Below are 228,044 nucleotides of genomic sequence, written 5' to 3'. Positions count from 1 at the left end.
ATTGTATGACAATAAAGCAAACAAGCACATCAGAAAAGTGAATTATTTGTTATATAAATATGCCCTTAGGAAAGAACTGCTCAGAAAAGTGTTTTATTTCTCATAATGGACACTGAGGTCCCATTCCTTTGTGTGGGAGTGGGGTGGGTTTCATGCCCATGGCTCACCAGTCCGGACAACTTGGCCCTGGGTTAGGTTCCTTCCTTGTCAGAGGAAAATTGGGAGAAATGGTTTGTCATGCACTGGGGAATCAAAGGACTGAGGAGTAATATGGCTGTCTGGAAATACCACTGTCTCCCCACTGCCTGCTGGATGACCCTCCTCGAATGGGGTGGACCAGCTGAGCAGCACTTGGGCAACCAGTGCTAGATGAGATGTGTTCTGCCCTTCACATGGGAAAATGGGGGGTGGGAGCAAGAAATGTGACATGAGGACTAAACTTTCATATGTTTTTGCTCCAAGATAGATTGTCTGTCTTTAGCTAGGCCTTTAGAATGCTAATTGCCATTCCACTGTCCAGGCATCCTCTGCACTTGATGAACTGCTCTGGGCTTTACCATCAACTGCTCTTGCACTTCTGAGTAAGCCCTTTAGAAGTAATAGCAAAGATTATCAGCTCTGTAGGGAGGGAGGAGTAGAGCACACAGAACTTCCAGGAAAAGGGCTGTTGTTCTTCCTTGCCATTTTCTGAGAAAAGTAGGAGCCTCAGCAGCCTATATTTCTGAGGTGTGAAAACGATGAACACAGACTTCTGGTTTGTGCACATGGAAAATCCAGGTAGAATCGAAACTAGACAGAATTAACTCTCCCAGCAGAGGAAACCTTGTTCAGGTCTCCAGCAGGTATGGCCCTTTTGAAATTCAGAATCATTCTTTATTTTACTGGCAATATGAATAAATGTAAAGCATCAGAAAAGATATAATGGAAGTAGAAATCAGAGTGTGGAAAATGCATCTTCTGACTGTATTTTAAAAGCAGTTTAATTCTTTTGGATAAAATTTTTCAGTTTGTTTCTAGGGGCTCAGAAAAGTAAAAACATGAGGAAGCCTTCAAGTTTTCTGGATCAAACCCATATACTAGAAAGTTATTTTCCATCTTAAAGATAATTCACCAATGTCTGCCAACCCAGCTGTTCAACATGCACTACTGGGACAGTGTTCACCATATATGCCTTCCTTATGGTTATATCCCATTTTGAAACTTCCTATAAGGAAGCATCCATCCTATGTGAGGGTACCATCTTAGCAAGATCATGCAGGCACCTGCATTTTCAAACACACGGTTCTTACTCAGATAATCTATGAAAGGAGAAGCAGGAGTAGGAACTTTGCATCACACAGATTTTTGCGATGTTGACTCATTTCACACTGAACAAATGCTTCCTGAAGTTACCTGGCTCTGTTGGTTCTGTAAAATACTGACAGGTTTATGCAAATTAAAAATCTAACAAATTTAATACAAGCCCAAATACTAGCAAATGATTTTTTTCTCTAGGTTTTCTATTCCTTGCAAAGCAGATTCAGTGGTATCAGCAATATAATCTCTGTTAGGATTGATCAGTAAGATTGCAAAATCTACGGAGATGATTAAATTGAAAAAAGATAGCAATAACTTGTGCCATCTTAGAGTATATTCCTGGAAGCAAATATCTTGTGTAAGGTCTATGAAAAAAAAAAGATGGTGGTGTTGATATTTAAGTAAATCAGTTGAAAGTGCCAGGGCAGCCTGAGATCATTGCCCTAATGATGTTATCTGGTTTGCCTCTACCAGATTTAGACATTTATTTTACAGCCCACATGAGGCCAATGCCAATAAACACAGTAATGTTAAATGAGATTCAGGCATGTAAATTATAAAATGCTACAACATCCTACATTTTATGTCACTCAATTTTTCACTTTCTCTCAAAACAGTGCTGAAAGCAACAGTTTCTTTTCTGGGCAGTAGCCACAAAATAATCTCCAGATCTCATGTGCTGACTTGCAACTTGTCATTGGTTCTGTCTTTACATCTCACATCACTGCATCTCTCAAAATCTTTGTATCTCTCAATCTTTGCATCATTCAGCCTTGCACCCCTCAGCATCTCCTTGTATTCTAGTATCTTAACACTGGGCTGTATCTGCAGTACACCAACATCATATCTGTGCAGCATCTACTGCTAATTTATTCTAGAAGAAATAATCTCTGATCCTCTCTGTGTGGCACAACGTCAAAGGAAATACGATATTTTACCAATGCCAAATTAATTTTCTAGCAAGATGCTAAAAGCATTTAATCTCTCTCTTTGTGTTAACCATTTTCCCTCAAGTTTTCTGTCACAGATGAAAGTTACTGTCTATGGGAAATAGCAATTTGATGATGCTGAAGTCCTCTTCAACAGATCAGATGAAGCACCTTCTTTACATCCACACTAGTCCAGAGTACTCCCAGCTGGGATCTCAAGTGCTGGCATAACAGAGAAGTAAGAGTGAAGGACTGAGTGAGTGTTGGTGCACTTTTAGTGCTTGACCTCATTTCTAGCACTGTCAGCAAGTTGTCTCCTGTGACAGTTGCTTTCAGTGTGTCAACATCTGCATGGGAGCAGGGAGACAAAGAGCTAGGCGCTATTCCCATTGCTGCAGGCTGGTTGGAGTCACATCCACTGCCCAGAGGCTCCTCCCAGTCCCAGAGCCAGTCTGTCCAAGGTCTGGTTCATGTTCAAGCCTACTCTAGAGCATTTTCTCTCCACTTCCTGAGATCCTCCAAAGAACAAACTGCCATCTATAATTGCTAATTGCCTTCTGAAACTAACCATAGGTAATTATTTTCCATTGAAAGGTTCTGGGGCAGAGTTAGTAAGCTGTAAGAGACAACCTAGGAATGCAGTGGCTGAAAGTATCTCTGTACAACATAAGGCTTCTCATCTGGAGAGGTGAAAGCACTTCTTAAAGCAGATGAAAAGTCATGGCCACCTTTTGCAAATGGGGAAAAGAAGGCATTGAGCAGTGGCAGGACTTTCTCAAGGTTAATGCAAAGGCATTGCTAAGAGAAGTGAGGTTTCATAGCACATATATGCACATATATAGCACATATAACACTGACCATAAAGAGAATGTACTAAAATCCTGGGGGATCATTTTGGAGAAGAGTCAGTATTAAGGTAAGCTACTACACTTAGTTCATAAGAAGGGCAGTGAGTGCCAAAGCTTATCCACGGTGTCAATCCAGTCTTGGCAGGCAGTCATTTTTAGAAAGTTACTCCAGCCAGCTACCCCTGCTCAGAAATGCTGGGCTGACATGCAGAGTTTCAATTCCTCCCCTTTCTGACATGAACTCAAAGATACTGAAAAATATTCAGTTAAGCCAACAGATCAGTTGGATTTTTGATACTCAGAATGTGTTTTTCTGGCTTGGTGTCCAGTACTTTGCAGTTACTCTTCTAAACAGACTAGCTGAGCTTGCAGGACTAAAGCACATGAAGCTGATTATGCTTCCTAGGCCCACTTCACTGTGTCATTCACACCTGTCTCTGCACAGCCTTGTATACAGAAGGGAAAATGCTTGGTGACTACTCTACATTTTAGATTTAACCCTTTAGCTCTCCTCCTCAGTGTTATCCATGTTTGGTGCATATGTAAGGACAGCCAACAAATCGTGGCTTTGAGACTGATTGATAGAATTTTATCTTAGTTTCTTACATGTGAAAATTAGGCATCATAGCCTGAAAAGCAGGGTTTGAAAAATTCAATTGACCACTGCTTGCCAGAAGACCAGCCAGCTAACCAAGTGCTGGTGATGATGCACAACAAATGGCTGTCTGCAACACAGAAGAACACTGCATATGATGACTGGCTAGGACTTCTTTCAGCCAAAAGTATTGGCCAGTAGCTGGAAACAGTTAAACACAAGCAGGTTCCCTTTGCGTATTTGTTATTTATCTCGTGCAAAATATTTATAATTAAATCATGGATGTATTCTGTGAGCATGTCCTCTCTGGTTCAGGGAGGCAGTGAGATACCCATTCACCTACTCCACAATCAGCTGCTCTGAGGGAAAATGCAGAAAGACCCATCATACATTTAGCAGAAAATCTGGACAGAGAAACTGCTGCACAGGGTCTCAGTGTGACTGGGCTCATGCCACAGGCAGATAAACATCCTGAAGTGAGCAGATTCCAGTGTGTGGGGCTGTGTCAACACTACCACTGCAGCAGAGTGCAGAGATGCCTGACAGCATGAAATGAAATAATTTGGTGACCAGTGCCAGAGAAAGAGTCAAATCAAGGACTCAGTGCTTGATGAAACATTTAATTCAAGGGAAAAAGTATTTCTGAGCCATGAAGGAGGCAAAGCATACTTTCAGCCTGATATGTCCATGTCAGGTGATACTGGCCACCCTATCAAAAAATATTTAATTTCTACAGGCAGAGATCTCTGTTCTTGGAAGCTGTCCCAGAACCAAGCAGGTTTCTATGTCTGGATCTCTTTATGATGTGTGTTTATCTGTGAGATATTTAACATGTATAGGACTGCTTCATTTTTCATGACTGACTTTAGAGTGTAACCCAAGCACTTTTCAAGTTTGCATCTTTTAAAACTATTATCTTTTAGGCTAAGTTTGTCTCAAGAAATCACCTATGAAATTTTGCTTAAAATTAGGCTAAGGGAATGTTCACAGTAGAGTTAAACTAAATCAATTTATAGGCACATTTACATGAGGATTAGGTTTAGAAAAAAGATGAGTAGCACTGATCCTAAGTGAAACTGAACTCTCAATTTTGTATGTAACTCATATTTAGGTGTTGATGAGCAGATTTAAAAACAGGGATTTTGATAAGCTGGAGATGATTCGGAAGTAGCTACAATGAATGTGGTTCTTTTGGAGATCATTGTGTGTTCACACTCCACCAGAGGAACACCTGGGCTGCGTGTTTTAGGCAACCACCATCTGTCAGAGTTGCATAAATGCCTTTTGCTTCTTTGTGATTTTGTATAATGAGAGGAAATAAAAAGTACCATGGAGTCAGAGAAATTCTGGTTGAAGGGGACCTCTGGAGATCTCTAATTCAGCCTCCCACTTAAAGTGGGACCATCTCAAACACTAGATCTAGACTAGATCAGCCAGGTCTCTGTCTAGCCAAGTCATCAATACTTCCAAGGATTCCAAGAGCCCTATTCCATCCCACCATCTTAATGTCCATTCTGAATGTCCCAAGCCAAGCCTCTGGCTGTTGCTTCTCCTTACACTATCATCTGCCGTGACCAAGAAGAGTTTGTTTTTACTGTGTTTGTAACTCCCTCATAAACAGTTTTAGACCCCTGTTACGTCCTCCCTTAGCCTTCACTACCCCTGACTAAGCCCATCTCCTACAACCTCTCTTTGGGGCTTCAGACCCCTGACCATCTTGACTGACCATTGCTGGGCCCTAACTCCTGTCTGGACTCCAGGCTGTCACAGCAGCCATACAGGAGAAAGTCTGCAGACATGGCAGAGGCTGGCTGCAGGTCTGTTCAAACGTGTCAGTTCAGTAAGGCCATTAACCTTGCTGCAGACAGGGTTAAAAATTGCCAAGACAATATTGCCTGACATTGCAAAGAGGAGATTAGGCATGATTGGCTCAGGAGGGGTGAAAAGGACCTGAAAATTAATTGTATTTAAAAAAAAAAGGGGGTGTGAGCAAGTTGCCCAGGCAGCTCTGCTGAACCACAGACACTGGTTGGAGCTCTAATCAAAGGAAAAGCATCACAAGCAGCAGCTTTTTAAACTCTGAGAAAGGTTAGACCTCTGCTATTCAAAGCTGCCCCAAGATCCCTACTTATTTATAAACCATGTTGCTGTAGGAAACTCTATAAATATTCAAAGTGATAAGTGTGACCTTACTCTTCCTAGAGTGGCCAAAAATAAAAATGGAAATTGCAATTGGCCTGCTGAAACCTCTTCAGTTACCTCCTCTGTCCCCACCCCATCAAGCCAAAAGCAGAATTGCCAGGTCTGGACTTGACCATAAACCATTACAGTCAATTTTTCAGACAGACTTGAATCTCTGTGTTTGATGAGGTGACAACACACACAGTCAATAAACCCAAGCAGAGACAAAAGACATTTGCTAGATAATGCAGGAAAATAGACAATGCACAACACAGAAGATTATATTCTTTTTAGCGCAAGGATTCTTATTAGGAACATCCCTAACATGTTTAAATCTGGTTTAATTTTACTCAGCATCAGTGAGGCCACACCTGGAGTACCATGTCTAGTTTCAAGGCCCTCGGTTCAAGGGGGACGTGAAGAAACTGGAGAGGATCCAGCAATGGTCAGTCAAGATGGTCAGGAACTGAATCCCCAGTGAATTCCAGGTGTTCCTCTGGTGGAGTCTGAACAGACATTCATCTCCAAAAGAACCACATTTGCTGCAGTCTGAGGGGCTCAATGGGTGTAGCAATGGCTGGTGTCACTTGTAACATTTATAACTGAAAACTATAACTGAAAACATTTATAACTGAAAAATCAAGCCTGAAAACAGAGAAAAACTAATGTTACAACTCAACTAAAGCTGAGTTAATTCTTTCTGGGTCAGATTTGGTTTAATCTTCACACCCTTGGATTCCTATTACTCACGAGGTTTCCTCTGTAAGAGCATTTCCAGCCCTTTTTAATTAAAAGGGTAACTCAAAGAGTTGAGCTCAAATATTTCAGAATTGCTGAAACAAAACAAATCTGTGAAGCTATTTCTCTATATTTGGTTATCATTTTCTTTCCAACTACACAAAAGTTAAGGCATACACATCCTAGAATAAAAATCCTGTCTGACAGATACAAAGTCACTTTGTAGCTAAAGAGAACATTTCTGCTGTCACTAAAATACCGCGGATGTAGCCAATTGAACAAAAATGGTACTGTCTAAACAAACTCAGCACACAATGGCTAGTTCCTAGCTTCAGAGGTTCAGCGGACCAACTGTGCTGCAGACAATGCTGAGTTTGTTTAAAGCGTAATACATTTAGTTGTGCATGCTTATATATGAGTTATTTTAAAGTTGCTTCAGGCTAAATTCATTCCTGTTGTAACACCACTGAAATGAGTGTATAGTGGAGATTAATTTGGCTTGTTATATACTGAACTTGCAGATCTTTCTTGAAAAAAGAACTTTTCGCAATTGATCTTGTTCACTGCAGTCATTTAAACACAAAGAAAGTCTTATCTGTGTTACATCCGTGTGGTGGAGTTACACTGGATTTACGCTGTTGCAACTGAGAGAATTCTTTCAGCTGAAAATAAAGACCACTGCCCAAATTACATGCAGATCACTGCACTTCTCCTATACACTGAAAAACTTGTAATGCACATTTCAATGTCATGCATGACTTGATATAGCAACTGTAGGGAAAAGGAATTCAGAGTGATACACAAAACTGTTAGAAAGTTAGGTCATGGCTTTAGCTGTAACAGATTTCAACATCTAAGCAAATATGTTTAAGCTTTTCCATTATGCATAGATGGAAAGCAGTCCATGCTCTCTTCAGTTTACAAGGCAGCAATAGGATTATTTTCATATTTGAATTATCAAAAGAGATGGCATTTCAGCATTCTAGGTATGAAAGCTTTCAACACAAGGATGAAGGAATAAGATTCAAATTAACAACCAGGTGACAGGTGTCTAAAACAACCATACATACAATTTAGGTGCTTAAAAGGAAGAGCTCAGAAATCACTTCATCATCACCATCTCCACTTTGTTTGGCTTGATGCCTTATGAGGTGCAGCTGCCCCACTCACATCATTTATATTATTTTAAAATAATACAGAATTATATGTTGCTTCCAAAATTTTCTTGAAGTTTTTCTAATACAAAATGTTTGAGAGAAAATTTCTCAGGCTTGGTTTCATGAAGAATCTGTTAATATATATTGCATTCTGATTTGAAATCTCAGGATCCCTTGGGAAATGGAAATTCTGAATGTCAGCTGAACTACCATTTTGTAGTGATGAGCTCTTATTTCACAGACCAGGTCAACAGGAGCAGGGACAGTCCTCTTCCTGAAAGCACTTTTCTAGGGCCTATAATCTTTCTGTAAGAGAAATAAACTTTTAAAAAGTTATGGGTGGCAGAACAAAGCCAGGTGATGGAAACTGATCGTTAGCAAGGAGACTACAGGTTCCACACTAACAGTTCACTCCCTGTGGAGGACAGTGATGAAAATTCAACGATTAGTGATCTTTTTACATCCAAGATTTTTCTTTTAAAGGCAAAAAGAAAAGGAATAAAAAAAATTAAAAATAGCCATTTACTGTGTTCATCTCTAGTCTCTAGTTCTGTAGCCCTAGTTTGCCTCCAGTTGCCTTCTTGCAACCAGTTTTGTCATGAGCTTGCCTCCTTTCAATTAATCCAGAACCTTCATCCCCAGATGAAAGAGAACTCACGGAGTTGTGTGCAGTGTGCAAAGGCTCTTCCCACTTCAAAATGCGCTTGTCCAAGAAAACTCCCATTACTACAGGAATAGACATATTGGTATATAATTTTTTGCAGTCTTGGAAAGATTTGCTTGCTATTTCAGTTTTTCTATAAACACATGAATGGGGGTATGAAAGCCACCTCTGGTTTAGAGACCTGTTATAGTTGTTTATTAAACATTTCTTTCCAGTTCTCACTGGAACTGAAAAGGAATGTAACTACTCTTAACTCGATGTCTCTGCCTTTCCTCATCTTCCACTGCTCATAACAAAGATACTTTCCCCTCAGAGTATCCATAATCCAAACATGAATTAGTTGGCTTAAGCAAACCACCTTCAGCTGCTTACTTCTGCATTTTGTGCAGAATTTACATAGCAAACCCCACTACATGAGCCATGCAAAGCAAACATTAGGTTACTCTGTGTGGCTGGATAGTTCAACCATGATTATCCCTTAGTCTCTGCTCAGAAGACCACAGCATTCCTTAAAGCCAAAATCTTTAGAAAGTTTAATCTTCTCCAACTGGGCAGTGAGATGTATGATAGCTGATAACTTTGTTCTCTTCCAGTTCAGTTTTCATTTAATTGAGAGGTATAAAAATACAAGCTGACATGGAAAGTAAGGTTTTATTTCACTTTACTCCATCTGTTGACTGACTTTGGTGAATCTGGTGCAAACACAAGAAAAATGTATTCCACAGAAAAGTGTATTGTCCTTTTGAGAGTTTGAACTTCTTAAGCCTTTGGTATTTTTAAACATATACTCTAGATAGCACAGGCAGTCTTTAAAAAGCCATGTCTCACAGAAATTCAAAGATCTAGGGATTTTAATATATTTTACCATACTTCCATGGGACAAATAAATAGCGAGGATGAAGAACTGCAGGTATTCATTTGATTGTTCTTTTTTCTCCAGAGACAATCTCAAAAATGACAGAGATCTGGCTGAGAAAAGGCACCCACCACACACAGGTTAGAGTTGGCTATGACAGTGATGCAGACAAACATAGCGAGTTCGCACTGATCTCTGAGACTTGCTGTTAGCCTGCTTATTCCTGCTCGCGATGGCACCAGGCGCTTTAGCCACATCTGTAGCCACTGTCACAAGTGCTGAGGGTCGCCCTTAAAAACAAGGTACGGTGAAAGCCCACATGTTGAAGATTCTCCTCTAGATACTAAAAATAGTTCTGATAGACCCTGTACTACTGCTAGTGACACAAAAATACACAGATCACCTACCACAAGAAAAAGAAAAGGAGGTAACCACCCATGAAGGACAATGTTTTGTTGCTATATGCCACTAATTTATTTCTAAAAATTAAAAAACCCCAAACAATGTACAAAATGAAGAACAGCTGGTGCAATCCAACTGTTCTACTAATGCAGTAACAGTACTTAAAGTTACCTGTAATCTGGCATAATATCTAATACCACATACCTGTAAGTGCTAAAATGTGTATTTCCTCAAACACCCTGTTTTCTTGGACTATGACACTCCAGGAATAACACATTCTTCCTAGGCCGTCTTTATGGGAAGACTCTCTCTTCAATTTTATGATACTGGATAAGCATCTGTTTACTCTATTGTCAGCTGAAAATAGACACAAAGATGGTTAGACCTGATGCATATCCAGTTGCCAAAAATGATGAAAATGTCATCCCTACTAAGACCTGACTATCTGACATCTGTTTCTTTGGGAGACAATATATATTCCTATTCCTGCTGGAACAGGGAGTGGGAAAGCACTGATGAGCTTAGCTAAATCCCATTCTTAGTGCAGTCACAGTGAAAATGGTTGCTAAAGCCCAGCTGATTGTTCTTGTGCCAGTGCCCTGGGGACAATAGCAGCAGTACAAGGGTGTGGGGGATGCTCTCATTTGGCTATCAGCACAACTGTACTGAGATTTACTGGAGGAGGTTAGAGAGCTCCCCCAGTACACTTCTTCCCATTACCATTAGGCTCTGTGCTGTACCCTGACACAGCTGTGGATGACACTGGAAAGGGGCACACCTTTTACCTCTCCTCCATCAAGCTGCTTTGCTCTATGTGGCGGCAAAGTACCCACACCATCACAAAAACCTGCAGAGATAAAGAGCAGAACATCCATATTTCATACTCCAGTCAGAAATTCTTTGGGAGACAGTGGCTATGAGGTGATGATGGTGTGGCTGTGTCCCAAGGGAGGGAGAGCCCAGCGCACAGCCTGCATCTGCACCAGCTGATGCTGTCAGCTGTCATGGGAGTACTTTGGCTGTTCTTCAAGTGACAAAACTGTGGAACTTTGCAATGAATCTTTCATCTAAACAGAAAGTATGCAACATATTCCGGCCACATACATTGTAGTAAAAAGTGCTCTTGGTCAGAGGCAAGTGAGTTCTCTTTAGCATATTAGCAATTAGCTGCATTAATTAAAAAAGCCCAGTGACAGAAATGCATTACCATTTTAAAATACTATCTATACAACCATGAAAATTTAATCTAACAGAGACAATGCCATGGTACAAAAAGTTTATTTAGTCACAATTTTGTAAACATATGAGGTAAATTAACATTTACATCAACTTGTTTCTTACAGAATTTAATACACAAGGCACTTCTTTGAAGACAGTACTTCTGTTTTCTGTTGCTATTGTTACAAGTTCCTGACAGCCCAGAAAACTTGTGTTTGTTCTCAGATTCTGTTATGTAAAAGACAAACATCTGATAAGCACAAGAAAGCTCTCAGCAAGCTTTCTTATGCTTTACAACCCTTTAACTGTGAGAAACGGTGTCAATGGAAATCAGGAATATATTCTCCATGTTAAAGTATGTTCACTTATCTTGCATAACTCTTCAAGGACTGAAACTTCTAGAATTTGATCAGCATCTTACAACAAACTTAAAATGCAAATCTACAATTTCTTTTTCACATCAGTGTTTTATTTTTGCTTATGCAAATAGTCCCGTTACCTTTCATGGTCTTATTTGCAAGAATAAAATTAACTTGCATAAAATTGTATTTGCAGCTTCAGAACCATGGTTTTGGCTAGAAAGCAAAACATTGGTCTTTTGAAAAGTCTTCTACAGTGTAACAGTGCAATGTTTCTCTACAACTTATTTTGTTTAGAATTTTAAACCAGGCTGTAAATTTAGCGCTCGAAGGATATATGTCACAGCTACTCTTTGTCATTGAACCTCTAAACACACAAGGAAGCACGTCAATAATAACGAACCTTAGTTTATTTGGTAATAATTGAGTTCATGATGGAAAGTTATCTTTTTCTATAGTGTGCTCTCTATATATCCTGCTCCTATATTTTAAATACACAGAGAAAACTGATCAATGATTAGGTTAAACCATCTTTAATGGGACTGCCTTATGTCTGAAGAGTTCCTGTTACAGTAAGACATTTCTCTCTTAAGTTTAATATATTGGCAGGGTCATTCTTTTACTTCTTATACAACTGTAAGCTTAGAAAACCATTTATTTTATCCAAATGTGCAAACTGAAATCAAAAACTGAATGTAAACGTCAGAAAATCAAAATTACAAGAGCACACACTTCACAAGATAAAGGAAAACATTTGGAATAAAATAATAATAAAAAACCCCAGCCTGTTCAAATCCACGGTGTTAGTGTCTGTATTAAACAAAAAGACCTGGGGGCTCAACGCTCTGCTGCAGACTGTTGACACCCATGTGAACTCAGTGGAGTACAACAGTTTGTAGCAGCTGAGGAGATGGTCCCATGACTATCCAAAACAGGGCCTAAGTACTGATCTGATTTTTAAAGCTTGCCTTATTTTACTGATCCTATACTTACATACTCACACCAGAAAATAATCTCGAGAGCTGCAAAATGTCAGACATTTAATAAGCTCTAAGCGCCTTCATAGACAAATATACTGAGGAAAAGCAATCCCTGGTACCACTTTGCACACAACTTACACCAGAAAAATGCACAGTTCACTGGCTTTTTCAGTGCACGCTACCTATTTTCAAGAAGTTAGGATTTTTCGATGCCAGCATGGACCAACAAATTCAAGGAGCACTTTTTTATCTACGAAAAACTGAGAAATTGATTTTCATGTTCCACTTCGATAAAGGGAAGGTTCTAGCAGGCTGTCTTCATTTAATCAAAATACAAAGGGATGAAATGTTGGGGTTTAAACTGTTTAAACTCTTAAACTGTTTTCGTTTGTGTTATCTGACAGCTGCACTAATTAATAAAGCCTAGTGACAGAAACCAGATCAACTGCATCCGTGGCCAAGAACTTACGTATTTGTGTATTTTTTTACTGTAATCTTGTAGCTTTGTAAATTTACTGTATCTTTGTGAAACTATAATGAAAAATGTACTAATGAAATAAGTGGTTTGGAAAATACGTTTCATATAATCATGGTGGTTGGAAGGGACCTCTGGAAGTCATGTAGTCCAACCCCCTGTGCTCCAACCAGGGTCAACTAGTGTCAGTGAGCTGACTTACTCCTAAAAGAACAGCACATCATAAACATGGTAACTTGTTCGAAGAGTATCTTTTTTCAGTTTTTTCCTTTTCTTTTCCACAGCTTACCTTAGCCTTTTTTTTGTAACTTCCAGTAAGAGAAGAGCAAAATATGACTACTGGGGGGGGGGGGGGGTCAGTTTTCTTAATACCTGGCATAATTCTGTTCTCAATTCCACTTTTGCAGCAACTTAACCTATTGGTCTCATGTACATGTATAAGATCTTTCTGGACTGTGGCTTGAACCGCCACATGCCTAGGCTAAATCAAGTATAATTTCCCTCTTTGGAATTAATTCATGTGAAAGAGTAAACAACTTGGAAATTAGCAGATTATATTTGCCAATAGATTCTGTTCAGCAAGTTATTTGGTGTTTGTATGTATTTTCTAGAACTGTGGAAGTCTTCATAATATTGCTTTACTCATAGCATGTAGAATTCAGTAATGATTCATGTGTAAAGTACTCAAAATCAGCCACACCAACAGGACTTTTTTTCCCCATCAAACCTGATTCCAGATGTGATGCAGCAGCTAAAAGTAATTAGTAAGCACTAAGGGGGAGTTCTGCCAAGAGTTATCTGGGCTTAAGTGAAGAAACAATTACTGGACTCCAAATGAAATTGTAGGTAATGAAAAGGCTTGACACTGTATAGTTATATGATGGAACTTAAACTGATTGAAAAAGCACAACCTGTGAGTTGTAGCTTTGCTTTTTTAGACTAGTACTGCTTGGATGCAGAGGCTGCTCTGTCAGATCTCTCTTAGGGGTTTTTAGTAGAGTTACATTTCTCCCCCCAAGCTTCATCTAACAGGAAAAATTATCTTTAACAGCTTTCCAGTAGTTACTCTGCCTGAAAATACCATATATACCACAAAAGCACCTGAACTCTCTGCAGGTCTATCCACATGTTAATTTGAAAAGGGTAGACTAGGTATCAGTTGATCCTAAGTTAAACCTATCTTTGTTATTTTTTTTTTTATATATCATACAGATGCAATCCTGCAGGACAGACTCTTTGAGGGCTGTTCTAAAGTAAGGACTGCAAGATTCAGAGCTCCATCAAACAAGAAGTCAGTTTTGCTCTCAAGCGTTGCTACAAAAACCCCACATATTCCAGGTGGTCTGGTTTCTATAAATACACTCCAGAGAGACTTTGACTTTATTCTTTAGAAGCATAAAAGAAAGGAAAATACAGCCCATGAATTCTGATGTACAAAAATACAGAGATGCATACTGCCTTATCTCAGCAATACCAAATTCTTGGCATTTAGCAAAACTTACATAACTGCTAGCATAGATGCTAGTAAATCTACCGATTTTTGAGTATTAAAATGCCTTTGTTTACATCTAAGCAACTTTATCAACTTTATCTTGTATCCATGCAACTATGCTGAACTTAGACTAAAGCAGAATTTAGCTTGTATCTCTCTTGCAGGAAGGGTTTTTATGGCTTATAACAGAAAATTCATGAGAGCATGCCTGAAGCTTAACACCTAATAGGAAATACCTTTATTGTACTACTGTACATTGATTTTTAATGCAGTGTCTGCCCCCAGAGTCAGTGGCAGCAGAAAGACTTCTCACCTGGTTCATCACAGGCAAGTCAAGGAAGTAATGATGAGACATCATGGCCAAGAGCTGCAGAACAGTGCTTCTGATCATGAGAAACTACACAGGGTTTACTTGTGTCTACTCAGAAAGCAGTAAAAATACAGGTTTAATCTTGAGTGCTGGAAATATAGTTTAACACTTGAATAAATTGAACACATTCAGGAAAACATGTAACAGCAGAGGTAACTGGCAATTGTAACTGCTTGCCACCATGACTTGCTTAAATAAGGACTCCTCTGCCAGGCCAAACACTTTGAAGATGCAAAGAGTTAGCCCAGTGTGTTTGACTGCTCTTCTCCAATTACAGTACTTTTGATTTATAGCAGCAATAGGACTGACTCCAAGCTTCAGTTCTTTTGGATTTTAATTAGAACAGAAGTTGGGCCTAATCCTGCATTCCTTTTGTACCCAAACTCTCCTGAGCCTTATCAGGCATTCAAAATTCTGACTAATGTCTGTGAGAGTACTTGTTACAAAGGAATAAAGAACAGAGCCAGTTGTAAGGAAAGCTGCACTTTAGAAAAAAAAAAAAATACCAGTAGTTTCCTCCACCCATTTTTCAAGGGAAACATAATTTTCAAAAGCAGGATTTTAATGTCTTTATCTAAGGCCCCAAATCTACATTCTTTCTAGCTCCCAAGACTCCATGGGAATGTTAGTTTTTCTTGAATAAGGCCTGTAAGATCCATCCTCAAATCTTGCTCCTTGTTAAACTGAATGGAAATTCTGCAAGTGACTTCAGTTTGATCAGAACAGACCCATCAGCCACTAGCATGTGGTACAGATATTTTAGCCACCTTTTCTGCAATACAATATTGTCTAAATCTTTTTTCACTGACCTGTAAGACACAACAGACTGTAGTTAAAGGAAAGGGTAGGACACAACAGGAAATAATGTTGCTTTGGGAATTTTACCATTAATAAGTGTCTTTCCCCTTACATTTTCTTGTAAGATCAAACTAAAATGATTAATTACACAGTCTAGTAATTTTAAACCTAAAGATCAAAATTAATTCTCAAAATATTCAAATACTTAAAAATATGCACTCAAGTTTACTTCTAAAAAGCATTTTCCCAACAAACTTAAGCCGATACCTAATAGTCTAAAATGCAGAGCTGTACTTTATCCTATTGTCTGTCCACGGGCAATGTATAGGGCCACAGTGTATTGAAATCATAATCCTTGCTTTCTGAAGAGAAATTGTTCTGTGTAATAATTTCTGAGGTGTGGTTTAAATTCCTGTCCTCCTCTAAGCAATTTCAGAAGTCATCTAAAATTATAATCAAACATGTTCAAACATATTTGTAGGCTTAAAAACATGGTGTGATCATGGTTGGCAAACACTGACTAGGTCAAACTGAACACTTCCTAACAGGTCAAGAGTAAAAAAAATTATAGAAAGATGAACCTCAAAAATCTATTACAGGGGTTACCTAAACTGCCTGGCCAAGGACCCACACTGGCAATTTGCCATGAGCACAAAGGCTTCATTAAGTCATGCTATATGGAAGAGACTTGAATCACCTTTAATATGGCAAGTTGGTCCTGTGAGGTGACAGGTGCCAATAGGCAATACACCACCCTGATGTTTGCCACAGGGCTATGCAAGATTTAAGGGGAAGAAAATAAGTCATTGCATCTGCTCGTGTAGAGCTTATGTGAAGAAGGGTGGAAGTGAAGGCAAGGGCAAGAGGGAGATGACAGGCAGCCACGTGGGCACTGGGGATATTAACATTTTTCTCAGATGAAATTCAGCCCCTGGACACATGACCAGCAACCATCACCACCTCTTATCTGTGCGGGCCTCCCCCACAGTTGCCTTTGGGAGATCTGCCATCAACATGTGAAGGGAAGTGTGATCGGTCCCCTAGCCCATGGGCTGTGCTTTGGTCACCCCTGACCTATTAGAAAATGTTGATACTTTTTCCCACTACAACTCGCAGAGTGCAAAAACAGCAAGCATCAAAGTTTGAAGCCCAGGCCATCCCACCACGCGAGGCCTGGCTGCCTTGAGCAGCTCCCCTGCCCTCTCTGCCTTCCACCACCTGCTCCTCAGAGCAGAGGCGACCCCACTACACGGCCAGGTCGTCTGACCTGGCTCTGCAGCTGCTCGACTTACTGGCCCTGCTCAAGCGCCGTGTGTCTACGAGCAGCGGTGGCTCATGCATCTCCACAGTGGTGCAGGCAGGCGAGACGGGCCGTACTTCTGACACCTCCTCCTCACCCTCCACATCCCACTTGCTGCCACTTGCCCCGCTCAGGCTGGTGCTGCTGCCACTGTTGGCTGCAGCAATGGGCGGCCCCACTGGGGGTGGGAGTAGCTGCTCCAGTGGCTCTTCCTGCTCAGGAAGAGGATGCCGGACACTGCTGGGGGTAGAGGATCCTGTGGAGCTGGAGGGTGCCTTCCCCTGCTGCTCAGGTGCCACGTTGATCCAATTCTGCTCAGCCACCATGGCATGGTTGTTGCTGTTGAAGTAGTTGATGACGGCTGGTGTTGGTGTGGGGATGGGGGTCGGGATGGTGATGGGAGTGGAGATGGGTGTGGGGGTCACAGCACGGTGCCTCTCCTCAAGAACTGGTGGAACAACAGGGTAGCTGGCCACAGAGGCCGTGTTGGAGGGGGGCCGTGGTCTTGGAGCAGCTGCAGCGTAGTACGGTGCCATGGTCACTGGGGCCAGCAACGGTGTGACAGCGCGGGTGTCAGGCAGAACAGGGGTGGGCACGACAGTCGTTACCACCACGGGTGGTGCTGGGGGTGGCAGGGCAACAGGTTTGGACTCTCCTGTTACCATGACTGGTGTCATTGTGGCAACAGGCATCTCAAGGCTGTACCGGCTTGTCATGCCCTGCTTAAGCTTCTTCCACCCCAAGTGATATATCTCAAGCATGTTCAGCAGCAGGGAGACAGAGGCCACCACTAGCATGAAGATGATGAAGATGGTCTTCTCAGTGGGTCTTGAGATGAAGCAGTCCACAGTGTGTGGGCAAGGTGAGCGGCTGCACTGATAAACTGGCTTTAGCTCAAAGCCATATAGGAAGTACTGACCCACAATGAATCCCACCTCAAACAGTGTCTTGAAAACAATGTTGAAGACATAGGTACGGAGCAGGGCACCCCCCATACGGATTCTACCACGTTCATCACGGATCGGGAGCTTCTCTTTTCCCCTTTTGCCAAGAGGATCCTTGAAGCTATTGCTGCCTCCTCCACCACCACTGCCAGACACTGCTGCTCCTGGGTAGTTGCTGTCTTTGACGCTTCCCTTCTTTTTCAGCTCTTCTTTCTCTTTCCTCTTCTCCTCCATTCGTACAATGTGCAGCACATGGCCCAGGTAGATGAGGGTTGGAGTGGACACAAAAATGATCTGCAGCACCCAGAAGCGGATGTGAGAAATGGGGAAGGCTTTGTCATAGCAAACGTTTTCGCAACCAGGTTGCTGAGTGTTGCATGTAAAGTCTGACTGCTCATCTCCCCAGACCTCCTCAGCAGCAGCCCCCAGCACCAGTATCCTGAAGATAAACAGTACCGTCAGCCAAACCTTGCCAATAACTGTGGAGTGCTCCTGTGCATTCTCTAACAGTCTCCCCAGAAAGCTCCAGTCACCCATTGTTTCAGATTTATAACCTACAATAAGAACATTAGAGCAATTAGAGTAATGTTAAAAAAAATCTTACAATTGCACAATGCCGGGGCACATAAGACTGATTCTCGTCAAATGACAATTCTTAAGTGCACTTCCTTGTAGACTATGGCACACTTATGGTAAGAACAACAAAGCCCTGTGACCATGCAGCCATGGGTTTTGGTGAGCACAGAAGTGGGATGTTTAGTGCTTACACCTGGCTCATACATGTGGTTTTTTATATATATATATATATATATATATATAAAAATGTATAACTACACACACCAAGCAAGAAAGATCTGTAACTAAAATTTCTAAGAGATTTAAATATTTTTAAAACATTATTTCTGTTTTCTTCACCTGAGATGCCTTTAACTTGCCTGTTTTTAGAATAGAACAGGTAGAAATCAGTTAACTTAAACTGAATATTCCAATCATTAATCTTTGATTAATATAACTGCACTTGTGTCAGAGTGTGATACAAAGTTTGCCTAACTCTAAACATGCTGTTGTTACCAGGATTTACTTACTCCAGCATTCAGGAAGTTAGTAATGTCCAAGTCTCTGCTATTTTCACACTGTACAAACACAGAAAAATAATTACTCAAAGCCTATGGAATTTACAGTTTAATTATGGAATGTGTACACCACCACCAAGCATGTTCTCAAAGCCTAGTCAAGTTTGAGTTTGTTGATTTCTAAAAAGAACAAATTATTTGAGTAACCTGAAATATTGGGAAGAATCAGAACTTCTGAGAGGAATGGTGGAAAAGTTTCTATGGCATTTTCCTTACTGTCCTGCCAGCTGGTGTTACTGAACCACCTGTACTGCAACATTATTAAAAAAAAAAAAAAAAAGGCACCTTACAAAGTGTGCACAGAGATTTTCTTAGGAATACAAAATTACACCCTATAACCTTCATTCTGTGACAAACAATTGGTGTATAGCTTCTCAGTAGTTTCCAACAATTCATGTACAATGGGCTTCCTATGTCCAATTCTAGGCAGTGACAGAACTTCTGATTTGGAAAGGCTTAAAGTACATGACCAGATTTCTCACAAGCTGTCTTCAACTGAGAAATAAGATGATACCTGCTGGTGTCACTTTTGTTATCCTTGGCCTGTTCCTAATTGGAATGCATGTAAGAATATTAGAATATATGTAAGAAGTACATTTTATTCTTCTAATGAACACACCTGTGGTTTATATGTCAACCTTCAACTGAAAACAAAATGCAAAACTTTCAGCTAATTTCAATACCTTCAGAAATACTTACAGAATAATTATCATTCAAATATAACAGTTTGTATGGAGAAAAAAAACAAAACACCACTACTGGAAAAGTATAATTATCTTCTTGTTTAAAAATCTCCAAATATTTCATAAATACAGCTGAATTACACTTTAATCTTTATATTTTTATACTTATACTTTTGCCAAAATACCCATGTATCTTACAATTCCCAAGAAGAAAAGACATTCATCATTAAAGGTAGGATATTACCACTGAGAAAAAGTACTAGTCTTGGTAGTATATTTACTGTGATTTCCAACGATGATGTCACTGGTTTTCCAGATGAAGCATTTCCAAAGTCTGTACTGAACTTCTGTCAGGTTATTCAAGTTACCTTTTTAATAACTTTACTATGAGGCAATGAAATACCAATAACTGCAGATAGCATACTGTCACACAAAAGGACACAACACACCCATTTGTATTTTGTTGTTTTGTAAATCCTGGAATACTAATTCACTTTTTATCCCCACAAAGTTGACTCAACAAAAACTCCCCCTAAAAAATAGATATTTGATAATCTACAAAAGCACATTTCCTTTAATATAACTAAATCCTTTTCCAGCAGAGAACAATAAACTGTAGATGATAACAACAATGAAATGTCAATTTTGTGTAATAGTGTCTCAGGTCCTAAAACAATTTTAAATCTTTTTTTTTTTTAATCTCAAAATAGTAGCCCAAAACTGAATAAATTGTTAGAATACTTTTGTTTTTATAATCCTAATTTAATATATTTATATTATTTTAAAATTTAATCCTCAATCCTAATTTTGTGAAGTTTACAATATTTTGGAAGGTGAAGTAATTTTAGTCTTGAGCAGTATTAATTTTTAACAGAATCATTAATTAATTTTGTATCTTTTTTACCAAACCATTTGAAGACACACTCTATTTAGTTTCATCTTTGGTCAGAACTAATCTGCCATATGGGAATGTTCTCATTTTGAGTAGTAAAATGTAGGAACAGTGAAATTAATAATGTTATATTTGATGGATTGAAGTAGTTTAGCATAACACTAAATTCAGTATTTCATTTCTCTTCTGTCCTTTGCATTATTCTGTGCCTCCGTTCAGTTCCCTCTGCCTCGCTTTTTGTTTTCTATCCAGACCAAGCAAAACAGGCAGCTCAGATAATGAGTAGTCAAAGTTGTGGCTTGTTCTTTTGTTACTAATACTTGTAATAAAAAGTTTATTAATCAGCAAAAGTTAGCACATTAAATCTTCTTTAACTCATAAATTATGGTCCATTTTCAGAATGGCTGCCATTACCTTTGCATCCAATGGCACAGAGGCCACACACTGTTCTTTATAAAGACAGATGGTGCCTTCTATTGTTCAAAAAAATTAGTCTGTGCTCATGAAAAATGATAAACCCTGCACTGTAAGGTGAACAGAGGTAGCAATCTTTTTTTTTTCCCTTTTCACTTTAGTGTATCATCTCTTACTAAGATCACCAAGTGATGACTACAACAAAAGCAGGGTTTTTTTGTGCTTTTTTGAAGAATTATCTAGTGATTAGTGAAAGAAAAATAACTTGTAAAGATGACAAATAATACCATCTAACTTATTCTCAATCATCCTTCATTCACTAATACTACTTAAGATTTTTTTTTCTCTTTTTACTACAGGTCAATATTGCCCAGGCTTTATTGAGGACACTAAAAATGTGACACTATGCATTTCTTAAAGTATGCACTTATAAAAAGCTATTCTAATACTTAAATGAATATAAAAATTTATTTCTGTAGATCAGAGTGTGCAAATTGACCCTGTACACAGAGAAGTGCTTGAACAGTGACCAGATACTTCACAGCATCTTAACCACACACAGGTGAACTGCAGCAGTCATTGCCTTCACAACCAGTGTGTATTACCCATGGTACATAAATACAGGAAGGACATAATTTCCAAGGGCAATGCAAAGATTCATATCTCCGCTGGCTGGAGGGTTCTCAGAAATGCAGGTCCTGTATTTTTCTTCAGTGTCAGTAAGTTTTCCAAGCAAATTTTCTTTAAGCCAACATAACTCAGCCAAAAATCACATCAAGAATTTTAAAGGGTTGCCTTGATACAAATAATAATTAAATGACACAAAACAAAACCATGGAGCTCACAGAGCTCACAGAATGTTTGAGTTGTCACCATTAAGTTCAACAATAAAATACCCAAATCTAAGTTTAAACAGCCACAACTCAGTATTTTAGCTGAGAACTCCAAGCTTTTGTAGTATGATTTAAACTTCAGTTGAACAGTATTAATCTCAGTGCTGCTGAAATACAGAGCAAAGCAACTGTTAAATTGTAAGCTTGCATAAGGATTGTGAAGGGAAAGATTTTCTTTTCCTGTGCATGGAAAAAATGCAGATAAGAATTGAAACATCTTTATCTGTATATCATGACATGCAAAAATACCCATTAGGTAAGACAAAGAATCTGTCTCAGAAAGCAATCTAACTCACTGGTATAAAAAGCAAGGATTTCACAAGCCCTCAGATCATTTAATAAGAACTGGGAGTCATACAGTGTTTGTGTCACTTAGAAAATCATTCCTCTGAGACAAATATTGAAAAATGGACAGTTCATAAAAACTGGAATGGCTGTTTAAGAATCAATGCTGTGCTATTAATCACTAAGTTTAGCACATGCACAAATACACTTTCTGGATGGTGTGTTTATGTGTGATGCCATTTATATCCCTCTACAGGAGAGAAATAATTATCATGTGGCATCTATGAACTTGCCAGTTATTATTTCTATTTCTCATGACGTCACTGAAGAGGTTCATCATGATGTATCAAGCATGTGAAATACGATATTTTAAGTATTTATAATTTTACTTGTATGTGTACACGTTTATGTATTTATAGACACATATGTACACACATAAATAACTATACTAGTACAGCTAAAAAATATCCCTTAGCAATTACCTAGAAATGTAACAGATGTCCTTATCTAAATAAGATTTCTTAAATTCAGTCCACATTTTCTTTTGTTTCTTGTGGCAGTCTAAAATACTGGGATTTAAGTTTTTATCTTCAAAATTAGATAGATTTTATAAACCAGTATGAGAAAAAAATGCTGTTAAAAGAGAAAACAAGTTGCCATATTTCCTTTGTTTTTACACTGAACAATCAGGTGTCTCTATTACTACCATGTTTTTAACTGCTAACTTAAATCTGATAAAAGCAGTCACCCTGCACAGTCTGTAGCATGATCATGTCATTCCAGACAAACTGGCAGATATGCAGGGACAGAATAAGCTACTATAATTTCCAGTGGAAGCTAATGGTATTTGATCATGTACATATATATGAAACACAACGGTGGGTGTTCCAAAAGTCACAAATAAGCTTTCATAATTAGCTTTATAAACTGTTTAAATAAGGACTTGAAAAACACACTTCTTCTTGTGTATAGTGTCATACTTTCCAACACATCTATTATCACTTTCATTGTATTTTAAACATTTGTTAAAAATTCATTCCTCAGCTGACCTTTTTATTACCTTACGCTTACTTTACTGCTCTGGATCCTCCTCCTTAAACCCCAGACGAAACTTCACTTTTTCTTGGCTTCACTTACCTCTGAGTGAAAGTTTGGCCTGAGTAAATGAAAAGTGCAAGGAGTGCAGGGCTCAGCCCAGGAGAGCTACACCCCACCTGTAATCTCCTCTGTTCCCTGGCATAACAAAGCCTTGCTCTGATTCACTACTCGAAGGAGAAAAATGGGCACAAAAAGTAACCCCTCTTCTCCCCCAGAATACTCAAATGCCATCTTAGAGCTCTACGTTGGAATCAAAAGACGGTAACTTACCAATGAAACTCTGAAAGGTGTAAAGGGTGTGGAGCTACCAGAGGACTATGGAATAGCCATCAAACATGAAGGAACAGTCCCTACATCCCGAGTGAGTGAAGCATGAATGAGACAGATCTGTCAGGTGTCCACATACGATGAGCCACACGGATCTAAAAACTGCACAGTTTGGAGTGTCCCGCCCCCTGCCCCAGATACACAAAAGAGAGAAGAGACTTTCTGGCATTCAAAGACACAAGACCCTTTTTCACTGGAGAGAAGCATCCAACAGACATGTATCAGTCTGAGGGGACTTCAGGCAAGTTACAGTAACTGCAAGGGACACAGTGCTATATAGAATCATAGAATAGTTAGGGCTGGAAAGGACCTTAAGATCATCCAGCTCCAACCCCCCTGCCATGGGCAGGGACACCTCACACTAAACAATATCACCCAAAGCCTTGTCCAACCTGGTCTTGAACACTGCCAGGGATGGAGCATTCACAACCTTCCTGGGCAACCCATTCCAGTGCCTGACCACCCTAACAGGAAAGAATTTCCTCCTTATATCTAATCTAAACTTCCCCTGTTTAAGTTTTAACCCGTTACCCCTTGTCCTATCACTACAGTCCCTAGTGAAGAGTCCCTCCCCAGCATCCCTACAGGCCCCCTTCAGATACTGGAAGGCTGCTATGAGGTCTCCACGCAGCCTTCTCTTCTCCAGCCCCAACTTTCTCAGCCTATCTTCATACGGGAGGTGCTCCAGGCCCCTGATCATCCTCGTGGCCCTTCTCTGGACTTGTTCCAACAGTTCCATGTCCTTTTTATGTTGAGGACACTAGAACTGTACACAATACTCCAGCTGAGGTCTCACAAGAGCAGAGTAAAGGGGCAGGATCACCTCCTTCGACCTGCTGGTCATGCTCCTTTTGATGCAGCCCAGGATATGGTTGGCTTTCTGGGCTGCAAGAGCACACTGCCAGCTCATGTTCATTTTCTCATCAATCAACACCCCCAAGTCTTTCTCCGCAGGGCCGCTCTGAATCTCTTGTCTTATGGAAACCATTTAAATCTTTTTATAGTTTATTTCTAACATATTCCAGTAGGATTTTCCCTTTTAATTTCCCTTAAAGGGAAACTCAAGTAGTTCTGGCTGCTCAGTTCAATTCCGTCTGCATTATCTATGCCAGCATCTTAAAGACAACGCAAAAAAAACCACAAACAAACAAAAAACAAAAACAAAAAATACCAACAGAACAAAAAATCCCAAAACGACGAACAAAACAATTTTTCTTGATTATAACATTGGCAAACTTTCACTTAAGCTGCAAGTATCTTCCAAAGAACACTTACTAATCTCAAATTCTTTGCAACCCTTGCGAGTCCTAAGTGAACAAGTGTGTGACTGGCAGTTTGGTAACTGTCAGACCACAGATGTGACTGGAAAGGTAAAAGCCTGGTCAGTGCAGGGAGGACACCCCACTATCAGTAGAAAGTGTTTGTAAGGGCCAGGTAACTCAGTGCTCACCCTGAGAAACCCCAGAACTATCTTGGGTTACACTCCTGAACGCCATCATTCTCTGTGAATGATGGCCCACTTACAGGGCCGACCGCAATTCTGGCTCTGCTTCTTATTTAGGATTTAAGTTTAGTCTGAGTGTAAAACTGTCTTGAAGTGCACATCCACGTTCGAGTGCTAGTGGAAATCCTTAAGGAAGAAGTTAACATGCCCCTACACATGCACACTTCTGTGGGCTATGCCCACAGCAATCACAGATATAAATCTACTGCCTCTCCCTCCGCTGCATTTTCTGTGAGGTTTGGACACTTCGCTGCCACTCCAGGCCCAGTTATCAGTCCCCTCTGCGAGCACCGCTGCGGGCATACGGTTCCCTCGGTGGGGCAGGAACAGAGAACACTTATACCAGAAATATTTAAAGCAGTAGGGCCCTTTCCACTATTCCTTCTCAGCACAATCCGCAGAACTCTGGCTCGCCCTGCCCTTCTGGAGCCCAGCTCAGGGTCGAGGGGCACCGCAAGCGGCCACAGGCCCCAGGCAGGCTCCCGCCACCTGTCCCCAGCGCAGGCTCCAGGTCTGCCCGCGGCCACGTCCCCTCCAGCAGAGTCTCCCGGGCTGCTGACCCGCCCGCCGAGCGGCACAGCCCAGGCTTGCTCTACTTACGCTTTGCGGGAGCAAGGCTATTTTAAATAGCAAAACATTAACTCGTTCAGAAAAGTCCGGACAGTGTCGGCTCATAGCTCGTTTAATTAGGAGGGGAAAAAAAAAAGCCCCAAAGTTCGCTCGGGCTTCGGCAACAACCGGCGGCGGCGGTGCAGGGGCGGGACGCGCCGGAGCCCAGTGCCCGGCTCCCTACCTGCTGCCTCGGCTGGCGACGCGCCCTGGGCAGGGCGGGCAGGTGCCCACAGGCCGCCTGCGGCAGGGGACCTCTGACGGACACTCGTCCTCTGTCCCTCCCTCCCTCCCTCCCTCCCCCTCTGTCTCTCTCTCCCCTCCCCTTGCCCGCCTCCCACAGCTGGCAGAGCCGCGGGCATCACACAGCCGCTTGCGAGGGGCCAGGGAGTTTGCCTATCTCTCACGGGCTTTTAAAACGTTGTCACTCTGCTGATAATCCATCCTCCTTCTCGGGCCAGGGTGGGATTTGCTGAGAAATAAACAGGCTCTTCCTCCGAGAGGACAAAAGCTAAGAACCCCCTCCAAGACAGCTGCCCGCCCGCCCCAAGGGGCTGCGCTCGAAGGCGGCGCTGCGGGAGCCGCTCGCTACCTGCACGCCCCGCGCCGCCTGCTGTCCCGCCCGGGGCCCCTTAGGCAGACAGGTCAGCGCCGCCGGCACTGGCTGCCGCACGACGGCCGCGGAAGGCGGGTCTCGGCGCTCCCTTGCGCTCGGTCACAGCGCCGCCCACTGGCGGGCTCGTACGACTGGGCTCCTGTGCAGCGTCCTCAGTGCCCGGGAGTCTTGAAGGAAACAGTGCCACTTTCACCCCTGAGGCGTTAGGTGCATCTTAAAGCAAAAACCACAAACCCCCAAACTAAAAAAAGTTCTTCACAGAAAGGTTTTAACTTTGCTGCCACTGCTGCTCATCCTGCATGAAGAACCCCACAGGGCCTTCACCTCAGAGTGGTTCAGGGCTGTGGCTACTGTACTTTGACTTGAATAAAGGCAGCATTGCATCAACTCCTTGAAGCATTCCATTGAAGTATAAAACTTGACAAGTTTTATACATGAAAAGCCTGAGTCTTCAAAGTTTGAGAGCCTAAACCTGGGACTGAGCACTACAGTGAGTTAGGCATCACATATAAGTCTTTTAAAAGTTTCTTTTCCTCAGACTCTCTTCAGTCAAGATTAGCTGTCAAGCTGTTGTGCACAGGCCCTTCGAAAAGAAGAACAGACTGGTTGCACCTATTTTCAAAATGGTGATTTAAAGGTGGGTCTTGATATTTTCAGCATCAGTACTCAAAAATATTACTGCCACCTGTAGTTTGTTTAGGCTTTTGTGTGTTCTTTAGTGTTGTACTGAGAAAGGAAAACATTAAACAGAATGACTTGAACTAGCATGACAACTCAACAGTTCTGCAGCAATAACATGATTTTCTGTTGATAGCTACCCTACAGAGCTGAAAACAAAACCGGCTCATTCCCAAGCTCTCTGTTGGTCTGTTTTATAGGAAAAGGTTTTTAGCAATAGTAGTATAGTAAATAGTTTTTAATAGTTTAGTAGTACGGTAAATAGTTTTTAGTAAAAAAACTATCCAAGAAAAATTTTGAAATGCTTTGAGGAGCTGTGTGCAGCAGACGATTGGTGACAAACTGAAACAGACAATCCCCATGTTCTTGAATCCTTGCAATGCTTGTTTGCTTCCTACAAATCTTTCAGCTGAAAACATGAGGGAGGAAGACCTCCCTAGGCACTACTGGTGGCACAAGGACAAATTACTTTGGTCAGAGATGAGTGGTATATCTGGAACACAATGCTGCCATGATTCTAAGTGTAGTAGTATCATGGTGTGGATCCTGAAACAGTGGGGCGTGAAATGCTGTGTATGGGAGATAATCCCGGCAGCCCCAGTAACTCTTGCCTTATAACTTTTTTCATGCAGTCAAGTACCTTGGCTCATCAAATCAGCTGAAACACAGGAAGTCTGATTTAGAGAGAGGTATAGAGATCTCTCTCATTTTCATCAATCTGTCCAAAAGGTTTAAACGCATGAAGCACTGGGTGTTTCCACAATTGCTTTTTAGTTCTCTGGAAGGTTTTTAAGTCACATTTCTCACCACCTGTACAAACCAGCCTTGACAGCTTTTTGTAACAAAAATATTCTTGCTCAGGACAGCAGTGAGGTTCTAGAGCAGCCTTTCAGTCCTGCCACAGAAGGTTTCCAAGTCAGAATTCAATACATTTCAAACAGGGATGATCTGATACAGTGCTTGCCTACCATTGGACTACACCCATCAGCTAACAATTGCCTTTCCAAGAATTTCCTTATGGGTTCTTACAAGAAGAGGTTTGGGCTGTTGCCAAAACCCTCTGGGACATTTGCAGAAAATGGGACAGGCAAGGATGCAAAATCCCTGGGGGAAACTTGGAGGCAGCAGCTTTAAAAATAAAGATCCAATTACATACTGGTGAAAGCCCAAGCACAAAAGCATATTAAGGAGGTACGGAGGGCTGTTGGTCACATGCTAGAATGTGAGGATCTGAACCCATATAAGGGGGAAATAGGAAAAGTAGGACTTGTCTCCCTGAGGAATTTATTCAGAAGGAAAAAATCCTGAGATTTAAACAATGATGCTAAAAAGTGTTTCTTCATGTGTACATTCTGACAGAGGGGTTCCCATAAAACAGCCGTCCTGCTAGCTTCCTCATTGCCACTTATCTTTAAAGGTGCACAGCACTGCCAGTGGCCAGATGCCCCTTCAGTGTGCTCCAAATTCCTAGGTCCTTGTTATGTTTAAAGGGTTCCCTCCCTTGTCATTAATGCTAGATAACAAAATAAAACTGAATGTGACTTTTTTTTTTTTACATTAAAATGCACATTTAAATAGTTTTCACATTTCCTTTAATTACCTTCTTTAGTACCATTTCTCATTTTCCATGCAAGCCTCCACACTGGTGACAACCGCTGTTCCACACGTAGACAGGCCTTTAGCAATGTATGATTTGGCTGTCACAGAAACAAGGTTGAATTTAAGAGGTGTGGAGACAGAACAGTCAGGCAGGTGTTTTTAAGATCAGAAGAACCACGTTTGCATGGCAAGGTACAAAGAAAGAAGATCAAAAACCAAGCTTTATGAAATGCTAAAAGATCTAATAAGGAAATATATCTTGATCTTAGTCTGAACCTGAGTCACTCCTACAGTACTGATCTAAATCAGTGTTTTACCACATGCTATTTCTAATTTAAGCATCTATTTTGGAAGAGGAAGAAGAGGATTATTCTGACCATAGCTGTTCATTCAAACACAACGTAGTGGAAAGACCCCTAAACCACTGTTTTGTGTTAGTTGTAAACAGGCCACGTCGGTGATGAATGGCTCAACAGTGCTGACAATAGCTCTGTTTACACAGCCTAAAAACGGGCTACAAATGCCTTCACTTCAGTTTATTGCCGCACCGCTTGGGATGTCAAATCGCACTTGACATACCGCTACGCTACAGAAGATGGCACTAAAGATACTTAACTGCTGAGAAAGGGCGCTGGGACCTCAGGAGGCCCGGCTTGAAGCAAGGATTAAAATCTTCTCTAGCTGCTCTCTATATGGATTAATCGAAAGACGTTAGAACTAATTAACGAATAAATAAAATGGTAATAAAAATACTGAAGTAGTAGTTTCATCTCATATAGGAATTATTATTGTACCTATTAGTGATTAGTGTTTTGTTAGACGCTACTGACAAGCACATCAGCTAACATGGCATATTAACAAATAGGACTGGTGACAGGAAGAATTATTCTTATTTCTGTTTTGTAGGAAAAGTTATTGTGATTTGTAATTTGTAGGAATGGAGGCACAGGAAGATTTACTGACTTGCCCTAGGTTACACAAGAATGGCACTGAGACCCTAGGCTGGCGTTTTACCCACCATAACAGGCTTTCTCTCAAAAGTCCGTTTGAAATTGTGAGAAGTCTCCTAGTGCAGAAAAAAAGAAATAAGACTGTTCTGGGATATGTTTTCAGTGAGATGCCTTCTGGTCATCTTCATGGAAGCAAAAGCTCCATGTGAGATGTAGCAGAGGAAGAACTGTAACTCTGCAAGCCAGGCATCTGTTAGGAGGAAGAATCAAAAAAGAGAGACACAGAACATGCAGAATCTGAAGAAGCATGACACCTTTTATAAATCCGTCATTGTATGATGCTTTTTATCCACACTACTGGCAGAAATACAAAGAAATAAATACACTGATATTTGAAATACATTCATTCCTGCCACAAGCCTGGCAAAAAGCTAACCAAGCTGAAAACAAATCAAAATGCAGAGTTCAAATATTCTCCTGCTGAGTTAGTGACTTAAATCAACTCACACAAAAGTTGAGAGGAGATTGTGGCAGAGCAAGGGAGAAGATGGTCAGTAGGTGAGAAGCAGGGCCAGTAGAGAGGAGAGCAGGGAAGGGTATAGGAGCAAAAAAGGGAAAGGACAGTAAGACTTTTGCCACTCTAGTATCAATCACTTATGAAAATACAGCCAGAAGCGGTGGTTTGAATTTGCAGTGTGTGTAGCTGCAAATAATCTTCATGTCATTCCCTCTGCCCCTTCCACTCACTGTCTGCAGCTCCTCTTGCCCAACACCATGGTCTACAGTGCCACAGCCATGTCAGCATAGAAATTCATGTGGCCTCCCTGTAAACCAGATCAAGGAATTGATCCAGGTAAAAAACAGTCCAGCAAAGCTAAAACAGTCACCCAATCCAGTCTTGAGTGCAGCTGTGCAAACAAATGTGCTGGCATAGTAAAAGGTCCTGGAGTGGAGGCACTCTGTTGAATGGGGTGGGAGAGAGACACAGACGGGTTAAGAATGAGCAGGAAGGGATGACATCACTGTTAATGCTCTAAATTAATACTACCAGTGAACAATTCACAGTGCCAAACCACAGTGCCAAAGCTCCTAAACAAGGATATTCTTCATTGTATTCCGGTTTAGAGCAAATACGGTATGTTTTACCAGGAATTTACTTTGCTGACATGCACAATGAATTTGTAAAGGCCTCAAATACTGGCTACCTTCAACAGAAAGGAGAAGCAATAGATATCTTGCTTTGAAATAGAAAAACAAGCTCATGTAGAGGAAGATTTCTCTACAAAATTCAAATTGAAGCACAATGTGATGGTCTGCCTTTGAAATGAAAAAAAAACATGAACATAGAATGGCATGCTATTGCTGTGAAACTTCTCCTGGACACAGATCAGGCTTCAGTGACTTCCATTAATGTTTGCATGTGAAAGTCAACTGGGCAGCAAAACTGAAAAGTGATCTGGGTTTTGATCTTGCTGTTGGGAACAATGCCTGTTTTGTGAGACACAAAACTGAAGCAGAAGGAGGCTTTTACCCACTGTGCTGAGGAGGGAAAACAAAACAATTCCATCACCAACATAATTTATGTTAATTACCATTTTGTTTACCCACAGTGCCACTTCACATGCTTTGTCCGGTGGGATTTGTTATAGCACAGGAAGGTATTAAAATGGCTAAGAGCACAGAAGAACCATGACAAAGGTCATGCTGGATGGACCTTGCACTGAAAAGGAGACTTGAATTTATATGAAAATGACTTTTATTCAGAAAAAAAGAAGCTGCACAATTGAGTCCTCACAGATTTTAGAAGTTTCTTCTGCCCTAGATCAGATTCCTATACCTAGACCATCCATCACAGATGTTGGACTGAGTTGCCATTTAACAGTCTTCAGTAATGGAAAGTCTGTCATCCAACTCAATGCTTAGCCCTCTTCACAGAGAGGTTTTACAATGACTACCCTACATCTCATTTCAACATAAGCCTATTATTTCTTGTCCTGTTGCCAGTGGATGTAAACAGCAACAGCTTCATCTTCTTTGCCACAGTCTTTTACACATTTGAAGAGTGCTGCTGGGTTTTCCTTTAGACTTTCCCTGGCCAACTCATTTCTTTCAGGTTTCCTCACAGGTTCTGTGTTTTAGATATTTGGTTGTATATTATTCCCAACTCCTTGGATTTTTCCAGCTGATAAATGGGCTTTTTGGGTAGATGGTGACCAAAAATAGGGTCTAGATGAGAACTCTCATGTGGAAACATCCTATTTTTAACAAATCTTTAACACATACCCCTATGATACTTTTCCAAGTCAACAGTGTTATTGACTTGGATGATCTACTACAAACAATCTATTATTTTACTGACGATCTATTAAAATTTCCTGCTTTCCTCTACAAAACTGTTCTTTGCTTCAGAACAGGTCTCCATCCTACAATTCTGCAAGTACTTAGTGTTTCACAACACAACACTTAGCCCTTCCTAACTTCACATTCTGCTTTTGTTAAGCCATTTCCCCTGGTGATAAAGATCCTATTGAATTCTAAGCCTATCTTCCCATGTACCTGCAACCCCTCCCAGCTGCACACTGTTTATCCCATTTGGTGGATCCTTACATCTTGACAATGAGTCATTAATAATTACTTTACTGCTATACACAAAAACTTTTATCATGACATAGGCAGAAATTATTCCTGACAAATCCACGTTGCAATCTCTCAGTCTTCCATCAGATAGCACTAAGAGAATGGTTTAGTCAGTTTGTGCCTGTGTTTGTGTGCACATGTGTGTGCATAAGTGTATAGACTAGTTTTGTTTGTGCTGGAGATTGTGGAAGTTGTTTAAACTGTGTATTAAACACTCAGTACTTGGAAAAGATGCAACACCTAAGGCAGGAACATAACTAACTGTAAGCAGACATTACATTAGTGATGCAACATGCAATAGGTTTGAAATCTTTATCACAAGATTACAATTTTTTTTTCTGGCACCTGTTGCAAGGATCTTAACAAACAACACTTGATTAAACTGTTCTGCTTCCTGTGAACACGACACTGTTGTCACCTTTATCTTTCAGTTGCAGAAACTTGGAAACAATGAGACTCAGAGTTGACTCTGCACTAGGACTGCTATAATACTTTTAAATCAAGTGAAAGAAGTCTTGTGACAAAATAAATATTATATAGTTATATACAATGGATACCAAAAAGACAACAAGTTTTCCAGTCACTCTATTAAAAGAAAGAGCAGCATTCCTGCAAATGTGTGGGACACACACAGGTGTGGGAAGAATTTCAATGTGTTGCCTTAAAGATTGAACCTCAGTAAAAAATGATCTGCAAAACACCGTTAAACTAAATTTCAGGATTCCAACTTAACAGTTGAAGACTGCTATTGTCTTTCCCAGCTGATAAGCCTATATTACCATAATTGCCTAGACAACAGAAAATACACAGCTTGCCTAAGCAAATCAGCCTGCCTAGCACAGCTTGTCCACCAAAAAATGCCCCCTGCTTCAGACCAGTATGACTGCATTCACACACTACAGTATTTATTGTCCTAGGTACTGTACCAGGCTGTGAGTGAGATGTTGGTTCTTAGCAGCACACAGAATATACACTACTGTTCAAAATATTCATCTACAAACTGCAGTGATCCATAGATCAACTGTGAAAGTTCTCTATCAGTTCACTCAAAACATACTTCCCTACACTTTATGTCCTATTAATACCATATTGCTCCTTTACCAGAAAGGATTATGCAACCATCTGGCTATCTGGTGGTATTCTTGGAGAGGATAGTTTTTAGTAGATGGCTTAATCAAATACAATGTATTGAGCATAGAGCTGGCAGATGTAAAATAACCATGATCATGATACGGAAGATGAGTTAGTGGCAGTGATTTCAGGGGCAGAAAAAGAGAGAAGGTGTGTGAAATTCTGATCCTAAATTCTATGGTAGTACTGGGGGACCAACCATAGCAAGCGCAAGCTATGTTCTCAAAGGTGAAAACTCAGAGATGTGTCTTGTTTCCTCAGTTGGGCCTGCCAATTGAAGCTTAATAAATTTCCAAACCTAGGTTATGAAGACTCTTTTTCTTTGGAGGATAGGATGGCTTACAGAGAAATCACACAGATCAGATCTGGGCCAGCTTTATGGAAGAGATATATATTCTGTAGAAGAAAATGACAATGACAAGCTGGGTTGGTCAGATGAGAAAGAAGTATATCTCCTGAACTATCTTGAAGATCATTACCGTTAGTCTTAGCTCATTAAGCCTCAAGTAGTTACCATTACTCTTGCCACTGTCTACAAACAAGTTCAAATGACTGTATAGATAAGACAGAAAATCCAATGAAACCTGTAATTAACACCCAAAAAAAAGATATTAACTTTCCAGTTTGTAGTAAAGTGCTTTTAGCTGTTGATTATTTGCTCCTGTACACTTTTTACAAAATAAAGCAACTTTTAAGTGTTACTACTTCAAATTGAACCTCCATGGTACAGGAGCATTTTTCTTTGCATGGATAATATAATTTGTCTTTTAAATTCTTGATGATAGGAAATTACAAAATACATTGGCTCATGATAACTGCAAAACATCTGAAGGATTTTATTTTTTAATTTTGTCTAAAAAAAATAAATCTTTTAATAAAGGTACTTCTATATCCAGAAGTTGTAAATACAGATTTATACTTCTGATTTCCTTTTAAATCAGTCTGTCTTCCATGGGAGTTAGGGTTTTTTCGCTAGTTGGGTCTGTGAGTTCATAGTGAAGTTTGCTTTCCCACCCTCTGCCCCCCTTTCTAACAAATATGTTTGTAGCTACCATTTCAAGGTTTTGGGTAAAATTCTAGCTTGATGAAGTCAGTGACGATTTCTGCTAGTGAGTCAAGGCATAGTTTAGCCAGTCCCACTCCTACACTCCCCAGTTGTGATACCACATTATTTGACACTTTATATCCTGGCTACACTGGACAGTAAGGAATCAGCCTCTTTTACAGACATGACTTCAAATTTTCTGCTTCAGTTTTCAGCACTCTTGCAATGTTCATTCTGAGAAGAGCCTAGGAACCAAGTGCCAAAACCATAAAAACATATACACTTCTGATGTATTTCAGAAAAGAACACACACAATTCCATATAGCATTGTATTTTAATCTGTATAAAAGCCATTTTTAAGAGGTCAACCATGCAATGTAGTACATGTAGAAAAAGGTGCAATTCCTATGTTCCTATGAAGTATCTGAAGTACTTTCCCCCACACAGCAGTTATTTAGTCAAATTAAATATACACAGAAAATAAATCTGAGAGACAGTAAATATGTTCTGGTAGAGCTATTATTGCCCAATGCTGCAGTTCTGGATCGAAGTTCTGTTGGTTGCTTTCAGACACTTTCCCTGTTTCTTTTTTTCCCTGTGTGATAATCTGGTTGACAAACTTCTAGTTGAAGACAATCTCAGTGTAACTGTTACCAGTTTTGGTGTGTCTCATTCAAAGTCCCAGTTAAACTCCAAAACAGTCTGGGAAAACAAACTCTTGTCACCTGTGAAGCTGGTTAAGTTATTCATCACCAACCCTTTCTAGCTGCAGTTCTGCTAGTACAAGGCTGACTTAGCACCTTTGACTTCTAGTAGGGGGTCACATATGTGACTTTCCACCAGCTCATAAACTCTGCAGGATAACAGGCGATGTAACCAAATGTAAACAACCTGAAACAGAAGGCTAAAATCCTTAGAGTACCCCTTGGCTATTAAATATAGTATTGGTGCCTATATTTTCCATTATGGTGAACAAGATTTTCATTAGACGTTAGGTAATGCACAGCACATACAAGTAATACAGAAAACAGACACTGCAAGAGTGCTTTAATTATAATTTCAGGGGGAAAAAAAAAATCGTCTTGTTACAAAAGAAATGTAATGCTAGAGTACTGGGAGTGTAGATAGTTCTCTTCATGCTTGTATGTGAAACAACGTAGGAACTTTACCAAGCACAAACCTGGTATGTGCCAAGCTCTGTTCTTTAGAGTTGAATTAAGGATGTTTTCAGAGTCTAAGCTTCCAGTTCAGCTCATTATTAATGGTTTTCCATCTTCTTGTTTGTGTTTCTGAGACTGGTATTTTTATGGTTTTCTTGCTCCCCTTTGAGATGACAGATTTCCATCTGCAGTCAAGCTGTAACACTGGATGTGGCTCTCAAGCAGCAGAAGCCTGCTTATGCTCGCTTTCAGCGCACAGTGAGGGGTCACAGGTCTTAACTCATGCAGCTTGGTTTACTCCAACATGATAAAATTAAGTATATGGATGGATGCAAACAGAGAAGATGAAACAGCATGCATTCATTCTCGGGACAAGCCAGTTCTTAAAGCCAAAGAGGACAAATAACCAGCTTTTTAGAAGTGGGTTCAATGGGCAGGCACTCGGGAGATAAAACTGTGCTGCTGTATATGCTGGTGTAGCTGCCTATAACAGTGACAGATAAAACATGCCTTTGAGACTACTTCGAAGAGAGAAGACCAGACTGACTCACATAGCCCTTCATGTTAGTAACATAAAATTCACATCTCAGCAATGTGAACTTCAAGAAAAATACCAAGTCCGTCCTTATTGCTGATTAGTTTGTTTTTTTTTTTTTTTTTTTAGCTCAGCAAGCTGTCTGTAATTCCCATTAGACCTAGTGTAAGAAAAGGAAAGAAGATTCAGTCTCACAATGTGAAATGTCAGAGAGATTGAAAGTGGTTTGATGCACTCGCTTAAAATAGAGAGAAGGTAGTGAAAAGAATTTATGAAGAAAAGCTGTGCAGGTTGCATAGGAAAAAGGGACTTATGGAAGGAGCACTGGTAGGTGCAATCTACTGTGTCTCATGCTGCAAGTTGAAGCACTTGTTTTGGATAACAGAATGAAACAATACCATTTTTCTTAGCTTTTACTGAAAAAAGAAAAGTAACAGCTGAGGGGGCACAATCAGGGGGTAAAAAATTTCTTCATTGAATAAAATCTACTGTACTGAGATTCTTCACAATGTGTTGAGGGGGCCAAAAGGAGGAAGACAGTTACACTGCCCCCACCTGCTCAAAAGTGACAATCCTTTTTTGCATCTGACCAAGAGAGTGAAAGAACAAACTTCATTCCTCCTACTGCTGCAGCCCTGCAACTGGAGGGAGGCAGCACTGGCTTAAATGACATTCACAAATAGTTGAGACTGCCCCCCCCCCCCCCACTCTTTAGGAGATGCTCCTCAGTGTAGGTAAGGAGATAAAAAGGAAAAAAAAAAAAAACATCACTGATGCTCAGCAGAGCTGGTAGCATGTATGGCCACGGAGTACCTAAGCCCTTCCCTTGCCCTCCAGAGAGGACAGGACATGCGCCATAAACACAGTCACTTCCCTGTCTTCTTCTCTTTCACAAGCTTTAGATTACCCCTTCCCCCACCCCCAAATCCTTCACCCCACTTTTGACCAAAACCCTTTGTTATTAGCTTGCCTCTGAAGTTGACACTGTGTTTGTGATTCCTGGCTCTCTCTTTGGGCACTAAAACCTTCTTTTTGAAAAGTGACTCTGTCCTAACAACAGGATCCCAGCAGCAGGCATGCTTGGAAGAGCTGCTGCCAGAAGGCTGCTCTAATTTGTGGATGCAAGAATATTGAACGATTTTTAAAACCTTCCTCAGTGGCAGCTTCCCAGGGAGACTATTTTTAAAACAAGAATTATTGTTTATTTTTATCTTTTTCCTTGAGTGTAAAAAGATTGCTTATTGCTTTCTGACACCTAAGAAAGCTTGAGGGAAATGGGGAGCTAGGAAATCCTGGAACCATGGAATTATTTTAAAACTGCTGTTTTCCTGGGTTCTTTCATGCAGATTTTTATCACTAGGTAACACAATTCAGCCAGATTCAACATCATGCAGATCCCAGACACAGCAAGCATGAAAATGGTAAATGTGGTTTTCTCAGTGGGCCGAGAAACAAAACAATCCACTGTGTTGGGGCAGGGCCAGGCATTGCACTTCACTAGGCGAGGCATCTGGTACCCGTCATACATGTAATAGAACACATACATGAAGACTGCTTCGAAGACAATCCTGAAGAAGATGCTGCTGGTGTATGTCCACCACAGGGGCCCCCGAATGTGAATCTTTTCATTTTTGAGCTCTTCAATATTTATTTTCTCACCATTCCTGAATCGTCTTTTCTTCTCATGTCTGGTGTAAGCTACATGCATGGCCACCAGCAGTGCAGGTGTGGAAACAAAGATCAGCTGCAGGGCCCAGAGTCTGATGTGAGAGATGGGGAAAAAGTGATCATAGCAAACATTTCTGCACCCAGGCTGAAGCGTGTTGCAGACAAAATCTTGTTGTTCATCTCCCCAGACTCTCTCTGCAGCCACAACCAGGATCATGATACGGAAGATGAACAGGACTGTGAGCCAGATCTTTCCAATGCTAGTAGAGTGTTTATTTACACCTCCTAAAACAGCCTGCAGAGTTCCCCAGTCCATCTTCTCTTCTGTGTCCTTTTACCTGCAGGATGACATAATACACCAAATGATCATTTATCAAAGGGTGAAAAAATCAGCTCTAGACTTCCTGTGAACGAGAGGACTTCCTAACACTCACTCAGGAGTCATAGGCAAATACAAGTTATTTTCATTAATGTCATCCATAAGTTTATGGATTTAAACAGCTTATTAAACCCTCTCCTTCCATGTATTTACAATGGAACAAGCATACCTTGATATATTTCTCAATAAGGCTTTAAGCAGGAAATAAGTTACATTTTCAAATGCATTTCCTCCATACATCCTTTATGCTCTCCTTACCTTTCTTAAGGTATTTCCCTTCCTGTGGTTTACTTTCATCAGTGTTTTGCCTCTTATTTCCCAAAGCAATCGATATCACCATCATGGCATGAGTTAAGGCCAATCTAGACAAAATAGACACTTCTCTACTAGTTTTCACAGGATTTTTTCACCAACACCACAGCCCTAGAAGGGCTAGGCTTGTGCTTTTGTTGCTTCTGAGGCAAGTACTATTTGGCCTTCTTCAGCAGAAGCCACGCAGACACCTCAAGCAGGCCTTCAAGGCTTTCTGCTGCAGCTCAGACACGGACCTTCATCTCATAAGTACAGCATGTGATTTTGTCAACACTGCTAAGAAGCCGCAAGCCAGCTCTGTCAAGGCTGCATGCATATATAGCACAAACCAACAGGCAAAGGAGGAAGATACTGCAGAGCCTGCCCTTCCACATTCATTGCTATCTCATCCAAAAGGAAGACAAGCAGAACCATAGAGTTGTGAGAAAAAAAATCCCTCAGCTAAAGAGTTTATGTTGATTTTCTAGATGCTATCACACCCCAGCAGAATAAACAGGAGGTCAAGCTTTCAACTTCCCTCCTTCTCTTGAAAAGGAAAATCCACACTCTCTGCCCTTCAGAAGTTAAACGTAAGCTTTGCTGAAGTCACAATTCAGTCTCAGGGCTCAGCTTTCACTGATTGCAGCCATTGGAAACCACCACTGAATTGGACAAAACACTTTGAAATCAGAGCTGGGAACTTGCATAGCTGGTCAGTCATCTTTCAAGGATAGGGCTCAATGTGGGGGAAGCTACACTGGCCATGGATAAAAGCTTTGTCTCCTCTTACTGCAGGCTGTGTGCTGCAGGCAGAGCATGGTACCTTGCACCACCACACTGGGCCAAGTTGTCAAAGCCTCTCATTCTCATGTAAGTGAGGAGAAAAACAAGCCATCAAAAAAAAAAAAAAAGAAAAAAAAAGAAAGTAACTTTTCTAAAACCCTGGTGTAGTTACAACACAAGCAAAGGGGTAACCTGCCCCAACACACCCTTGGTACAAGGGCCTAGCTTGTACAGACAAGCCTTGAGGCAGGAGGGAGAGGTCAGATTTACTGTGATGAGGAAAGATAAAATTGGGCAAGACAAAAAAAAAAAAAAAAAAAAAAAAAATCTTTTGAGAAGGTGGCTGGAATTCCTTGGACTCCTCATGCTTTGACTCTGCTGAAACTGGCAGCATTTTATGCAGCTTTTTACATTGATCCAAACTCCAGGCTATGATCAGATAGCTGCATCTTTCCGTTAAAACCTTCCTCATTGTCTACTGCATGGACATTTTAAAGTCAATGAAACTTTCACAAGGGGCTAACCAGGACTGAGTGAAAGCATTTGAAGTGTGTATCCCAGTGGGATGAACAAGTGCGGTCTTACACTGTAGTTCTGAACCAGTGTTGCAAGTTTATGCTGAAAAGACAACACTTCTCTCTGCTCTTGCTCTTTTACCACTCCAGAAACACTGAAATTGGCTGTGGGCACTGAGTGATACGCACCCTGCCAACGAAGACATTTATCGGAAAGCACTCGAAATCCCGACTTGGTGGTTACCGACTGGACGCCCCGAGGCAGCTCCCGGCCGATCCCTCCCCTCCGCTCCCAGCTCTGCTCCCGCTGGACGCCGAGCGACGGGGAGCACATGAGCTCCCAGTGAGGCTCTGCCGGCGGGAAACGCCACGGCTGACGGCATTCGGCTCGCGCCAGCAGACGCCCGTTTCCAAACCAGCCAGACCCGCAACCCCAGCCCGACCCGCAACCCCAGCCCAGCCTCACAGCGCTGCCTGAAGCCTCCCCAGTCCCAAAGCACTTCATAGGTCCCGGTCCGCTCCGGGATCGCACAGTCTAATCCCCATCCCACCACCCCAGCACACAAGAGCTGGTCCAAACCCTCACCTGCTCGGCTCGGCACCCGAAACGCGACCGGCGGCCTGCGCTATTCTGTTCTGCTCCCGTCCCGGGTCCGTCAGCGCCCGAGTAGCGGCCGATCCCAGCCTCGCCGCCCCTGAGCTTTAAAGTCCCCTCCCTGTTTACCTGCAGCCTTTTTTAAACCGCCCGTCCCCCTTCCCCCACCCCTCCACCGCGTCCGGCTCCTCCGGCAGCCCGTGGAGGCGGCGGGGATGGGAGCCTGGGGCGGGGCTGGGTGTGAGGTTCTCATCACTGCCCATCGCCCCCCGGCCGTGCCGAGGGGCAGGACCGAGGGGGTCAAGCCGCAGTCGCCGGAACCGGGCTGTGCCGCGCCAGCGGGGCGGGAGCTGCTGGGAACGGAGCGGGGCTCCCGCTGCTCCAGCAGCTCCCGGACCCCTCCGGGGAGCGCGCTCGGGTCCTCGCAGGACGTCCTTGCCCGGAGACCCACTAAGGGTTGAACGTCGGGTAGAGTGCGCTCGATACCTTGCGAGTGCGGAATCGAGTCCCAGGAGTTAGCAGAAAACGTGTTATGGGGGGAAATCAAGTCCCGTGGAACTCTCCGACGCTGCCCAAGTGCCGTGGCAGCCCGAGGAAATCGCCACTGTGGCCTAGTTCCGAAAACACTCAGATAAAATGAATCTCCCAGAAGCTTTCTGTAGGGTTAGGGAGGGCTGGAGAAAGAAACCTCAGAGACCTTCTTAGACTGCTTGAGTTGGGAAGATGAGGAATATTAACTAATTAGCTAATTTTACACTAATAAGTGGAATGATCTTGGTAGCCAAATGTAGGGGTAACAAGGGCTGTAAGGATATGAGGGCAGGATAGAAAACTTAAGGCTGCTTTTCCTTTGAAATACTGTGGGCTTTCTTAGAGCTGTAAGAAATCTTGCTGGTATCCTCCTTGCTAGTGTGCACAACCTTGGTTTCACTGCTACTGCGCAAAGGCTGGGGGGAGTTGTTTTTGTGATAGGATCTAGCAGAAAGTACAAGGAATGAACTAAAAGTTACCTTGTGAAAAGTCACTAGGTGTTATTTTTCTGGAGGGGGGCATTTGACAAGGGTATGTAGGGATAGGACAAGACAGAATGGCTTTAAAGTGAAAGAGGGAAGATTTAGATCAGGTACTGGGACAAAACTCTTCACTGTGAGGGTGGTGAGACTGTGGAACAGGCTGCACAGAGAAGTTTTGTCTGCTCCATCCCTGGCAGTGTTCAAGGCCAGGCTGGATGGGGCTTTGAGAGATCTGGTCTAATGAAAGGTATGCCTGCCCATGGCAGGGGATTGAAACCGGATAATCTTTAAGGTCCCTTCCAATCCAAACCATTCTTTTTCTATGAAAAGAATAAAAAAGGCCTCTTCTAGTTACAATATACCTTAAGATCCCTATTTAAGGAAAGCTGCTGAGGATGGAGGACATGGCCAGCCAGGCATGAATTAGATCAGCTCTGCAGCCCAAACCTCAGGCTTTGATTGTGAAATATACCCAGTACTGCTGCCAGGCTCAGGTCCACCTCACACTGCGGTTCACCCAAAGCATCCAACCAAGAATGACTGCTACTAAATGACGCTTGATTACGACACAATAGAGCCTTTACTTTTCAAAAATCTTACCAGAAAAGAATGCTGTGCTAAAGAGGATTTGCAGCTGGAAGGTGGTGAAATGCTATGTGTGCTATGACTCCTGAAATAATAAGAACTTCTCTAAGTATGTAAAGTACTGCTGAAAATGACATGTTTCTTTCTGTATATTGAAGTAAACATCTCTCCTGTAAATTGCCCTTAGTACCGAGATTGATTTTATAAGGTGTGTCTGGAAGTAGAAATGCTTTCAACAGGGATTTGAATAAAATGAAAGCTTGATCTAGTAATTTGTATAGATAACAGCTATGAGAAACTAGAACTTGTGTGTATCTGCAAAATGGCAAAGTGAATTTGGTTTTGTTCTCAGAGGTTTTGAAAATGAAGTCAGATATATGAGATCTTTAAATAATCTAAGAAGATATGTCTGGAAGAATCAACTATGTTTTATAAAGCAATACCCAAATTTGATAGTTGCAAATATATATGCTTGAAAGAAACCCACAACTCCTGTTGCTCAGTATGGTCACAGTGATTTTCATTTACAACCAACCAAAATCTACAGTAAAGCTGAGTGCTATCTTTACTTTCCTGTGTTATTTTTTGTTTGCTTGTATGTGTAAGGAAGTACATAATGCTTTATTTGAGAGGGAGAGGGGAGTCCTGGCAAGGAATTCTGACAGAGTACAAACCCAGGCATGCAGGTTTTTTGCCTTCATTTTGCTTAACACCTGGCTAGTTGGCAGGAGGTGCAAGAGGCAAGGAGTACCAGCTCTGGCGTCTGTAAATGTTCAGCTGTAAGGAAGCAGAAGAATTCTGCTTAAGAATTCTGGCAGCATTGAACACGATAAATGTTACAAAGTGTGTGTGCATACCTACAAAACATTGATTCTTATGGATTGTAAAGTAATGTGAAAATAAAAGCTTCATAAAAATAAGAGAGTAAATACTGTTGTAACTTTATCAGAACAGAATCAGGTTTTAGTTTATTTCAAAAAAGCAGAAATCTTGGCATCATCTTCCAGTAATCTCTTACAGCTTTCCAAAGGCTCTGTCTGCATCAGTTCGTTCAGGCAGCTCCAAATGCTCTGTCTGGATCTATATTTTTAATAGCCCTTGCTTCATTCTCTGCTTTGCCTAACCATGCTTTGATGTCAATTGCATCAGGATTATATATGTATTTAATGTTTATCCACATATATATATCTAAATCCATAAGATCCTACAATAATTAATTTAATAGCTTAATTATTTGTGGTGAAAAAAAAATTACTGAAAATCCCATAATTTCATGGGACATTCCTGAGTCCTCACTATTAGGTGTAATAGCTAATTGCCTTTCCCTTTTCATCTCCTCCACAGTTGCATAAACTTCTGACATATTGTCACTCCATCCTTTTTATTCTGTGCTGAAAGGCCTAATTTGTCAAACCTGTGCTATACAGGAGCTCTTACATACTTTTATTATCATCATCACAACTTTTTGTGCCTCTTTTACAAGAGCAGACGATGTACCTGCACAGTTTATCAATGCACAGAGCAATGCTTTCTGTTGCATTTCCCATCTTTTCGCAGTAATTTCTGTGTACTTGTTTTCATTTTCCAGACAACTCAAAGAGATGAGTTGACTTTTGCATATTCATTCCAAGATCCTTTCCTAAGTGTTTCTAGAAACTGGAACAGTACCTCCTGGGGTCAATAGATGCTCATATACTCAAAGAGGTGTACTTTGGACTAATTTTCTCACAGTGTATTAGTTCAGACCAGCAGACACCAAGGTTCATTTGCCATTTTATTATCCAGTTACTCACACTGGGTAAGTTCTTCTGCTATTCCTCATGGTCAGGTTTAGTTTTGACTATCATGAAGCATCATTTTTATATTGTGTTTCACACATTTTGATTTTTGCTAATTCATATGTGTAGCAGCTTCCTTATTCATAATTTCTGCTTAAAATGAAGCTCTTTCAACACCTAGCATTTTACTTGCTACTTGTCATGCACAATTGTTGTTAATCAACTGGAAATGCATCTATAGACTCAGATCACTCTTCAAAAATAGTTTTCATTTCTTTGAGGCTGAGCTAAACATGTGTTACAACCTGACATTTTTGCACTAGCCTCGGCAATAAAAACACCTTCCCAGTTCAACTCAGCACATGTAACCAGTTTGTCTCTGTATTTACTTTCCAAACAGCGGTTTTAGTGATACTGAGACCAAATATACCATACTTGCTTAGCCTTTGAGCAAACCATTTTGTTTCCTTTGATATCTTTACATGCATATTAGTGTCTGAAATACCTATCCAGCCATTATTTTCATAAACAGTTGTTTGACGATGTGCCATGGGGCCAGGCACCAACAGGCAGAGAAGAAATCCTTTATAAAGGAGCATGATTTTCTTTGCTTCTGGGAAGGTGTTTTGCACTGTTCCTCAGAAATAATCTCTCCCCAGAGGAGAGTACCCTTGCAGTTTTGACTAATTCACACCCTTTGTCACGCAAATCATATGTCTGTAAATGCACTGTTAAGAGTTCAGGCAAAGTTTTCTCACATTTTCCAAGAACAATTTAATCTTTGATGCTTATCTGAGAAGGTTTTGTTCTTCTGTATCTCTTGGAGCTCACAGAGCTTAGAAGAATCCCACACCAGTTTACTTACTCACAGATAAGAATGGGAAGAAGCTAATGAGATAAATCTGTGGCAAATGCTGGAGACCGGAGGGAAATTGCTAAAGGCAGTATTGATGGAGCAGCTACAAAGGCTGCAAAGTAACAAAGGGTAGTGCCAGTGAAGCTTGAGGAGAGGCTACATGCCAACTGGGAGAAGGTCTGATCCTGTACACCCCATAGAGGGAAGGGGAAGACATGGAAGGGGAGCGTTGGAATTAAAATTTCTGCTGTGAGGCATTGAACTCAGTGACAGGAGCTCAAGGGCAGCAGGCAGTATCAGAGAATGATGTATGATTCCTCCATGGAAAGTCGGCTGCATTCACATTTTTGCATTGGTTTAATACAACCCAAATAAAATACATTTTCCTGTTCCTTTTGTCAACTTTTGAATTGCTGACTGTATGACTTATCCAGCAGTTTGCTGAGGTCTCAAGTGCAAGTCCTGAATCAGATTGAAAACAAGAATAGGATGATTCAGTAATGACTTGGTTGCACCTAGGTAGGCATCATATTAAGTAATTTCTTGAATGCAAATATATGATGGGAAACATTTCCTCTTGCTAAGCTAATCAGAGACAAAGGAGTTGAACTGGGTTTGGTAAGGAAGAGTCATGAGGAACTAAGGGGATGCAGTTAAAATCTCATGCTGTTAAAAAGAAAGAAAGAAAGAAAGAAAGAAAGAAAGAAAGAAAGAAAGAAAGAAAGAAAGAAAGAAAGAAAGAAAGAAAGAAAGAAGAAAGAGAGAAAGAGAGAAAGAGAGAAAGAGAGAAAGAGAGAAAGAGAGAAAGAGAGAAAGAGAGAAAGAGAGAAAGAGAGAAAGAGAGAAAAGAAGAAAGAAAAGGAAAAGAAAGAAAGAAAATCAGTGGCTGTTACAGAAAGCTTTCCAGGCAGAAGCTACAGTCAAGCCTACATCAACATGTTCCACCAGCAGATCTGTACCGGATCACAGCTGTGACCTGGAGATCTTGTGTCTGTGTGGTGCTGTCAGCTGCAATCCCAGGGCCCTTTGGGTGGCATGCCCATGTCCAGTGACACTTCCTGGAGCAATGCACCTGGGAACATGCTTGTGAAGCTGTATGGGATGCGTCCAGGTAGTGTCCCAGAAAATAAGGACAAGTCAAGTCCTCAAATGAGCACTGTGTTTTTCATTCCCTAATTTTTCTGCATTCCCCATTTTTAGACTTTTTTCCCCCTGGCAATTCAACTACTTGTCAAATAGCACCTATCACTCATCCCATCAGATGGCTCCTTTCACATGTCAAAGCCAAACAGCCAAACGGTTCTTTCTTTAGTTATGGGCATTCAACAAAAATGGCTCTGTCACCACTAAGGCGTGAAGATAAATTAGCACTCTGCAAGGGGGTTATGCACATACTTTGGAGAATGCTCAAAATCTGCTGACTTCTGGCAGCCATCTACTCAGTGGAGCAGAAAAAAGAGCATAGCGTGACAGAGTGAAATACTGATGCTGATTGGGGAAAATCTACCGCGTCAGGCGCTGAAGCACACAAAGCTACGTGCAAAGCTGGCACTAGTGCCCCTGTGCAGAAACAACATGAGAGAGTTCCTGTCATGACAGAAAACCAAGAGGGCAGCTGCATGCTCCAGCTTGACTGCTGTTAGTCAATGGGCAACAATTTGGAGCTGGGAAGTCAACAGAAATTATGCAAGACTGTGAGGCTCTGCATTGTACATGAAATAATAAAAGAAGCTGAAGGAGGCTTTAGGAAGTCCTGTTTGGTAAAGGGCTACTGAGGATATAATGTGAAAGGATATATGCCCAGATTATGCATGTACTGGGAAGGTCAACAGAAGCCTGCATATAAAGTAACAGGGATTGCACTGGGAAAATACAAGCTACATGCACTACAAAGAACACAAACTAGGTGAGGTAGTAGCATCTACCCAGATCCACTCCTCCTCTTTGTGAGCAGCACTTTTTTGAGCTATGATTCATCAGTATCTATGCTGAACACCAAACAGCATTAAGGAAGGATTCAGATACTGTCTACTCATTGATGTTCCACAAACTTGAAAAGATATCAGTGATGATCTATTCACTACCTCATACCTAAGAGAGAAATGCTAACAGCAGAGTGGATAGTGAAGTCAGCTTGCTGGAATGATTTTGCTGACCTGAAACAAGCAGACACAAAACCAAATAGCAAAGTACACAAAAATGCTGTTGAGCTGAGGGGCAGCTTCCTTTGTCAAGGGAAGGCAGATCCTGCTTCACTGGTGTTAGATGGAGCTGGACTATAGCACAATATTGCTGCTTGGAAGTACTCTTTTGAGTCCTGTGGCACATGCAAACCCCAGGCTAGCAGCACAAGTGCCAGATAGTGATGTATAAATAAGCACATGAGTAAATAAACACATGAATAAAACCAGGGGAAATACTAGATACCATGCTAACATAAGTAAAACAAACCCAAAAGAGCTTTTTACTAAAATAATTTTTCTGCAGATGACTAAAATTTTTATAAGCCAGTAAGTGTGACTCCTCTCATGCCCAAATTTTTCTGGTTTTGCTACATTCCTTTGCTGTATTTCTACAGGTGATAAATAAAGGTTCAATATAAATGGATGTATTTCTAATATTTAAGGTCTAAATAATGATCAATACTTATGATTTATGACCCTCACCGATGAATTTGGTCTACAATTGAAGATAACAGCTAGGGACTGAACTGTGAAAAGAGTCACTAATTTATGATTATAATTATCACCAGCCACAGGAAAGATGAAGCAGTTGTTTTGTATTCATTAAAGTTTCATAGCCCTTGTCTGTAACAGGTTGGAAAGGGATAAGGATGTTGGCTCTTCCTGGCTTTGTGCAATAAAAGGTGGAGAACACTTTGAACATGGAAGTAACCTTGGGGTACAAAGGCTGCTGGTGAAGAAATCACTGGAACTCTTCCCACAGTAGTCTGAATTGTCTGTCTGCTATTTTAGGCCATCCCTGGCATCCTTATGGGCTTTACAACTGTGTTTTCCAGTCCTGACTTTCCTACTATCCCCTTTTCCTTGCCTGAGAGTCAGTGTCCTTTCAGCCCTGTCACTCTCCCCAGTCTCTTGACAGGCTAGAAAAACTGGTAACTTGCCTCATTTCCTCATTTCTCTTTTTTGAGGACCGAGAAGTTGCTGATGTGCAGAATACTCCCAGAGAGAAGAAAGGCTTTTTCCTGGGCCTGACGCAGACAGTGGAAGATAACTTCCAAACTTTTTTGGGAGACATTTGTATTGTCTAATTTGAAAGGAAAAGCTAAGCTGCAAACTATCAGGGTGTTCCTTGAAAGATCTCCCCAGGATTTCTGTGTAGCTGCAGATGTGTATAAGCTGTGCAAAATTAGGGGAAGGAGGTCAAGAGGTTATCAAGTCTACACTTAGACTGAATCAGCTGGACTTGATTCCTGGCTCTGAAGGGTGTTGGAGCACCAGGGATGGTGATGTTCCAAGTACCAATGTCTCTCCACTTTGCTTGTCATCATGCTGCTAATTACAGAAGTCCCAGCAGAGCCCATGCAAAGATCTGTGGGAAAGGATCTTGTAAACATGGAAGAAACAGAGCCATCATGCCAAGAAATGACAAAGAACCACAACACATCTTCTCAGAAATGCCACTGAGATTGTTCCTAAACAATGTATGCATTCCGGATTACAAAACCTTCAGGCAGAAACAAAAAATATCCCTTTCAACCAGCACCCCAAGAGAAGATAAATGAACCTTCTTAGGTCTAGAATATTTCTGCTTCTGCTCTCCACTTTATTCAAGCACACCACAAAGAGATTTGCTTCAAACAGGGAAAGGTGGACATCCAAGAAAACCACTGTCTTTTGCAATGTTTGCATTACCTGTGTACCATCAATACCTACAGCCAAAAGTTAAGTGCTCCAGCTAAACAAGTACGTGGTGATTTGCTGGTGTATTTTAATGGGTCAATAGATCATTTCTTAAGAAATAAATTTCTGACAGGTTGCTAATCTCTCTTGTTTGAGCTTCTTTCTCACCACCAAACTGTGCCTGCAGCTAAGTGGCTGCTGTCTGAATTGACTTTATAATGAGTAAATGGTGGGTGGCAGAATATGGGAAAAAATATCTCTTTGTTATCTGACCATGTAAAAGGGTAATATTTTGAAAGAGAGATTGGAGGGATCTGAGGCACACTCAAGGGGAAATGTGTGTAGATGTGGTTGGTGCTTAGGGGTATGGTTTAGTGATAAACTTGCCAGTGCTCGGTTAATGTTGGACCTGATGGTCTTAAAGGTCTTTTCCATCCTAAACGGCTCTATGATTCTATGATTGAGTGCATGCAGTCTTGTGTCAGCTGGGACTTCCTTCCCAGACCCCACAGCCACACCTGCCTGAAGCTCTGTCCAGCACCCTCCTGTGTCCCTGCTCTCCAGCATGGTCACATACACTGGTGTGTCACACAGATTGTCCACAGCTGCCAACAGAGGGAGGTCATGGCTGTGCAAGATGCCCTCCAGGGGATCCCCAGAGTAACTTCCAGCACTTCTGGCAGACTAAAGTCTTGTCCCATGCTGCTGTGACTGATCCCAGTGGCAGCCATTGGCTCACAGTCCCTTTGCTGCACACACCTCAATTTCTCTCTTCTCCAGACCTGTGTGTGCAGCCCCTTCCCAGTATGGCACCGTGAAGAACCGGGATGCCTTTACTGGTCAAGGCACGACAAGGGAACTGGGTGTTGGGCTGTCTTGGCACATAGCTCTGCCTGCTCTTTTGCAAAAATAAAAAGCATGAAAAACATGTTCCCCAAATATCCTGGGCTTTGAGAGAAAAAGGGAGAGAAGGCAAAGAGAGGCAAATTTCAGGTCATGGTGACCCACAGGCTGCGGGGTTCAAAATCAAAATGAGACCAGGCACTGCCAGAAGGCGTTCACAGTGGAACTCACCCCTTAGGACTGGCAATGGAGAACACAGTGGCCCTGCAGCATTTGCTCCACACAGGCTGGCTGATGGACAGAGTTTTACATGGAGCGTTGTTTGGACAAGAAAAGAATGGGGTTAAAACAACCTAACAGCAACTCTGTACTTGCCTAGCTTGTGGAATAAAAATGTAAAATAAATCAGGCATAAACCACACAAGATGTTTTACTGCTAGGTATTTTATTGTTGGGGTAGAGCGTCAGGCAAGGGTGCTCATAAATTAGTTGCTGTAGCTTCTATTATTTCAAAAGCAATAGAATCTACTGGAAATTATTCTGATCAACAGCATTTATGTAAAGCTACAAGGATATTCCAGGCAAGATCAGAATGTGCAGAGTTTCCAGTTCCCATCAGGGATTGCAAATGTTCTTGAAACACCTTATTTCCAAACTGCAACCCGCAATCTCAGGTGAGGTCATTCTTCCTTGTGCCAAGACATGTTGCGTTGTCATGTAGCCTATTATACATCCTGGGAACAGGTATTTTGCTTGTAAATCAGTGAAATACACATGCATGTCTATAACTTCAGGGACAAGAAATGTTGGCATAAACCCCAAGATTGTTCATGCCCTTTTAGCTATTCACAGCTTCAGCTGGCCTGCTTAATTGAATTTTCATCTCTCTTTTTCTTTTCTGCGGCACTCAGTGCACTCCCAGTACTACCCACTAGTGTAATGGCACTGCCTGCTGATGTGAAAATCACAGCAAGGTCACTAAAACTGGCTAAATCATTTTTTCTTTTTCCATTTGCTCATTTGATATGTACTATGACAGAGTTGTGGCCATAGTCTGGCTTCAGTAACAAACTAACTTGTACTCCCTTCTTTTCTTTAGGGAGTGAAGGAAGATATTGGAGAAAGTTGCCTACTCTCCAATAAGCCCTAGAAGCTATTGGCTAATTTCCTGAAATCCATCACTTACGGTAAGCATTACATTTCTATACAACGCCCCAGGACAGCCAGGGAGGGCTTGTGAGCTGTGCCTATGGGGGTGGTGTTAGTGTGTTTACTCTCACATCTCTCTCCTGAGGTTAGACCATCCCCTTGGATGTGGAGCCCAGAAGACACTCCTTTGGCTTGGAAGACATTCCCACACCTTTTCCTACCAAAAACTGGTCAGCTTGCTTTCTTCTAAGAGCAGCTGTGGGTGTTAATGGTTTAATGTAAAATGAAGAATTCCACATCAAGGATCCTCTCTTTTTTCTCACCTGCCTGATAGAATAACTTTTGGCCATGCTTACAGTGTACTACATTATAGTACATTATACTGTATTACAACACACAACACTGCAGTATGACATTTACATGGGTTATGGCTGTGGCAGCCCAGCAAAAGCAATCTGTAGAAACAGATGGTGCTGAGGATCCAGTGATCACACCACATACATGTCTAGAGGGTTTTCTTCAGTCCAGTCCCCATGGATCAACTGCTAGGGCAGTGGGAATACATGGTCTGTGCTCAAAGAGAGTGTTTTCCAGTTTTGCTCAAGCCAAAAGAGACCCAGGCTGATTCCTCAGTGTGAACTAGAACACCAGAGTGGAGGTAATTAGGGGATTCACTTCAGCAATATCTTCCTGTCTCCAGTTAAAATGGTAACATAGAAACATCCTAAGGTATCCCAGACTCACTCAAGGTTTGGACATTTTTGCTTTGCTTGACCTAAGAGGACTCAAACCTCCATCTTATACTCCCCACACAATGCCATAAACACCAGGCTGTAGGTTAAGCCAGGCTGATGGTGGTCTGTACATCTTCTGCTGGACAGAGGGTAACAAAAATCAGCAGGACAAAAGGACATGGGGAGGGAATGAGATAATTTGTGGGAGAATTTTACCTAAGGACTAGAGGACTCAGCTGGGAATGGGGAGGAGGCTCTTGAGTCTCTTCTTCCAGGACTGTTTATGCATTTTACATTAAACACCAAATAAAAGGCTGCAAATATGACTCAGAAACAGTGTTATGCTTCTCTAGCTACCAATCTTAACCAGATGAGTAAGAACCTGTCTTGCATGCTCTCTGTCCTTCTGTGCAGTGTCCCTCAGGAGTGGAGGTGTCCCTTCTTCTTTCTCTGCCTCCAAACCTGGCTACCAGCCTTGGGAAGGACTGTGTGGATTGATGAAGATGTGGGATTGAACCCTGTAGTCTAAAGGAAATACAGGTCTGGGTTACATCCTTCTTGGGAAATAGATGTACCCAGAGGGATAGACAGCTACCCAGCCAGATCCATAAGGAAATCAGGCATTTTGTGAGGTGCCAGATTGTTCCTGAGCACACACAGACATGTCTGCAGTATGTTGACAAAATCCATCAGGGGCATCAGTAGCTTCTCCTTCATAGAATCATAGAATAGTTAGGGCTGGAAAGTACCTTAAGATCATCTAGTTCTAACCCTCCTGCCATGGGCAGAGACCCCCCACGCTAAACCGTGCCACCCAAGGCTTCGTCCAACCTGGCCTTGAACACTGCCAGGGATAGAGCATTCACAACCTTCCTGGGCAATCCATTCCAGTGCCTGACCACCCTCACAATAAAGAACTTCCTTTTTATATCCAATCTAAACTTCCCCTGTTTAAGTTTTAACCCGTTACCCCTTGTCCCTACAGTCCACTACAGTCCCTAATGAAGAGTCCCTCCCCAGCATCCCTATAGGCCCCCTTCAGATACTGGAAGGCTGCTATAAGGTCTCCACGCAGCCTTCTCCAGGATGAACAGCCCCAACTTCCTCAGCATGTCTTCATACAGGAGGTGCTCCAGTCCCCTGATCATCCTCGTGGCCCTTCTCTGGACTTGTTCCAACAGTTCCATGTCCTTTTTATGCTGAGGACACCAGAACTGCACACAATACTCCAAGTGAGGTCTCACAAGAGCATAGTAGAGGGGACAGAATCACCTCCTTCGACCTGCTGGTCACGCTCCTTTTGATGCAGCCCAGGATACGGTTGGCTTTCTGGGCTGCGAGCACACACTGAAGCCAGCTCATGTTCATTTTCTCATCGACCAACACCCCAAGTCCTTCTCCGCAGGGCTGCTTTGAATCTCTTCCCTGCCCAACCTGTAGCTGTGCCTGGGATTGCTCCGACCCAGGGGTAGGACCTTGCACTTGGCATGGTTAAACTTCATAAGGTTGGCATCAGCCCACCTCACAAGCGTGTTGAGGTCCCTCTGGATGGCATTCCTTCCCTCCAGCCTATCAACCGAACCACACAGCTAGGAGGAGGAAACCTCTCAGAAATGCCTTACTGAAGTATGTCCCAAGGAACCATGTTACATGTGTCCGCACAAGTGGAAAAGTGACCTCATGAGTATGGTTTGTTTACAGGAGTTGAGAATTCAAGAATTCCCCTCCAAAAGTTATAGTTAATCCTCAAAATAACACATATTCATGCTTTGCTGAGTGTTGCTGGGCTTGGATAGTGCTGAGAGTTCATCCAATGTTCAAATTGGTTTGGCAGCACTCATGGCTTACCAAATAAAGTTAAAATAATGTAGACAAGCTTTAGACTAATTGCAGCATACCTACCACAGGTATTTTCCAAGAATTTAATAAATACAGAATTAATGTAGTTAATCAAACCAGCCTTTCTGCTATAGAAAAAACCCAAGGAAAACCAGATAGCCTTGGCATCTTTTGCCATGTCAGACAAATACACCTCAGGTATGACCCAGGTTAATTTTATTTTGCTTTGGATTTGCAGCTTGGGCTGTGTGACCTTTCATATCCAATATTTACTTTTTTTTTTTTTTTGCTTGGTTTGTGTGTGTTCAGGAAAGTAACATTTCTTTCTAATAGATCCACCAGGATAAAATGCATTTGCTGCTGGTTTTGAATCATGTTTAATAGGTGGCTCTTCTGTGATTATTTTTTCAGTGGTCAACTGTATAACACCTCACAGCTCTCTGGTGAAGGACACTGTATAATACCAGAACTGTTAAAAAAACAAGCTTGTGAATGATGAGCGAAAAAGGTGACCTTACAAGACCATTAGGGCAGGGGATGTGCAGCTGTATTGTCCTTTGGGTCATTCTCCAGGGGTATGTCTGAAGAGCTCCTGAGTAGCTGGTGTGATCTCTTTGGCTGCCAAAACCTTTGATTGCCAATAGAGGGTTTCCCAAACAGTGATAAAGGGGTTAGATAGATTTTGGGATGAGTTCCAAGAGACTATTTAGGTACTTGGTAGGATTTAAATGGCAGACACCTACATGCAGAACTGCAATAAAGAAAACCCCCACCCAGCACCACCCAGCCCGCCAGGCACTAAAATTCACAGGGTGCTTTCCAGTACGACCTGCAAGTTCACCCACAGCTCCTCTTTTTGGTGTGGCTGGAGAGGCCATGGGTGGAGAAGGGGGCTCCTCCCACCTCAACACCACCTTTGTGTGGGGAAGAAATGGGGAAATGCTGGAGGGAGGAAGCGTGGTGGCAGTTGGGCAGGTCAGGCTCTCGCTCTGGAGGAAGCTCCACCATGACTTCATGTTTTGCAACAAGCAGTGGATAAACAAAAATAATCCAGAGGAGGGAAACCCGAGTTATTCAGTATTCCCCATTCATCCCTGATTCCTGTAAAATACCACACAGTCAGCACAGTTCCACATTATTGGTTTTATATCATATGTCTGTGACAAGTGGAAAAGTTACTCTTATCAATGCCCCTTTTTTCCTTCCAGTGACCAAGAATTGGGAAGGTGTCTGGCCATTACCCCTCACCTCTGCTGGGTGTGGAGACACATTCCAGCTTCCTGCCAGAAGGCTTGCATGTCTTTGAGAGCAAACCCCTTGTGTCTCTGACCCTTTGTGCATAGCTGAAGCTGGCTCCCACCTGCCAGCACAATTGGGTGACGTAATTATCAATTTCATTACTAATTTCATTCTTTATACATCTAAATAATTAGGAGGGTTTTTCCTGTATTGGAAAAACTGAAGAGTTCAGGCCCTTGAGAACCAGGGAGTTAGATGAGGAGCTCGTATTTTTCCTTGAAGTACATTTTATTTTCCACCTACCACAGTGACTGCAAAAATTATCTTTTCCCAAAGTGCCTTAATTTCCCTCTGATCTCAACTAATTCTCTCTCATCATCTGATGATTTTGTCTTCTATTAGCCTTTTCTAGTGAAAATATCCCTTTAAACATAAATAATTATCAGGGATACCAAAATAAAATTGAATCTTCAACACAGAGTTTAAGGCATTTGCTGGGAATTCTAATTATTGCTGCATTTCTTCCATGTTAATATAAATTATTATTATTATTATATTATTATTATTATTATTCCTCCCTTTGGCCAAAGAACCATGGAGTCGGAGCCAGGTTCAGCTCCTTCTGGGTGTCTGAGATGTGCAAGACATGAGAGCTCCTGCTTGCTGCTCAAGCCTCATCTACACTGGGAAACTTTGCAGGCACTGGTAAATTGTTTAAATTTTGACTAGATAAATAACCAGAAACTGGGTAACTGTGAGGGTGCATTTTTTCCAGACAGCCTACTAAAGCCCTGTTGGATGCTTTTAAACTGTTTTTTGTTATTCCCAATTGAACACACACTTTGTGTCTATCTGGGAGATGTTCTGATTAAACCCAAACCATCAGCCCTAATAACAGGATTCAGTTCTCCCTCTTGTGTCACTCAGGTCCTGCTAAAAGCTGCATCTGTGCTTCACTGTTGTGAATTTCAGCCCCAGGGACATTCAGGAAAGCTTACCTGGGCCACAGTAATCACCACTTGCTTTTCTTTCCAGGTTTTCGATATATCCTAAGTGGCATCAAAGGGCCACAGTCCAATTCTTTCTTGAGGTCATTGTCAAGCTCTCTACCACATTGTCGTCATTGTTGTCCTTGTAATTTAATAATTGCCTAAATTTCCTGGATGTCTCCAAGACATCACTGAGGCATGTCCCTGACCTGAGAAGTGCATCATGTAAAAAACAACAAGGAGGTAGTGGCTAAGATATCAGGAGAAATTACATTAGCCAGGATTCCACTATGGTTTTGACAGAAAGGCTGCACCAAGCCATTCTGGAGGGATAAGAGCATAACCAGCTCTGCCCTTGGCTCTGAAGGAAATAAAATAATTCGCATGGATTGAGAGTCCTGGTGGGTTGGGAGCCAGCAGGGTGTAAAACCTTTCTGCCCTACTGATCTTGTCAGCCCAAGCTCCAATTCATGGGCTTGTACACAAGTAACAGCTACCTAGCATCCAAGCAAGCACAGAAAAAAGGCCCTCACATTAGTTAATAATAGAAACTTAGAATGGTTTGTGTTGGAAGATTGGAGACCAATCTTTAGATCATCCAGTTCCAACCCCCCTGCCATGGGCAGGGACACCTTCCACAAGACCAGGTTGCTCCAAGCCCCGTCCAACCTGGCCTTGAACACTTCCAGGGATTGGGCAGCCACAGCTTCTCTGGGAAACCTGTGCCAGTGCCTTACCACCCTCATAGGGAAGAACTTCTTCCTAATATCTAATTTAAATCTACCCTCTTTCAGTTTAAAGCCATTCCTCCTTCTCCTGTCACTACCTGCCCTTGTATAAAGTCCCTCTCCAGATTTCTTGTAGATTTCTTGTACCCCTTTAGGTACTGAAGGCTGTTCTAAGATCTCTCTGGATCAACAGAAAGATCTCCAGGCTCAAAAAGAGCCAAAACATTTTAGGGAGCTCTCCCCTTCCTTCTCCAAGTAATGAACTCTTCTGCAGTCACCAGCAAATCACTAGAAACAACTGAAATGGTTGCGAGAGCATGACCTCATGTCAGCGTGGGCGCTTTGGTCCACATGGCACTGGGGCTGCATTGCTGCCTGCATGAGCCAAATGGGGAATTATTTACCTGGATGTGCTGCAAGGAGGTAATAGCTGCTGTGTGAAACGGGACCTGATGTTGCAAAAGGGCTGTGCAGAAAGTTGCTGAGTAGTGTTGCAGTGGTTTTTTAAGGAGTTACACCCTTAACTGGCCCCAGCCTGCTGGAATCAACAGGGATTTGCTGAGTGACAGTGAGGAGCGTTGGATCTGGCCCTGAAACATCTGCAAGGTTGCCAACATGATTTTCACAGCCTGGACAGGTGAGGGGAGGCTGCAGTAGAAACTGTGGCATAGATGACCCAGTGGCACAGGCAGAAAGTAGCCAGGTGGTGGCAAGGTGCAGGGAGAGGCGCTCCTGTCCATATGCCTCCTGGAAGGGATGAAGCAGGGTGCTGACACGGCCCTTGCTAGGACTTGATGGCTGACTCAGGGCTCTGCAAGAACCTCTCCCAGTCTCCCCCTCCCATGGACCCACCTGCCCATTGCTCTGTGTGTCAGATGAAGCAGTGGGTGCTTCTGTGCAGAGAAACCCATGGAGCCACCCAGCTGTGCGTGCACACTGAAGAAGCAGTCATGCTCCACCACTAGCATCAAGGATATAGGTGGGAAATTGCAGAAGTGTTATTTGCATCCCATCCCCATCTTTATTTGGTAAAGACAGATAATATTTGGCTTCTGTGAAAGACGAAAAGAAGACCGTTCCCCCTTACATACCGAACCTGAGAAATACAAGCCTGACAATACAGGGCTGTGCAGGATGGGTACATACTGCCTGTGGCAAGGGAAAGGCTGCTACAAGGGTAGTGCTCTTGCCGCAGTCAGTGTTGCAAAGTCCCTACAAAGAAGTTTGCTGAGGTGATGGTGCCTGCCCCTGGGTGCTTGGAGGGGGAGCAGTGGCCAGTATGGTGTAGGACTGGCTTCAGAGGCCATGCTCTCTGAGAGCCCAGCACAAATCTGTCCATGATGATCATACACCAACAACTAAAAATGTGCATGGAGAACTCTTAAATACCTGCCTCTCTGCCTTCCCGTCACAAGATCACAAGCAGCTCAGTGAGCATCAGCTAATAAAGACAAGAAGCAGCATGATTGCTTTTAACCCAGATCCCCAGCTACTCCCTTTTGCTGCAAATCAATAAACACATTCTATGAGCTAGATGATGACCTGTGAGTAATCATTACTCAGATACACACAACAGGGACCTTGCTCAACTCCCCATCCCTGGAAGTGTTCAAGGCCAAGCTGGTCAGGGCTTTGAGCAACCTGGTGTAGTAGAACCCCCATGGCAGGGGGTTGGAAATAGATGGTCTTTAAAGTCCCTTCCAATCCAAACCATTCTATGGTTCTATAATTCTCCCAGGCTGGCTGCTGGGCACCTCCTTACCTTGCCATTGCTCAGTTACTGCAGCAGCAATGGGAAGCACAGCAAGGCAGCATGTGCTACTTTACGAAGAACACAAATCATACCCATTTCTAAAAAGGGTAGAAAGGAGGACTCTGGGAGCTACCAGCCTGTCAGCCTCACCTCTGTGCCTGGGAAGGTCATGGAACAGATAGGTCCTCCTAAAACCTCTGCTAAGGCACATGGAAGACAGGGAAGTGATTCAAGATAGCAAACATAGCTTCAACAAGGGCAAGTCCTGCCTGACCAGCCTAGTAGCCTACAATGGAGTGACTACATTGGTGACCAAGGAAAGAGCTATGGATGTGGTCTATCTGGACTTCTCTAAGGTCTTTGATATGGTTCCCCACAACATCCTTCTCTCTGAATTGAAGAGATATCAAATTAAGATGGATGGACTGTTTGGTAGATCAGGTATTGGTCGGATCATAGAATCATCATAGAATCTTAGAATGGTTTGGGTTGGAAGGGACCTTAAAGATCATCTAGTTCCAATCCCCTGCCATGGGCAGGGACATCTTCCACTAGACCAAGTTGCTCTGGGCAGTTGCATGCAGAGGGTACTGGTCAGAGGCTAAATGTCTAGATGGAGATTGGTGAAAAGTGGTGTTCCTCAGGGGTCCCTACTGAGACCAGAACTGTTTAATATTTTAATTAACGACATCGTGGGATTGTGTGCACTGCCAGCAAGTTTACAGGCTACACCAAGCTGAGTGGTGCAGCTGACAAACCTGAAGGAGAGGATGCCATCCAGAGGGACATGGGCAAGCTCCAGAAGTGGGCCCACGTGAACTCATGAGGTTCAACAAGGCCAAGTACAAGGTCCTGGACCTAGGCTGGGGCAACCCCTAGGTGGGGGATGAAGGGACTGCAAGCAGCCCTGAGGAGAAGGAATTGGGCTTATCAGTTATGGAAGGCTGGACATGAGCTGGCAGTGTGTCCTCACAGCCCTGAAACCAACTGTATCCTGGGCTGATCTAAAGGAATATGGCTTCAGACCACACCTGGAGTACTGCGTCTTGCTCTAAAGTCCTCAGTACAGGAAAGACATGGATCTGTTGGAACGGTCCCATAGGAAGGAAACAAAAATTATCAGAGATGGAACACCTCTCTTAAGAGGACAGGCTGAGAGAATTGGGGTTGTTCAGCCTGGAGAAGAGAATTGGGGTTGTTTAGCCTAGTTGTTCAGGGCTGTGTCCTCACAGCCCTGAAACCAACAGTATCCTGGGCTGATCTAAACAAATATGGCTTCAGACCACACCTGGAGTACTGCGTCTTGCTCTGAAGTCCTCAGTACAGGAAAGACATGGATCTGTTGGAACAGTCCCATAGGAAGGAAACAAAAATTATTAGAGATGGAACACCCCTCTTAAGAGGACAGGCTGAGAGAATTGGGGTTGTTCAGCCTGGAGAAGAGAAGGTTCCAATAAGATCTTATTGCAGACTTTCAGTACTTAAAGAAGGCTTATGAGGAAGATGGGTACAAACTGTTTAGCAGCGCATGTTATGATAGGACAAGAAGTAATGGTTTAAACTGAAACAGACTAGATTTAGGCTACATATAAGGAAAAAGTTCTTTATGATGAGGGTGGTGAAACACTGGAACAGGTTGCCCAGAGAGGTGGTAGGTGCCCCATACCTGAAACATTGAAGGTCCAGTTGAATGGGCTTTGAGCAACCTGATTTAGTTGCAGATATCCCTGCTCATTGCCAGAGGGTTGGACTAGATGATCTTTAAACCTGAACTGTTCTATGATTCTATAAAATAGAATTATTTTGGCACGTAGGGCTGCTAGAAAGGGCTTAGGTCAATGGAAGAACAACTCCAAGGCTGCAGGGGAACTGAGAGGGAGAGGGATGGAGGAAGGCATGCAGCAGGGCTGGAGTCAAGGGCTGGTGTGTATATTAGGGGCAGAGTCTGGCAGACACTGCTGCCTGTACCTGTATGTGGTCAGGGCTCCTATCTATTTGATAGGAGACCTGGACAGCTGGCAGGGGGTGATGGGAACTTGCAAGAGAGCTTTTCCAGAGGCTCTGATTAATCATTTGGCACCACAGCCAATTTAAGCAATCACTGCCCCAGGCATAACAAAGGGGAAATCACAGGGTGGGGAGGCAAAGTAGGGATGGGCAGGGACAATTAAGCCATCAGCCATCAGAGAAACCGGCTGAACTATCACAGCTGATGGCAGTGCCATTATAGCACAGAATGTCAGTCACCAGTGATCAGATTTGGAGGGGATATCCTCCTCCCAGGGGACAGCTATTGGGCTGGGAGCTGGTGTGTTCTGCAGTTCAGAGCAGCCCCGGCTAGCTTGTGAAGATGCAGGAGGAGGTCCCCGCAGAGAAGTTTAACTACCACCCCTCCAAACACATTGGTCTTCCTGATCAGGCCACATGATAAAGGATGTGGCAGTGGGCAGGTAACTTGGAGAAACCAGACCCTGGAAGCTGCCACTTCCTCATGATACCATCTACTTCAGCCTAACCCAACAGGAGAAGATGAATTTAAGAGTGCACTGAAACCATCAGGAACATTTCTTGGCAGTAACAAAAGTCAGGGGATATTTCAGGTAAAGGTGAATGTCCACAATCAGGGTTGCACATAGTGCGATGAGAAACATCCCATTCACAACTGGTCTTCTCTGTGAAGTCAATGACTTAGTACTAGTGAAGCCTTGGATAAGCTCCGGCTCTTTGATTCATAACCAACCTTGGCATAGGTTGGACAAGGACTGGCACATTTGTTTCCTGAACTGTCTGGCTGCCAGGATACCACAGCAACAGGGCAGTATTCCTTGACTGCACTTTACCAGGTCCTGCTACTGTTAGCATGGGAACAAACACATAACCACCGGAATGGTTATATGAGGTGCTTTATTGCAGCGCTGGGAAACCAGGGGTATGCACCCAAATCTGGTTCCAACCTCGTCACATCACATTCGCAATTTATACGCGTTTAGCACGGATTACAACATTAGCTAATGCATATGCATTAAGGATTGCCACATCAGGAATGTTACGACATCAGCCTCTTCTATGCTTGCGCAGCCCCTCTGGTGGTCGTCTGGTTGTCGTTCCGATGAAGTAAGGAGTCTTCCTCAGATGAAGTAAGAAGTCTTCCTCAGGTTGTCCTCTTCACCTTTTCCTTACTTGGATATATCCCAACCCTTGTGTGGACACTAGCATTTTCTTATCAGCTTCTGGTATGCTCTTCTGGCTACTTTATGCATAGGTTCTTCTTGGGTATAGTCTCCAGTACATACTTTTCTAATCCACCCATACGCATAGGTTCTACTTGGGTATAGTCTCCAGTACATACCTTTCTAACCCACCCATACGCATAGGTTTTTGCTACTAAGACTATCATTGCAACACCGGTTATAGAACAGCCGTGATACAAAATTGCAAAGTTAAAACATTTTCTAATATACAAAACCCCACTATTGATTTATAAATTTCTCAAACATAATCATTTCTACTATTTTATATAATTGTTTTATCATAAATTCTTTGCCCTTTTCCAACACTACCACACAGGAAATGCTCAAGCAACCCAAACCCATTTGCAGCACAGCCACACACACAACTGTGCCAGTGCACAAAGGACCGCATGCACCCAATTTCTTCACTTAAACTTTGCCCACTTATCCAGGCTTAAAATAGTAACTGCCACAGAACTGATACAGAGAAATCCAACTGCTTTCAAACCTACTGTTTGAAAACTTGTAAGCAGGAAATGAGAATGCCACATAAAGAGCTACTGTCAAATCCCCATTGGGGGTTTAGTAGGCCTGTGCTTTTACAATAGACCAATGAAAGCCTTCTTCCATTTGAGGAAAATCTATCTGCCTTAGGGTGTTTTCCAAGTTTGACATTCAGCATAAGACTACTTCAATTTGATCACTAATAGTGGTGAGGCATGATCAGACATAATCATTAACTGATCTCTATTCATATTCCCTAGACAGTACGTGATTTGCAGCATGTCCTGGATGAAAGTCCATAGCTGAACCTGCTCCATGAAGCACACTTCTGGAAAACAGCCATAGCTGTGTTTTCATACCCCAACACCAGCATGAGGCCTGAGCCCTCCCTGGCTGCCCCTGGGGGGTGATCCAGTGAGGTACAGCCTGAGCACCAACTGCCTTTCTGACCCTAAGGGAGCAGCTCCATTACATACAGGTTTAAACCATCACCATAGCAGGACATGGAGCCTGGAGAGGAAGCCATTATGAGGCCACCAGGATCAACACCTACAAAGGCAAATTTGTAGCACTTCTCCTTGTGTTTTCAGGCTGCAGAGAAAACAAAAGCACACTAATATAGTTCTGTGTATTTTTTTTTCCTTCAGCTTGCAGGTAGACACATTCAGAAGATCAGCAGCAATTTCTTTTCACAATAGCAATTGAAAATGTGCTGCAAAGGCAGGAAAGATCAGGAGCTTGCCAGCAGAAGAGAACAGTAAAAAATGGCAGGGCTCAGCTCAGGCAGGGGCAGAGCTGACTCTAGGTATTTTCTCTCACCTGCTGCTTGTGCACCCTCCAATCTGCCAACTAACTCAAACACACAGCACACACACACAAAGCTGTGCTGGCTCCCATAAGATGAAATGCAATGCAACAGCAGGAGGAAAACCAGAGTGCAATCCCTGCTCCTAGGGATACCTGCTCTTGAAAGAATAGCTCCACAATACAAAACCAGTGAGGAAAAGCCACTGAACTGGTGAAAGGGGGGGGGAGAGGAGATCAACTCCATGTCCATGAGATTTGTATTACCACCGCTTTGGAAGCAGGGGGTCCTGAACATTAACAGCACAAGCATCTTCTCCCATGCATTCAGGGGTTACAGGTACCTCCACTAGAGAATGGACAACAGAATCAGGGCATCAGCACTCTGGCTGGGAATGAGGGCTGTGCCTGGGGTACATGTGATACAGAGGGTTGACCATTGTACAGGGGGGGTTGTACAAGGGGGTTAGAGGAATTTGTTTAAACAAAAGGACTATCTGTTGTAAATGCCTGCTAAGCAGAACAGAGACCTCCAGTCCTGTTAATAAGCAGACGCCTGAATCTACTGATAAAGGGGAGAAGCAGAGGATTTACAGCTGGGACACTGATCAAACTCTACTGATAAAGGGGAGAAGTAGAGGATTTACGGCTGGGACACTGACCAAACTCTAAGGCCACACATAAAGACTAAAAAGGTGAAAAGTGCAAGAAGAGGAAGACTCATTTACTTCATCTTGAAGACCCCTACCCAGAGGGGGAAGACTCATTTACTTCCTCTTGAGACCCCTGCCCATGACCAGAGGGGGCACTGCACAGGCACAGAGGACCTTCTGGCTCATTATAATACAAAGTGGGGATAGGACATGAATATGTATAGGCGTATTGTGCAACCTTATGAATATATATAACTTTAGAGAATAAATGTACAGGGAAACAACACTGAGGTACGCATGACTTTGAGGAATTATCCCCGTGCGTCTCAGCGCTGAATAAAAAACATACCTACTTTACAACTTTAACGAGTCATGGAGTCAATCCGCGCATCACATGCACTTTGGCTGTAGAGTGTGTGCTTGAAAACAGTTGTTCATAAGCACTTGTTCTGCCTATGATCTCGCTAGCATTCACATACGGACTCTCACTTCATTGAGAAAGATTAAAGTGTTTGTCTTTTATTCAGAAGCCTTGTTCCATTTCCAGTGATACTTTTCCATGTCCTTCAAAACAAAAAGCCCCTAATTTCTTAACAGCACCATCAGTCTATCACAGCAACAAAAAAAAAAAAACAGCAAAGCCAGTTACATGAGGTGATACAGCATAAAGAAACAAATACAGCTGATACAGTAGAGAAATAAACATTTACATAAAATCAGATATGTTGCTATAAAACCAGTAGTATGCAATTAAAAGATCAGCAAGATTACCAGTGTGCTAGATGCTTAAAGCAAGTATACTTAGGCTGTATCTACATTGTCATGCTGGTTTTAGGCATGAGTTCACATCCAGCTACCTCAGTTATTCACTTTACATGTGGTGAGCTTTCAACACAGCTTCCCCTACAGCCAGCAAGCAGTGTGTATGCAAGCATCTAAAGCTCCATTCCCAGGCTCAAGCAGCGCTTGCAAAGCTATAAAGATGTATCCTGCTGCTGCCTCCTCCCTACAAATATGGCATTAGAGGATTCATCAGCATATGCCTGGTTAAGAAACAAAACACTCAGTTGTGTACTAAAAAACCTTAAGCAACATAGAATCTTAGATTTTAGAAAAATATTTTAATTATCAGTTCACAAGTAAAAACTATCACTGTCATAAAAATAACTTGAAATACTAGAATATCTAGCTTAGAAAGATCTTTGTTTTTATTGCTGTTGTATTTAGTTTTAGGAACTGTCAGCATGAAGGTATTGGTGGGTTTCCTACTCATCATAGTCAGCTTGTAAGGATACTCACAGGAAGATACACTTTCCTATTTAATCCTCATGTAATTTTCACATATGTAGGCTGCACTGACTCTTTTCAGATGTGCATACTTGACAACTGACACTATACATCACTTGGTCTCAACCAACTTAAATTGTTTTATTAAATTTCATTTGCAACCTTTAAAGATTCACTCCAAAAAGAGTGAACACCAGTACTGACACCACCTTAGCTACTTGTAAATCCTATAACTGTGTTCTGACAGCTATCAGATATTAACTCATTCATTTCATTTTGTTTGGTTTCTTCCTTATTCTCATGGTTTGAGTGATGCTTGTTATTTCCAGCTTTTTTAGACTTTCTGAGGAAAAACTTTGTCAGTAAGTAACATAATTCAGCCACATTTAAAAGAATGCAAATGCTGGACACAGCAATCATGAAAATAGTAAACACCGTCTTTTCAGTAGGTCGAGAAACAAAGCAGTCCACTGTGTTAGGGCAGGGCCATGCATTACACTTCATTAAGCGAGGCATGCGGAACCCATCGTACATGAAATAAAACGCATACATGAATACTGCTTCAAAGACCAGCCTGAAGAAGATGCTGCTGGTATATGTCCACCACAAGGAGCCCTCAATACGAAACCTCTGTCTTCTGATCTCTTCAATGTCCTTGTATTCGCATTTCTGGTCTCCCTTTCTGAACTGCCTCTTCTTCTCATGCCTCCTGTAAGCTACATGCATGGCCACCAGCAGTGCAGGTGTGGAAACAAAGATCAGCTGCAGGGCCCAGAGTCTGATGTGAGAGATGGGGAAAAAGTGATCATAGCAAACATTTTTGCAACCAGGTTGCAGAGTGTTGCAGACAAAGTCATCTTGCTCATCTCCCCAGACTCTCTCTGCAGCCACAACCAGGATCATGATACGGAAGATGAACAGGACTGTGAGCCAGATCTTCCCAATGCTGGTGGAGTGTTTATTTACACCTCCTAAAATGGTATGCAGGGCTCCCCAATCCATTGTCTTGTTTTAATCGTCTGACCTAAGACAAATAAACAAAACTAAGGTTAATCAGGACAGGAAACAAATGCCATCAAGCATGAGGTGCAAAAAAAACAAAATAAACCAAACCAATAAGAAAAGCAGTATCATAACTGCAGCACATCCACTGGCTGTGGTAGCTGTGGTAACATTTTGTTGACACAGTGGGCTTAGCTATAAGCAGTTATAAATAATCTAATCACATATCAGCAGGTAATAATTCATTACTTGATTACACACATGGTATCACATTTATTTGACTTCTAGGTGTATTCACCAACTGAAAACACCTATTAGCCACATCAAGTAAAAAAAGCAGACAGGAAATTGACAAAACCAGCCATAAATTAAAACATACAACTTCTAGTAGTTTGATAAGAGTAACAAAAGAATAGATGACATAATCCAGAAGTAATGTAGGTGTTATGTTAAAAAAATAAATAAAGGTGTTAAACAGCTAGAATTCCAATATGAATTAAGCCAAGCTGATCCATCCTTAGCTTTGAAGTGTAAATAGCATTTTCATGAGTACATTCCAGCAATAAAGACAGACCTTCAAGAGCTGCTGCTGATGCTCTGCATCCTCCATTAGCAGGTCTGGATAACCTCATTCACAAATTTTAAAAACGTGACTGCAGGGCTCTCTGTTGTTGAGGCATATTCCACAATAGCTTGAAGCAGTGAAGGTTAAGTCTTGGTCATTACCTATCTCGAGTTGGATGTTTAAAATCAGTGCTTAAAGACTCACCCCCAAATTGCATGTCTCTAACAAGAGCCTAGGGTAACTTGACAAAGGCTCCTTCATTGTCACTGCCTGTCAGGCAATTTCTCCCACCCCTCTTCTCCCCTCCTTTTAACAAGACTGCATTACTCCTAGAACAGGGGAGACATTTCAGAAGCTGGGAAGAGTGCTAAAGTCAACATTTAAAGAGTTCAGACAGGCCAGCAGTAGCTCAGAGCCTTTTCCAACATAAGCATATGGTTTCCAGTAGGCAAGTTTCAAAGTACTATGACCATTATCAATTAAATCAACTCCAGGATTTCACCTTTGTCTCCAACATACCTCCTGGGAAGGAACTGTCTGGATTTGCTCAGCTTCCACAAACAGCAACCTTTCAGAGAGCAGTCAGAGGTGTTTCAGCCCACCTCCCCACTTCAGCTGAGTTTACAGAAAGCTAGTATACAAGCTACTGTGGATTCAGGAAGCCAGCATTTCTCATGCCTATCAGCCAATGCTTGCAGATCTTTTTGCTCCAAAATTCCTCATGAAGGTTTTTATTTCTCAGCTTTGTTAAAGACTTCTCAACCTAGTTGATCCAAGCCCAACCAAGCCCAGACCATCTTTCTTTGGCATTTACAGTACAGGACACCAATAAGCAAAATCACATTTTCAAAGTTTCCACAAAAAAATGCCACTGGAAAAGGCCATTTTATTCATCACATGAGAGAATGATCAAGATTTCCTAACTCTGGGCTGGGCCACACTGCATGAAGAATTAAGACTTTTTTTGCAGTTGTCATCCACATCACACACTCATTCTGAATAATGTAAAATATTTTCTGGTTTACAGCAGTTACATGTAATCAGTAAGTCGCATACAATCATACAGAGCATCAGTCAAAGTACACAACAGCACAGGGAAAATGAGGACATTTAATTGTTATATGAATGCAAAGGGTTGGGTTTTTTTATTGAGTTACTGAAATGTAAGTGTGATCTCCCTTCACTGGTTCCATAAGCTACACTTCCCTCAGGTTATGCTGGTTGACTGTATATGAAGTATGTGGGGATATACTTCAGAAGGTGAATACCAACAAAGGACAGACCCAGGACTTCCTTCAGATTGGAGAAATCTTTCCTGAGCCTCCTTCAGGATGCAGAGTCTATGTGGACTATTACCTCTGTATATCTATCTCAGAACAGTCCTGGAAGCAGTTACCTTCCAATCCCACTATGTTGTTTTTTAAGAAGAAAGTTTATTTTTCATTAGCATACAATCTTTGTGGATTAAGAACCCTATGAGGCCACAGGAAAGACCCTTAATATCAGAGCTACTTACAAAACATACTAGCTAGATTTTCAAATGTTTGTACCCCTTTTTTTGATTTGATTTTCCATCCATCAGATCAGTCTTGCTTTCAAGATTTGCTTTGAAGATCTTTGTATGTTAAACCAAGGAACAGTTACAACTTTATCAGTGTTTTTACTAGTGATCTGTGTTATTATTACACACACACTGCAATTAAAATACTTTTAAAATGACACTACAAGTAAGTATTATGACTAGAAATACTCCTGCACATCTGAAAATCTGTAGAAGTTTGGCACCATGTAAACTGCGGTACTACATACACAGCATTCACCAATCCTTTAATTTCACAGATGCCTTGAATTTCTTCTCTCATTGTTCCTTCTTCTCCCTACATCTCCTTACAGTGTGAAAGGCTGAGAAGTGGAACCTGTGTACCCCCTCCTCATCAGCCCCATTTCTTAGCGTCACCTCTTACTGTTCACTGATATGGCTGCCTTTCTGCTACCACAGGTTCACAAGGATTTGTTACCACATGCTATCACTCCTTCCTGTCTACCCATGCAGAAACTGATTCAAATGGGTGCCTCAGGGTGTAGTTAAAGGGTACCTTGTCTTCAGTAGCAAAATTAACTCAAGATGCCTCCCCCATCAGCATTTGCTCCTGAGATCACACTGCAGTTCTCCATTTCCTGCAACTTTTTTCTTTGGGGGGGGGGTGGGGGGTGTGCATGTGCATTATTAACCAGGTGGCCTATTTAAAAGTTATTCCCAGTACTAGTATGTTTGGGGTTTTTTTTGGTTGGTTGGTGGTTGTTGTTGGGTTTTATTTATTTTTTTTTTAAACCCAATCCAGAAAGTACAACTTCATTTAAAAAACAGACTGCAAAATGCAAAGCATGGGTAAATAATTAGCAGTTAGTGGGTAAGAGGGGTTGGCAAAACATGGTGCTTCAATTCTAGCAAAAGCAAATTTGTACCTGGATCAATGCAGAAAAAGCCACCACACTTTAAAGAGGCAAACTTTTGCCCCGAGTCTCCTAGTGAGATTTCCTCTCCTTTCCAGAAAGCCCGTCTTCCATACTGCCCAACCCCTCCCACCTCCACGATTCTCACCTACCTTTCCGAATCCTTCAGTTGTATCTTCAGCTCCTCCTGCCACCATACCCTATTCTTCCAAGCTCATCACCGAGATTTGCCCTTTCCCACTGTACCCTCATGGCCTCTCAGGCTTGTTTATATGCTGGTGAAAGGTCATACGACTTCTGGGATACTCCAGAGCGATACAGGGACTGATCAAATACTAGTAAAGTCTCACTATCTTCTCTGTGAAGGGTGGCACAGTTAAGATTGTAGGGCCATATTCAGGCAGCCTGAATTCCATCCAAATACTTTGTCCCCAGTGTTTCCTACTAGCTGGGTTTAAACAGCACTCACCAACACAATTTAGAGCATCTGATGAAGATGATTCCAAGTCTCCTGAAGTGCCCACCTCTCTCCCATGAGCAGACACAGTGACCCAAGCAGAATTTAAGTTAACCAAGTGTGGCCCATCACACTATTATCATTGCAGATCACTCCAGCTAACATCAAGTTTGGGCTATCTGTACTGATGTGATAGCTCATTTACTCCTAACCTACTCAAAAGCTAGAATGTTGACTCTAGGTTAACTGTCTTCTAGACGCTTGCTTTTAGGACCTTTTTAGTAATAAGTAAAAGATTAACTGTCTTGTTGCCCAAAGGAGAAGAGAGCAAGAAAGCTATTTCTCATTAATGGGTGGCAACTCTTAGTTTCATAGAGCTAGCCCAGATATTTTTACATGAGGAAATCCAGCTAAATGCCTATAGAAACAATAGTATGTAGACAGTCAATTTACCCGCTTTGCTGGTCTCAGTAGTACAGCAAAGTACAGGAATAAGTTAAATACATGAAAGATCAGGTGAATTTGGGAGGAAAAAAAAAAGTAAAGTAGGGGTGAGGTTAAGAACTGGTTATAAAGCAATAAGCAGGGAAGAACAGAACACAGCTGGTCAGTGAGTCTGAATATCAGCATTTAGAAACCCATTCTAACACGGGGGTGTATTAAGTATTAAATTTTCCTTTAAAAAAGGAAAAATGTAACTGGCATGACCAAAAGCCTTTCCAAGCCTCAGCATAGATCTTTGTTTCTGCTACCAGCTGAACCTTCTGCTCCATTTCAGCAATCAGAGGATCACAATAGTGATCCTGGGCTGTCACAGTAGGACTTAAAAACAATCATAAAGGATCACTATCACTGAAAAGTTAGTTATGAGAGAAATGGTTCTATATGATCACATGACACAAAGGCACATGAGCAAGTGTTTTGTTGTGGGTTTGTTTTCTGGGTTTTGTGGTTGTTTTTTTTGTTTGTTTTTTTTTTTAATGTGTCTGTGTGTGTGGTGGTGGTGGTGTTCTTTGGTTTTTTTTTCACTAATGGAACAGACTGCAGCAAGAGAACAGCTTAATTATTTCCACAGCTCTCCCGCTTCTGGAAAGTGTTTTGAGCTCTGTGCTACCATGGCTAGACTGCCTTCTACTTTAAAGCTGCTGCAAACCTACATTAGACAGCAATAACAGTGCAGTGCCTACACCCAGTGAAAATCCCTGCAATTCACAACACTAAAGACAATTATCATCGAGCTCCAGTGTTCATAAGCACAGCTGGTTAACTGTCACCTTTTTCACTCTTAAAGACTGTTACATTGATAAATAATCTGTCAATGGTTAAACACACAGCTTCAAACCACAACTACAATACAGTGAAGGTAAAACCAACAGAAGATACATTCCTTTCACATCCACAGTATGGTGCTTGCTGCTATAGGAGATTATCAAGAAAAAAAAAAACCACAGTCATTAGCAAGTACTACAATATTTGTTTGTTATAGGAACATCTGGAAGTTCGACTCAAGAAGGGGTCACAGTATGATAACTTTGGCATAAATTCAGAGTGAGATTATACCTATCACCCCACAACTACAAACTGGATACCAATTTTAATTATTCTACTGGAATTACACAGAAACATAGAGGGTATTCACAATGCCTCCACTCCTATCAGAATTTCAGTGCAGGGTGTACTCAGAGTTACTAGCTTGGTGCGACACTCTGCTTTCAGCAGTGCCTCCTGAATACTGATACAAGACCAACAGTCTGCCAAGGCAGAAGTCACTTTATCTGAAGTGTGACTACATTAACCAAGGTAATGTTTGAGCAAAAAAGCACTGGTGCCAAGTGTCCCTTCCCGCCCCCAAAGCGGGTGACAAAGGTAACTCAGATGCCTGAGAGCAGCAGTCTTAATGCAGATTGTTTGCTAACAACCACCTTTAGGACATCAAATCTGCGTAACAACCAAAATCGTTATCAAAATTATGACCCAGCTTCACACAGTAAGTATTTCTATATATAGAGGTCCAGCATACAAAGGCACTGCTGATAGAACTTTCCCTTCAGATCTCGATCTAAACAGTTACGCTGGGAGCACTAGCTCATATAGGGGCTGAAAGCCAGCATCAAGATGTCTTAGAGATATATATGCTGCTTCATATCCAGATTTGAAGAACACAAATCTGTATTTCAGTAGGTTTTTTTATTGACATACTTTCACACTGCCAAACTGGGGTCTAGCTTATTGCTAAGCAGACTAGCAAGCACTTAATTGCTGGTGTGTAATTTTGTTATTCCTATTGCTGAATTAGTTTCAGTGTTGTACCACAAGAACAGCAGCACTGCCATTACTGAACCAAGGAAGCTTCTAATAAATACAGATTAACATCTTCCAAAGACAGCATCCTTTTATTTCACCAAGAAAGGCTTGCATACAGGTTGCAGCAATTACTTGCTAATTCTCTCAAACTTCCCACCTAATTTGTTAGCCTGCCCCATGCCACAATTTCCCAGACATTAAACTGAAGACAACAAAATCTCACCATCTCGCAGTGCTGCTCTGAAATGCTCCACTACAATTACAGGCTCCAGACTCCTACTTTTTTAATCAGTAGACCAAGATAGATAAGTACCAGTTCAAACTTAGAAGTACAGTGCTTCAGTTCAATTATCCAGGGTATTTGTACTACCGGAAAAAGAACACAGCTCTCTACACTGCTAAGGCTTTAATGCAGAATTCAAACTACAAGAAGATGCAGCTTTAAACTCAGGCTTTGACAACCAAAACCCTTTGATCTCACTATTACAGGCAGCTTCCAGCTATTTTAATTTTACAGGTGTACACAAAAAATTATAAGGAGCATGCAGCTGTAGCACTGAAATATCAACAACTCTACTTCTTTCCTAAAAAGCTGAATAAAGTTCAAAAGAGCAGTCTAACAATCACGGCTTCATCTAGTAGGTCTTAAACTTCTTCTGAACACTTATCTCCAGATCAGAGTGGAAACTGGAGAACAGAAGAGCCATGACAGAGAAATTACAGTATATCTGATTTGACACAAGAACAGGCAAAGACTAATCAGGAACAGGAAACCTCTGACAGTTGCAGGTCTGAACACTGTGAGCATTGTACTTTTCTTCTACTCAAGTTTATGAAAACAGGAGGCATTCTTTGGCTTAATTAAAGCCAGTGTGAAACCCAGAGTTAGCCTTTAACACAACAGACTAGGACCCAATATCTGTGTAGTTAAATCCTATAGTTATTGCACTAGCCTACAACTGTAAATGGAAGATTACCATCCTCCAGAACATCTCTGCATAAAATATACTCAGCTTGTGGAAAGAGATATCAGAAGTGCCAGTCACACTTGAAGGCATAACAAGACAGTACAAGTCCTATTAGAATCTGGCATTTCTCTGCTATTTTCCACTGTAAACCTTTCCTCCAAAATGAGCTTTAAACTTCCCGCCTTGAAAGAAAGCCAAATTCCCAAGGACTGTTTTCTCTGATGCAAATCTCCTATTTCCCATACTTTTAAAGAAAGTTTTATACACACTGTGCCCTGCTCCCAGTCAGGAAAATAGCAAATTTTAGTTATGGGTTTTTTTTTTAACCCATTATTTAATTCCCATTTCTTTCCTCTTAAATCTGGGCAAATGTTTGCATCCCCTCCACAAATGTGCCTACTCCCACTTCAACATAACATCTCCTACAAAACTGGCAAGTCACTGTCTCTTTCACACACAGACAGAACTTGCACCCTTTTGGAAATGCTAATTAAATTTATAAACACTAAGATTTATACTGCAGTGCAGCTTTTCCTTGCTTTTTATATAATGTCTTTCATCAGATGTAAAGATAAAAGCAACTTTTTCCTTTAAAAATATCTATTACAGGAAGAGACACTGGTATGAGGTAAGGAGCAGAATGAATTTAACTTTTACCATCAATGCATAGATGTTTTTTTCTTTTCTCACATTCCTTCTGTTTTGATAGCACTTAATCTCTCTTCATGTATCATCACTTCAAGGTTTTCCTTACACAAACTGGTGTGTAGCCAGGCAAGAGTCACAGTTCTCCTCATTTCAGGTAACTTATCAGCCATCATTAAGTAACAATTAAAAGCAGAGAGGAAAAGAACAAGGAAAAATGTCAAAAGGATTTGACCCATGCTCTTGTTTCATGCAGTTTTGGGGACCACTGATCTCACTGAAACTGTTCACATGAACAACACAAAGAATCAAATTATAAAGCATCTTCTTTACTCATGGGTACCAACTGAGCTTATGCAATGCCTGCTATTAAGAAACTTGTAAGTATACCTCAAAGTGTGCTATTTTCCAACTACTAAGATATCCACTTTACCTTTTTCATTGTACAATTACTCTTTACACTAAATAGATGAGATTACCCAAGTAATCCACCTATGTTATGCTTCAAGGGATACAAAACAGCAACAGAGGCCCAAACCTCAAAGTTGAGAGAGCAAGGCCTGTGATATGTAGCCCTACCAACGATAAGACTGCCAGTTCTGAGGATTTAAGTTTCTCAGAAAACCCTGATACACACAGTAACCTCACAGATCTGCAGAAGTGTTGGAAATTCCACCTAGAAAAATCACACTGCAATGCCCAGTTGGAACATGGAGGTGCCAACACAGGATGAGGGTTGGCCCACCACTGCCTTATCCTCTGAGCTAAACCTGACACAATCACATGCAGATGCTTCTACCTGCTACCTTTCTTCTGGGGCTCTTCAAGATAAGCAGCTGGCAAGCCAGGTTTCCAAGCTGAACAGTGCAACGGTAAGAAACCACGTAACTTCATTAAGAAAATAAAGGATGAAAACATTTTATACACTCACAACTCGGCACACACATGTACCATAAGATCATGAATCTGGGTTCAAACCCCCATACAGTTTCATGCAGACCACAGCTAACAGAATCTCATTGGTGGTCAAAGTCACAAAAACTAAATTTAAAAGAGCATTCTTAAGATAAAAGGCCACTTCCTTCTTTTAACCCAGTATCTGTGCTCCTACAAGTGAGAACTAATACAGCAGAAGATATTAATTATATTGGAAAAAAAATAAAAAATAGTCTCTTCAACATACAAGATTAGAAAAGAAACACCAAAACTAGGAAAGCCCAGTGATGAGAGAAACAGCTATGCCCATCATGCCACAGGTACACAGTCAGCTACCAGCTACCACCATGAACCAAGCAAGCACACCTACCCTTACTGCAACATGTCCCTCACACTTAATTTAAGGGCTAGAGTACTCCTGTATACAATCTTATCCAGCCCCGATACTCAGAAATACATTTATTTCTGACTCACACTTTTAATTTCCTACTCCCCCTGTAATGCTGGGGAATGTTTCCATTGTGTGACCAGACACTCACAGGACCTGTCAGTTTTACTGATGCAAGCTGTTTACCTTCATGCAGCTCTCTTTAACATCTGTAGGCGTGTCGCAAATTACCTGTAATTGCGGAAGGCTTGATTTTGCTTAGGCACTTTAGCTGGTCGGGTACTTCACATAACGTGCTTACAAAGCGCTGCTGAGAGAAGACGGATTAAAAAGAGGTTGTTAGTTAAATGCATAATTAACAGAGCCAAAAGGACTCCCAATTAAACCCGGTCATAGGATTCAAGCACTTCCTCTCATGCTTAAGCACGGGAAACGAAGCCGAGGCTTCCCGGGCCGAGCGGGGGTGAATCCTGCCCGGCACTACGGGCAGCGCGCACGGGGCCCCGCCACCAGCCCCATGCCCGGCCCGCTCCGAGGCAAGCGGCGCCACCAGAGCTCCCAGCTCCACTGCCGTGGGCCCCGGCCCCACACTGGAGCGCAACAAGTGTGGAAGCGGCGGCTACAGCAGCAATACAGGGCAGCGAGTGCTGGGCCTGCCCCGCCGCACCCACCGCCACCGGGCCCGCTCCTCACGGAAGACGCGCGGGATCGGCCTCCCCCGCCCCCGGTGGAGCTGCCGGTTCGCCCCCTCCCGCCGCGCCCCATCACCTGCCTCAGCCGTGCCCACAGCAGTAGAAGGTGATCAGCCCCGCCGGGAGCTCCCGAGCCAGCCACCGCGGGCGGGCGGGGAGGCGATAAGGCTCAATGCGTGTCCGTCAGTGCCTCAGGAACAGCCAGCCCCGGCCTCGCTGCCCCTGAGCTTTAAGGTCCCTCCCCGTTCACCTGCCGCCGCTTTTAACCCGCCCCTCGCCCGCCTCCACCCGCTCCCGGTTCCTCAGGCTCTCCGTGGAGGCGGTAAGAGCCCGGGGCGGGGCTGGAGCCCATCCCAGCTGCTGTACCCTGGGGAGGGGTTAGAATGGGGATCTGTGCTTTGAACATGAGAGGAAGACAGCCACGATAAGGGATGGGATGGGACGGGACAGCGGAGCCGAGTCGAGTCTGGAAGAGCAGGCAGGGAGACTTCTGTCCTGCCTGGGGCGGCGGGGCGCGTCTGTCCAGTGGCCGCTTCCCGCCGCCCAAGGGCTGGCTTGAAGTTGCAGGGGGAGAGCATAAGGGGAAGGAAATCAAGATAGCTGCACATGTGTGGGGTTTTGTTTTGTTTTGTGTTTTTTTTCCAGAGGAAATGCATATCTCTTTAGGATAACATGGTCATGTTCCCATTTCTTTAAATCTAGGTATTCAAAAAGGCCTTGGCACAGCAAAAGCCCTGGCCTTTTTTCTTGGAATTTATTAAGGAATTACTGGCCACACACAGAAGGAAGAGCCAGTAGTTTCTGGCTTTCTGAGGTTTGTTTTCAAGTGCGATTGAAATGCTGCAGCAGTGCCCTGTAAACTTGCAGCCTTTCACGAAGCTGTGGATATTTGTCAGTAGAAAAGACCTATTTTAGAAAGTTTTCTGTTTCTAAGGAATACAGTTGCTGAGGAAACAATTTACTTTGGGTTCAAAAATCCTTGCCCAGAACTGCGTTCTCCATCTTGCACGCACACATGTCAAACTAAATAAATGGTTTCTAATCCTCTTAACTAAATTCTCAAAGAAAATGTACAGCACAACTGCAACAACAGTGTATTTGCTCTGGCTTTGGTGAAAAATGTCTGTTTGTACTTCTTAAGTGTAAGGGCTTGAATGATAAATGATTTTGAGCTAAGTTCTGCCATTTATATCCACTTCCTAGAATAAAAACACCAGGTAAAATCTTTTGTGAAAGTCAATGGCTTAACTGTTCTCATGCTCAGGAAGAAGAGGTAGAAATTTCTAGCACAAGCAACTCAACCTTATAACTGAAAGATAAATTGCCATCACCTGTGGTTTAAACATTAGCCTATGCCTCTGTCATCTCATCTTTCCTCCAACACTCCTTCTTATCCTTGCACTTAGATCCATGGAACCTGCATGTTAGGACCACGGGAAGATTGATAATGGAAGGGACCTCAGGAGACCTCTAGTCCAACCTCCTGGACAAAGCAGGGTCAGCTCTTAACTTGGACCATTCAGCAGTTGTACCCTGGCCGTGGGGGACCCAGCACTGCAGTCAGTTCACTACAGCCACTCTAGGACCAGGCTGAGGTAGACAAACAATAAATACCTGAGGCCTGAGTCTGATTGTGTTCACTCACTTCTGGGGGAGTTGTGTGTTCAAATGACGTTCAAGGTTCATGTGTATGGTGTGTGTGAAGGGAAGTGGCTCTAGACCTGGCCATGCATCTGCACTTTGCAAAAGGGGAAGCCCATATCCTAATGTAAGAAAAGCATAGAAGAGACATCTGGAACTTGTGTGTTCCCTTTCTATTCACCTTCTAGCTTAACTCAGTGACCTTGAAAAAGTAAAACGTGTCCCATCTCTGTCATTCCAAGGTTGATTTGGGTATGATAAACATTGGGTATGTTTAGCTGCAGCAGAGGATTTTGAGTTTTGTGCTGGTTTTCAAGGCTGTGTTTGCCGTTGAAGATTTTTTTTCTTCTGTAGGAAAAGCTTGTGGAAGCAAGACTCTATGGATGTCACTGTGAAATTGCCTAAAGGAGATGAGCTGGAGATGAGTGAGCAGGGGTACAACGTGGACCTCTCTTGAGATGTCTTAGATCAGGTCTTCACTGTGCTGCCATCAGGAGTATGTTATGGTTGGAGGCCAACACCTGGTGTTTATCCCAAGGCAAACCCACCCAGTTCTGGAAGCAAAGAAAAAGTCTTTAGTGATGTTCTGTGTTCAAATATGAGACAATATCACACTAACCATTCTTTAACTGGAACCACAAGGGGAGCACTGGGTGAATGGGTGGTAGAGTGCCAGGTTGTCTTCTGCTGGGTAACTTTTTAATCTCTCATCTCAAATGCTACTTCTCCAACCTGGTAACATCAGCTCGCTGTTTGATTATAAGTGATGATGCAAAGGACATAAGATAGAAAGAATGACACATGTGAGTGCAGAAATTTAAAGGAATAGAAAAAGGGTTTCCTAGTTTTAATCATGTGATTTTCTAATTATGGGGGGAAAATGAAATATATTTAGTAATTTGACTACTTAGTAGTCAGAGCTAAATTGTAATTGCTTCTTTACGGATGAGAAATGTTGTATATTCAGTATTTAGCCAGCGTATGAGAAGTACTGTTTGATAAACCTGTGAAATAAATACGTGTAAATTGATTACTCTTGAATGGTGATGAGCTCTCCTCCTGTAAGAGCTGCAGCTGTGCACTACAGAGTAGATAAGTAATTTTGTTGACACAATTCTTAAGTAAAAAGGGAGAAGAGAGGGATGGATTAACATAGAAACCATCTATTATTGACATATAAACAAAGTAGAAAATTAAAGTTACAGTGTTCAGAAATTCTGTGTCAATAGATGCCTCACATGATGATGCAGATACAAAAGAAACATCTCTGTAAGTACTTTTTTCTTTTTTTTTTTTTGAAAATAAATAGAGATGTCACAACATTATACTGAGGACCAAGAGTAGCTTTAGTTATAAAGCCCAACTTTAGGATAAGGCAAATCTCCTTGGTAGTGCATAACATCATCTACAAGGTCATAACACAGGCAAGGCTGACTATCCTGTAAAAGCATTTAAATCACAAGCACTTTTAAAAATACTGGCATAAGTCAAGTTTTCCTCCTGCCCATTCTAATCAAGTATGAAAAGACTAGACTTTTGGCTGAAATTTTAACCTCATTTTCATGTATTTCATTAGACTGAAGATTTGTGCCAAAAAAAAAAAAAAAATCCAACTTCTCAGTCCTCTTATTATTCAGAAGGGATAAAAAAGGAGAAAAAACCCAACCAAGCCACCAGGAAGTTTCTTTTCCATTTTCTCTTGGCAGACCACTGCTCAAATATTGTGCTAAAGACTGGGAGGTTGAAAAACCTGAAAATGCCTAGTTTCTTTCCAAACTTTCACAACTTTAATTAGACTCTTTTTGCCCTCTGACCATTCAGAGGAGGAAAAAGAAAGTTAAGTCCAGTCTCTCAGTGCGAAATTGTTGTGCAGGTGTGTCTCAAAGGGCATGCTCCCTTGTGGCACATTTGTTCAGGGAAAACAGGCATATATGTAGTACTGCTACTGTATACTAATTCTCAGATGAAGCACCATCTTTGTTGTATGCTGCTCAGGAGACTGCTTTTCTTCAGACTTGACTTTAATTTGTTGTTCAGCATTCATACAGGGGTTATGTTAGTCCTGATTTACACACTCTCGGCAAATCCCAGGACCTCATCTAGCCAGAAATGACACCCAAAGAGTCACTTCCTTTTCAGTATAATTGCTTTAATGACAATGTGCAGTATCATAAAGGTTGGCTGTGCAATATCATGTTTATTAACTGTTACAGCTCCTCAAACATCTGTACTGCTATGACAAGCAATACTTTTTCCCACCTTCAAGAGCTTTACAGATCCTTGCAGAACAATCAGGATTGCACTTCTTTTGAATAACAGGACAGATATGACTATCTCCTTTATCTTTTTGACCTCAAGTTGTCCTTATCGATGAGACTTTCCCTTTTTAATTTTCAGTTAACTGATATTCCTCAAATAGCCCATAAGAAACATATATTAGTGATGTTCCCTGCTTCTGGAGAGAGAAAAAGGAACAGGAAGAGAACCAGAAAAATCACCAAAACACCAAAATTATGTGGGGGACCAATGAAAGGGCATGGAAGTGGTTCCTAGGACTGCCACTACAGGACCAGCCTGACTCACACTAATCCATATAATTTGCACTTTTTACCTCAAAATGGACATAGGCAACTATTTTAGTACATTTCCATACTCTCCCAGAGCAACACTGGAAACCATACTTCTCCTGCAGACTAGGTAGGGTAGACTAAATTATTGTCAGGCACCCATCAAAGCCTCTCAGTTGATTTCTTAAGACAACAGCTCTGGATGTCCAGCATCAGCTTGATTTTAAAGGCAGAGCTTTCTCCATCCTTAGGCAGCCCAGTAATTTCTGGAAGATTGTAGCTAATTTGGAAGCTGACAGTTTCCATCTTCCCACCCCTCTGTTTTATTTGAAGTATTTAATCAGACCATCTGTAGTCTGCTGTGTATTTCGTCGCTCTGGGCAAAGGGGGGACAAGAAGGGCTGTCAGCAGCGATGCAGTTGCTGTTGTGATATTTCTCCTGGAGCAGGAAGCTCCAGTGAGAGTTCCCTGCCCCAGCGGCACCAAGCCCAGACCCTGGATGGACCCATGGCAGCTCCCAGCTGATTTAATCAATTTGGTGTTCCCTGGTTTGATGTAATAAGTTCATTGTTCACCGGTTCAGTTTAATTGAGTCATTGTTACCCGATTTAACTGACTGATTGCTGCCTAACTTGATTTAATTAATTACCGCCTGGCTTGCTAAATAAGCAAGCTCCTGCTGCTAGCTGCCACCATGGCTCCTCAACCATGCTGTTTACTTCTGCCCTTTCTCCCTACCAATCTGCACTTCTGGTGCCTGATCTCATCTAGCCACATCTTCTGCTCTCTTCCTGCTTCTCATTCTTTTCCTGTAGCAATTCCTGAACCCAGGTAGCTTCTGTCACTCACATTTCCCTTCTCTGTTTTTCCCTGGCTTTAGCCCTGGCCCTGGTCTCCAGCTTTCCTCCCAGAGTTCTTACCACGCTGTCCTACAGTAACTCTCCTTATTGTGGTTTCTCTAAAGCTGCTCCTGAACTCCCCTAAGGCTTTGCATTTCACTTGCTTTTATGTCCCAGATTGCCCCTGGCAATCCTACATAGGGAGCAGCACTTCTCTGGTGCTCTCCTTTTTCCTTCATTTCCACTACTTGCCTGTAACCAGTTTTCTCTTCCTTTAAGGTATCATCCAGAGGCCTCTACCTCTGTTGCATGTTACCATCATCTAGGCTCTTGGCTCTTCTTTCTTCTTTCCCTGCCAGATCCATTCACTTCTTGTGAGATTTCTGTGTCCACTGTAAGGATATCTTCTCTGATTGCTTATCTCATATGCTAGCCTCTTGTTTTCACCTAAAATGGCTTAGGCTTCTCACTGACCCTGCGTTCTCTGGCTGTTACTTCATTCCCCAATCTCCCCAGATCTCTTCCACTTATCCCTCTGCATTTCCCTGTCTGCATGCAGCAGAAACATGAGAAAAAGGTATATCTTGTCCTCTTTTTCTTCTGTTCTGCTCTACTGTCCATCTGATGTCAATGCTAGGAGTAGACAAGCACTTCTGCAAGCAGAGAATTACTGATTTTCAAGGTAGATGTGTCACATTGTAAATCTGCACTTATATTAATGATCAGTATGAACCCAGGCTTCCCTTTGCCACTTCAGTTCAGTGCATAAAGGTGAAGTGAGCTCTACGTGTGCTGTCAGCCCAGTACGCACAACATCTTGTGTAAGCATGTATACCTGCCTTTGCTCTGACCAGGCCTTATTGGCCATGCCATGCTTTCTGGCCCACCTCTGTATTTACCCATTTTCTCTTTTGTTGTGTTGTCAAGTGCCTTGGAAGAAAGTCCAGGAAGGATTGCTTGTCTGTCCAGTGTAATCCTCATCAGTCAGTGGCCAGCTGATAGCTGGATTCTGTATTCCTGGGAACAGATTCAGGGTGTGTTGTCCTTCCTTCCTCGGTCTCTCTTTTTTCACTAACGTCAGTGTTTTCCGGAAGAGAGGATCTCATTGTCTACAAAGACACCTTTCTCTTTTTCTTCAGTCTCCAAGGGACCTTTACTCCTGCACTGCATGGCTGATGATTTTCAGTTTCACTTGCAGTGAGCTAATCTATCTCTGCATTGCTTTTCGTGCATGTAAAAGCCATTGTATTCCTAGGGAGTTTTTGTTTCAGACCCTTCTGTTTTTCATATGCCAGAATCCATTGTTTTCAAATACCCAAAAACCTTGGAATATGCTTTGTCAGTGCTGGATCTTTGGGGGAAGTTGATTATTGTTGGTGATGGTGGTGGTGTGTGTATGTGTTGTTTTTTTTTTGTTTGGGGTTTTTCTTTGTTTGTTTTAATTATCACCCACTTGTCTGGTTGATAGTTAACACCAAAACCCTGTGTTTTCATCAGCTATAGGTTGATTTCAGTTTGTTTCTTTTTCTTACAGGCTCCTGGACCTGAGCACAGTTCTCTGAGGGAGACCCAGCATGGTAGGCAGGGCCGGATACAGTTTCTGTATACCCTAGTTAATGCAACACTGTCATATTCCCACTGTTCTGACATCTGTTCTCTCCCCTATATAAGTGACTCCCTTGCAGGTCCTCCTCTTGTTGGTTTCAGCACATTTGCTTGCTTTGCAAAGACCATTTGACTTTACAGATGATACAGATACTTGCAATCTTTATCTCATTACTAGTATATGAAGGTATGACACCCAGCCCTGTTCTCATGAAAGCTGGTGCCAAACCTCTCATAAAATGCTGTGAGAACAGGACTGAGCCACAGATTCTTCATTCCATTCTTCATTATGGTAATTAAATAACATTAAAATTACCTCTAGAATTAGTGGGTGTCAGACTCTTCTTGACATCTTCCATCTGCATTTGGTGTATTCTGGTAGTGGTTCCATTCATTGACCTAATACATGCAAAACACCGATGCTTGGGGCTTTTCACAGTATGGAGCACATGTTACAAAAGAGAGAAATGGGAACTGCCCTTCAATGTCCAATCTGCAAAGCACCCCTGTGGCAAGAACAGTAGCTGCATTGATAGTTAACATAAAGAAAATATTTATGGTCTTTTACCTTTATTTGGTGTGAAGTATTTTGTCCTCTTCTAAAATGCTAATGGCAGCCTAAAGTTGTTCCCTTTTTTCAGCCCCACCCTGCACTTCAGAGACTCCTGCCATTTGGGAAAACACTGGTATCAAGTACTTCACACTTCCTTCAGAAGTTGCAAATTAAGCTAAATCTGTGCAAGTCTCTTCACTGCAGGGGTATTGGGGGAGTTCACTGGTATCATTGCACCGATGTAATTATCGCTAGCATTAGTACAACTCTCTGAAAATACCAAATCCTGTACACATTACCTTAACAAATTATTTTTAACAAATTATTATTAATGAAAAGCCTGTTTCCTCCCATGCATACTAACAGTACCATCTGCAAATGTCACCGCAGTATGTTCAAGAGTTGAAAATTTTCCAGTTAAATCATGCTGATAATTATCTCTGATATTGGGCAGGTGTGGTTGAATACCCCTGATTTGGAAGGTATTGTTAGACTCTTCTGAAAGAAGGCCAACTTCCAACAAGAAAGAGGGGCCTTGCTGGGGACATCTTGTAGAGGCAGCATTTCAGGGGTTAGATCAAGGGGGTTCTGTGTAGGTCATAGAGAATTAAATTAGCTCGATCATACATTTGTTATGCTCACACACATGCTGTGATAGCAAAAGCCAAGAAGCCACGTGTAGTCTACATATGGAGGAGCTGACTGAATGCAGCTGGACAAGGATAACAGCAGAGTTTGGACGCAGGAGTTTAAACACATCTGCTCCTATTTGACAGCCAGTAATAGACATGATAACACAAATTGTCAATTTTCCTTACTAGCTCATTCAGGAAAAAGTAAGTATGTATAACCCTCTAATTCAGCTATTTCATTGTTACTTCATCCAGGCATTCCACAAAAAAAAGTCTTCCTATGAAGATTTGCCTTTTTTTTTCTACTGCACCGTTATTTGCTATTAAATGTTTACAGTATTTTATGCAGCTGTGCAAAGAGCAGGATATGTATTCTGTGGGACAGAGGCTCTATAAATTAACCCTTGAATGTGAGCAGATAAGCACCTGCAGAATTTTGCCTTGCAAACACAACATGTGTGTGAAGTTAGAGAAAGAGATGCAATGAATTAGCCACAAAGTTCCCAAATGACTTAGCTCCTTCAAATGCTTTCCTCTCTTCTTCCATGGCTTTGTATAGAAACTGCATAATCACACGGTGACACTCCTTTAATATATGTTTTATAATTTTCTGTGTGTTTCAGCTGTGAAAGACCACCACATTACATTCCTCCCTTACCTCCCTTGTGACTTACAATGAAATGAGAGACCAGGTAAAAGCCTTTCAGGAAAGTGTTAGGTTTAACCCTGACAAGAGCCATGTAACTGAGGCACCAGGGAGTCTTGAGGCTCTTAACCTCCCAAGTCTTCTTTCTTTCCTCCTGTACATCTTGCTGCTTCTCACTTGGGGTGTTACTGCTCTTTATACCTTTTAGGCGAAGAGCAAGAGTTTTTCCTGTTCTCACAAGCATTTTGGTTGTCTAAGCAGCAAAACAAGCAGTGGCAAAATAATAATGGGTTTCCATGAGTTACTCCAAACGGATTGTGACTTTGAATTAATGATTTGCAACAACTGAGTGCAAGATTTTGCTATGTCAGCTACTGGATTTGAACAGGAGCCTTTCCCAGCATGTGCTCACAGGAGCATCTCAAAAGCAAAATGCTTTAAGAAAACACTCCTTACGCAAGATGAGTAAACTGTACTCTGCAACACAGGTATGGGTTGAGCAGAAAGCTAGCAGCATTTTCCAGTTCAAGCACTTCTGTCCCCAACCCCATTGCTTGCCTAACTTTAGAAAGACTCAAGATATGCAGATGGAGTGACTAATGAAGGTCTTGAGAGACCTCCCCTCTTCCTGTCAGGAGACAATGACTAAGTTGAGCTGCTAGGCCCTGCAGGAAGTGAAAGGAAGAAGGGATCTTCCCAGCTCTCATCCCTCTGCCATGATTCTCAGTCCCCATCAATCAAAGCCACTGAGATAATCGCTCCTCCAGTGCCAGGATCCCCAGATGGATGGGCAAGTGTAGCTGAGCCAGTCTTGTCAGAATGGTCCTAGTTAAAATCATAGCCTCACTATTTTGGACTTCTGAGCTCAGCTTCTCCATGCAAGATTCTCAGCCACTGATCTCAGCCAGGATTTGGAGAGATGGGCAGAAAGGGACACAATGAACTGAATGGGGCCACTAGAGCATCCCTGACGTAAGGCATGAGACAAAATCCATATGAAAGCCAAGTGAAAGGCAGACACAAAGACATGTTGGACTATGCTCTGGTCATCTGTGTGGTCCTGTTAGGAGGGTAGAAAGACCAGAAAAAAGGGAAGGGCAGGTATGGAATGGAATCGGGAGCCATCGTCAGTTTAACCAAAATGGACACTTAATGTATAGAAGAACAGGACTGTGACTCAAATTTTGATGCTGTCTTTATTCAGGATCAATGAGTGTGGAGATTACACGGCACATTTGCAAGAGGAGTACTCCTAGAATATAGATGTTATTAGAGCAGGAAAATTATACCTGGTGTCAAGCCAAAAGTCGTATTACAGAAAGGTCTTAAATGCAAGTTTAACAAACCAATTCAAATGCAGAAATGAGAAGAGGAGGGTTGATCAGTGTGTAAAGGATGAGTCACATTGAACTTTGCCTCATTTTTGTGTGAGTTGCCTTAAATTTAATAAAACAAATCCCATAACGGTAGTTGTTTTCAACTAGGGCAGGCAAAGGCATCAGGTCTTGAGAAACCAGCAGTCTCCTGCACAGAAAGAAGATGTAAATAATCCCCATGAGGAATATTAGAGGGCAGGATCTGTCCACACTTACCCACCTCCCTGTTCTGGTGTTTCCTGTCCTTGATCTTCCTGAAGAAGATGGAGTTGCAGAAGGCAAGCTCTTTGATGGGCTGTTTCCATGTGCTGCAGGGCTAATGCATTACCCCAAGGTGCTCAGGATATGAGAGGGAAGCCATGGTGTCTAGGAAGCCTTTTAACTCCTCACAACCATAAACAGTTCTGTTTAACTTCCAGAATCCCCCTTCCCTCGGGGAACTGCTGCTTGTTTCTCTTTTACCACTGGATGTGAGTGCAGGCCTGTTATTACTGGCACTCCCTTCCCATGGTTGCATTTTTCTTGGTTTAAGAGACGCAAGCAAATTCTAAATTATCAAAAGGGAAGCCTGAAACTTGTTTTGTAACAGCCTTCTGTGTTTATGTGAGCAGAGTTCTCTCTTCTAATATGTTTTCTATTTGCAGGGCCTTGCACATCAGGACTCCTTCTTTACCTGTATGCTTCATATACAATTCTGTCCTTTCTTCAGCCTTGAAATAACTGCACCAGTAAGGAAATAAAAGCCTCTGCCTACCTGTAAAACAAAATTGTATAGTAAACTAACAAAAGCAGAGGACAAGGCAGAGGCAAATAACTGCTCTTTCCCTGCCTTTACAAGACATGAGTCATGTGCATAAAACCCACATCCCAAATGCAAGCAGGACTGAGAGCTGCACAGATGTCCAGAGGGTTTCAGTTTGTCCAGGTGCTTCTGTGATGTTTCCCAGCATGGTCCATACTCTCCCAGGACCAGCCTTACCCAACTGCTCTGGAGCATGTCACAAGCTGAGCAGAAAGTATTTTCTTGCTGGTTTGCTACCTGGAGTCTTGCTCTGTCAAACAGTGTCCAAGACCTACCCTTCTACTTCTGCTGTTTCCTCAAGCAGCCTATTCTATTTTCCATTTATTCTATTTTTTATATAACTACTTGTTCTGAAAAAAGCCTTTCTGAAGTGTATATGATCCAAATAAAGCTCAAACTCTGAACTGTTAGAATTTCCTCCATGTCTAAGGGCTCTCAAAACCATTCTGTGCTAACCACTGTGCCTCCAAATCCATCTCATCAACATATAGTAAAGCTCATGGAGGAGGAATCAGATCAGCTCATGTTTTGCATGCTTCCATGGCTTTGTCGTGACACGTATCACCTCCCACCCATCAACCCCATTGTCAGTGTCTAGATCTTCCAAACCCTTTTGGGAAATCACATATACAGTTGGCTTTCTTGCTCAGTTTCCCAGTCTAACCCCAGAGTACTAGCATTACCCAGGGCTTTTCCTTGGGGGACCCTCTAGCATGAGGAGTCTGAAGAAGAAAAACTTTACATGGTCTGCTTAAGTCTCACCTTGATTTGACCTCTTCCCCCTACGCAAAATCAGGGTAATGTTTTCACCTTGGCACTGGCTGGCTGGGAGCTGGTGGTGCCACTGAGCATGTACCTACATGCTTTCAGACTGCTCTGGAGCTCACAGCTCTCATTGACAGCTCTTGTCCTGCAGATCACAATGTCCCAGGGTAGGAAACCTCATACAGAGAACCCTGATTCCTGTGGGCCTGGTAGAAAGTGTCCAGTAGTTGGAAGAATAGAAATACATGTCTGATGTATGCACACTGAAGAGGTAGCAAAGGAACTTAATGAAAAAGGAAATCCTAATAAGCATGGGATACTAATTTTAAGAAGTAATTCACATATTGCTTAAGGGCAAAATTTGTGCTGCCTGACGTTCTTTCCCAAGTTTTCAATACATGGCCTTTGCAACACAGTAAGTTGGTACTTTTTAACACTTTCTGTGTCCACAATGATGTCCCTGTAATCCATGGCCCATCAGATTGATTGACGGCTTGGCTTCACGAGCACAGATTTGGGAAGGGCTTTAACCATGCTTACTACAAGGATGATGACCAAGAGCATGTGGGATATGCAAATCTGGTTGGAAAAAAAAAAGGGTTCTTAGGCAATCGGGAAGTGTCCGACCAGGACTGTCAACTCCTGAGCAATCTCGAGCTACCCATGCGCCGGTCCGCCCGCATGCAAGGTTGGATCTGCAGCTTCCCATGCACCTTTTCACCTACCGTTTCGACCCTCACCTGTCCATACAGACAAGTGAGAGTGAGCCCTTCCAGCCTGCGCAGTGGATTTTTTAGGTGAGGCGTAGCTTGTGCAGAACTGGCCCCACCCTTTACACCTGAGGTTTAACTGCCACGGCCTAGCTAGCTAGGACGGTGACAGCAAAGTCCACAGGTAGTAGGTTTTGTAAGAGTGTCCTTCTCCTAGATGGAAGACCTTACAAGGCTAGACGAGCTCCATCTGCCAAGGTTTGAAGATAGGAGTTTTCCTTCTCCTATGAAGAAGGCCTGTCTTCACTAACGAAGATTCGGGAAGACCTTCACCCACGCATTCTGAACAAGACTGTCATCTCCTGGGTCAGTCACAAGCGACCGATGACGCAGTAGCACAACATCAAGCGTCTAGGAGGGATTCTTAGAGGCGTTCAGTCATAAGCCCGCAGATGGTAGCCTCGCGCCAGTGGCTTCTCAGCCAAGTGCATGCACCAGAGGTCTGAACCTGCGGTTCCTCTCGTACTGAGCAGGATTACTATTGCAACAGCACATCACCAGTAGGGTAAAACTAACCTGTCTCACGACGGTCTCAGATAGTCCCAAGGTAACAGCAAGATTCTGGGAATATATGTTAGTGTTGTAAAGGTGATCGATCCCTAATGAGATGCATTCCTGCTCTCCTTCCTTGAAGTGTCCAGGTTACCTTTGCAACCACACTGAGCAAGAAGGAGGAGGAGAAGATGTCCATTAACCCCTTAATTAGGTGCTGAGGTGGCAGTCACAAGTCAGGGTGCGTCCAGAACAGCCAGGTGAACAACTTCTGCAGGCAACAGAAATCCCATTTGAATCCCACAGGGTTGTGGACAGCATTAGCAGTAACAACACTGAATTTGATGCAGCTTTCCATTTCTGGAGCTTGGAGAAGCCCATAGTGATTAACCAGCTAAATCTGCCATCAGAGAAGCAAAACTTTTCATTTCAGAGCATGGAGGAGGCAACCTGAGTGCCCTGATGTCAAGCAGCCATCAGCACAAGGCAAGGATACAGGCCTATGAAACGCCAATCTGTCTCTTAAGGTCACGTCCACAGGACCACTCAGGTTTTGTCACTCTTTCTTTGTCCCCTGGTTACAAGAAAAATGTGATTATAAATCTGTCACTGTCTGTCCTGCCCTGAGCTGTGTGGCTGCAGGAGATTGCAGTGGGGTTTATCCCACCTGACAGGTACAGCAATGCTCACGCAGAGATGGTGAGAGATGGTGATGGCCTACTGAGCTGTTTTCAGCAGCTTCTCCACCAGGACACCAGGTGGATGAATGATGTTATCAGCCATCCCCAGAGAGTGTGGTAGAAGAACACAAGGTCAATGAGCTGCTCTGCCCAAAATCATGGCCACAGGAGTGGCCAAGGTCTTGTTTTCTCATACAATGAATGAAAGGTCCAGAGTAAGGGGTGTTCCTTGGCATAATGAGCTTCTTTGGCAGGTGATTTGGCAGGTGACTGGTGTTTTTTGGCATAATGAGCTTCTTTGGCAGGTGATTTGGCAGGTGACTGGTTATTTGCACACAGGGGTACCAATCTGTGGTAACACCTCCACGCAGTAATCTGTACCCAGATATCAGCCATCCCTTGCAGATTATAGCCAAGACAACAACCTGTAAGAGGAAACTCTGGGAAAGAATTAATGGATGTTTACTGAAGAACAGTAAAAATGTAGGAACATTACCCAGAACTTCCAACACCCTGAGCTTGTCACAATACAAGTTTTCTTGAGGTCCTCACCAACAAGCTTTCTCAGAATTAGCAGGAGCTAAACATGTGGGAGAGGAAAGAAATATCTTAAAAATCAAATTACCATGCAAAACAGAAGACGAGGAATATACTGCATGAGATAAATCTTCAGGTATAGAGCTGCCAATATGCAAAAGTGAAATTAATTCTCTATCAAACATCAGTGCGTATTTCAAATAATGTTGAGTTTCCATTTTCAGTTCTTTTCTCTTCCCTTCTTTCTTTCTTCCCCATTTTTGTCTCTAAATTTCTTCTTGGTAAATATTTCTCCCTGTTGCTTAGGATAACTGTATCTGATTGCAGAGGCTTGAAGCATAACCTGGGATGAAAGACTACCTGAGGGATACTGGAGTGCGTACACCACAGGGGTGTGGACATAAACCCCTGAAATATGCGGGCAGTATGACCAGAGTTGTTCTACCTGTAGGTTAAGTCAAGATAAGAACTTGCTTGCTGGCTGCACAGAGGATTAGACCATTTTAAGAATCTCATGGTTCCTGAAAAACTAACAGAACTCTTGGCTTGAGATGGGCCTGAGCCTGCATGTTGAAGGGCTGGGGGGAGGCTGAGCCCTTCTCACCTCCTCTAAAAAGTGATGGTGACCCTCTAGCCTGATGGTGCAGCCCCAGCCATTAAAGTGGGAGAAGAAGGTCAGCCCTGTCACCCAGGATGGGGGCTTTTGCTCCAGGTGGGCTTTTCAGCTTAGGGCCAGCATCATTGCAGCAGGTCCTCCTGCAACCAACTCCTTGGCATCTCTGCCTTGGCAGACATCAAAGCCACTCAAAGCACAAGGTCCCTGATGGGTACAGGGTGATGGGCTGCAGTGGTCAGTGGGTGCAGTGACCCCCTCTGGCACCAGCTGGCCCTTCAGGCTGGGTTTACACCGAGGCAGTAGAACATGTCTGTCCAGGGCGCCCGCGATGAGGCCTGTGATGAGTGGATGACTAATGGCTCCAGACTGGACTAGTTTGTGCCAGGGTGGCTTTGCTACATGCTGCCAAGGCAGGTCCCTGCAGCACCATTGAGCAGGAGAGAAGGAGCGGAGGGCAGGGTGAGAAAAGCCTCCCTTTCCTCAGAGATGCTGAGCAGGGGTCTCCCTTTCCCTTCACATGTGGGGAGGGCTTAGGTTTTGTGTAGGAAAGAAATAACCAGAACATACAGCTGCAGTATGAGAACTGGCACTTCTTCCTGCACAGCACCTTCATACAGAACCATATCAAAGTTATTTACAAATGCCAAGCAAAGCCCAAGGCATGGCCATGCAATTTTGTTCATGCGTTTGCAGGATTTTACAAGTGCTGGCTGTTGATAGATGTCCCCTTTGAAAAAACAGGGCTGTTTGGGTCACCTGCAGTATGTGAAAATCTCTGCAAACAACACAAACAATCAGAGAAAGTCAAATCAAAACCAGCTCCTACAGTACGTTTATAATCCTGCACATTGTGGATAGAACAAACAAAAGGTCACCTTTAAGTAGCCAAGTGCTCCAATAAAAATAACTGATTAAAAAACTCAAACTAATAACAAGTAATGAAAAGTGTTTTGACAATAAAAACTGGCATGATTTCTGTGCCAGGCTCCTGATTGATTGATGCCCCTCAGCTGGCAGTACTGGAGTGGTGCCTGGGTCTGTGCATCCACTTTCTGATCGCACAGCTCCTCCAGTGCAGCTCAGGCAGGGTCCATCCTGCTCCATGCTCAGCTGGAATGTGGACTGGCACTGGTGGAGAGCATCTTTCAGTGGATAACTTGAGGGTTTGAGAGGTGCAGGCATTAAAGGGAACTGCTGGAATGCTGTGGCCATAGACATGGTGGTTTTAACACTCAGAAGCTACCTAATGCTTAATGCCTCTACCTTTGGCTGCGTACCTCTGACATTAATGCAGGTGTCAGTAAAATGACATAGCGTGTTTAAGTTTTCCTTGCTGTTAATCAGGACAGGAGCAGTGGCTTTCTGCAGCCCTTTTTAAGGGTTTTTACTAGCCCTCACTGCAAACTCATACTGACTCAGCTCTCCATCAGGTATTATAAGATCATGAGATGGTATCTGTGGTTTTTTCAGGCTTTGGGACCCGATTTTAATGCTGAATTTCCTTGTGGCGAGGCCATTGCTCGGGCTGTGCAGCAGAGTGGCTGCCAGCAGTGGCACAGAGTGCAGGGCTCCAAATGGCTCCATGTTTGTGTAACAACAGTGGCTATGCACAGCGAGGAAAGACACTTTCCCCACAAGCGTGGGGCTGAGGCCTTGGCTGTAGGTTGCTGCTGGCAGGGAATGCACAGCTCCCAGCCCGGGAGGGAGTGGGAGCGGGATGTGACTCACTGCCCAGCCCAGGCTTCCTTCCATGCTGGCCACAAGTGCCAGGCAGCAGATTTCAGGGAGGAGCAGGAGGACAAAGCCATTTATCCACTCCCTGCCCTCCACCCATTCACTCTTTGCTCATCTAGACAGGGCTGAAAATAAGAGCATGCAAGAGCAAGGGCAATAGGTGCAGGCAGCCTGGGTGGGAGGTCCACACACACCAGAGTTTGTTTGGGATCACCAGCAAGCCTGATGTGGGTCACCCTGGCACAGCAGCAAATTGATCTGAGAAAGACTGGGAGAAGACAAACGTTCTCTTCACTCCTGTAACAGAAGTGAGCATCGATTTGGTGTGATTTAACACAGGCTGAGATATTTGAATTAATTAACTAGGGTGCTGGGTCCTGGTCTGGACACAGTGCTTGCAGAATTGGACAAAGTGAGGAGCATTCAAGGTACACAGAAGTTAACAGAAATATAGACCAAGGGATTCAAGAGGCAAAACTAGGAAACTTAGCTCATTTAGTCCAAGAAAAGAGTATTAGGAACAAAGGTGACAATAATCCTCTAACACATAAAACCTTCTTGAGGAGATGATGGTTTTATGTTAGCTGTGGAGACAAAGACATGAAGAAATCAGTTTTCCTTCTGCAACAAAGAGTGTTTTGACTGGCTACTAGGGAATATTTCCAAGATGTACAAGGCGTGGAGCATGGGGAGAGGCTGGAGAATTCTTTTCCAGAGAGACTTTTCAGGAGTCCTTAGACAAAACTCCCCATGATGTTTCCTGTGCTGAGGGTGCCTGTAGCTGGAGGTCCCTGGCAGGCACGGGGTGCCTCAATGCAGAGAGGACACACAGCAGTTCTGCTGGGTGCCTTCCTGGTTTACCCTTCATTGTCTGAAATATGGCATTAAGTATTACTGGCAGAAGTCATAACTTGGCTTGAAGAAGCATTTGATAAGATCCATAAAGCTGAGCACAGATTACTGCTCTATAAGAAAGTGTTGAACACCAAGTATGCCCCACTTTCTATGATCTAAATTGTCTAAGTGCAATTCATAATACATCTGGAGTCAACTGTTCCCATCTACTTATAGGCAATGTTAAATGAGATACTGTTTTAATTTTGCTGAGCCAGACAGAGATAATACCCCCAGGAAACAATTTAAGTCTGTAAAATCCAAAAAGGACAGCGTAGGCTGTAGGCTGCTAAGTGATAATGATTCGCAAAACATACTTACACAAAGGAAGTTATTAATTCAGGACATTCTTTACATATGGCCTATATTATCTTTTCAGCTGTAGCCCATTATGCACCCTTGTCTCCCAGCATGCTCTGTATTTGTGGTACAACCAATCCTTTTATTCTGCAGGGCTTTTTCAAACTTACTTCTCTAATTTACCCAGATTTCTGCCTACTGCCGCCACCCTCTCTCTGCGGAATAACACCCATGGTACCCTGTCCCACACCGGATCTGACACATTTGCACTGCAACACCAAAGAATGGTTCCATGTACCAGTGTCTGTTCAACATGGGTGGCTGAGCCACATCCTCATTTGCGATCATCCATGGACGAGCTGGTGGTGCAGAGCCCAGCTCCTGTGAACATGGCATCTACCTGTTCTTTATGAACTCCTTCTGCTGCATGGCAACATTTTGACCTTTCTCTGGAGATGAGAGGCTGTAAATCCCCTCCAGTCTGTCAAAAACAATGTTTGCAGGGTGATGAGGAGTGTTGTCACTAGTTTAAATATGGCTGTTATTTAGTGACCAAGGGACAGCATTCAGATCTCCCACAGGAATACCTCTCCCAGCCCCAAAATCATAGAATCATAGGATCATAGAATGTTTAGGATTGGAAAAGACCTTGTAATCATATAGTTCCAATCCTCCTCACATGGGCAGGGACACCTTCTACTAGGCCAGTTTGTTCAAGGCCTTGTCCAACCTGGCCACATCTTTGCCACATAATGCAACATCTTTGTTCACAAAAATGGCAAGCACAGGAGCTCCACAACTCGTTGACTGCCATCAGTGCTTGACCTCAAACAGTGGCCTAAAGGTTTGCCAACTCTCGGAAAATTGCAATCACTCTTTTTTTTTATGACACTGTGGTCATTTGGATGTCTGCATGATTCATTGCTTTCCGTGTAAGGTTCCTGCAAGGAATGAGCATGACCAGCCCCTGGCATCCCCATCTCCCTGCCTGGCTGTTGGGGGTGACCAGCTCTTCCTTGCTCACTGCTGCCTTTAAACTGATGGGACACCACTGACAACTACTTTTGAATTATTTCCGTACTGACCTCATCATATCCCTAAGGAAGCATTGAGGTGACCCTCCACAAGTCAGGGAAGTGCAGTAAAACCTGCCTGCCAAGTGACTCTGCACTCTGATTTTGGGGAACTTTTCTGGTGCTCCAGTAGCCTTTTCCCATCAGCTCTACAGCCCTGTCCTGCTCTGGAGCTGTTTTCCCATTGTTTCTTCATGTGTCACAGCCTCAGTGTTGACACCAATGCCTCCTGATAAGCTCCCTGGTTATTTCAACATGGTAGTCCTTATGTTGGGATGGACTGTACAGTTTTGTCCCTCATCTGAGTACTTATTCCACACTCCCTGCACCTTCACAGTATTTGTTCCCTTAGGACTAGTGTTATTGGCCTACATTCCAGTGTCTTGACTTTATTTCCCATTTTCTTCGTGACTTCCCCTTTCTAAAAGCTATGAGTATCCACTGTGATTTCTTCATTACTTTGTGCAATAGTGATGTCTCAGCAGCTCTGGATGTCTCAGCAGCTCTGGCTTATTCCCACCTTTCCATGAATGGTATTATTTTATTGCTTGCATAGCAAGCTTACACCTTTCTGCGGTCATAGAATTATAGAACAGTCTGGGTTGGAAGGGACCTTCGAAGCCCATCTAGTCCAACCTCCCTGCGATGAGCAGGGACATCTTCATCTAGATATGGTTGCCCAGAACCACATCCAGCCTGGCCTTGAATGTCTCAAGGAATGGTGCATCCACCACCTCTCTGGGCAACCTGTGCCAGTGTTTCACCACTTTCATTGTAAAGACTTTTTTCCTCACATCCAGCCTGAATCTCCCCTCTTTTAGTTTAAAACCATTTCATTTAAACCATTTCGTTTAAACCCTTGTGCTATCACAACAGGCTGTGCGATGTCACCACAACTCTATCTTGGATCACTTCCTTGAATATTTGTCTTGCTGCTTTTCTTACAATGACCTGAAATGCTCCCAAAATACCACTTTGGAAACCACCTTCTCAGAGCTAGCCTTTACTTGCTGGGACCAAGTGTCACCCCCCCTTTTTCTTGGTCTTCCTCTTGGTCTCTACTGTTAGATGAACTAATGTTGGCTGCATGAACATTGGGTGTATGCTTATATAAAGCATTAGGCAGTGTTGTGTATTTTAATTGTTTTTAATTTGCATATTTATAGGGATGAAGGATTTCTGATTTGTACTAACTATATCTGCATCATCTCCAAGAGATGTGTATCTAACCATCTCTAAAAGAGCTCAAAGACCTTTGCAACTGCTCACAAATAGCTTGTTCAGTTGCTTAACTTATGCTTAGGAAGACTTCTTTTAAAAAGCTGAGCAGCAGATCAAGCTCTCTTGATGTTTGTCTTTTCACCTAGGATGAACTTTGTACAATCTTGTAAAAGCTTGAAAAATACTTTTTAATCTATTTCATAAGCAGTGAGCCCAAGAGCGTAGGTACATATGTGAGGATGGTCTCAATGCTCACAAAAAGGAATAAAGCTCATAACCAAGTGGACAGTTAAAATAACTGTCAGCTAAAGTCATGGGCATCAAAAGGAGGAGATGTGGAAACATGAGCAGCAGGTGATAAATCTGCTTGGCTTCTCACTGTCTTACGGTGTCAGGGGCTTGGTCTCCTGTCAGGCTTTTCTGACTGGCCACACTCAGGGCTTAGACCGTGGCTTGAGTAAACAACCTCTGCCAACATGTCACCCTCAGATCAGGCTCCTGTGAAGCCTTTGCAGCCATTACCTGCCATTTCCAACCTGTTTCGTTGGGAGGGTGGATCACCTGATAGCCACTGGCCTGCACCAAGAGCGGCACCAGAGGGAAAAATGGGAATGCTGAGATACAGTTCAGCAGTGAGTGGGCAGCTGAAAAATTAGGGTGACTGTCAGGGCCTCCAGATAGGCACAGATTAAAATGTAAAAAGATGGGGTAGAAAGGCAGGAACTGTGTAAGGCCACAGATGCAAAAACAGGGCTGCTAGGAGAAAGCACACCGCGTAAGAACAAACAGCAGAAAGAAGCAGTAGGAGTGGGCCAGGACCATTGCCCGTCTTCCAGGTTAGTGAAGGGAGATGCTGACATGGACCTGAGGATGACCCACTGAATCCTTCCTCCATCCCAGGCTGCACTCGGTGTGTTTTTCAGCCCGAGCTATCTGCTGTGCTGCCTATTAGGTATTGCCAAAGGTGAAAACGTACTGTCATAAAATTCTCCCTAATAAATCCACTTCAATCAAGTCAGCTTTCAATTTAGTTGTGGAGACTGTGCTATCTCCACCCAGCTTCTGTGGTTTTCCCAGGTATGTGAACTGGAGATTTTAACCAAGGATGGAGTTTGTGCAACTGTAGCTAGTTCCATGTTCAGACTGAGAAAAAGACTTACAAAAGCAGAAGCACGTATTAAGCATTTCACAATTTCCCCCAAAGGGAATAAAAAAAGAGGAACAGGTATCACAGATTTGCTAAAATTTGTTTTCTCCAGGGGAAATTGTAGGATATACCACAAAAAAAAACGTGAAAAATAATAGTACACGTAACAAAAAATAAGGACTCCCTGAGAGAACTATGTTTGGAAGGATGGTATTTACCAAACAGGCCTGGAAATCATCAAAAATATAACTCATCGCTGGAGAATATAAAGAAAGAATATGAAGGGAGAGCTGGAGGGAACAAGGGCACCAGTATGAGTGATAATGGTGAGGGCATTGTGCAGCAGCCTGGTACATCCACCCCATGTATCGCCTGCAGTGGGGTCCCCAGTGCTTAGGAAAGATGTAAGCAGTTGAAAAGGCAGCTAACAGGAGCCAGGGGGTGAAAGAACTGCCCTGGGAACCTAAAAAGGGTACATAATGTCCTCCATTACAGGGACCACACTCACCATCAGGTTGTACCACATCGTGCCTTCTGGGTCCAGATATAAAATCCCCACAGTATAAAAACACCTTCTGCCAGTAACTTTGTTTTAGGCTCATGGAGCTGTCAATCAGCAATGATCTCAACAGGCACTGAGTCAGCCATAAAACAGGGAGCAGTTTCATCTTGGAACATATCATGAGATTAAATCAGAGAAGCCAAACATCACTGTCAACAGAGAGGATTAGGAAAAAGGCTGTGCTTGGCTCTCCACCACCAGCAGCACACAGCACTCTCCTGGGAGGCATCTGAGTCAGAGGAGATGCTGCCAATGGGCAGGTGTGCTGTGCCTGAGGACCTGTGATGTGCTGCTGGGGAATGACCAAAACAGGCCCTTGAGACATCAGCCATGATCAAGCAGGGTCTAGATGGCCAGAGGCTGGTGTTCAGATCTCATGTGTTGAGAGAGAAATATCAGTATTCACCACAAATTCACTTTGCCTGTAGAGACTGGAGTGGGAGGCTGGTACAACATCTGGGTATCAATTAATCCTCATGTGCATCTTTGAATTAAAGATGATCCTTGGTGCAGCTGAGAGACATAAGTAATAAAGGGTCATCAGAAGAGACTAATGTGGAAACAAAAGGTGGATGCTAGATGGTGAATGCACAACACAAAGAAAGGTTTAAAAAAAAAAAGGAAAAAGAAATACAACAAAGTACAATATAGGGAGTGTAGTGATAGGACAAGGGGGAATGAATTCAAACTTAAACAGGAGTTTTAGGTTAGATATAAGAAATTCTTTATTGTGAGTGTGGTGAGACACTGGAACAGGTTTTGCAAGGAAGCTGTTCAGGGCCAGGCTGGATGGGGCTTTGAGCAACGTCATCTAGTGGAAGGTGTCCCTGCCCATGGCAGGGCAGTTGGAACTTGATGAACTTTAAGGTCCTTTCCAGCCCAAACCATTCTATGATTCTATTATGTGACCGTATGTCTGCATGAGCTTGGAAATTATGCAAAGGGTCATATATCACAAAACAGATGGAAAATACAAGGTCCTGATTCCCTCAGAGAAACTTCATGAGGAAATGTACACAGAAAGGAGGACTTACAAGAAGCAAGCAGAGTAATGCAGTTCCAGGGCCACCACTGAAAATAAACTCACTGAGTGTTACCAAAAGACAGGTATGGACTTACTGCTAAACAAACCAGTCCTCCCTTGGTAGCCAAGCTTCATACAGTTCTGGTCTTTGTGCTTTCCTACTATAAACCAGGTGATCATGTGTTGTTCCAGAAATCTCTCAACACTGCCTTAAGTAGGCAGCTTCCAAATGATCTCTGTTGTTACACTGTATTACTCATAAATCATGACCATGGTTATATTCAAGCCCTTCTTATAGTCTCTAACATCCAGTGGTGATCAGCTCAACATTTTAATACAGGTTTCTGAGCCTTTGATATGACCATCTGGAGAAGGTCCTACAACTACAGACATGGCAAAAGAGCCATATGCTGCTGATAAGACATATATTGGTCTCATGGGAAGTTCTCAAACTTTGCTCACACTGAACTAATGCCATCTCAGATGGGTGGCAGCCAGCAGTAACCGGCATTAGGGAAAATCAGACAAGCTTCAGCAGGGATTATGGAGCAGAGATCCTGGACCTAGGACAGAGGGACCTCATTTACCTTTTGTGGGTCATTACCTTGGAAGGAAAAATTGATTTTACAGGTGAGTAGTCCAAGCCTTTAGCCTGGAAGGCACATGAATGAGGATGAACTATTAACATCTGGTTTTAGCTATGCAGCAGGCTGTGGCTGGGCTTCCTATGAGCTGGGCAGATTGTCCATTTAAATGTCACAACCAAAACTCCTTTGCTACCGAAACAGGGCAGGAAGCCAACACAGACCGATTTGGGCCTAGAAAATGGAACAAACCCCAGGATTGTGGGCAACGTAAAGTCTTTTTGTTGACATTCAAGAAACTCACTGGCAGGTTACGGGAGAGGTGGCTGCTGGAAATCCCACTTTCTTTTGCTCTGCATATGCATGGGGACGGGATTGTCAAAAGGGTGGACAGCGCAGTGATTACCTGAGGCTACATTCAGTGACTGCTGTCTGGAGAGCTGTCATGGCAAGTGTTTTGGCAGTGGGTGCAATGAGCTGGTAGGGCACTGCTCTTCTGAAGTAGCACCCTGCAGAGGAGTCAGGATGGTAATTTGTATAAGAGCCTTGAAAGCCAAGCTATGTACGGACACAGTGAGCACTGTTCACACAGTGTAGTAGGGCCGTGCTAACACGTACTTCACTTTTACTGATGATTAAATACAATTGCGTTAATCCCTATCTAACAGTTTTCCTTATAATAAACTATACAGATACTAAAATCAGATTAAAACATAAATTCTTATTACTTAATGAAGTATGATTTGATTTCTAGTAATATGAATAATACCTGCATCTTGTTAGAAAATTCATATATTTTTCTCTGGTGTCATATTCTTACTTTTAATAGATTTTGGTTTGCAAATTGAAGACTAAAGAAGTATGGTGGTGTCTCTTTCAGCAACTGAAGCTATATTCAGACTTTAAAAATCCATCAGACTTATGTAATCACCCTTCACTATGCACTGACACAGATATTGATAGGGGGGAGATGATATTTGTAATTAACTTTTCTTCTTAGGAAAAGCAAACGCAAATGCAAGGAACATTTCTGGTTTACAGAATTACACAATGCAACTTCAGGCTACTCCATAAGCTTCTGTACAATCCAGATCAGGCACAGGCACTGCCCATTTGGTTAAACTGCCTGGTTATGCAATTCACTATTCCCACTACTCAGGGGTGTTTGAAATGGCACAGTTACATCTTTCCATTACTGCATAGGTTTGAAATGGCATTGCTGAGTAATATCAGAAAATCTGGTTTTGTGGTGCTCTGGAATGTGGAAAGCTGTGCACTTCTTGGTCTGTTGTCCTTGTGTTATGGCGGTAATTCCAATAATTTAAGTGCATGAAATTCTTTATTACTACTAAGAACTCAATAGACAGATTACACCCCATTAAGTTTTTAATTAGATCTTAAAAAGAAGATACAAATTCCACAGCAACACAGCTGGGGGTAAAGCTGACTGGTAGCTCTGCTATAGCAGTGCAGGAGCAATGCACACATTATGAACTTGTCTGTGCTACATGGAGATGGTCACAGTGTTCATGGAGGCCTCTGCTGCAGTGGAGCACAAGGGAGTGGTAAACCATTTCCACTGGTAGTGCAGTTTTAATGTATAACGAATTACTGGGCAAGTCAAGGAAAAAATATGCAATAAAAAAATATTCTCTTTCAGAAGAACCAGTTGCATCAAGGCAGTTCCTGGAATCTCCTAAATGACAACCTCATTTTTTCAGTAATATCAGAGTGACAGCAAGGGTTTTCCAGCCTCATCACTTTCTCCCTTGGCTGCAAAAATATGCCTCCATTGTATTTGTTATGAGTATTATCATCTGTTTAAGCAGACCAAGAACAAACCACCATGGCTTCATACGGAAAGTATGTACTGTTACGATACTGAAAGAGTGACTGCAAGACCTGATGTTAAACACATAACAAATGCAAAGGAAAGATCTCACAATGCTTTAAGTTACAGAAGCTTTTAAATGCTTTCTGCTGGAAAACAGCTCCAGTGTGCTGACAAGGAGGTGCTGGACCCTTATGGAGGCCTTGGACAACCCATTACTACTATAACAATAGACACCATCTAGGCTTAAGCTAAACAGATCAAACATTCAATTTAGGCCAAATTTACAGCTGTATTTTAGAGAACCTATTAAAAAAGTAAGTCAAGGTTCTGCGCAAAGCTTTCCTGTATCCACATGCAACTACGGGCTCTTAGACTTCATTTTACTCATAGATGCAGGAAAAAAAGTTTCTGGATGATTCTTCATCTTATACATCTCCACTTCTTGTGAATATAGGTCTGAAATCCAAGTAGCTGGAAGAAGTCTACAAAGCCATGGATTAAAATCTCCATTCCACATTCAGGTTCAAGAAAAAACCTCATGCACACTAAGTGCCATTTTATTGCAAGTGTCCCTCCACTTCAGCGGTTGGTGAGGGGCAATCATTCTTCACTGAAGGAACATAAATCATCAGAGAAGGAAAAATGCTGAGGAATGCATAATCCCATGGAGCATTTCTTTGAATATACATAGAGAAAATAAATCATGCTGTTTTCTAGCAAACCAGAAAACAAAGTGGTTTCATGTGTTTCAAAAGTCCACTGGAAACAGTGCTCTTACCAACAGCTCTCCTCGGAATTCACTCCACTCCCATAGGAGTGGTGCAGGCTTTTCCTCGCAGCCAAGAGGACACTGTTTCTAAAGACATCTTATGTAGTGCTACTACTACAGTATCACACTGAAACACAGAAGTTAATACTTTCCTCATTAAAATATTTTATTCATAAGGAAATAGTAAAGATGGAGGCAAATATTTGATGACATGATTGAGTTTTAAAATATCTCAGAATAAACAGAAGCAATGTGAGCTAATTAGTTATGACAATGTCATATACTCAGGTCTAATCTCAAAAGTAACTGGAACTTTCGATAGCCTCACCTGAAATATAGAAACATACCTAAAATGAGGAAATCAGCCCCATAATTAATTTATTATTGCTTAATAAGGCATCAGGATTGAGGACTGACCTCCAAAACTTCAGATGTCTAAATACAAGTTGAGCCAGTCGCTGTGGCAATAAAAAGCAATAGAAGAAACCTGACAATTTTAAGCCTCTATCAGGACAAAATAAACTGAGTTTTCCAATTTTCCTCTCTCTTCACTGATTATAAAGGAGCACAGGACAGCCTCTGCATTATGCTTCCCATCCCACACTTCACATCCAGAGATGTGTTCCTGGCCCACTAATTATGTCAAGCAGTACAATTTATCTTACATCTCTTTCACGGTAACCTAAGCAGAAGTAAGTAGTATTGATGTCTGCACAGATATTTCTGCTGTTATCTCAAAATGGTAGCAAGTTTCAGCAACTTGTGTGCTGCACCCTCTATAAATGACTTAAGCATGTGGGTGAAATGCACTGTTTTGAGTTATTCTTACTATCTGCATAATGCCCTAAGGTTCCAGCTAAGATCAAAGTCCAACTATATTACAGGGTACGTACATTCATAATAACACTGCCTGCTGTGCACCAAACACACCACTGCAGCAACTGAGGATATTACTACTTCAATGTGTATATTGTGCCCCTGTATGTGGAGGAGATGTTGTGTCTCCTGTAGGAAGGATAGCATGTAAGCTGCTGCACCTTTCCTTCTGTAGGAGAGCAGAATAGCAGATACCTGGGATCCCTTCCGCTACAGCTGTTACATTCACTACAGCTGAGTCCTAAAGAAGCAGTTCTTGCTTCAGATAATGTACAAAACAGACATGGCAACAGAGAGGTGAACCTGAGTCATCCCAAGATGACTCAAGACAGTTGTGGAGTACTTTGGGATAAAGTACACACCAATTCACTATACCATACTGTCTCCCAAACTAGCTATTACATCAAAATATCTTATTTCTCACAGACCAGTCTTAAAAGAGGGTACATATTTATGCAGCAATGCCAGTGGTCAGCATCAAACATCTGACTTAAGCTGGAGGTAAAGTCATGGGGTACCAGGTGCATGGTCTTAAAGACCAAGTGGATCTCTGCTGAGTCTTACAGGAACAGGGTAAGGGATGAAGGGGGAATTCTGCTTTATTTACTCACAGATTATCATATAGGTACAGAAGTGCCAAAGGGAGGGAAAGGAGGAGTAATTATTTCCTCTACATTGTGGAACAGCTACAAATACCAGCTGAAGCCACCCTTACTGCTGTTAAGGTCTCAGCTCACTGGCCAGTGAATCTACTCTTTACTCAGTACAACTTTCTATCTACAGTCAGTGCTTTACAAATTAACCTTGCTGTTGCAGTGACCAGTGGGTGAAGGCTTATTTTCTTCAGTGACAAACAGCTGATGTTTGCCTATTTCAGATCCCTGCATAAGCAAATACTGTTCAAGTGCTGAATTCCTAAGCAAGCTGAAAAATGCATTATTTAAAACATGATTGTGTTCCAGCATTGCACAATATTAATATTGCTAAAACTACTAATGCTTACACATCTAATGCATATATAGTAATCTGATAAATTTTAACAGAACTTCATAGTAACTATTTCCAGTTATTCATGAATTATATCATGACAAATTTGGACCAAATATTTCATTGGTCTCTATATTTGTGCATATCATTGGTTGCACGTTCAGTCTCCTCTTCTGCATGACCAAGAATTTCCTATTTTTTAATGAAGATCTGCTCTTTGTTTGGTCTCTCCTGTTAGACAAGGTGCACCTCAGTCAGATTTCATTTGTTTTTTCAATTTGGAAAGACCAGCAAGACATTCATCTCTCCATTTTCTCCTGGCATCCAGGACTTTGGGAACAACTGGAATTTTCTCAGACATTGCCTGGAACAGAAAATTTAAAATGATTAAATCTCTCATTCTGAGTAAAAAGCTTGTCACCAGCATTGTCTTCCTGCTTTCCCTGCATCAGACCAAGCAGTCATCCACACAAACTGTAAGTTAATCACAAGCAATAAACCACTAATTCTTTACATGGGTGACTGGAAATGAGCTAATCTGTATGAGGAGTGCTGTCAGGTGGAGAAGGTTGGCCTGAATGTGGCAATGAAGGTGCCTACGGAACAAAGTGTAGGCCTCTTCTCTTGGTTTGCCCCACACAGCACTGTCTAGTCTCTTTGATAATAACATTTTGTTAAGTAGGAATGAGGCAACCTGGACATTTATGTGGCTGAAAATGGGCTCTAAACCAAATTCCTTTGTGTGTATTTAAAGCTCTGATCTCTCTTCTGGCTCCTAATAAATGTAATGAGGGATCCCATGTTTATTAAAAACATTTTGCATTAGGACTGCCAGTTATAAACAGAATGACAGGGGAAGACACATAACAAACCCACAATTACGATTTTTTTTTGTTTATTGGAATATAGGGGAGAAAGCACAGTACTACTGAGGACACAAAGGTAAAGCCTGAACAAGATGTTAAAATCTGAACAAGACAGCATGCAAAGATGACATTTAGAACAAAATGGGGGGGAGGGAAGGTATTTTTGAGTGCACAGCTGAAGTTGCCTTAGAAGTGCCAGTTAAATGTATCACTGGAAGGAGAGCAAGAGGTAGTAAGCTCTGGCCAGGGTACTCTGTCACAGATTTTCTTTCAATGAAAAAAAGCTGTTTTGAGAGTGCAGGTAGAGATCACAAAGTCATCTTTGCCAAAATAGTACCTAAGGTCTTAGGTTTAAAAGGCAAGTATTGAGAAACTGGGTAAAACCTGAAACTGCTACCAATGACTGGCAAGCTGCAGTCAATCCAGAAAAAAAATCAGGGAGAGGGACAGAGGTGTAAGATAAGAAATGCTTAATGTTTTACTCTTAAGAGGGGATTCTTGCAAGCCCATCTTTGGCATTGAAGACTGCAAACACACAAACAGATGCTGAAGTGGAATCCAGTGGAACCCAGACTGTTTCATAGCAATTAAAAGTTTCTAATCATGAATAGCTCCACACTATTGACTGTTACCGTAAACACTATATGTTGCTTAAGCATAAAGATTTCTTTTTAACATAGCTGATGTTAAAATTGCATTAACATAAATTGGAACAAAAAATGCTATCTTCCAGACAGACTGTCTTCACATATGGAATTAATCTCTGACTACTTATCAGGAACAATTTAACACACACTTCAGTTCTTACTGAAGCATTAAAAAAGGGAACTATGAAAAGGCAGAGTTAGAATATGACAATACTTCAACCAATTCCTGTGGCCTAACAAAACAGCCTCTATATAGTCAGTATAAATAAATGGTGGGCTTAGAAATTTTAATGGATAAACCAGGTCTCAATCCAGTATAACACTTAAACATGATTATATTTAATCATGCAAGTAACCTTACTGGACTGCTCACATGCTTAAATTAAATGTGTATTTGCACGCATTACACACTGGAACTCTAGTTTGTAAAGTACAGAAAACCAAGAAAAAGAACATCCAGAAGAAAAAAGCTACAGGGTTTATGCAGAAATATGGAGTAGGAAGAAGACACAGAAAGAGAAGTAATGTGGGAAAGGAAGCTTGGAGATGTGCATATTATGGTAGAGAACACAGGACAGAACTGGTAAGAAATAGTGTGGAGGATTTAATGTCAATAACCCATAGTTGTTACGAGTTGACTCCTCTGTCTAGTAATAATGTTACTCAGCTGCTAGATCCATTTCCACTGATGTACATCAAAGTGCTTTGACAAGAGACTTGCATTCTGCTTGCTGATCTTTTTGTTTAAAACACACATTCACACAAGAAATACAGACTACAGGTACCTCTAACAGTAAACTGAAATGCTACAAATGGTAAAACCTAAAGTTCTTTGTTCTGAATGTTACTGTATTTATTAACTTCATATTTACCTGACTGATTTTCTGTTCAGCTTCACCTGAAAATTCTGGAACTGGTCCAAATGTGTTCAGAACAAGTCTCATACCTTCACAGTATCTTTCACAATAATTTGAAATACCTACAAATAAGAGTGAAAAATTGCATTCAACAGAAATTCCTGCTTAAGTTCAGTAAGGCTGCCTGTGCTTAAGCAGGATCCAAAGGAGAGTCCATAAAAAAAAGTGTGTTCTTATGACTAAGATACCTAAACATCATCAAGGAAAACTGGATTATATCTACCACATTTCCATTTAGGTTCATGCAAAAATTATTCAGGACATGCCTTCACTGCAAAACCAATTAATGTTACATATTAGCAGGCAATGCTATGTGAGAGGTCCAGTACACAACCATGGATATACTTGTGCTCTGTTACTTGAGTCTAGAGAGCTTCCCTGACCTGTGCCCATGAGGAGAGTGCTCTCACCTCTCCTCCTGTTCAGTATGTGTCATATCAGTTGAAGCATTCACAGAATCACAGACTTCCTGTTTTATTTTTATTAATTGGCCTGCAGTGTATCAAGAGCAACACAGCTCAGCAGATAAGGGTCAAAGGCGTGGAGACCCAGGTGGCCTCCAGTGAGGAGAAAGGCTTAAAGAGGAACAGATGGAACTTGCAGATCAAGATTTTATATCACAACTAGGGTCAGCTATAGGATTTGGCTTTTATGACCACAGGGCCCTCTCTGATGGCTGAGCACTGCTTTTCCAAAAACCTGCCTAATCTGGTAATAAAAGCTTTATACTAGGAACACTGGAAAAGTGAGATTACAAGGTGCAGTCAAGTGAGGAAGGGGTTGTACTGGGATAGAAAGAGAGGAGTGCATGGTAAAAGCTGTAAAAGCCTCAAGGAAGTATAAAAAAAGGCAGGAGTCCACTTCTAGTGTATGTGCACAAATGCATGCAGCCTGAGAAACAAGCAGGGGAAAGAAGAGTTCCATGTGGGGTCACACAGCTATGACATTGTTGGTCCAACTGAGGCATGATGGGATAGTTCACACAGCTGGAGTGCTGCAGTGGACAGAGACACACTTCAGGAAGGGCAAGGAGAGGATGTGCTATCTCTGTAAAAGAGCAGCTCAGATGTATGGAACTATTCTATAGGGTGGATGACTTGGCTGGGTGACAGCCTGTGGGTCAGCAGCAGTGGAGGGGCCAGTAAAGGACAGCACCCTCCAAGGGCAAGAACAATCCATTCTGATACTGGGAAGACAATTAAATACATCAAAATTTTGGCTTGGATGAGCTCCCGTGCAAAAAGGCAGCATACATGAGGCAGAAGAAGGGACAGGCTGTAGAGGAGAAATTTAAAAATACTGCCTAGGCATGTAGGGATGGTGTCAGGAAAGCCAAAGCTCAGCTCCAGTTCAGACTTGCAAGGATGTCAAGGTCTACTGTTACATTAGCAATAGAAAGCTGAACAAGGGAAGTGTGGGCCTGTTGCGGAATGGGTGGTGGATTTAGTGACAGGAGAAACAGGTGAAGCAGAGTTACTCATTGCTTTCTTTGCTTCAGTCTTTATTGACAAGGTCTCCTATGCCTTTGTGCTTAGAGGCAGGGTTCAACGAGAAGAGCTATCAGCAGTAAATGACGACCTAGTCAGTGACTATCCGCAAGAACCCAGCCCCACCTGAGACCATGGGACAAGACAAGCTATATCTAAAGGCATGAGAGAAATGGCCCATTGCAAGGCTGCTTTTTACTGTATTTTAAAAATCATGTCAGCCAATGCATCAATGTCATGATCTGTGATCCCCAGATGACTGAATGCAAATATTGCACACATCTTCAGAAAGGTCAAAAGAACAATCCAGGGTACTACAGGCCAAGTAAACTCACTTCTGTCCCAGAGAAAATCAAGGAGCAAGTGCTCTGGAAAGAAATTCCTGGGCACAGGAATAAGAAGAAAATGATTGTGACAGTTAGCATGTAGTCACCAATGGGTACACCATGGTGTAAATCATGTCTGACTAACCTCGTCTTCTGTGATAAAACCATTGGATTTGTGGAAAATAGGAAAGTAGTGGATATCACTTACCTCAGCTTTAGAAGGGCATTTGATACTGATATTCTTGTACCAAAGTTAGGACATTAAGGTCTGCATGCTTGGACAGCTACATGGACAAAAAATGGGTTGGATACTGAGGCACAGAGGGTAGTGGTTAATGGGTTGGATTCTACCTGGAGGCCAGTAAAGTGGAGTATTGTAGCAATCTATCTTGCACTGCTTAATGGCCCTTGCTCACAAAGTCTGTGCATGACACCAAATTGTGAGGAGTGGGAGGTGGCAGGGGATGGACCAGCTGACACACTGGAGGACAGGGCTACCCTTAGACAGCCTGGAGGAATGAGCCAATACAAAACCTTAAAAAATTTAACAAGGACTAATGCAAGACCCTGTATCTCAGAAGGAAAAGCTCCTTGCAACAACACAGGCTTGTGAGCCCTGAGAACTCCTGATCCTGAAGCTGCATGTGAACCAGCAGTGTGTCTAGCAGCAAAGAGGGACAACAACATCATAGGCTGTGTTAACAGCACAGCCACTAGATCGAAGGAAGTGATTACCCCCTTTATTCAGCACTCATTACACTGCATCCAGAATACTGCATCCAGTTTGGGATTCCCCAGTACAAGAAAGACATTGACAAACTGGAGCAACTTCAGCCTCCACCAAAATGGTAGAGGCTGGAGCACTTGCTCTGTGAGGAGAGGCTGGAGGAGCTGGGCTTGTTCAGTCTGGAGCAAAAATGGCTTCAGGGGAACCTTAACAGCAGCTCCCCAGTGCCTACAGGGAGGTCACAGAGCAGACAGAGCCAGGCTTTTTACAGTTGTTATATGTCAGGAGGACAGGAGACAACAGGCACAACTTGAAACAAGAACTTGCAACTGGATACTCAAGTGCTGGCACAGGGTGTCCAACTCTGGGAGCTCCCAAGACTGGATGAAACCCTGAGCAGCTTGGTCTGGCCTCGGAGCTGACCCTGCTGTGAAGACCTTAAATAACATGTGGTCATAGAACCTGAGAACCAGCTAACTGGCAATAATGGGTAAAATGGCAAAACGTAGACCTTGGCTGAATTAGGGAAAGGTCTGGCTTTATCAGCTCCAGTAGGAATCTCAAAAAAAATTACTGTTGAGGCACTAGAGAGAAACTGGAATGATCAATGCACCAAAAAGATAAATTGGTCATTTAGGCAGACATATACATCTAGTAGACTTTTTAGTGCTATTAACTACCACATAATCAAGAAAGGATCAGGCAGCATTTCCCACTGTACATCAATCAAGAAGTCATGAGCTGCACCACAACAGTAAATGAGCAATGATTGTCTGGCAGTAAGCAAGCTGACACCAGGAAGAATGTTGATTATCCTGATGAACACTCCAGATCTGAGAAGGAAAGTTCTGGATATCCACTAAAAGCTTGTGATAACCTCCCTTTTCTGAGAACCATAGAGACTGAAGAATGTGCATCCTACCTCTCTTTTTATTAGATAATTATCTAACCAAGGAGAAGAAAGATGCAGAAGACAAAGGCAAGCAGTTAGGGTCACAGACTCTTTCATGAAGACTCAGGATATCATACACACTGAGAAGCATGAACCTGAATTGCTCGTGGGTTTATCCAACCACAAAATGCAGGAAATGTAAGTGGGGTGGCCTGGCTACCATACGAAAGAATGCAATTCAAGTCAAGAGTCATGGAAACAATCTCTTTCCTGAACAGCTTGTAGACAGTTCCCTGGAATGCAATACCATAGAGGGCACACCTGTCTAACCCTCAATGGGTGAGGTTGAGAGGTGGATGAATGATGGAAATCTCTGGCTACTGACAACCATGAATCATAAACTACAACACTTACACAACTCAACATGCCTGAATTCACTGAAGTACAGGTTTTCTGAAAGACCTCTGAATGAGAGTATGGAAAAACACTCTTTCTGAGGAGTATGGAAAACCCTCTTGTTTCTGGACCAAAAACAGAAGAACTTCCAAAAGACAAATGCTTCAGAAGTATTAATTTTCCTGTAAGAAATTAGCACTTTGAAGTCATGATGACTATCAGATGAACAGCTGAAAGGACAGGAGAACATGCCCATTGCATGAGAGCAACATGGAGAGACTAGAAAGTATTCAACTCTCTTTAAAAAATGGCCTAGAAACATTTTTTCTCTAGTATGAGAAGAAAGGAGGCTCTGAGAAAACCAGCAGCCTTGTTGAGTAGCTTAAACTGTATCTGGTGCCAGGAGTGTGCCAATCAGCATTTAGTCAGCCTGTTTCCTTGTGTCACCTACAATATTTGTTGCTAGAACACACCCTGGTATGTTCTGGCCTTCAACACAAAAAGGGAGGTCAGCTGGTCATACAGGTATATTGCTGCTCTAATTGTATGGAAATTTAGTATTTTCATCAATTTTCTTGACAACCAGAAGCCTGCAATTGCCTAGTGGGCTCCAAAACATCACTGGCAGGAAGTGAGATTCAGGAAGAGAAGCATTACTGTGGGATGTGGGAGAAGCCATGGTACAATTCTATTTCTTCACTGAGGGAATAAGCAGAGATCATTCACCTCCATAAACACTCTGGAAGGTACTACTGGTTATCAGGGTTTGCTGACCATGCTCTATCACTAGCATAAGTGCTTGCCTGTTAAATCTTAACAGCTGGGCTCACAGACTTTGGCACTTGAAGCCAACCCAGATGAACCTACAGGGGATATGGTAGCCACCTCAGCAAACTTGGGAACCCAAAGCAATTCTGGATGAGACTCATGCACCAACAATACAACAATAATGTTTACATTTCACCTTGCTCATGCAAGCTTTTTCTTCTAACAGTGAGGAGTCTGAGCAAAAAGTCTGCCCCCACATTGTGAAACATCATAGAAAAGTTCCCAGATGTAGAAGCAGAAATGACTGAGGCTGAAGAGTGCAGAACTATGTGAACTTGGGTACATGTTGCTGACTCACAGCTGCTGGCAGCAGCTGTTGCCAGCTGGACAACCACTAAACGAAAAATGGCAATTCAGTCATATATGGCCATTCAGGCAAATCCACATGAGCAATTGGTGATAGAAGGAATGGTAAACAGAGCAGTCCCAGTTACCAGTTATTCTGGTACTTGGCTGATACAGGTCTATGTCACCTAGACCAGAGCCAAATAGTTTGGGGTTGGTACTTTTTCAAAAGTCCTGGTGAACCTCTCAACCATCTGGTAAGCTTGTCTAGTGAGTAGTTTTGATTCTGGTACAGTCAGGAGAAGATAGAAGACTGTGTGCCAAATATTTTTTCATGAGCCTCAGCCTGAAGAGGTAACATCCGTATCTTGGGCTGAATGCTTGGATGTGCCTGATCCATCTACCTGGTGAGTATGAACTCCTAGCTGGAAACCACCTTCAGAGCTCACTCAGCCAGCTGGTCTTGGAGATCCACCTCCTGCTGCCAGCTCACCTACAGCTTGAATGAATCAGAACAATTTCTGGGTGGGTGTAGCTGACCAATGCAAAAGAGATGCCAAATGCAGGCTAGGTAATACAGTCCACTCACTGCACGCAACATATGAATAAAAAGAAGCCTTATGCAAAGTCAGCAAAATAGGAAAAAGGTAACACCCCCCCCCCCCCCCCCCCCAGTCTTATGGGTCTAGAGAAGAGCAGCAGCATTAGCATAGTCGATCTCCACATTGTGGCGGAAATGGGAACATGCAGGCATGCATGCTGCATGCCAAGCAGGGGGTGGACATGGCAAAATCTTTCCAGTCTCAAGTGAAAGAAATACACCGACAGTTAGAATATACACATGGTCATACTCAAAGATTAAAAAAATTATTATTTCAGAATAGCTAACTCAAGACAGCTCTCTCAGTGTGAAATGTCAGTGGAGACCAGTGCAATCTTTAACTTGGTTTCAGTAATCAAGATTAACCCTCAGCTGCCAGCTTCAAAAAGGCACTTGAGCAATGGGCAATATTGCTGGAAAAATCACTTCGCTTTTCAACTACGAACTCAAAATTGGCAAATATTTGACTCCAGGCCTTTAGACTTAGGAGTCCTTTGGTTCAAAGGTCAGGGCCATTGCAAAGGTGGATGAGAAGAGTGCATGGAACATAGAAGACGGAAAACAAATATGACAGAATCCCTTTAATCCTTGCTGATATTGCCCAGGGAGCAGCTTAAGCTGGAAGAATTAGCATCTGTAAACAGCATGAGACACAGGGCAGCACCTGTGAGGTGGAGAAATAGGAAGATGTCAAATGGGGCTGTTAATCAAGATCTCTCCTTGCATCCAGTTGCTGTGCCCATACTGTACCCCACTATCTCCAGCTGGATAAAAAGAATAACTCAAGATGCATCTGGGACAGAGAAAGAAAGGAATCAACTCACAGCACAGGAATGATGATAGCTTCCTCTTGTCTATGTGGTTTATTGGCTTTCTGTGTAAACCTCTATCTTCTCTGCACACTTACCTCATCAGTGTTTGAAGGAAGGGGCTGTGGGAGAAGGCAGATATTGCAGCAGGCACCCGAGAACCATGAACACAGAACAGAAATACTTCCAGGCAAAGCAGGAGTTCCCTGAATCCTCCTTCTACCACATTTTTGGAAGTGTGGCAGACAGTGGAAGAGGAATGAGTAACAAAATATTCTAAAGGAGTAATCACTACAGAATTAAAGAGATGAAAATGGGAATACTCCATCTTCTCTGAAAGTACCAAACCCACTTAGCATTTCTGACTTGTTCAATATAGTTACAGGAACATGTTAGCACAAGCTAGATGAAGGCATTATTTCAAGGCTCTTCAGCTGCCCATATGTGTAGGAAATGCAAGGCTCTTTATACCACCAACAAAAGAATAAGCTGCTGCTTATTTATACCTTCAATGACAGTCCAGGAAGTTTTCAAAATAGCTAATGAACTGTCCCATAAAAACTTATTCAAGTCCCTACCTGAAGGATTTGCACTAGTGTGGTGCAAACATGGGTATCAGTGAAATGCCTCTAGTTGCATCATCAAGATGGAAGAGGGCATTGATGAAGGAAAAAGAACTAAGGACAGATATTTAGCTTAGAAACATACATAAAATGCTTCACTGCCCTAAGGTTACTTCAATAAGTGAGGCTCATAAGCATAAAGGTGATGGGAATAGTTGGAAAAAGGGAGAGAAAATATGACAGTATAAAATGTAGTATGTTCATGCAATATAGCATGTAAGCATCTTTAAGTACCTTTGCTTCCTGTATGCAAAGGCTCATTTTCTCCTCTTCATAAGAAAGACAACAGGCAGGAGGGCTGAAGGATGCAAGCAAGCAAACTTGGTAAACCTGTCTGTCAAGGGCACTACACACAGGGCAAAACAAGGAAGGCACTGAGATATTTATGAGAAAAAAAAGAGCCAGGAGAAGCATTACTGGCAAGGACAGGGAACATGCCAAAGACAGACTCACAATACTGAGTATTAAATTGATGACTTTTAACCGGATGAGCAGCATAAGAAGACGCTGTAATGACTCAAAAAGAACATGCAAGATGGTCAAGCCACTGATGTAATAGCATCAATGATTTGAAAAGATTGGGGTGGGGTTGATTTTAGCAGGTAAAATCTAAAGTGAGGCTGCACTTGGTAAGAATAACGATGAGTATGGATGAGAACTGAAAAGAAAATGCATATTTCAGGAACATAATGGGGGAATCTGTCATCGTTAGGTTATGTTCAGAGACAAAAGATGTCCCAACCCCTTTGCTTTGCTGATTGAGGGATTACATTTCCAGACATTACAGCTCCAAGGAAAACCTTCTAAATGTAATCCTATCTTCATCAAGGGTGTGTCTGCACACAGATGCATGCTCTTAGTTGGGGTGTGAATTCACATGATGCCTGCCTGAATTCACTTAGACTGTAGTTGCATGAATACTTTCAACTACCCTAACACAGTGGTAGTACCAAAAAAGTTTTATTCTTACTGTCTTTCTGCTACCATCTCAACAGCAATGCACAACTATTTGTGCAGGACTGTTGTGAGATGCAGGACTGTTGTGAGCTAGATCAAGGAATTAAACTGGGCTAAAATAAAGCACTTCTTTTGTTACATCAGTTTAATATCTGGGATGAAATCCTCAGTCTGAGCCACTTAGTGACCATACACATTATTTCGTTAGCACAAGGGAGAAGAATGCACCAAGATGTGTTCTTCAGGACACATCTATAATGACTTCAGCAATAAAGCATAAAAAACTCCTACGCAAAGTCACATGCTCCTTTCAGAAGATGGAGGGAACCACTTTACACCTACAAGTCTAGAGAAGGAAACTGGTGCACAGCAGTCAGTATGCTGAAAAATTCCCACCTTTGCTTATTGTACACGAAGTTTTTCATACAGAAAAGCCCCGCAGCTGCATAGAGGAAAACTGCAGTTCTAGAAACACTACAAACTACCTTCTTCAGCCTATTGGGAGGTGAACTGAATGTGTGTAAACATATGAAATAACTGGTAGGTTCATGAGAAAAGAGGGGCTTGCATGATTATGTACAACTGTGATATTTCATCTCAGAGGTACCGTCTTACAAGTAAGCCTGAATTAAGGTGAGGTTTTATTATCATTTATTACTTATTAGATGTTGTTTGGAGAGAAACAGAGGCAGTCTTCCTTTTCTTAGATTTTATTACCTTAACTTAGAGCTTCTCCCACCTTCTGCTTACCAGCTTGTGGTACAAAAGCTCCGGAACTGGGTTAAAGCTTGGTTTGCTCTCTGTATGAGAGCATTAAAGCAGCAGCCATAGCAATGAAAATAATCTCTGCTTTTGAACCAGCCAGCATGCCTCTTTACAGTAATGTTAAAAAACATTCTTGGTTATGTTTTGCCTCGCTAGACAAGGTGAGAAAGCGTTTAGGTTAGATATAAGGAAGAAGTTCTTTACTGTGAGGGTGGTGAGGCAGTGAAACAGGTTGCCCAAAGAAGTGATAAAAGCTCCATTCCTGGCAGTGTTCAAGGCCAGGTTGGACAGAGCCTTGGGTAACACGGTTTAGTGTGCGGTGTCCCTGCCATGGCAGGGGGCTTGGAACTAGATCAGCTTAAGGTCCTTTCCAACCTTAACTATTCTGTGATTCTATGATTCCCACTTTCAGTAAAATAAACGTAATTTTGAACATGAAGATGCATTTCTAGTTTATCAGATGTTTGAACTTACTATCTCCTCCTGTTGAGCTCTTCTGGTAGTAGAAGCAGTTTAGAAGAATGTCAAATTCCAATTATAGCTCACTAAATAACCCACTAATAAGGTAACTGATCTAAGTCAATTGTGAAATACATATGAAGAACTTTTGTTGCAAATATGTAAAACACAGTAAATGATATCCTAGCCTCTGGCTCTGCAGGTTATTTTTTGCAAAAGCTTAAATGTTGCTGACAGCTCAAGAACCAGGACATTCAGCAGATATAATCTTATTGAGGCTGGATCATTTTCAGTATATTCACAGATAGCCAGGTACATATACAGGAGGGACACTGTATCTGCTAACATAACCCCATGATAAGTAAACAGGTAAAATGACTCTAGTGAAGTCTGATGATATTCCTTGTAAAAGACTTAACAGCATTTGTTGTGATGCTGACATGTGAAATAATGACTCAAATGCAGAACTTACTGAAACCAACCATCAACATTATAATATTATGTCATGTGGACGTGCTTTTTTTCCCCCTCAAAGCAGTTTCCTTCCTGTCTGTTGCAATTCAGTTCTCAAACTGCTGCTGCTGCTTCTGCTGCTTTTAGTGACTTGACGTTGTCATTTTATTCCATGTTCAAGGCTGTTGGCTCACAGCCATATATCCAAAACTCCTAATATTCATGCATGGATTAACTGGTAATCTGAAGTGGCCTATTTCAATAAGACCATTTATGAATATGAAGGAAAGGACATAAGAACTAACATGGGGGAAACCTGGCATTAGCACAGGAAGTTCATGGGAGGATCTTGACTGTATGCATTCCATATGGAAGGAAGTAACACTGATCTCAGAAAATCACTGGAATAACATTCTTTATTCAAAACCAAACAAAAATACCACATCACTCATTTAAAAAAAAAAAAGACTTTCCATCTTCCAGTATCTCCCACAAATATCACTATTTTACTCTCACATGCTTCCTACATCCCTGCCATCCTTTCTCACTCATTAACAGAGTTTAAATTGTATAATTAATATTTTATGGCTGTAATGCCGCTGTGAAGCTGATGAAGCTGCTACACTGGCTAACAGGGAGGGCTGTCATAAAATCGTTTAAGTTGGAAATGACCTTTAAGATCATGGAGTCCAACTGCTAACCCAGCACTGCCAAGTCTACCACTAAACCATGTCCCCAAGTGCTATCTACACGTCTTTTAAATATCTCCAGGGATGGTGACTCACCCACTTCCCTGAGAAGCCTGTTGCAATGCTTGACAGCCCTTTTAGTGAAGAATTTTTTCCTAATATCCAATCTCAAACCCCCCTGGCACAACTTGAGTCCATTTCCTCTTGTCCTATCACTTGTCACTTGGGAGAAGAGACCAACACCCACCTTGCTACAACCTCCTTTCAGGTAGTTGTAGAGAGTGATATGGTCTCCCCTGAGCCTCCATTTCTCCAGGCTGAACAACTCCAGTTCCCTCAGCTGCTCCTCATAAGACTTGCATTCTAGACCCTTCGCTAGCTTTGTGGCCCTTCTTTGGACAAGCTCTGGCACCTCCATGTCTTGCAGTGACCAAAGTGCAGGTCCCAGCACTGAGCCTTATTGAACCTCATACAATTGGCCTTGGCCCATTGATTCCAGCCTATCCAGATCCCTCTGTAGAGCCTTCCTACCCCTTAAGCAGATCAACACTCCTGCCCAACTTGGTGTCATCTGCAAACTCACTGAGGGTGCACTCAATCCCCTCACCCACACCATTGATAAAGACATTAAACAGAATTGGCCCTAATACTGAGCCCTGTGGAACACCACTTGTGACCAGCTGCCAACTGGGTTTAACTCCATTCACCCATTCTTTGGGAACAGCCATCCAGCCACTTTTTTACCCAGAAAAGAGTACACCAACCCAAGCCATAAGCAGCCATTTTCTCCAGGAGAATGCTGTAGGAAATGATGTCAAAGGCTTTACTAAAGTCTAGGTAGACACATCCACAGCCTTTCCTTCATCCACTAAGGGGACCACCTTGTCACAGAAGGAGATTAGGTTAGTCAAGCAAATCCTGGGCAATCAAGAGGAGGTCCACAGTATTTCACATAATGTGAAGCAATACAGGGCAACCAAACAGAAGCTGGTGCTGGTGTGGAACTGTGAACATAAGCCATCATGTGTCCTGACATCAGCAGTTTTGATTTAAACTGTTTCTGATGAAAGCAATAGCCTGAGTCAGCCTGCCAGCACACAAACAGGAGCAGCTCTAGACAGAGACAACGCATCTGCAAGACTGGGAGTGAAGCAATGCATCTCATGATCCATGTTACTGAACAAGCCAACAAGGTGCTTTTGTGTAAATAGCCCAGTCCACAAATGTACTACGTTATTTTAACTGAGAATATTATATAATGTTAAAATAACTCAACAGGTATATTCTGGTTTTGTATTTTGCCCCCACAAGACTACTTTTCCATTTTCAGTCTCTTGGATTATATTTCATAGTTTTTTTATTCCTCTGATCTTAATACTAAAATTCCTAACAGAAGGAAGCATTAAATCTAGAAGCTGGATAATCTCTGCCATGAATAACCAATGTGTCAGTTGCATGTGTTACCTAAACCTGGTTTGAGATGGGAAATTTCACAAATGTTTTTATAACAATGACTGTTTCCTGATGGGAGGAAAGAAGCTAAGATGGATAATGATAGAACATAGAATGCCAAAGGGCACTCCAAGAAGACCATCAAAGCCAACCCAGATGACTTAGACAATTCCATTTATCTCAGGTGAACACTATTTTAGAATTAAGGAATCTAAAACATGGATTAAAAGCGTTCACAGGTATGACTTGATCTCCAAAACTTTTGTTGTTGTTGTTGTTATTAGAAAAGCATTTTATTTTGGTTTTATGTTTTAGTAGAGGCAGTTCAGCAAATTTCTCTGACAGAAGACCCTGTGCATGGACAGTTCCCACAGAGGATGACATGGAAGCTTAGGGGAATGGTGGGGGCAGGACTGGACAACCATGGCCCAAAAGATTCCAGGCAGATTCCTGTACTTAGGGCTATTGCTATATGTATTTGTTATGTTCTATGTAAAAAAATGCATATGGTTTATAGTGAGTAAGTTTCAAAAAATAAAATCACTAGAGAGGACTGAAAACTGCCAGATATTAATAGATAAGAAGAGGGAAACTTTTAGGAAAGTGCCTCTATCTAGAAGGTAGATATTGTTTACTTAACAGTGAACAAAAGCAAGCACTTTGTGACATCTAATTTACTGATATACAACCAAACTGACAAGCTGAAACACTGTTGTGGTTTAAACCCAACTGGCAACTAAGTACCATGGTGGAGGATCCACAATTTCACATTCATGTCAAAACTGCTTTGCTAGTCTTAAGAGACATAAGTTTCTGCCTAGTAGCTACAAACAGGTAGACAGAAAACAGATACTTTATGATTCTGTTTTTTTTATTTTACTATAGTATTAACAGGCATTGCACCAGTGCCTAAAATATCCAGTAACAGAGCAGGGGCCTACCATATCAGTGACCATACAAAACCTAAATAAAGACACAGCCCATAATATAAACAGCTAAAAATACATTTAGTTGATCTTCACTTCTTGAAGTCTTCATGCTTTGTCAGATTAATTGTCCAAAACTCTGAAATCCTGATCTGTAATTTGTATTTAATTTTATGCAATTCCCTTTTTATTTAGATGAGATTCATGTATACTATTCCAGAAACATCTACAAATCTGTCTGAATTATGCAAGACAGACATTGAACTGTTACTTGACTGCTTTGTCAAGTCAACTTTGTATGCACAATACTTCGTGAATAGAAGCAATTTCACTTTACTCAGGACCTAAGCCAGCTTAAAGCAAGCCACTTCCAGTGAGATTTACAGTGAGCCTTTGCTATAGAGTGGGATGAAGAAAAACAGAAAACAGGTGGTCATCTACAGAAAGTGAGTTTCTGTTGACAATAAATTATCAGATTTTTTCCAATACTTTATTTTCCTGACAGTCAGACAGTCACAAACTATAGACACAGAAATGTTTGCAAAGCACCGGGACAAATCTTGGAAAACATGAAATACACCACTAGTGTTTCAGTGATTTGTCATATTCCATCTGATAACTTACAATAGGATAGTCAACATCCATTCCTCTTGACCTCAAGTTTTAAGTAAGTTTTATTTTTCTTATCATTACAGTAAAGAGAGAAACTAGTCATAGCTGCAGGAATCTTAACATAGTTTGTTTTATAACACTTCTGGAGCCTCTCTTCACATTCATATAATTTTAAACTACCTACCTTCTGCATTAAGATGCATGGTTTCCAGAGGTCCAATAAATGCATATCGCATTCCCAATCCATCTGACATCACAAGGTCTAGATCAGCAGGAGATATTACTCCTTCCTAAGTAGCAAAAGTAGAACAGGAAGGAAGATTTGTGAATGTTTGGTTTTACTGCAAAACTGCCCACTTTTTATGACTTAAGAAGTCATAAAAATTGAAGCTAGAAATAGCATTTAGCTTGCAAACAGAAACACAACTGTTTGCCAGAAATGTACCTCTATTATGCAAGCCTTCCTATGGTTCAGTACACTTATTTTCATACCCAAGATTGCTTTCATTCAAAACCTAAATATACTTTGATATATTTTGACAGTATCTTATTTTTAAATTTATAAATTAATGCACATTTTCATACAATTTGTACTATTTGTACACCCTAGTTTGCCTGATACTTATTACTTACAGTAATTCATGTACTAAAACTATACTGGGCTGTTTACGTTACCCAAGATACCTTTTTTTCCCAGAAACTGAGAATCAAAGAACACAGAGCAAATGTGACACTCTTAATAGCACATGACCAGAAAAGTTAACATAAAAATCCAAGTACTACACCTACCCCTTTAAATATGGGTGTTTTGGCTAAATCTCATTCCACCCTTCATATTCTCTTAGTGCTGGATTTTTGGGCAGAGTCACAACTGGTGGAACGGGAGTGCAGCAGTGGATACTTACTCCTGAGGCCACCTGCAAGAGGCCAACACGTGGACCAAACATGCAAGCAATGCAGCTGCCACTCCCTTCCACAAAACTCACTGAACATTCAACCTACCCAGCCCCAACCTGCCCAGGTTCTTGAGTTCATTGCCAGCTTCACATCTCAGAGCTGGCAGGATGGGGAGCATGCAAAATGAAGCATTTCTCCTGTTAGAAGCTGAGCGCTGCTGTTCCATCCACATGGTAGCACTTAGAAGAAAGCCAACGCCCCCATCAGGTTAGGGCAAGCACACAAAGGCTTGTAAAAAAATGGGTTAGAGTTCATTAGTTACAGTTCATTACCTTAACAGATTTACTTGAGCAGAACATTATTTCTTATACAATTTTTTCTTTTACCTACTAGAAAGATATGAATTAACTAAGCCCTTTTCTAACCATGCTCAGTAGATACAGCTTGGTTTCTAGAACTTCTCATTCCCAGAAACAAAAAACCTCCAAACATTTCCTTCTGGTTAAATAGGTGGAAGAGATGCTAAACTGCTTCTAATTTGTCTTCTCACCCTACTCTGAAGTGCTCTCCTCAGTCAGTGCCTCTTTCTTCACAAGCCTCTTTGAGCTGCAGAATACAAGTATGTCTACTCATCTGCTTCAGAGACATCCTTTTCTGTTGAGTTTTCCTTTCACAGGGCCCTGTCTGAATGCTCCTTCATCTCACAGTGATCAGCTAGAGTTACAGGCATGCAGGACAGCTCTCCTGACCTCTTGTAGGCATTGGCATCTGAGCTAGACATCTAGACTCTCTTTATAATCACCAGGGAGAAAAAAGAAATCAGCATCCTAAAGCAGGCATCTAGAGTAGGTAAGATGAGTTGTGTCCTAAGAGGGCCTAATTCTCCTCACAGACTGAAAAATGAGTAAGGAGCTTGGATGTCAATGTCTACACTGTAGAAAGCCCATCTTAAATGAGCTGAATCCCACTCACAGTGTCTTCTGTATTCATCAACTACATCATCTACTGTCACTTTAAAAGAAAGTTAAGCCAAGGACCAACATAACTTCTACAGCTGGCCACAGACATGAAGTTTCATCATTTGAGGTTTAAATAGAGCCTTTTATAAGTCTCTGCCTCAAGCCCTGATCTGTTAGTAGGCATTGCTCCCATTAAAAATAAGCCTGGCTGAAACCTTTTTGCAGGTGTTTTTTGAACACTATCTTAAAAAGGAAATAATAATGTAATTAAGATCTACACACCGTATATGGAACAAACAGCTCTGGTTACAATTTAGACATAAAAAGTCAGCAATAAGGAATCATTATTTTCTTCAACTTTAAGGCATAGACATGGTAAAGTAACTCATCTAGAGGCAGACAGAAAGGTCTGCATGAAGACAGGACTAAACAAAAACCTCAGACAGCATTCAGATTACAGACCAGCATCAGTGTAACTAAACATAGGCATCATGCATTCTGTGAAAGTTTTTTCCCCTGACATAGCAACACAACTTCTCTGAACATCAGCAAAGTCAACAAAAGTGCTCTTCTGTTGGGAGTGCTCCATCCAGACAATGAGTTGTGCTGGTAAAGCTGTGCTTGATGAGTGATTTTTCTTTTCTCTCCCTGGTTGACATGCATTTGCAGACAAAAGACTAACCACAAGTTCCAGACAAGCATTTGAACCACAGCAGCAGTTAAAAACTGTAAACATAATGTTAAAGAGTTAACAGCATCTTGAAACACTTCAGAATCATTGCAAATTGGTTTTCAAATTAAAAACTGATTTACTTCTTTTGGTATAATACTCCTCAGATTCAGTACTGACATCGGCAGACCAGGTGCCCTCAGAATCATGATATGAATGCTTTACTCTTGGTCATTTGACTACAGCTGTAATTTTATGGTTACAGCTGCTACAAGGCATAAATTGCTGCTACCAGAAGGAAAACATGACAGATCCCTCCATTTGAGGGATGTATTATTCTGAACACCTGAACTCAGTTTCTCCTGGTCACATAAAACCTCTTAAACAAAAGCCTTTTAATTTTTCTCTTCAGAAGTTAAAAACATAAATGCAAAACAAGTTAGACTATCCTCCCCTAGGGAACAACCCTATTCCCACTTAGGTTAAAGAGATCGTAAGTTGGTGGAATGAATCAGCAGGGTGGTGCAAGGTCAATCAAGGTGTCTTCTTCCACAAGGATCTGTGTTTATGCTAATAAGTAAACAAGAGTTACAACCCAGTTTCATTAAGCCTTGAGGTGAAAAGCTTCCCAAGGGCATTTTTCATTCTCTTTATCCTGGGTATCCCTTCTTGTAAGCCTTTCTCTCGAGTACTTGTTAGAAGGAAGAGGAAGCGTGTTATGAGTTCACCAGAAGCTTCACAGCTATGGAATGAAAATATTTTTTTTAAATAAATTCCACCAAAATCCTCGGTGACCCCAATGGTCAGTCAAACTTCAAGATCTAGGCTAGATCAGAATCTTCCACGCTCTTTATGATACCATTTATATACCACAATCTCATTTTCCTGGAGATTTTAATCTCCTGTAATGCCACAGTATTGTCCTAATACTCTTTCAGTATTTTCTAGTACTTCTCACTACACAAGGGACCCTTTTATCTTTTCCAAAGACCTACGGTGGTTCTGAAGTCTCCATCTTTAGGCTTCGACGCAACCTGCTTGGTTTTAATCAACAGTCTTCACATCTTCTGTGAGTCACACCCAGCTTGCAACTTCTGTCACAGACTTGATTTGCAATCATATTAAATGTGACATGGCCCAAAAACAATCTTACCTTTTGTCATACTACCAATTCATCATCATGTTCTCCTACTCACTCCAGTCTATAGAGTTATTTTGGACTCCACTTCCTCCTGGACCACATACTTTTGTCTCCAAATTTGCCACTGCATCCTTTGTATCTCCCAAATCCAGTAATATTTTTCTGATTGTCACTAATAATATGCATTCTCTCTCAGCAGCACTTGTTACACCCTTCTTTTCACTATCACTTAAATCAAATCCCTTCCATCCACGCCTTTTTCCACTCCTGTCATTTTGAGCGTATGACTTTTCTCCTATATCCTTCTACAGGCTGCTTCTCTTTCCATTTCATCATGTTTGAGAAACCTGTTGTCCTACAGACTTCACACTTCCCTATTTTGCTGGCCCCTTAATCTTACTTCTTTCATGGCAACCCCAGTTACTTCACCCTGTAAGAAACACTTGGTATCAACATTATTTTTCTCCCTGGCCCTTTAAATTTCATTTTATTATATCCCTCTTTCATAGGGCACTGTAACTAGACGTTTAACCTGCTACCTTATCTTTGATCTCTTGGAAAGATCCTCTGGATAACACTGTAATAGAATTATTAATAATAAGGAATTTGGAATTCAAAAAGTCTTGCCAGCATTTAAGGACTGCCAAGGTAGTCACCTGAGAAGGGAGAGGTACACAAATTAGGGACTGAAGCCAGTGCACCTGATTGCCATGAAACAAAATAAAATGGACACACAGCGAAACCATGACTGTTTATTTTCCAAAAGATTATAAAAAATCACGGCTGCCCATTCTTCTTGTCTTTTGCAATGACTAAACCTAAAAGAAAATCCACTTTTAAAGAAAAAAAAACCACTAAAATAGTATCAAAAACTTACAGAGAGGAAAATAGAGAATCTTAAGACACTTATATGTGTCCATCATCTGATCCACCACACAAAGTAGTTTTAACAGATTCTTAAAAAGCAGTTGAAACTCCTGAATTAGATCAGGGCAGAAAAACTGTCATGTTCACCTCGCTGTTTCTGCTGCTGTGTTTTATGGCCTCCTTGCAAATTCCAGGTGACATTTAGAAAACCATTTCACAAAGATTCCACTCAGTAATCCACAGTAAACGGACAGTGCTAGATATTCAGAGTAAGGTTTGAGAATTCTGATCTAAAGCATTAGTGAAACTGTTTGGTTGTTATTTTCTGGATGAAGTTAACCAAAGCTTTACATCCAGAACAAGACAAAATCAAGATACTTAACACTCTTTTGCAACATAATCCCAACCTACTATAAAATGTATTGATACTGTTAAATGTAAAAAAGTAATAACATTCAGCAGTGCACAGGGTACTTCCCAGGCAAATAAAGGCAGTAAGTCTCTGCTCTAAGGTGTTATGAAAAAGATCAGATATACCAGTACCGCTGTCAATAAGAGGCATAAGAAAGTAAATAAATGGTAACAGAGAGTAACAGAGAAACCTGTTTATTTTTCCTATTACTGGCTACAGATCATTCTAATGGTTCCAAACTCATAATATCAAAGTTTAGAGTTGAGAAGGGAGGAGGTAAGGATCTTCAACCTCAGCATCTCACAGTACATCTTCTACTCACATCATGATTAGCTTTGCAATACTTCTACCACAGACCTAAGAATTAAAAGCATAAATCATACACTATGTGGTCAAAATCCCAGCCTCCCTGTGTTTGCTCCCAGGGACTCCAGCACCTTCGGGAAAAAAAAATTGTATCCCAATACCTGGGGTTTCTTATTGCTACTTTCATCACTTTGCCCTGAATTATTACACTTCTCTCTCCGTTCCAGCATCCATGCCCACATGCAATTTGAGCACCATGTGGAGTCTCAGCCTGAATGCAACCTGCTGGGAGGGCCTTACCTCAGATTTCTGGTTGTGTTACAGCCTCTCTTTTTCTTAGGTCCACACGGCAGAGGCTCCATGCATCATCCAGCAAGCAGCTGTACCTACCACATTGCTTTCTATACCACCCCATGTTCATGCTTGTTATCAGAGCCCTTCTCCCACCGTATGACCCGTGTCCCATGCCTCACCCATCACACATCTCAACAGCAGTGCTAAAGAGAGAGACTGGTAGGTTGTCAGTTGCCTAGAGCTAAATTTGGGAACTGAAACGTATCCTGCAAGCTCAGTCCATTTGTGATGAAGTTTTCCAGGTAAATGTTGTTAGTACAGCTGTACCTGCATGTCTGTCCCACCACCAATACCTTTTTTAACAGTACATTCTTCTGGAGAAGCTTCCACTATTTTCTTGAATTAACCGTCCATGCAAAGATGTCTGAACCTGGATTTTGATATGAGTATACGTGCACATGTAAGATCACTCCCCTGCCATTACTATAAACACTTTGATACAAAGATGAGAACTTTCAAGCTCGCATTTTAGAGAAGTCCTCAAAAAAACAGATAGTTGTTTACATAAAGGGGCTGATTTAAGATCACTTCAAGTGGCTTCAAATATTTAGAGACTGCTGCTATGGTTCTCTCCTGGTTAACAGAATTTATATCTGGAATATTTACGTCTTTGCTATGTGGCAAAGAACTGATGCACTTCAGTGCAAATACAACAGCCTTCCTGCAACACAACAGATTTTTTTTCTCAAGCACTCACCATGTTAAAATTAAAGAAACCTTGTAACAGAAGCAGGAGCACTGATCAGTTTATGACATCAAACTTCAGGCAAAGATACTTGTTCAGAGCTCTACAACCACTAATAAAACAGCTAAACTAGAAATTACACTTTATTGTTCTGCCTCATTGTACTTTTACAAGAGTCAAAAGAAATACACAATTATTACCATAAAAATACCCCAGTGTTCATAAGTAATCTTGTAAGTGTTATGTTCTGCATCCATGCTGACTTGAATAATACGCACAATTTACATACCTAACAACAAAAGGATTAACAGTGTGGCTGTCTTGGATAATAATACTTTATTAATATGTCTCTCCTGCTAGTATTAGCAGTTCATATCCCCTCTCCATGGCTTCTCAGCCTAAGGAAAATGTTTGTTACCAGAAGAAGCAATGTGAGTAAAACCTGATTTTTAGGAGCCTCTCAAAGACAGATGGGGAGGCTGATATTTTCGAAAATAAGACCTGAAAACTGACTTAGAAATCAGAAGTAGCATTTTTATCAATTTTGAAAGTGGAAAACACCAAAAGAAAATGAGTTGCAATAAAAATTATTAAGTTGGCAGCACAACAGTAGAAACACAGAAACTGCCTCACGTCTACAGCAATTCTCCTCCCATCAAAGGCAGCGCGCAGCCCGAAGTCACACAGCTGAAACTGTACACCTTTGATAGCTGCTATTTGTCCAGATGTTCAGAATTGAAATAAAACCATCAAAGTTGTTACAGTTTAAATGTGTATTTGCCTGAAATGCAGTAAAATTATAAAAAAAACAGAACAACCTGGAAACTTTGATGAAGCACAATGAAAGCAACTTTCATTATCTGTCAGTGCTTCAAGCACTATTTTATTAATATTCACATACCACCACCCATACAAAAACATCCACATAGGTTCATACTAAAGCTTCACCTCAAATCGATACCTCTTTTCCAACAGTAGCCCATGAAGTGTTTTTACACTCTATCCATAACCAAAGTATTTTTACACTCCTTCCATAACTGAAGGCCAAACACAGAGCAATACTTCAATGGTATATACTGCCTCAGCCCCAGCAGTCCAGTCTGTCGTGGTTTAAACCCAGTCAGGTAACTTGTTCACTCACTCCCAGTGAGTGGTGCCGAGCTGACAACAATCAAGGTCCGTGTCCGTCTCCCCCCCCCCCCCGCACCGGGGCTCTCCCCTTCCCCGCTCCCGGAGGAACGGGGAGGAGGATCGAGAGAGTGCAACTCCTACGGGTTGAGACAAGAACAGTCCAGCAACAAATCACCACCGCTACTATCAGCTAAAACAACGACAAGGGAAAATAACAAGGGAAGAGAATACGATACCACCGGCCAAGAAAACGAGTTCCACCCGGAAGCTCCTGTCCTTCCGGGTAACTCCCAGTTACCCCCCACCCCGGGCATGACGTGCTGTGGTATGGAATACCTCCCCGGCTAGCCCGGGTCAGGCGCCCCGTCTCTGCTTCCTCACAGCTTCCCCTCCTCCCTGGCAGAGCATGAGCCTCACAGAGTCCTTGGTCAGGGTAAACATCACTTAGCAACAACCGACAACATCGGCTTCACCAACGCTGTTCTCAAACTAGAAGTCAAAACACAGCACTGCACCAGTTAACACAAAGGAAAAAAACATGACTGCTACTGCTGAACCCAGGACATTATCCACCCCTTATTCCATACCATTCACGTCGTGCTCAGATCCCACATTTTCAATACACCATCGCTCTCCCACATATATACATCCATATACATACAGACCAAGAGGAAAAAAATCATTTTCTTAGTGCATGGACCAATCCCTATAATGCTGCCGAGTCCATTCGGTCCATGATGTTCCAAGTTCATTCTCTGTTGGGATGATGGCTGGAGGGAAGTCAGGGCCAGTCGCTGGTGACCTGGAGACATCTAGTTGATGGGCTATAAAAGCATTACACAGCAGGCAACAGTATACAATTGAGTTCACTGGCTGTTTTCCCCTAAAATCAAATCCCCTTGAGGTATACATCGGACTTCCCCATCTTCCCGCATTACCCACCAAGTATATCCAGGTCCCTGAGCAAAAGCAATCCCACGAGTGGGTTTGCCTTTACCTGAAGCAGGAATAACCCAGACTGTCTTCCCCAGCAAATTCTTCATATGCACCACGGGAACTTTGTCCCCCTCTACAATATGTAAAAGTTCTGACTGGGCTGGGCCAGCCCTGTTGGCAGATCCTCTGGTGTTGACCAACCAGCTGGCCTTTGGTAAATGTGTATCCCAATGCTTGAAAGTTCCCCCACCCATCGCTCTCAGTGTAGTTTTTAACAGCCCATTGTACCGTTCGATTTTCCCAGAGGCTGGTGCATGGTAGGGGATGTGATATACCCACTCAATGCCATGCTCTTTGGCCCAAATATCTATAAGGTTATTCCGGAAATGAGTCCCATTGTCTGATTCAATTCTCTCTGGGGTGCCGTGTCGCCACAAAATCTGTTTCTCAAGGCCCAGGATAGTGTTCCGGGCAGTGGCATGGGGCACAGCGTATGTTTCCAGCCACCCGGTGGTTGCTTCCACCATGGTAAGCACATGGCGCTTGCCTTGGCGGGTTGGTGGCAGTGTGATATAGTCAATCTGCCAGGCCTCCCCATATTTATACTTCAACCATCGTCCTCCATACCAAAGAGGCTTTAACCGCTTGGCTTGTTTAATTGCAGCACATGTTTCACACTCATGAATAACCTGGGCAATAGTGTCCATTGTTAAGTCCACCCCTCGGTCACGGGCCCATCTGTATGTTGCATCTCTGCCCTGATGGCCTGAAGTGTCATGGGCCCACCGGGCCAGAAATAATTCACCTTTATGTTGCCAATCTAAGTCCATCTGAGCCACTTCAATCTTAGCCGCTTTATCCACTTGTTGGTTGTTCTGGTGTTCCTCAGTGGCCCGACTCTTGGGTACATGGGCATCTACATGATGTACCTTCACCACCAGGTTCTGCACCCGGGCAGCAATATCTTTCCACAGTGCAGCAGCCCAGATGGGTTTACCTCTGCGTTGCCAGTTGTTCTGCTTCCATTGCTTCAACCACCCCCACAGGGCATTTGCCACCATCCATGAGTCAGTATAGAGATAAAGTACTGGCCACTTTTCTCGTTCAGCAATGTCCAGGGCCAGCTGGATGGCTTTCACCTCGGCAAATTGACTCGATTCACCCTCTCCTTCAGCAGTTTCTGCAACTTGTCGTCCAGGACTCCATACAGCTGCCTTCCATCTCCGATGCTTTCCCACAATACGGCAAGAGCCATCAGTAAACAAGGCATACTGCTTTTCACTTTCTGACAGTTTATTATATGGTGGGGCCTCTTCAGCACGCACTGCCTCCTCCTCTGGTGACATTCCGAAATCTTTGCCCTCTGGCCAGTCCATGATGACTTCTAGAATGCCTGGACGACTGGGATTTCCTATTCGAGTTCGTTGTGTAATTAGTGCAGCCCATTTACTCCATGTAGCATCAGTTGCATGATGTGTAGAGGAGACCCTGCCTTTGAACATCCAGCCCAGCACGGGCAGCCGGGGTGCCAGGAGGAGCTGTGCTTCAGTGCCAATCACTTCCGAAGCAGCTCGAACCCCTTCATACGCTGCCAGTATCTCTTTCTCAGTTGGGGTATAGCTGGCCTCAGATCCTTTGTATCCCCGACTCCAAAAGCCGAGGGGTCGACCTCGAGTCTCCCCTGGAGCTTTCTGCCAGAGGCTCCAGGTAGGACCGTTCTCCCCAGCTGCAGTGTACAGCACATTTTTTACATCTGGCCCGGTCCGGACTGGTCCAAGGGCTACTGCATGAACTATCTCGCGTTTAATTTGCTCAAAGGCTTGTTGCTGCTCAGGGCCCCATTTAAAATCATTCTTCTTCCGGGTCACATGATAGAGAGGGCTTACAATCGAACTGTAATTTGGGATGTGCATTCTCCAGAACCCCACTGCACCCAAGAAAGCTTGCGTTTCTTTCTTATTAGTTGGTGGAGACATTGCTGTTATCTTGTTGATCACATCTGTGGGGATCTGTCTACGTCCATCTTGCCATTTTATTCCCAAAAACTGAATCTCCTGTGCAGGTCCCTTGACCTTACTCCGTTTTATGGCAAAACTGGCTTTCAGCAGGATTTGGATTATTTTCCTCCCTTTCTCAAAGACTTCTTCCGCTGTATCGCCCCACACAATAATGTCATCAATGTATTGCAGGTGTTCTGGAGCTTGCCCCTGTTCCAGTGCAGTCTGGATCAGTCCATGGCAAATGGTAGGGCTGTGTTTCCACCCCTGGGGCAGTCGGTTCCAAGTGAACTGGACACCCCTCCAAGTAAAAGCAAACTGTGGCCTGCACTCTGCTGCCAAAGGAATGGAGAAAAATGCATTGGCAATATCAATCGTGGCATACCACTTGGCTGCCTTTGACTCTAGTTCATACTGAAGTTCTAGCATGTCCGGTACGGCAGCACTCAATGGTGGTGTGACTTCATTCAGGCCACAATAGTCTACTGTTAGTCTCCATTCTCCATTAGACTTTCGCACTGGCCATATGGGGCTATTGAAGGGTGAGCGGGTCCTGCTGATCACCCCCTGACTCTCCAGTCTACGGATCAGCTGATGGATGGGAATCAGGGAGTCTCGGTTGGTGCGATATTGCCGCCGGTGCACTGTTGTGGTCGCAATTGGCACTTGTTGTTCTTCAACTTTCAGCAACCCCACAGCAGAGGGATCTTCTGAGAGACCAGGCAAGGTGGACAGCTGCTCAATTTCCTCAGTCTCCAAAGCAGCAATACCAAAAGCCCACCGGTACCCTTTTGGGTCTTTGAAGTACCCTCTCTTGAGGTAGTCTATGCCGAGGATGCATGGAGCCTCTGGACCAGTCACAATAGGGTGCTTTTGCCACTCCCTCCCAGTCAGGCTGATTTCAGCCTCCAGCACAGTCAACTCTTGGGATCCTCCTGTTACTCCAGAAATATAGATGGGTTCCACCCCTTGACAGCTTGATGGCATCAGGGTACACTGTGCACCGGTATCTACTAGAGCCTTATACTTCTGTGGGACTGATGTGCCAGGCCATCTGATCCACACAGCCCAGTAAATCCGATTGTCCCCTACCTCCACCTGGCTGGAGGCAGGGCCCCTCTAATGGTCGTCACAGCATTGGACACTTAAGTCGTGTTGAAAGGGATTATTCTTCCTTATCACAGGAGCTGGAGTAAAATCAGCTCTTCCACTCCATCTGGGAAACTGCTCACCAGAGACTGAAGCCGTAGCTCTCATGGGACGATCAGTCTTGGCCCTTGCTCCCCTCTTCAGTTCACTCACCCGTTCCTCCAAAGCTGAAGTAGGTTTTCCATCCCACTTTGTCATGTCTTCTCCGTGATCCAGCAGGTAAAACCATAGGGTACCCCGTGGCGTATATCTTCTGTATCTCCTCTCTTGAATAATAGGACGTCTTTTGTTAATAGCTGAGACGTGTGTTGGTACACGTGAGGAGCTGGATAAATCAGATACATCGTCCCTCAATTTGTCGAGGTCCTGGGACAGTTTTTTCACAGCTGAGATGATGGAAGGAGTGAGATTGTCTTCGAACTCTCGGAGTTTATGAACCATTTCATCCACTGTTAGTGGTACTATGTCATTCCAGGTCACTGTTGCCAATGAATGGGCATATGATGACGGTGCATTCCGTGTAAGTTTTCGCCACATGGGTCGTGTACATTCAACTTCATCTGGATCTATAGGTGTATCCCCGTTATTCGGCTTGATGTGATAGATCATCTCTACGATGGCCGATTCCCTCAGAGACTGGATGCCTTTGTCTATAGTAGTCCACTTGGCCGAACGACTCGTAACATCGTCCTTGTACGGAAACCTTTCTTTCACAGCTGCCAAGAGCCTCCTCCAAAGGCTGAGGGACTTTTTCTCTCTTGCAATTGCTTTGTCAATTCCCCCTTCTCTAGCAAGTGATCCCAGCTGCTTGGCTTCTGTACCTTCTAGTTCGTGACCATCGGCCCCATTGTCCCAGCATCGGAGTAACCAGGTGATGATGTGCTCCCCTGGTTGACGGGTAAAATCTTTTTTCGCATATTCCGCAGCTCGGTTGAGGTTCGAGGTCGAGAAGTTACCTCTTCTTCTTCTTCTTCGTCATGTGATGATGACTCCTGATCAGATTCTGGACCGGGTGGTGAATTCATTGGTTCTTCATCTTGCTTCACCCTTTTTGCCTCCTTTTTGCTTGTTCTCTTGCGTACAGGGGCAACTGATATTGGTACGAATTGGTCCTCTGGTTTGGCTGCAGTGATTATCACTGTGGTTTGAGTAGCGACTGTACTTGTTGCTGGGGGTGGTGTAGCTACCGTGCTTGGAGCTGGGGTAACCGCGCTGTCTGTTGCAGTTGAAGTTTGAGCAGCTGCTGTACTTGCCACTGGGGTAGCTGCGCAGTTCATTGCAGCCAAAGTTTGAGTAGCGACTGTCGCTTTGCCCTCAAATCCGCCGATATTCTTTTCCTTTTGAAGGTGCTGGATAGTGTTGAACAAGGCCCTGTAAGCATAGGCCAAGCCCCAGCACGTTGCCGTGATTTGTCCATCTCTGGTATGGCCAGAATGACCACACACCTCATTTAAGTGTTTTACTAATTCTTCTGGATTTTGCAGTTGTTCGGTAGTGAAATTCCAAAATACTGGAGGGGCCCACTGACCTAGATACTTGCCCATACTATCCCACACACCCTGCCACTCATGGCTGTCCAGCCTCTGGGAAAATCTCTCGGTCCTCCTACATCATCTTTTGACCCCAGACAAGACCCAAACCTGAATCTGCTTAACTCTTGAAATCAGTAGTGGGCAAAACACACTCTGTATGCGTGTTAGCATGGTGATTCCCATCACCATCAGTAAACAAGTCTCAACAGCATTAAAAGGCCATTTAAAAAATTCAAAACTCTCAAATGTAAATGGTCTGGGGGGACGACTAGGAGGGTAAAAGGATGTCTCCTTCACAGGTTGAGCACCTGAGAAGGAGAAAAAAGATGTGTAATTGCTAAGCACCTCCATCATATACCTCCCAAAGTATAAAGGTGGTGACCACACTGGGAACATAAACCAGATCAGTTTCATGATCAATGATTCTATTGTATTACAAGTCATTACCATAAAGTACAATGGGATAAAAACCTTAGCCCAAGCCCCACACTTGAAAAACACTAATACAGCCAATACCGGATGGACGTAAGATATGGTATACTGAAACTGTGAGATCAAGAGGAAAAACCTTGAGAGCCAATAAATCAGCATTGTGACGAGTGACTATCAATCCAGTCAGATCTGTTCTTATCTCAACCCCTCGTGCCCCACGTTGGGCGCCAAAAAGAACTGTCGTGGTTTAAACCCAGTCAGGTAACTTGTTCACTCACTCCCAGTGAGTGGTGCCGAGCTGACAACAATCAAGGTCCGTGTCCGTCTCCCCCGCACCGGGGCTCTCCCCTTCCCCGCTCCCGGAGGAACGGGGAGGAGGATCGAGAGAGTGCAACTCCTACGGGTTGAGACAAGAACAGTCCAGCAACAAATCACCACCGCTACTATCAGCTAAAACAATGATAAGGGAAAATAACAAGGGAAGAGAATACGATACCACCGGCCAAGAAAACGAGTTCCACCTGGAAGCTCCTGTCCTTCCGGGTAACTCCCAGTTACCCCCCACCCCGGGCATGACGTGCTGTGGTATGGAATACCTCCCCGGCTAGCCCGGGTCAGGCGCCCCGTCTCTGCTTCCTCACAGCTTCCCCTCCTCCCTGGCAGAGCATGAGCCTCACAGAGTCCTTGGTCAGGGTAAACATCACTTAGCAACAACCGACAACATCGGCTTCACCAACGCTGTTCTCAAACTAGAAGTCAAAACACAGCACTGCACCAGTTAACACAAAGGAAAAAAACATGACTGCTACTGCTGAACCCAGGACATAGTCTTTGAGACCTGGACAGCTAGAGGTCACTTCCACATGGTGGTCTTCTGACATGAATGTGTCTAAATGTTCCCTGAACCTGTTCGTATTTTTAGCATCTATTGTTTCTGTAACAGCAACTTCCACAATTCAGTTCAGAGACATGAAAGAATCCTACTAGATTTCTGAACCATTATTTCCCTGGATACCTGTGCTGACTAAAGATGTCGTATTAACATGCCTACATATTATCAGACCTACTGGTCCACAGTTTCCCAATTACTCTTTGAACAATTTTAAAAGAACTAAGGTATAAAAGCTAACTTCCATTTCTGCAGTATTATACTAGTTGGTGTGTAAAAACAGTGCTTAATTCAGTCTTTCATCAACTTCATATTTGTTTGGGGATTTTCAGAAAAGTTCAATTTCTCCTCCACCATTATCCTTCTGCCATTACTAATTTACTTTTTCCTCCTCCAAAAACCTTGTTCTTAGCATGACTTATTCTACTTCTTTGACAGATCACTTCCTTTCAAGGAAAGGTTACAGTGTGGGAACCTCCTTAATAGTGAACGCTGCAGTTCAGACAGCTTTTTCCTCATGAACTTACCTTCCTTGTTCACATTATTACTATCAAAAAAATCTTTTTTTTTTTTTCATCAGTGCTATTACTGTTTCAAAAGTAATCTGGAGGTTACTATCCTTTCTATCTTGTGTCTACAGCATTCTGAAGGGGTTTTTCTATGGTTTACTTAAGAATTCGTATTAACTTTCTTAATAACAATTTTTTTTATTATTATTTAAAGAAACATGTCCAGTAGATGTTCAGTTCCTGCCTAACAACACTGGTTTACTTACTGAGAGCAGCCCTGAGGAGAAACACTTAAGAGTGTTGGTTGCTGACAAGCTCAACATAAGCCGGCAGTGTGTGCCTGCAGCCCAGAAATCCAACCTTATGCTGAGTTGCAACAGAAGAAGCGTGACCAGTAGGTCAAGGGAGCTGATTCTTCCCCTCTATTCCACTCTGGTGATGCTCCACTTAGAGTACTGTGTTCATCTCTGGGCCCCAAGACAAGAGGGACATGGACCTGTTGGGGGGAGTCCAGAGAAGGCTATGAAGATGACCAGAGGGCTGGAGACCATAAAGACAGACTGAGAAAGCTGGTCTTGTTCAGCCTGGAGAAGAGAAGGCTCTGGAGAGAGCTTAGAGAAGCTTTCGGTACCTAAAGGGGGTCTACAAGAAAGCTGGAGAGGGACTTTTTCCTCAGTGGAATACAGCGATAGGACAGGGGAGCTTTAAATGGCTTTAAGATGGAAGAGCAGATTTAGATTAGATATTGGGAAAAAATTATTTACTGTGAGGGTGATGAGACACTGGAGCCAGCTGCCCAGAGGAGCTGTGGCTGCCTCATTCCTGGAAGTGTTCAAGGTCAGGCTGGATGGGGCTTTTAGCAACCTCATCCAGTTGAAGGCGCCTCTGCCTATGGCAGAGGCTTGGAACTAGATGATGCTTTTAAGTTCTTTCCAACTCACACTACTCTATGATTCTACAGTTATTATTTACCACCTCCTTTATATTGTTGCATTGTGTTGCTACTGGAAGCTGACAGGCAAGCGAAATCAGTTCAGCAACTATGTTCAGATACTGCTTTGAAAATAAAAGTTGCTTTTTTTATCGTATGTTAGTAGTACCTTAGTTTTAAGATCTTTACCAATACTTGTGTGCCTGGCTGTTCAAACAGCTTGAAAAATGAAAACACTCTCTGTGACAAAAAAAAGTAAGCCCCACTCAAGCCCAGTTGAATCTCTTCTCGGCAGAATAGCAACTGACTCATAATTCAGCTCTTCCTGATGAAAGATCAGACTCTGCAGCACAGAACAGGTAACTGTGGGAAAAGCTGAAGTGGCACACACAAATAATTCTCAGCTAGGGCAGGAGGAGAAATCTATCTTCACTGCAAGTATCAAACAGCTGTTGAACTTCTGAGTGCAACTACCGAAAGGCTAAAGAAAAAATCATTTTAAAACATTATTTTCATAATGACTGTAGAGTAGGCCATGAACATTCAGAGACTAACAGGATATGATGAGACAACCTAGAAAAAAGAAAAATCAGTATTTTGATTTATGTGCTTTTAACATTTTTCTTTGATTGTTCTGAAAATGACAGTATTCTGAGAAGAAAGCTGGATAAAAGATAGTTATTATAGCACTCTGGTTTTGTCAGTCACTGCTATTTGTAATGGATATCACTTCTTCCTGGTTTTAATTTGCATGTTAATATATATTTTGTGTTCATAAGGGACAGTTTAACAAAGATGATACAAACTTATAGGAATTATAAACATACAATCTCACTTGTCACAACTATAACACTGGCAGTGTGTGTCTGTAGAAATGGGAAAAAAAAATATACATACACCCACAAGTCTCCAGGCTTCACTTATCACTGCATACTGGAGCCGATTCAGAGCAAACCCTTCAATTTCTCTGTTCAGTTTGACAGGAGATTGACCAATCTTCTTCATCAGGGCATATGTTCTCTCTGTAGTAGAAGGATCTGTTTCTGGATGAGGAACAATTTCAACCAACGGCACATAATAAGGTGGATTTACCTCAAGAAAAATCACAAAAGAAGAATGTCAACTATCAAGAAATTAACAGAAAGCTAATAAAAAGCACTTTTATAGCTTGCTACTAGCATGGGTATTTTCCATTGAACACAGCCTTATCTTCAGACCCTGAAAGACTTCACCAATCCAATAAAAGCTGGTGTAGTAATTCAAATTAATAATAATAAAAAAATATCTTGCATTAAATCTAACTCTGTTTAACCCCAGCAAAGTTCATGGAGCTACACTATTAGAAGATTTTATATGTGAGTTAAGACAACTCATGTTTTTTCATGTTGTTTCAGGCTGTTTGTTGTTTTAAGACATATGGGCATCACCTATCTTTCCAAATGAAGCAAGGCATTTCCTCTCAGATATTCAGAAACTTTAGAATAAAGTTATTGCTGCTAAACACCACGTGTAAGACGCAATACTTAATAGATAAGCTGTTACTAGCCCAAGCCTGTAAGTATATGCTAAACAGTAACTGATATTGCATAAAACCCCCATACTTTGAAAAAAATTACAGGTTATCTTCAAACACTGTACTACTTTTATTCCCTAAATGTAATTTCTCATCAAGTCAAGACCTTTGTGTAACGTATTTTTGAAGCAATAAACAAAAAATTCTAAAAAATATACCAGAAACAGCTAAGAGTTCTCAGTTCATAGTGTTTTGGGCAGTAACACTGCCTGCATGCTCTTTGCAAAAGCAGCAGTACTTCAGCCATATTTTTAAGGTGTTAAACTCAGGTCTTGGTCTAGTTTCCATGCAATAAAAGGAGCTAACATATCATAAATCGCTACCATAAATAACCCTGACATTTAAAGGATGGTAATTAAGTACGGATTCATTCACCATGCTTCCATACAGTTAACTGCTCTTAACTGTGCTCATGTAAATGCAAGTACAGGATTTAGTCACAGCAACGAGGAAGCAGTCTTTTCTCTCTGGTGTCCTTTCATTTCAGTACTTACATGGTTCCCTTTACTGTAAGGTCTGACCAGTGCATAACCCGATGTAGGTTACATTTGCTCTAACTACTGATGTAACATACTTCATTCTCTTTAAAGTGCCTTGTGTTCCAACATAACCTTTCTCACATCAGACTCTCGGACAGTGCCACCACCAAATCTGAGAATGGCATGATGGACATCGCTGCAGGTGTGGTGCCAGGCAATTTAGCAAGATCCAAAACACTGCAAGCTCCAAGACATTCTCGTAAGCCTTTTCTAACCCTTAAGTATATCACAGGTTCCAAACAGGACCGGGACAAGTTAATTGCTGAGAGACACTGAGGCTATTATAAATTTCTTCCAAGATTAGCGTTGACAGTGGTCTTATTGAAATATTCTATTTCACAAACTTGGCACAGGGAATATACGGGTGTGTTGTTGAACACACGGAGGAGACTCTGGAAGACAATATTTTAGGAGTGAGGTAACAGATGTTGGTAAAAACTAGGAGTGGTAAAATGTGGGTGAAATTGGGGATGCAGGAAGGTCTCTAAAAATGAGAAGCTCTTCTTCAGGGAGCAGAAGAGCTTACCTTACTTAGAGTAACAAAATGAAAGCTAAGAAAGGATATGACAAAGTAAATACAGAGAAAGAATTAAGCCACACAAAAGCTGACAATAAACATAAAATTATTTAGTTGACTGTTAGTAGGACTGGAACAAAAATTAGGAGACACAAACAACTTTGAGCAGAAGTAGCACAGCTAAAAAGAAATAATCTAACAGATACAGCTTAATACATTTTTAAGGTGATTTGATTAAATGGTTTCCTGTACAGCAAGGGACTTCCCTCAGTGACACACAGTCTCATCCAGCTCCATATTGCTAGTTGTGTGACCTAGCAGGCACACACTGTACATGAGAAACAAACCTCTCTGCAGAAGGCCTCTACACTGCCTGAAAGTGCCTGAAGAGAACAGCTGTACCTACAAGTAGCCTGTGCATTTCTATCTGACAGCTGTGCTATGGGTTTCATTTATTTTTTCTAATTTCTGAACTTACTGCTATGTTAAGCAAAGAGATGAGCTCCTTCTGCCTTTTGATCATTTCATTTAATCTCTCCTCAATATGCTTACCTGTGCTACAGGTTTTACAACTTTAGCTTTTAATTTTTCTGGTACATAAAATTCCACGCTTCTTGTTTTTAGGGTCTTCCAGAGCTGCTTGCTTCCTACAGCCACTACTCTCCTACTGTAACGTTCAAGATGTTAGTAAGGCCATGGTTAAAACAAAAACCACCAAAAACCACCAAAAAAACACCAAAAAACACCAAAAAACACCAAAAGCCAACAATTACTAAAAAGCAAGCATGTTTCCTGACATAACAGATGCAGAAAGGCCCCTGAAAGAGTACACTGCCCTTTGAGTGAAGCTAAGATTACTAAGAAAATAGTCTCAGCTGGATTGCAAAGTAATTTCAGAACAATTACACATTTTAATGCACTCTGACTATGCTTCAGAAAAATACATATATCCTTACAACAGCAATCTAGAAAATGTTTACACAGGGACTCGCTACCTTTCCAGATCCGACACAACCTGGTTTCAGAAGCAGCTCCTATAAAGACTGCAGCTCAAAGTAAACCGGTACAGACCAACTTGGGAAAACAGTAAGAAAGAGTAAGAAACTCAAAGACTGACAGTCAGACAGTAGGCGGAAGCCCAGGAATGGGTTAAAAAAAAATCATAGCTATAGTTACTTAATACAGAAATCTCTAAGAGACATTATCTCTTCTCTCACACTACAGAAAGTTACAACCCTGGAAATAACGAGATAAGGAGCTACTGAATTTTAGACTGGAAAAAGGCTAAACCTAAGCACAGGTGCATACTTTCACGTTTGATTTTTTATTATTATTTTTATTAAAATGAGTTGACAACTAATTATACAGAAAGCAACCATCCTTTTGTTCCTTTTGCTTCCCAGTCACCCCAAGGCCCATAGGTGGTGGTGGAGAGGTGTCAGAAAGGGACTGACCAAATGCTTTGACACTGCAGTGTTAGGCTACAGGTAGCTGTAGAGACATTACAGTAAAGTAGCACTGTAGTTTTATATTCACACTGCCACTCTTCAGCATGGCACTGGAACTGACATTTACTTTACACCCTGAAGGATGCCCTGGACATACAACATGTAGTTACCATATTGCAGACAGCAGAGCAGTACCTTTCTTCAGATACTGCCAGCCTTCATAACAACAGTTCTCTTAAGTGATCTGTCAAACAACAGGCTAACATTAGGCTAAAAAATTCATTAGCTATTGAGTAGTGGAAAACAGAAACAGTAAGAATCCCACTGACCAAGACAAAACGCTTTTCCATATGGAGAAGACACCTGATAAAACTGCTGTCTGGCAGACCCATGTAGACCTCTACAAAGGCTCACAAGTGCCCTTCAGCATTTTGAGGTTCTGCTGCCACCTCTAGTCATGCCAATTTTGCATCAGTGCCCTGGCCAAGCTGGTCACAAAGCACGCAAATTCAGCTCCAAGTACAATTTGCTCCATTTCATCCACTTGCTTTTCCTCTTCTGGTATACTGCTTTTGCATTGGAAGTCTGAAGAAACCAGAGTCAAAAGCTTCCATCTTCTGTTGACATTACCTAACAAGCACATGCAGTTCACTGTCTGGGCCCTCACTGTTCCCTAACAGCAGTTGAAAAAGGATACCAGAAAAGACTAATGATGCCACAAGGATAAAGAATTTATAGGTTTGCTTCAAAACGCAGAATTCCTAAATTTTGGGAGCCAGTTAATGGAGTAACACACAATAATATGATCACAACAGCTTACACAGAACTTATCTTGAGCCAACAATATGAATCATGCATACACCCTCTCAATTTAGAAAATGCTGCTGCTCAATGAATGACCAAACTAAAGCTCCTCTGAAAAGTCAAGTGTCTGAAAACAAATGATGGCAGACAAGCACTCCAAATATCCTTTTACATCTCTCGGTCTGCTTGGAAGAGTTTGGGATGCAGTTTAGCTAAACACCTGTACTACTACTACAAAACTAAAACATGACATCATACTTACAGGATGTGACACAATACACTGCTTAACATGTTTAAGGCCAGTGAATAATTTGCTGGGTAAGAGACAAGAGGTTGAACTGCTCAAAATAGCATTGTCACTGACAATAAGATCTAACTGACTGAAAATCTTCTTTTTCAGTTCCAAGTTTTCCGGAGTACATTCCTGGAATAAAAACAAAAATAAGTATTAGAGGTTTTCTAGTTTAGTAGTATTTTTCCATGTATTCCAGACTTCACTGGTCCCATCATGACACCTAGGAATTCAGCATAAACCACCTATTTTAACTGGCCTAGATATACCTGTGAGCCACCACACAAAAATAATTTCCCACATACAAAGAAATGGAAAGCCCAAGAGTTCACTATAGCAGAAAATGCACCATCACACACCACAGGAGATTTAACACAAAACAAATCATTCTGCTTTGTCTAAAATACAGACTTTTACTCACACACAGAGATAACACAGTATGAAGGAATAAGACCTGGTCTCCATTTTTTCTTTTTTAGGAGAATTTCACAATAGAAGTCAGTGCTCTCTCTCGGACAAGATGGAAGTTAATAAGTATATCTCAAAAGAAAACAAACTTACAACCTCCAGAACTATGGCAAGAGATTCCAAGGCACAGTTCTGGAACCTGCTCTGAAACAACCCTCAGTGGCCCTCATGCTTAAAAAGCTTGAATACCTCCATTCATTTGAACACTGGGAAAGATTTCTGAAGTATAATGCCCACTACCAGAACTTCTCACAAAGTTACTGAGCATGTCCAGCTCTGCAGTACTGTATGAAATTCCACATGTATGAACCAAGAGCCATGATCTACAGTCACCAGAATTTCAAGGTTATCCCCTATTGCTACCTGAAGGAGAACATGCAGAAATCCACCAGTCTGGGAACAAGGACATGGGAGAGTAACCACAGTGAATCCCACAATCAACAGGAAAGACTTCAGTCTATGAGATAAAAAACGGGGAATACAGCCAGCATGTTTCTTGGGTTTTTTTGAAGGGTTTAAGAAAATCCAAACGCATCCAAATTTGTAAAACCTCAGCTTTGCCCATAAAACACACAGAAAATACCTGCTCTTTTGAACTCTAACCTTCTCCCACCTGTCAGTACTTCATTTTGTCCTTCCTGTTATGCTGAACAGCACATGAGGACAGGGAGAAAGCTTATATATTTAATACAATCCAAGAATTTGTATTTAATACCTGCAGCTTCAGACTTTGTGGTAGGAATGCCCAGAGCAGGAGTTTTTAACCAGTAAATGGGTTAAAAGTAATTTGAAGTCTTAAAAAATAAGCAAGTTGCATGGAACATTACTAAAAGTTCTATGATGCAGAGATATACAGGGTCATTTAAGAACTCCAGATGGAGCCCAAAGTTAGAGACAGCCTTATCAAAACAAAATGATACTGTGCTTATAATTCCAGGATCCCTGCTTGTTGGTTAAGTTTAAAAAGTTTCTTTCAGTAAAGCCAAAGATGAAGAGAACGCTGCAGATAGTATTCAAACTAATAAAAGAGTTGCTCTGAATAGGTTTGTGAACTTGAAACTCTAAGCCTCCTCTCACATCAGATGATAATCAAAAAGGCAAACTCAAACCTCGTGGAAACTCAAACCTGCAACGGTTACGTAAGGCTTCTGAATAGGCCATTTGCTTTTACTTTCTCATATAGTGTCACAATTGTATTCAGGTTGTTGGACCAGTGCAATAAAGTTTCTGTCCTCAAGCATGCAATTATTTTCCCAGAGACACCAACTCCCTGAAGAACAGGGGGGAAATTAAGCTCTAAACAATCCATTACACAGGAACCTCACTTGCTGTCAGTCATGGAGCCTGGAGCAGTCTGAAGCTATTCTGTTTACCCTGAGAAAGAGAAGATCAAACAGTAAGCAGATAAGATACGGTTTTAAAGCTACCACAGTCTCTCTCAAAGAATCAGTGCAAAAAGGCTGGCATACACCTCTACGCATTTTAAGTGACACACTATATTTCTGTGCCCTTTTTGTAAAGAAGATCATACTTCTTATTTGCAGTGAACAGTACACTTTTGTACCAAGGCCTAAGCACCTGAACAAGGTTGCTGCTAATGGGATTTCCAATTTAAACTTTATTAGACATCTTTTTTAACAGCCTGATCAGAATATGATAGCTGTTAATTTTTAAAACCCACTTTCTGGATGAGTTGTACTGACTTAAAGGCTTAAAGGTAATAGGCATTACACTATTCAAGAAACATTTGGAGAATGCATGTCAGCTACTTGACCAACCTATGAACTCTCAAAGAACTACACAAAGATAAACATGTACTAGACTCTCTCCCTAAAGGACAACACTGATACCCAGACAAGGCAACTGAGGTCTAGTTGCCCCTAATTAAAAAGCTGCACTCATATGACACAACCCCATGAATACCAGTACATGCAAATCTGGGGAGTTTCATCTGTTTAAATACAGTGTTCCTGTGTTTTTGCACAGACCATTCCCACTATTCTATTCGCCATCTGTGCTCCCACATGTGTCCACACTCACCTAAATGCACAACTTCATTTACCTATGTTTAAATGCTGACATCTACCCAGGTTTTTCCCATCCATGTTCAGGTATGCCAAGGCAGTAACTCACCTGTACCACCTAGGAAAACAATACCCAAAACACCATCTTGCAAAACACCTTCTCCTTACAATAGCAACAGGAATCAGCACCAAGGCTGCAAATTTATTAGTACTGGAAGGTGAAACAAAGCATGGCTTAGCTGCAATTTTGGGGGTGCTTCTGTAGAACAGCTCCCAGAGTCAAGTGACAGCAATTCCCCTGTTGTAGAATGAGGATATAGCAGCAGCTTTCAGAGCACCAAACTATCTCACAAGATGGACCCAGACTGTCAGCTCTCCTGCAACTGGAACCACATTATGTCCTGCTTTTTGTTGGAATATAAAGATCTTCACAGGGTTAAGAGACAAAGAGTTCTGAATCTCAGAAAAGCAGCTTTTCTAAAAGTTTTGGTGCCTAATCCTTGTATACAAATACTTTCAATATCTTCTGTAGTTATACTCCACTAGGAAAAACTTCCCAGAAAATACTTCAGGCAGAACTGTTTTATTTTCAATCTATCAAGTCACATTAGAATGTCTTATTTCTAAAACAAAGCCTTATTAATACAGATGTTTATAAAGCAGGGACCTGTGGATTTTAAAAAACATTCAGATTATCTATATAAAGACAGACTAAAAATACCTGAAAAGGAAACTTGGAAATTTAACTACCTGAAGCCTACATTTCAAAGCACTATTACCATAGCTAGAGACTGTACAGTCAAGTACAACTATTCTGCATAATGTTACCACATCCAAATAATAGTAAGATTCTTGCAAAAACCTAGCTGACTTCGAAGAAGTACAGATGCTAAAATGATCTCTCTACAAATTAAACCCTGCAATTTTACAACCAATTCTGTTCCTCCCAATACTACTGGCAAAGTTGAGCTTACTGAAGTTACCAAAGCAAGACTGCACCTATTTGCTCCACTTACGGATGATGCATAGACGGCTGTGTTTCTGTCATTACCACCATTTTATAGCATCCATTAAGTCAAATTGCAATTTAAGCAAAATACTACTAACAATGTTCACTACTATTGTTCATATTTCACTGCTAATTATTATTTCTATTTAGGCTTTTGTATGGACATGCTAGTTTGGTCTTCTGCAAGTCTGAGGTCTGTATTTCTGTTCTTGAGGACCTAAGATGCACCTTTTATTAAGGAAACCAGAGTTTATTTCTTTTGTATTCCATGTCAGACACTGATGTGCATTCTACGCAGTAAACAAGGGTCACACACATGAACCCTGGGAACCATATCCCCTGCAACTAAAAAATGTGACATTTTGACTGAAGAGTCTGTGAGTTCAGCTAGTGAAACAAGCAAAGAAACAAAATGGTATTTTTAATATCAGAACAATTTTTTGTTAACCATTATGATTTAGCTCAACTATCTAAAATGTGTTATGCATTGTATAAGTTTCGTAATTTCACCAAAATTCAAAATTATTACGTATTTCAAATGCAAATAGTTGAGTGCATGTATTTTGGACTTTTCCATCACAGTCCCCTCTCAAAATGGTGAAGTAGTTTTAGATGCTTATTGTGAGACACTTTAAAGATGGATGATATATATATATATACCAGTATACCAGGATATACATGAAGACAAAGTGCCAAATAAAAATGCATCATTTCAAACAGCAAGAATAATGGTGGGAAAACACATTTACTTCAGATTCCTTTTAGAAAATGATGTTAATGTCATCTGAGTGTAAAGGCAGGGACAGCAGTGGGCATGAGACATACACACTCTTTCACACTGCTGTAGGGTTTTGGGATGCAGCACAGGCATGTACACACAGCTGTTACTGAAGAAGTCCCCAGGCTATTGCACACCTTTCAGTGCGGTGTCAGCATTTTGATCAGTTAAAATGAGGAAGATTAAAAGAAAAAAAAAAAAAACCCAAACATAGAAACAACCAAACAGCACAGACTCTGATAATAGTCATGTTACAGCATGACTAGTACTGGAGCCCCCAGCAGCTACGGTCACAGGGAAAGCAGGGGGAGCACCACAGCAGGGGCACTACAGCAGGGACATGAGGTTAAGTGAGATTTAACCCTGAAACACTTGGAGGTGATGCAGAAACACAAACCATATGGGATATACACAAGGGAAAGGAAGCGCATCAGGTTGTTTGCCCCTCTACCCCCTACAGATAATCATTCCACATAGGCGACTACACAACTTCAAGATGGTTTCATGCATATGTCCAAATACCAGCTCTGTAACAAAAATATGTTTGGCAAAAAAAAGATTCCTTGGATGTAAACCAACTGTAGTTAGCCCACTGCCAAGGCTGTGTAGCTTGTTTTGAAGACTTTATTTTGAACCTGAACAAGAACTATCCTGTAGGCCAAGGGTAAGAAAGCAGGGTAAGGACAGGAGCTCCCTTAACTGAAAAGCAGAGTGGAAATCGGATAATAATGACAGGGCACCATTATCATTGTTTGACACAAAAAGGTAGAAAGGTACAGGCTTTCTAAAGAGTAGGTACACATGGAAGTAAAATGCTTAACACAGGAAAGCAGGAATTACATCACATAAGGATTTTAGGAACAGGTTAACCTATTTCTGACAGACAATTGTCTAGGTATGACTGATCTTTCCTTGGGGCAGGGGTTGGACCAAGTAACCTCTGAAGTCCCTTCCAGCCTGATTTTGAATAACTCTAGCATGTAGGGCAGCAAAGGTAAAGACGAACACTCTGATAAAGGTGAGGTTTTCTTACGTGCTGATCCAGTGAGGAGCACAGGACTAGAGGCATGGGGGGTAACGCAACAACAGACAGACATGGGGTGCGGAGTGATGGAACAGAGACAACACCACCCATACCAGTTCACCTCTGATTCATGGGATTTGAACTTGTTTGTATTTCCATTCAAAATACAGTTTTAAAAGTGTCTTGCAGCAAATCTGTAAATGCCTGGCTTTTAGAACAGTGCTAAGTTCATATTCACAAGAGCTTTAATAGAATTCAAAATCATCAACTAAAGGACAGTAGATAAGTAAGTTACTTCCAACAGTACTTCCAGACTAACCTAATTAAAAAAGAGTAGGGCTTCAAATATAAGGCATTAACTTCTTGGTTGTCTTGAATTTATGAGCAAATACCAGTGTGAAATCTGATGCTTCTTAAATCCTACCTCTTGAGTGACATGAAAGATTGTCTACCACATGATACTGTACAAGTAAATAACACTTTGGTGAGGTGAAATACAGCATTTACATAGAAATATTTTTTACTTCCCTATAGTTCAGAAACATACCCTGTTAAGGAACTGAAGCAATAAAAATATCAAGTTACTGCCATTTTATACTGCTCAGTCTAAATGACTGAATCACAAGTGTGTGTTCAACCATTAGTACAAAATACAAAACAGGATTTAATGAAGTACTAATGAAGTACATTTTCTACAAATCAAACTTGCAGATTTGAAAGTCTTTGGGAGGATTGTGTAGGGTTTTGTTTCTTTTTTTTAAAACACACACAGGAAATGAAGGTAACTTTTACTTCATCTAGTATCAGTATCATGCCATGAAGAGATCCATCTCTTTCCATGATTTTCATGTGCCTTACAAAACTTTCAAAAGACAGACAAGCTGGTCACGCTGCTACAGAAGGGATGATGATCTGTTCTGTTCCCTTAGGGAAGGGCAACAAGATCTCAGATAGGTTGACTGACATTCACCTCCCAACATCCTTTCTCAAAGGATCAGATCTTTTGTTTTCTTCTACTGTAATTCCATTGATCCTGAAAAATAGGGTAAGTGATCTAGGAAAGGCAATGGGAATAGAATACAGCCTAGAAAGGAACACTGAAAGAGAGCCTGAAGCAAGATTAACTGCTGGGCAGGATGGTAATTATGGCAGTGATGACGTCCTGTAACAGGGATCAACACCATATTCAAGTCTATAATGGTACCACCACCAGCTGCTTTATGCACAGGATAGATGCGAAGTGAATGTTAGAAAGTTTGGAAAAACAAAAGACCATTCAGCAGCAGCACCACAGCAGCAACAGTGGAAAGCTGTTTACCCAAACATCATCTTTCAGTTCAACTTAAACCCTGACTTGGTAAAGTTTTTTTACAGTAAATCTTTGTGATCAGACTATTTCAAACCCTAAAACCAGGAAAAGATTTTTCTCAAAACCTCTGCAAAAACGGCAAGTCAGGTCACATGCTTAAAACGAGCTCCTTCAGAAGCCAAAACATTACTTCTGGTGCCTCAGGTCAGTTTTTAAGACAAGGAGGAAAATACCAGTCCTAAGGTTATATTTACCCAGTTGAAAGCAAATAGACCCATGTTTGTCCAGTGCCTGGAGCTGACCAGTGACCAGTCCAGAAGAAGCCATGTTACTGCAATGCTTGCACACTCTGCCTTCCAGCAGCTTCGTATTTACAGAGGTATGTCATTAATGCAAGCTTCCAAACCAGAATCTATGAGCTCAGGGCAGCTGAAGACATCTTCACCCACTGCTGTCGGCAGATATTCCCTCATTCCCAGTAGTAAAAACGTTTCTGAAAGCCATCAGGAAAGTAAGATGAAAGCTAGGGGTAGAAACTGGTACCAGACACAGACAAATTTTCATAACAGGAGACACCTATTGTCAAGGCTTCCAAGTCAATCCTGGGCTCCCCTTCTGAGGCACCACCATGGGAAGATACTGTTCTGAGGCAAAACTGTAAACACCTCAAGACCACAAGGTGTAAGTTACAAACTTAATTTCATGCCCTTGTCAGCCTGCTTTGTCCCACGCTACATTATGACTGACAGGTTCAGAGATCACCCCTCAGCTACCCTCTGCAGCCAGCTTCAACCAGCCCAGCCAGGCCTTGCACTCACCAAGGTACATGGCAGCTCAAGTGTCAAGAGTAAGATTTTACCAACAGTTAGTCATCTTATCCTCTGAGAGATAGTAAACATTATTATTCTTTTAGTAACTTGTTCCAAAGCAAAACATTTAAAAATATATGTTTTCATTTTACTAGCATTGTGCCAAGATGCCATACAAGTACTGGACTGATTTCTATTCAGTTTATATTCTTCAGGAACTAGACACACAACCACTCAAATATATTTTTAATAGTGAAAGGAGTACTACTGAGTTTAGTACTCAGTAGTTACATATAGACACAAGACAAAAATCATCATATATTTATGGAGGAAAGTTAAGAACACAGTATTAAGAAACATTTATCTCATCCACAATATTCCCATGCCAGGGACATTAAAATACAAATGCATCTATTAATTTGATGCCATGTGTCTTTGTGGAGTTTTCAGCTAACAGAAAAGTTGTTTCAGAATTAAAGCTTATAATGATGCAAGAAGTTTGCAGTGCATGTTCAACTAAATGCTATAGGTTATGCACTTCTAAGTAGCATAAAAAAGCTCTGAGAAGTGAAACTGGGCAAATACTCAGTTTTATAGTAAAAAAAAAACCCAGATCAATTTCCTTCTGAAGTTGATGCAAAGCACTAATCAAGACAAGTTACTTCATAAAAATGCTCAGGAGAAGGAATATGCACCAAGGTGTACCTTTTTTTAAAGGTTCTTGACATTACTGTTACAAATTTTCCCCTTACTCAATGCTTCTACTTATTTCTCACATCTTTTTCACTTTTATATCTTCACCAATGTAATTTAACAAGTTTCACTTTTTACTACTTCATCTCATTTGTTCTATATTATGTCCCATGAGAATGACATAGAAGGCAACTGTTCACAAAATTCATTCAAGGAGAGCAAATATGAAGGAAATTTTTACAGCTTGAAATAGATTTACTCTACATATGCCAAATTTGAAGAGAAGTTACGGTTTAACAAACTGAAATCCAGGGTAACGAAGTGCAGTTCTCATAGGAGTCTTTAACAAGTTAATCAGTAGGCTGTATCCTTCAGCAAGAAAACAAAGTCCTCTATATTCAACTAAGAGGAATGCAACTGATGTTTCATTTTTTAAGCAACTAAACATCAGAACACTTGCCCTCATAAATGACAATTAGTCGATTTTGTCCTTCCAGGTTCAAAGCTGCACTAGGCAATGTTTCTGAAGTTTAACACACTTTAGCCACAAAGTAGTATATTCATTGCTTAAATAATGCTGTGAGCCTAAGAATTAAGATTCTTTCATTTTCTCTTGAGAAGAGGGTGGAAAAGACTAGTTCAAGTAACTTGCCTATTTACATTGTATATTTGATAACACTTTGTATCAAACCAAAATTTGATGTGGTTTGAATCTGATGAGCTGATATGATGACCACCACCAGTGTTTCACAAGTATTTGTTACCCGAGCACAACTACTGCAGCTATTGAGTTTATTTTTATTTCTATACTAAACAACTACATGTTGAGATATCAAAAGGGCTAAGGGAACATAAAGTAGTATCAGAAAGCTTGAGTTACCCCAGGTAGACTGTTGCTATTCAGAGGCCATCAACACAATACTGCTGCCTTCAATACCTGAAGGGAACACAAAGATTCTCCTCAGAGGTCCATGCTGATAGGACGAAAGGCAAGAGACTCAAGATGCAGTAAGGGAAATTCCAATTAGATACTGGGTAAGAAGTCGCACAATGAGGGTAATCAAACATTGTAACAAGTTACCCAAAGAGACCAGAGCGTTTATACTTGAGAAATATTCAAGGCTCAGCTGCACAAATAGTCCTGCAATGGGTTGGACCAAATGATTTCTTCCAACTCAAAATTACTTTGATTCTGAAACATTTGCTCGATGTCTGTTTCATTGATCAGCTGATGGAGAAAGGCAGGAGAGGATGCAGTCCCTGATTTAATCTGAAGTAGCATGCAAGGTCTTATTAAAAAAAACTTACTGCTGAAGTGGCTAATGGGAACAATAGCATACTAAAATTCAGTATGTCTGTTAGAGCAACAAGAACCAATAATTCCATTGCAGCTGTGCTCAGCTTCAAAAGAGGATAGAAAAATAAAAAGTGAGGATGATAAGGAGATGCAAAGTTGGTAGTTAGAAGGATCAGATCCTTACAGGTAGCATACAAAGTAAAGACACCATATAGACATACCAGGTAGTAAGAAACACTTGAAAGAGCAAAAGAAAACTGGCAGAAGTAAGAGAGTCTTCTGGAAGCAAGAAGGCAGCCTTCACAAAGTTGATATGATACCCAAATGAATGCTGCGATGTAGGATTGGCAGAAGTAAGAGAGTCTTCTGGAAGCAAGAAGGCAGCCTTCACAAAGTTGATATGATACCCAAATGAATGCTGTGATGTAGGATTGTTAATCTGTCAAAATAAGACAAAACAAAGGTGGTGGCACACACACAGACACCCCCACCCCTTCCTGCAATTTACAGGAGGAGTAATAAAAATTAAAATTTCCCCCTTCTTGGACAAGAATGCATAGGAACAAGAGAAGATCAATGTACAGAAGGATCTGGAACTCGAAAATACCCACTGAGCAGTGATTTTTTTTCAACTGATCTGTTTTGCCTTCTAATCCTTGCAGAAAACTGAAGCCTTGGTCTTGGGGCTCCCAGGGTCTATCTCAAATTGGAAGAAGCTGAAGAATTTACAGAACAGAGGAGAGTAGGATAAGGACCAAGGTACTGAAACATGCTTTGATACGGCTGAAATATCAAACACATTAACAATGACAAGAAACTACATACTTGAAGCAAAATTTAATGTACACTATTTTGGTACCAAAGTGCAGAAGAGTGGCAACCGTAACTCAACTTCAGGAAAGATCTCAACAATGAATCTGTAAGCCTTATGTCTATCAAGCAAGTTAAGGGAAAAGGGTAGCACTCAATGAGTTAAATGAGGAAGAATCAAAGCAACTTCTCAGATGGAAGTCCTGACTCAGACCTAATAGAATTCTCTCAAGGAAGCGGCAAGCACAGACACAGGAGTCACGTAGCTGATGCAGTTGGTGTGAATACCCAGAAATCTTGCAGCAAAAAAATAATAAAAGCTTTCAAGGAAGTCAACTGGTCACATGTGAGATAAAAGGTCCTTTCACAGACAGTAACTGGGAAAGAGATAGTAAGCACAAGGTAGGAAGAACAGTCGGTTCTTAGGCAGTGGAGAACGCTGACCAGTGTAGTTTTGTAGACATGTATGCTCTTTATTATATCCATTCATAACTGACCTGAAAGTTAGCTCGTAAAATTAAGCTGGTCATCATCACTACAACTGCAAACATTTGCAGAAGGATTTTACAGGACTGAGTGACTAGACAAGGAATTTGCAGATTAATCTCAGTAGAGATAGGCGATACCTCTGTGAAAACAATTACATGAACTGACAAGCTCTGAGCTCATTACTAATGAAACAGTAAGATATAGGATAACTGTAGATAGTGTCATGATCTGGAGAAAACGAACACAAAATAGTATACCACTGTAAAAGTCTATAGTGCATTCACACCTTGACTCCTCTGTGAGGTTTTCCACTGTCTCTCACTCCCTCTTGCTCCACTTCAACTTGGGGAGGAAGTAAAACTCTGGAAAACTGTCCTCTTCTAGTTCTATTTGTTATTAGGGATGCATTGCTGCTAAGCAGACTGTGAGAATTACAGCTCGAAACAGTATAAATTGTAAATTCTTGCATACAGCACATATACACATATAGACAGTCAATGGTACAATATGTGGGGGACCACACAAAGTAGAAGATGCCAAGCCTAATGCAAATTCATTCATACCTTATCCCAGACATGGTCCCTGATTCACCTATTCCCTGAACTATGCACATTCCAGTGATCATACTAATGGTTAAGCAGCCATAGACTATCACGTCCACCAATTCAGCTTATGCCCTGTCCTAATTTTACTTAGCAGCACAGATTCCAGCCCTATACATCAAACCTGTTTTTAATACTCTAAAACGCCGAGATAACTGCTTTTGCCTATACTGCTCCGTTACGTTCAGAGCAGAAGTCACCCCTGAGCTCAGCCATGCTCCCTGCCTTCCCAACCTGGAGATAAAGAAACACATTTTAGTCCCAGCACTAGGGTGTGTGCTGCTCCCTAAGAGATAATCAATCCCCAGCAATGTCCTGCTTACCTCCCCCTCACTTTCATCTTTCTAACAGGTGCAGTCTTTGTTACGCATGGAGGTCAGCAATTCTCTCTCAGTTTAGCTGCCAGCCTCTTCTAACATAACCCAGAAGAAACTTGCACTGACTCCAGTAGGAAAGTGGCATGAACTCTCATGTCAAAATACTGGGTTCGAAAGAACTTTAACAAGCACAACTACCCTTGTGGGGTCAGGATGTTAAACTCTCCACTGCCCACTACTACACAACAGCACAGCTCTTGATCATCTTTCTAAACTGCCAGGAGTTGTCAAACCTTGGCTTACCTGAATGAAAGTAGCACCCTCTACTGCTGCCTTCAGGTCTGTACAGACGCTAATGAGAGCCAACTGCTGCTCCACACTCAAAGATCCTTTCAGGAATCCTGACTCTTCCAGGTCTTTCATTTGTTTGCTGGCAAAAACAAACACACATTTAAGTACTTGATCATTGTTAAACCACCGTTAATTTTTTAAAAAGCTTCTTAAAAAATCAGTAATACTATACTATTTGACACTGCATATATTTAATCTCAAAAATATAAATGTTAATTTCAGTCATTTTTCTTTGCTCTGTTCAAGCACAGGCAGCTCTAAGATCTACTCCTAGACCATGCCTGTCACCACCTCAAACTTGTTTTCACTGGTGAAAGATCAGCAAGAATTTTTCTACTCATATTTAATGCCAAGAGAGGTCCCTTTAATATACCTCATCTAGTTTTACAAACAGGTTTCTTTCATTATGAAGCCTTGCTGCAGGAACACTGTCTGACTGTACAGAAAGAAATACATTCCATACATCCAAAAGTCCTTCCTAAGAAATCCATACCACTATATGGGTATTGACTACAGAGCAAGTGTCAAAAATTTCAGGTAGTTACTAAATAGAGTGGCCAAAGCTCGAAACGAATGTTCAAGTACACACCATTGCTGGGGTGGACATGCCACCTTCTCAAAGTCTCTACAGTTTGAAATCCTCCAACGTCCAGAGCAAGCAAGCTATTTTCAAAACTGTTAAAAGTCACCTAGAGGAGTAATTTCCATAGAAACTGAAGTGGGATTAAACTGTTAGATCACAATCAACCTAAAACTATTCAATGTAGCCATTATCATAGTTAATTCTGTCAGTTACCTCAAGCCAGAATTCCTCTGAGCCTTTGGTTATTATTCAGCAAAAATTGTTCATCCTGAAGAGAGGAGGAGGAAATTGAGCTAATGATTAACAGCAGGAGAAAAATTAAATAATCCTTTCTTCTCCCTAACAACCTAGTTCTGAAGTGTTGGCTATTTCTGGATGCCTTTTTATGTGATAAATAAATTGAACCTGCCACAATTGGCAGGTGGCCAAGCTGTAGGAAACGGAGAAGCTGTACAGTCTGGAAACTGTATTTTGTACCACAGAAATCACTGAATACAAAAACAGCCTGTGAACCATCATATATACGTTTCTTAAGTGACTGTGGCACACACAAGAGTCTTCATTAGGGGCTTTACAGAACAATATGTGTGATTTATAGAGGCCCAGATGATCTCCATTACCAGCCACATCCACCCAGGCCCCTCCACGTACCCAGGCAGTAACACTGGATCAATTTTTGTACCTAGGAGGCTGGAACCCATGTTTGTCACCATCTACAGCAGCCAGACACCTTCCTTAGTCCTTCTGAAGCAGGACAGGCAGCCAGCCAGAGGGTCAGGATAATGTCAGTCCCAGGGTCAGGATAACATCAGCCCCATACCGCTTCTCCAGTCAAACTCCAACACTTACAGCCTGGGGCAGCATTTCCTCACCCCTTGTCAATGACAGGGCTGCAGCCACCAGCAATCCTGAACACACCAGGCAGGGAGCAACTGGAGCCCAGTTCTCAGTCCCTTTATGAAATTGTATGAGTTTTCATCTATATTTATCAATTCCTGAGGTGAGCAGCTGCAGAGATGACGCCTTCAACCCCGGAGCGGGGGGAAGCTCAGCGTTCAGGAGCCTCAATTCAAAGCGGCGAGAGCCACCGAGGGAGCCTCAAGGACTCCCCAGGCCTTGCCCAGGAGCCGGCAGCTCCGCAGAGGCGAGCGGGGACTCGCAGGGGGCGGTGCCAGGAGGGACGGCACCTGCCATGAGCGGGTAAAAACCCGCCCCAGGGAGCGAAGGAACAGGGCGAGTCACGGCAGTCAGGGCGTGGAGGGGCCACGGCACTTTGCGCGGGCAGGCGGGCGCTCCCAAGGTGACCAGGGCCCGGTCCGGGAGGTACCGGCGGTGGCAGCGTCGGCACCAGACAGAGCCGATGAGAGGGGAGGCTGCAGCGCAGAGCTCGGGGTGTAGAGAGTGCCTGCACTGGTCTGGTGAGGGGAGGGTGCACAATGGGCAGGGCTGCACTCGGTGCTCCCTGGTGGAGGTCCTCCTGCAGCAGGGGCTGAGCTGCGGGACGCTGTCAATAGGCTGAAAGGTGTCAGGGAAGCTGAGAGGAAGCAGCACTGCTTGCTCCAGGCCCAAACTGTGCAGGGGCCACAAGCGGCCATTGTAGCTCATGGAGGAAAGAAGGGCATTAACCCGGGAAGCTGGGAAGTAGTAACAGGAAAAAAAAAAAAAAAAGGAGGAAGAGGATAATTAAAAGCAAGGGGCTTTGCAGTTCTGCAGGGGGCTAAGGAGGAAACACACACCTCACCATACGAACAGCCAGCTCATGCACCAGTAAAGAGGATCACTAGTGGTGCCACCAGTAAAAAGCAGCCATAGTAGTCGTAGTAGACATAGTAGTAGGGGACTCTACTTTAAAAGGCACAGAGGCACCTGTTGGCCTGACCCAGTCTCAAGGGAGGTGTGTTGCCTAACAGGAGCTTGGATCAGGGATGTTGCTGAGAGGCTGCGTGGCTTAGTAAGTCCCACTGACTATTACCCACTTCTATTGATCCATGTGGGTGCTAGCGATACAGATAACAGTAGCTCAGAGAACATTAAGGACTACAGAGCCCTGGGAGAGATGATTAGGGGCTCTGGAGCTCAGACAATCTTTTCATCAATTCTCCAGGATAAAGGGGAGTACCTTAAAAAGCCTAGACAGATTTGGCAAGTTAATAAATGGTTATAACAGTGGTGCTGCCATCATGGGTTTGGGTATTTAGAACATGGGACTCTATTTGGGAGGCCAGGTTTACTGGAGACTGGTGGAGGTGGAGGAGCTGTTTTGGTAGGAGGCTTGCCAGACTGGTCAAGAAGGCTTTAAACTAGATGTGTTGGGGGAGGGGGACATCATTCCAGTCAGTTGCCAGCACCTATAATAAATGCTTGGAGTGATGCAGAGCTATTTCAGCTGCTCCAGCCAATGAGTCAGCTTCACCTGGAGCTCAGCTCAGATGCCTCTATACAAATGCCCATAGTATGGGGAATAAACGAGGAATTAGAGATGTGTGCATGTCTACAGGGATATGATATAATTGGTATCACAGAAATATGGTGGGATGGCTCCTGTGACTGAAGTGTTGGAACGGAAGGTTTCCTCTTTAGGAAAGACAAGCCTGGCAGATGGGGAGGGGGACTTGCTATTTGTCAGTAACAGGCTGGAGAGTATGGAACTCTGGGGACCGGTGATCAGTTAACAGAGAATTTGTGGGTCAGGGTCAAAGGGAGAACAGCAATGGGGGACATTATTGTGGGGATCTGTTACAGACTGCCTGATCAAGAGGACTATATGGATGAAGCGCTCGATAGATAGGAGCAGCCTCATTCTTGCAGGCCTTGTCCTCATGGGGGACTTCAACCACCCTGATATCTATTGGAGGGATGGTACAGCCTGGGACAAGCAATCCAGGAGGTTCCTCAATTGTGTGGAAGACAACTTGCTCTTGCAAATAATAGAGGAGCCAACAAGGAGAGGTACCATGCTTGACCTCGTGCTCACCAACAGGGAGGGTCTGGTTGGAAATGTGATACTCCAGGGCAGCCTCAGCTGTAGTGATCATGAGATGGTCGAGTTCAGGACCTCCTCAGGACAGTGAGAAGAGTGTGCAGCAAGCTCACTGCCCTGGACTTCAAGAGAGCAGACTCTGGCCTCTTCAGGAACCTGCTTAGGAAGGTTCCATGGGATATAGCCCTAGAGGGCAGGGGGGGCCAAGACTGTTGGTTGATATTCAAGAATCACCTGCTGCAAGCTCAGGAGTGTTGCATCCCAACTAGAAGGAAGTGTAGCAGGAGGACCAGGAGACCTCCTTGGATGGATAAGGAGCTGCTGAGGAAACTCGGAGGGAAAAAAAGAGGCTTATAAAAGGTGGAAGCAAGGACAAGGACAGGCGGCCTGGGAAGGATACAATGATGTTGTCCAGGAAGCCAGAGACCAGTTAAGAAAGCTAAGACCCAGTTACAATTAAATTTGGCAAGGGATGTGAAAGAACAGGAAGGGATTCTACGGGTATGTAGCAAATAAAAGACAGACTGGGGACAACATGGGCCCCTTCCGGAAGCTATCAGGAGAACTAGCTACATGGGATTTGGAGAAGGCTGAGGTTTTTAATGACTTCTGTGCTTCAGTCTTCACTGGCAAAGGCTCTGACCGCACCACCCAAGTCTTGGAAGGCAGAGGCAGGGACTGTGAGAATGAAGACCTTAGGCCCACTGTAGGAGAGGATCTGGTTAAAGACCATCTTAAGAACCTGAATGTGCACAAGTCCATGGGACCTGATGAAATCCATCTGCGGGTCCTGAAGGAGCTGGCAAATGAAGTTGCTAAGCCATTGTCTGTCATATTTGAAAAATCATGGCAGTCAGTTGAAGTTCCTGATGACTGGAAATAGGGAGATATAACCCCTATTTTCAAGAAGGGAAAATGGATGACCCAGGGTACTACGGACCAGTCAGTCTCACCTCTGTGACTTGCAAAATCTTGGAGCAAATTCTCCTGGAAGGCATGCTAAGGCACATGAAAAAGAACAAGTTGCTTGGTGACAGGCAGCATGGCTTCACTAAGGGGAAATCCTGCCTGACCCATTTGCTGGCCTTCTGTGGAACTGATGGACAGGGGTAGAGCAGTTGATGTCATCTACCTGGACTTGTGCAAAGTGTTCAACACTGTCCCACACGATATCCTTGTCTCTAAATTGGAGAGACATCAATTTGATAGATGGACCAGTCAGTGGATAAAGAACTGGCTGGATGGCAGCTCAGTGTCCAGCTGGAGACCAGTAATGAGTGGTGTCCCTTAAGGGATCAGTGTTGGACCGGTCTTGTTGAACATCTTTGTTACTGACATGGACAGTGGGATTGAGTGCGCCCTCAGCAAGTCTGCTGATGACACCAAGCTGTGTGGTTCAGTTGACACGCTGGAGGAAAAGAATACGATCCAGAGGGACCTTGACACGCTTGTGAGGTGGGCTGATGCCAGCCTCATGAAGTTTAAGCAAGCCAAGTGCAGCAAGGTTCTGCACCTGTGCTGGGGCAATCCCAGACACAGATACAGGTTGCACACAGAAGAGATTCAGAGCAGTCCTGTGGAGAAGGACTTGGGGGTGTTGGTCGATGAGAAAATGAACATGAGCCGGCTTCAGTGTGCACTCGCAGCCCAGAAAGCTAACTATATCCTGGGCTGCATCAGATGGAGTGTGACCAGCAGGTTGAAAGAGGCGACCCTGCCCCTCTACTCTACTCTCATAAGACCTCACTTGGAGTATTGTGTACAGTTCTGCTGTCCTCAGCGTAAGAAGGACATGGAACTGTTGGAACAAGTCCAGAAGGGGGCCATGATAGGCTGAGAAAGTTGGGGCTGTTCAGCCTGGAGAAGAGAAGGCTGTGTGGAGACCTCACAGCAGCCTTCCAGTATCTGAAGTGGGCCTATAGGGATTCTGGGGAGGGACTCTTCATTAGGAACTGTAGTGGTAGGACAAGGGGTAATGGGCTAAAACTTAAACAGGGGAAGTTTAGATTGGATATAAGGAAGAAGTTCTTTACTGTGAGGGTGGTGAGGCACTGGATTGGGTTGCTCAAGGAAGTTGTGAATGCTCCATCCCTGGCAGTGTTCAAACCCAAGCTGGACAGAGCCTTGGGTGACATAGTTTAGTGGGAGATGTCCCTGCCCATGCCAGGGGGGTTGGAAGTCGATGATCTTAAGATCATTTCCAACCCTAACTATTCTATGATTCTAAGATTCTGTATTATTCAAGCAGCTTTTTAAATTAAAAGGGAGAAGAATGTAGATCACACTGCCTCATTTTCTAGCAACTCCTGCTGAGCAAAGCGTGAGAACGCACTCAAACTTTGTCAAACCATCCTTTTATTTAGAGCTTTTCCTTGTCAACAAGTATTGAGTCCGCAGATCAAATAAAAATATTACGCTTCCTCCTCTAGAATTCCTTAAACAAAACAAGTGGGCTTCATCGTGCATACTCCGTCAAGAGACACATCTGAGACAATCATCTTCAGCTCTCTTAGAGAAGGGAGAACTAAGTGTTTCAGGTGTGTCTGTCTGACAATTTTTAGGCATCCAAGTATGCAATAACATTTTATAATGGCAGTAAATGAGACACTGAGATCACAGTAATCTAAGCCAAATATGAAAATTTACAGGAATTTATTTAAAACCAATCCAATTCCTAATTAACTATATAGAAGCTAAGTCACACCTCAGCATCAGATCTTCAGCTTGAACTGGCTTACCAAATCTACCATTAACTTCCAAAGAATGAGAATTTTACTTCAGCATACATGTAGTTGTGTTCCTGCCCAAATTCAGCATATTCTTGCTCATAAGTTGTATATTCCTTTAAAAAATAAAAAAAATTCAAGTTTGAAGAGACCACAATAGAACTACTTCTTTCTTTGAAAAAGAGGGTGAAAATGTTCCTCTGTAATACTACATTTGTCTCATCCTCCCTGGTCCTCTGAAATTTCAGCCTGTGATTGCTAATGGAAGGATTCAAAAATGCGAGAGACATAGACCAAGAAATTTAGCTTTTATTTTTCTTCCACAAGCTCTTACAGAAGTTTGCAGCACCCATCTCTTGTTTCATGCCTTTCCTCCTCTGCCAATGATGATAATTCTGTCACTTGTGCTTCTCTGTCATTAGCAATTACACACTACACTGAGTACTAAGAACGCCATTTCTTAACCTGCAAAACCACTGGACTGATTTTTTCCCCTCCCAAACAAAATTCTTCACATCAGCCATTTATTTAATTCAGTATGTTTATTTAAAGCATGGAATAAGGAATACATGCATTACTTCAATTTTGGCCTTCCCTCCCAGGGAATTTTCTCCTTTGTCTCCCTTTGCCAATATATTTACTGACATTTTAGTTGCTTTAGTCAACAAATGAATTTTAAGTCTTCCAAATGCTAAGCCCTCTTTATATTCCCTTTATATTGCTCACAAAAGTGTGGCAAAGGAAGTCCCCTGATATTTATCATACATTTAGGCACTAGCCAGGCCTGCTGGTATATACAGCAGTGCACCACTGACATCTGCTGGGTGACTTTTCATTCAAGGCAGCCTGGATTTCAGGGTGATCATCCCCGAGGATGACCACAGACAGAGGTCATTGCAGCCATGGGCACAGCACACACCACAGGACTTTGCTCTGCAGTTATATCATGTGCACAGCTTGAAGAGTTTGACTCAGTACTTGTGAGGTCTTTGGAGAATTTCCATAAGAAAATACTACTTCCTTTTAGAGCCCACACTTGGTCTACCTGCAGTTTTACTGTTGTACCTGGCTGCCTATGTCAACATTACTCTGGGAACTGAGCCAATATTTGCTTCAAGATAAGGCACCCAACCTCTAGTAACACCCCTGATCACATAAACTGCCTAGAATGCTCCTGATTACTACTCCTACCCTAAGTGTCTTTACAGAAGGACCTTGCAAGTGATGCTAACACTTAAGCCATCTTGTTCATACCCCACTGCCTCACATTTATCCATTGTTACTACTGGGCAGTTACAGTATTCAGCACACACTGTTGCAACAAGCAAATACCTGCAAGATTAAAGACCACTTAATCATAAACATACTATCAAAACTAGTAAGGCGAAGGGGGGGAAGGGGTAAGGAAAGACAACACCAACCACCACTACCCAAAGACTAGCACCATTAACTAGTCATGGCACTACCATCTAGTGCTGTCTGATGAGAGGGTAGTTGGCACGGGAAAAAAAACAAAGCAAAACGACCAAACAGAACATCACTGGTCCCATCTATCTAGCATGAGACACAATAGATCAAGTGGCCAACTGAGAGCCCCTAACACTGGGACAAGCTCACTGTCCACACATGAAATGGCCAAATAGTAAGCCGCTAATACCGAGTTGCAGTTAGCTGCCTGAAAGCCATTATCAGCCACTTTCCCTCTTCCTGCCTCCCCCAGACTAAAGGTAAGCACAAAACAGACCACCAGGGAAGAGTTATTACATGTTATGTCTTCATAAGACTGCAGTACAAGTTGGACCACAAAAGTATGTATGTTTCTATCCAGACAAGAGAGATCCAAAGCTGTCGAATACTTCATCCATAGGTTTGGCAGTATATTAAAGACGGATGGTACACATCTGCCTTTGACACAGTTTTGAAGAGGCACAAAGCAAAGGACTACAGTGTAAGAGCATGGTGGTGCACAAAAGCAAATCAAAATTCTGGTATCTCCTGAAGTTATCATACAAACTGCTTTCCAGCCATGGCACTCTCAGGGTGTTAATTTTGCTTGTTTAAGTTTAGCTTCAAGATGGAAATTTTCACCAAACCCAAAGTAGGCCTACCGAAAACAGAGACCCACCATTCACATCTTTGCTTCTAACCATGCCAACCCAGCCTGAAACTTGGGTCTCCCAGAGTCACAGATACACTGGCTGAAAGGGGCCCTGGAAAGTCTCAAGTCCAACTTCTTATACCTGCAGACATACTGCTAACACCACATTCAGTTAGCCTTGGTTTTGCGTAGCCAAGCCTTGAAAGCCTTCACGGATGGACATTTATACAGCTTTTTGGACAATCTGTTACTTCTGTATACCAGGCAAATGTCAACAACATAGCTGTTCTCAAAACACAGCCTCTGCAATTACAAAGATCAGTCATATCTAAATCATATATCCTAGCTGCCCAGGGGACTGGCCCCCATAGAGGAATAAGGTGAAAAGACAACACTTCCCTTTGGAGGTGTTTTCAACTACAGAATGGCCAGGCAGAACCTTTTGAGAGACAGAATATATCCCCTTCCAAAGCTTATCAATACATTCTCTAGTTAATTCTGCAAATGAATCAATTTCACCTAGCTAGTCACACTTTTCAAGGGGAAGAGTGGGGAAGGAGAGCAAAGAAAAACTGAAAAGGCAGAATCAAGCCCATGATTTAGCACAAGCCTGATGCATCAGTGTCAGGCACTCAATACCAAAACACACTTTTAAAAGAATCATATAGTTAGAAGTTTTCCCCTCAAATGAGATATATAAAACTATCAAGGAAGACTTCAGTTAAGCTTCATTTTGCCCTTGATATGAGTATAGTATTGATACAATACAGAACAGAGACTGGAAGAGAAAGCCAGCTTGGGAAAGTATCTAGCCACATAGCCATGGAACATTCCACATGAAAAGGCGGCAAAGCCTGCATCACTGCACTCCTCATGCTACAAAACCAATCCAGTAAACTGTTCCCCTTTTCATACACACAAGGCATAAGAGGGCACCAGACTGCAAGAAGTAATATACATTCTAACATCTTTTCTGGAGACTAGTCTCCTCCTGAAAACAGAAAGACAATGAACTTGTGTTACAGGGGAAAGTCATTCAAAAGTCTGGCTATAAAGAGAGTCAGGGTTTATTTCCTTGGCCTTGTGACCTGCCATATATCAGGCACTCTGTTACAAGTTCCAGATCCCCATTTACAACAGTACAGAATTCTTAAAGTACTTCACGTGGCCAGGGGTAGGACAGGGGAATGCACTTCTTCCAGCTCCCACATCTTGTTCAGTTTTCATAGCAACTGTGCTTCTGCAACACGGAAAAGTTGACATTGCTTAGTGCGATACTGCACTATCTATCAAGTTCAATATTATTTATGGCTAAATTAATTATCAATGAAGAGAGGAAGTACGACATTTTGATCTCAAGACTGCTTGGCTCCAGGTGTTTAAAGGTCCAACATCTTTGAACCATGCAGAGGACCAGTTTATAGTCAGATAAAGCTGACAAACAAGTAATTCTCACTGAACAGCCTCACTTTTACTTTAGATTCAGTACCATGCACCAAGATCTGCTATGTTGTTTTTTAATAAAATCATCTATAGCTTTATGCATATAATTGTTTGTGATTTTAGATATTAAAATCAGTCACTTGCTCCTGTATCCTGGAAGAGATAAAGTTTTGTATCTAAGTAAATACCATATATAACCAATATCTACTAGAACAAAAATCACAGAATACATGTGCAAATATCCAAGTTTTAGTGTCCTCTTCAACCAAACTTTCCCCCCTTGCAAGTTTTTCGTTATGTGTGCAAAAACTGTTCTATATAAAACATGAACCAGTTACATAGGGGGAGATATACAGCATTTCCACTGGAATTTATGAATCTTTATCAGCAGCATAATTATGTTTACAACAGTAGCACACTAACTATTTGAAAAAAGTTTACATATTACAAGAATCGCAAAAGTTTTCTTGGGGGCATGCACTAAAGTTTTTCTACATCCTTTTAGAATTATTTTCAGGAATAGGGTATTACTTGCTTTTCTAATTCTCGTTATTTCAAAGTTTAGCAATCTTCCACTCAAACCAGAATCACACTGACTCAAAAGACAGCATACTGGACACGAGTTACGTTTTCCAAGGCAGGTTACTACAGCACGTATTCAGTAGGTCAACTGTAGCATAAAGCTGTTCATAAGTGCTTCTTCGGAACATAAGGTTGTTCCATTAGAGCAGACACTGGTTAATAATGCCACTGGTACACCCAGTTCAGTCCAACGTGCGGCTGTTTCATGTGTCAGGGCACTGACTGGCATGTGTCTGTCAACAGGTAGACAGGTGGTAAATCCATCACACCATGTTAGGCCTTAGTAAACACACTCTCCCTTTCTTTCTGTATCTGGTTTACCGATACTGTGGATGCCCAATATATATTTCCTCTTGTTCCAGTAGATCCAAATCCCATGCTTTAATCTCAAGTATTTTTACCCATGACAAGCGTTTTGAATAAATTTACAGATATATTTCAGATTTTCCATACAGATACATGGAGGCTCTCCTGATGACTGCAGGTCCATCCCAGCCTCACTCAAGTCCTCTTCCAGGGCTACATACCACTGGCTACCTATCTACTGTTCTGAGAGAGTTGAACTCTTTAGGTTAATGAATCCTGAGGAGTTCTGAATTTATATAAAGGGCAATGAGTTACAAGTCAATGTGATAAAAGTTAATGACATAGAATATTTAATACATAAGTACCATTTCTGTCAAAGAAGTATCACCTCCTTTTAGAGGGGAATGTTGTTTACTAGTCAAATCTCACTTTTGTTTCATAAAGGGAAGATACAAATAGTCATCTCCACACTTCAGTTTCTTCTTAATATGTAGAGGATCTCCATACACTGAAAGTTCATGGACTGCAGTCTGGGGTGGTACAAATACTTTTCAATACAAAACCAAAAAACCAAAATAACCCACAAAAACCCTAAGCCTAAAAGCCTTCCTTAACGTACTAGCTATTTGAAGGGAAAAAAGAAAGCAAATCCCAGCAAGTCCACAAAAGCAGCCACCAGCTGGCTTTGTCAGACTACTCCAAAGGCATTCCCCTGCCACTCTCTCCTGCAAGCCCTCATAACCTACTCAAGCTCCAGCTTTTACACAAGTATCATATTAGTAACTCAAAGGGATTTACTGCAGGTTGTGTGCAATGAAATCAGTGCAAAGAAGTTCAAATTTGACTGTATTTTGATAGATACAATGATTAAAACACTGGCTGACAAAACTGCATAGTATTTGCGTCACAAAACCTACATTATCCAGAACTAGGCTTTTAAACTAGTATGGTATCACAGCCAAGATACACAAGCTAATCGTAAGTTAAGAATAAGTAAAAGGCAAAACTTGCCTTGAACTCCTATAGGATAGCAAATGCAGGCATGGGCCAGTACAGACACACTCAAATAGCACTCTTCCCTCTTACACACAACACTTTATGCTTCACTTTTCCAAACTGAAACACTTGGAAGGCTGAAGTCCTAATTTTCCTATTAAAGAACAAAATGGAAGTGAGTGCTGTCTTTAGTAATGTAGACTGCAGAACTGCCCCCTCCACAGTGATCCAGAACCTCATCCTCACTGCCACTATTACAGTAAATCTGAAAAAAAACAAAAGTGTCTGTCATCTAGGTGAGTAACAGAAATTGTTGGTTTGACTAACACCTACTTAGAAAGAGAGGTGTGGGGGAAATAGATGATTTTAAAAATGGTCTCATGGGCATAAACCAGCTCTATTTTCAGGACCATCCTCAAGAAGGTGAACAGGACCAATGAGACGCTGTCCCTTCTAGCATAAGGAGTATGGGCCAAACAAAGCAGTCGAGGAGACAGGCTCAAAACAAAAGCAAATAGCTCTTCACCCAGTAAACAGTAAACCTGCAGAACACAAAGTCCTTTGGCATGGAGGATGCAAAAGGATTCACACAGGTTCAAGGGAAGGTTAAGAGAAATTCTTGGAAGAAATTTAGAGTTACTGAATACATAAACAACTTCAAGGCACTGAAGGTTGGGAAACAGGAGCAAGACTTGAACTTGTAGCTCTGTCATGCAACAAAAACTTGTGACTTTAGCTACAGTGCCTCAGGCAACAGAGAAAAGGGCTGGAGAACTGTTGATCTGAACCAATGTGACTATTCTCATGTTGTCACCCTCAGATTTGTTCCTTCTAAAGAAGACTCCCAGCCTTTCCTATAACTGATCACCTTTAGCAACTTGTTCTTCTAGGACCCAAAAAATACTAGTTAAGAACTAAAAAAATTCTAGTTATAGAATACCCATAACTGTAGCAGGGCTTCTCAATAATCCACAGTAACCTACGTGCACTTTGAAGGAGTCCTTGCTGTCTTTCCACGTACAAACTTTTCTGTTCATGTATTTTAAGCTTAGCCTATAGATTAACTAATCATGGTAAATATTGTTTCAAGAATTTGGATTTAAACTTAAAACTCCTATATCATTAAGAATTAAAGTGCTCTTCAGAACTGTCATTGAGAGATACGGGAATACAGTTCTGATCTTAACAGGACCTGTATTTCAAAGTTAAAGCCTTCTTCAAAGATTACAATCTCTGCTCCCTTAAATACTAAGAGATGACTGTTTATCCATAATCACAGAAATCCCCCAGTTTCATTACAATCCCAGTCATTTCAAGCCAGGTGACCTACCGAATATTTTCCAGCGCGCTTGTTAGCTGCTGTTGTGCAACATCATAAAGTTTCACCTTGAAGCCTCCAGCAGCAAACACCATGGCCCAGCTGCGACCGATGAGTCCACTGAAAAGACAATAAATATCAGCCAATTAATAAAGAAGCATTTATTTTGAGGAATGAGGTCTTACAAACGTTGCAAAGAGTACAGAGCTTGGACTCTTCAATAACCGATTAAAAGAGTGGTTACATGCTGATAAGAAACAACTAACAGAAATATCCTTTGCTAGCTGTGTAGCAGCTTCTCTGAGAGCCAGGAGAAAGATAATGGGGAAAAAAAAATCCAAATAAAATAGAAAAAGGACAGCAGAATTCAAATAGTAGGAACTACTACTTTGGGACACTGGACTCGAGTATCAATACTTTTGGCAGCTACAAACTTAACTTGGAATTAGTGCATAAAATTACACTAAAAAAGATTTTTTAAAAAACCCAAAACTAATTTGTTCAGTTCATAGTCTGAAGACAGACAGCAGCCTAGTGGTCCAAGAGTTCAGGTTTCTGCTTCAGAGCTGATCAGAAAAAACTGAGACCCAGCTACTGAAGTTGTGGGTGCTCAGCAATTCAGGAAGCATGCGAATTATCATAAGCATGTGAAAAATGGAGGGAAGAAAAAAGGCAAACAACCAAACATGGGTTTGATACTACTTTTCCACCTACCCTCCTGTAGCACTACATTTATTTTTAGATGAAGCACTCTTATCATGCTGGAAACACACAGGAACAACCTGCTTACGTCCCCACACCTTTTGACGAAGTCCCATTACTGAGAAACACAGAGAAGAAATTTGAAGGGACTGACAATTTTATCATGTCTCTCAAAGCAATGCAGGTTTTAACTTAGGATTTATAGCAGGTGCAGTCTTTTCAAACTGATGCACAGTGTCGTAAGCTTAAATAACCTGAGATTAAAAAAAAAATAAATAATTCCCTAACAGAGACAAAAGCAGAACTCCATACCAACAGTGGGGGTTTAATAATTACATGCATTTCCTGTCATTTCCAAAATAATTGTATTTGCAGTATTAAACTTAAGCAATCTCTGGCAACTGGAAAATGCAATGCCACTAGGGCATTGATAAAGGATTAAAAGGGGAGCAAAAGTCAGAGATAAAGCAGTAGGGCAGATGACAGAAGAAGGAAGAGAAAACAGGAACATATTCAGCCTTTGGTTTACATATTAAAAAAAAGAAAGAACAAACCAGGAAGTTTTAGGAAACAGCAGGAATCAGTGGAAATAACTGGGACAAAAAAAAAAAAAAAGGAACTTTGCATTTAGTTTTGAGCGGGCAGTAAGTTCTCACTTGATACTTCTCATTTAAAAGAAAAAACACAATCTCACTTTACTAAGCCCACACCTCAGCAGTTCTCAGGCAAGCTACTAACAAACATGCTTATGAAAAAGGTAAAGTATTGTCAAGGTTTGTGAGCTACTGTAGCCTCCTAGCTAACAAGTATTTCTCAAATAAAAGTACTTGGATCACTTAAACCTTAACAAGCATATCTGAGCTACCACTGTCTTTATAAATTAGCACAATCTCTCAAATTGCACTTTTAAATTAAGTTTCCTTAAATTGATAAGGTTTGATTAAAAATATTTCTAAAATTCTATTTATTTTTTTAATTTAATAATATTTCTGTTGAGCTACAGAGTAAGTCAATGATACATATCAGGCCTGCACTGTTACTCCAGTGTACAGCAACACTACGACCTGGTATTAGTATATCTGACTCCAAGACAGTGCTTTTTGACACTTTAAACACTGTAATTTTGGGTCCTGTGATGAAGTACTAACAATCAGATCTGGTCACACAACTTTTGCAGGTGCTACCAGAAAGAGTTGCTCTGCCTTCAGTGTGATTGTGCCACAGCAGGCACAGCAAGTGAGAGCCAAGCCCTCTCGACCCTTCGCACACCGACTGCGCTCCCCGGCTCCACCGTCACATGAGGGCACCAAGACACGTGTCCTGAGACCTCAACTGGTCTTGCTAATAAACGGAGAGCATGCTTCTAGCATCAAGTTACAGTGGTGTGTTGAGGGACTGTTACTGTCTGGCCCATGTTTTCTCTCCCACCAGATTACTGATCAAATAAAGAACTTCGGGTTTAGCTCAAGAAGACAAAACAATGCATTCCTACACAAGTCAGAAACACTGCTGTCAATAAAGTATAGTGCAGGAGTGACCAAGAGAAGCTCAGGAGTTTTGACATAGTTGACAAACAGGATCTTAAAGCTATTATTGGATTTCTGCACTCCCCTTGCACTTACACACACAAAACACTGCAATGAAAAAAGGCAGCAGTTTTTAATTGGCACAAAGCTGTCAGAGACTGAAGTAAAGACACCCTTGGGTGCATTCCTCCCATGGTTTCCGAACGCCAGCAGGAACCCGCACCTGGCCCGCCCTCCTCGCACTGCTCCCCCGCACCAGCGCTGCACACGCCGGACCCCACCGACTGCCCCGAGTTAGCACCTCGCCACCACAGCCGACGCCTGCAGCGGCCGCGGCAGCGCCCTACTTGCCACGCTGAGGCGGCGAGCCCACCCCAGGCAGGCCGGACTTCGCCTGGACGGCGCCCCAGCTCCTTCGCACGTCCCCGGGCATTCGTTCGCAGATCCCCCAGGGGCCAAGCCGAGCTGGCTGCTCCTCCCCTGGGGACTGCACCTACCCGTGGAAGGGGAGAGGAAAGGAGGGGCTTTACCTGCCGATGATCGCAACTTGTCCGGGCTCCATGCCTGCGGGTCCGGGAGGTGCACGGCCGACACAGCACCACAGGAACTAGCGCTGCCTCACTGCGCGCGCGCCAGCCCCCACACACGGCTCCCGCCATGTCATAGCTGCCCCCATTGGCTCCTGCTACGAGTGTTCCGATTGGCTGCGCGCCGCGCCCCTCAGCGGCCGCTCCTCAAGCCGCCCGGTGGCCTTCCCTTCCCTTCCCTGACGGGGAAAGAGTCCGCCCCGGTCGGGCCCCGCCCGGTACGCACCGGCGGCTCCACGCGGGTCGAGCTCCGTGCAGTTCGTACCCTCAGCAGGCTAGGCTTCTCTTCCTCACTGCTCCAACGCAGCACTTCTCACAGCTCGACGTGCCGGGAGCGCTGCTGTCGTTCCGTGTAAGGATGGGCCCTGCATGCTCACCTTCCAAGAGTTAGCAGGCGAAGGTGCTCACCTGCAAGACGAGCTGCCGAGGGCAGCTGCGCAGGGACACAGGGCTGCCTGTTACACCCGCTCTGGAGTGGGACAGGCCAAGTTTGGGTAAAGGCCAAGGGTTTACGTGCCGCTAAAATGGATAGACCCCTATCGCCACATAATCAAAGGTGTTCCACTATCCCAATGAAACTGAAACACCTGGGAAAACTTGGGCCTTGGAATTCAGTCACCTTTGGAGATGCAAACACTCTGTCACACTTCGGCCAGAGACAGCACTAGAATACATCAAACGCTACTGCTCTCTGGTTTTTGATACATGAATTCCACATAAAGTTTCCAACACAGAATTCAAATTTCAAACTAATTCCACTTTTCACATTACGCAAAGCTATCTTATCCTTAAAAATACCTTCGTCTTGAATTCTGAATTTTTTTTTTTTTGCCGTTTTGTTTTTTTGTACAAACACTCCCTAAAATTAGGCAAAAGTGTGACATTACAATGACAATATAATTCTTTCAGCTGCTGTACATCTACTGTTCCTGCTGGCATGCTGTGTTACTCTTTCTAATTTTGTGTGGCTCCTACTCATCTGCATATTGCTCTGTAATCGCGCTGGATATTCCTGAAAAGAGACAAAACTTATTATTTTAAATGCTTACTTGTTATCAAAAATTGTATTACTGTGCGTTTACTACAGCTGAGAAATACATGGCAAGATTTCTTGTGGTTTTGGCTTTCTGAAAATAATTAAGTTGAAAATTAACACATTTGTTCCCAGAATAAATGTTTCATGGTTACTGATGAAATTTGGTAAACCTTCACTTGTCTATCACCTCTCCTAGTTTTCAAGAAAACCATATAATAAAAGACCTAGCTAGTAACTTTATACATCCATCCTCCTCGCTAGCACTTTGCTAATTTTGACAGAGATGTCAAAAAATCTAAATTCCTAAAGACTCAATGGACAGCACATGGAAAACCAAACTAGTATCTCTGTGACTTCCCAACCTTATCACCACCCATGTAACTTGAGATCTGCCAGTAACTAGGAAATGTAGGCAGAGCAAAGTGAATGTAACTGGGCCGCAGGACAATTTAAGGAACTGGGACAAGAGTGTCATACCAGTACTGCTGCTTCCCTAGGCTAGTGCAGAAAGGGTTGTTTCAGGATTTTATCAACTTGGAATTTTGTTCCTTTGAACACTAATTCAAAATGGCGTAACTTGGCACATGTTACAAACACAAAGAGCTTTGTTTAGCCAAAGCGTAACTGAAGCAATCAATGGATCCTTACTTCGTGTACTCAAACTTTTACTTTAAAAAAAGTTCCTAGAACATAAAACTAAAGTCTCCTAGGCTTGGAAACATGGTTTTCAGAACAAGTTCACCACTACTCCCATTTGGAAGTACATTTGGAAGTCAGTTATTTTAATAGTCTTTGATCTCCCTAGATGTGTACTCATACCTCAAGTAATAGACTATTAGAGACAAAAGCTGTTAACAGATAGGCAATCAGAATCAGCAGAATTAAAAGCTCAGTTAAACTGTTCAGGAGGTGTCACTACAGGGCTTTGACATCTAATCACAGTTGTGATAATAGCAATTACAAGGGCCTTTAAGTCCTGTTGGTGAACAATACAAGAGGTCTGCAGCAATGAAATCTGAACTATATTATCACCCATATATTAGTGACAAAGCACATAGTTACTTCATTAGGTAATGACAGCAGCCATATTCCCCATTGTGATGAGTGGACACACTGATGAGTCCAAACTGAAGAGATCAGAAGTTTGCAAGAAGAAAGTAAAATATAAAGAATTAAATTCTCATAAAAACTTAAGGGAAGAAAATATATATATATATTAAAAAAAAAAAAAAAGCAAAGTTTCATTATTGTGTAACAGCGTAAGAGTTGTTAGGCCCAGTACTTGCAGCTTCTATGAATAAGGTAGAATGACTCTCCTCCCTCTTCCACAACTCTCACGGGAAGGCCACAAGGCACCCCAAGTTCAGAAACATCAACAACCTATAACCAACCAAATGGTGAAAGGTCCTGGACTCCATTAGAGAATGAGAGGTAGGGCTTGTACTGGCAGCAAGAGATGCCCTAGCGGAACAAATATGCACTCACCAGCATATATATTCTTTCTTCTAAGTCCAACAGCAGACTGTTGTAGGAGCAGACTGTTGAGAGCTGCAAAGTTGGTTCCTCCATGTTTTTAGTGTCTTTCTATTGAGCATGCTCCTCCACTACCCCACGTGAGGAGCTGAAATCTTCTACTGACTGGGGAGAGGAGGTGGGCTTACTGCAGGGGAGGAGCAGGATAGTATATAAGAGTCATGTAATAAACAGAGGGAAATGGCTAGTATTAATTGTGAGCCACAGGGAGGTGGAATATGAAGGAGACATGAATTCCCCCTTGCAGAAAATAAAGGTATTGCATGCTTCTAAAAACCAGTGTCTCCTAGCCTGAGCTTTTGACATGGGAAGAAAACAGAGGCATAGTTCACACTTGTTAAGCATTACACTGGTTTAATACATTACTTGCTCACTAGAGCAACCAGAAAGTACATTTCTTTTGTAATGGACTATGGTACATTGCTACTATGATCCTAATGGTTCAGAAAGCATAATGCTTTAAAATGATAGCTTTAATAACTTTGTTACTATTCTGTAGAGTTCTATCTAATGGTTTGCATACTGTAATTATAACTAGTGATATTAAAATTATGCCATAATTAAGACTATAATTTTAATTACTGCTAGTAATTCATGCAGTTTATTTAGGTAGTCTTTCACTACTGCAAATGGTCTGATGCAGATGCTACCAATATTGCTAAAATGCTGATTCTTAAAGAGGCTATCTGCAGAAATCAGAAAGTAAACAGTAGTAAAATGGATATTACGAAATCATGATTCAGCAAAGCTAGATGAAGTTATATCCTTTAATAGTAAAAATACCTGTTAACAAGATAATTTTGCTTTTGCAAATGTCTTCTAAACCCAAAATACAACATAAACATTATTCATATGTATTATTCATCATGAGGTTCTTCCATTAATTTTGTTTTCAAATTGTACATAAATTATTTACCTGCTTTACTGAATACAGACTATAGATCAAAATGATGTTTAGAGAACTATACTATTTTCTGCCTTTAGCACTGTTCTGAAGTAGTTTTTTAAAAACTTCCAATATAATTCTATAGTTTGCCTAATTAATTCATCATTAAAAACCTAACCCTGAAAACATTCTGAAACTTGTACTTAAAATTTCATCAAGAGTAGCTCTAGAAACTTTCTTTTCTAACTTGAACTCTTTTAATGTAATTTATATGTTTAGGCACACCAACTCAAAGATCACAAATATAAAACCAATTTTTAAATCTCCCAAAAGAGACAAAAGGTTTCTTTAAATTAGAAAACATTATTAATTTGGACAACTTTATGTTAAAAAAGTGCTAAGAGGTGTGTTTTTAAAAGCACATAAATAACAAGCTAATATATAAATATCGTAATACCCATGCTGTTCATACACTTGGTAACAGAGGAAAGTAATATGCAATATGGCTCTGTTGATGAGATAAATAAGCTCAGAGTATCAAGGCTCTAACATAAACCAGTCAGCAAAATAATAGAGTTGAAGTTTGAATTTTCAAGTATAGGAGGAGCATGATCTGAGGCTTTAATTTTTTTAATTTGAATTGTAACCATTAAGTTCAGTTACCTCTCAATTCTTACATTTTCAACTAAAAAAAAAAAAAAAGAAAATATTTTGAAAGATTAAGTATTAGGAAGGCTTTAATTTTAAATGTGTTCTGTATTGCTTTCCCTTCAGTAATTTTTAGAGGTATGCTGACAAGATGTTAGTTTCTCAGGGACTAGTTAAATGCAGCTTCACTGTTTGTGACAGTCAAGCTAACAGAAGGGTGACAGTAGAATATGATGAACAGCTGGTCAGTCCAGAATTCAATGCTAGAAAAATATTTTTTAAAGATTGTAATGGGAGAATTACTTTTCCAATTCAGAACATTTTCTAAAAACACCAATTCACGGCTGATCAGGTGAACAGTTCAACTGCCAGAGCAAGGGTAAGGTACACACTAACAGAGATTGTAACAGGCAGTCAGTGGCCAGTAACCCCTGAACCCAAGTTAGTAGGTCCTGGAACAGTTTGTCTGAGTCCTTATTTGCAGTGTTATTGATGGAAAAAAAAAACAGATGCACCATGCATTGAAAGGCAAAGTGATTTCTACTGTTTAAGAGTATAGCTTCATGGTCTCCTTAATGTGCCATAAGTTTTCACTACATTTACTGGATACGATACCTGATTTATTGAAAGGTAACTGCAGAAACACTTGATGAGATCTGCATTTTACTTCAATTGCACAAGCATGTAGCCTGATGCCAGTCAGAGGACTGAGAAGGTGGGAAAAGAATGGGACTGCTTCATGTAATGACAGTGCTGGCTTAATCCAAATTAAAATGATCAGGAATTCACAGCATACAACATTGCTTGGGCTGTATACTATTTTGGGGGGTTTGGTGTTTTGTTTTGGTTTTTTTTGGCAGCTTTGCATTCCAGGTTGCCTTCTGAATTTAGCCAAAACCAGTAAAGACATTAACATCATATGGGTTTCTCCCCGTAGCATGATCTTGTTAGAAGATGTCTTACAATCACAACCCATGAGTAAGGTCCCACATTGCCGCAAAGGATCCTGAGATTATTGGGGTTTGTTAAATCTTCATGCATTAAGGTCTATTTATACTTCATAGCACCAGGAAAACATACAAACAAAAACCACCTAGAATTTTAGATTGACACGGCCTTTGGAAACAAATAGAGTCTGATGAGACCCTCACAATGTTGCGAGGACATCAGAAGTAGTAGCTGGACTGAGAGGCCTAAGGAGCCAGGCCAGGGAGTCTTTCTAAGCTCCTGGCCCCTGGTACACACTCCGGCAGCGTGGGCAACATGTAGCATTGCCAGGGGCTGGACCTGGCCCTGGAGTTGACTGTCTCTGGCATCAAAATAGCCCATTATAGTGTTAGCTAATTATCATTCTCTCGAACAATTCCCAGTATATGGTCAGGGACCACTTCTAACAGCTGATTTGAATGTATACACCCATGTTTGGAGGGTAAGAAAGTCTGATGAAATGAACATGGTAAGATTCCAGTGGTGCCTCAGCACCATTTCATTTATAAGATAGATGCACTGTCTCCTTATCGTATCTCCATACCATAGTGCCTTCTTTCCACTGCTCTAGATGATTGGGCTGAAACATCAGAATATGCTAAGCACCAGTATGCCCACTGACAAGCTGGGTAGCAGAGCTAAGACTCTTGCTACAGAATTGTACCTGCTGCTCAGGTATATATGAATGTGACATATGATTGTCTGGGGACAATCAGAAAAATCTAAAAACCATAGGCTCAATCATATGTGAGGAGTTGCAGGCAAAAAAGGGGGCTAGAAATGTATATATATATTTCTGATGCTGGAGTTCATCAAGTAGCTCACCTGAATTTTTTCCCACCGTAAGTCTGTTATTCTGCAAAGTACTTGTAATCCAGAAATTTCAGGTATAATGATTCTCATGTTCAAAAGTCTCAAGTCTGAAGTTCTGTGTGAAAGTGGTTCATGCATGGAACGTTAACAGGTTAATGCAAGAAGTGATAATGTCTTAATACTTCTTTGCGTTATCTTTGTTTCTCTGGTTGGGAGCCAGAATAGAAGGACCTTTCACTCATATCCTCTGTGCCTTATCTCTTCAGAAAGCACTTTGAGGCTAAAACGGCAGGTCCTGACATTGCATAATGCTCACAAACCCTGACCATAAAAAGGCTGTTCTGATTGACTCTGCACTGTATATTGTCTTTGCAGCTTTCTTATACCATTACCATAATGCAATAGGGGTAGGTTACAATTGTCTTGTAAAATATTTTCTCTCCCCAAAATGCTGCAGGCATGTTCAGAGATCCATGCTCCAATCTGTTTCCCATTTAGGCATGGGAAACCTTTCCTGGAGTATAGTGTTTTTTTGTGGGCAAATCAGCTGACACTTGTCAGGAGTTCCAAAATATCAGCTTAAAGAATGTGATAGAAATGGTTGTAGGAATCATCTTTTTTTTTAATCATCTAAAAGATGATTTATTTATTTTCAGAGACTATGGCATATGGGAAGCTTTACTGACTTTTTTTTTATTGAGCTTTTAATTTTCAAGAGTGGATTTCTCAGCTCAGTGGAGAAAATGGTGTGGCTGAGTACCCTGAACGTGAGTGGTGGCTGTGATGAGGTCTCTGCTTGGAGGTGCTGGCTCCTGCCCAAAAGATGTGCCTAAGGTGCAGCCCTACCGCACTCCAAAGGGCACATGCCAGCAATAATCTGGAGCTTGAGAAACATGCACTGAAGTACACTCAGTTATGGGCCGTGTGCTTGAACACATGGTCTGACAACTGTGCAAAAAGCCATTTACCTTATGACAGCAGATTTGCTGTACTTTCATGATAGCAAATCTATAGCCTAAAATATAATTTTAACCATAAAATGTCAGCAGGTTGGTTTTACTCTTGGGAAGAGACACAAAGACATTTAAACTAGGATGGGAGAGATTTCCTGAGCTCCTTTTGAGCATGAATTATTCTGTGATTCTAAATTTCCTATTATGGAGAAGTCTAGAATTTCCCCCCCCCCCCCTTCTGAATTTTAATTGTTGCCTATTTGATATTGCAGAAACAATTTTCCCCTTACAGTCAGTAAATATCCACCTCACAGAGTTTTATTTGCACACATCGAAGCAGTGTCTAGCAAACAGATCTTTTTTCCATTTATGTTTTCTTCGTCCTGTGGACTAAAGGTAGGCAGTCTGATAAGCCTCCCGTCCTTACCAGTAGTTTTGTGTTCCTTTTCCAGAAGATGAAGAAAGCATAGGGGGAAACAAAATTTGTTTGCACATCTATCATGTGATACCACTTTTATTCCTCAGCACAAGGAGACTTCCATTTGCCAGCAGGGGACACCCGCAGGAAAAAAGCTTCGGCCGTTGCTCTACGCATGCGCCAATCCCGCGGGTACTCTCGACCTCGGCTCTCGGCTGCGCTGTGTTCCGCTATCCTGGGACCGCCCGGGCGTCCCGGTGCATTATGGGATAGCGTCCGCCGGCGTACCCCTAGCAACGCAGCCGGGCCGGGCTTGGTGGCTTCTGGTGCGGAGAGGGCGGGCCGCGGCTGACCTGAGACCAGGCCGCGTACGCCGTGTTCGGGCGGGGTTGTTGGCACCATCGCGTTGGTACCGTCGCAGTAGTTCGCTGAGCCTCTCGCCGCCCCTCCGCCACCCTCGAGAAGGCGGAGCCGCCGTGAGGCATATCGTCGCCGTCCCCCGCTTTCAGCGCCGACCGAGGAAACCCGCGTTCAGGAGAGATTCGGTTTTGTTCCGCGGTGGCACCGCGTAAGCTTAGAGTAGGCCCCGTTCAAGGGGGATGCTGCAGTGGAACCGGTCCGCGGTGGGGTGCGCTGCGCTTCGTCCTGGCTAAAGCTCGCTTGCTACAGGGCATGTGTTTCATATTCTAGATGAAACCAAATGTTGTCTTCTTAAGATTTTAATGAAAATAGGTAGCCAGTCAGAGAGACCTCCTTAGTGTCCTCAGTGGTGGAAAGACCACAAGGTGAATGCAGCTATAGTAGCTTATTTTGTAGCACACTAAAGTATTTGCGAAGAAAGACATTGGAACCCAGGCTCCTGGAATTCTAGTTCTTAAAAAATATTTGAATGGAAATGGGAAAATTATATGAAGAATGTTGTCTATAGAGAATAGCTGTGTCTGTGCTCATGTAAGAACAGATGAAGGAAGGAATTAATGTATGAAGCTGGAAGAGATGTGTTTCATTAGACTATTATGGCCCAATAAAGAAGGCAAACTTTAGGATACTAGAGAATTATCTTAAATCTGAATTATCTGAGAATGTAAAGATACTATTCTAAAAGTAATAGTTATTTGTTATGATGATTCAGTTTTAGTGATAAATATCTTTAAGACAATTTTTGTGACCTAGCAAAATATAGTTGTATGAAACGGTGCCATTTAATACTTTGTATAGGTAAATCCTAGTTGTTATGACTAGTCATAATTTATTTTTAATTTCAAAGACAGCAATTAAAAATTGAAATGCAGTTTGTACTCTTTTGAACTTGCAAGCCTGATTACTATTTCTGTTTCACATTTTAAAAGCTTTATATAAAACCACTGAGAGAATACTTGGCATGTTATATGTTTCACAGAAAAATGATGCAAAATGTGCATCTGGCTCCTGATGCTGATGAAGATGATCTGTATTCTGGCTACAATGATTATAATCCCACGTTTGACACAGAGGTAAAAATACTTGCTGTTTTCCACCTTTCCCATACATAGGATTTTACCTTCTAAGTACAAGATAAGGACATGTGGGGTATAGTAATGTAGAAGTGTACTAACTACTTTGAAGTGAAATTTTCTTTATTTAGCAAAAAATATATAAAGTTTCACAAGTCTTAAATAGTTATTTCTTTGGTAGTTTTCCATTCCAGCAAAATACCTGTGTATATCTTTATAGCAGATCTAACATACTATAATGGTTAGAATTTATGAAGTATAAAATCCTAGTTATTTGAAGGCCATATTCACATTCAGATGCTTTTGATGTGATGTTTCCCAGACAGCAGCAGCAAGTTTTGTGACAAGAGGCTATTTAACTGGTCAGTAGGTCATCAGTCTCTTACGGTCCTGCTGCTGAAGGAGGCAACTGTAGAGCAGAGTTCTGCAGGTCTCTGTGCAATCAGTAGAGCATCTGGGATAACTTAAGGTAACCCTGCAGACCACTTCCTGGTAACTGCTGGTGTAATGGAATTGGAACATCAGGGGAGTCATTCAGTCCAAACCCACTACTGTGCTCAAAGCAGGGCCAGTCTGGCAAGACTTGGCATCTTGTGTGAAATCCTAGTGCTAAATTCAGTGTGACCTGAGACGTGAGATCTCTTAATGTGTTTGCATGACAGATGTTAATATTAAAATGTAGAAATAGTGCTAGTAGTAAGCTTTTAGATGGAAATAAAATGTTACATTTCATCACTTAAGCTCTGCTTCTTCAGTGTGTTTTCATTTTTCAGAGAATAATGAGGTTTTATATTCAATGATCCAAAATACAAAAAAAAAAGTAGACAAAATAACATAAATAACATATATTGTCAGTAAAACCTGTCATTCAGTTATTTTCAGGTCAGGTATTTTTGGAAGAAGAGTTGGTTTTTTACCTATCTGCTTTCAGTAGTCCTAAGGTTCTGGAACTGTGGCTTTGGCTGTTGGGGGTTTTAAAAAGGTGTATTTTTTTTTTTTTTTCCTAGGATTTAGAAAATGATGTAGCTTTTCAACAGGCAGCAAGAACGAGTCATGGTAGAAGACCCCCTGTAAGTACCTTTTAAAAAACATTGCAAGAGAGGAGACCTTTTCTAGAGGGCTAGCTAAAACTTTGACACTGATACAAATTTATTTTGGGAACCTATTAACTTTTTTTGTCTACTACTAACATGACGATACAGACTTCAGTTATTTATATGAAAAATAAGTAAAAAAATAGCAGAGCATGACTTCTGTTAAGTTCAGGGAGTAAGCTAGAGCAAACAAGGAATTTTCATTAAAAATACGTATTCTTGTTTGATAAAATAAGATAAAACCTTGTTAAAAAGCAAAGCAATACATTTTGAAAGGACTTTGTTTAATATTCTATATATAGAATTAGTAGCTCTGACATACAGTTAAGAGGCTGAGATGCATACTGAACAGTGGGATTTAGAAAACCATGTGTGATTATTCTGATTTTTTTTCTTCATATTCATGTAATTTACATTATTCTTTATTTTCATTTAGCTCTGATTTAATATCGCATCAGTTTTCAAAACCAAATCTAAAGTGCAGGTGCAAACTTTATAAGTATATGCTATATGTCTAAAGAAGAGCCGGAACTGTCTGATTAATATTGCTTCTTTGCCAGAATAATCTGTTGGTGAAATGAAAATCCTTTCTGTAATAATTGAAGCATTATTTCTATGAATTCACTATAGAAACTATATAGAAAGACTGAAAATTAACATATATGGTTGTTAATTGGTGGTGTTTCTTTGATTGTTTTTTTTCCCCACCCAGGGGACAGCCAAAATTCTTGGTACACCAACTTCAAGACCTTTAGCTACTGGATTTGGGGTAGGTTTTTGTTCTGTTGTGTTCTTAATGAAAATGAGGCATTTACCAGAAATGCCTTGCACAAATTGAGCTCTTTTTATATAAATACTTCCTTCAAGTGAGCCACATGTATTCATTGTTTTTAATTCATTTGCAGCTCTACACTTGTAGAGTTACAAGTTGGTCATTACAAGGCAAGGTCTCTGATTTTTTTAATTTTTATTTTAATTTTTTTTTTCCTCCCAAACCATACTGCATATCAACTTCTGTACTGTGTAAGGAAGTAGATTCCAAGATACTAACCTGGTTTTGTTGCAGGAAAGTTGTCTGGAAGTTAAGGTGAAATTAAGTCTTAAAAAATGTGGGCTTTGAAATCATCTCTAGTTTAATCAGGAAAAGTTGGTTATATACTTTGGTATACTTAATCTATTGTAACTCTTAAATAACTAGCTCATTAACCTGGTTTGTTGTGGAAATAGAAGTTATACACTAGTGGTATATCCACTATCCCTTATCCCAATAGATTTTAAACCTGTTAGGCAGTCTCAGTCAAGTTTGAAAAGACTGTGCTCTTAAATTCTTGTAAATTTTATGACAAGAAGGAACATCACATTGCTTTAGATCTCTTATGCAAGTTAGCTGGCTAACAACTTCAAGAACACCTGAATTCTGTAACTGAAATGCAAACTTTACTTTGAACCTTCTGTTAATCTGCTCTGGATATATTTCTCCTAAGGATAATAAAGATTGAGGTCATCTGCAGTGGTAGAGCCAGAAACCTCCAAAGCATTGTCCACTTCACAGTACTGCCTGTTTCACTCTGCAGATTTGCTTCTCCTGCATTACAGGAGATTCAGCCTTAGCAGGAAAAACAGAACTCAGTCATGATGTGCGATGGATAGTGGGTAAAATAGTGAATCTGAGTGGGAATTAGGGGAATACTTTTTCACGGCCTGAAACAGCAAAAGTACTGCAAAGTACTGCTGCCTCGGATAAATTTCTGTATAAATTTTTTAAAAGGTCTGACAGAAATATCTAGGCATATAAAAAAGCAATATTGTTAATTTGTGCTAATGGAAGTGCTCAACATCTTTTAAGTCTGCCAGGCACTGGCAGTATATTGCATGTGGATAACATAAATGGGAACTTTTTTATGAACTTACGTGAGAGTTAAATGGACTTCTAAAACTCAATATTGAGAAGACCATACATAGCCTTTACAGCTTTCTAATCCTTTGTGAATGATAGTTTCAAACAATTTACTTATTTTTATAGTCAAAGGCAACCTTAACTTCATCTATGGGAAGACCAGTGACAGGAGCTATACAGGTAAAAAGTTTCAATATTTGCAATTTATATTGATTTGGAACAGTGAAGTTTTCTGTTAAATGTTTGGGTTTAATACAAGTATTAAAAAGGTTATTGAAATAATACCCGATTATTACAGTGTTTAATTAGTCCTTTTTCTTACTGTCAGAAAATGTGACGTTTGTGATGAGTATTTTATTTGAGAACAGGGTTGGAAGCAATACCAGTGTAGTGTTTTTAACACTTACTGACATGCAGTGAATATTTTTTCCATTGAAATAGGAAAGAGATACATTCTGGCTTTCATGTTTTTCTTGGGTACTTATACTCTAATAAGAATCTGCTGCAATTTACCAATGACTTTCCAACCAACACCTTTAAGTATATTGACTTAATGTTAACTATATATACAGTCACTATATTCTTTTGTGTCAGCCCAAGAGGTAAACAGGAATTATCAGGGAGAATCAAGAGTAGAGCTACTCCCTGAAGGAAGGCAAGCCAGAAGCCTAGGTGAAAGTTGCATAGCCAGCAGTGCAGGGACCTCACCAGGTAGGACCCAGTTTCACAACACTTGAGCTAGGCAAGTAAGGTCCCCCCAGAAATGGTGTCAGTGTCCAACCAAAAGTCCAGAACGTAACACAGTAGCATGGTGATGAAGCAGGTCCAAGGTCAAGCAAAAAAGTCAGTGTATAGGCTAGGGTTAGGACCAATGATCACTGGTCAGATCCATAGTGACAGGGCAAGGCTAAGGTCAGTCCAGGAGGTCAGGTTGAAATCTGCACTGGGGGACTCTCTGGCCATGCATAGGAGTGGCTGATGTGGAAATAAGTAGTCTTCCAGCAAAGCTTGGGCAGGGGCTGAGGGATAAGGGTTGAGATAGGCAAAGTTCCTGGACGTGTAGGTATGGTGTGTGGCATGAGGACCCCTGTGAGTCTGGTCCTGGCTGTTAAGGTCTTTACTAGTGCACTCAGTGTCCTGACAGGTAAGTTTAATAAACTAGTGTGGAGTGGGATCAGACACTGTTGTGTTGTAAGGCACTGTCTAGTAATAAGTTACAAATACCAAAAACTGGTTGGCTTGTGCCTCTCAGTTTAGATCAAGTAAAACATTCTGATCCATAGTCTTGTAGGATTCTCTTTATTGTCAATAAAAATGAAAAAAGCAACTGAGCTCTGAAACAGTGTGGCAGTAGGCTAGAGTACATTACAGATCTCAAGAGCAACAGTTTTTAAGAATGTTCTAAAAATTAAGGATGTTTGAAATAAAGTATTCTGAATACATATAAAATTGACATAATGTGTTCCCTTGTTGCAGTTTCCTGATAATGTTTGCTCCTCTACATTGGAGACAGTTACAATGTATAATATTTGAGAAATAAAAACATTTTAAAAATACTCAGTTTACTGAGGTGGTAACAACTGATTTTTGTATTTAAAGGTTTTGTAATATATAACTGATGTCTCTGCTGTCCACAGTCTATTTTTAGGAGGATTATTTTAATATGTCTTCCTCTTTATTTAAGGACAGCGTTGCTCGACCAATGACAGCAGTGCGTGCTGCAGGTTATACTAGGGCAGCTATGAGAGGTATGGTTTGTAGAAATCGCCAGCTGCCAGAGGGAGATGTTATTTTACAGTTTTCAGTACTCTTTTCATTGTGCAGGTTCTCCATTTGATCCTCTTGGTCAGGGAAGAGGTCCCGTTCCACCTCTGGAAGCAAAAAATGCAGACAGGTTTGTTCAGTCTTGCATTAAATTATTTCAGAGCATTAACAGCAACAAAAAATCAACTATGGGTAGAATTAGAATTTCACATCCATGTTTTCACATCCATTCACATCCAGACAGTTATGGAACTTCGAGGAGCAATATTCTTAAGTAAGTGAAACAGTGGGACAGACATTTATGCATGTGGTTAGCTGACTCAATGGCCCTGACTTTCAGGAATGTCCAATTCCAGTGACTTCTGGATCTGACTTTAGCTCAGCAGCCTGGACATAGTTGTTGCCACACAGTCGCTGTGATACTTATGTAGAATTGCAGAGGATAATGGAAAAGTATGTGAACACCATAATTCTTGCAGTTCTCTAGGAAGACCTTGGGAGAATTTGTGTGCTGTTTCTCCTGTTTCACTCTAACCTTAGCACTTGAGGTAAAACTTGCAGGCTGGTGCCAATGCAAATGTTCTGAGTGCAGTCAGATCAAGTCATTGAGCTTTTCAGTACAGGAGTTGTACTCCTCAAATATGGCTATATAGGAACAGGGAATCCTACTGAAATGTTCAGTTATTTAACTGAGAAAAAATTCCAGATAAATAACAACTTTTTAATAAAATCTCCATTTGCAAGTTTTACTTTAAAGTTATCTATGCAAATGAAAGTTCAAAGAATTGCCCTTTATACAATATTTCATTTCACTAAGTGTTGGATTTGAAAGGTTTACCGGCCCATGTTTGTTCTGTCATTACTTCTGAACAAATTGAGTCCATGAAATTTGCTTGTCTGTCTTATAAGAGGCTTTATTTTTTTCTTGTGTCTGTTTTCAGATTGAAAGTGTGTATGTAATATTTTCGGAGGATCTTCTCTGGGCATAATTTCACATTATATTTTCTTTGATGGGAGAACTGGTTAGCTGTGTTATGTGATACATCACTGTGTTATTTTGAGAATATCCTGTGTAAAAGCTTAGTGTGTACAGTTACATTACTGGTGTTAATCCTCTTATTGTTATTTTTATTTTAGTGCAGAAGAGAAGATTAGGCAGTTGGAAAAAAAAGTGAATGAACTGGTTGAAGAAAGCTGCATTGCCAACAGCTGTGGAGACTTGAAATTGGTAATTTTTCTGGATTTCCGTTTTGCTGTTATGGGAAGAACAATTTGTATAAATAGATGTTTCAAACTGACTTGGGTTCAAAGTTTCAAATTATTAAATCATCTGAATTGTAATTTATAATCCAGTGGTACCTTGTGTTGTCAAAAAAAGAAAGGTAGGAGCTGTATTTCTTGTGTATATATTCATTAAGATTTCAGTGCTAGAAAAGCTCTCTTCCCCATAACCCCACTGACCTCTTCAGATGGGTCTGATCAGTTAGTCATAGTGGCACAGATTTGGCCAGTCTAATCTATGGGCTCTGTGGGAGTAGGCAGAATATCAGTTTTCCTGCCATCAAAGTTGCCAGCTCATTATCTATGAAACAGTTAAGTTGGACTTGCTTTCTATCATAAAGACTAAGAATCAAGCTATTGTTGATAGCAGTGAAGTAGTTCCTTCACTGCTACCTTCCAAATAGCAGTAGTGCTAGCCATTACTTTCTTGAACATTGCATGCCTGCAGAGGCAAACAGGACTGCTATTGGCACGTGCAGACCCATAGCATTACTTGTACAAAGGGTCTTGACACCAATCTGCAGAAGATTATTATTGGATAAAATAATTATTTTGGAATTACTCTGATTGTAAACATACATGTGAAATACCACTTGCGGATAGATAAAAAAAGGGAAGCAATTTACCAATTAGTCAAAGTACATGTACAGCCTCCATTTGCATAACATGGAAGTTCACTTCCTGCCTTCACTTTCTTCTTTCCAACACCTGCATGCACTGGGATTCTGCAACTAAGGAAACATGCCAAGCCCAAGTGCTCCTTTGTTTTGGGGGGAGCATGGAGATGAGGGTGTGGGCTTGGTTGTTTAACGTTTGTGTGTGCTTTCTATGATTAAAACAAGTAAAATAATCTTTTAGGGTCACCATAATCTAGTTATTATGGTGTATATAGTTGTGACTATACTTGTCTAACATTAGCCAGCTAAGCAGACTTAGACAACTGTATGTCTCCTTATTGCTAATCAGCACCTTTCTCTGCGTTATTTTGCTACTTTTCAGGCATTGGGTATAGTCTGTGCATCTGAAGAAAATAGACAGGAGTATATTCTTTTCATACTTGTTTTGGGTTCATTCAAGGCATTGCTTATATTCTAGTGTTTTATTTAAGGCTCTGGAAAAAGCAAGAGAGGCCGGGAGAAAGGAAAGAGTATTGGTGAGACAACGTGAACAAGTTGCTTCTCCAGAAAACTTAGACCTCACTTACTCAGTAAGTGCTTAGAAATCTTCAGTGAATGAAAGGTCTTGGTAAAAAATGTTTCCTGAAGAGATGTTTCAGTGTTTCCTGAGTGTTTGTTTGCTGTAATGCTCCTAGCAGCATACCAGATCAGGTACAGTTTACATTTGGGGGTAGGAGAAGTTTATGAAGATAAAGTGAATGACTTCTTGAAATTAAAGAGTTATCATTGGATTGCAAAATCCATTTATATCGAGTCTATGCCCCTGCAATCTCAAGTACCAGAGAAACCATGTAGTCAACATTAAGGGAAGAAGGATGCCCATGAATACCTGTTCCAGTTATCTACTTGAATGCAAAACATGTATACCAAAATATAACAGATGTAAATTCTGTACTTCAAAAATAAATAGTCTAGAAAATGTAACGTGACAGGAGAAGGAGACATCAGCCACTGCATTTAACTTGAGCCATAAAGTGACAGAAAATAAATTATATGAAATAGGATATAGTAATATTCTTAAATCCTGAATCTTAAAGCAGGTATATAGATCTACATCCTGGTTTTCAAATGAATAGTAGACATTTTTAAGAAAAGAATACACCATACATAAAAATACTTAGGAAGAATTTAAAGTTGTACTGCAGGTAGTGCTCTAGGGACAATTGTTAATAATAAATGCACAGAATTAGGCAGACATAGTAATTCATTTTATGGTGAAGGTCAGAGTAAAGCTGGGTTAAAAAATGCAGAGATATTTTACCAGACACAAGCAGAACTTCTGATTTGAAACAGCAGTTTGAAAAAAATTCTTTCTTCATAAACTGAGTGACCACGGATAGTTGGACCATTTTCCACATTCGGAGTCATAAATTACCCGCAATCTCTGAAAATTACCTTGTATGGATGTTTTCTAATAAGTTTGCATTATAACATTGTGCTTACTTGGGTCTGAGGCCCACTTAGCATGACTTTTTAATGGTAGTTAAATTTAAGTACAAAATTGAAATAATTACTTAAAATAAGTGGATTTGAAACTTGTTTTCTCAATGTCAATGTACAAGAACAAAGGAGCATTAAAGATGGGAAGCTTAAAACTGGTAAAAGCAATACTTTTGCCAAGGTAAAATTAATTTAAAATGACCTATTATGAATTCATGTTTATTACTGTTGAGAGAACAACATATTTTCTTGTACCTATAATTGCGTTTTTCTGTAGGTTCTTTTAAATCTGGCCTGTCAGTATGCTGCTAATGGAATGTATGCTGAAGCACTGAATAGTTACCAAGTTATAGTGAAGAACAAGTTGTTCACCAGTGGAGGTAAGTTACGTTTCAAAGTGGATTAGAACTGGTAGTCAGACATTCAACATGACGACTTTGTCTGCATGGTGTTGACTCAGAGATCTTAGCTCTTGTATCTATCAAAGTGGATGACAGACACTCGTAATCTCTGATTTAGTATAATTTAATGTGGTTTTATTCTTAAAGTCATGAAGTCTTTCCTTTCCATAGGCTAAGATAAACCTAAAGACAAATACATAATTTTCTAACACCACACACTACATTGTGTGCTCAAATACTATTTTTTTTTTTTTTCTCTTTTGACTCCGCTTTCATCTTCTGAAAGCTTTTAGTATTTTGCGCATCTTTGAGACTCCCATGGTGCACTTTTCTCAGAGATGCTCGTTTGCAGCTGTCTTCCTGGAGAGCACTATAAATAATCTCTACCACATCACTTAATTCACAATCAAAATCAGAACACAGTTCTTTTCCAGGTTTCATTACCGTGTCTCCCTCTGGGTGAAAATTCACAAGAGGCTGTTCTGTGCAGTGCTTCTTTAAAGGAACACTGGTACCCTATAATGCAGGCAAATTTGTTAAGTTGTTCTAGTCTGTCACTTTGAAACAATGTAAGAATGTTGTAATTATGTTTTAAAAGGCTGTAACTCATTGACCTCTTTTGATAGGTAGACTGAAGGTCAATATAGGAAATATATATTTAAAACAACGGAACTATTCCAAAGCTATTAAATTCTACCGTATGGCTCTAGACCAGATTCCTAGCGTCCACAAAGAGATGAGGTGAGTTACTGCTAGTAGGCATAGTTCTGGGTACAAGTTTTGGATACAGTATAATTTGATAGCTAAAAATATAACCTAATCCTGATTTCTTTACTTAGGATTAAAATAATGGAAAATATTGGAGTTGCATTTATTAAAACTGGCCAATACATTGATGCCATTTCTTCATTTGAACTTATAATGAGCATGTCCCCAAATCTGAAGACAGGCTTCAACTTGATCCTGTGTTATTTTGCTATTGGAAACTGTGAGCAAATGAAAAATGCCTTCCAAAAACTGATTGCAGTTCCCTGCGAAGTGAATTATGATGACAAATACATTTCACCAAGTGTAAGTTTGAACAAAATTAAACTATATATGTTTGAATAAAACAAACTGTGTCTTTATATGGTAAATTGGCAGAAAGAGGGAGAGACATTGAATGCTTGGACTGTACTGAATATGTAAGTCGCTGTGTATTTATGTATCTAAAATAACTTTTTTTTTTACTAGCATGAACTTAGTGTGGCAGTACTGCTCAGAAGTGTAAAATAATGCTGGGAACATTCAAATCCTTTTTTCTTCAAAAGATAAAAATTATATACATAAAACTCACACCACACAATTGTCTTCATAATGAGTTTGTTGAAATTCATCTGGGCTGACTTACGTAGCTCTCTTACTGCTTTACTTCCTTTATTCATATAGAATTTTAATAAAATATTTATAAGTTAAAATAAGTTAAAATAAAATAAGTGAATTAATGAAAGTTATCACAAAATGAATGTTAATAAACTCGAAGTACCATAGTGTTATCTTACAGAAGAAAGTTCCATTAAAGTTCACAGGTGCTTATTTTAGTTTGTTAGACTTGGTTGGAAACCAATGTTCCTTTGTACCATGAAACCAGCAGCTCATGATGGTAAAGACAAGAAAACATAATTAATAGGTTTAGGGTCCCTCTTAGAATGGTCCTCTATGGAAAGATGGAGTCAAGCCCTCCATATTCTCTTAACAATCTTTCTTTTTTTCTCAGTGATGCAAAGCTTCCATTTTCAGTCCTAAAGATCAAAGATATAATTAGTCTTCAAACTATTTGCAGCTTAAGAGTAGCTGTTGCTTCCTATTGTCCTAGCGTAAGCAAATAAAGTTTAATAGATGTAGTATGTATATTAATATTCATAAATTTTCTTGTATGTTAATATATAGTGTATATCTATAAAATTTCTTCTATTAGAAGTTATGTAACAGTAAGGGTGATCAAACACTTAAATTAATTGAAGACTACATAAGATTTATCCATTGGAAGAAAGGCTTTAGACTGTAGAAGTTCTTTATAAGGATAGGCAAGCTATAGCTTTGAGATTCCAAGTTATGTATTTTGTTATGAAGAGGTTTAGAAGAGATCACAAAGTTTCTTTCTGGTTTTTATTTTGTATAAATCTATGATCTATCCTCAATAAATGAGGAAGGGGTGGCTCACAGAATACTTACATTAGTGCTTTTAGAAATAACTAAGATCTGTGATAGAAACCACAAGATGACTGTGATTTATTGTGATGAGAATGTAGCACAGGTCCTCACCTGCTAAATACCGCTGCAGTTCAGCAGATGCTTAAGGCTGCTCTTACTTCTAAGCATGTGAGTGTTCTCACTGTGATTTGCAGCCTTCCCAGTTTGATACACATGACATTAACTACACCTAGTAACAACCCTAATGTGAGTTATGACCACATACATGAGCAGGAAAACAGGATTAAAGTAGTTGTAATGCCAAATTTCAGATTTGGGAGTTAGAAAACTACTTCAAACTGAAGCTAGCTTTTTAAAATGTGAGAAGTACTAAGTAACACTATAGACTATGTAATTTGCATCGATTTATGTTTAGTCATATTTTCTATAATATATTTAAAATGCATGTATCCTGCTGTAATTTGCTATTGCTTTGTTTTCCTCCAGGATGATCCACATACAAACCTACTGATCGAAGCTATTAAAAATGACAGCTTAGGACAAATGGAACGTGAGAGGTAATGGTGGAGTCTGTTCTTTGTTGACTGAAGCCATGGATTTTAGCTCATAAAAGTATTATCAGTCTTCTCAGGTGTCCGCAACTCTTGTTATAAAAGTGTCCTTGTAATTCTTAGAAAAGAGCATGCTTGGAAGAAGTGGTTGGATCACTCAGTTTAGTGTACTGCACTAAAGTAGAAGATCTACCCCAAATTACTTAAAACTTGCAGCATTGTTTTGGTGTGGGTTTTTTTTTTTCTTGCTTGTGGGGGGTTTTGGTTTTTGTTGTTTTTTTTTTTTCGGTGGTTTAAGGGTATTTTGTGTGTTGTGTTATGGGTTGGTTGTTTTTTTGTAGATACAGCTACAGTGTGCAGTGAAAGGAAAACAGAAAAACAGGGAGCTTTATGAAGATACAGGACAGTAGCAGGGGACTGGTTAGATTATCTTCTAAGATTGTCCTAAGTACAGGAAGAAGCAAGAACAAGACTTGATTATTTTTTCTATGCATGTATTTGAAATGGTGACATGTTTGTGTGTTGTTTTCTGGGTTTTTTTTGGTGGGTTTGTTTTGTTTGTTTTTTTTCTCGTTTTTTCTCAGGAAATCCATGGCAGAGGAATACATCATGACAGCTGCTAAACTCATTGCACCAGTAATTGAGACATCTTTTGCAGTGGGCTATGACTGGTAAGAGTCAAGTGGGGCTTTTTTTTTTTGTCTGAACTATATGCCAGTCTCTCTATATGCTGGCTATGAAACCAGATTCACAAACAAACAGCCTGAGAAGCATAGTTTGCTTCACATCTCATAGTGTCCAGCCTATTTTCAGTTTGCTTCCATAATGCTGTGGAGAAGAGCAAACCATAGCATTAGAGTCTATTCTGTGTTAAAAATAAATTTCATTTATTACTGAAACTCAGCTATTAATCATACATTTCGAACTGTTCTGTATTAGCACAAAAAGAGCTTCTTAAAGTTCAATTGAATTTGAAAAAATAATTTGAGTACTAAAGAACTTTTAAAAGTCTCCATAGGCAAATGCTATGAATAAGGCAACAATTGCTACTCTTTGCTGTAAGTTTGAAGATAGCATAATGAAGACTTGGGGGACTTAGAAGTTTTTGTTACTCCATAGAGCCATTATATAAAACACTGTAATCTAAATATTATTAGAAAGGGTTGTTTGCATTTCATTTATAAACTTAATGTTTATAAATATAAACTTAATGTATAGTTTCCTAAACACTTATACAAGTGTATACAGTGTTAGGTTGGTGATACAGCTTACCATTTTGACTTCTGAATCCACTCAATTTTTCAATTTACAGCTTAGCTTTTGCTTTCTGTTGTATTTCCTACAGCAGACTACTCTTTTCTTTGACGCAAAACCAAACAGACACAATTCCTGTTAATAAAACTGATTAAAATAATTTTTCAGGATTTATTTTTAATTAGTATTTCCTTTTCTATTATAAGGACTTTAATATGTTAGTATTTTTAATAATAATATTGGAAAATAACATGTACACAAATGAATGTTGTGTATCTGCAGCCACGGCATTACTAAAAGGTATGCCCAGTGTTTGGGAAGTGAAGGAAATTTGGTGGGGAAGGAGAATTTTACTTGGTTTTTCAGTGTTATTTGGTTTTTTTGTTCATAATCTTTTGGTTGGTTGGTTGGTTGATTTTTTTTTTTTTTTTTTTTTTTTTCTTTCTCAGGATTATTTTAAAATTTTGCAGATCCTATAATTATAATTAACCAATAAAGCTGTTGATACTAACATGAAATAATCTCTGACACAGGCGTGTAGTCTTCTAGAGTCCACAAGGTGGTGTTTGATGTTTTAATAATCATAGAATCATAGAATAGTTAGGGTTGGAAAGGACCTTAAGATCATCTACTTCCAATCCCCCTGCCATGGGCAGGGACACCTTCCACTAAACCGTGCCACTCAAGGCTTTGTCCAACCTGGTCTTGAACACTGCCAGGGATGGAGCATTCACAGCCTCCCTGGGCAACCCATTCCAGTGCCTCACCACCCTCACAGGAAAGAATTTCTTCCTGATATCCAATCTGAACTTCTCCTGTTTAAGTTTTAATCTGTTACCCCTTGTCCTGTCACTACAGTCCCTAATGGAGAGTCCCTCCCCCCCCCCCCCCCCCATAGGCCCCCTTCAGATAATCTTATAATTTCCCTACTTCTGCCATTCTGATTTATGAGAATTCAAACAGTACATTTTGTGAAAATCAGCTTGCTGCTTTATAACTTGTTAGCATGAGGAAGTCAGATTTATTTGCTCTGTATTTTGGTTTTTGTTCACGAAAACTGGAAAAGGATGTTAGATACTAAGCTTCCATAGTGCTATCCACAAAATATTTGGCATGAAGTAAACCACTATGATATCTGTTCTGGCTGACTAAAGAACTTCTGGTGAGATGTGTGGGATTGTTTTGTGTGTATCAGGACAGATTTACTCTGTTCTTCTAAGTGGAGATACTCAAGCCCAGTGAAGAAATACAATTAGCAGCATGAGCTTAGTTCCAAATACTGCACATTGTTATGAGTCCTTGAGTATTAAATGTGCTTTTAATTAGATTAATTTTATTTCCAAAAATAAAGTGAGGAAAAATTATCTTTGGATTTCATAAATTCTTACTTAAAATGTGACAATATTCTGTCATATTCTGCAAGGAACAGTTGGATAATTAGATGTCACTGCATTTTATGGTTAAAAGATGTTAACAGTAACAGCTGAAAACTGTTTTATGAATTTTATTGCAGATTTTATAGAAATTGCTTTTTTTGTCTTTTGATGTCCAACATCAAAAGGCAGTTCTATACTCTGTGCAGAGACTGTCCCTGTGCTAACCCAATTCCAGCAGCAGGCAGTTTTCTAAATTAAACTTGCGGGCAAATTAGCCAACTATTGGAAGAAAGGAAGGTGGCTTTCCACCACTTAAAAAAAAATTAAAAAATGTGGAAGGGATTAAAGAAGCATCCCACAAAGTTGTTCTTAATTCCACAAAGTGTGTTTAATTCCAGTTTGGGAAAACAGTATATGTCTACAATAAATAAAGTTCATGCTTCAAACGACTAGGCAATTTTAAAGTACACCACATCAGGCCCTGGAAGATGGTGTTTGTGAATGAACATGTGAACTATCTGCTGTGTGCTGTTCTGCCCTCATTTTGCATAAGACCGTAAGCCAAAAGTAACTGGGGGATAACTAGGAAGAGGCTTATTATTATGACCTTATTATTGTTATTATTATGTAGCTTAAGGACGCAATCTGCAGTCTCTGGCTTTGTCCACCATGTTGTTTTATGGGCTTGGAAGGATATGCAACAGGATATAAGGTTTGAAAAATGAACTCACGGAATGTATCCAAAGAATATGGTTTGAAAAATCATCTTAGTCAGTATCTGACACCAGGTATCCCTCAGTGGTGGAATATAGCATGATATTTAGGCAACTGACAAAAAAAAAACAACCCAGAGTGCAGAGATTGTGTTCTTAAGGTAGGTTAGGGGAATAAAATGGGGCTTGTTTTTTGTTTTGTTGCATTTTTTTTTCACATATTTTTACTCAAAGTGCTCTTTGCCTCATTGAAGAAGGAATAGTTAGAAAAAACTCATTTTGGAAAACAAATTGGCTGTAAAAGTCTGTAACTTAAGGTGGTGTTTGCACAGATGCATTTTGATAATGGGTTTCTTTCTGTTTCAGGTGTGTTGAAGCAGTAAAAACTTCCCAGTATGTTGAGTTAGCCAATGACCTGGAAATAAATAAAGCCACTACTTACTTGAGGCAGCAGGATTTTAAACAGGTATAGTAGCTTTTCACATTACTACTTTTTAATACTGTATTGGCAAAGATACCTTTCTTAGCCATTGCATATTTTTCAGGAAGGGAGGAATTGTTTATACGAACATAATAATCAGATTAATGCTGCACAGTAAAATAACTGTAAAAGCACTGGCAAAAGATGAGTTTTATCTAAATGAAATTTCTGCCACAGAAGTTACAGTGAATGCAATTCATGTCAAAATTGAGATGCCTAAAGTTAATTATCTTCCTTGGGTGTCCAAGCTGTCATCACAGTTAATAGAGCTGTAGTCAGTACAGTCAATAGAGCCTAGAAGGCATGTTGCTAATCAATGTGGAAGTGTTTTTATTGGTGTGAACTGAATCTTTCTCTCAGTTAGCTTGACTATAGTACCAAAATATATGCAGATGCACTTCGTAAGTATTTTTTAGGTTACAGAATTCTCACTGCTACATATGTACTATAGCATTCCTTAAAATATTATAATCTGACCTTGAACTTGTCAGCTCTCCTATACTTCCATTGAAATATGAACATGAATTAAATTCAGCATCTGCTCAGGAGCTTGGACAGTTCTGCATCTTTTATGAAAGATTGGCCCCCTGGAAAGCAGAGGGCTAGGATGAATCACTGTTAATGAAAAGATATATAGCAGCTTAAGCCACAGTGTCTATTAGCAAATGAGGGCGGTCATAGGAAAGATATGGTGTTGATACTTTCAAGTAAAAGTATAGGTCATTGCTCAAAACTCATTAACTGTTCAGACAATAGATCCACCAAAATCTTTGTGATTTTTGCAGTTTTTATCATGCATATTATTACATGTTCTCTCTTCATTATTTTGTTGTATTTTAAAATATACATGTGAAGTATCTTTTGGCTATGTTGAAATTACTTATGTATGTTTATGTAGGTAAGACCTATTTCTTCAACTGGCTGTCCAGTCATTAATTAGAGGCATTTCTGTGAATGAATTTTATGATGAACTGCCTTCCCCAATCTCCTGCTAATAAGTACATCATGCTGTTAACTGTAACTTCCCTTTTCTATTCATATAAATTGCGAATGTATGCACATAAATTAATACCACAACTTACCATGGTATTATCTAGTTTTTGGTACTATACAGGAGAATGTGCAGTTTTCTTTTAAGGTTTTTCTTTTAAGACAAATGTATTTTTTCGCTCTTCATCAATTTTTTATAACTTATAATGCCAGGTTTTCATCAAAACTCTCATGGGATTTTTTTAATTGTTTTTGTGTGTGTGAAAAAATTTTTGGTTTGAAATGGGAGCAGTTGAAAAAAAACATCTGAACAAAAAGCTCAGATATCTGAAGTATTTGCTCAATTTCCTTCCAACATGCACTGTTCAGTACATTTGATAATAGTAGTGGATAAATAAGAAATATAGCACCCCCTGGGTTTGCAGGTGTGGAAGGAAGTATGAGAGCTCATGTACAGCAAAATTACAGCTGAAGCTGAATATCTCTCATCTTCTTAATCCCTAACCTTTCCATAGCTTGGAGGGCTGCACACAAAGCTATTTGTTTAACTTTAGGCTGTTTTTCCTTATCATATTTAAGCTCTTCTGGTTTTCTGAGCAGCTCTTTCTTCTGCTGTCTGTCTTGTCCTCTTTTTCCTTCCCTGTAGATACAGCAAGAGAGTTATCCTTTATTATACTGCATGTCTGACTGATAGCTTTTCTGTGATCAGGAAGCAGTTTGAGAGTTTGGAAAATTTGGGAAAAATCTAGTAGCCTTATTGATGATAACTTTTGAAGGGTGAGAGTGTTACAACTAGGTAAACAGTTATATTATCTCAAGAATTTACTGTTCTGATGGTAATTCTTTGCAATTTCCAGTTAGTATCCAGCATAGGTTAAAAAACCAAACTAAAACCAACAATGAAAAAAATCCCTAACAGAGGTAAAATGAGATACAGAGATTGTTGGTGATGTTTCTGTGGAGTACTGTATTGGAGGAAGAGGGAAAGGTGTTGGAAGTCAGGAGTAAGTGGAGGAGATGCTCTTTTAATTTGATTATGTGATAGAAGACTTTCACCTGCACTGAAACTACTTTAATATTGGAGTGGGACTGCAGAATGGTGATTGCAGTGTTTTGGGTTTTTTTTTGTTCTAATACAACTGCAGCTGCCACTTGTATTCATTCTGTCTGTCTATTGTTCATATACTTACTAACTCACCACCTGCTCAACACACCTTTGGCTGAAGAACAAGAATGGAAACTTCGTGAAGTACTCGGTTTCAAGGTTGAAAGTTTGATTGTGTTTTGAAAAAAAGAACTAAAATAGATTTCTGCTGTAACTGTAATGGGCTTAACTATGTGCTTATCATAATGAATATGATATTTGAAAACAGTCCTAGCAAAAAAAGTGGAAATTACCATAATATATCTAGATTGTATTTTATTAGTAAGTAGGTTTGTGTATTAGATGTTGACTGTTTTTTTAATTTCAAATAAAAACTTTGAAAATTAATTTAAAAGCAAAATTCTGCAGGTTAGCCATGCAACTCCCTATTATCTCTTGCAGACCCTGCTTGGGTCAGGCAGGCTGCTTTGAAGTTTAACTTCTGTAAGCAAATGATTTAGGTACATTGGAAACATGTCACAAAGAATAATTTGGACAGTCTGTGTTTTGCTTCTTGAATCTAATTGTTATTCTTGGGATTAAAAATTTAGAAGTTATTTATAAAAATATAAATTTAGCTGATGATACAGTGAGAACATTTCTACTTTGCAAGAGCAAAAGGAATATTGCTATGGATTTTCATCCTGGGGCTCATAATTACTGAAACGGTTCAAGGGACCTGTAACTTAATTTGCTATTAAGTGAATAGAGTTCAGAGACATACAAACTTTTCATTATACATGAAAAAGAGATTACTTCCACTCTAATCTTTATTGTCAAAGGTGCCATTTAGCAGTCAAAGCAAAGGTTAACAAATCAGGACAATGGGAAATAGCTTTTCAGAAAGCCTTTGAACTATATATATAGTTCTAAATTTACTAAAAATTAATTCCATGAAGAACTGAATCTTTTCTTAAGAATAGAGTATCTCAGCTATAGTAGTCTTCCATCTGTAAGTATTTGGAACCATTCCTTTCTGGGAGAAAGTCACAAATACATGTAAGTTAACATTATTACAGTGAAGTCTTAGATTTCAGAGACCACAAAATCTAGAGCCTAACTTTTAAATGCTCTTTTTATTGCAATTGGTCTATTTCTTTACAGAATTTACTATTCTTAGGAGAATATTATAATCTTTAGTAGTACATAGTTCTTGGGTAGAATGTAGTTGACCAAATCAATGAACTACATCTAGCTGTATATACTTCGTCATTTTACACCTCTTTAGTACAGTCCTGGGTTTTGTGTAAAGTAGCTGTAAAAACAGTATGTGTGGCAGTCAGTTAAGATTTGTTTCCTTTGTTTGTGTTGTCATTCCACATACAGTATCATGCCTTCACTTTGATATGTAAACAGCAGCTTTAGGTTTCATGTAAAGGAAGAAGGAAGCTTTTTGAATTGCTAATGTTGATGGCTAAACTGAAGTTGCCACATCTGTGCTGTAATAGATGATGGAATTGGGCTCACTGTGATATTCTAACAGTTTGTGTACTTAATATAAATATTTAGTGTAGAAAGGCCAGACTTTCTTAATGTAGTCTGCAATTACAAATGTTATCACATAGTCAATGAAAAAAGCTGCCTTTTATTTCAAAGCTTCTTTGATGGTTTATTAGCTACAAATTTGTTTACTTTTTGTCCACAAGCTTCTTTATTTTGAAGTTTATGAAATTTAGTTTTCATGTAAAAGTGTTTTAAAACGAATCTTCTGATCTCAGTCTCCACGTTTGAGTACTTCCTGAGCTTAGACAGGTGTCGTCATCGTATTAAAAGAAACAACTGCAAATTGAAATCCAATCCTACAGTCTTACATATTTTATATAGTGTGTACATTTTTGACTTTTTAATAAGAGTTTTAATGTCAATGCTTTCGTGTTCACTTAGAGAGTTATGAGAATTTTAATTAGTTGACTAGATTAAATGCAATATAAACTTGTATTTTGTATGTGTAGAATTGTCAGATACCTGTATACTTCAAGGTAGCCATATCTAATCTAAATTTTGAAGTAGTAATAAATAGCCAATACTTTTGGAATTTTGTGACCAAGCTTGTGTTTACTACAGATATATTTCTGTGTATACATGCTTACAAGAGTGTGTTACAAGCTCTAGTAATTATCATGTGTGTGGGTTGATAATCTTTGCTGTTACTGGCAAGTTTATGAATGTTTTCTGACAGAACTTAGCTATAAGTTTGCTTCAGTGAGAAGTAAGTTGTTTCCAAATTACTTCTAGGCACTGGAGACTTTAAAAATGTTCGAGCAAAAGGATAGCAATGTAAAGAGTGCAGCGGCAACAAACCTTTCATTCCTTTATTATTTGGTAAGTGTTTGATTTAACAAAACCAGTAAAGAGCTACAGTTTATGTAGCAACTTCTGTATGTTTGTAGCAATTTTTCTGTCTTTGAATCTCTGTAAACAACAAGAATCTGTATGTAGAGGAGTTAACTCTGGAACACCAGTTCTGGCTGTAGTTTTAAGTTTGGAACACGTCCTTTGTATCCTGTTGCTGGGAGGAAGAGTGAGTTTAAGCCCCAGGCCCCAGAAGTATGCCTGCAGTGTGATTTGTGTAGAGGCATAGCAGCTGCATTTAAAATTCAGGTCCTGAAGACCCTGGCTGAACTTCAGGAACACGTGAAATATGTAGCTATGTAGCCTAGGCAGGTGTGATTGTGTATGAAGTTTATAGAATATGGGAATTTATTTTGATGTGTTTTTTTTGTGTGGTGGGCTGTTTTGATTTTGGTTTTGCTGTGAGTGTGGTTTTTTGTTTTTTGTTTTTTTTAATAGAAATACTGCTTTGTTGCAAAGAAAACTGATTGGGACAAAACACGTCTTGTGTTCTCATCTTAAGTTCTCTGAAACTAGAAAGAGATGATCTGGCTTATGCAAATACATATGGAATATTTTAGGACTGAAGAATGTATTATTTTTTCTTTATCCTCAATCTTCTGAAATTCCACCAAGTGTAAGAAGACACAGCTGTAAGAAAATTGACTGTCAAATGATTAATACAATGTTTGTTTTGTTCATGTAGGAGAATGAATTGGCACAAGCAGCTAACTATGCAGATTTAGCTGTAATTTCTGATAGGTACAATCCAGCAGCTCTAACTAACAAAGGAAATACTATTTTTGCAAAAGGAGACTATGAAAAAGCAGCTGAGTTTTATAAGGAAGCTCTCGGGAATGATTCCTCATGCACTGAAGCGCTCTATAATCTTGGTAAGCCAAAAGTGCTTTTAGGATTTAGATTTGTCTATAAGTAACACTAGTGTTTCTAAGAATCTGGCTTTCAAAGTTTTCTTGTGTAGAAATACATACTAATTATTATTGCTTTACTCAGTAATTTATGTTATAGCAAGGTGTTAATTTGTACTTCCTATCTCTTCTGCCAAGAAAAAAGTATTAACAACATCAACTAGTAACTGCAGCTGATTAACTCACTTTGAAGATAAAAATTTCTACTATCAACTAAAAATACACCAGTTTTAGCATTAAGTGATCAGTCATTCCCCTGTAAAAGCACTCCCTCTGCTTCCCTCGCTCATCTTGTTAAAAAAGCATGATTGCATATGTTCTTGGTCTTTGATAACGTTTGTGTTCCTTGTGTTTATCAGTTTGGTAAGTCGTACTAGCTAGTAAGAAATGTAAGCATGGCTCTCACAAATAAAAGTCCATCAATGCCAAGGCAGTTATGCTACTCGCGTGTTCCTATTGCATTTTTCTTGGTTATTCTGTCAGTTAATATGCTAAAGTCATCTTTTTTTCTTTGCAATAGTATCATAACCTTTTATTTTTTTTAGGTTTAACATACAAGAAGTTAAACAGAATAGATGAAGCTTTGGATTGTTTTCTGAAACTCCATGCAATCCTTCGAAATAGTGCGCAAGTCCTTCACCAGATAGCAAACATGTATCTTTTTCTGGATTATGATAAGGGATGGTGGTTTTAGTAGACTTATTTAATCTGAAATAATGTGTATCAGTCATGACATGATGACTTAGAAATTTACTGTAATGTCCATTGTAATTAGGATGATCATGCATAGATTCGTTCTCTGATGTTTGTGAAAATGAGAACAGAACTTAGAACCTTCTTGAACATTTCCAGTGGAGCAAGTGAAAAAATACATTAATACTGTGCACATGGCAGGGAATACCTTTACACTCAGTATTGTGTCCTGGAGTATTTAAAATGCTGCACATTAAAATAATGTGACAGATGTAAGCACAATTGAGTAAACCCTTTCAGAAAAAAATAATACAGTTAATGAAAGTGAAGTTCTGTTCTGAAAGCTGTTTCCAGATTAGTGTATGTTTAAAAAAACTGTCTCCCATCACTGCAACAGGTCAACAGGTTGAAAAGCTAAGGAGAGGGGTTGGCTTTGCACATCACCAGTGATACTCTACACACTGAGTTTCTTTAATAATTCTTCTGAGGATGTGCGAAATCCTCCCCAGATTCCACTTGCTGTACTACAATTTCAAGAAAGCGAAGGTAATAAAAATATATTTTAGTAAAATAAGTAACCTCCAAAAATACAAAGGGGCTGTGATCTCTATTCCTCATATAGCTACTTTGCAACAACATAATGGCCCTACAACTCCCAGCTCCCATCTGGGGAGGAGTTTCTCTGCTCCACTGCTATGTAAAACTGCTTTCCACCAGTACTGGCAAGCTGTCTCCATGAAGGGGATGGTGCATAAACTGAAAAAAACATGTTGGGCAGCTGCTCCAGCTCCCATTGCTGCAGAGGTCTGTGCTGCTAAGGGTGATGGAGGAGGGGAGATCATACTGTAGGCCTAATTACAGCTTAAGCTGCCTCAGTTCTCTGAACCAGCATTGTACACTATCTGTGCTGTGCTGCGCTGCTTAGACATACAGCAGAAAATTCTACTGCAGGCAAAAGTCTGTACTTGAGGATAGCAATTTTACCTGACCACTTACTTTGGGCCAAAATAATGTATTATGAGAAATTAACGAAGTTGTAAAGGCTACAGATAGATCACCTGGTCCTCACACTTGATTCTTATAAATGAGGAAGTCAAAGTAAAATTAGTGACAGAGAGGAGAACCAAGCCCGAGGTGTTTTTTGGTGAAAGAGCAGCCAGAGCCTCTCAATATAATTCTCTCTTCTTCATAGGAAAAATACTTTATAATACAAACGAAATTATGAAAACAATGTGTAGAAAAGACAGTGTATCTCCACACTTCAGTGACTAGTGTAACTGTCCAACATATGGATCACATTATGTAAAGTAGTAGGAATTATGACTAAATCAAAATATCATCAGTATCAGTCCTTGACTGAAGAAAACTCAGATATGAGATCATGGGAGATCCCAATCAAGCCATAGAGTGGCTTCTGCAGTTGATCAGTATAGTACCAACTGATCCGCATGTACTTTCAAAGCTAGGGAAATTATATGATAATGAAGGGGATAAATCCCAGGCTTTTCATTACTATTGTGAGGTACTTTATTGCTTTTCCAATGCACTTTGTCATAATTAAGGAAAATTTTGCCATAGCTTTCTATATCAAATTAACAATTGATTAAACTTTTATTTAAACCTTTAAAAATGTAATCCAAAAAAGGGAAAAAAAAGGAAAAAATGATTTTGGGGGACAGTTGACAAAATCTAACATTTCTAAGTCAGATCCTAAGGAAGCACATAGCTGGTGTTTCCACATGGTGTTTGGCCTCAGACTTTCATGTTTACATTGACCCTTAACAATTTTAATTTAAAATATAGTCTAAGATTAAATAAAAAATGGATATCATAAATTTCATTTTAAAGGTGTGTAATATAACTGTGTTGATTGGAAGCTGTATCTATATAGTGGATATGGAGATACATATATATAATGTGTTTCAATTCATATATATACAGATGCCTAAAGATAGGCATTCTCTCTCAGTTCAAAGCAGCTATAGTATTGTCTGTAGAGATTAGTCTGTTTTGGAAACGGGAATAAGACAGGAATTTGCTTTGCTGCAGTCTGAGAGTTCTTTTCATCTGTGTAAAGCGAGGATGACCAAAGGCTGTGTTGCAGTCTGAATACTAGTGGAGAGTTGTGTTTAGTGATAATTTTGTTGCCTATTTCAGTGGGAACTTGTAAGCTGAAACTGTTATTTATGTACATAATGTGTTTTGTAAAAAAGAATGCTTTTAAGTGAGTTTTCCAGCAGACCGTTAAGAGTGTGGAGTTGTACATGTATTAGTTAACATTGTTTAATGTTCTAGGTAATCTACTCAAATGTAGACATGATGTAAGTAAACAAGTTTTGCTGTGCAGACTATTTAAAATAACAGTTTTCAAATAGGCTGGATGGAAAATGTGACAGACTCATCTCGGGTAACTTCTAAAAAGCATTCTGTAATTAGAAAAATTGGTATGCTTTTTTTTTTTTTTCTTCAGGATTGCTTAGTGTAACACACTACTTCCATTCATATATTACATGTTTTTGGCATCTGGAGAATTAAACACCTGAGTAAGATATTCCAGAAGTAACAAAGATGTTGTTTATCACTAAAATTGTGTTTCTTTCACGTTTTCTATTTTGTCAGTCATACCGGTATTTCCCTTCAAACATTGAGGTCATTGAATGGCTTGGAGCCTATTACATTGAAACCCAGTTTTGTGAAAAAGCCATTGAGTACTTTGAAAGAGCAGCACTTATCCTGTAAGTAATTGTTATTCTATGCCCACTCAATATTTCATGATTAGACATCCATAAGTATACCTAGAGACAAATTAGTTGGATAATTTTAATACTGTAAATAAATACCAAAGTTAAAAATATTTGGGATATTATTTAATTTTATCAACTTTCTAATAATCTACAGCATATTTTTACTCTTACTGTGCAATTTCAGTGTTAAGTAAGATCCTCCATTGGGCCCAAGATAACAGGTGTTAGAATCTCTTTTTTCTATCCTCTGCCATTAAACACAGCTACAAAGTGGGGAATAGCTCTCCTAAGCCAGCAAGATCTCCTTCTCTGTTGCTTTATGTGAAATATTTCCTTTCTGTTATCATGTGGTGACAACTTGATGATTTAGATAAATGCATCTTTCAGCAGTTCTTGCTGTATTTCTACTTTTAACATAACTTCTCCTTCCATGGAAAGGATATTACAAATAAGGTGTACCAGTAAGCAAAAATGTGCAGTGCAGAATTACCAATGGTCAGTGAAAATAAGTTTTGTGCTTTGAGAAACTGATTAAAAATCAGGCTAAGCAAACCTGACTGTTGCTTGTCTTGTGATAATATAAAATTTGACATTCTTTTTGTTCTGTGAATTTAAAAGGCATGCATAAACAAGATGTGAACAAAAATTTGTACAATATTATTAAGGAGAGTTTATACTATGAATAGGTTATTAGTTCAGTAAAAAATGGTAATTCTGATTTTCAAAGGGCTTGAATTAGAGTAGACTTTAATGACAGAAGAGATAATATGAGGTTTAAATAACAATAAAAATTGAAACAAATAGGAAAATGTAGACTAGATGAAAACACACTGGAGACACTTCGCAGAAATCACAGTTCACAGGTTTGCCAGTATTCTTTTATTCATAAATACTGGCCACCTTAAAAAATAATATTTTAGTCAAGCTATAAGATTGCATATTCTGTCATTCACAGCCTTCTTAGAAGCTTTGGAAAGAAACAGCTGAAACTAAAAAGGATTATTTCATAATCATGTTTTGGCAAAGATCTAAATATTTTATGCTTCATGTTGCACTCATTCCATGCATGAAGTATGTGGATTGTAAAGTAATTATGAATAACTGGCATATGAAATTCTTTAGTATTATTTGTAATTGTAATCTATCTGTAATACAGAGAAATTATTTCTCTGGGGGCTGAGATTGTTAATAGTAGATAACACATGTTTTGCTGTTTATTTGGTATTGAAAATAGAGTCTAGATATGTTAATTGATAAGTATGAATATTGGGTTATAATTTACTACTAATTGTAAATAAAGTTATATTTTAAAATTCTAAGTTTATTTTAACCATGACCAGCATTTTCTAGTTTAACTTTTTTGTTTGTTTAGTATATTCAGTGTTTTAATCACAATAATTACATTTTAAATTGCAATCTAAGATACCGTGTTAGACATTGAATTAAGAAACAATTTTCTATTATTTGACATTTTACCAGCCTGCACAAATCTATGATAAAGGAGTTGTGCAGCTCATTCTCGCTGCTGACAATTTATTCTCTCTAGAATTTTTGTACTGAACTGCGAAATAAACTATTATGGTGTCTGCTTGGCTGCAGTTATTGTTTGCAAGAGACATATTCAGCTGAAACTAAAAAAAGGTGAAGCAGCTGTCTTTCATAAACCTGTTTGGCAACTACCAGGCAAATAGATTATTTAGAGTTAAAAATGGCCTGTGCTGCGACTGGAGGGAAAAACTGAAGAGAATAAGTGCAAAACTATTCTGAAAATGTTAGCATACAGTGCTTTTGGGATGTGCTACTGTTGAATTGTTATTCTTGTGCGAAAAGAGCTTCCTTACAATGTTGACATGAAAATTCCCTAATTTTCATGTTATCCTTGTAAGAATGAGGAGAGTCCAACAGTTTTGGTGTACATGCTCAAACATATCAAATATTTTCTCTGACCGTATCTATCACCATTATGTGCTAAAAAGGACAGGTAGCAACTAGGCCATCAAGGCGATGACAGAAGAAGCCACAGTCTAAAGCGGTGAGTGTACTTTGTGGCAGGGATCCATCCCTTGGGTGTGCATGGGACCCTACTGGTGGGACTTTCTTCTCAGAATCCGGTTTAGCATTTTGTTCTCCCCTACTACATGGTTCTGTACCTCACACACAGATTAGTCATTCATATGTCAGTTCAACTAATGGTGTCTGGTGCACAGAATCATGACCAGGAGAAAGACTATAAGACTACAAGTGAATGGCATCAAGGCCTGAACAGGAATGTGATGCAAGGGCAAACTCTGTGTATATTGAGCAGGCTAAATTCTTTGGAAGGCAGTATGTTAGGTGAAAAAAATTGAAAGTAGTTTAATAGTAGATCTTTACCAACGCTCTGCAGGTGAGTTAGCTTATTCATTGTTTGGTAGAGTGCATAATTTTACTTTATTTGTATGCAGACCAACACAAGAGAAGTGGCATCTGATGGTTGCCAGTTGCTACAGGAGAAGTGGTAAGTTCTGTAACTTTTTTATAATTGGTTGGAGGTTTGTAGCATTGGTTTTGTAATTAATTGGGGTTGTTCAGCTGGGAGAAGGGAAGCCTGGAGAATATATGAAGCGGGCTTGTAAGAAAGAAGGAGACGTTTTATCAGTATCTGTACTGATAGGACAAAGTATAACAGTGTTAAACTGAAAGAGGGTAGATTTAGATTAGGTAGTAGGAAGAAATTCTTTACTATGAGGGTGATGAGACACTGGCACAGGTTGCCCAGCAAAGTTGTGGCTGCCCCATCCCTGGAAGTGTTCAAGGCTGGGTTGGACAGGGCCTTGAGCAACCTGGTCTAGTGGAAAGTGTCCCTGCCCATGGCTATTGAATAAGTAAAATAAAGAAGTTAGTACACCATAAATTATCTGATAGGAATTTTTTCAGTGTAATTATACTACTATCTGATCTAACATAAATAATTAGATTTTAAAGTTGTGTAATTCTTATTCCTTTTCAACATCAGGTATAATTTTTCAATATTAAAATAGTAGTTACATTACACAAAGTCTTAATGTGCTGTATTTTCTTGCTGCGAATATAATACACCAGTAAGAAAAATGGAAAGAGGCTAATCTTTCTGGGTTTTTTGTACCTAAATGCATTTTTGCACCTAAAATGCATTCAAGACACTTGATGACGTAAATGGTACTCTTCTTTTCTTGCTTTCCCATTTTATCACTCGTCTTTATGCTTCTTTAAAGCTTTGCAAAGCAGACTTCCATAATAAATAAATGCATTTTCTCACTTTGCTCAGATATTTAATACAACAATGAGGAAAGGAACATGACTTAGGGAAGCCAGTGAATTAAGAACATTCAGCACCACCCAAAGCCAGACATATTAACTGTTTTTGCAGCAAAGAAACACAGTGGTTTTGGCTGCTTTTTGGTTCATGTATGACTCATTGGCAAAATTCCCAGCTTATCGTGTTAACAGGTCAGTTTGATTTCTGCCTCACACTAGAAAAATAAAATCAGTGATAACTCAAACTTTATTGTCAGATATTTTATAGATATGAGGTTTTAGATTCACAGGATCTGTCAGCCCTTTCCATCATGATCAAGCCAAGCCAAAATTGAAAGCAAAATCATAAAGAATAATTACTTTACTACCATATCTGGGCAAAGGGGAGAGACACATTTATTATTCTGATGGAAGGATGGACAGGCAGAGCTCAGCTGGTATGCATTCCTATTTGGCCAATCCATACATACGCAGCCTCCAATGAGCCCTGGTATGTTTGATACAGCTTGTCTAGCAGATGGTTCATACAACAGTGAGGTCCTAGAAGCAGATCAAAAAAGTGTAAAACCCAGGTCTTGTAATATTAAATCATGTACTCATACTGAAAAGATGAAGTAATGTTAAACTGTACCAGTTTCTCATAAGTTATTCTTTATTGTATTTGGATACGTGGGTAGGAGATGTTTGATTTGTTTGCAGGTAACTACCAGAAAGCTCTAGAGAAATACAAAGTCATTCACAGAAAATTCCCAGAGAACATTGAATGTAAGTTCATTGAGTGGTACAGCTATCAGAGGAAACACTGTTACATTGAGTATGTGTGTCAGTAATCGTATGATGGAAGTATTTTTCATACAAAAATATTTTAATGAACTAATATTTTTATTCATGCTAATGCTGCATGTGATAATACTAAGGCATGATTTAAGAAATATTAAGGTAATGCTGAAGAGATGAAAATAAACTTTAACTGTAGTGGATTGGTTGAGTTTTTTCTCATACATACTTCCTAAGTTTTATAACTGACTTATTTATTTAATCTTTTTTACAATGAAATGTATGTATTTTTACTTCCAGTCCCTGCTAGTTGAAACTCCTGCTGTTTCTATATATGAGAAAATCTTATTGTTAAGTTTTACCAAAGCCAGGCCTTCCAAAAGAATGTAGAAGGTGAGATTTTGTTGTTAGGTTTTTAAGTATAGTTAGGCAGCCAGTCTCTGGAAAATACATAGAGACTTTCAAATTGAACTACAGGAAACATAACTTCGAAGAGTGAGATATTTGCAGAATTGGTCAAACATGTACTTTAAATGACTAAGCCCTGTAGAAAATAATGGTTGGTTCTGGTTGTGCAGACATCCTCTTTTGTCCTGCACTGCCTCACTAATAACAAGCCTACACTTTTTAAATGCTATGTGGGAAGAATACTCACTGTATTTAAAAAAAAATAAAAAATAAAAAAATTGTATCATTCTGCTTTGACAAACACACTGCTCATACATAATCATACTGTTGTCATACAGTTCTGTTGTACAAAAGAGATACGGTAGTGTGACTCCTCGAAGTCACAAGCAAAATGTCACATTCATATGGTCACACATTTCAGAGGGATAGAGTATTTAATAAACCTGTTAGAATGCTAATATTTTTCTGAATGTAGTTTCTGTAACTTACAAAATGGAGGCAGAAATTAGACAGTTTAACAGATTTTAAAATTTTCTGCTGCTAAAACAACGGTTCTTCACTCATTCCTCCCTGGCTATGTGCTCCCAACCATCTTCCTTATGCTTGTTCTGATGCTTTTTTGATCCCTCAGTGAACAAGTTCAACTCCCTAAACCAGCAGAAAAATAAGAGCACAAAAATAAAATAAAATACCTGTGAAAACAGTCAGGAGAGTAATGGGTCATGTCGTGCTCATTTCTGCTTCAGAGGGAAGTTGACAAACCCATAGGAATAGCAACCATGTTTTCAGGGCTTGGTATAATAATTCAGGAGACAGTTTTTAGAGGTTCTTTTGCTTCCATCATGCAGCTATAGTCAATCTTCATGTCTGGTTTGCTGTTTTTTTTTTTTAATTTTATAAATAATAATCTTTAAAAATAACCACAGCAACAGAAAAACTGAACCATTCTGATTCTCTTGGCATTTGAATGCTGTTGATAGTGACTCCTTGGTAATAACTTAATATCATTATTGCGCTTTCTAGTTTCCAAAATACTTTGCAAACATCAAGAGTTCTGAAACAGATGAATTACCATGTCTTATGCCTTTCCCATGTATAAATGGCATTTGTACTGTTCATGGATATAGATGCTGCATCATAGAAAATGTCAAGTTATTTGCAAAATAGCACAACCTGAACAGGGATACTGGACTAGAATCACCTTGCATTGCTAATTATTTGCATTGTTTGCCATTCTGTATGCCCAGTTCTGTTAGGGTGGGTATACTTGTCATTTGACCTGCTTGGAAGCCTTTTTTAAAAAATGTTTTGCTTTTTCAAATAGGCCTCCGATTTTTAGTTCATCTTTGTACAGATATGGGTATGAAAGAAGTCCAGGAATACACGACAAAGCTCAAGAAAGTGGAAAAATTAAAAGAAATAAGAGAGCAGGTAAGCTTGTTTCTGTCTGTGATTATAGGTGGATAAAGAACTGGCCGGATTACCGGATGCAAAGAGTTGTGGTCAATGGCTCAGTGTCCAGCTGGAGACCAGTAACAAGTGGTGTCCCTCAGGGATCGGTGTTGGGACCGGTGTTGTTCAAATTCTTTCTTGCTGACATGGACAGTGGGATTGAGTGCGCCCTCAGCAAGTTTGCCGATGACACCAAGCTGTGTGGTTCGGTTGATACGCTGGAGGGAAGGAATGCCATCCAGAGGGACCTTGACACTCTTGTGAGGTGGGCTGATGCCAACCTTATGAAGTTTAACCATTCCAAGTGCAAGGTCCTACACCTGGATCAGAGCAATCCCAGGCACAGCTACAGGCTGGGCAGAGAAGAGATTCAGAGCAGCCCTGTGGAGAAGGACTTGGGGGTGTTGGTTGATGAGAAAATAAACATGAGCCGGCAGTGTGTGCATGCACCCCAGAAAGCCAACCGTATCCTGGGCTACATCAAAAGGAGCATGACCAGCAGGACAAAGGAGGTGATCCTGCCCCTCTACTTTGCTCTTGTGAGACCTCACGTGGAGTATTGTGTGCAGTTCTGGTGTCCTCAACATAAAAACAACATGGAACTGTTGGAACAAGTCCAGAGGAGGGCCATGAGGATGATCAGGGGACTGGAGCACCTCCCATATGAAGACAGGCTGAGGAAGTTGGGGCTGTTCAGCCTGGGGAAGAGAAGGCTGTGTGGAGACCTCATAGCAGCCTTCCAGTATCTGAAGGGGGGCTATAGGGATGCTGGGGATGGACTCTTCATTAGGGACTGTAGTGATAGGACGAGGCGTAATGGGTTAAAACTTAAACAGGGGAAGTTTAGATTGGATATAAGGAAGAAATTCTTTACTGTGAGGGTGGTGAGGCCCTGGATTGGGTTGCCCTGGGAAGTTGTGAATGCTCCATCCCTGGTGGTGGTCAAGGCTGGGTTGTATGGAGTCTTGGGTGACATGGTCTAGTATGAGGTGTCCCTGCCCATGGCGGGGGGGTTGGCACTAGATGATCTTAAGGCCCTTTCTGACCTTAACTATTCTATGATTCTATGATGGAGTTTCACTACTTATGTAGAAGAAGTTAAAATGGCCTTTATGATAGTTAAAATTCCTGGTTTGGTGAGGCTTCTGTTTTGTCGGTTTTGGGTTTTTAGTTTTAAACTACTGATCAGCCTTGTATCTGAATGGTCTTTAAGCACCAGATTTTCTGTGATTTTAAATATTAGTGAAAGATGGATTATGTGGATGTGATGGGAATGCTGGAGCCACCTGCATAATTCAGTGTCTCTGGAATGTCATCTTTCCTGCTTATTTGCCAGACTGTATAAAGTGTATTTATGAGCCAAGTAATAATGCAACTACAGGGAGAGAAGGGAAGCGTAAGAGTTTGGCCTTGCAGTAGAACTCCTTTTTGCTGTATGCAAAGTTGCGACATTGACAGGTTCCATAGATGGAAGTAAATTATTAATGTTAATGTCGATTTTTAAACTGGAAAAAAAAGAAGTTCCGTGGGAAAGCTACAGGCTGAAAGGTATGGGATTGTAACTTGTGTTCTATTCAGAGGAGTGAGCATGTGTGATGCACACACTTGCGTGAATAGTTTTCTTGCTGTTCCTGTGATAAAGTAAGATTTTGAAATTAAAGTTAGCTTTTTGTTTGGAAAGCATTATCCATGCTGTTGTGCTGCAAGGTATTCAAGCTTGCTTTTCATATCCAGTGAATTGGCTCAAAGCTACATAGTCACATTAGGACACATGAATTTTTACCTAATTTACTCTGTCCTAGAAGCACTTACTGGCTCACTTTTGATGTCAGATAATGTGTAAATGCATCCCTAATTAGTTCACTTTTACTTCAATTCCAGAGAGCCTGAATGTGCACATGTACATTTGGACATTTTAGAAATGAAACTCGCAAAGGGAAACACTGATCCAAGCATTCCAAATTCATGTTACACCCTTACTTTTTGGGAGGTTGTATTTTTTGGGTTACAGTTTGGGTTTTCAGAAAATGGGGAAAAAAAAATTTGGAAAATGGGGAAAAAAAAAAAGCAACCCGCAAATATAGTGAGACTAATCTTCCTCCTTATCTCTCCCATAATGGTATCCGTAAGCAAAACAGATGACCACATACAGTGTTCCTATTCTGCAAAACTCAGCAACTAAGAGATCTCTCTGAAGTGTGTTAAACAGGCTTTGCTTGGTTTCCAGGGAATATTAGTTCAATGTTGGTGACATACATAGTTCTTTGCAGTAACTTCCAATATGTCGGTGCTTTACTCGGGAAAACTGAGATGAAACCAATTAAAACTGGATTATTTTATAGCTAATAAAAGAAAGAGGTCCCTGGGAATGGAAAGGTTATCTGTTTACTTGCATATAATTCCAACATTTTTCACACTGAAGGTGTTAATTATGTGCAGTAGATCTGCAAATGTTGAGGGTTCTTTTTCCTTTAAGGTGGCTAATGTTTGAATATGAAAATAATAATTTGTCACATTACTTTTTAATTTCATGTTGGAAGCAGGAGCTTTCCTGAACAATTTCTGTACTTTCTGGTGGGAAAAAGCTACCAGTAAAATCTTTGAAAGATTGTTAGTAACACAGAAGTAATGTTTAAATTGTTTAATTCTTTTTCATTCTGAGTACATTGTGTTAAGGGACTTTATTGAGCGGTACCTGTATGACAGAGGTATCAGTGGAATCCACTACAGATGTATAGTATCACAAGTTATGGCATAGTTGTTTTAAGTGTTTTAGTTGTTTTAATAGTGATCATAATTCAGGCATGAAATGAAAATTTCCCTATGTGTATTATAATTCAGGATTCCTATTTAAGTGTCTGGTGACTCTATCCTGTCACAAGTTAACCTTGCAAAGCAGAATTGTAGAATGGTTTGAGTTTGAAGGGACATTTGAAGATCATCTAGTCCAAGTCCCCTGCCAAGGGCATGGATGCCTTCCACTGGACTGTCCAAACTGGCCTTGAGGACTGCCAGAGATGGGGCAGCCACAGCTGCTCTGGACAATCCGTGTCTCACCATCCTCATCATAATTGTTTTTTAAATTATGTCTAATGCAAGTTTACCCTCTTTCAGCTTAAAACTGTTGCACCTTGTTCTGTCACTGTAGGCACCAGTAAAAACTCTGCACACATCCCCCTTTATGTATTAAAAGGCCACAATAAGGCGTTCCTGGAGCCTTCTCTTCTCCAGGCTGAACAACCCCAACCCTCTCAGCCTGTCTTCATAAGAGAGGTTTATATTTGAAATTAGGGAAGAATTTCTTCAACAAGAGGGTGGTCAGGCATTGGAACAAGCTGCCCAGAGAAGTGGTAGAATCACAGTCCCTGGAAGTGCTCAGAAAATGCATGTGACATGGTTTAGTGGTGGACTTGGCAGTCCTGGGGTAATGGTTGGTCTTGATGATCTTAAATGTCCAACGTAGTTGATTGTATGATGTTTATATTAACTTACTGCGATTTAGTACACTGCTGTCCTGCATTAGAAGTTGAGTATCTTTCTGGGACAGGATCTCAATGTCAATGCTGTCTTGCATATAATAGCCCTGACGTTCTTTTTTGCTATTGGTATTACATCTGGGGTCCCATCCCCTGGTTTGAGGGATATTTTTTTTTTTTTTTTTTTTCTGTGCCTGGTTGGTTTGTGTGTGTATGTGGTTTTTCAGTCTTATGTCTACCATCTGGCTTTGGAAATTACTAGGTGTTTTTGTCCGAAGAACTTCCTTATGTCATCCATGAATGTATAGTCATAAACTATACTTTCAAGTTCTAAAATTACCAAATTTTAATATTCAACCACCTAAGTTTCTAATAGGAACACTGGTTTCAGTTAGCAATACCAGATATAGTTCAGTTCCTGCTCCAAATTTCAGACCAACCCATGGTTTCTTGATTGCACCCAGTAAAGAGAGAAAAGATAAATGCTAGTGTAATATAGTGACATTTCAAAGTCTGCACACAGGCTTTGTCTTCCTGTAGAAATTCATCAAAATTTGCTATTCTGGCATTGTTTTTTCCAGAATAAGTATATCCACATTGAGTTTATACCAAAATAAATATTCTAGAAGACTTATTGCACTCGGTGCTCAAATACGGACAAGTTGTTAAATATGTCCAGCCAAGAATCTGGAAACATCTGTGGGGTTCATTCTGTGCAGAAGTTTTTCTCCCTGACTCTCACAGTGTTGGATTTTTCTGTAACCTGTGTATGCTGGGGTTTTTTTCTTTTTTGTTTTTCTTCCCCCCCCCCCAACTGCATTAATCTTCCTTTTTCATGCTTCAGTTTAAAAAAGACAGGTAATAGTGTAAAAGTTCACACAACCTTCTTAGCACTGATGTATATGCACATTGCTATTTATTTCCTTTCAGTGGGCTTAATGACTGTGAGCTAGGGCCTAATTGGTAGTGGTGTGAAGCAGTGGTCATAGGTGCAAATATGGGGGAGGGGGACAGGGGGGGTTTACTGCCTTTACCTTCAGATATCTATATTTGGGCTAATCATCCTAGATGTCTTTTGCAGTCATGGGAGAAAAATAGGCATTTATAGCGTGGAAAACATTGGACCTATTTTAAAAGTCTGCTTTTAGATGGAGTGACTTATAAACTACTCACTTGGAACTTTACAGGATTTATTCATATGCTTCTATAATATTTTGGAAGTAAAGTCCTAGGATGTAAATGCCATGAGGGCTCTGTCATACAGGGACCACTTCCCTCTGGCAGACAGCAGCTGAGCTTCCACTGGCAGACTTGTCAGTCATTCAACATTTGGAGAGTCTGAACATGCTTCCTGAAGGACCAATATGTGCTGTTTCACAGGACCATGAATAGGATATTCAATACAAAACTCAGAGAACATATTTTAGACTTGAGGATTTCCCAAAATAAATAAAAAGCATGAGAAATTCTGGTCCCAGACTGGGCTGCTCCAAGACCATTCCTGGTTTCATGCTAGGCTTGCTGCTTTCCTGTCTGACTCCAATGACTTTTGATTTAAGGGTTCTTCCTCTTTCTGTTGGCATGAGTCATGAAAGTTCATTCACTTCTTCTGTGATATTCCAACTTCGCCAGACTCCATGGTATTTTTCTGATGAAAAATGAGAGAAAAAGCTACAGTAATTGACCTGAATACATGGTTAGGTAGTGTGCATGTGTGTTAATCAGATTCCGAATTCATATTTTTAGATAAAATGTAGAGATTACTTTATTAACAGTTGAATGCTGCAAACATCAAGTTTTTATACCTACCCATTGAAAAGTCCCTCACCTAGACGTACCTTCTTGTAATTGACAAGGTACATTCATGAGAAATTTGGTGTTTTGCCAGAAGACAAGTCTGCTATGTGATACAGAGGTATTGCTTTGATAAACTGTTGAAGTTTCCAAATTACACTAAAAGCCCCACAGCTGGAAGATGTTTATGGTACCTTCCTCAGTGCAAGACAGCTGACTTTTTAAACACAGCTTTTAAAGTATTTACCTTCACCTTTATCTTGCATTTAACACTCAACAGCAAATTAAATTTTGCTGTGAAGCACAGTGGCGTGCCAGGTATTCCAAATTTAAGATATAGGGGGTGAATAGTTCTCTTTATAGATTTCCTTACTTCCTCCCCTTGAATCTTTACAGTAATAAAACGCTTGTGGGATTTACAAGATGTTAATAGGCAGAGGCTACTTTGAACTCGTACAAGAAGGGCTATGTTGCCTGTTTATTCAGCTGTACTTTAAGAAGGTACATCTGAACTTTTTTTTACACACATTCCTTGTATAAATTTTATCTGAAGAAAAATAAGTTTTGAGATACTGTTTGAATTTCATGGACCTCTTGTTTTATGTAAACATGGGATTTAACACTGATTTTAGGGACAATTTTGTGCATTGAAAAAACAAGGTTTATTAGTTACAGTTTAGCAAGCCTAGTTTAATGCTCTCCTACTGTTTTATTAATAAGTTGAGTTTTCAATTGTCTCTACTGTATATTACTAAATAGTGGTTTTGTTCTGTTCTCTTCAAACTTTTTTGACTGTTCTCCAGCGCGTTAAATCTGGCAGAGATGGCAGTGCACGTAGCCGCAGAGAAGGAAATGCTAATGGTGGTAAGTACTTAATGCTTCTGCTTAAATACCAGATTTGTCAGGATTCTAAAGTGTTTGTAAAACCCCCTTACATTCTGAAATGTAAAACATGCATGGAGTAATATGCAAGTACTTCACAAATTTTCACACATTTTGATTAGCTCATTGCTGTATGAAACTTCAACTGCTATAGCAGCATGCATTTGGTCTAAGCTTTGTGCTTTATATACAAATCTCAGTGTATTCATAAAGTTAAATTTCTACTTATTTTCAGTACTGTAGATTTGAACATTTTATCCCATTAACTCTGGAATATTTACTAAAAGGAATAATTTATTTTAACAAAACAGAACTTATAACCCATGAAAAAGAATTCGTAGACTTTAACATGGAGGAAGGGGAGTTTCATGCCCACCATCTACCCTGTTACATTACGTGTTTGTCAAAAGTTCAAGAAGCTATTTTGTGCAACCTGCTCCGTAAGAAGAGTACACTTGTACTATACTTGAGCTTTCCCCTTTTCCCAGTACAGCAAAGTTGAAGTACTAGAGTCTTCCATAGATAAAAGCTTGCTTTCTGACTATAAGTCTTTCTGCCTTTATAGATTTACAATGCTGACTTTCATAAATGTAAAACTTTAGCCATGTAAGTCTGGAAACTGGCCTGCTTTGTCTTTTCTCTACTTAGTGGTCTGCATTTTATAGGGCTAATGACTTTTCCCTCCCATTATTAAATCCACAGAATGTTAGTAATGTTAAACCTAACTGTTCCCCACTGCTCTTCTAAGGAAACTAGCAGACTTCAGTCTACTTCAGGCAGCTGGAAAAAATATCCTTATTTTGACTCGAAAAGGAAATGGTTTCTTTGTATTCTGCTTTTAGTTTATCTTAATATTGGTGGGCATCATAAAAAGATATTCTCTATAAATTCTTGCCTCTTTTCCCTTTTTCCTGCAGAGAAATAATTTACAGATTCTTTTTTTTCTTACTTGGTAATTTTATTTCTTCATCTACATAACTTTACTACATTTATCCAATTCTGTAGGGTTATGGAAAGTCATGGAAATTCCTAGTGTAATCATAACCTTTGTGTGATGCTACATTTATGAAGACTGCTCTCCTGGGTTCTCTAATGGTTAAGAATGAGTGTTGGATGCTTAAAAGAGATCTCATTCCTTTTTTTCAGTTCAAAAGTTTCACAACAGAAGCTTTTAAATCATTTTTTTGATGTGTAGAAAAACCACCATTCACCTAGGATTGAATTTTACCTGTTCTGGACCCCAGGCCAAAGTAATTCTTGGGGTGAAATTCCTTATTTTGGTATCAGAGAAGGATGGAAACATTTCTGAACTCTCCTTTATTACATAAGGGTCAGGCAGCTACCTGGAGGTGCCAGCAAAACAGCAGCATGAGACCACATCAGTACCTGTTTTCTGTCATAAAGTGGACATGCACTATGGCATATAATAAATAGAAATTAAGAGTAGCATTTGTAGCAGGCAAGGATATTGACAGCTGTGCAAAACACTGCATGAGGCATATAGGTAAATGGCACAAAGAGTCTCTCACAGCTATATTGTGTAATTATCTCCACCCTTATTAGTGGAAAAGGAGAGGGTAAGTCAGTAATTTAGCAAAAGAGGATATAAATAATGATCAAGCTGGGAAGATGCAAAGACAATCTCCAAAGTACCAATTTGTCTTTTAAAGACAGAAGAATCTATGGAAAGTCGTCTTATTTTAAAAATTAAAAATAAAAAACCAAAACCCTTCCCTCTACTCTGAAGATTATCACATGAGGAACTCTGACTGCAAATTCTAGTGACTACAAGGCATTACTTTTTCTCTCCATAACGAAAGTAATGCAAGAAAAGCAAATGAAGACATTTAGGATGCCAACATAAAAAGGATGAGAGGGTAACCAGGGTCAGAATTGACCTACAATTTGTCCTATTAATTACTCTTAGACTGTAGCTCAAGAGATGAACAAGTCTGTATAAGAACATATTTGAGAAGTCTCCATTATACAAATTTAGTGCCAAAGATCCAGCCTTTCTGCATATGACTTGGCAAACAAGCAGAGATACAAAGAAGGTCCTGTATTGAGCCTGAAGTTAACTTTCTGCTGGGATTCCTCATTAAAAGTTGTGGTGAGATGTACAACTTCTGCATTTTTAGGAGGAGTCAAGCACATTACGCGTTTTTTAACCACTGTGATTGACTCTGGGGATCTTTTATCAATGAAGAAACTGAAGACGCACAGCAGCAGGTGTTAAAGACTGTGATGTAGTTTGTCTGCCTTTTACTGAGGATGACTGAGAGAAATCTGAAGACCCAAACATGATTTTGTCTGATGTTTGGCATTATTCACCAGATTATGAATCTGTATTTTGCAGTGAAGTCATATATGAAGTATAAGCATGGGTTGTTTTATTTCAGAATCTCAGTACAATTTTGATAAATTAATGGCTTCAAAATTAAAAAAAAAACCCAAACATTTGTGTATATTTTAAGATTAGCCTTTCCCGGTGTTGCTGCCAAGACCAAAAGGGATCATTTTCCCACCCTGTATGAGGGACTTGCCATCATTACTGAACCCAGTGAAGTACGGAATCCTCCTTAGTTTAGTACTTGCTAGCTAAATTGAAGTACTTACTAGCTAAATGAAGTGTGTATGCATTCCAAATATTTTAGGTATAATGCATGCTTTATTTCTTTCCTTTTACTAGGTCACTATCCCCATACCCTCTGGCATTCACAATGGATATTTTTTTTTTTTTGTCTCCTGAAGTATTTTGTCCCTATATGGTTATCTATATTAGGAGTATTAATAAATCAGGCTTCCTTGGTTTAGGAAATACGATCTAAAATTGCTTTTAAAGAGGAAGCTAAGAGGGAAGAGAACTTAGAATCAGCAATGTTTGTACTTCATCGAATACCTACTACTTTGCCAATATAAATTAAACAAAAAGGTGCGTGAGATGCACCAAAATATAATTTGAAGTATGTGATGACTGTATGCATGGATAGTAGACAAAATGGTAAAATTGAGAAAGAGAGAACTGATATCTAGATCCGTGTCAGTTAAAGTCTACTTTTGTGAGAAGAGTAAGCGTGAAATCTAAAAGGCCTACCCAAAATTGAACATGCTTGTTCCCTGTTGTTATAAAAAGTGAAATTGCCTTTTTCCCACCTTATCAGATTTATGACTTGTAATCTTTCTGATTCATGTTGGAAGCAGATGACATTGGTAAAATCCCTTAAAATTCCTCTTCTTAACTTAAAAAAGAAAAAACAAAACCAAAACAAAACCAAAACAACAAAGAAACAAGAACCCCCCAGCCAAACAAAAAAAGCCCCACAACCAAACAAACCAAACAAGAAAAACCCAAATGAACAAACACAAACCCCTGGAGGGAGCTAGCAGTACATCTGAGGTTAGGCAGTTCTCAAAGATTTCCTTTCCAATAATCTTTTCTTGTTTTCATGCTCATCTTTTTTGTGTTTTGCAGAAATGTGATAGTAACATCCAGAAATTGAAAGTTCAGGCACTGTGGGTTTTGCTACACTAAGAGACTTTTACTGTTCAATAGCATAAGGCCTTTCATAGATAAGGGAAAGTACAACTTTAAGGAATACATTACCATAGGAGTGTTTACTTGGTCTCTGCATTTGCCCTGCTCTGTGAATGGTGAGTTTTGTACTGGATGAGAGGAGCCATGCAGTCTCGGACATGAGCCCAAAGAAGCAGTGTTGAACTCAGTAGATGAAAGGCTGAGCACTTTTCATTCTCCTTGTTACTTCAGCCTAGCCAGATGAATTTGGAAAGGAAACCATGCAAGAATAATTTAGGTGTCTTTTTCCCTTTTTCATTTTCACTTGTGACAGTGTCAGTGGAGAAATGGCTTTGTCCATCTCAAACAAACATCCCATAGTCAGACACCCTTTACCAGCCCATAGGGATCTCCTCATATCATATGGAAGCACGTTATAGATGTCAGGGCTGTAAGCATCTCTATCTTGACTGTGATACAGGCAAGTGGTTCTCTTGTTACCCTGTAGCCAGGACTTCAAAATCATTTATATTCTGTAGGTTTTGTGTGCCTGTTCACACCTCATTATTTACACATCATTGTGGGATGGTTCCATTGACTGAGAGGGGGAGGATTTAGTTTTTTTATAAATAGGGAAAATATCTGAGTGAAGAAAACATCTAAAATCAGTTTTCTGCAACTGAAATCACCTAAGGAGCTATCTGAACTGACATACCAGAAACAGTGTTGATTTTTATTTAACAGAATTTCAAATCAAAATGAACTTGCATCTGCTTCCCATGGCTGTTTCTCTGTTTTCACATTCTGCCTGTTAACACTTAACTTGCTGTTCTCTTTGGTCAAACCAAAGCCCCCTCTTCTCCAAAGGTGGAGTCCTCATCCCAAATATGAAAGATACACAGAGCTGCATTTAAACACATTATGGATTTAGTGAAGTACCTGTAGTCTTTCAAAACATTAGCCCACTATGCACTTCGTAGCATAAACATTTTCCAGAGGAGGTAGATTACCAAACAACCTTACCTTTTGGTATCTTTAATACCAGTAAAATGGTACTAAAAATTCTAATTTATGTCCTTTGTAATACTGGCCGAATTTCTAATACAGTATCCATCACTGTAATAGCAAACAGTGAGATTCCTTAAAAAAAAAAAAAGTTTTCATTAGGTAAGTGTCCTGGGTTCAGCAGTAGCAGTCATGTTTCTCCTCCTTGGTAGCTGGTGCAGTGCAGTGTTTTGACTTTCGGCTCGGGAACAGAGCTGATAGAGATGTTTTGGTTTGGCCAAGGACTTTGTGAGCCTCATGCTCTGCCAGGGAGGAGGGGAAGCTGGGAGGAAGCAGAGACAGGACACCTGACCCAAACTGACCAAAGAGGTATTCCATACCACAGCACGTCATGCCCAGGATGTAACTGGGAGTTAGCCGGAAGGGCTGGGGGACTGCAGGGTTGGAGGAGGTATCGGTCGGAGCTTGGTCGGGCTTGGGGAGCGAGTTATTGGTCAGCGGGTGGTGAGGTGTTGTATTCTGTTCCCTTGTTATTTCCTTTACCATTATTATCATTGGTGGTAGCAGTAGTGATTTGTGTTATACCTTAGTTACTAAACTGTTCTTATCTCAACCCGTGGGAGTTGCATTCTTTTGATTCTCCTCTCCGTCCCTCCGAGAGCAGGGGGAGGGCAAGAAAGGGGGGGAAGTGAGCGAACGAATTACCTGACTGGGTTTAAACCACGACAGTAAGTTTTAAACATGCCAGTAACCTGCTCCAGCACAGCCTGCTGCCCCTTAACACAGCATGCGGCAGGGCAGAAAGGGGAGGATACTCCTTTCTGTGGTGAGGTGAGGCTAGATTGGTAGGTTCAGAGTAAATGAAAGATGGAACTCCTTATCTCAGTTTGTTCTGGATGCAAAAATTTCACAGGGGCTTAAGGGAAGACTGAGCAAGTTCTTGAAGAATAAATCAGTCAATCCATTATTAAATATGAAGAGCAGCCCCCAAGCATATGCTTGATTTACAGATTGTTGGGAGGCTAGGAAATTATTCTTGGAGAGCTACTATATATGCTTGCTCTACTTGTGATTCTCTTCCCTAAGCATCTTGTCGTACTTTTGTATGGACAATAAGCCAGTTTAGATAGATCTTTAATCTATTAAGGTATCCTTATGTTCTTATATTTTAAGCATTCAGAGGATACTGTGCCCATGGGCGTTTACTCTTCATAGTTTTTTCCATGGTGCATTTAGTCAAGGTGGGATATATTGATCAAATAACTTGCAACTTCAGGGAAGAACAGTCCAGCCCCTCTCAGCATTTCTTTTCTTTCCCATTCCTGGGCATGTATTCTTGCTGATTCCCTTGAGCTGCTTCTAGCTTTAATCTAACCCTTCAGTGAGTTGGCTAAGTGCATTAAACACAGTAAATAATGTGTTTGGGCAACTGAATAAAGTCTGAAACCTAAAAAAACTACATTTGTGTGAACAGCTAAATTTGTTCACTGTAATAGCACTCACAATTCCATTTACTGTACTGACTCATAAATGGAAAGAGAAGCTTGGGCACCAGGATTACATGCTGAACATCAGGCAGGCATCTTGCTGCTCAGGATGGCTGTTTTGGGCATCTCAATCACAGCAGTAAGTGCTTAAGAAACGTCAGAGCTGTGGGGGGTGGGGGGGACAGCAGTTGGTGAGTTTTAGATACTTCAAGGGTTGGACATCCAGTAGATGGAGAGAGAAAAGAGGGGGACATTCAGCTTCAAATTTTGGATATACTGCTGCATTCCCATCTTGGATGTAGTCCTAATAAAACTTAAAGGTCCTAGAATGCCCAAGAATGCTTCTGTTTTCAGTTGGTTTAAGGCAGTAAGATGTACAGGTAACTTCCAGTGTTATGTTTATTGCAGCCATTTTGGTTTGACAGCTATACTTTTTTTTTCTTCTTTTAGTTAATATAAAATCTTTTGCCTTCCTCTGGTACTAACACTAAAAGCTATGTGTTTTTCTCCTTCACAGTTGAAAACCTTTGATATGCCAGCTTCTTCCTCTTTTATTGTCATTAAACCCAGTTCTTACTTTCTGGCACCAATCAACTAAACCTATGGAGTTTATCTCATTAGTTCAGTCTTCCCCTAGTGTCGTTGCTCCTATATTGCTCCTGTCTTTGCATTTCCTTGCTGCTTCTTCCAACTTTATTCATCAGTTTCTAAATTACTTGTTTTCCATTGCACAAGAGTTTGTGCCTGCTTCTATCCTACTCTTTCTCTCCCTGTTAAAACATTTTGTATTCTTCTCTAAACTGTCCACAGAATGTTTTCACCCATACAATCTTTGAAGCTCAGTGCACACCTCCTTGTTGTGCAGGGGTGTCCAAAGCCCACTGAAATCAAGACGCAGCCCTTTTGTCATTTCACAACCTGTTTGTTGAGCCCTCCCAATCAAACCCATTGATTTCTTTAAGTTCCTTCAAATCCTTCATCAAGCATTTGCTTCTTCTATTAAACCTATCAGTGAGAATTGATCCAAGGGAGGCTGATGTACATTAAAATAGATTTTCCATGCTTCAACGCTTCGACTGTAATTTGTGTCTTGTAAACATATTAAGTGTTTAACATGTGACTGTATTAAATCTTTCTTGGAGCAGAAAAATTGTCCTGCAATTCTGAGTAAACTGAAGTCTGCAGTGATGTTTATAGAGAAATAAAGGTTTGTTGTCTTTGTGGAAGAGGGTTTGGGTTTGGTTTGCTTTTTTTTTTTCCTTAATAGTAACAGCATTTATAAAAAGAACATTTATAGTAAACAAGACAATGGAAGTGTGTCGCCAAGTCCAGACTTTGTAATGCATGTTTGCTGAATTAAACCCATTTTTCCTCCATATAGATGGAGGAGTTTTAGTAATAGCATTGTTCCATATTGTAAATAAGCGTGTTTGCATTTGGCTGTGTGGCATATCCTGCCTTGTAAATATAGCAAGCCAAACGTGAAAAGTGTTCTTGTAGGAGAAAAATTGCATTAAAATTTGTTGTAGCAGAAGAGATTGAAAACTTGCCATGAATGCGAGAAAGAGATTCAGAGGCGGACAGAATATTTAAAATGTCTGGAATACTGCTGTGGCAAGAGAATGTTAGTCTGACATTGTCTGGGCAGGAGGCAGCCCTTGGAGCTGACACATTCCTTGGGGCCCTGCTGCAAACTGAGCTGCCAGCACAGTGTTTACAGCAAGATGCAGGGCCAGGATGGTCTGTGTACATGAACTGTACCCGCCTGCCATGCAGACAGCACGTGCCAAATATACTCTTCTAATTAAAAGCAATCTTAGTGTTGTATTTAATCTTGACATTTTGCAACAGGTTGATCATACTAACATATTAGTAAGCACACAGATGTATGAAATGTCCATATACATTGTGACAGTGTTTATATTTATCATGCTTATTTTAACTCCAAAATGTGACCGTAATTTATAAGCAACTGAAATGTCCGCATTTGAAGCAGAAATATTTTAATGTGTTTACTCCAAAGTAAATAGGGCTGTATATGTATATGTATTTTAAAACACACGTGTAGACACAGTGTCCGTTGTGTTTTAATGACCACTATTACAAATAAGTACTGTATCCATCATGAAAAGATGGTTTCATCCAAATCTTGTTTGACAGATAGCTGAATTTACATTGCCCTTGTATCATGATTTCACAGAATGTAACAGCATGCTATTTGTCTTCAACTTCTCCCCCCTCCCAGATGGTGGCACCAAAGGGGAAAGGCTGAATGCCAGACTAAAAGCTTTTCCTGAAACAAGTGAACCCTATGAAAGTAGCATCTGTAAAGAAATAGGTAAGTGGACATCTTACACCTTCTTACTTTACTGGCCCTTAAAGATGGGGAGATGTAAAAAATAAGTTATTGGAAGAGCATGTAAAATTAGACAATTAGAAATACATTTTCCTTGTAAAATAAATGTGAAGAGTGGCTTTAGGCTCATTCTTTAGAGCTTACTATAAAGTAATAGTAAATATTAAGAAATGTGGCCCATGTAAATACTTACTACTTTTGATACATCTGCTGCCAGTTCTTGTGGTTCTGCAGTTAGAAGTTCTTCACTAAGACTGAATTTTCAAAGGTGTTTAGAAATCCAAATCCATGTGGAACTTGATGTTTCCTGAAATGCCCTTCCTTAACCAGCTCATCAGTCCTGCTGCTCCATGCACTTTTCCCAAGTTTTTCTCACTTAATGACTGTAATAAGATAACTTTATCTTTAAGAATGAAGCTCCTATCACTAGCACTCAGGTGCTTTGCTCCTGGGGCATGCCTGCCCAGTTATCCTGAATGCAGTATCTTGTTCTTCTGTTCATACCCTCTTTCTGGTCTGCATATCAAAGACAAGATGTGTAATGACATATCTTACAGATGTGTAATGCTAAACTCCACCCTTGTGTTTGATTATATATGTTTGAAACAAAGCTAAAATTAACTTGTAGGTAACTGTTTCAACTGTATTTTTTTAAAACCTAGATGTCTCCTACATAGATCCACTTGGCCCACAAGCAGAAAGACCAAAAACTGCTGCAAGAAAAAGGGCTGAGGAAGATGACTTTGCTGATGAAGAGCTAGGAGAGGATATGCTTCCAGAGTAGCATATGGTCCACTCACAACATTTTATCCTTTTAAATTTTTTAGCAAAAACACTTTGATCCGTTATGACCTGGATTTTGATAAAATCTTTGTGAAACACTTTGGGTATATGGTATCTTACATTAAACACATGGATTTGAAGTTGCAGTCTTTTATAATTGATTTTTATTTTTTAAATAATGCTGAGGTTATTTCACTCATGCATAGAAACTACACAGTTACTCATTCAAGCTGTACCAAATTTGTAAAGCTTTTGCTTTCAGAGATATGTGCAGTGATAACAGGAAACACAGCAGCCTCTAAAATTTCACCCTTTGGTGTGAAATACCTCAAAGCACTGTTGTAAGGCTGAAAGTCCCATATCCTTCTTCCAAAGCCAGAATTTATTTAAGGCTTGTGAATTGACTTTCTGAAAATGTTTGGATATGACCTTGGTCATCTTTAAGGCCCCAGTTCAGCAAAGCACTTAATACTGACACTGAAGAAAGCATCTTAATTTTAGTCTATCTTTACCTGAACTAGGGCCATTTTGCAGTCTCATAGCAACCTCCTGGGTATTTCTGCAGTTACAAAGATGAGGTTTCATTTTTTATTTATTTTGAGTGGTCAGAGTAGGCAGGATTTCAGTCTGGTTTGTTCAGTATTGCCAATTGGATTAGATTGTGAACCTTAGGTTGGGGGTTGTGTCCCTGACTACACAGAGGTAGCTGAGGCTTTTTACAGCCTCAGCTGAGTATGTGCAAAGATGTCAGTTACAGAAATTGTTATTTGTGGCATATGAACAGAACAAGCTTGATCTGCAGTCATTGAGACATGTTAAATAGTAACATGGGATACCTGATTTATATCACTTTTCAGAAATACAAATATTACTCAGGTGTTCAGAATTTCTTAATAATTATTTGCCAAGCAGGTATGCTGGGTTGGCAGGGACTTGTTTTTAAAACACTTTTGGGAGTTTGGTGCAATAGTTAAGACTTTGTTTGACCTCACTTGGAGTATTGTGTACAGTTCTGGTGTCCTCAACATAAAAAAGACATGGAACTGTTGGAACAAGTCCAGAGGAGGGCCACAAGGATCATCAGGGGACTGGAGCACCTCCCATATAAAAATAGGCTGAGAAGGTTGGGGCTGTTCAGCCTGGAGAAGAGAAGGCTGCGTGGAGACCTCATAGCAGCCTTCCAGTATCTGAAGGGGGCCTATAAGGATGCCGGGAAGGGACTCTTTATTAGGGACTGTAGTGATAGGATAAGGGGTAACGGGTTAAAACTTAAACAGGGGAAGTTTAGATTGGATATAAGGAGGAAATTCTTTACTGTAAGGGTGGTGAGGCACTGGAATGGGTTGCCCAGGGAGGTTGTGAATGCTACATCCCTGGCGGTGTTCAGGGCCAAGTTGGATGGAGTCTTGGGTGGCATGGTTTAGTGTGAGGTGTCCCTGCCCATGGCAGGGGTGTTGGAACTAGATATCTTAAGGTCCTTTCCAACCCTAACTATTCTATCATTCTATGCTTTGAAATGTTAAGGATTCAGTCGTCTGAGATATCCAATGCTCGTTCTCAGTGCTGGTGCTGCTTAGACTGTTTCCCAGCTAGTGACACTGGAAAGTTCTCTTTGTACCTTCATGAAATGTTCTTTTCAGGTTTTAAAAGCATCTGCCTGGTCTTCTAAGATGTCTCTGCAGGTGGTCAGAACTACTTCTGTAATGGCACGTTGTAGGAATGTAGTTCTGTGGGGGTTTTGGTACAGTGAATAAACTGCTTTATATGTAATGTGTTTCACATGATACTGGTGCAGCACTCGGTCTAGGACTGCACCAGCTTCTGCTTGGTGGTGTACGCAGAGCACATTCAGCATGCAGCTGAAGAGCTTGAATACCACCCTGCATCACTGATGTGCCTGGCCAGAGCAGTCTCTAGCTTTATGACTCTGTTCAACTCAGCTGAGGAGACCTGCTGTGTCTTTTTAGAATGAGAAATGCAGAAATGCATTGCCTCTCTTTTCTCCGGTGAGTCCCCAGTTTCACTGCACATTTTGCCATTTTACTTTTCTCCTACCCTTGACAGTAGCCCAAGCCCAGTGCACACCTCTCAACACAGACTCCGGGTACTGTTGTCAGCTGGGTATATTCTGGATCCACTGCAGAACTGACAAGAACTTGCTGTCTTTGGCACTGGGCAGTCATGACCTCTCCTCACTGAGGCTACCGCTGCAGCCCCGCCACTGCCAAAACACCAACACCGTGTACAACAGCGTGTGTTTTGAATATTTTCAGTGAAATGTCAGCCAGAAAGGCAAAGGAGGGGAGATGGAAAGGCAGTCAAGCTGCACAACTCTTCAAGAACTCAGGCAGACAACCTTGTGGTTACACTTCAGACCCAGCTTTCTCTTGCCCATTCTTCAGTGCTGCCCTGTGTGCTGCTCTGGTCATGGCATGACATGTTTCTGGATATCATGGTAGTTCTTTTCTGTCAGGCTTTCAGTCTTGGAAGACCTGGACCTCCAGGATGCAATGTGCCAAGCAGGAGGGAGCACTTTCAGCTATTGACTGCAGTGGAGCAAGGTATCTGACTAATCACAGTAGGAGGAAGTATCTGGGACCATGGCAGGGAGCACAGATAAACCTGTGAAATAGCACAAAGGAGGACAGGCATGATACTGTCATGGTCTTCTGACACATAACCCATTGAGTAGAGCACCTAATCAAACATGGCAGTCGTACAGACACATCCATTCAGTGGTATGAATTATGAATTTGTGTTGGGGCAATCCCAGGCACAGCTACAGGCTGGGCAGAGAAGAGATTCAGAGCAGCCCTGTGGAGAAGTACTCGGGTTGCTGGTCAATGAGAAAATGAATATGAGCCAGCAGTGTGTGCTTGCAGCTGAGAAAGCCAACCATATCCTGGGCTGCATCCAAAGGAGCATGACCAGCAGGTCGAAGGAGGTGATCCTGCCCCTCTACTCTTGTGAAACCTCACTTGGAGTATTGTGTACAGTTCTGGTGTCCTCAACATAAAAAGGTTGGAACAAGTCCGGAGGAGGGCTGTGAGGATGATCATGGGGCTGGAGCACCTCCCATATGAAAGGCTGAGAAAGTTGGGGCTGTTCAGCCTGGAGAAGAGAAGGCTGCGTGCACCCCTCATAGCAGCCTTCCAGTATCTGAAGGGGGCCTATAGGGATGCTGGGGATGGACTTTTCATTAGGGACTGTAGTGATAGGACAAGGGGTAATGGATTAAAGCTTAAACAGGGGAAGTTTAGATTGGTTATAAGGAAGAAGTTCTTTACTGTGAGGGTGGTGAAGCACTGAAATGGACTGCCCAAGGAAGTTGAGAATGCTCCATTCCTGGCAGTGTTCAAGGCCAGGTTGGATGGAGTCTTGGGTGGCATGGTTTAGTGTGAGGTGTCCCTGCCCACTGCAGGGGGGTTGGAACTAGATGATCTTAAGGTCCTCTCCAACCCTAACTATTCTATGATTGTATTTGGTTCATGACTTGCCTATAGGAGTGTTTCTACAGACTATCATGGAGATACTGATCAGCAGCAGTTTTTTGGTTGGGTTTGCCTAGAAGCCTAACTGTATATTATATAAAATTCTGTGTTTTACAAACAGAATTGCACTTTTATTCCACTCCTGCACAAACTCTTAGGAACTTCTGGAACATGGCGTTTCCCATAGCATGAGGATCTGATTATATCATGCTCTGGGTTATGATTTACTTGCACGTTATTTTGTAGTCACAGTTGAGCTTGTTCTAAACTGACAGAAAGCCATGTGGTCCAGCTCCAACACTGGCATGATAAGACCTGCTGACAGTCTAAATGATTTAGTCCAAGTTCATCTCCTTCAAAACCATGTTTACTATGGCTGCATCTCTACTACAGTTCCAAAACTGCCAGGGCAGGCCCAGAGCAGAGGAGCCAATGTGTAACCATCCATACTGTAAAACCTGTAGCACACTCCCCAGTGCAATTTTGGCCTGTGACTATTAGCAGTCTCCCAGGCAACTCCCTTGCATGACCCAAAGATTCATCTGGGCCAGGAACCATTCTTCATAAGCAGCTTCAGTACAGCCTCCTCCTTCTGCTGTGTGAGACCTTCTGTGTGAAGGAACATGGGATGTGACATCCCACCTGTACTCGAGGCTGGAGAGTGATCTCTGATGAGGACTAATACAACTGAAACCTCTTAAGGAGAAAGAAGCTGTGTGCATGTCCAAAGTGCCACATCAACACGTTGTTGGAGGGCTTCAAGGTTTTTTAGTAAGTGAATACATCTGCATAGAATCATAGAATATTTAGGGTTGGAAAGGACCTTAAGATCATCTAGTTCCAACACCCCTGCCATGGGCAGGGACACCTCACACTAAACCATCTCACTCAAGGCTTCACCCAACCCAGCCTTGAACACTGCCAGGGATGGAGCATTCACAACCTCCCTGGGCAACCCATTCCAGTGCCTCACCACCCTAACAGTAAAGAATTTCTTCCTTATATCCAATCTAAACTTCCCCTGTTTAAGTTTTAATCCGTTACCCCTTGTCCTATCACTACAGTCCCTAATGAAGAGTCCCTCTTCAGCATCCCTATAGGGCCCCCTTCAGATATTGGAAGGCTGCTATGAGGTCTCCACGCAGCCTTCTCTTCCCCAGGCTGAACAGCCCCAACTTCCTCAGCCTATCTTCATATGGGAGGTGCTCCAGTCCCCTGATCATCCTTGTGGCCCTTCTCTGGACTTGTTCCAACAGTTCCATGTCCTTTTTATGTTGAGGACACCAGAACTGCACACAATACTCCAGGTGAGATCTCACAAGAGCAGAGTAGAGGGGCAGGATCACCTCCTTCGATCTGCTGGTCACGCTCCTTTTGATGCAGCCCAGGATATGGTTGGCTTTCTCAGCTGCAAGCACACACTGCTGGCTCATATTCATTTTCTCATTGACCAGCAACCCGAGTACTTCTCCACAGGGCTGCTCTGAATCTCTTCTCTGCCCAGCCTGTAGCTGTGGCTGGGATTGCTCCGACCCAGGTGTAGGACCTTGCACTTGGCATGGTTAAACTACACAAGGTTGGCATCAGCCCACCTCACAAGCGTGTCAAGGTCCCTCTGGATGGCATTCCTTCCCTCCACCATATCAACCACACAGCTTGGTGTCATCAGCAAACTTGCTGAGGGTGCACTCAATCCCACTGTCCATGTCAGCAATGAAGATGTTGAACAAGACTGGTCCCAACACCGATCCCTGAGGGACACCACTCGTTACTGGTCTCCAGATGGACACTGAGCCATTGACCACAACTCTTTGTGTGCAGCCATCCAGCCAGTTCTTTATCCACAGAGTGGTCCATCCATCAAATTGATGTCTCTCCAATTTAGAGACAAGGATATCGTGTGGGACAGTGTTGAATGCTTTGCACAAGTCCAGGTAGATGACATCAACTGCTCTACCCCTGTCCATCAGTTCTGTAGTCCTATCATAGAAGGCCACCAAATTGGTCTGGCAGGATTACCCCTTAGTGAAGCCATGCTGGCTGTCACCAAGCACCTTGTTGTTTTCCATGTGCCTTAGCATGTCTTCCAGGAGAATCTGCTCCAAGATTTTGCCAGGCACAGAGGTGAGACTGGCTGGTCTGTAGTTCCCCGGGTCATCCATTTTCCCCTTCTTGAAAATGGGGGTTATATTTCCCTTTTTCCAGTTGTCAGGAACTTCACCTGACTGCCATGATTTCTCAAATATGATGGCCAGTGGCTTAGCAACTTCATTTGCCAGCTCCTTCAGGACCCGCAGATGGATTTCATCAGGTCCCATGGACTTGTGCACGTTCTGGTTTTTTAAGATGGTCTCGAATCATATCCTCTCCTACAGTGGGCCCAAGATCTTCATTCTCACAGTCCCTGCATCTGCCTTCCAAGACTTGGGTGGTTTGGTCAGAGCCTTTGGCAGTGAAGACCGAGGCAAAGAAGTCATTCAGAACCTCAGCCTTCTCCAAATCCTGTGTAGCCAGTTCTCCCGAGAGCTTCCAGAGGGGCCTACGTTGTCCTTAGTCTGTTTTTTATTTGCTGCGTACCTATAGAATCCCTTCTTGTTATCTTTAACATCCCCAGCCAAGTTTAATTCTAACTGGGCCTTAGCTTTCCTAACCTGGTCCCTAGTTTCCCGGACAACATCCCTGTACTCTTCCCAGGCTGCCTGTCCTTGCTTCCACTTATAAGCCTCTTTTTTCAACTGAATTTTCCTCAGCAGCTCCTTATCCATCCAAGGAGGTCTCCTGGCCCTCCTGCTGCACTTCCTTCTGGTTGGGATGCAACACTCCTGAGTTTGCAGCAGGTGATCCTTGAATATCAACCAACAGTCTTGGGCCCCCCCCCCTGCCCTCAAGGAACCTTCCTAAGCAGGTTCCTGAAGAGGCCAAAGTCTGCTCTCTTGAAGTCCAGGGCACTGAGCTTGCTGCACGCTCTTCTCACTGTCCTGAGGATCTCAAATTTGACCATCTCGTGATCGCTGCATCCAAGGCTGCCCTGGAGTGTCACATTTCCAATGAGCCCTTTCCTGTTGGTGAGCACGAGGTCAAGCATGGCGCCTCTCCTTGTCGGCTCCTCTATTACTTGCAGAAGGAAGTTGTCTTCTACACAATAGAGGAACCTCCTGGATTGTTTGTGCTGGGCCGTACCGTCCTTCCAACAGATGTCAGGGTGGTTGAAGTCACTCATGAGAACAAAGGCCTGTGAGCGTGAGGCTTTTCCTATCAGTCTATGGAGTGCTTCATCTGCAGGTTCTCCTTGATCAGGTGGTCTGTAACAGATCCCCACAGTAATGTCTCCCATAGCTATATTCCCTTTAACCCTGACCCACAAACTCTCTGTGGACTGCTCACCTGTCCCCAGTCAGAGTTCCATACTCTCCAGCCTATCCCTAACATAAAGGGTAACTCCCCCTCCCCGCCTGCCAGGCCTGTCTTTTCTAAAGAGCCTGTAACCTTCCATTCCAACACTCCAGTCATAGGAGCCATCCCACCATGTTTCTGTGATGCTTATTATATCATACCCCTGTAGACATGTACACATCTCTAATTCCTCTTGTTTGTTCCCCATGCTACCAGCATTTGTATAGAGGCACCTGAGCCAAGCTCCAAATGAAGCTGGCTCATTGGCTGGAGCGGATGGGATATATCTACATTGCTCCGAGCATTTATTATAGGTGCTGGCAACTGACTGGGTGTGTTGGGATGGAATGATGCCCCCCTCCCCCAACACATCTAGTTTAATGCCTTCTTGACCTGTCTGGCAAGCCTCCTACCAAAACACACCTCCACCAGCCCCCAGTAGACCTGGCCTACAAACTTGGGTCCTGTGTTCAAGACACCCAAACCCCTGACTATGGCACCACCCTTTTAACTATTTATTAACCTGGCCAATCCTCCTAGCTTTTTTTAGGTCCTCCCCTGTATCCTGGAGAATTGACGAAAAGACTATCTGAGCTCCAGATAGTGTGCATGATTCTGGGAGCTCAGGCCTCAGAGAATTGTGGCCATGCCAGTGGGGTGCTGTGTCCAAAAAAATGACCTGGGTTACACATGATGATTGCACTATGTTGATGAGATGGCTCTGCCCCCATCCTGGGGGTAGCTTGCTTGGCATTTAGCTCTGTTACGTGCATTGTGTTCTCTCCTGCCATGTAGGATACCTGCAGTCCTGCGATGGGTCTCAGAAACCACAGGAATGGAAACACTGTGTGAGCTAAGTAATTCTACCTTCATTCCAGATATTCAAGGAGAATTGTAATTAGTTAGGTTT

General features: G+C 41.2%; 5 protein-coding genes across 15 annotated transcripts; 1 reads left to right on the top strand and 4 right to left on the bottom strand.

The window, feature by feature from the left end:
• Positions 1-14,327: 14,327 nt before the first annotated feature.
• GJA3 (gap junction protein alpha 3) lies at positions 14,328-25,698 on the bottom strand. Of its 3 annotated transcripts, none has more exons than XM_061457704.1 (2): positions 25,432-25,698; positions 14,328-18,156 (listed from the first exon to the last, which is right to left on the bottom strand). In XM_061457704.1, exon 2 carries the CDS (start codon positions 18,137-18,139, stop codon positions 16,604-16,606), a length of 1,536 nt encoding a protein of 511 aa, XP_061313688.1. In that variant the 5' UTR covers positions 18,140-18,156; positions 25,432-25,698; the 3' UTR covers positions 14,328-16,603. The 3 variants fall into 3 exon arrangements, with proteins under 3 accessions (XP_061313688.1, XP_061313689.1, XP_061313687.1); XM_061457705.1 differs by lacking the exon at positions 25,432-25,698 and adding an exon at positions 23,271-23,600; XM_061457703.1 differs by lacking the exon at positions 25,432-25,698 and adding an exon at positions 18,883-19,772.
• A 10,492-nt stretch (positions 25,699-36,190) lies between these two features.
• On the bottom strand, positions 36,191-37,834 carry LOC133271766 (gap junction beta-2 protein-like). Its single transcript, XM_061458186.1, has one exon. It carries the CDS (start codon positions 37,773-37,775, stop codon positions 37,098-37,100), a length of 678 nt encoding a protein of 225 aa, XP_061314170.1. The 5' UTR covers positions 37,776-37,834; the 3' UTR covers positions 36,191-37,097.
• Positions 37,835-63,080: 25,246 nt separating this feature from the next.
• On the bottom strand, positions 63,081-74,545 carry LOC133271538 (gap junction beta-6 protein). Of its 4 annotated transcripts, none has more exons than XM_061457698.1 (3): positions 74,357-74,545; positions 73,820-73,898; positions 63,081-64,893 (listed from the first exon to the last, which is right to left on the bottom strand). In XM_061457698.1, the coding sequence occupies exon 3, from the start codon at positions 64,869-64,871 to the stop codon at positions 64,080-64,082; it is 792 nt and encodes a 263-aa protein (XP_061313682.1). In that variant the 5' UTR covers positions 64,872-64,893; positions 73,820-73,898; positions 74,357-74,545; the 3' UTR covers positions 63,081-64,079. The 4 variants fall into 4 exon arrangements, with proteins under 4 accessions (XP_061313682.1, XP_061313683.1, XP_061313686.1 ...); XM_061457699.1 differs by having other exon boundaries at positions 73,820-73,895; XM_061457702.1 differs by lacking the exons at positions 73,820-73,898; positions 74,357-74,545 and adding an exon at positions 68,360-68,526.
• A 25,539-nt stretch (positions 74,546-100,084) lies between these two features.
• CRYL1 (crystallin lambda 1) lies at positions 100,085-169,055 on the bottom strand. 5 transcript variants are annotated; one of them, XM_061457695.1, is made up of 9 exons: positions 168,842-168,972; positions 167,270-167,332; positions 163,518-163,625; positions 150,426-150,552; positions 138,464-138,625; positions 134,218-134,412; positions 117,708-117,813; positions 104,192-104,298; positions 100,085-102,170 (listed from the first exon to the last, which is right to left on the bottom strand). In XM_061457695.1, the coding sequence occupies exons 3-9, from the start codon at positions 163,598-163,600 to the stop codon at positions 102,057-102,059; spliced, it is 894 nt and encodes a 297-aa protein (XP_061313679.1). In that variant the 5' UTR covers positions 163,601-163,625; positions 167,270-167,332; positions 168,842-168,972; the 3' UTR covers positions 100,085-102,056. The 5 variants fall into 5 exon arrangements, with proteins under 5 accessions (XP_061313679.1, XP_061313680.1, XP_061313678.1 ...); XM_061457696.1 differs by lacking the exon at positions 167,270-167,332 and having other exon boundaries at positions 168,842-169,055; XM_061457694.1 differs by lacking the exons at positions 167,270-167,332; positions 168,842-168,972 and adding an exon at positions 166,264-166,425.
• A 5,714-nt stretch (positions 169,056-174,769) lies between these two features.
• IFT88 (intraflagellar transport 88) lies at positions 174,770-220,390 on the top strand. Of its 2 annotated transcripts, XM_061457690.1 has the most exons (25): positions 174,770-175,087; positions 176,095-176,157; positions 176,894-176,950; positions 178,205-178,258; positions 179,763-179,826; positions 179,903-179,972; positions 180,980-181,070; positions 182,232-182,330; positions 183,518-183,620; positions 184,268-184,382; positions 184,481-184,712; positions 186,321-186,391; positions 186,970-187,056; positions 190,095-190,194; positions 194,579-194,665; positions 195,381-195,567; positions 196,149-196,257; positions 197,668-197,818; positions 198,916-199,031; positions 201,485-201,537; positions 203,016-203,081; positions 204,826-204,932; positions 211,027-211,087; positions 219,357-219,449; positions 220,130-220,390. In XM_061457690.1, the coding sequence occupies exons 1-25, from the start codon at positions 174,983-174,985 to the stop codon at positions 220,249-220,251; spliced, it is 2,463 nt and encodes an 820-aa protein (XP_061313674.1). In that variant the 5' UTR covers positions 174,770-174,982; the 3' UTR covers positions 220,252-220,390. The 2 variants fall into 2 exon arrangements, 1 of the variants encoding a protein (XP_061313674.1); XR_009744175.1 differs by lacking the exons at positions 211,027-211,087; positions 219,357-219,449; positions 220,130-220,390 and adding an exon at positions 203,394-203,486 and having other exon boundaries at positions 174,771-175,087.
• The last annotated feature ends 7,654 nt before the right edge of the window (positions 220,391-228,044 follow it).

The sequence above is a fragment of the Pezoporus flaviventris genome, unplaced genomic scaffold, assembly GCF_033815535.1.
Source record: "Pezoporus flaviventris isolate CSIRO_AGI_PZ_B2104156 unplaced genomic scaffold, CSIRO_AGI_Pfla_v1 ptg000025l, whole genome shotgun sequence".
Taxonomy (NCBI): Eukaryota; Metazoa; Chordata; class Aves; order Psittaciformes; family Psittacidae; genus Pezoporus; species Pezoporus flaviventris.
This window is presented reverse-complemented; position numbering and strand designations above follow the sequence as displayed.

Excerpts from the sequence above, each read along its gene's own strand:
- LOC133271766 (XM_061458186.1), bottom strand. The coding sequence starts at position 37,775 with ATGGACTGGGGAACTCTGCAGGCTGTTTTAGGAGGTGTAAATAAACAC.
- IFT88 (XM_061457690.1), top strand. The coding sequence starts at position 174,983 with ATGTTTCACAGAAAAATGATGCAAAATGTGCATCTGGCTCCTGATGCT. Across the intron at positions 201,538-203,015 it reads CAGTTGCTACAGGAGAAGTG|GTAACTACCAGAAAGCTCTA; the intron begins GTAAGTTCTGTA and ends ATTTGTTTGCAG. Across the intron at positions 211,088-219,356 it reads AGAAGGAAATGCTAATGGTG|ATGGTGGCACCAAAGGGGAA; the intron begins GTAAGTACTTAA and ends CCCCCCTCCCAG.
- GJA3 (XM_061457703.1), bottom strand. The coding sequence starts at position 18,994 with ATGTTGCAGTACAGGTGGTTCAGTAACACCAGCTGGCAGGACAGTAAG. Across the intron at positions 18,157-18,882 it reads GATTCTTCCCAATATTTCAG|GTTATAAATCTGAAACAATG; the intron begins GTTACTCAAATA and ends TTCTTATTGTAG.
- LOC133271538 (XM_061457698.1), bottom strand. The coding sequence starts at position 64,871 with ATGGATTGGGGAGCCCTGCATACCATTTTAGGAGGTGTAAATAAACAC.
- CRYL1 (XM_061457693.1), bottom strand. The coding sequence starts at position 164,323 with ATGGGACTTCGTCAAAAGGTGTGGGGACGTAAGCAGGTTGTTCCTGTG. Across the intron at positions 134,413-138,463 it reads AGTGTATTGTGTCACATCCT|GTAAATCCACCTTATTATGT; the intron begins GTAAGTATGATG and ends ATTTTTCTTGAG. Across the intron at positions 117,814-134,217 it reads AAGCCTGGAGACTTGTGGGT|GAAGGAGTAATATCTCCTGC; the intron begins GTATGTATATTT and ends TTTGCTACTTAG.